At 42.3% G+C, this 288,358-nt stretch overlaps 1 protein-coding gene across 1 annotated transcript; it reads right to left on the bottom strand.

The window, feature by feature from the left end:
- Positions 1 to 107,443: 107,443 nt before the first annotated feature.
- Positions 107,444 to 287,908, bottom strand: LOC124594351 (glutamate-gated chloride channel-like). The gene is made up of 11 exons (XM_047132721.1): positions 287,823 to 287,908; positions 268,275 to 268,378; positions 261,039 to 261,109; positions 238,422 to 238,491; positions 224,773 to 224,926; positions 197,161 to 197,243; positions 180,513 to 180,647; positions 172,056 to 172,462; positions 151,771 to 151,896; positions 141,669 to 141,797; positions 107,444 to 107,839 (listed from the first exon to the last, which is right to left on the bottom strand). Exons 1-11 carry the CDS (start codon positions 287,897 to 287,899, stop codon positions 107,444 to 107,446), a joined length of 1,752 nt encoding a protein of 583 aa, XP_046988677.1. The 5' UTR covers positions 287,900 to 287,908.
- Positions 287,909 to 288,358: the final 450 nt, after the last annotated feature.

Raw genomic sequence — 288,358 nt, 5'->3', positions numbered from 1 at the left:
GTCGCGTATGGTTCGCGGGAAGAACGACTGTCTGAAAGCCTCCGTGCGCGCTCTAATCTCTCTAATTTTACATTCGTGATCTCCTCGGGAAGTATAAGTAGGGGGAAGCAATATATTCGATACCTCATCCAGAAACGCACCCTCTCGAAACCTGGCGAGCAAGCTACACCGCGATGCAGAGCGCCTCTCTTGCAGAGTCTGCCACTTGAGTTTATTAAACATCTCCGTAACGCTATCACGGTTACCAAATAACCCAGTGACGAAACGCGCCGCTCTTCTTTGGATCTTCTCTATCTCCTCCGTCAACCCGACCTGGTACGGATCCCACACTGATGAGCAATACTCAAGTATAGGTCGAACGAGTGTTTTGTAAGCCACCTCCTTTGTTGATGGACTACATTTTCTAAGCACTCTCCCAATGAATCTCAACCTGGTACCCGCCTTACCAACAATTAGTTTTATATGATCATTCCACTTCAAATCGTTCCGTACGCATACTCCCAGATATTTTACAGAAGTAACTGCTACCAGTGTTTGTTCCGCTATCATATAATCATACAATAAAGGATCCTTCTTTCTATGTATTCGCAATACATTACATTTGTCTATGTTAAGGGTCAGTTGCCACTTCCTGCACCAAGTGCCTATCCGCTGCAGATCTTCCTGTATTTCGCTACAATTTTCTAATGCAGCAACTTCTCTGTATACTACAGCATCATCCGCGAAAAGCCGCATGGAACTTCCGACACTATCTACTAAGTCATTTATATATATTGTGAAAAGCAATGGTCCCATAACACTCCCCTGTGGCACGCCAGAGGTTACTTTAACGTCTGTAGACGTCTCTCCATTGATAACAACATGCTGTGTTCTGTTTGCTAAAAACTCTTCAATCCAGCCACACAGCTGGTCTGATATTCCGTAGGCTCTTACTTTGTTTATCAGGCGACAGTGCGGAACTGTATCGAACGCCTTCCGGAAGTCAAGAAAAATAGCATCTACCTGGGAGCCTGTATCTAATATTTTCTGGGTCTCATGAACAAATAAAGCGAGTTGGGTCTCACACGATCGCTGTTTCCGGAATCCATGTTGATTCCTACATAGTAGATTCTGGGTTTCCAGAAATGACATGATACGCGAGCAAAAAACATGTTCTAAAATTCTACAAGAGATCGACGTAAGAGATATAGGTCTATAGTTTTGCGCATCTGCTCGACGACCCTTCTTGAAGACTGGGACTATCTGTGCTCTTTTCCAATCATTTGGAACCCTCCGTTCCTCTAGAGACTTGCGGTACACGGCTGTTAGAAGGGGGGCAAGTTCTTTCGCGTACTCTGTGTAGAATCGAATTGGTATCCCGTCAGGTCCAGTGGACTTTCCTCTATTCAGTGATTCCAGTTGCATTCAACATTCTGTGTTGTCTTGCACTAGTGATCGGAAACTGGCAACAGCCGGATTACTTTCCAATACACAGGTTGTTGTCAACATCACTACACTAACAAACGGTTGTGTTTGGAGTGGTGTAATGACGGGAAAGGATAGGCTGCTGACGAACTGCGTTTCGCTGTGTTCAGTGATGAATCGTAGTTCTGTACTACACAATATGGTCTTCGTCGGAGAGTACAGCAGCAACCTGGCGAGAGATCTCATTCTTCCAATGCTTTGGGGAGGTACTGGATGTTACTCTTGGCATTACGAAGTGGGGAGCCATCGAGTATGACTTCAGGTCACGGCTGGTACAGATTAAGTGATTCTGACATCACACCGGTACGTCAATATCATCCTGCGTCCTCACGCATTACCTCTCACTGACAGTGTCGTGGTGCAATTTTTCAACGGGACAGTGCTCATCCAGGCGTGGCACGTGTCTCTATGAACTCTCCGCATGATATTGAGGTACTCTCACGGCCAGCAGGTTCCCAAGGTATGTCCTCGAAACAATACGTGTCGGGCCAGCTCGTATGTCAGCCCCATCCCGGTGCCTTTATCCTGGATATCAAGAACCAGTTATAATATTTGTGGGCCGGATTGTCCAGAAGAGAACACAAAGATGTTATCTCTTCCCAACAGTATCAGTGCGTGAATCCGGGCCAGAGGAAGCTACACTGAAGTGCCAAAGAAACTGGTACACCTGCTTAATATCGTTTAGGGCCCCCGCGAGAACACAGAAGTGCCGCAGTACGGTGTGGCATGGACTCGACTAATGTGTGACGTAGCGCTGGAGGGAACTGAGTCCTGCAGGCCTGTCCATAAATCTGTAAGAGTACGAGAGGATGGACACCTCTTCTGAACAGCAAGTTGGAAGGCTTCCTAGAGATGCTCAATAACGTTCATGTCCGGGGAGTTTGGTGGCCAGCAGAAGTGTTTAAACTCAGAAGAGTGTCCCTGGAGCCACTCTGTAGCAATTCTGGGCGTTTGGGATGTCGCATTGTCGTGCTGGAATTGCCCAAGTCTGTCGGAATGTACAATGGGCATGAATGGATGCAGCTGGTTGGACAGGGTGCTTACGTACGTGTCAGCTGTCAGAGTCATAACTGGACGTATCAGGGGTCCTATATCACTCCAACTGTACGCGCCCCACACCATTATAGAGCCTTCACCAGTTTGGACAGTCCACTGCTGACATGCAGGGTCCATGTATTCATGCGGTTGTCTCCTAGCCGTACACATCCATCCGCTCGATACAATTTGAAACGAGACTCGTCCGACCAGACAACATGTTTCCAGTCATCAACAGTCCAATGTCGGTGTTGACGGGCCCAGACGATGCGTAAAGCTTTGCGTCGTCCAGTCATCAAGAGTACACAAGTGGGTCTTTGGCTCCGAAAGCCCATACCGATGATGTTTCGTTGAATGATTCGCACGCTGACACTTGTTGATGCCCCAGCAATGAAGTCTGCAGCAATTTGCCGAAGAGTTGCACTTCTGTCACGTTGAATGATGAACGATTCTCTTCAATCGTTGTCGGTCCCGTTCTTGCAGGATGTTTTTTCCGGCAGCAGTGATGTCGGAGGTTTGATGTATTACCAGATTCCTGGTACTCACGGCGCACTCGTGGAATGGTCGTTCGGGAAAATCCTCACTTCATCGCTACCTCAGAGACGCTGTGTCCCATCCTTCGTGCGCCGACCGTAACACCACGTTCAAACTCACTTAAATCTTGATAACGTGCCATTGTAGCAGCAGTAACCGATCCAACTACTGAGCTAGACACTTGTATTAAACATGCATTGACGACCGCAGCTTCGTATTGTGCCTGTTTACATATCTCTGTATTTGAATACGCATGACTATACCAGCTGCTTTGGCGCATCAGTGTATAACCCGACTGTCGAGATTTTATAATTTAGAAGTACTGCTTTATGTAAAAATGTGCTCGTGGGTATCGGACTACCCTGAGCAATGCTATAATAAGATTTCATGTACACGGAAAAATACTGTTACTTGCAAGTGTACTGACAATTGTGAAATCAATAATAAATAAAACTTAGACAGCAGTGGAGTGTTGGCGAAAGTGTCCAAACGATATTGCTTATGTCACTTTGGACTACACAATAACTTAGTTATAGTCATACAGTGATCACTCACCCTGTCACATACATGGTGTAAACGCTATAAGCTTACAAAATTATACAGATGGTACATTTCTATGTGATTGACAGAATAGTCACATGAAATATCCTTGTATCATGTTCTTTATATTTCTATTCCTAAAAGACAGATATTTGTAGGATTGCCAGTACACGCATTTCTGTTACATTGTCAACTGACTGCACACGATCCGGCTTGTGTATTACCGAAATCGACGTGTCGGTCAGAGAAAGGTAACGGACGAACCAGAGAAAAGTAAACATTCGACGTGTACAACGACGCGGCACGGCAATCAGGTGCTACCGAAACAAGCACTGTAAACAGTCATTGCGTTGTGAAGAATGTTGTAATTCGTTTTCCGTAAACAATGAATTACGTACAAACAGACGTTTTCTTCTTTTACAACATTACCATAGCGCAGGTTGTGGTAGCAAAGAAAAGTTAACATCGTAAAAAATGTGTTTCCTTTAACAAAGAATAGACTAGTTACCTCGTAATTCATTGTGCATTAATTACAACCAACCATTTCCTCTTTTTACAACAATATCATAACGAAAATTAAGTTCAGATAACTTTCCTTTTGTAGAACAGAACTACAGCGAAAATGAAACACATATCACTTTGTTTACTCTCACATCAATACTGCAATAAGTGTTCAAAATGCCCACCATTGGATTCGACACATGCTTCTTTACGACGAAAGCAGTTTCGTCGGGCTCGGTCACGCGTATTTGCCTTTATGGTACTCCCAGCATGGAAAATCGTGCACATTAATTGCTAAGTATAAATAAGTTTCTTCATATAGCACCGAGAGTAAAAATCCAGTGGATTTAAATCAAGACTGCGAGCTGGCCATCAACGTGGACCAAAACGTCCTATCCGTCATCGTGGAAATTGTCTATTCAAAAACCAATGTGGGATGGAGAACCACATGTTATGAGGTACGGCTAACGGAACATCTTCTAATAAAGTTGGTAGCAATGTTTCATCTAGCAAAGTTCTGTAATAGTTATCAGTCAATCGTGCAGGTAAAACATAAGGCCCAATAATGTACTCATCAATTATACAAGCCCATATATTTACGGAAAAGCAGCTCTGAAAATACATTGTTACTATTTGATGCGGATTGTGTACACACCAAGTGCGCTTGTTATGGAAATAAGTTGTTCCCTTGCAACTGAAAGACGCTTCATCTGTTACGAGTATTTTGTTTACAAAATCATGCTACGCTCTTTGTAACAAAAAACCACTCTGAGAGTTGTTGTCGTGGAGGAAAATCTTGCTCTTCAAACGCTTGTACGCGTTGAATGTAGTAAGACAGCACACGCTCCTCTTTCAGAGTGCCATGGGCGACAATGTGCGACCCGCCCACTTGGCGTACTCTGAGTAGGATCTCCGTGGATCCGGTTCACAATTTGTTCCTCAGCTTCCAACGTACGTCATCCGCGTCGTGGATCTCTGCCTTGTGCGCGGGGCACTGAAGTGTTAGTATCTCTCAGTCTATGAAAAATTAAATACGTTCGCGTAAGTTCTATTCTGTCTTGATACATTTAAAAATAAAACGAAAACATATCGGAACACACAATACGTTGCGCATACGGAATTAATTACACGAGGGTTGGAACTTAAATAGTGGCAAGTATATATTCACAACCGATGCAAAAGAGTTACATGTTTGCACCCGTTACTATCCTTCAAAGCAGTCACCAGCGTTGTGTAAAACCCGTTGCCAGAGATGTGAAAGGCGTAGCACACCTTTAGCAGGGCCTGTTCTGTTGATGGTGCGAATGGAGCGGTCTAAAGTTATTGTGATTCTCGTGCACGACTATGATGGTGTTATCCTAACCCTAACGCATTACGTTCCTCCACGGCAGACCGCCAATGCACAGTATTACTGTTGGTTTCTGGAGCATCACCTGCGACCATCTTTGCGAAAGAAGCGGCGACACTTTCTGCACAACCCACCCATCAATTTGCACGACAATGCACGGGCGCATACAGCGCAAGCTGTGGTTGCTCTGTTCGGTCGATGGGTCTGGGAAGTACTGTACCATCCACCATACTCCCCGGACTTAAGTTGTTGTGACTTTGATTTAATTCCGAAGATGAAGGAACCACTTCGTGGCATTCGCTTCAGAACTGTTTCAGTGATTCGACAGGCAGTAGACAGCTCCATTTGCACCATCAACAAAACAGGCTCTGCTAACGGTTTACTACGCATTCCACATCGCTGGCAACGGGTTCTACATAACGCTGGTGACTACTTTGAAGGACAATAACTGGTGCAAATATGTAATTCTTGTGTATCGGTTGTGAACAAATAGTTGCCACTATTGAAGTTCCAACCCTTGTAAATGATACAAACCTATGGTGAGCAGCAACAAATATCGTACAGTAAGCCTTCGTTGTGGGAAGCGTTGTCGATAAATTCGTACAGTTGCGCTCGCAACACCTTTTTCCTCTCCATAAATTAAATGAGTATCGCGTAGTTCAATGATAGTAAATCTCACTTCGATCCTAACGTGTAATAGAGTTGCAATAACGTCTGCACAGGTAACTCGACAACTGTCGACGATCGACGTGTTACAACGACTCAGTCACACAGGCCGTAATTGCCTGAGTGTTCGCGATTCACGCTCTCTATGTCAATATGCGCAGCGATAAATAACGCTTACAGATTGCTTACATAAGTGCATGTGTGTTGGGGGAGGGGGCGGGGGAGGTACTTGTAGTGTTTTCATCCTATTTAAAGAATTCTCCCAGTCTACTGTGCACGATGTTTACACAAGTCACGTCTAATCCCGATGCACTGTCCAGTGTCTACTTGTCCAAGAACATTGTCCGGAGATGAACTTTTTCTCTGGGACAACAGTAGGAAACGGATAAACATGTTACTAGACTTTTAAATCAATTGCTTGTGTTCTGCTAACAGGATTTATGGCAGCTTATACCGTTACACCCTGTATACAACTAAACTACTAATTATGAATTAGTTAAGGTAATTACTTGTACAAGATATAGTGAGTAGTTTTTGATGCCATCGATTAAACGCAATGGCAAAACAGTACGTTCTATTTCAATGCCAAATGTTTTATGAAAGTGGGTTAGAAAAATAGTTAAATAACACACGGATCCATTTTACTGATTTTAATCAACTGTAGTGCCTACACTGATATTAAAACGATTCTTATTTATTGAGAAACTGCCCTTTACTAAGAAAAGTGTCACTTGAGTAAGAAAGTTGTCGTCGCGGTCGTGTTTTTAGTGGCAGATAACCTCTACGTCCTTCATCGTTCATTTTATGGAAATGTCACATTGATTATTCCATAGTGTCCTTCATCTTTAAATATTCTCGTATACTGGCATGTTACAGGTAAGATTCCCTTGTGAATTCCTTTATCATCACAGACATGTCCTACTGCTGTACTCCGAGCACCCTATACAGCAACCAACTGACATAGACTAATTTTAATCAAAGCTATTACAAAAATAAAGTTTCTGCCAAGCGAGAGCAGCTCCCGTACAGCAATGATATTTTGTTTTACATTATGCATAAGCTTCGCTACATATTTAACGGTTTCTACATTATCGGTCTTTTGAAAGAATAAATCACGCAAATAATATCAACGTTTACAAGTTTCTTCATACAGAAAAATTACATTTGTGTAGATACGACTTTAAGCTTCTAACAGATGGCGTTACATCTTACGTTCACAGAATACTGGCACTCATTTTCAAATATCTTAAACACCGCTATGAACTGAATTTTATAGATAAACAAATAAATTTTATGATTTGTCATCTTGTTCTAAAAGTGAGGGTATTTAAATTTGCGTTATTGTGTTTATTTAAATGTGTAATTACAAGGTGCAATGTCATACTGTTAAGTGGGTACTTAGTGCCAAGTTCTTGGAAAATTTGACTCGAATCTGTAATCGTTGTAATAACATCATAGATTCTCTCAATTCGTTAAGTTTCATTTCGTTCCCTCTCCCACTTATGGCTGCTTCACTGTACGCTGATGAGTAAGCTTAGAAATCATACTCCAAAGGTAAATATACTTCGTGATATAAGAAAGGAAGCTGTTATAGGTTATCCTCATACGTGTAAAGTATGAGCATACATCAGTTAATAGTTTTTTATTTATTTACTCGTCAAGTTCTGTAGGACCAAATTGAGGAGTAAATCTCCAAGGTCATGGAACGTGCCAGTACATGAAATTACGACACAAAAGTAATAACAGATAAAAATAAATGTTTATGAACCCGAAAAAAGTCAGTCCATAAGTTTAAGTAAACGCAATCAACAATACAATAAGAATCAGCTTAATTTTTCAAGGAACTCCTCGACAGAATAGAAGGAGTGACCGATGAGGAAACTCTTCAGTTTCGATTTTAAAGTTCGTGGATTACTGCTAAGACACAGAATCTATCTCAGGGTACTTCTTTCTTGAAATATCGGGTTTTCTTTTAGCTACAAAATCTAATAACTCGTAAGATATCCTCAGAAATAGCTAACATTCTGAAACAAGAATTCCTTTATCTGTATTAAGCACTCCAATATTTCTTGCTTCGCTCTCAGATATTTAGTTTCAAATATGAATGGAATCACGGAACGAATTTTCTGGAGATACTTCTGCACTGACGAAATTTAATTCTATCTCCTGTGCAACAGTTGGACGTAATGAACAAATTCTATAAAGATATAAGCAACCTATCTGTATCTTTCATTATACATACCACTGCCAATTGTGCGAAAATATATACGAAACATTCCTCTTATTTTAAAACAGTAGGCATTGCGTCGTTTATGCCACTTTGTTGGTTATCATTTATCACATCAAGCAGAACTACAAACACTGTTCTAGCGATGCAAGCCGGTAGAAAAGATCGGTTACCTATTCCACAAATGCTAGATGGTCATATCATGAGGACTGCGAGTCAGGAAAAGGTTAAACTGTCCTTTAGCGGCTACAGATCGTAGTAAATCCCGTGGAAAATTTGACGACAAGGTGCATAACGTTCAATATTAATACTAATTGTTTAACTAATTAAGAAACCAATCCGACAGTGCTGAAGAATTTACCCTAATTGTCGTCCCTATATCTAATCAGAATTTCAGTTACTAAAAACTGAACGACAGAAGTTAAACAAAAAATTTCTTTAATGATACGAACATTGACGGTCTATCAGGGAAGTGTGCCAGTGCATGTAAGCGGGAAGCTAAGTAACGCAGTCTAACTATGCCATCCTTGAGATGAACGCGAATTAATCACGAATGCTTCGTTTTACTTAAGGATGATTTCAAGTTTTATTTTTACTAATAAAACGGTTGTCTGAACTGAAGAAATATGGTAACAGATGCTGTCAGTTATTTTGTGAATCTTGTGATACTAGAACTGCTATAATCAGATTCCGCGACTGTTACTGTGATGAACGAGTTTAGACTGACTATGGCATGTGATTGACAGAGACAAAAATGTTTTCCCTCATTTTTGTTTGGATTAATTAATGATTTAGCATCCCTCGTATTGAAACATTATTGTAGCGTCGTAGTTGCATTCCCAAAAGCTCGCCGAACTTCACTGTTTTAAATCGCACATTAGAAGTCGCGTCCTACAGAGAAGAAATTCGATGTGGACTTAGAGACAGCTTTAGAAGATAAGAGGTAAGCAAGTCTTTACTTGGTCGTCTCGGCAAGAATCAAATGCAATTTACTATAATTTACCTTGATGCCTCATTCGATGAAGCCCTCCGCGTGCAACAGCAGGGACTTTTAATCTTTTTTAATGTAACAATTTCTTCAGAGAGGAAACGCTGCAGAGGGTCTTAGATATGAGTTGTCAGATGAGCAGCTAGGCAATACATCGGCTCAGTTACGTGTTCTCTGCCTCCGCAATGAAGATATTTGCTAACGGGGTATCGTGTCGTCCATACCAATCACACATATGCTTGCAGACATGAGATTTCCTATTATCAATGATGACTTCAGCGATACAAGGTCACACTTTGCAGTGTAATTGATAATGCTTAAGAGAGAACTGTATTACTTGATCAACCAACAAGCAGCAGTGCCAACAGTAACAACAGTGGCATTATCAGCACTAATTATGCGCGCGTGTGTGCTCACGCGTGTTCACGTGCATGTGTGTGTGTGTGTGTGTGTGTGTGTGTGTGTGTGTGTGTGTGTGTGTGTGTTTGTGTATGTGGTTTATGGGTGCTCAACGGCGAGCTTATGGGCTCCCTGGATCTTCACCAACTGAACACGTGGCAGCGAAAATTTAAAAATCGTAAAAGGAAAGTGAGACTCAGACCATTAACTGAATTTGTGCATGTCAGTAAACGATAATGGTGTTAAATAGGAAACAAACTCTAATCTTATGCAAAATTTTATTTATTTGGTAACGAACCGACTTTGGGCTTCTTAAGCCATCTTCTGGTGACAACTGAATGTCACCAATGCAGATATAACAACATGCTACTTACACAGGTATTTATACACAAGATACAAAAGATACAAAGATGATGACATGTAGAATGTTTACATAGGGAAGCATACATTTTTGTCACGCAGGAAGAATTGGATTGGCTCAAGAAGGAAAGAGCTTTTTTATGTGGAGGTTTATTTAACAGCTGATGAAAGCTGAATTTAAAATTTTAATCTAGTATTTTTAATTAAAACTTGATTTAACGCATTTGTTCCACTGAACAAAAGCTGCCCCAACTACTAGCAAGCGCCAGAAATGGCGACACAATGACGCTGTCACTGCGTCACTCTTCTCTCTTAATTTGGGAAGTATTGATTATAAGTGGACGTGACAAGCGGAAGCGAGTTCAGACTAACTTTTTCGCATGGTTGCAGCACTTTGAACTTCCATTGTTTTCCGTGTACTGTACGCACGTATTAGACTATGACGAGTGAATGAGTTTTCCTAATGAGGACTTTTTTAAACTTTGTCTTTTTTTCTTTAATTAACTTTGACAACAGCTCTAAGTAAAATTTTCATGCGTAGGAAATTAGAACAATAAAGCCTGTCGGATAATGTTACTGAGGGTCTATTAAAAATGGATGGTGATGGAGGGTTCATGGAACCGTGCAGTTTTCGGGGTTCGATACTGTTGCTGCGGAATTACGCCTATCAGTAGCCCACACCAAGCGGATGCTAATGGACTGAGGAAGCAATTTTTGAGAGTCACAGCTTTCACACAATAAAAATATGTATATGATCTGCAAACAGCTTTCCGAACAAGAATAACTTTCCAGCTGTATGCCTAAATGCAGAATTACCTGGAATGGTTGAGTAGACAGGATTTTAAAGTAGTTTTCTGTGAGTTGATGCATAATGTGTTAAAAGTTGGAATGTTACGCATTTCTTTTCCTGACACTCAATTCGTTATTTCTGATAGGGAACTTGGGATTCAGTTGAATAGCTGTGACTAACCTACTCATAGGTTCTGCTTCTAAGAACTGAAACATAAACTAGCGGCGACTGAAACTGTAAACTTTCCGTATTCTTATGGAGGACTGATAACAGAACGGGACGAAGATATGAAGCAGTTAGAGGGAAATTTCGCCTACGCAAGACACCGTTTGATTGGTTCAGTTTTATCTAAACATGTTTCTGCACTTTCTGTGATGCCTTCAGAGGGTTCTTTTTATTATTCTTTCGGAAAATATTACGATATTTTAACATTTGATGATGGTTGTATGATTGTCAGACTAAAGTTATTTCCACGTACAGAGGAGCGATAATCAGACGTTAAATATTACGTTACTTTGCATAGACAGATAAAGACACATTCACAGGGGTGAGGGATTAAATATAAGTTTAGACTATACTGAAAATTAGATCTAGGACACTAATTTGGAAGTAGGCTAAGATAGTTATGGAGCTGTTCACACATCTCACATGAAGCTAAGTTATTTATGCTGGTAGTTTTATATCAACCATGCATTCTACAATCTGTCATGTTTTTTGTCCATTTCAGACTGAAAATCGCTACATTGTACATTATAGGACGATTTTAGAGTGTTTCTTTTGGTTCCTGGTGTACTCTTTCTTCCACGGTTTTGCTATTGTCATTGTTAACTGTCACACACATATTTCGTATATTTTCTCAGAAAAACGCAACGTTTCTGCCGCAATTTTACGTGTTTTATAGCTATACGATGTTCATTTATTTTGTTGCGTGTCTGTTTTACGACGGCGCGCGATTTTAAGGTGTTGTTGACATACTAAATACTAGCCGAGTGCCCGGCGTTGCCCGCGTAAGTATTTATTTCAATTCTATTAGCCCATCTCCACCTTCACTTTTTCACTTTCCATCTTCTCTGAAACCTCCACTCTGTCCATCTCCTTGGTTTGAATTTTAAGTGCGTTATGATTTTGGAGTGCGAGCTGTGGGTTTTTTCTTTATCGTCCTTTTAATCTGCTCCTCTGTGCTGTCGCTTCTGTGTTTTTCAAAGTTTTCTCTAAGCTCCTTAGGTGTCTGTCAGGCACCGTTTTAGTTCTGTAATGTTGCTGTTCGGCTTGAATTCTGATGTTTTCTCCGATGTTCTTTCATGAAATGGAATAACTATGAGTCTTATGTGACTGTAGAATTCATTTCTTAACAAAATATAGTGTGGAGAACTAATTTTTGCTGCTTGTTCAAACTCCATTTATTAGTTTCATACACCCTTTCGCTATGGGGCACGGAAGCCACTGTCCCATGCCATGTGTGTAGCTTTCCCCACGGATATTAAACAGAAACGACCCCGTCGGACGCTTGAAGCATGCAGGATTCACTTGCGGTTTCCAGAGATGGAAGCACGGATTACGCAGACGCTTCTTAAAGATGTTTACAAATAAGGAAATGAGGATGCATAATATCTCTGCTATCATCTCCCACCGTAAAACGATTATGTGCATATATTCGCCTGCATTCAGGGCCCTCAAACAATACACCATCCCAATGCCCCACAATGTGTCATAATAGCTTTCTGAAAACTCCTCGGACACAGTGGGACTTATGTGACCCTTTAGGTACCCAACCACTCTCCTAATAAGCACAGTTAAGACGACACAGAGCGAAACGCAACAGTTTCCATTAGTTGTGGCTGGAGTTGAACGTTCATGTAACAATATGTATTCCACGCTTTTACTGCAAGATCTTTCCTTCCCATATTTTGAGAGATGGTAGTACGAACCGAACAAGAAAAAAGTGTCCAGTAAAGACCTGCACAAAAACGCATACCTCGAAAGATAAGAGCACTTGTTCATCTTCGCCACTGTAAAAAACATGTCTTCCACTGAACAACTGCTCATAGCTCTTAATGTATACATTTTAGAGCCCTCTTTGGTCCACTGTCTCTTAAAATGTGGAAAACAAAGAACTTGTAACAGAAGAGATGTTTTACAACAGCGAAGACGAATAAGTGCTCTTAACTTATGCGCTTTAGAGCCCATGTTTACTTTATATTTTTGACTTGTTTTGGTCCATACTATGACCTCTGTAACGCGTCCTCTTATATTATTACGTTTTGCTATTGTTATTGTTAGAAAAATCTTTATTCAGTCGGCCGTCGAAATTTTGAAATAAAAGTTATTGTGGATGTCGCGTAGTAAATATTTCGCGTGAAAGGCTGTTGCGACACAGGTAAAGATCAATTGTGGAAACTAAGCCATTGAATATTACAAATAACGTCATTAAAGAGTACGGCGGACTGACTACATTAAATAAGAGGGCAAGTACATTCGCGAATGAGTGGTCTAAAAAAAAAGAAAAGAAAAGAAAAGCGTTAATACTGTGTAGGAAATGAGTCTTAAATATAGTTACACTTTGTACGCACTCAAATGTATGCGGAGATAGAGACACGTACATTTTGAGTGCAATCATCCCCCATGGCCTGGATAAAAAGAATTGCAGTTAAATGCATTTATTCATTTTAGAACATGAATGCGTGGACTTCGAAATTAAATGAAAAGAAAGACTGTAGGTTCTGAATGTCGCGGCAAATATATTTAAATTGACGGTAGCCGCCACGAAAGGAAAAAGATGAACGCATTTACGTACCTCTATCGTTGAGCAGCGTCGCCGTGAAGATCGTCGCCTCCATATAAATTCTCTGCATAAAATTAAAATAACAGTAATAATTTTCCAGAATTTCAGGAGCTGGGACCCATGGTATCCCAAAAGACGAAATCGGTCTGCTTCAAAATCACTTTCAGTATTTAACCCAATTTTATTAATAAGAAATGACACAACACGTCTTAACACTAGGACAGGATAACAGCGAATGGTAACTTATTCTAAAACTAATAAACGAAGAGCGTAAAGCTTCTTTTATTCAGCAAATGCTTTACGCATTAATCTCTGGTATTTGAACTAGTGTCTATATATTCATAAAACATTTTATATAATTCCTTTACACCTCTCAAAACGTGGGATACTATTTTTAACATTCTATATAAGGGGGACAGTGACGACTTGGTATAGACTAGCGTGGTAACAGGACAGCACTCCCATGACGACATCTCCAGAAGAGAACCAACCTAACATCCATATGAAACTGCCCTCTGTTCCCACCAAAAGGTTTAGTCTTCGCCACACGCTGGTCACGTTTATCGCACCACTCTCCCTCTGCAGCAGACGAGGACTCGTTGTAGCAACGATACTGGCCGCAAATGGTGCAACCCACTGACATAAGTAACGTTCACAAGGGTAAGGTTGTCACGTGCAGGCGCCTGATAACGGGCATGTCGGGAACGGCGAAGTTGGTCACCTGTAATCGTGCTACTCTCACAGACTAGAGTTGCGCTCTGCCAATAATACGGTTTTATAGTTTCGGTACAGTATATAAATAACGAGATAAATAGCAGGATTACCGGCGGTACTGGTAGCACTTGTAAGGAAAGAAGAAAAGTGAATGTGTAAGAGAGAACCTGGGAGCCGATGACTTCTCTCTCTCTCTGTTTTTTTTTTTAATTCGCACACTATTAGAACCGTACATCAATCAGCGTTAGTTTATTGCTTATTTTACATCATTTTAAAATTTAAATTTATAAGTAATTAAAAGTAGTTGATTTTGTAGCTTCTGCGCTTTTATCTAGGCAAAGCAATGACGTTTGAAGCAAGTACAGTTTACATGAACAAAATTAAAAAATAAGTAATTACTGCTGTTATTTTGTAATTAATAGAGTGCTATCCTTGATGATCAAAGAAAAGTTTCCTGTTACTAATGATAGAGTGAAAGTTGTTAATGAATGACAAGAACAAATTTTGTACAATTGCGATGAGCTTCTGAAGCGACTAGGTGAGGAATTCCGCTTTATGCAAGACACCTTTGGGAGTTCTGTTTTACCGACATGTTTCAGCACTTTTTTCTGATATCTTCAGTGGTTTACTTTATTTCCTTTCTGTAAAATTGTTATTACATATTAACGTTCAGAGAAAACATTTGGTACAAAATGTTTACGTTTCTGAATGAAGTTATTTTTGTCAAATATTATACACAGTTTGTTTATAGTTTACAGTTGAGATAAGTATTACTGGGTTGATGCACTGTATGTTGTTTATTACAATATGTCTGAAGTTCTAGCTTTATAGCTTACTTGAAAAAAGGGGTGGATGTATGCATTAATTTAAATAACTTACATGAAGCTATTGAATATTTATGGTGGTAGCTGTAAATCTGCTACACACTCCACAACTTGTCAGCTGCAATTGTGCATTCTCATATGAAAATAAATATGTATCGCTTTATTTTGCGTGTTACTTATGGCTTTGGTGTTGTGGTGTTTTTTTCTCCTTTGTTTTTGGGGTGATAACACGCTGATTTCTTCCACTTTTGTCGTTTCACAGGTATTTTCTGTGATTTTTCGAACTTGCGAAGTGTTTTGGCCGTCGTTACGTGTTGTTGTAGCTGTGTAGTATTCATTTACTTCCTGTCATATTTGTCTGGGTGAGGCACGCTGATTTGAAGTGCTGTTGGCGTTACTTGGCAAGCACAGGAATAAGAAGAACTGCAACATCACAAGATGATTATTGAAGCGATGTTTGATGCACTTTTGTTTTGCATTTTCTATTTTAAACTTTTTATGAGGAGCTTGCATTTTCTAGCGCTGTGTGATGAATCTGTATTGTTTGGTTCAAATGGATCTGAGCAGTATGGGATTTAACTTCTGAGGTCATCAGTCCCATAGAACTTAGAACTACTTAAACCTAACTAACCTAAGGACATCACACACATCATGCCCGAGGCAGGATTCGAACCTGCGACCGTAGCGGTCGCGCGACTCCAGACTGTAGCGCCTAGAACCACTCGGCCACTCCGGCCGGTCTGTATTGTTTTCTTTTACCACAATATTCCTCTGTTTCATGTTCCAAATCAATAATTTTCGCATAAAATTTGAATTAAACAATGAAAATTTGAATTTATCTGTAAATATCGTTTATTTTTAAGTAACAGACAGAAGGATAACTTTGTACAAGAGAAATGTTCTGTAGGTTTTGCGGCCCTTTGTGCAAGGATTGCCCAGAAAGCAATGCACCGCATTTTTTATCTTCAACAATTCTTTATTGGACATAATGAGAAATACACATATGAAAGAATGGTGTTTTATCTATGCACCCTATTTTTCCACGTAACCTCCATCCTGGTCTAAGGCCTTCCCCCAGCGCGAAACAAGGGCGTATGTGCTCTGTTGGCACCAATCCTTGTCCTGGTGGCGGAGACAGTGTTTCACTGAGTGAACCACCTCCTCACCATCCTCAAAAAGTCTTCCACGAATGACATCCTTTAATGGTCCAAACAAGTGGAAGTCCCAGGGGACTAGGTCAGGCATGTGAGGTGTGACAGCTGTGGATGGTCTCCTCGACTGCTGCAAATCGTGGAGCTCCACCGAACCGCCTTCTGATGACTTCACGCTCCGCACCCAGCGACTAACAGTACTCCTGTGGACAGCAGCTCCATCGACTTTGCAAAAGCGTTTGTGAATATTCTCCATAATTTCTTTCTCTACAGTTAGAAATTCAATGACGGCACGTTGTTTGTAACTTACATCACCTACAGACGCCATTTTAAAATTGTCCTGCAGCTGCGCTATCTATCGGAAGTGACAGAAACTTGGCGTGCTCACTCAGGAAACTACGTAACGTTTCGCATTCCTACCATTGTTTTCGGCTGATAAAAAAAATGTGGTACATTACTTTCTGGGCAACCCTCGTATATCGCCTATCAGTTTCTAAGCGGTTCACTGCTTCTGGTTTCCAGGTGACTAGTGGCATGCGTATAGAAAGCAGTCGTTATGAGGTAATGTCTAATAGATATGCAGCACACCTAACATGCAGATAATGCGGATACGATCTTGACTGACTAAAGCTACTAGGAAAACTACCATAGTCTACGCCCACTTGTGATAGTCTACGATAGCCTACAGTCGTTTTACAATTCTATCGTAGACATCTATGGAGAGTGGTTGAACGGGCGACAAGGTGATGGACGTTCACCACTCATCACAGAACATAAAAGTTGGAGGCTTACTCGCAATGTAAGGCAGGATAGGCGGCTGGCTGTGGAATATTTGATGGCACATTACAATACCGGTGCGGGCACAAGTGTTTGGTAGTACACCATTCAGAGCATATTGTTGAACACGGAGCTTTGCAGTATATAACTCCAACCGTTCCCAATTGACACAACGCCATCTTCAGTTACGATTCCAGTGAGCACAAGATTGTCGAGACTGGATCGTGAATCAATGAAAAAATATTGCCTGGTCAGGTGAATCACTTTTCCTGTTATGTCAGGTTGATGATAATGTCTGGATACGCGTTCTTCCAGACAAATGGCCACTTGAAACATGCAGATGGGATCAGTATTATGCTATATGTGACATTCGCCTGGGCTTCCATGCAGTCTGTGATAGTAATCGAAGACAGTGTAACAGCTTTGGAATAATACTGCGGACCACTTGCTGCTCTTCATGACTGTTGTCTTCTCGACGGAGATGGCTGTTTCCAGCAGGGCAATTATCCAAATCGCAAGAATTATAAAACAGAGGTTTGAAGAGAATAGTACTGAACTCACATTGATGTCTTGGCCACCAAATTAATCTAATCTATACTTGATGGAACACTTATGGGACGCTATTGGGGAGCCAGTCCCGCGCCGACAAACCACCGGCCCGTAACTTACGTTAACTTGCGAGACATATGAAAAGACATCTGCTGCATGTACCTTCGCAAATGTACCAAGGGCTTTTCGAATCAGTGCCACGCAGAATTACGTGTTATTTTTAGTAATAAGAAAAAAATTAATCTTGATAATATTATTCATTCAGTGCGCGTCAGCAATAAGAAGTGTATCTACATCAACTGATAAAAACACCTACTCGACCATGTGTGTACAGATTAACCGAGATTATTGCATTATGGCGTTTACATACTACAGTTTTGCTGTTTTATGTCCTCTTCAATCTTTCATTAATAACGATGGGTGCGTTATGCAGCATTCGTTGTGAAAGGGCCAATATATTCTAATAGTGTAAGTCGGGGTAGTGTGTTCGAACTTATATAAATCCATGCATAGTTATTTACGTTTTAGGCACATCCTGGTGCAGAGGCTTTATGTTTAAGATTTTCAACCTTTCTATAAGTTATTTGTTTTAAGATATAACTGCGTTGGTATTTTATCTTTGACAGTCATGGTCTCAGTTAGACATGCTCAATGTTCCCCGCCATGCTGATATGCAGCTCGTTATCTAATCCTACTTAGTTTCAGGTGAGTTCCCGAGGCCCACCGCACGGCGTCCATGGAGACGAGGGGCACGCCAGAGCTTAAGTTAAGTCTTGGTGTTGACTTAGTAATTATGTACTGCATTTTTAAAATGTCACTACACCTATACAGGCTGTTGTAGTTTCATTTCTAGACCATGCCCTCTTAGACAAATTATAGATTCAGGTATATCTTCTGAAGTAGGCGCAATTATTTGGGCTGAAACCTAGGTAAAGGTTGGCTTCATTACCGCGATCGAGGCTGATAGTTTCTTATACATTAGATTATCACGATTACTGACTGGGCTGCTATGTTGAAAGTACAAAAATGGTCGTTATAGCTAAAATAGCAGCTTTTTCTTGTATCGTGGTATTTTTGCACAAGTTTAGCCCGAGTGCTAAAACCGCTCAAAGTAACCGGATACAGGCAGATAAACGCTTAAAGAATAAACGCAGGCAGCAGATCAGTTACTATCTATTTTTATGTGTGTTCTGGCGTAACCACAAGCACCGGAACGAAGAAGTCCGTAGCTCGGGGTCTCGCGGTCGCGTTCTCGCTTCCTGAACACGGGGTCCCGGGTCGATTCCCAGCGGGGTCAGGGATTTTCGCCTGCCTCGAGATGACTGGGTGTTTGTGTTGTCCTAATCATTTCATCATCATTCATGAATGTGGCGAGACTGGGCTGAGCAAAGGTTGGGAATTTGTACGGGCGCTAACTGCGCAGTTGAGCGCCCCACAAACCAAACATCATCATCTGAACGAAGGAGAAGAACGCAGGGCCATAGAAGGCGCTGGCCTCGTCGTCACTACAATAGGAGCGACATCTAGCCGAAGTGAATATAAGTACCGCTCCTGCCAGCCTCGGTCGGATATTAGTGGACGTTATTCGCGCAGTTGTAGACAGGCACTCGCAAAACAGTTAGCAGTGACCCACAAACTGTGTGTCGTATTTGCATGAACATTATATATAGCAAAGCACTCGGATTTATGTTGCATGTCGCCCAGTGCTTGCGACACCATTGTTATTTCAAAGTTAAGTATTGTCAATCTGCGTTATTGAAATAAAACTATCAATGTTATTTGCTTGAATTGTTGTATAGCATTCGGAGAACGCAGCATCCTTTAGGCACCCTATACGAGACGCGTGGATAGGACCCCGCATTTGGCGACGAGGACTCAACAGTATGTACGATGAATAAATTGTTGCTAAGTTTTTAATTTATTATTGTTACCATAACTTACTTTCTCTTTTATTATTTCATAGAAATGGAAGATAAATCGTTAGTGAATGAAGTATTGTACCACTACGTCACTTCATAAAAATGTTTCCAGGCTAGGGTTGATGCTTTTCTGCGACACAGCGGATGTACGGCAACGAAAGCAAGAAACTACCAGATAGAAGAGGTGGGGGAAGTCTTGCGCACTGCACGTTCTAAGCAGTACTGTACGAGTTATTATGCCTTGTGTTTGTGGCTCGTTTCTGTCGGCGTAGTTACTAAAATAGCACTTTTCCCATTTCCACATTTCATGACAATGCAAATTTTCGAATAAAAAATTACTCTTTTTTAAAAAAATAGGTTAATAAATACGCAAAATTTTAACTATATGGCTAACTGAAACTTTTGTTTTTTACTCGGTTATTAGTAAAAAAGCAAAAACGACCTGTCATGATAGAGACCAAGAAAATACTGGAAAATACCGGTTACTCAGAACTAAAATACCAGTATCGGGCCGGCCGGGGTGTCCGAGCGGTTCTAGGCCCTACAGTCTGGAACCGCGCGACCGCTACGGTCGCAGGTTCGAATCCTGCTTCTGGCATGGGTGTGTGTGATGTCCTTAGGTTAGTTAGGTTTAAGTAGTTCTAAGTTCTAGGGGACTGATGACCTCAGAAGTTAAGTCCCATAGTGCTCAGAGCTATTTGAACCAGTATCGGTTTTGACCGGTCAATTTCTCCTATACCTACATAAGCAGCTGCCCGTGTTGTTTTCGCTCATAGGTTTGTGTCGAAAGACAGAAATGCTTTTATGAATGGAGCGAAAGAACAAAGAAGCTACTCAGTACTGACATCTATATGACGAAACAGTGGGGAAACAGTACTGAAACAGGAGAGTGGCTGACAACCACGCGTATGTACGTTTTTCCACTTACGGAACTTAATTATGAAAACGAGCAGGGTATAACATGTGGCACCGATTTGCTGGTGCAGTGTAAAACGGAGAGCAGCTGACGGCGGGCGAGGACGTTACTTGCTCTGTTACCACATGGCTATTCTGCCTTAGCAGTTGAAAATCAATGGGATGGATACTTAATGTTACTCCTTGAATCATGAGTGTCTTAAAAGACGCTTCCGAAGCTTCGGGTATTTAGTGGATATTACAATTGAAAAGGTACTTTTAGTCCATGTAAGTTTCACAGTGTAGTATCAACCAGTCTTTCGGCACAGGGATAAGGTGATTGTTGGACCAGATTTACTTGGGAATGGGTACCCGCAACTTACTAGTTGTTCTGAGACGGCACTCTTTACGTTATGCATAATTTCTCGCAGCACAGTCAGTTTTATTTGGGAGTGGATGAATCTATCATATGTTGACGTTATAATAATCGTTTTATAATTATATGAGCACTGCAACATCTCTATCACGAGACATCGCACGACTCTTGAAGCCTTGGCAAGTGCTGTGAAAGAGCTGTCTCCAGATAGTTGTTTTGTTTTAATGATAAGGTACTGTGACCTCTAGTATGCTGAATAATTTATGACTGGATACAACTGTCGAACTTACGTCCCCGTTAGAATACGTGGTGTCCTAAACCTTTAGGGTCAAAATTACACAAACAAGAGAATATTAAACTGAGTGTTTTGAGATTAGGTTGTCGAAAACGAATATTTCAGGTGGTACCAGGTCTTGAGTGAGCACTGCGTGTAAGTCATGTGTAGATCAAGAGCTTATGCTTTACAGAGGAGACTCAAAAAAGTAGAGAATGCTATTCTTCTGAAAAGAAATTTAATATGTTTATACACAGTCATCAATCTTTAACGCAACCGTTTTCACGGCTTGCGGCAGGCCGAAGAGGGCGGCTGCTGTGAACGCGGTGCGGTTGACGGGAGGTCCGTCGTTTAAGGTCAGCATCGGTCGTAATGTCATCTTTGTTATTGCACTGCAGATCTAGATTTCAAGTGACAGAGCAGCTATCATCAGTGTGTTATAAGTACTCTTGTAGAATGAACGTAATTTTAACGATACTCATTCTAATCTAAGTCTTGTAGAATGAACGTAATTATAACGACACTCGTTCTAATTTAAGTTAGGCATGTCCTGAAATACACTACTGTTTGTCACGTGAGTTATTTGTAACATACATAACATACACACTCGAAAAGAAAAATTAATTACTCACTTATATTAAGACACCTACATTTCTTTGTGAGAACTGGCTTCAATTTCTTGGTGGATGTTACTTTTAAGTTCATCTAAACTCTGTGGATCCGATTTGTACATTTTATTCCCTTCCCTACATTTTCTTGCCTTACACGGAGTTAAATCGGGGAACGAGGCGGCCGTATACTGTCAGTGAAGACTCTGTCTTGAAACACGTCATGAATTTCCTGTAGTGAGAAGTCGGCTGTGTGTGTCGCCTCAGAGTTCTGCTGAAAGGTCACGAAAGCACTTTCTCTCACAGTTAATTAGCCGTAAAAAGGCCACAAAATATTTTCCGCATATCTCTCACTGTTGACTGTTTCGTGGAAAGAAATATGGCCTACTATTCTGTCGCCGGTAATAATGCACCACGCTCCTATTTTTCAATCATACTGGGGTGCCTCGTGTATTATGTTCGGCTTTTGGAACTCCAATAACCGTAAGTTTGTGAATAGTCGGAAAAGAAAGTTAGGTGAGAGTCAATTTCCTTGTCATGCACCATCTTCAAATTCCCACTTGTTTAGAAAGTTGTTGAACTGATTTTCTAGGGGATCTTTCCAAAGCATGTAAAGTGGTAACCAGAGTTTCTTCTATCGGGACTGTACATTGTTGTCTATATTTCCTGTCACGAACACTTTCCGTTTCACAAAATTTGTCAAGCGACGAATCGTACTACGATTAGGAACTTAAACATCAGGAAATCCTCTTGAAGTAATCTCCTTACTGCACTCGCTGATTCTCTGCACACGTGTGAATTAAACATAGATACTCTTTCGTGAATATAGCACTTGTGCTTTGTTATTTAACTTGAAACAGGTTCACTCAATAGACTGTATTGCGTCGCCGGCTGGCTGCCGCCGCTGGCAAAAATTCCCCACCAGACTGATGCTTTAATGATTAATCACCCTGTACTTAACAGCTATTTTTTTTAATATTTTGCGAGTTGATTTCCGAGTAGTTTGTTCGATTGTTCTAATAGTTTCTTAATTTTCATTATTTAAAGGTTTCGTGTGCAATGAAAAATGAATTTCACTACAGAACATTCCCGGGTTTTGGTTTTAAAGCGACATTAATGCTTAAATAAAGTGAAGACCGGCACAGAAATGCATCTGGCGAAGAAGCCCCGTTAAGACATTTGTAACTGGTGTAGGAAATTCGAAAGAGATCAGTTTTTTCTTAGTGATGAGGTGAAGGATGCCCAAGAAGTGCTGATACTGATTGAAGCATTGCAGGTGTTCGAGTAATGCTTGAAGAAGATCGACGGACATCTTTTGAATTTATTCAGGCGACATTGGGCACGTGAGTCTGAGCCAAGACATTTTAATCAACAGTTAGACGTGAGAGAGCTTTGTTATCAACGTTTCCACATAAAATGTTGATCGAAAGCAACAACGTACTGATTGGTGCAGAAAAATTCTGGAAAAATTCCAAGGCGACACTTCAAATTGTTAAAATTGGTTTCGAATGTTGTTACTGGTGATGTTGTTGTTGTTGTGGTCTTCAGTCCTGAGACTGGTTTGATGCAGCTCTCCATGTTACTCTATCCTGTGCAAGCTTCTTCATCTCCCAGTACCTACTGCAATGTACATCCTTCTGAATCTGCTTAGTGTATTCATCTCTTGGTCTCCCTCTACGATTTTTACCCTCCACGCTGCCCTCCAATATTAAATTGGCGATCCCTTGATGCCTCAGAACATGTCCCTTCTTCTAGTCAAGTTGTGCCACAAACTTCTCTTCTCCCCAATCCTATTCAATACTTCCTCATTAGTTATGTGATCTACCCATCTAATCTTCAGCATTCTTCTGCAGCACCACGTTTCGAAAGCTTCTATTCTCTTCTTGTCCAAACTATTCATCGTCCATGTTTCACTTCCATACATGGCTACACTCCATACAAATACTTTCAGAAACGACTTCCTGACACTTAAATCAATACTCAACGTTAACAAATTTCTCTTCTTCAGAAATGCTTTCCTTGTCATTGCCAGTCTACTGGTGATAAATCTTCGATTTACTTTTATGATCCTGAAAGGATAATTTATCAATCGGCTCAATGGGTCTTTGAAAGATTACTTAAGCCTTTAAAAACCGATGAATTCGCAGTGCTGGTAAGAAGGGCTTCTAGCCTTTTTTTTTCTTTTTTTTTCTAAAACGTACATACTGCTGCTCCAGCAGTAGCAGATGCACGTACCGTTAGTGCCGAATGATACACAAATGTCTGTTTATCGCAATCTGTTGGAAACGTTTGTGAAAAACACCCAGAAGGAAAAACAATCTTGCATCACGACAATGCATCGTCACATACGCCGAAACTAACATATGAATATCTGGATGATCCCTAGCACCATGGACGCTCCGCTATGCAACCCTGGCGTAGCACTCCGGGTTCTTTTTGTCTCCAAACGTTAAAAATAAATTTCGTTGGATCTCTTTTTCGTCTTTAGACGAAGCAGTGGAATATCATAAATATCTGGTTTCTTGAATGACTCAGGAAGAGTGGCATCATTGCTTTAAGGACAAGTGTCATAGAATGCAAAAATGTGTTGATGTTAAGGGGAAATATTTTGAAAAACGATGTAATCATTAATTTTTTAAAAATTAATCCTGTCTAAAAGTTAACAGTGGTGCCCTCGTATAACGGTCAACTGCCTGCCGCGTTGTCTTTGGTGCCAGTATCTTGAAGTACTAGACACAATCGTATGCGATGTTTTGAAGGTGTATTTTGCCATAGTTTATGGCTACTGACTGGTTGTCGAAACTGGAGCGTTACACGTTTCAAGAATTTGTGGACATGCGTTTAACGTATGGCGAAGAAGCATGTAGTGCCTGGAAAACCAAATAAGTGCTTAGAGAAAAGTTTCGTAACTGTCTTCATATTATCTGGAAGAAATTTATCATCCTAGATAGAAACTTGCGAGAAACTGGATCGTTCAAGCCACAGAGAGGAGACCAAAAATTGTTTACACAATGCAGTTCGTAGATGAGATGGCACTGTGTTCTGTGGGAAACGATTTATCATTCTGCACCCGTCAAGTTGTCAGTGGGACACACAGTTTGAAGAAAACAGTGTGGACACTATAGGTAGGGGCAGCACCCTTCATTAATAAAAGTATGCGCAAGGAATGGAGCCAAATTATTTTGCAACCAGAGTTGAGTTATGTGCAGATTGTATTGTAATTCGTGTAATGAGGCTGACAGTCGTCACTTAGAACCGTTACTACGAGCTTACTAATTGCTGTAATGTATAACTTCTTTATGTCAACATAAAAACTGCACATTCAGTTTCGACTGTTAAACCCTCGTGTCAAAATACTCGGTGTAATGTCTTCTGTTATCCACATAACATCCATTCCAAACGTTTATAACGCTCTGTGACGCCCTGTCGTTGTCGGGGATTTGTGAAGAACACTCACACTCAGCCCGATGGACTCACCGTGTAGTGCGATCAGGGATAAAAATCAGTGGGATCAGTGATGTACCTCCTCATGGCTAGGTATGTTGTCACAAAATGTATTTCCGACTAATCATAGGACCAGGACTGGTGAAGAGGTGGTAAACTGGCCGAGAGATGGATCTGGCCCTTGTGATTTTCAGCCGTGTTCCACGGTAACGAAGCGTTGTCTTAACTGTGGAATAAGTTTGTTTACACGGTTTCTTAATATATTAAGTCTTTTTCATTCATGTGTGTAAACTTCTAGCGTTTCATCATGAATGAGATTAAGTTGATGACTGAATGTATTCCGTACCAAATATTTGGCTTAAAGATGTCTTACATAGTATGTTATCAATCTGGTAAACGATGAAGGTCGGTTATGTGACACGTATTTATCTATTTCTTGCTCCAGAACGGCAGAATTTATGAGGAGCTGTATTTTGCAACCTAGCGGCTTCTGCAAGCAGACTTTCTGTTCTTTTGCCAGTACCTTAGCTGACGTCATGTTTTTATATATTATATTACTTATAAATTATATGCAAAGTTCAAAATTTCTGTATAAGAATGTGATGAGGCCGTAATCGGAGGGATCATCTGCATCATTTTTTGGAAACAAGTATGTTATACTCTAAACATTCTGCGTTGTGTCTGTTTGTTCTATATCGTGTCTCCCTACCACTTTCGCGCAACGACGCTCTGAACGTGTTTTTTAGGGAATTGACTAGTTTGAACCCGGGACCTGTTGCTGGTAAGGAGACGTCAGACCACACATGACATGTAGAATTCAGAAGAGTTCAGTGAGACTAGCGATGATATAACCAAATATTTAATGATTTCAGCGTCAGCTCCACTGCACTCCCTGTAAAGGAACCTTAATACTAACTAAATTTAGTGGAAGGGGTTCAAGGCTTTCCTATTTTTAGTTAGCTGGTAAAATAACGTCGAAAAAGCAGTTAAGTTTACCATTGGAAATTTTACTCTACTCACAAAACATCGTTTATAAATTGCACTATTGATAAAAGGAAATGTTTTAATACAGGATGGTAAAAACCAACTGCGTTCAACAAAAATGTGAACGAATATTCCCTGAATGGGTTTCCAAATTCTACAATGGATCGAAGGATGCCCTATACCATATCACATCTGCAATCTAGGTTTAATTTAAGTTTCACAAGAGAGAAAACTATCAAAATGGTCTACAGTGACCCTCAATTATCTTTAATTACTTATCTAACTTGTCGTAAATTACAGTGGCTGATGTGGCTTCTCAATAACTATATAACAGAAAAATCATCGCGTTTCAGATTTTTACTTCAAGTGGCAAATGTGAACACCATGAGCTTTAATTGACGATCGACACTAGTATTACGCAAAAAGGGGATGTAACAGATGAGACTTCTGCAGTTCTTATGCGCTCAAAAATCCGGCATCGCGTGCGTTCATTACCTTGTCGGTGTTCGTCAGGGGGCGGCGGTCAGCACAGCTCCGCTCACCTCGCCGTCTCCGAAGCAACTCAGTTGTCCTAACTTCTCCTTACTACAATTTACCGAAGTTGGTTTAAAAAAAACTATCTGGCTGTGTTTTCATCTGACCAGTCAGGGTCTCAATGTTAACCTTAAGCTCCGCCTACAAAAATTCTGTCTATCCAATGAGAAGCGTTATTCTTTTCGTGGTGGGGCAATGTTTTTAAAGTTTGCAACGTGAGAGAGACGCGAAAAAGTCTCACGCTAATACTTGCAGCTGGTGTGGTCCTTTAGTGTTATCGTAAGATCTATACTGTTCTTGTGGAGGGCTCTATCTTTTAACGTGGGCTAGGGGGTGGTCCTAACGTAACAGAGACGCGAAAAAGTCTCACGCTAAAACTTGCGGGTGGTGTGGCCCTTTTTGTGTTATCTTAAGATCTATACTGCTCTTCTGGAGGGCTCTAGCTTTTAACATGGGCTGGGGGGTGGTCCTAACGTAACAGAGACGCGAAAAAGTCTCACGCTAAAAACTTGCGGGTGGTGTGGTCGTAGCGGTTAGCTGGCGACGTGGGTGTCCGTCCCTTATCGTAGGACCTTCTCGCTTAACACGGTTCTGGTCTCGGCTTCTCGTTTCTCCCCTCGGAACTGCGTCTGTCTCGCGGTGGGAAGGTATGACATGCATTTAGGCATTCTTGTGTTAGTCTGTGGTATTCCATTTGCTCACTCGTTACTCGTATTACTTTGGTTAATTTAATGTCACGATTTATTCGGAGCTATGTGACATACTACTGGATTTGCTTATCATGTCAGGGTTTTCATGGAAGGTGTTGGATTTGCCTGACACCTTACAATACCCATCATTTTCAAGTAAGATTTTGAAATCCTTACGGAGGTGTTCAAGCAAGACTATTGTGTGTGGGCTGAGCTTACAGCTTTTCAATTCATCGTCGATATGACTGCCTGAATGACCTCTTCCCTACTAGTGGTATGATTTTCGTTGTCTTGTGTCTATTTCATTCTTCCCAAGTAAGTTATGATTTTGTTGGTGCATACATGGAAGACCAGAACCATTTGATTGCTTTTTCGGAGGAGAGTACACGCTTCTAGCTAACTTAGCTAACTTACTGTTGGTAATAGCGTTTTAGGCAAATGTTGAACAGCTTGTTCTGTTGCTTCCATTATCGGCATTCTGCATATCACTCGAGTTTCTTGCTTGAAGCGTGAAGTTTGTGTTTCAGTTTGCCTTGTGTATCATATGTGTTTTGATTGTTTGGGTGTATTTTCTTATTCTGGCAAAATGTTTCTGTTATTTATTCACTCCCTCACTTTGTGGTAGCGATAATGATAACTGTTTGAACTAGAGGTGTGAAACTACTGTAGGCTACCATAGACTACCATAAGCAGGCATAGACTATGATAGTTTGCCTAGAAGATCTAGTCAGTTAAATTCATACCTGAATTGCTTGTACTTTGTATTGATTCGTAACGAATAACAATCGCTGTCTTTATGTATGCAATCATTGTCTTACTAGATTTACCTAAAAACTGGAAGCAGTCAGCCGTCTAGAAACTGAATGAGGATATATGAAGGACCGCGTAACCTGCGGAACATTTTTGATTGGTTGGTTGATTTGGGGGAGGGAACCAACCAGCGAGGTCATCGGTCCCATCGGATTAGGGAAGGATGGTGAAGGACGTCGGCCGTGCCCTTTCAAAGGAATCATCCTGGAATTAGCCTGAAGCGATTCAGGGAAATCACAGAAAACTTAAATCAGGATGGCCGGAGTTGGTTTCAACCATCGTCCTCCTGAATGCAAGTCCAGTGTGAGGGCTTTCCAAAAGATATGAAATAAGGCGTGGTGGCCCTCAACTACGTACTCTCAGACTCAACGTTGAAATATTAAAAGTTTTCGCTGGTTTTGTTGTCTAGGGGCTGGGATACGTAGTTGCCGCATTACAGGCGAAATACTGCTGAGTCTACAGTATACGATAAGAATACACTCATGAATCGAGTGGTTGAAGGTTTCTATCACTCGGCAATTGTGAATTATGAAAGTAACATATAAATTTATTAATTAAAGATTGCAATTAAATAAAATCTGCAGGTACTATCTTAACGACTTTAAATAATGAGTGCGATAGTAGAAGTACTTTTGAGAATGTGGTATATTTCTGCATAACACTTATTGGTCCAGCAATTAAATAAAATATAAGTTGAATAACAGGGTAACAATAGATTCCTACTGCACGTAATTAGTTATGAACAACAACATAGCTGCCGGCAGGAGTGGCCGTGCGGTTCTAGGCGCTACAGTCTGGAACCGCGTGGCCGCTACGGTCGCAGGTTCGAATTCTGCCCCGGGCATGGATGTGTGTGGTGTCCTTAGGTTAGTTAGGTTTAAGTAGTTCTAAGTTCTAGGGCACTGATGACCACAGCAGTTAAGTCCCATAGTGCTCAGAGCCATTTGAACCATTTGAACAACATAGCTCGCGAGGTATTCACTTCTAAACGCACACTACGTCTTCACTGTAGAAGCCACGGAAATCTCACAAGTACACAAGTATGCACTCCGAAGTATTTCTGTCTGCCGCGACCACGCGCAAACCGCTCCACACTCTCCAAGTCTCTGCTGCGATTGTACGTCGGTCGCGCCGTTGCGTCCAGCACCTCTCCGTGTCCTCTGTCGTCCTCCCCTGTCGTCTCCCGAACTCACTTCCATCCAGTCCCCCCATTCACGAGCACTGTGATTGGCTAGAGCGCTCGCGCCATGTCTTCAATACAACGCACTCACACAAACATAATGAAACACATTCGAAATACTGGATTTACATTTAACTAACTTGAAATTAAATAAATATTCCTACGGCTGGACCATAAACATGCTCTAACACACATAATTAAATACATTAACAAATTAAATAAACATATATCAAACGAACAGAACGAATCGTAGGCCAGTAGACTAATGTTTCTGTGTTTTCTAAAACACAATAAATATTTAACCAATTTCTTCGTGAGTAGTCTACAGGGTGGTCCATTGATAGTGACCAGGCCATAAATCTCACGAAGTAAGCATCAAACGAAAAAACTACAAAGAACGAAACTCGTCTAGCGTGAAGGGGGAAACCACATGGCGCTATGGTTGGCCCACTAGATCGCGCTGCCATAGGTCAAACGGATATCAACTGCGTTTTTTTTTAATAGGAACCCCCATTTTTTATTAAATATTCGTGTAGTACGTAAAGAAATATGAATGTTTTACTTGGACCACTTTTTTCGCTTTGTGATAGATGGCGCTGTAATAGTCACAAACGTGTACGTGGTATCACGTAACATTCCGCCAGTGCGGACGGTATTTGCTTCGTGATACATTACCCGTGTTAAAATGAACCGTTTACCAATTGCGGAAAAGGTCGATATCGTGTTGATGTATGGCTATTGTGATCAAAATTCCCAACGGGCGTGTGCCATGTATGCTGCTCGGTATCCTGGACGACATTATCCAAGTGTCCGGACCGTTCGCCGGATAGTTACGTTTTTTAAGGAAACAGGAAGTGTTCAGCCACATGTGAAACGTCAACCACGACCTGCAACAAATGATGATGCCCAAGTACGTGGTTTAGCTGCTGTCGCGGCTAATCCGCACATCAGTAGCAGAGAAATTGCGCGAGAATCGGGAATCTCTAAAACGTAGGTGTTGAAAATGCTACATCAACATCGATTGCACCCGTACCATATTTCTATGCACCAGGAATTGCATGGAAACGACTTTGAACGTCGTGTACAGTTCTGCCACTGGGCACAAGAGAAATTACGGGACGTGACAGATTTTTTGCACGCTTTCTATTTAGCGACGAAGCGTCATTCACCAACAACGGTAACGTAAACCGGCACAATATGCACTGTTGGACAACGGAAAACCCACGATGGCTGCGACAAGTGGAACATCAGCGACCTTGGCGGGTTAATGTATGGTGCGGCATTATGAGATGAAGGATAATTGGGCCCCATTTTATCGATGGCAATCTAAATGGTGCAATGTATGCTGATTTCCTACGTAATGTTCTACCGATGTTACTACAAGATGTTTCACTGCATGACAGAATGGCGATGTACTTCCAACATGATGGATTTCCGGCACATAGCTCGCGTGCGGTTGAAGCGGTATTGAATAGCATATTTCATGACAGGTGGATTTGTCGTCGAAGCAGTTTCACCAGATCTGACGTCCCCGGATTTCTATCTGTGAGGAAAGTTGGAGAATATTTGCTATCGTGATCCACCGACAACGCCTGACAACATGCGTCAGCGCATTGTCAATGCACGTGCGAACGTTACGGAAGGCGAACTACTCGCTGTTGAGAGGAATGTCGTTACACGTATTGCCAAATAAATTGAGGTTGACGGACATCACTTTGAGCATTTATTGCATTAATGTGTTATTTACAGATATTCACGCTGTAACAACATGCGTTCTCAGAAATGATAAGTTCACAAAGGTACACATATCACATTGGAATAACCGAAATAAAATGTTCAAACGTACCTATGTTCTGTATTTTTATTTAAAAAACCTACCTGTTACCAACTGTTCGTCTAAAATTGTGAGCCATACGTTTGTGACTATTACAGCGGCATCTATCACAAAGCGTAAAAAGTTGTCCAATTAAAACATTCATATTTCTTTACGTACTACACGAATATGTAATAAAAAAATTGAGGTTCCTATTAAAAAAACGCAGTTGATATCCGTTTGACCTATGGCAGCGCCAAATAGCGGGCCAACCATAGCGCCATCTGGTTTCCCCCTTCGAGCTAGACAAGTTTCGTTCTTTGTAGTTTTTTCGTTTGACGCATATTTCGTTAGATATTTGGCCCCGTCACAATCAATGGAGCACCCTGTATATCGGATCTTTCTAAAGACACGTCGATCGACGAAATCGGGTGAAACGTTTAGATTTTGGAAGTTCGTTGCTAGGTGTTACTTGTATAATTTACAGTCAGATACTAAACTTTAAACTAATAAAGATATTGAAAATCTGATTACACTATCAGAATCGTCATGCAAATAATGGTAATGTACATGTTTCTTTTTGAGGTATCAGGATTCATCTGGCTACTATTAATTTCTGTACGAATTGTGAAATGTCTGCCGTTAAGGTTTCACAAAGCCCGCCATCTTTGACCCTCCCGGTGCAGAGTGTCACGAAGGAATTCCCAGCCACGTGCTCGATGGACCACTCGCTGGGGCTACCCCACTCGTCCGGCTAACGTTCGGCACCACGTGTTTGCTGCCGGGCCCCGGCTGGCCGAGCGGCCCGTACGGCCATTGCTTCCTCCGAACTTAGAATATTTTCAGGGCGCCACGACCTGCCCGTTACCTCCTCACAAGTGTGATAACCACTTCGCCATTTCACTCGGTGGAACAATTTTGTTTTACATTACTTACTCAAGAACGACACTCTTACTTAAGAATAGACACTATAGAAAAACTGAAACTGTCAATCTTTAACTCAGGTTTATTCGAAAATTATTATTTTGTAGCGTGAAACAGAGGGAAACTGCAGCAAAAATAAAGAAAGCAATACAAATGTATCATTTAATGCTAGAAAACTCAATTTTCTAAATAAAAACGTATGACATTCAAAACAGAGACATATCAAACATTTGTTCAATACTTCGTTGAACAATTTGTTCAATACTTCGTTGAACATACATAAACCATTTTTCTGTACTCATAAACAACTTTCGCACTTATCAATAACAACAGGAAATTCTTGCCTTCAGTCATGATGAAGAACATTCCGTTGCGTAGCAAACAAAAATAACAATTATATGCATGTAAACTGTACTTGCATCAAAAGTAATTGCTTTGGTTACATAACAGCGCAGGAGTTACGTGATAAACTAGTCTTTATTACTTATAAAATGCAATTTTTGTTCTGCGAGGATATAAAATACACAATAAACTAACACTGAATGCTGCACGGTTCTAATTATGTGCAAAATCATCATACAAACAAACAGAAAAAAGAAAGGTCGTTGGCTCCCGTTTTAACTCTTACTCATTCATTTTATTTCTTTCCCTACAGATTCTACCGGTACTACCGGTAATCCCGCCATTTACTACGCCATTTATGCAGTGTATTAAAAGTATCGAACTGTAGTCTTGGCGGAGCGCAAATGTAGTTTGAACAACAATTTATATTCTCCGAGAAATCGACGAACTACGCTGGAGATGTTGCGCACAACTGCCCTCTGCAACTGTCAACAGTGCGAAGGTTGCAGTTTTACGTCCTGAAGGCTTTTTCCAGTCTACTTTTGGAGTCATGTTGGTGTCTTACATTACTACTGCAATCTTGTCCATGCACGTTTATTCTAGGTAGTTTTCACTTCATTTGGCAAATGAATTGTTTTCATTTTTATTTTTATTCTAGAAATTAGTATTTTGACGTTTTATTATTCTGATTTTTAATTATGTTTGGATATGCTATGATGCTCTGTATGATAGTGTATCATTAATAAAGATATCCACCTGAATACAAATTTAAAAATAAAGATACAGATGTTAGCAGGTAAAGGATAGCTGGAGCAGATGGGAATTTGGACAGTAATTGTACGGAAATGGAATACGTCTTGAACAGAAGATGCTGGGTAAAGAAAGAAGTAGCTTTATCCGGATTGTGATTTCGAATTCAATGCAAGGAGGAATTATATACTTCTTATGCCTGAAAGTACCACTATAAACCGATTATCTATGAAGTCATTAGTAGCGACTGAAGAATCAGCTGCATGACATAGATGGAAATGAAATGGAAAATGTAATGTTATCTCGGAAAAATACGTGTCGTAACAGTTTAGAAGCTATTGATTCGGTGCAAAAGAGACAATGGAAGTCTGCACAATGGCACGCAACGTCGTTAACATTCAGTTTGATAGCACAAAACAGCAATTACATTAGATGTGTACGGGAGAGGCGAGGTCATTGCATCCATTTCAATAGCCAAACACCTACAACGACAATTGAAAACACAGCCATTTACATCACAGACAGCCAAGCGCAAACATGACGTAGCACATTACAGAGCAAAATAAACACGAACACAATGGTGACATGAAAGCTTATAGACTAAGATAGTAACTCCGAGAGGGAAGGCAATTAGATACTGAACAAGCTATTACATTGTTTCCTTCAACAACAACGTGGATTTGTTTCTCGATGACATTTTTACTGCTCTCGGACACAACAGTACTGAAACTTAAAGTGCCTATATAGTTATTACTACGGAGCGAGTAAGACCCTTCTAGAGCGGCGTTTGTTGCAAACCTCATAAGAATGTCAGAAAATGTATAGGGAGGGAATCAGTCTACAAGAAAGGACAACATGCTAAATACGGTTATTCTTATGAAAATGAAGATGATTTCCGTAAGGTATTTCAAACTGCTGGGTAATATTGTGGACGATACCTTTTGAGGGAGAATCATGCTTATAAATTAGATGATAGCGAACAAAAACAGTAATACACACGATGGATGCAGACAAAACAAAAAAGCAGTGCGCACTACAATACGCTACAGTGCTTGAACTTTGAACTTTTCACACGACAGAGGTCGCTACTCTGATGTATGCCGACTATAGCAGAGCTATCCTAGTTTAAAATACTTGATGTATTACATCAAATAAAACTATTACTTATAATTGCAGGTATGAATATAATTGAAGTTCTTTTTAATTTACAAATCTATACAGAATACCTCAGTGACCTCATTAAAATGCTCCTTGGAAACGGCAAGAAATTCTAAAATACAGATATAACCTGGTTAAATACATCTATGAAAGTGTCTAGCCCAAGAGGAACGAAAAATAGCAGCTGACTGCAAACGTTTGGGAAACAAGCAGAGATGTGCAGAATATAAGGTTTTTAACAACTGGTAGGAGAACAAAATAAGGAAGTTGATGCACGAATGCGACGCAAGACGCCTATAGAAGGAGTGAATGGTTGGTAAGGAAAGTATGTAATAACTTTGGTAGAAAATTTCAGATTTTTCCTCGTAGAGAAGAAATGTTTTATTTGTCTGACTGATTTGCGAAAGATGGAAGAACCGACAGCTAACTTTTGCACAGAAGAGAGTGATTTAACGGTAAACACAGAAAGTAATACTCTTGTACCAGCTTTGGTACTTAAGATTTTGTAGCAGAAAAAATTTTATTGTTAATATTGGCAGCATTGTTCCTCAATTGCTGCATCAGTTACGTTTATGAAAGAGGTCAGAACAATTCTGTCTTTTGCATCTGACTGCGTATTTTGCTTTTAAGCAAATATGTTTCACTTATTCCAACTAGGTATCATCTATTGTTTAAAATATAAAGACAACTATTTAAGTATACATGTTTTGTTATTAGATGTATAGTTCTCCTTGACAGATACATTTAAAATTTCTATTTCTTTACAATTAAATGTTTGTAATTTATCACATACTTTCACTTTTCGACTTTTTACATGTGTGTGTTGGTTCTTCCGTAGACACTAGATGCACACAGTAAAGATTTTCACTTGATGGTATGGCACATTAATATCTTCAGTGGAGTATATTAATGTCACATACCATCAATTGAAAATCACGAGGCGCACAGCATATGACGTTACTCACTCATTGTAGGCTTGACTGAGTGATCCTGGCAGCTGTAGCAGGTGAGAGTGGAATGGGGTGTTGCGGGCAGGATGGAGGAAGGGTAGATGTTGGGGGCACAGTGTGTTTATGTTTTAACTCCATTTTCATTTATTGGTTTTTAAATTTTGAAACTCATTTTTGGTAAGTTTTGTTTTTAAATGTAGTTTTTTGTGATGACCTAAGAGCTGGTAAGAATGTAGTCTTTCTGGTACAGTTTTTTGTCACTAAGAAATTTTCAGTTTTTTGCATGTCTCTGTATGAAATATTCCTCCTGAAGAGTGACTGCTGCTGTTGTTTTGTTATCATGGTGTAAGACTGTCATGTCTGTTTTTTTGTGGTGGTTTTCTTTTATTAACTGCTCTGTGCATGAGGAGTGGGTACATTCACTCTTCAGTGCCTTTTATATGCTTTATACCCGATATGAAAATTTCTTACAATCATCGTATTATATTTGGAGCTGCAGCTATTGCTTTTTAGTTTATTTACTCCCACACAGTTGTATTTTTTCTCGTCTGCCATAGTTTTTAATTTTTTTTCTGTTGTTCTATTTGTCTTGAATGACATATTACTTCTACATTTTTTTAAAAATATTACTAATTTTGTATGTGAATTGGTTGTTATATTATAGGGTGCCATTTTGCGTTTGTTTTATGGGGAAAGTTGTCTAGTGTGAGTGTGTATTGTGTGTTACTATTACTTACTGGTATATCTGAATTGTTATTATTTTTGCTGTCTTCCGTCTTTATATTCTGTAGTAATTGTTTAGTGCTATGTTAATGATCATATGTAGATCTTCATGATAGTTGTTTTTGCTTAGAGGTGTTCTTGTTAGTCAGTACACCACATGTCTAATGGATGCCCTTTCTGATGATATCATACACCTCGTAGATGAACCAGCTATTCTTGAGATTAGTCATTTGCTATATTTTTAATGCACTTTACACTGTGGAGTAAACGCATATGGGCTAAAGGTAATACTCATCATTTGGATTTGCAGCTCCTTGTGTTTACTGTGTTTGTAGTTAAAATTGTTGGATGTAAGGTCCGCCAGTTATGCAAAACACCGTTCGTTCCAAGTTCCCAAACATGTTTCAGCCCGTATGTGCTATCATCAGTGGGTTTCTGTTTCATTTAATCTTTATACTCGGTTTGCATGGTTTTTCAGGACAACTTGTGTATTCTTTATTACAGGTAGCTTGTCATGTTTTTGTGTGGCAAGCCCTTTTCTCTCAGGATCCTGATGAGGTGTTGTGAGGCACACATAAATATAACACATACTTTCACAAATATGGTCGTAAAAGCACTTTGCACTTCCTTACACTGCCAAACACACTAATTGGTTAATTATCCACATATGACATCTACAACCAGCACATACGCCCACAGATGGTACTGTTTCAAGGCCAGTAATGCACAAAGATTATAAAATAGCATAAAAATTGTACTCAAATGTATGTTTAGGTCAAACACTGATGTAACTAACATTTTCTTTTTTATTATAATGACTAATTTTGTTGAATACTTATGTGTGACAATCCTTGTAAACCTACCGTTGGATGAATTTAATTAAGAGTTAGTCATTGTAATACAAAGCATTGAATCTAACTTTACATATTCATCTGTACGTTATTCAATTTGTGGAGATATTATTACCTTCAAAGTAAATGTTTTGCCCTAATATTGTGATGTTATGTTATTTATACACGATGTTTATGTAGTTGAGTAAGGGGACCCTCCAATCGGAACACTACACAAGAAAAGAAATTTTAAAGAATGAAAAAACGAAAAGATTGAGCACCAAGTACGCCACCGCCGGTACTACGGCTATACGTATAGTGGGGAGGGCAGCAACCGCATGGCAAGAGGTCTTTTTATTCCAACAGCCTTCTGACTGATTTAACGCGGCCTGGCACGAACTGCTCTCCAGTGCCAACCTCTTCACCTCAGTCAAGTACTTGCATTAAATTATTAGTTGGATACATTCCAATCTCCATTTTCCCCGCCAGTTTTTACCGTCTACAGGTCTATAGCCTTCTCAAGCACAATGGAAGTTATTGCTCAATGGTTTGCCACATGTCTCATCATATTGTCCCTTCCTCTTGTCATTGTTTTCCACAAGTTTCTTCCCAAAATTAAGGCCAATGCTTGATACGAGTACATTTTTATTGGCCAGTTATGGTTTCTTTACGTGTACTAGCTTGCTTTTTACGTCCTTGTTTTGTCCGTTATTTGTTATTTTGTTTCCAATGTGGCAGAATCCCTTCACTTCGTCTACTATGTGATCGCCAGTTTTGATGTTAGATTCATCGCTAATCACATTTCTGCCACTCTGCACTACTTTCATCTGTCGTATGTTTTGTCTCATCTCTAGTGTGTGCTAACTATCTCGTCCATTCTATTCAACAAGTTCTGCAATTTTTCCTCATTTTCAAGAGAATAGCAATGCTATCAGCAACCTTGTTGCTGATGTCCTTTTACCTTCAATTTCAATCATCCCACACCTGAATTTTTTTTAATTCAGTAGACAGTAGAGAAATTTTATTATAATTTTAAAGATTAAACAGCAGGGGAGAAAGAATGCATCGCTGTCTTACACCATTTCTATACCTAACACTTCGTTTTGGTCTTCCATTTTTATTTTGTTAGTTACCACTCGACAATGGAAAAGGAGCACTAGGGTGAAAGCTCGTGGAAATATAACCACTAGACGCCACTGGAAGCCCGAGGTGATTTTATTTAATCATATCGCCGCGAGAGCATGTGTAATGCATGTTACAGTATTTACACACTGACAGATAAAGACAAAGCAAAGCGCCTAGACAGAGAGGAGGAAACGAAAAGAAATTTCACGGACTGTGAGAGTATGTAATGTTATTTCAGTGAATACAAAATCGAGTCAAATTTACAAGGACTTTGGCCGTATTAACTCAGTTATCAGTACGACTTTGCACCCTTTTCTGGATTCGATGCATTTATACACTGATTCGGTTGGGAAGGGCGACAAAAGGCTCCTGAGCCCCACAACTGTGTTTTTTCAGTCATCAGCAGTTTCTGACTGGCTTGCTGCAACCTACCACGAATTCCTCTCCTATGTCAACATTTTCATTTCAGAATTCAGCCTGTTATCTGTTGGACGTATTCCAATCGCTGTCTTCCTCTAAAATCCTTACACTCTACAGCTCCCTCAAGTACCATGGAAGTTATTCCCTGATGACTTATCACACGACCTACCATTCCGTCCCTCCTTCTTGTCAGTGTTATCCATACATTACAGAATTTTCAACACTATACTGTAGCACCACATCTCAAACGCTTCCTTCCCTTCCGTGCCAGCATTGCCACAGTCCATGATTCATTATCGCAGATCCTGTGCTACAACCGCACTTTCTCAGAAATTTGCTCCTCCAATTGTGGCCTACGTTTGCTACTAGTAGACTGATTTTGGCCAGAAATGCGCTCTTCGCCTGAGCAAGTTGGTTATTTCGCTCCCAAGGTAGCAGAATTCCTTATCGTTGTCTACTTCGTAATCAACAACTCTGATGTTAAGTTTCTCGCTATTTTCATTTCTGCTACTTCTCATTACACCCGTCTCTCTTCGGTTTGCTCTCAATCCATATTCTATATTGATTAGACTGTTCGTTGTACTCAACGGATTGTGTAGTAATTTTTCTTAACCTTTACCGAGAGGATAGCAATGTCATCAGCAAATATAATCATTGATGTCCTTTCACCCTTAATTGTGGTACCACTCGTGAACCTTCTTTTATTTTCGTAATTGCTTCGTCGATGCAGAGGTAGAACAGTAGAGGCGAAAGAGTGCATAGCTATCTTACACCTTTTTCAAACCGAGTACTTTGTTCTTGGTCTTCCAATTTTGTCTTTCCAGTTTGGTTCTTGTACATTGTGTATTAGCCGTTTCATATATTACTCCTATTTTTCTCAGAATTTCGAATATATTGCACAATTTGACATTGTCGAACACTTCTGCCAGGTCGATAAATCCTATGAACTTGTCTTAATTATTCTTCAGTTGCGCTTTCGTTACCAAGTGCAACGTCAGGACTGCCTCTCTGGTGCCTCTACATATTGTAAGGCCAAACTGATAGTCATAGAACAGATCCTCAATTTTCTTTTCTGTTCTCCTGTATATTATTCTTGTCAGCAACTTGGATGCTTGAATTGTTAAGCTGACTGAGCGATAGTTTTACTATCCTCGAATTTAACTTCACAGAAGGTTGTTTTCACTTTTCTGTGCGTTGAGTCAGTCCTCTCAACGATCATTTCTTCTTCGAATTCTTCAGTTATTTCCTCAACCCATTTCGTCTTGGCTTCCCTACATTTCCCATTTATTTCGTTCCTAAGTGATTTATATTGCTCTATCCCTGTCTTTCATTCAAAATTTTTGAATTTCCTTCTTTCGTAGATCAATTGCGTTATTTCTTCCATTACCTAAAGCTTCTTTGCGAGTTATCCTCCTTTTTCGTATGTTCTCCTGTTCAAAGTCTGTGATTGCTATTTTTTGGATAGGTCCATTCTTCTTCAATTGAATGGCCTACTTCGCTATTCCTTATCGCAGTATTCACATCTTTATAAAAAATATCAACCTGTCTCATCATTCCTCAGCCATACAGTATCTCACTTTCTTCCACTTTCATTCTTTCGGACTATTCCCTTAAGCTTCAGTCTACTCTTCATCATTACTAAACTGTGATAGGAGTGTCTGCTTCTGGGTGCGCCTTACAATCATTTCATTCTTTCGGACTATTCCCTTAAGCTTCAGTCTACTCTTCATCATTACTAAACTGTGATAAGAGTGTCTGCTTCTGGGTGCGCCTTACAATCATTTATTTGATTTCCAAATCACTGTCTGACCATGATTTAATTAAGCTCGAATCTTCTGGTGTCCCAGGACTTTTCGAAACGTACTTCCTCCTGCTGTGGTTCTTCAACAGAGTACTCGCTATACTGGTTGACATTTATTGCAGAACTCATTTAGTCGTTCTGCTCTCTCATTCCTGCTACCAAGAACATTTCCTCCCGCAAGTCTTTCTTCTACTGATTCCCTGGCAACCACATTACAATCCCCCATGACCATTAGATTCCCATCTCCCTTTAGGGTAATGAATTACCCATTCAGTATCCTCATATGCTTTCTCTATCTCTCTCCTTCTACTTGAACTGTTGTCGGCGTTGGATCGGTATGAATTCTGATGAGAATTACCGCGTCACTGAACTGATCGAAGTAATTCACTCTCTGTTCTACTTTTCTATCCATCACCAATCCTACTCCTATTATACCACCTTCTGCTGCTGCTGATATGACCTTATATTCGTCTGACCAGAAAGCCTCGTCTTCTTTCCATTTCACTTCGCTAACTCCGTTATATGTAGACTGCGCTTTTCATTTCCATGATCTGAATTTCTAACTTGTCTCTCACTTTCAAACATTTGACATTGCCTTCTGTATCCTCAAGCCGTTGATAATTGCTAATCCTTCTGCCTTTATGGGATATTTCCCACCCCAAGAATAAGATCCCCTGAACCATGGTGACTCCTGATGCCAGAAGCCTTCAGCCGCCATGGCTGATAATTTTGATTCAGAATTAAGCTATGGCTAGCTTCGAATCTGGGAAATGGTTCAAATGGTTCAAATGGCTCTGAGCACTACGGGACTTAACTTCTGAGGTCATCAGTCCCCTAGAACTTAGAACTACTTAAACCTAACTAACCTAAGGGCATCACACACATACATGCCCGAGGCAGGATTCGAACCTGCGACCGTAGCGGTTGCCCGGTTCCAGACTGAAGCGCCTAGAACCGCTCGGCCACTCCGGCAAGCCATGTCCGAAAGAAAATATACCATCTTCATATAGTTATGTTACACACCGCTATGTTATATGCTACAATTCGGTGCCGTTTAATGGAAAGGGGGGGGGATGTAAATAGGTAGACATGATGAAAAAAGCTTTAGAATGTTAAAAACGTTTGCTTCATTTTAAAAGCCTTAAAAGCACCCACACAAAAAATTCAGAGACATTACTTTTCAGTACGCTCCTGAAGGACGGTTCGCGATCAACTTTATTACCAGACCTAGTAATAAGGGACGTGAACAGCGTCAGATCTTAAGTGATAACTGTGAATGGCACGAATATGCCGCGTTGTGTTATCAACATCTGAGAGAATTTTCAAAGGGCCTCGTTACTGATCTCTAATCGACCGGATGGTTGAAACGTGCAGTATAGAGATTTGTGGGGCATTCGCATCAGACAGTGGTCCGATACTGGACTGCATGTGGACGTGACGGCAGCTACAGTAGTCGCCAAGGTTCTGGTCAACCACCTCCGACCGCCACGAAGGAAGTTCGCCGCAATCTGCACCAAAGACATCGTAGCTCTTTCACACCTGCACCTACCATCGGAGAACAAGTAATGGACTCCCTGCAACGTTCTGTTTCATGCCGCGCCATGGTTCGGAGACGGAGAGTATCCGTACTAGGGAATTGCCATTCCATGCGGAGGCTGTCATTATCACCACAACACAAATAGTTCCATGGACTGCTGGTGAATGGCGCCGCAGTGCTCAGTGATGAATCCTGATTCTTCACTACTCCGGCTGATCATCGTCGGAGTATGTGGCACCGACCTGGAGAGAAATCCCATTGATGCAATGTTTTGGAAGGCGCAGTAGTACTCCTGGCGTCATGGTTTGTGGAGCCATTGAATGTGCCTTCAGCTCATGGCTAGTAGAGATTGCAGAAAATCTGACGGTACAACCGAACGCCACGGAGATATTGTCTCCTCAAGTGTTACCTCTCATACACAGTATCGTGACACCACTTTTCGATAGAACAATGCTCCTCCACACTCGGGCACGTGCTTTTATCTCTGTGTGATGTCGAGGTACTCCCGTCACCAACAAGATCCAAAGATCCGTCCCCGACAGAACACATGTGGGACCAGCTCAGACGTCAGCTCCATCCCAGTAGCAATATCTGGAATATTAAGGACCGATAAGAAACTAGTGGTCTAGGAGGAGCGTCTTTGAATAGTGATCAAAAGGTCCTGGTTCCCATATTCCCGCTACGGTGGCAGGTTCGAATCCTGCCTCGGGCATGGATGTGTGTGATGTCCTTAGGTTAGTTAGGTTTAAGTAGTTCTAAGTTCTAGGGGACTGATGACCTCAGAAGTTAAGTCCCGTAGTGCTCAGAGCCATTTGAACCATTTGAACCATTTCCCAGATTCGAAGCTAGCCATAGCTTAATTCTGAATCAAAATTACCAGCCATGGCGGCTGAAGGCTTCTGGCATCAGGAGTCACCATGGTTCAGGGGATCTTATTCTTGGAGTGGGAAATATCCCTTAAAGGCGGGAGGATTGGCAATTATCAACGGCTTGAGGATACAGAAGGCAATGTCAAATGTTTGAAAGTGAGAGACAAGTTAGAAATTCAGATCATAGAAATGAAAAGCTCAGTCTACATATAATGGAGTTAGCGAAGTGAAATGGAAAGAAGACGAGGATTTCTGGTCAGACGAATATGTCATATCAGCAACAGCAGAAAGTGGTATAATAGGAGTAGGATTGGTTATGGATAGAAAAGTAGAACAGAGAGTGAATTACTGCGATCAGTTCAGTGACGCGGTAATTCTCATCAGAATTCGTACCCATCCAACGCCGACAACAGTTCAGGTAGAAGGAGAGAGATAGAGAAAGCACATGAGGATACTGAATGGGTAATTCATTACGTAAAGGGAGATGGGAATCTAATGGTCATGGGGGATTGTAATGTGGTTGCCAGGGAATCAGTAGAAGAAAGACTTGCGGGAGGAAATGTTCTTGGTAGCAGGAATGAGAGAGCAGAACGACTAAATGAGTTCTGCAATAAATGTCAACCAGTATAGCGAGTACTCTGTTGAAGAACCACAGCAGGAGGAAGTACGTTTAGAAAAGTCCTGGGACACCAGAAGATTCGAGCTTAATTAAATCATGGTCAGACAGTGATTTGGAAATCAAATAAATGACTGTAAGGCGCACGCAGAAGCAGACACTCTTATCACAATTTAGAAATGATGAAGAGTAGACTGAAGCTTAAGGGCATACTCCGAAAGAATCAATGTGGAAAAAAGTTATGTCCCATAGTGCTCAGAGCTGTTTGAATTGTCGGACATGTCCGAAAGAACAGATACCATCTTCATACAGTTAAGGCTAACCCGCCATTGACCTTCTTCTTCTGTGCTGGATGCACACGCATTGCCGGGACTCGGTAAGACCGTCTGCCGCGATAATGAGTGTTATGGGCAGGGGTACTACAAATGTATTGTGTGGACTTTAAGTAGGGAATGTGGGTCTCACGGGGAGCGTGCAAGGGATAAATCCCTACAGTCGCACTATCCTCTGTGCCCTCGGTGGCTCAGATGGATAGAGCGTGTGCCATGTAAGCAGGAGATCCCGGGTTCGAGTCCTGATCGGGACACACATATTCAACTGTTCCCGTTGATGAATATCAACGCCTGTCGACAGTTTATGGTCTTGATTTTACTGTAATTTCATAAGATAACTATGTCAGTGTACTGTAATCGAGTTTAGAATTCGAAAAGCTCGTCCACTCAAGGAGCACCCTTCCTCTTCAGCATTACAATTCAAGACCACATACGAGCTGTGCGACATCTGCAACAATCCGGCCCTTTGGTTCACTCTCATCGATGTTTCTCCATAAAGTCCTAACTTGGCTGTATCCGATTTTCACGTATTTCCAAAACTGAGAGAATACCTTCGAAGATAACACTTTGATGGTGATGAAGCTGTGCAAGCAGAAGTGAGAGTGTGGTTGCATCAACAAAGTCAAACGTTCTACAGTGACGATATCAACAAGCCGGTCTCTTGTTGGGAGAAATGTGTTCGTCGCCAGGGTGAATACGTTGAGCAATAAATGTGTTGCTATTGTACCAAAGCAGGTGTTTTATTTTTTTTCCTCCCTGAAATTATTATCTTCTTTTGCAAATGGAATATACACACCACATAAAATTCTTGTATGTTGGTTCAGGGCTTAGACGACATAAGTTTAGTGCCTACGACAGTCTTTTGATGATTTAGGGCCCATAAGAGTAATTAGTTTATCTAAAATCCGGGCTAATTACAAACAATATTAATTTCAGAAGTCGCTGTCATTGTTCATGCGTGAGCAAATATCTGATTAATGCTCCCTGTTGATGTAGATGAAAAACATGTGTAAATAACTATAGAATTTAGACACCTAATGTCGGAAACATATTAGCAAGATTTGCCCTCTTTTAGCTTCGGAGTAATTAGCTTCCTTAATTAAAACAATGTTACTGTAACATACCCATCCATGTTTAGGCAAACCAAACAGCGAAATTCAGTAGCAGTTATTGCTGTACCTAAAAGTTCACATTCAGAAGCATTTTCCTCTACTGTTCATTTATTCAGAAATGTAAATCTTTAACTGTAATTTGCAAAAACACAGGAAGCAACAATATTTAAATTCAGTTCTGATTATTGCAAATCTATTCAAGAAAAATTTTGAAAGCGATTTTAGTTCTGTCTGCGATGAGTTCGAACGGAGGAAAATCTTTGTTCGCCAGTACGAGAAATGTACCGCAGACGGGGTAGTGCAAGTTACAAGTGGTAAAATGTGCCGAGTTTTATCTAAATTTTGCATCCGTGAGATTATTCTGTAAGTTAGTGACTGTTCCAAATGATTAATTGGACACTGAATGTGTAGTTTTCATTGTGGACTACGCCAACCTTTAATAATGATAACTGCGACAATAGTATCAGAATATGGACATTGTTTCTGAAATGCCGATAATTATTTACTGTGTACACCCTCTTCGTATCGGTATGACTGTTAGTTTCCGAGGACAATGATTTAAGAGCTTTAGTCAGTTACTGTTTCAATCAAATTTGTTTGCCACAAATGGATTTTAGCGTCACTTCAGTGTTAGATCACTACACTTGAACAATCACATTATTGGACAACTATCGAATGTAGAACGTGGCTACCTGTGTACCTGCGAATAATTTATAGTAGATGCGACTCTATCTTGCTAAAAACATTAGTTTAATCAGCAATCAAAATTCAAGTAAAGCGTCAGAGCTGCAAATTCAATGTGGACCACATACTCAATAGTAAATTGTCCCCACCACCAAGTTCTCAGCCAAATTCGATGGAGGCATATCTGTTCAGGTAACGGTTACGCTTCGTTTGGTGCTCCGGGTGAGGAGCACTTTACAGTGAAAACATCGTGTATAAAAAATGAGGTGTATAAGAACTCACGTACAGTGCGGTGAACTTAAAACTATTCACAGGAGAAGTGAAGTGACTGTTGGACAGTCTAAAACATTTTTGTATGGCATAAACGAACTGAAATTACAAGCGATCAACGAGCGGAACAGTGCACAGACAATTTCATTTTGTAACAGTGAAACCTTAATTGTTTGTCGCTGCTAGGCGGATGCGAAAGCAATTACGCAGGTTGTTTGAGCAATGAGAAACGTAATACTGCCTGATGTCATCAGCGTCGACTCCGTCTTGGACAGATACTGATCAGTTTGCAATTGACGTCACAGCCCGGAGGAGACACCCAAACAACGTGAGACATAGTAGTAAACAAGAGCATAGAACTGATCAGACGCGGAGCTGGCGAGCTGCAGCAATTTGCAGACGACGAAAGGGCAGTCGCAATTGGTGACGGAAAAATTATCAAGGTGAAAGTGTTTATTTCATCAAGTGATTGTTAACTGTTCAGCCAAAATGAGTAACTTAAACGTAAAGGACACTTTAGAACTATTCACAGGAGAAGTGGAGTGACTGTCGGATAGTGTGGGACGATAGAAAGCATCAGCAGCATCAGTAAACTAGGACCCGAAGTTATTATCTTTGCAATTCATGAAACAACAAGAAAAGCATTTTAAACAAGAGGAAGAGAATTTAAAACAGATTATTTCGGAAATTGACACTCTTTCTACTGACATTAGAAGTACTGTCAGGAGGTGTTCCTAGGGTTTCGAATCAACTAAACTGAACAACAGTACTGTAAGTGTAAGTAATGACGTAGTTTCAGAGCAAACTTTTTTGATGGAGAAAAATGAAAATGCAGCGAAAAATTTTGATTCGAAAAAGGAACCTTCTGGGAGTAACGAGTCGTCAAGTGAAAATGTAATTGATGTTAAATGGAAAAAGAAAAAATAAGTTGTTGATTTTTTTCAGGATGGTTTAACTGAAGTAGTACAAACATGTTAGCAATGAAGTGATTTCCGATCCAACGCAAGTAAATACTACTGATATTCAGAGGGTGGGACTAGATAGAGGATTTTGCTGTAACTAATGGTATAATTTTTTTTGAAAACAATCTGTAAGGAAGTTAAATGAAGAGACTGACGAAGTTGTTATTGATGTTGTGAATCTGGTGGTAGTGCAGACAAATATGGAACAAAATACTAACACATGTGATGATAATAATAATAATAATAATAATTACAGATTGCGGATGCATTGTAAGCGATAATATTAATACTATAGACCTACACGTCGATCAGAATATTGTTCATGTAAATATTGATGCTCTTGATCTGCAGAGGGACTGCAATTAGTACACGTCAGTGTAAGCAATATTGTGCTGATGTGTGAACTGAGAGAACAGTCATAAATTCAAAGGAACCTTTTCTCGAGTTATCAGTGAATAATATGTACAGATCATTAGAGACAGACAAACGAGTTTGCAAACAACACTATCTGGCGAAAAAGTGCAAAAAAGTAAATTTGGGTCCCCGTATTCAAAAAGTAAATTTCATTATTTGTATGCAAAGGACAAGTTTCAGTAAAGGTATACAGGAAGAAATTTGTAGTAATAAGAGTCAGGAATTAATTTTCGATGAAGATGAAATGAGAATAATTCCGAATGCAACCGTCAAAGAAATTGATTCAAATGTAAATATGGTGAGCAATGAGTTGGTGTTTTCTAGGGGTCGAATGTGGAAAGAATGGTTGCGTTTTGCATGGTTTGGTACAGGTTCTGGAAGACGCATGTTGGTCTGAAATCAGTTGTAAAAAATTACATAGAAGAGTAAGGAGTCCAATCAATTGTGAATTTGCCAGCAAGTAGAGGGTTCTCCGCTCTATAATGAGCTCCTTATGTGGTGATAATGGTTACCGCACATGGGTATCTCATCCTTCCTTTTTCTTGAGTTACTCATTCTACTATCCTGTCAATAGCTTGTAAGTTGATCAGTAATTTCAGTAACTGTCTTAAAATTTTGTGTGGTCTCCGTGGTAATATTATTGGGTTGGTGCATACGATAGTAGCGTTTTTCATAAGTTTTAAACACGACAGCTACTCGTAATAGAGATTTTACTCATCAACAATATAGCCTCCATCACTGCTTTCAAAAGACCCGCAACGCTGGGCTGTCTTTCCAATTCCGTTTCAGGAGAAATCGCGTGGATTTGGGACGGAGAACTCATTTTCATCCGGAAAGGAAGCTTCTTGAACGTTGTTCGGTAGAGAGCCGAAACGGTGAAAATCTGACGACGCTAGATCAGGTGAATAAGATGGGTACAGAATGACTTCACAACACAGTTCTTGTATAGTTTTGTCAGCCTAGCAGATTGTGGGCGGGGGTTATCGTGGACTAGCATCACTTCAAGAAGTCTTCCTGTTCCGTCTTCTTGGACTGCGTCTGTAAGACATCTCAGTTTTTGTCAATAAATATCAGCAGTAATGAATTCCTTATGTGGCGATAATGGTTACCTCGGGCAAGCAATTGGTAGTACGCAACACCGTCGCTGGTCCACCAGATTAATAACATTATTTTCAGTGGATGGACGCAGGCTGTTGAACGGGGAGTTTCGCTTTGTATGGGCTCAATCATTCCTTTCTTTTCCTTATTTTAGCATAAAAACACCATGCCTCGTCACCATTAATGGTAAAGGATAGGAATGGTCGGCGTTGTGCACGTACCAGTTCGTGACGAGCTGTATTAAACCGCCAATTATGCCTTCAGGTAATTAACCAGTATCAGTATGTATCTGCCCAATGAAGACTGTAAACTATTATGCAAGGATTGTAATTGAATCTAAATTATGGCCCTCCGGACTTCTGAAGGATGTGGAATAGTAACACTGTAATTTGTAATTTAATTTTGCTACCGGGTGAGATACATATGTAATCTACCTCTACATCCATACTCCGTAAGCCACCTGACGGTGTGTGGCGGAGGGTACTTTAAGTACCTCTATCGTTTCTCCCTTCTATTCCAGTCTCGTATTGTTCGTGGAAAGAAAGATTGTCGGTATGTCTCTGTGTGGGCTCTAAACTCTCTGATTTTATCCTCATGGTCTCTTCGCGAGATATACGTAGGAGGGAGCAATATACTGCTTGAGTCCTCGATGAAGGTATGTTCTCGAAACTTCAACAAAAGCCCGTACCGAGCTACTGGGCGTCTCTCCTGCAGAGTCTTCCACTGGAGTTTATCTGTCATCTCCGTAACGCTTTCGCGATTACTAAATGATCCTGTAACGAAGCGCGCTGCTTCCCGTTGGATCTTCTCTACCTCCTCCATCAACCCCATCTGGTACGGATCCCACACTGGTGACCAATATTCAAGCAGTGGGCGAACAAGTGTACTGTAACCTACTTCCTTTGTTTTCGGATTGCATTTCCTTAGGATTCTTCCAATGAATCTGTCTGGCATCTGCTTTACCGACAATCAACTTTATATGATCATTCCATTTTAAATCACTCCTAATGCCTACTCCCAGATAATTTATGGAATTAACTGCTTCCAGTTGCTAACCTGCTATATTGTAGCTAAATGATAGATGATCTTTCTTTCTATGTATTCGCAGCACATTACACTTGTCTACATTGTGATTCAATTGCCATTCCCTGCACCATGAGTCAATTCGTTGCAGATCCTCCTGCATTTCAGTACAATTTTCCATTGTTACAACCTCTCGATATACCACAGCATCACCCGCAAAAAGCCTCAGTCAGAGTTACCAAAAGTTCTATCGTTTATTATAAATCCTCACACAAAACGAGTGGAGTGGTTACTGAGTACTTTGTGACCTACTGTCTTGAAAGGAGAATATAAGATGAACATCAACAAAAGCAGAACGGAGATAATGGAATGTAGTTGAATTAAATTACGTGATCCTCAGGGAATTAGATTAGGAAATGAGACACTTAAAGTCGTAAATGAGTTTTGCTATTTGGGGAGCAAAATAACTGATGATGGTCGAAGTAGAGATGATATAAAATATAGATTGACTATGGCAAAGAAAGCGTTTTAGAAGAAGAGAAATTTGTTAAAATCGAGTATAGATTTAAGTATCAGGATATCTTTCCTGAAAGTATTTATATGGAGTGTAGCCATGTATGCAAGTGGTACAATGGACGATAAACAGTTTAGACAAGAAGAAAATAGAAGCTTTCGAAATGTGGTGCTACAGAAGAATGCTGAAGATTAGATGGGTAGTAACTAATGAGTGGGTACTGAATAGATCTGGGGAGAAGAGGAATTTGTGGCACAACTGCCACGCGGGATTAGCCGAGCGGTCTAGGGCGCTGCAGTCATGGACTGTGCTGGTCCCGGGGGAGGTTCGAGTCCTCTCTCGAGCATGGATGTGTGTGTGTTTGTCCTTAGGATAATTTAGGTTAAGTTGTGTGTAAGCTTAGAGACTGATGACCTTAGCAGTTAACACACACATTTGAACTTTTTTTTTTTTTTTTTTTTTTTTTTTTTTTTTTTTTTTTTTTTTTTGCGCAGCTTGACTAGAGGAACGGAGCGGTTGGTAGTACACGTTCTGAGGTATCAAGGGATCACCAATTTAGTATTGAAGGGAAGCGTGGAGGGTAAAATTCGTAGAGGGAGACCAAAAGATGAATACAGTAAAGATATTCAGAAGGATGTAGGTTGCAGTAGCTGTTCTGAGACGAAGATTCTTGCACAGAATGGAGAAGAATGGAGCACTGCATAAAACCAGTCTCCGAACTGAAGACCACGACAACTGCAACAACACGCCAAAACCGATTGAGGTTCTTATCACTTTTTGTGTTGTCTGCCAGTGCTGCTGCCGGCACCCACTGTGTCAGATACAATGCCTGTGAATCCCAGAAAGTTATGTAGCGCAAACTTTACTTCGTGCTCCAGTTGGAGCTGCAAAATGAAGTGTCTACTTCTCACACCGAATTCTGCGAAGATAATTCAAAGTCTTCCTCGCACTAGCAGCAGACAAAGTGTCTCCTTTGTTCCTCCTATCTTCCCTCATAACATTGGCCCCTTCTTCGAGAGCCAGTCCAAACCTCTCACGAACAGTCATCCAATGACAAGTGTCAATTTTTCCTGGGGCGTCCTCTCACTTCTCAGTAATTTTCCGAACTACTACATCAGACCGGGCTGACCAATGAAATTCCCACATTTTCGCGCCCAGTGGCCTTCAGCTAAAGAAAGGAATTTGTTTTCGGCTCTGTCCTGTCGGTGCCTAAAAGGAGTACATTAGTGTGTTACAGCATGTTGTTTCCTACAACGCTGTTAAGATTCCTATCTGCTTTATTTATATGAGGGGTCAGATATAGATATTTTTTGGATGAGAAAGTTGTAGTCACACACTTACAGAATCCTCATACCTCATCTGCTGTGTTTTGCCGAGAGCATAGTCACAAATACCTGTAATTTTCACAGAGCCTTCATAGTGTCCATCAGTGTACGGCTCTCCTTTCAGCAGACTGGCGCCATCTTCTCTGGATTCTCCACCCAAGTCTCATTGTTGCCCAACGTCCAGGACGTCTACTGTACCTTACGACACCCTCACCGTACAAAAACGCATTAGGAACGTGGGGGCAGCCGTCATCTCGTGCAGAATTCCAACGACTCCTCTGAAGTCGTCCAGGTGAGGGAGGCGTTACCTTCTGTCTGTGGCAGCTCGCGATGGGTGTCCCCTCATCTTGTGCAGTACACACAACAAATTTTGACAAACGCTGTTCTCCTTGGCTTCAGAGTCACATTTAACAACCAGTGTTAGGTTAATGGTGCCATTTGACCCATTTGATGTGCTGTGTCTGTAAATTGCCAGCCCAGCCAAACTTAATTCTCAGGAACTAAAACCCCTGCAAGTACTTCATGTATTGGTAATCACTGCTGGATAATCCTTAATAAAAATGAAGAAATACACTGTTGTCAGATCAAATTAATTCGATCCACATATCACTCCATACAATTTGTGTATTACATATCGATAATGTGAAAGTCAACAAAACCGTCAGTTTCTCTGGCTTTCAGAGCAAGCAGAGATGCACATATGGCCATTTGCAGATTTTTGTAATTTTGGCTTAGAGCATGCGGTGCCCACACACTTGATTTTTGAACTTTTCCCATTGTATGCAAATGTCATACAATGATGGGATGATGAAAGTTCATCACTTTTATCGTTTTTCGGTCACAATAACATGTTAATATTACAATGAAATGAACACCCTTAGCTGCTTACAGGCGTTGACATACATCAGCGGGGACAGATGAAAATGTGTGCCCCGACCGGGACTCGAACCCGGGATCCCCTGTTTACATGGCAGACGCTCTATCCATCTGAGCCACCGAGGACACAGAGGATAGCGCGACTGTAGGGATTTATCTCTGGCACGCCTCCCGTGAAACCCACATTCTCAACGTATTGTCCCGCACTACATTCGCAGTGCCCCCGCCCATTATATTCATTACTCGCTGCGCGTTGCCGATTCCCGTAAGAGTTCGGGCACTGTTTGTGCATTCGCACAGAAGAAGAAGATGGTCAAGTGGCCGGTGAGCCTTAACTATATATATACTAAGATATAATGGGCGGGGTAGCTACGAATGTAGTGCGGGACAATACGTTGAGAATGTGGGTTTCGCGGGAGGCGTGCCAGGGATAAATCCCTGCAGTCGCGCTATCCTCTGTGTCCTCGGTGGCTCAGATGGATAGAACGTCTGCAATGTAAGCAGGAGATCCCGGGTTCGAGTCGCGGTCGGGGCACACATTTTCATCTGTCCCCGTTGACGTATGTCAACGCCTGTAAGCATCTAAGGGTGTTCATTTCATTGTAATTTCATCCTAACGAGCTGCATGGTCACCGATGATATCTGTTCTTACGGACATGTCCGAAAAGAACAGATACCATCTTAGTATAATGACATGTGAATTATGGATTAATGTGTTTAAACTTTCTTCATCAAACTTCGAAATTGTTCCTGAACGTGGAGAGTCACTAATGCCAAAACTATCCTCCTTTAAAAGAGAAAACCATTTTCTCCCCGTGCTCTGTCCAAGTGCATTTTCCCCACATATGGAAAATATGTTTCCGGCTTCCTTCACCGCTGTCAAGACTCAGTTACACTCAAACAGAAGAATATGTCGCAAATGTTCCGTTTTCCCCACGTGGCGCTTCATTCTCTACCATCTACAGCTCCACTATCTCCAAATGACAAAACGACAATATGTAAACTCAGATAGCAACAGTTAAATACGGATAAAAAATGACACTCGATGAATAAACGCACATCAACCGGAATACCAAACTGCAAAACAAAAATGCTGCGAACTTATACACCAACGTAGTATTCCAGTAGAGTTTCTTTTGTGCCATTAGTTTTTGTTTCACTAATGATCAGAAGAAATGAAACTATCAGAATAGAAAAAAAAATTGTTCAAATGGCTCTGAGTACTATGGGACTTAACATCGGAGGTCATCAGTCCCCTAGACCGTAGAACTACTTAAACCTAACTAACCTAAGGACATCACACACATCCATACCCGAGGCAGAATTCGAACCTGCGACAGTAGCAGTCGCGCGGTTCCGGACTGAAGCGCCTAGAACCGCTCGGCTACCAAGGCCGGCTATCAAAATAGAAGCAAAGATAATTTACAATACATATATGTTATTTGATAAAACTGAGGAAGTACTATTTTTATTTTGGTTTTGGGGGTCATAATAAGAATAATTTTTCCTCACTAATAATTTGATAAAACTGAGGAGGTACTGTGTTTATTTTGGTTTTGGGGGTCATAATGAGAATAATTTTTCATCACTAATACATTTTCGTCAGCCAAAAGGTACGATGAATAGAAAATGAAAGGTGCATCAGCGTATGTGAAAAATGTGGAAGTATTTGAAAATCGTATTTACGTTCTATAGTAATTAACTAATATTTGGAGTAAGTAGGAAATTGTGCAGCAGCAGACATAAAAAAAGAGAGTACATCTTGAATACGTGGATTAATGCTTCTTGTGGTTAACAGGTAAAAAGTTTTCAGTGCAGATATTTATGGAGATATTTGTACATCTGTGTTAAAATATGTCATTGTATAGACCTTTTAGCCTTCGAAAAATGGAATAAAGAGACGCAGTTGCCTATAGTAAGATATGTGAAATGAGAAAGCAAGTTTTGTATCCGCATTGTTCTTTAGGCTCTTAAAAAATATGATGGTGTAAAGTAATAAAATCGGTAAATAAATATTTTGTCTGTTACGGTACGAGAGCAAAGTTTGCATATAATACTAGTATTTGTTACTTCTGAGTGGTGTAGCTTCGTTTTTTGCATATGAAGAGCAAAGAAGGTGCTTATTTCTTTGATAATGGAGTAATGAGGCATAATGATGCATCGACAGAATAATGAAGTAAGAATGAGAAGTGATGTGTTAGGTCGGTAATTAACGGTTGGGGAACCTGTCTTAACAGTAGAATATTTGTGGTGATTGAATTCTCTAGTTAACAGAGTCTTGTAGAAGAATAAAATGATGGAATTAACACGTGTAAATAAGTATAACATACTAACTATGTGCTGATACATATATGATTCCTGTGTAATGAAACATCTATGAGATAGGCAAGATGTGCTTATTTTATATATAATATATGGCAGTGGATGTCAAAAGTTGGCTAGTGGAGTATTTCTTTGATAAAGCACTAACAATGTTCTGCTGCGTATGTAAATTTCGTTATTGCTAGTTGTTGCTGTTTATTTTCGCTAAAACTGATGATCAGAGAAAATGGGGTGTTGCTAATTAACTAGATAATTACAATGAGTAAACAATGATTTGAGTATACCGATCGTAATCGACACTAAACAAATAGAAATTACGAAAAATACTCAGTGGCAAATCTAACTGTATATTTCACTTTTTAATTCAGTGAAGTGAGGGAGTGATTTGAGTTAAAATACAGGAGAACAGGAAACAGATGCCATTGACTTTGCGTTATCTGCAATAAAATATTGAGAGATTTTGAGACATATAAACGGTGAATCACCTAAAACTTGGACCGTAAATATTGCGAAAATGGAAAGTGCTATTGAAGTGCGGTTTTCATACAATAAATTGTTATTCAGGTGCTCGTACTGTTAGCCAATAAACAGATTTTAATAATACTTAGAAAGTGCATCTTTTGTTCAAACATATATTACCTTAAATCGAACAATGTCTATTGACATTAACAAACTAAAAGTCCAGTAAACTAGAATGTCAGTGGTATCTGTTGCAGCAGTCTAATGCGAGTATTTTACGACATATAGAATTTTGCAAAGTTTTCACACCAGTACATGTTTGCGCCATTCACCCTGCGCAGTTGCTAGATACGATGTTGTTATGCTTGCTTACAGTGTGCTTGGATGTTTCGTGAGTGCATAGCGACTTGCTAGTCAGTTACTGTGTGACAGTCCAAGCAGTGGGTCGTGAGAGGACGGTGGTATTTACCAGTGCAGGTAAAGCCTCATGCTCATGATGTATGGAGATTGTAGGAAGAATGAAATTCGTTCTTGTTCGGTGCAGACTGCAAGATATCCTCATAGACGTCCACCATGTCGGCAATAATTTATCAGCCTCTTCAAACAGTTACGTGAAAGCGGTAGTGCAACACCTGGACAGCCTAATAGAAGGAAGCAAGCGCGACGGAAAAAGGGGAAATTAATGTTTTCGCTGCTGTTGCGTTTGGACCACACGTTAGCTCCCACACAATCACACAAGGAAATGGTATGAGTCAGCTAAATGTCGTAAGCTTTCTCCATCGACAAAGGTTTCACACCTGTCACATTTCTCTCCATCATGAGCTGCGTGGAAACGATTATGAGAATCGTGTTAACGTTTCCACATGGGCATTAAGACCGGATGCGCCAGTGTATCATATGTCTCGTTTAGTGATGAAACCACATTTACCAATCATGGCCAGGCAAACAGCCGAAACATGCTCTGTTGGTATGCTGCCAATCGTCAGGTGGAATGTCAGCGTCCATGGAGTGTAAACGAGTGGTGTGTCATAGTGATCCCTCAAGTCATAAGCCCGTTTTTCGTACATGCAACTCTGAACGCACGCAAGTTTCACTTCACACAGTGCAAGACTTGCCTCACTCTGACCAGCACTCCTTTAATAGACGTACAGCCAAACGCTTTCTCAACCACAGTTCTAAGAAAGAGGTCCATGAGTGGGAACAGATAGTCACACATCCAGAGCACATCACGCAAGGAGTTCATTTCTCTGCTGATCTGGAAACAGTCTGTGCATTTCAGTTAGACATTGGTGCTTCAGTTAGTATGATTAATCAAAATACTTATCAGCAACTAGAATACCCTCCACTATAACAATCACACCTGCACCTCACAGCCTATATCGGAGACAGTATCTCTGTTACTAGAAAATGAACTTTGCAAGCGAATTATACATATATAACTACATTAGTGCCATTCGCAGTTAGTCCCTATATTTTTGGCACACATGCTTTTTATTTATTTGGTTTAAATACCGAGGACAATATGCAACTTTCCCATGCCGGTATTCATCAGTTGTGTGAAAAATACTGCCATTTTTTCGACGGCTCATTGGTACATACGAAGAATATTCACGTGCACATTACACTCACGGGCAATGCAAAACCTAAGCTGTACTGCGCTCGTATGGTACCCTCGTGATTCGTGATGAAGCTGCTTCTGAACTTAACGGATTAGAGCAAATCGGAGTTTTAAAGCCCGTTTGTGCAAGTCAGTGGGCATCTCCCTCTGTAAGCACGGGAAAAGTGTGCTGATTTTAAAGCCATAGTTAACGCTCAAACAGTGATCGATACCTTCCTGTTTCCGAAATTGCCAAGCAGATGGACGATTATTTTCAAAAATTGATTTAGCCAATGATTATCTTCTACTTCCTCTGGATAAGTAAAAAAAGTTATTCTTCAGCTTCTCCTAGCGTAATTCGTGGTGAAACAGTTCACGGGTGAACGGCCAGATGTCAGTGTCGAATGGGCACAATATTTCGGCTACTGACCAGATTGCCGCCATCAGGTGTGCTGACGAACTGGAGCCGGAGCCATTGTACTGTATCGTATTGTATGTTAACCGGGGACTAGAAACGACAGAGAGGTTCCGTCCCCGCCGCTGCCGCAGTGGTCCACAACCCCACGACTACTACCGCAGTCCACTCACCCCGCCGCCGCCCCACACCGAACCCAAGGTTATTGTGCGGTTCGGCCCCAGGTGGACCCCCCAGGGAATGTCTCACACCAGACGAGTGTAACCCCTATGTTTGCGTGGTAGAGTAATGGTGGTGTACGCGTACGTGGAGAACTTGTTTGCGCAGCAGTCGCCGACATAGTGAAAATGAGGCGGAATAAGGGGAATCAGCCCGCATTCGCCGAGGCAGATGGAAATCCGCCTAAAAGCCATCCACAGACTGGCCGGTTCACCGGAACTCGACACAAATCCGCCGGGCGGATTCGTGCCGGGGACCAGGCGCTCCTTCCGGCTCGGAAAGCCGTGCGTTAGACCGCACGGCCAACCGGACGGGCAGCCGCAGCCATACTTACATCTCCTCCCTCCTCTCTCCTACCTAGCTGTCTGCTGAGACCCTTACCCAGCATCTCCTGTCCACATCCTCCAGCCTCCAAGTCATTCCGTCCGAAGTTTGCGCCAGGAACGCTGGCAGCGTCTCTGCTGTTTCTCTGCTTGCCACTGAAGTCAGTTTGTAGTGGGATATCACCTTCCTATTCTTAATCAGACTCAGTGCCGGTTCCCCAACCTAACTAAGAGTGTAGCCACTATCACATATGATAAACGGCTCCTTTATTCAGTTCTCAATAGATACTTTGATTATACAGTTCCAGAAATAAGAAGTCTGTGTCGGAACCTTAGTATGCTCATAATCCATTCCGTGTAATTCTGATAGTCAATGTTTCCGCAACTACTAACTTGTTAGGCTGCTGCAGTCTGGTGTGCTGTTGGTGTTCTTGGCAACGATCTCGGACAGTTCACACCGTATGACCTATGAAAGTCATGCAACACTGGCAGGGGATCTGACAGACCCCGAATTTTCGTAATCTGTGATCGTCCTGTACACTACCAAGAAGTGCCTATATGTTAGCTGGCGTGTGGAACGGAGTTTTCATTTGGTGTTTGCGAAGAATTCCTCCAATCTTCGCGGGTAAGGCGCAAGAAAATGGAATTACTGCAATGGCTACATCTTCTGTTTCCGGCGGCTGTACAGTCAGTGTAAGACTATGGCTCTCTGAATTTGCCACTTATGTAATTGTTTTACTGGAACACCATCCTCAAATGTTCAAGCTCTTGGTTGAAGCTCTAATTGTCGGAGGGAGTGCGAGCCCTGTGTGCCAATGTTTTGAGCTCACCGCTCCTCTTCAACGGGTGGTGGTAGCTCTCCACATGTACATACGGTTCGATGTTTGTTTGTCGACGGTAAACGTTGTACCCTAATGTAGCGTCCACTCTTCTTTTTACTGGGCGTTCAAAAAGAGGAACACTCATTATACACGCACGGTGCATCGAGCAGCCAGCGACTGTTATCGTTTCCACGGCTGTAGTGATCACGACGTAGATTTAAATTTTTCAGAGACACTGGGCGCATGGGTCTTCCGACGACTCTGTCATGGAGATGCCTCGACAGCCACTGCTACAGACTTATTAGTCTCAGTGAAGACGTCTGCTGCGAGGAAGTTACATCCACATGGGATGACGCTTCTAAGCATTATTGTTGGGATTGTATCAACATTCAAGATTATTTGTTTCTATCAAGAACACTACTGTCACTAAATATAATTCTGCACCGCGAAAGGGCCTACAGCACTGCAATTTTATTTATGTCTCAATTATTAAGTGTACGTACATATTGTAAATAACTATATGCCTTTTTCTAGCTACCTGGTTATCTGTATTGACCACCTCTAATATCGACACCTAAAAATGAAAATAGGAAGTTGACATGTGGGAAGAAGTTCTGCGGACACTAGTGGCTAAGAAACCGATAAGAATACATAAGCCTGTCCTGCCGCAACCCCCTTGAATGAGCGTATTCGTCTAAACACTTCCCTATACACAACAAACATCACATGATCACTAGACGACGTCCTTTGCTCCATGATACATAGTCAACAAATCAGAAACTTATTTCACTACCTACGTAATTCATAACGAGAATGAACGTTACGCCTAACTAAGAAGAGGTATCATAGCGTGATCAGTAGAAAATCATATATGTTACAGGCACGGAACAAGACTATCTCGCAGAAGTCTGTTACCTCTTTCATTGAGAATAATATGTAACTTTATTTCAGTTAAATTCATATGCAAGTTTCATTGGTTTATTCAAAAACAAAATATTCAATAAAATCAACTAGGCGCTGTTCTGAACAAGTACTTTATTTAACTTCAGATAAAGGCCATGTTATTCCTCAACTTTAAAGCACATATACCTGTTCATACAGTATCGGCATCATTATGTTCAGTGAAATCAACTGGACATGCAAAAGAAGTTTGTATGATTTAAGTCAGCATGTTTCTCTTTGAAGAGCCTGTGAAACTGTGAACATGGTTCACTTCAAACAACAATACAGCTTCTATATTTCATAATGATATTTAACATTTAAGAACGCATTAAAGAACAAAAATTTTAAATAGGGTAGCAAAATTCAAAAAGTAATTACAGAGGTGTGTCATTACGCTACAGTAATAGGGTACAGCGTTATTAACTATTACGAGGCTTTTACATGCATTCCCTGTTCAACAACTCCGCTGGTACAACGTGCTTGGTGTAGGATGGATACGTCAATTTCGTTCTTGTACCTCTAATTTAAAGTTAGTTTGCACCAGTTAAGACCTAATGAGGAAGTCTTCTTAGACCCTCGGAGCCACTCATTCGCCCGCCGGTATAAGTGTATCACGTCTCCAGGTCATCGTTGACGGGCGACTCTTGATAATGTCTCAGATTTTACGACTGAAACTGCAGCTCAACTCCTAGGCGCTAACAAGGGTTTTAATTAGATCCCTCCCCAAACCTCCACCCCACCTCCCTACCACTCTTGCAACTGTAGTGGAGCAACTATAATGAAGCTCAATGTATGAGTCCCCACAGATAAACCGTAAGTTATGGACTGACTTGAAGGTGGTAACAAAAGTTGTTAACCGTTGCAACATTCCCGCTTTCTGCGCTCCATTGTCAGAAAACATTCCAGATATCGGTAGCTAAAGGAATCGTTACAAAAACAGTGTGGAACATACATCTGGTAATGTAAAATCGTCGTGACAAAACGATTCGTATGTTACTGAAATGAAGGAAGTTGATATGTAGTGGTTTATGTGGTTCATTACATAATGATTCTTGCAGCTGATTAAGCGTAGGTAACGAGAAACGAAAAACCGTCATGTTCTCGAGAGCACAAAGTTTGAATGCTGATAGAGAAAACTGAATGTATTGTGACAGCCCACAGAATTGCTTAATAAAATACATCACATTTCGACTCATATATATTAATGTAGTCAAAATCACACCACCTTAAGTGCTAGCGTCAATTTTCCATAATGGCTATTTTCGACGTATTTTATTTTTTATTTATTTTTGAATCATCGGTCTTCTGAATGGTTTGATGTGACCCACTACGAATTCCTCTCCTGTCCTTACTTCTTAATCTCAGAGTAGCATTTATACCCCACGTCCTCAATTATTTGTTGGACGTAGCCAATCTGTGTCTTCTCCCACAATTTTTACACTTTACAGCTACATCTGGTACTATAGAAGCTATTCGCAAATCTCTTAAGACCTAACCTATCATTTTGCACCCTCTTCTTGACAGTATTTTCTACATCTTTCTTTGCACACTCAGTTTTTAATGAAAAATCAATGGTTCCGTGATATGGATGTCTCAGTCAACAATTGTTCCAAACTACACGCGACTGCAGTACAACTAAATACAAAATACCACCTTCATTCCTCTTCATATCCTTTTTTAATCTCATTACATCTCATTTCATTCTAAATCACTGATCGAATCTTTCTCCTCTGCTTCATAATATTCAAATACAAATCATTTTATTTAAACACATGCAACGAGTCCTCTGCTTGGCAATTGACTCATTACTTCACTAACGATAGAACTGCCGCGCTGCTCGCTAGTAAGCAGCGATGACAGAACAAGTATATCTTCTGACGACACAGCTACTGTGACCAAAGACTGCGTGCGAATAATAGGCAATTCAGAATTGTCGCTTAGCGTTTCAGACATCCAAAGTATGTATAAATTCCAGAAATGCAAATAACAAACTCCCGATACACCTATTTCACTACCCCACGACCTCTCTGGCCACAAATTTTCTGGATGATTTTTGCATATGGCAAAGATTATACTGAAAAATTCGTCTATACAGTATCACACAAAAGTAGTAGTAAGAGAGGAAGTAGTACAATATATACATGAGAAGTGCATATATCCACTGTAAATCGGTCATGAAAAATTTTCTTGTTTTGTAAGTAATGTTGCCTAAAGAATCCTAAGGAAATGCAATCCGAAAACGAAGGAAGTAGATTACAGTACGCTTGTTCGCCCACTACTTGAATACTGCTCAGCAGTGTGGGATCCGTACCAGATATGGTTACAGGGTCATTTAGTTATCGCGAAAGCGTTACGGAGATGATAGATAAACTCCAGTGGAAGACTCTGCAGGAGAGACGCTCAGTAGCTCGGTACGGGCTTTTGTTGAAGTTTCGAGAACATACCTTCACCGAGGAGTCAAGCAGTATATTGCTCCCTCTTACGTATGTCTCGCGAAGAGACCGTGAGGATAAAATCAGAGAGATTAGAGCCCACAGAGAGGCATACCGACAATCCTTCTTTCCAAGAACAATACGAGACTGGAATAGAAGGGAGAACCGATAGAGGTACTCAAGCTACCCTCCGCCACACACCGTCAGGTGGCTTGCGGAGTATGGATGTAGATGTAGATGTAGTTGCACGTAAATTAATTTGCAAAAAGCGTTGTACATTTTGTGCTTAGTTGGATTGTAAGTAAAGTTACAAATGTTACATTGGCGCTCAGGTGCGCTCAGAGTATGTTACATTTCGTCTGAAAGAAATTTGCACAAGTTAAAGAAAATTGCCCATTACGCTAGTGTGCACTAAATATGAAGTCATCAACTGTGGGAAAAAATGACATTCATGGCGCCATTATTTTTCTAGTTATTCAGCACAAAAGTTTGTGAGATTGACTGTGAATACATTGCCTTATCGCTGTAGAAAATATGCATCGAAGTAATATCTTTTCGTGGTGGTTGAACATGAAGCTGTTGACAATAATGTACACAGTATACTACCCAGCACATGTTGAAGTGTCTTTTAGCGCTCATAAAGTTGTAATAGCTCATCAAGCGAAATTTTGTATCATGATTGTTTCTGAGGCGGCTAAGAGCAGACTCATTGGACGCAGTATTTGCCCATAATAAATACGGTGACAACTCAGAGCCAGACCAATCACAAAAGGTACTGTCATTCTGTGAAGTCACCTAAAATCATGCTAATCGATGTGGCATCTTGTGGTAAAGAAAACGTTCATAACACATCGAACTTTCTCAGTACAGAGAGTCCACATAGTTTGTTACAATACAGTGAAAGAAAATAAAACTATTTATCAAAAACTAGGCATGGTAAACTCTCAAATTACATGACAAAGAATAACAAACATTTTTTACGAACTTCGTAAGATGCGTCGGTAGTGACATATTAAAGTAAATAATCATCACCGAAATCGCTTTTATGCTGTGAGAGGAAAGAAACATTAAAATAGAGTAATATTTGCATGTCTAATGCATTGTAAAAATATTAATAGGTAAACATTGTTATCAGTCTTCTTACTTTTTACGTTAGTATGAGTGGACTGCTCCGTTGTTATGTGAGAGTACAATAATAATTTCTGGAGCACATTTTTTTTATATACTCGAGTAAATGCGTATAAGGATACACCGTAAAGGGAAGGAAAGAAAGGAATGTGAGCACTATTTTTCTGCCGTAGTAAAAAAATTATTATAGCATTTGTCTGTCGTCTGTTAGTCACAAAACATAAAGGAAATGAAAATGTGATCACAAAACCTGAACCTATGCACATGCCTATTACTTATAATTACCCCAAATGCAAAATTTAAGTGGTCTAGTAGATTACCTAATATCTACGAACAAGCAAAGTAAACATACAGAGTGAAAATAATTAAGAAATTATGTCTTTCGGATGAAATCGATTAACCACAGCTGAAAAAGAATGGAAAGTTGTGTTATCCTGTGAATGAGACAAAATCCACCAGCGCGAGCAAATTCACAAATTCATCAAAGCAAGTACATGGCGATAAGCGTTTTCAGTCCTTCACGTCGCTATTCATACACAAAAAAATGCACGTTTTTGAAACTAAGTGTTTATCTTCCTGTAAATTCGTTGACTTGTGTTATCGTTAACACCTAGCCACAAACCATTGGAAATACTATTCATCAGAGAAACACAACAGAACACAATCAACAAAGCACGCACCAAGGGTAAAATCATCACATAATCTCTAACAATCCATAACATCTATACTCTGTACCCGTACTTCGTATCATAAATAATAAATTTCTGCACAATAATCGTAAAAGGTTTGCGATCCTCACTTCTTATTGTCCCCTCGTGTTCTCATTATAAAAATCCATAAGTCACCGCCTCACATACTTCACCTATAATAAATCCTTAAGTCTTCGCTTCACATATGACACCTATAGTAAAAGTATCTCAGTACAAAAGCTGAAATTGAATATCTCCTCCGATTACTGACAGTACGTGTTATGCCTGTGCAAATATATATACGCTAGCTGTTCCATCATCACTATCTCAAAACAAAACTGCATACTTCTGTACGTAAGCCGTAAGAGAAAATGCCTTTTGACGTAAAAAGTTCGATGTTATTGTTTCTCATGTTACTTTTATCTACTGTGATGCCTTTCTCTTTAACGAAAAAATCCTTGCTGTCTTCTTTTAAGTGACCTTTGCTTGTAAAATGATAGATTGTAAAGATCTGGGTAAGTTACCTTAGAACATGACGTTGTATACGCTCTTCATTCCTCTTCATATTCTAGTCGAACCTCATTACATCTCATTTCATTCTAGATCGGTAATCGAATCTTTCTCCTATTTTCACAATATCCAAATACAAATCATTTTACTCAAACACAGATGCACTTAACTTTACATCTACATTGCCAAGAGTCCTCTGCTCGCCGTCTGACTCGCTGCGAAGCAGCGATGACAAAATATCCACATCTTCCAGCGACACAGCTACTCTGATCAAAGACTGCGCGTGAATAGTAAGCAATTCAAAATTGTCGCTTACGTTAGAGACGTGAAAAGTATGTACGGACTTCAGAAATGCAAATAACAAAGTCCCAATAGACCTGTTTCAAACTTACCGAAACCCAAACTGATCGTCTTCCATTCTCAATTTTCTTTTCCACCTTCCTATCTATTAACCTTGTCAACATGCATGAGATGTTAATTTGATAGTTAGCTCTCACACATTTCTACACATCTTACGCTCGGGAGTGTGTGGATAGTGTATTTTCAACAGTCTGATGGTCAACCTGCAGTCTCATAGATTTTACACACCAACTAAAAAACTCGTTTAGTTGCCATTTTCCCAACGATTTTAGAGATACCAAAGAAATATTATCTATGCGTTGCACCTTATTTGATCACATGTCTTCCAGAGGTATGTAGAACCCTCACTCTAACTCTGGATCCCTTATTTTTTACATACGATTCCCGTTTCCTCTTCTAACACTTCATCGCAGTTAGGGGCCTTCAATGTACTTCCGGCCGGAGTGGCCGAGTGGTTCTAGGCGCTACAGTCTGGAACCGCGCGACCGCTACGGTCACAGCTTCGAATCCTATCTCGGGCTTGGATGTGTGTGATGTCCTTAGGTTAGTTAGGTTTAAGTAGTTCTAAGTACTAGGCAACTGATGACCTCAGCAGTTAAGTCCCATAGTGCTCAGAGCCATTTGAACCATTTTTCAATGTACTCTTGCCATCGATCTGTTACCTCCTTTGCGTTTAACACTGAAATTTTCTTTGTGTTTTTAATGTTGTCGCTCTTGCTTGCAATTTCACAGAAGATTGGTATGTATTTTTTGTATATTGATTCCGTCCTCCCAACGACCATTTCGTTTTTCGGTTTCTTCACTTTTTTCTTGCTGCCATTTCGCTTTGGTTTCTCTGTGATTCCTGTTTATTTAGTTCTAAGTGACTTTTATTGACGTATTTATATCTTTCTTTGATAACTTTTTGCAGTTCCTTCATTCGTAAATCCATCGAAGTGTTGGTTTTGTTACTTACAGTTTCTTCGCAGTTACCTCCTTTGCAACAATGTTTGTCCCTTCAGCTTCTCTGATTGCCCTTTTTAGAGTAGTTCATTCCTCTCCAACTGAATTGTCTACAGTGATATTAATTACTGCAGTATCTATAGCCTTCCATAGGGTGGTCACAAACAGTTTGAAAAGCAAGTAAGGGTGTCCCAGGATAGGTTGCTCCGAGAAATAATTGACAAGAAAAAAATTCGATACGCTGCGCTGTTTCCGATTTAATTAGCATTGAAGTTAAGCAATCTGGCCGTTGCGCACGCTTATTCAAGCAGGTCGCCAGCGACAATTAGTGCCAGTTGTTCTCATAGCGTAGATGAGTGCATGAGACCGTTCAGCTTTCGGTTGGTTGAATTGGTGGAACAGAGCAAACAGCAAGGTCATCGGTCTCATCGGATTAGGGAAGGTCGGGGAAGGAAGTCGGCCGTACCCTTTTCAAAGGAACCATCCCGGCATTTGCCTGAATAGATTTAGAGAAATCACGGAAAACCTAAATCAGGATGACCGGACGCGGGATTGAACCATCGTCCTCCCGAGTGCGAGTCCAATCTGCTAACCACTGTGCCATCTCGCTCGGTTCAGCTTTTGGCTCGGGTTCGATCCTCACTACAGTCCCATGTGCAGTTTCTATATCCCTCTCTTGTTCGGTTTTTCTAAATCAAATGAAGAACACATTTGGCCATACCGCTTCATGCGGGACGCTTGAATTTGGACACGCAACTGCCTAATTAGCTAACTTCAGTGCTAATTAACTCGGAAACGGAGCAAAATATCGAATGTTTTTCTTAACCGTTATCTCTCACACAACCCATCCTGCAACATCCTTACAAGATTTTCAGACTGTTTTTGACCAACCTGTATAACTTAACACATCTCATCATTCCTCACTACTTCAGTGTTCCCGTTCTATTCACACTGATAGTTCTACACGATTGTTTAACTTCAGTCTATTGTTCGTCATCATTAAATTGTGATCCTAGGTGCGCGTTACAATTCAGTATCTGATTTCTGAACTTCTGATTGACCGCGATGTAGTCCAGCAGGGATCTTCTTATTTCTCCGGGCCTTTTCAAAGTGTACCTCCGCCTTTGGTAATTTTGATTATTGTGGTTCCTATTGCTAGCTGAAATTTATTGCCGAACTCAATTATTCTTTTCCTTCTTTGATTCCTATTGCCTAGCCCGTGTTCTATCATAACTCTGTTTCTTTCCCTAATACTGGTTCCAATCCCCGATGATTCTTTGTAATCTGAATTACCTGTCTCCCACGATAGCTGAGTGGTCAGCGCGACAGAGTGTCATGCCAAGGGGCCCGGGTTCGATCCCCGGCTTGGTCGGAGATTTTCTCTGCTCAGGGACTGGGTGTTATGTTGTACCGATCATCATCATCTCATTCCGAAGAGGCGTCATCTCAAAAGACTTGCACCAGGCGACCGACTTATCCGACGTGAGACCCTAGCCACACGACATTTCATTTCATTCTGAATTAACGATCAATATCCTCATAAACTTCCTCCACCTCTTCATCTCCTGCTTGTGACGACGGCATACGAGGTTATGCTTGAACTGTTGTTGTCGTTGTATTGCTGTCGACAGCGATGGAAACAACCGTATCACTAAACTACTCACAGTAGCTCAGTTTTTATCCTACCTTCCTGCAATTTTCTGCTGCTCTTCATATTACCGTATAAGTGACCAGAAGGCATTATCTTCATTCCATTCCATGTCACTTCACTGAACCCCAATGTATCTAAATCGAGAATTTAAATTTCCATTTTCAGATTTTCTAACTTTCCTACCAAGTTCAAACTATGGAAATTCCATGCTTCCGCTGGTGGAATGTTACCCTTTCGTAGGTTATTTAGTCATTTTCTCATGGTTACTGCCTCGCAGTACTCCCCTCCCCGAGATCCGAATGTGGGTCTAGTCCGGAATCTTTGACAATGGAAACATCATGAAGACACTTTCTTCAATTACAGGCCACTTTCCTTGTTGAAACACCTTACGTGTATGTAATGCAGTGGGTACAATGGTTTCTGCATTCCTATTCTGTTAATCATTGCTGATGTCCGCCCCGATAGATGAATGGTCAGTGCGACGGATTGCCATCTTACGGGCCCGGGTTCGATTCCCGGCTGCGTCGGGGATTTTGGACTGGGTGTTGTGCTGTCTTCCTCATCACTTCATCCCCACCCGGCGCGCGGGTCGCCCAATGTGGCGTCGAATGTAATAAGACCTGCACCAAGGGGCCGGACCCGCCCCGTAAGGGGCCTACCGGCCAATACCGCCAAACGCTCATTTCCATTGCCATTGCTGATTTCTCCGCTTTTTCCCGTCCCAAGTGCACGAGGTTGCCAAGAAACTTTGTCCGTTCTTCCGCCCTTCTTGACAAAACCGTTGGCAGAACGAAAATGGCTCCTTGTACCAGATGTCTTCAGCCGCCACTGCTGATGATTTTTATCCAAAATTTAAGTACTGACATTTTGATTACTAGTCAAAGACGCTACCCTTAGACCACGGGTGTGGATCACTATCACATAAGAATACCTCAGGTTATAGGTGAATGTCAGATGATTTTGGCACTAGGCAAAATTTTTCTTGAGTTTTTATCTTCACATAACGATGAGAGTGGTCCAGAACGCCTTATGCACTTCCAAATAGGTGTTGTACGCCACGCCTCATTAGTGAGCCGATTTTCAGATCACTGGGAGTTCAGCTTTCTTTGCCACTGCAAATCCCACTGAGCGTTAAAATCCTGTAAAGTAAAATACACTAAAGCGCCAAAGAAAATGGTGTAGGATTGCGTATTCAAATACAGAAATATGAAAACAGTCAAAATATGGCGCTGCGGTCGGTAACGTTTGTGTAAGGCAAGTGTCTGGCGCAGTTGTTAGATCTGCTACTACTGGTACAGTTGCAGGTTATCAAGATTTAAGTGAGTTTGAATGTGGTGTTACAGTCGGCGCACGAGCTACGGGACATAGCATCTCCGAGGTAGCCACGAAGTGGGGATTTTCCCATATGATCATTTCACGGTTGTTCCGTGAATATCAGAAATGCGGTAAAACATCAAATCTACGACATCACTGCGGCCGGAAAAAGTAGTAGTAGTAGCTTTATTCATCCGTAGATCTCTTTTTACAAGGATATAGGACATGTCAAAGTATTTACAAATTTAGATCAATTTAAAATAAGCTAATTCGTATACACATATATTTACAGATTTCTAGTTAGAGAGATTATTAGATTTACTCCTGGAATACAATACTTTTTTTTACAAATAACTTATTAAATAATGTAATGCCACATTGTTCACTCATATCTCACTATCAGTCACTGCACACACTATACACCCATTGTTTCATATCACTTCACTCTGTATACACACACACACACACACACACACACACACACACACACTCTCTTATGATCTCTGGGCCATTTTCTGTACCGCAACTTCCCATTTGATATCCTGAAAAACTGAGTCAGCATCCCTCCATAATGAGTAAGATGTTGAGCTCAAAAGAGGAAGAGGTGTTAGTATTGTGCTATGCATAGCTTGGGGGTAAGTATTTCTAGAAAGGAAGAAAAGAAGGAAAAAACATAAAGTGAGGGTGTTATGTGGAATGTTGGATATTTTATAATCATTATTATTATTATTTATTTGTATAACATTTTTTATCAAACCCCTACTCTGTTTTAGCTAAGTAATCCTTTAATGTATAAAATGTATTGCATAACACATACGTTTTAGCTGCCTTTTTAAATAAGTGTACTTTGGAAATTTCTTTAATCTCTTTTGTTAATTTATTGTACAGTTTTATTCCTTGGTGGAAAATGCTGTTTTGAGCTTTATGCTTATTTTTTCTTGGGAAATGTAAGTTTAGTGTATCTCTTGTTGCATGGTCATGGACAGAGCTGTTTGTGCAGTAATTACCAATGTTATTTTTGATGTGTAAATGTATTCACATGGAGCAGTTAAGATCTCCAGTGTTCTCAACAGATCCTTACAATGAGCTAGATTAGTATTTTTGGTTATTATTTTAATGGCTCTTTTCTGGAGCTTGAAAATTGTGTTCATATTTTGTGCATTTGTTCCCAAAAAAAGAATTCCATAGCTAAGAACTGAGTGTACATATGAATACATGTAACTAAAAGACACTGCATGTTACACACTGATGATAGGATTCTGAGGGCATAACATGCCAATGACATTCTGTTTGCAAGTACCGTTGTGTGTTCACACTACTTCAACTGAGAATAAATATTCATTCCTAGAAATTCTGCATTTGTTACACAGTCTATAGAGGTGTCATCTACATTTAATTTAACATTGTCATTTTTCCTCTTCAAACTGAAATTCATGGCATTAGTTTTCTATATATTCAATGTCACTTTATTACTTGTTCACAAACCATAAACTTCCTTGAGAGTTTCATTTGTTTTCTCGGCAAGGAGTTCTCTTGTTTTCTCAGTGGCTATAATATTGCTGTCATCAGCGAAGAGGATTTTTTCACCATGAGTAACACTACTGGGAAAGTCATTGATGTATATCAGGAACAGTACTGGTCCTAACATGCTACCTTGCGGAGCCCCTATATTAATGCAGTTTGTTTCTGATAAAAGTTTTACTAAATGTTTAGATCTATTTGAAGTATGTGTTATCTCTACTCTTTGTACTCTATCTGTTAGATATGATCGAAACCAGTCTTGTGGTCGACTGTATCAAATGCCTTAGAAAGATCCAACGCCTTAGAAAGATCCTGCAACAACGGGACCAACTACGACTGAAGAAAATCGTTCAGCGTGACAGAAATATAACCCTCCTGCAAACTGCTGCAGATATCAATGCTGGATCATCAACAAGTGTCAGCGTGACAACCATTCAACGAAAGATCATCGATATGGGCTTCCGGAGCGGAAGGCCCACTCGTGTACCCTTAATGGCTCCATGATAAAAAGTTTTACGCCTCGCCTGGACCCGTCAACACTGATAGTGGACTGTTGATGACGGGAAACATGTTGCCTGGTCGGAAGAGTCTCGCTTCAGATTGTATCGAGCGGATGGACGTGTAGAAGTATGGAGACTACCTCACGAATCCATGGACCCTGCATGTCAGAAGGAGATTGTTCAAGCTGGTGGAGACTCTGCAATGGTGTATGGTGTGCGCAGTTGGAGTGATATGGGACCCCTGATACGTCTAGATACGACTGTGACAGGTGACACGTACGTAGTGTAGATTAGATTAGATTAATACTAGTTCCATGGATCATGAATACAATATTTCGTAATGATGTGGAACGAGTCGAATTTTCCAATACATGACATAATTAGGTTAATTTAACAACATACTTAAGTTAATATAACAACTTTATTTTTTTGTGTTTTTTTTTCCTTAATTTATATCTAAAAATTCCTCTATGGAGTAGAAGGAGTTGTCATTCAGAAATTCTTTTAATTTCTTCTTAAATACTTGTTGGTTATCTGTCAGACTTTTGATACTATTTGGTAAGTGACCAAAGACTTAAGTGCCAGTATAATTCACCCCTTTCTGTGCCAAAGTTAGATTTAATCTTGAATAGTGAAGATCGTCCTTTCTCCTAGTATTGTAGTTATGCACACTGCTATTACTTTTGAATTGGGTTTGGTTGTTAATAACAAATTTCATAAGAGAGTATATATACTGAGAAGCTACTGTGAATATCCCTAGATCCTTAAATAAATGTCTGCAGGATGATCTTGGGTGGACTCCAGCTATTATTCTGATTACACGCTTTTGTGCAATAAATACTTTATTCCTCAGTAATGAATTACCCCAAAATATGATGCCATATGAAAGCAATGAGTGAAAATAGGCGTAGTAAGCTAATTTACTAAGATGTTTATCACCAACATTTTCAATGACCCTTATTGCATAAGTAGCTGAACTCAAACGTTTCAGCAGATCATCAATGTGTTTCTTTCAATTTAATCTCTCATCAATGGACATACCTAAAAATTTGGAATATTCTACCTTAGCTATATGCTTCTGATTAAGGTCTATATTTATTAATGGCGTCATACCATTCACTGTACGGAACTGTATGTACTGTGTCTTATCAAAATTCAGTGAGAGTCCGTTTACAAGGAACCACTTAGCAATTTTCTGAAAGACAGTATTGACAATTTCATCAGTTAATTCTTGTTTTTCAGGTGTGATTACTATACTTGTATCATCAGCAAAGAGAACTAACTTTGCCTCTTCATGAATATAGAATGGCAAGTCATTAATATATAATAAGAACAACAAAGGACCCAAGACTGACCCTTGTGGAACCCCATTCTTGATAGTTCCCCAGTTTGAGGAATGTGCTGATCTTTGCGTGTTACGAGAACTACTTATTTCAACCTTCTGCACTCTTCCAGTTAGGTACGAATTAAACCATTTGTGCACTGTCCCACTCATGCCACAATACTTGAGCTTGTCTAGCAGAATTTCATGATTTACACAATCAAAAGCCTTTGAGAGATCACAAAAAATCCCAATGGGTGGTGTTCGGTTATTCAGATCATTCAAAAGTTGACTGGTGAAAGCATATATGGCATTTTCTGTTGAAAAACCTTTCTGGAAACCAAACTGACATTTTGTTAGTACTTCATTTTTACAGATATGTGAAGCTACTCTTGAATACATTACTTTCTCAAAAATTTTGGATAAAGCTGTTAGAAGGGAGATTGGATGGTAATTGTTGACATCAGATCTATCCCCCTTTTTATGCAAAGGTATAAAAATAGCATATTTCAGTCTATCAGGGAAAATGCCCTGTTCCAGAGAGCTATTACACAGGTGGCTGAGAATCTTACTTATCTGTTGAGAACAAGCTTTTAGTATTTTGCTGGAAATGCCATCAATTCCATGTGAGTTTTTGCTTTTAAGCAAGTTTATTATTTTCCTAATTTCAGAGGGAGAAGTGGGTGAGATTTCAATTGTATCAAATTGCATAGGTATGACCTCTTCCATTAACAGCCTAGCATCTTCTAATGAACACCTGGATCCTACTATATCCACAACATTTAGAAAATGATTATTAAAAATATTTTCAACTTCTGACTTTTTGTTCGTAAAGTTTTCATTCAATTTGATGGTAATACTGTCTTCCTCTGCTCTTGGTTGACCTGTTTCTCTTTTAATAATATTCCAAATTGTTTTAATTTTATTATCAGAGTTGCTGATTTCAGACATGATACACATACTCCTGGATTTTTTAATAACTTTTCTTAATATAACACAGTAGTTTTTATAATTTTTGATAGTTTCTGGGTCACTACTCTTTCTTGCTGTCAGATACATTTCCCTTTTCCGGTTACAAGATATTTTTATACCCTTAGTAAGCCATGGTTTGTTACAAGGTTTCTTACAAGTATATTTAACTATTTTCTTGGGGAAGCAGTTTTCCAATGCATTTACAAAAATGTCATGAAATAAATTATATTTTAAATTGGCATCAGGTTCACGGTACACCTCATCCCAGTCTAACTGCTGTAGGCTTTCCCTGAAATTTGCCATTGTTAAATCGGTGACTGAACGTACTACTTTGGAGGACTGTTTAGTATTGCTGAATGGAGCTATGTCATATATTGTAACTAGCTGTGCACTATGATCAGAAAGACCATTCTCAACAGGCTGAGCATTTATCTGGTTAAACTTATCTTGGTCTATAAAGAAGTTATCTATCAGTGAGCTGCTATCCTTTACCACCTGAGTAGGAAAATCAATAACGGGTGTCAAATTGAAAGAACCGAGTAATACTTCAAGGTATTTTTCCTATTACCCTCTTTCAGAGAATCTACATTGAAGTCCCCACAAATAATAATTTGCTTCCCCCTGTCTGACAGATAGCACAACAAGGAGTCCAAATTTTTCAGAAATAGATGAAAATTTCCTGATGGGGACCTATATACAGTTACAATTATAAATGTGCCTTTATTTAATTTAAGCTCACAGGCACATGCTTCTATATGTTTCTCTACACAAAACTTTTTTGTTTCTATACTTTTTGCACAATGATAACTTTTGACATATATGGCAACTCCTCCTTTCTCCATATTTTCTCTCATTACATGTGCAGAGAGCTTATAACCACTTACATTTACCTTATCCATATCAGTAACAATGTTGTGATGCTCAGACAGGCATAGTATATCTAGTATATCTATTTCATTCTCAGCTTCTAAATCTTCTAAACAAACCAGAAGCTCATCTACTTTATTCTTTAAACTCCCAATATTTTGATGAAATATACATACATTATTTTTAATTATACTTTTATGAGAACCTTTCCTTATTCTAACATTTGCAGTACTCTCCTGTCTGAGTTTCTCATTGTGCTTAGGCCTAGTTCCTATACCAGTGGTCACGTGGTGTTCAGAGAGGCAGATTATGTCAACTGGGTTGGGTGACTTTAATTCATCAATGCAATTACCTAGGACTGAGATACAACTTGGTGGAGATAAAATTTCTGGTGATTGGTGAAAATTTATAATTGATAGCTGTGATTGGTGATCCAATGTGCTAGAATTGTGCTGTTTAATTTCTTTCCTAAACTGAAGATTTGTTTCAATCCTGACCTCTCGTAGAACTTGACATCTTTCTGTCTTACCTATCGTAAAAAAGGTGCTGCTCCAACACCTGTAACCACTGGTATTTTACCATTCATGGCAGTGCCTCCCCCCCTTAAATTTCCTGCTATTACCCCAGCCAGTTTCCCCTTCCCTTTCCTGTTGAAATGTAGGCCGTGCCTGGTATAGTCCCACCTACTGAGATAATCAACAGGAACCACACAAATATGAGCCCCCGCACCCGACCCAAGCAGCCGTTCCAACTCCAAATTAACTCTCCCAACAGAAGAGTTCAAATGAGGCCGGTCATGGCGTCCCAGGACAGATACAAATTCAACATTGGTGTGTCTCGATGCCGACGCAATCTTTACCAGGTCACACTCTTTACTGTACCCAGGATCTCTGTCGATGCTGTTCCCTGGCCCTCCCACAATAGCCACGGTGTCTTCCCTGGTAAATCCTTTAAAGAGTGAACCTAAATCCTCTGTCACCTGATCCAGACTAGCACTTGGTTTGAAAAAATTTGTGACCTGGTATTCTGGTCCTAATTCTTCCTGCAGAAGTTGGCCTACACCTCTGGCATGAGAACTGCCTAACAACAAAACTTTCTTCCTTTTCGATGACTTTCCTACATTATTTTTCAATTTCCTATTGAAAGTTTGTTGTGCCCTGTCTACACCTACCTCTGCTTGAGGCTCATCAGTTTCTAACTGAAGCAACAGGTCAAACTTATTTTTGACATTCACCACAAAACTGTCAGACTTAGTTCTAGGCCTGTTCCTTCTGCTACCTGTTGCCACTTCCCACCTCTCTTTGCCCATCTCCCTCCTTAACCTGTCCAGATCTTCCCTAGCCTGATCTAGCTCAGCCTGAAGGGCAGCAATTTTCCCCTCCTGTTCCACTATCTTCCTATCTCTGCTGCAAATCCTACATAACCACTGATGAGCCTGATCCACTTTCCCAACACCCACGCCACTGCAGTCCCCCCAGTGAAAAAAACTACTGCATCCATCACACCAAACCCCTGATCACCTGCATCCATTCATGTGCATTGTGCATTACAAAGGACTTGGACAATTCCAGCAGGACTATGCGACACCTCATACGTCCAGAATTGCTACAAGGTGCCTACAGGAACACTCTTTTGAGTTTAACCACTTCCGCTGGCCAACAAACTCCCCAAACATGAACATTATTCAGCATATCTGGGATGCTTTGCAACGTGCTGTTCAGAAGAGATCTCCACCCCCTGGTACCCTTACGCAGTTATGGACAGCTCTGCAGGATTCATGGTGTCAGTTCCCTCCAGCACTATTTCAGACAATAGTCGAGTCCGTGCCACGTCGTGTTGCAGCACTTCTGCGTGATCGCCGGGGCCCTAAACGATATTAGGCAGGTGTACCAGTTTCTTTGACTCTTCAGTGTATTAATTCACTCCAAGCGCAAGAAAGAAAACAATCGACGTGTCCCAAATGGTTCAAATGGCTCTGAGCACTATGCGACTTAACTTCTGAGGTCATCAGTCTCCTAGAACTTCGAACTACATAAACCTAACGAACCTAAGAACATCACACACATCCATGCCCGAGACAGGATTCGACCCTGCGACCGTAGCGGTCGCTCGGTTCCAGACTGTAGCGCCTAGAACCGCACGGCCACTCCGGCCGGCGTGCCCCAAATGCGACGGAAATCAGTACATGTGATACTCATGTGCAGGCAAACAGAGAAAGAGTTTCACAAACTGAGAAATTTAGTAAAGCGTTGGTCAACATCTAGCTCTTATGGAAGCAGTCATTTGGTTTGCATTGATTGACAGAGTTGTTCAATGTCTTCCTTCGTGCTAGAATCTGTCCAGTTGACTCGTTATATCGTCAAAATCTCGAACTGGTTGGAGGGACATTCCCATAATGCTCCAAACGTTCTCAGCTGAGGAGAAATCCTACGACCTTGCTAGACAAGGGAGTGTTTGGAAAGCACGAACACGGGCAATAGAAACTGCGGAAGGGCATTATCTTGCTGAAATGTCAGCCAAGGATGGTTTGCATAAAGAGCATAAAAACGAGGTAGACGCACCGGTGTCCTGTAAGGGTGCAGCGGGTGCAAGTAAAGCGGTCCTGCTATGAAAAGAAATGGCACCCCAGATAATTAGTCCTGGCTGTCGGGCGGTATGGTGGGTAGCGGACAGGTTGGTATCCCATTGCTGTCTGGGGCGTGTCCAGACACGTCTTCACTGGTCATCGAGGCCCACTTCGAAGAGGGACTCGTTTCTGATGACAGTTCGACTCCAGTCAATGACATTCTTGGCTGAAGACGTGTCTGGAGACGTCCCGTGAAGTGGTGGGACAGCAATCTGCTGTCACCCGCCGTACGGTCAGATTACCAGGAGTGATGATCTGGGGTGCCATTTCAGTTCATGGCAAGCCATCCTTGGCTTACTTACATTTCAGCAAGATAATGCCCGCTCACACACGGCGATAGTTTCTAGTGCATTTCTTCGTGCTTGCCCCGCAAGTTCGCTGGATCGCATCTCGATTGAAAAAGTTTGGACCATTATGGGCAGAGCCTTCCAACCAGCAAGGGATTTTGACGATCTAACTGGTCATTTCGACAGAATCCGGCACGATATTCCTAAGTAGAACATGTAGCAACTCTATCAATTAATGTCAATCTTTAATACCCATACATTTATATATGACTTTTCAGCATCGTCAAGTTGGTTGACTGCACTTTATGTCAACAACAATTAAAAATTTCGCCTGATAGTATACACCATTGTGGAATTATGGTATTCTTGTTCATAACATTATCGATAAAACATATGTCTTAAAATCACATACTGCTGTTTGTATGACCTATCATTTACAGTACAGTAGGTATTTTGCACCAGTCAGGTTTTTTCAATAGCATATTACATATACACTCCTGGAAATGGAAAAAAGAACACATTGACACCGGTGTGTCAGACCCACCATACTTGCTCCGGACACTGCGAGAGGGCTGTACAAGCAATGATCACACGCACGGCACAACGGACACACCAGGAACCGCGGTGTTGGCCGTCGAATGGCGCTAGCTGCGCAGCATTTGTGCACCGCCGCCGTCAGTGTCAGCCACTTTGCCGTGGCATACGGAGCTCCATCGCAGTCTTTAACACTGGTAGCATGCCGCGACAGCGTGGACGTGAACCGTATGTGCAGTTGACGGACTTTGAGCGAGGGCGTATAGTGGGCATGCGGGAGGCCGGGTGGACGTACCGCCGAATTGCTCAACACGTGGGGCGTGAGATCTCCACAGTACATCGATGTTGTCGCCAGTGGTCGGCGGAAGGTGCACGTGCCCGTCGACCTGGGACCGGACCGCAGCGGCGCACGGATGCACGCCAAGACCGTAGGATCCTACGCAGTGCCGTAGGGGACCGCACCGCCACTTCCCAGCAAATTAGGGACACTGTTGCTCCTGGGGTATCGGCGAGGACCATTCGCAACCGTCTCCATGAAGCTGGGCTACAGTCCCGCACACCGTTAGGCCGTCTTCCGCTCACGCCCCAACATCGTGCAGCCCGCCTCCAGTGGTGTCGCGACAGGCGTGAATGGAGGGACGGACGAATGGAGACGTGTCGTCTTCAGCGATGAGAGTCGCTTCTGCCTTGGTGCCAATGATGGTCGTATGCGTGTGTGGCGCCGTGCAGGTGAGCGCCACAATCAGGACTGCATACGACCGAGGCACACAGGGCCAACACCGGGCATCATGGTGTGGGGAGCGATCTCCTACACTGGCCGTACACCACTGGTGATCGTCGAGGGGACACTGAATAGTGCACGGTACATCCAAACCGTCATCGAACCCATCGTTCTACCATTCCTAGACCGGCAAGGGAACTTGCTGTTCCAACAGGACAATGCACGTCCGCATGTATCCCATGCCACCCAACGTGCTCTAGAAGGTGTAAGTCAACTACCCTGGCCAGCAAGATCTCCGGATCTGTCCCCCATTGAGCATGTTTGGGACTGGATGAAGCGTCGTCTCACGCGGTCTGCACATCCAGCACGAACGCTGGTCCAACTGAGGCGCCAGGTGGAAATGGCATGGCAAGCCGTTCCACAGGACTACATCCAGCATCTCTACGATCGTCTCCATGCGAGAATAGCAGCCTGCATTGCTGCGAAAGTTGGATATACACTGTACTAGTGCCGACATTGTGCATGCTCTGTTGCCTGTGTCTATGTGCCTGTGGTTCTGTCAGTGTGATCATGTGATGTATCTGACCCCAGGAATGTGTCAATAAAGTTTCCCCTTCCTGGGACAATGAATTCACGGTGTTCTTATTTCAATTTCCAGGAGTGTACTAACATAGCGCAGCACCTAAATAATGAGGCTACTATGTTAGCGGTACTGCTTCAAATCCCATTCGTTTACAATTTTTAATTTCGTCGTACATAATATCATTAAATGGTACATATTATGAAAAATGGTTCAAAAATATTCATTTTTCACCTTAATAAGTTCATTAAGAAATCAATCATTAAAGGAATTGTGTATTCCGTTTGTTTCAGAATAGATTAAAGAAACATCTTACTCGCTATCACTTGCTGCGATAGAACAGCATTACGGATGGTATTTGGTGCAGAAGCAACTGAAACACAAATTCGTAGAGCACCACGAGCATGTAATGAGAGCTTCAGTCTGGAGCCGCGCTGCTGCTACGGTCGAAGGTTCGAATCCTGCCTCGGGCTTGGATGTGTCTGATGTCCTTAGGTTAGTTAGGTTTAAGTGGTTTTATGTCTAGGGGACTGATGACCTCAGATGTTGTGCCATAGTTCTTAGAGCCTTTTGAACCATTTTTGTAATGAAAGTTACTGCGTTGCAGGCACATGGAGTTTTCAGAAGTGATACCGGAAAACACAGTTCGTTTCAATTCAAAAAGATCGTTCTTTCTTCGATCAACTTCGATGAGAACCGCCCGTATTTGATCACTCGTCTGAAATCAGATGCACTAAATTGATGCAGAATTAAAAAAAAAAGTATGTTCATGGAATCCCACCTCGAACTGATTTCTCTATTAGTCTGTAGTAAGTCGGGAGCATTTTTAATTCTTTTCGTGAGAGTTTTAACCTGTCTGTAAAAATAAAAATAACAGGTTTGACAAAGTGGAGTAGATTTCGGTGAGATAATTTTTACGTCGCAGGTCCTCGCTTGTCTTTCGTCTTCAAAGATTTGATCGTAGAGTATTTGATCGTTCTCTTCTCCTCATGAACGAATACTGTAAAGAAATTTTTCTTTTCCCACTTACGGAAGAATGACAGATTTTAAAACCTCTTCGCGCAGCACTTTCGTGAACTTCACTAACTTCCTGCAGGTCACTATTACGCGTTTTTGTATGAGGCAATTCGTCTAATCCTTTTTGAAAATTCGAACTAAATTTTCCGGATGGTTCTTGCATACATAGGGAAACGTAAGGGAATATCTCTCCTGACGCAGTTATAGTATACTGTGCTGTGAAGGAACGACTAATCTTGTTCAAATGGGCTTTCGCTTCTCGCTCTGCATGGAATCTATTGTACATCGATAGGTTTGAACGGTATTAATTACATAACTGTAGTCAAATAGTCAAAATTAGGGATGAGTAATTTCGTCTGTGTCTGGAACGCTTCCGCAGCTGCTAATACTTAGTCCGTCGATTAAAACTCTTTGGAGCTGTCAAAGTATTTGGAACCACAAACGGAATACACATTTGAAGAAAGTGAGGTGTAATGATTAGTTTATTAATGAAATTACTACGGCGAAAATGACTCTTTTTGAATAATTTTTCACGACATATGCTATTTAATGATATTCTATTAGAACAGGGTTTGAACTCGTACCATCAGCGTGGTAGCGGAGAATCTTAGCTCCCGAACTTCGCTGGCTGTGTAAAAATATAGTAAACGTTGCGGATAAAGAAGGTATGCATAGAACTTAAACATAGATTTTTTTCGGAAATTAGAAGCTGTCGCATGAAAAGCCGCTAGCCAGGAACTCATGACAGGTCCATCTACAACATACCTGAGACTCATCGTATTCCATAATTAAGTGGTGTGAATGGCCCTTTGCTAATATTCACAGTAGACTGGGCTTTGAGGGTTTATCTGAATGTGTGTCTATGTGTGTGTGAGTGTGCTTTTGTTATGTTTCACTCTTCTGATAGTTCTTGGAGAACCGAGAAAATAGTTCCATTGCAGTGTGCGGGGCATGAATTTATCATTTCTTTTCCTTTTACTGTGGCTATATACATAATAATGTTCTGCTATTATAGGTTTCTGTGAAGAGCTGTTGCCGCGTTAAGAACTTCTAGATCATTTTTTGTATGTCTGTTCCTCTGTGTCAGAAAAGTTCGTTGATCAACCAGAACATTATGACCACGGACTTTTTGTCGATATAAACGCATCCAGGCGATAGCAGCGTCAGCTGGCGAGGAATGACATCTAGCCAGCCGCACGCACGTTGCATGTAGTTTAAGGGAGCGTGCTGTCCGTGTGTAGAATGGGGAAGGTGCGCGATCTATCTGGGTTTGATCGAAGGCAGATTGTGATGGCCTGGAGGCTCGGCACGAGCAATTCGGAAACTACACGACTTGTTGGGTGTTCAAGAAGTACGGTGGTGAGAGTCTTCAGCACGTGGCAAAAGCAAAGCTAAACCACGTCCAGAATTTGTGGGGTCGGAAAGCCACTCCTCATTACAAATGACGGACGTCGTGGGCTGGGCAGATTGGTAAAACAGGACAGGCCGCGAACTGTGGCGTAACTAACACCCAGTGTACCGAACACTCCTAATGATGGGCCTCCGCAGTTGACGACCCATGCATGTGCCAATGTTAACCCAATGACATCAGTAACTACGACTGAAATGGGCATGCGACGATCGGCACTGGACGTTGGGGCAGTGGCAGAGCGTTGCATGGTCTGATGAATCATATATCTTCTTAATCATGCCGATGGGAGGGCGCGAATCCGTCGTCTTCCAGGGAAACAGCTCCTTGATACTTGTACTGCGGGACAGATGCAAGCTGGCGGCGGCTCCATTATGCCTTAGGGAACATCCACGGGGGCATCCATGCGTTCAGTGAAGCTCGTGCAAGGCACCATGACACCCAAGGAGTATCGTACACTGGTTGCATGCCACGTGCATCCCTTCATGAGTATCGTGCTACCCGACAGGAATGGCATTTTTCAACAAGATAATGCGCCATGTCATGTACAGGAGTGTAATGAAGTGGCACGTGGAACACCGCGTCGAGCTCCAATTAATGTGCAACATTCCCCCCTCCCCAACTCGCCACATCTGAACCCGATCGAACACATCTGGAATGTGATTGAACGTGGCATCAGAGCTCACCGCCCCCGTGCCCGGAATTTACGGAAATTAGGTGACTTGTGTGTGCAGATGTGGTGACAAATCCCTCCAGCGATCGACCAAGGCTCATTGCTTCCATGCTACGACGGGTTGCTGCTGTTATCTGTGCCAAAGGTGGACTACCGGCTCTTAGGTAGGCGGTCATAATGTTCTGGCTGATCAGTGTATATTGTAGGCGATACGTGATTTCCAACTAGCAATAGGTGTGAGGCACACGCATGTACGCTGCTTAAGTTTTATAAAAAATGCTTGCGTCATTGACATTCATGAATCTTCCTTATAAAACAATGCGCAGTCGTCTGCCATGTATCGACGATAATATTTACCACTGTTTACAGTTCATGTCTGGTTCTCGAAAATGCAACGTTAGTCGTTACAGGAGCTTGCTGACTTGCGTTTGGTGTATGGTGGAGCAGCATATAGTGCCCGGAAAGCCAGACGAACATACAGACGAACGTTTCGCAACATGCGTCATCCTAACTGGAAGTAAATTATCGGCATAAATACAAACTTACGGAAAACTGGTTCGATCAAACCACAGACAGCCAACCAAGGCTCTTGAGGAACAATTGTTCGTTCACACGACGGAATTTGAGATGTTGGATGACGCGGAAGAAGATTCGTCAAAAAGCACACGTCAACTTTCACGTGGAATTCACACTTCGCAAGTGTGGAATGTACACTCAACAGAAAAAAAAGTGTCTGTGGCTGAAATTTAGTTTACCCGCCACCTTACGCAGGAGCCAGTCACATTACAGAGCGTACAGATGCGTTCGTAAAAATAACTCATATTTAATTTGTGAGTACAGTAGAAGGATTAACATTACTTCGAGAGATAGCGTAAGGAATCACGTTCTAAAAACACGCAAGAAAACTGCGCCCCTTCATGTATTGCGTTGAAGACCTAATAAAAGCACTTCGTTTCGTGATGTGGAGTCAAGAGAGTTAAGACGTATCTAAATGTCGGCAGCTGTGACGTAATGCATTGGAACCTCACTGGCATAGTCGGGGGTCTAGTAGGCAATCGCCTAGGAACAAGCTTTGGTTAGAAACTGGCTTAGCGCAATATCTTTTGCGTTACCTGGTTGTCTTCAGAGGGGTACAGCATGTGCCTTTTAACACTTAATACCTCACCAAAGTCATTCCACTTCAGTGTCTGTCCATTTTTTGCACCTCCTCCCAGGTAGCTACAGTGACATACATTCCAAAGTTTATCACGAGTTCTTGACGCGGCGTCGGGACAGTTTTCTCGCATGTCTTGTTGAGTCTCTGTCCATAAGTTTTCTGTAGGGCTTAGGTCTGAAGCAGGAGGAGGCCAATAGAAAACAAAAATCCTGATCTGTTCTGTAATCCACTCCTGCTCCTTAGCTGACGCTTGTGTCGGAGACAGAGCTTGCTGGATACAGATTGCTCCCTTACGACATAGGTGCCACACTAGAGGGACCATAATATTACATATGATGTGAATATAATGGGCAGCATCAAGCAGATCATCTATCACGTGAAGTATTGCATGTTTACATCCACACCCAAAATGCCACAGACACACGGCCATTGTGAGATGACTCACGGATGTATTTGAAGTTGAAATGAGAACATTGCAGCCTGTATGCTTGTATTGGGCTATCATTCGACGAGGACAATACCAGTTCTTCGGTAAATATCACGTTCCACCAGTCACGATTGACATTGTCCTCGGCAGATGCTAATTGGTAGAGTCGATGACCATCACGGTGTCTCTCCTTGATGGGTGCACGTTTCCTATGTGGTCCGGCATACCGAATACGGTGCCGAACCGCGTTCACCGACCCACTAAACACAGTAGTATGTTTTAACTGCAACGCGTTTAAAAAATGATTTTGCCGTGACTTATTGACAAGTTCACTGTCCTGTACGGGTGTTGCTAAAAGTCAAAGTGTAGTTAACACACACCTACTGGATTCTTCAGTATCTCGGTAACGTTTTATCCATCGTCGTGCAGTGTGCTCAGGGTCGCCACATCGTTCCCCGGCCTCCGACGCAGTCAGATTCCCTTCCTACGCAAGAGAAGTTACACAGTCACGCATAGCCTGCTGACGTCGTGGCATAGTGCATGAGTAACGTGAGTCGACTGAAAACTAAGTGCTGCAGTTATTTTACCTTGCTAGTCCATTCTCAATGGCTGTTATAGAACGAATGTTGTAATTGCAGACTTAACTCGTGACAGACTGCCAGTCTGTTAGCGAGTAATATCAATCAGAGTGCAAGAATAATTCCCAAATATTGTGTTTAAAGACGTATTAAATTAAATTTCTCGATTGCAGGGAGGTCATTCTCCAACCGAAGCGACTGTCATTGATTTGCAGCCAAAATTCCGTAGTATCTTCTATGCGAAATTAGCTGCGTTTATCATCGAAATACACTCCTGGAAATTGAAATAAGAACACCGTGAATTCATTGTCCCAGGAAGGGGAAACTTTATTGACACATTCCTGGGGTCAGATACATCACATGATCACACTGACAGAACCACAGGCACATAGACACAGGCAACAGAGCATGCACAATGTCGGCACTAGTACAGTGTATATCCACCTTTCGCAGCAATGCAGGCTGCTATTCTCCCATGGAGACGATCGTAGAGATGCTGGATGTAGTCCTGTGGAACGGCTTGCCATGCCATTTCCACCTGGCGCCTCAGTTGGACCAGCGTTCGTGCTGGACGTGCAGACCGCGTGAGACGACGCTTCATCCAGTCCCAAACATACTCAATGGGGGACAGATCCGGAGATCTTGCTGGCCAGGGTAGTTGACTTACACCTTCTAGAGCACGTTGGGTGGCACGGGATACATGCGGACGTGCATTGTCCTGTTGGAACAGCAAGTTCCCTTGCCGGTCTAGGAATGGTAGAACGATGGGTTCGATGACGGTTTGGATGTACCGTGCACTATTCAGTGTCCCCTCGACGATCACCAGTGGTGTACGGCCAGTGCAGGAGATCGCTCCCCACACCATGATGCCGGGTGTTGGCCCTGTGTGCCTCGGTCGTATGCAGTCCTGATTGTGGCGCTCACCTGCACGGCGCCAAACACGCATACGACCATCATTGACACCAAGGCAGAAGCGACTCTCATCGCTGAAGACGACACGTCTCCATTCGTCCCTCCATTCACGCCTGTCGCAACACCACTGGAGGCGGGCTGCACGATGTTGGGGCGTTAGCGGAAGACGACCTAACGGTGTGCGGGACCGTAGCCCAGCTTCATGGAGACGGTTGCGAATGGTCCTCGCCGATACCCCAGGAGCAACAGTGTCCCTAATTTGCTGGGAAGTGGCGGTGCGGTCCCCTACGGCACTGCGTAGGATCCTACGGTCTTGGCGTGCATCCGTGCGTCGCTGCGGTCCGGTCCCAGGTTGACGGGTACGTGCACCTTCCGCCGACCACTGGCGACAACATCGATGTACTGTGGAGACCTCACGCCCCACGTGTTGAGCAATTCGGCGGTACGTCCACCCGGCCTCCCGCATGCCCACTATACGCCCTCGCTCAAAGTCCGTCAACTGCACATACGGTTCACGTCCACGCTGTCGCGGCATGCTACCAGTGTTAAAGACTGCGATGGAGCTCCGTATGCCACGGCAAACTGGCTGACACTGACGGCGGCGGTGCACAAATGCTGCGCAGCTAGCGCCATTCGACGGCCAACACCGCGGTTCCTGGTGTGTCCGCTGTGCCGTGCGTGTGATCATTGCTTGTACAGCCCTCTCGCAGTGACCGGAGCAAGTATGGTGGGTCTGACACACCGGTGTCAATGTGTTCTTTTTTCCATTTCCAGGAGTGTATGTCTCACATAATACAGTGGAGGATCGCACGGGCGACAAATTGTTGAGACAAAAGAATTTGTCTGTTATGGTGAAAAAGGTGGGAATTTAAGGAGATGGGACCTGGATAAACTGAAAGAACCAGAGGTTGTACAGAGTTTCAGGGAGAGCATAAGGGAACAATTGACGGGAATGGGGGAAAGAAATACAGTAGAAGAAGAATGGGTAGCTTTGAAGGATGAAGTAGCGAAGGCAGCAGAGGATCAAGTAGGTAAAAAGACGAGGGCTAGTAGAAATCCTTGGGTAACAGAAGAAATATTGAATTTAATTGATGAAAGGAGAAAATATAAAAATGCAGTAAATGAAGCAGGCAAAAAGGAATACAAACGTCTCAAAAATGAGATCGACAGGAAGTGCAAAATGGCTAAGCAGGCATGGCTAGAGGACAAATGTAAGGATGTAGAGGCCTATCTCACTAGGGGTAAGATAGATACTGCCTACAGGAAAATTAAAGAGACCTTTGGAGATAAGAGAACGACTTGTATGAATATCAAGAGCTCAGATGGAAACCCAGTTCTAAGCAAAGAAGGGAAAGCAGAAAGGTGGAAGGAGTATATAGAGGGTCTATACAAGGGAGATGTACTTGAGGACAATATTATGGAAATGGAAGAGGATGTAGATGAAGATAAAATGGGAGATATGATACTGCGTGAAGAGTTTGACACAACACTGAAAGACCTGAGTCGAAACAAGGCCCCCGGAGTAGACAACATTCCATTGGAACTACTGACGGCCCTGGGAGAGCCAGTCCTGACAAAACTCTACCATCTGGTGAGCAAGATGTATGAAACAGGCGAAATACCCTCAGACTTCAAGAAGAATATAATAATTCCAATCCCAAAGAAAGCAGGTGTTGACAGATGTGAAAATTACCGAACTATCAGTTTAATAAGTCACAGCTGCAAAATACTAACGCGAATTCTTTACAGACGAATGGAAAAACTAGTAGAAGCCAACCTCGGGGAAGATCAGTTTGGATTCCGTAGAAACACTGGAACACGTGAGGCAATACTGACCTTACGACTTATCTTAGAAGAAAGATTAAGGAAAGGCAAATCTACGTTTCTAGCATTTGTAGACTTAGAGAAAGCTTTTGACAATATTGACTGGAATACTCTCTTTCAAATTCTAAAGGTGGCAGGGATAAAATACAGGGAGCGAAAGGCTATTTAGAATTTGTACAGAAACCAGATGGCAGTTATAAGAGTCGAGGGGCATGAAAGGGAAGCAGTGGTTGGGAAGGGAGTAAGACAGGGTTGTAGCCTCTCCCCGATGTTGTTCAATCTGTATATTGAGCAAGCAGTAAAGGAAACAAAAGAAAAATTCGGAGTAGGTATTAAAATTCATGGAGAAGAAATAAAAACTTTGAGAATCGCCGATGAAATTGTAATTTTGTCAGAGACAGCAAAGGACTTGGAAGAGCAGTTGAATGGAATGGACAGTGTCTTGAAAGGAGGATATAAGATGAACATCAACAAAAGCAAAACAAGGATAATGGAATGTAGTCTAATTAAGTTGGGTGATGCTGAGGGAATTAGATTAGGAAATGAGACACTTAAAGTAGTAAAGGGGTTTTGCTATTTGGGGAGCAAAATAACTGATGATGGTCGAAGTAGAGAGGATATAAAATGTAGGCTGGCAATGGCAAGGAAAGCGTTTCTGAAGAAGAGAAATTTGTTAACATCCAGTATTGATTTAAGTGTCAGGAAGTCATTTCTGAAAGTATTTGTATGGAGTGTAGCCATATATGGAAGTGAAACATGGTAAATAAATAGTTTGGACAAGAAGAGAATAGAAGCTTTCGAAATGTGGTGCTACAGAAGAATGCTGAAAATTAGATGGGTAGATCACATAACTAATGAGGAAGTATTGAACTGGATTGGGGAGAAGAGAAGTTTGTGGCACAACTTGACCAGAAGAAGGGATCGGTTGGTAGGACATGTTCTGAGGCATCAAGGGATCACCAATTTAGTATTGGAGGGCAGCGTGGAGGGTAAAAATCGTAGAGGGAGACCAAGAGATGAATACAATAATCAGATTCAGAAGGATGTAGGTTGCAGTAGGTACTGGGAGATGAAAAAGCTTGCACAGGATAGAGTAGCATGGAGAGCTGCATCAAACCAGTCTCAGGACTGAAGACCACAACAACAACAACATGGTGAAAAAGAAAGAAAAAATTCGCATGGATACGCACTTGAGGCGTTTTACATGTAAAGCCTGCCAGTTGTTTATTCAGCTATAGTGACCATTTACGAACGTATGTTTATTCAGTTAACATGCAATATATCTAGAGATAGTACCTGTATACAGGGTGTTACAAAAAGGTACGGCCAAATTTTCAGGAAACATTCCTCACACACAAATAAAGAAAAGATGTTATGTGGACATGTGTCCGGAAACGCTTAATTTCCATGTTAGAGCTCATTTTAGTTTCGTCAGTGTGTACTGTACTTCCTCGATTCACCGCCAGTTGGCCCAATTGAAGGAAGGTAATGTTGACTTCGGTGCTTGTGTTAACATACGACTCATTGCTCTACAGTACTAGCATCAAGCACATCAGTACGTAGCATCAACAGGTTAGTGTTCATCACGAACGTGGTTTTGCAGTCAGTGCAACGTTTAGAAATGCGGAGTTGGCAGATGCCCATTTGATGTATGGATTAGCACGGGGCAATAGCCGTGGCGCGGTACGTTTGTATCGAGACCGATTTCCAGAACGAAGGTGTCCCGACAGGAAGACGTTCGAAGCAATTGATCGGCGTCTTAGGGAGCACGGAACATTCCAACCTATGACTCGTGACTGGGGAAGACCTCGAACGACGAGGACACCTGCAATGGACGAGGCAATTCTTCGTGCAGTTGAAGATAACCCTAATGTCAGCGTCAGAGAAGTTGCTGCTGCCAAGGTAACGTTGATCACGTCACTGTATGGAGAGTGCTACGGGAGAACCAGTAGTTTCCGTACCATGTACAGCGTGTGCAGGCACTATCAGCAGCTGATTGGCCTCTACGGGTACATTTCTACCTTTTTGTAACACCCAGTATTGTCATGACGGCAGAAAACATTAAAAATTTCCAGTACATTTCAGATCACAAAATGTTAATAATGTTAATTACATGTTAGATTGTAACTAGAAGCGGACACTGCTTTCAGGCGCTTGGAACAGACAGATGACAAACAGGATGAGATAATAGTCCGGAGGAAACTGAAAGCTGTTTACTTCTCAGCAGCTGACCAAGCATGCCAATGACGTTTATTCTTGACGCTTCACCAAGGTGACGAGGGTCGATGTCACAGGTGTCAGAGGTAACCTTCCGATGCACATAATGGAGGAATTTCTAGTGGGAGATAGAATGATAGGCAAACATTAAAGTGCTAAAATGTAGAGGAAAGCTTCCAACGGAATAAAAATGGTTCAAATGACTCTAAGCACTATGGGACTTAACATCTGAGGTCATAATAATAATGTCGTGTGACGAGGGCCTCCCGACGGGTAGATCGCTCGCCTGGTGCAAGTCTTTCGATTTGACGCCACTGCGGCGACTTGCGCGTCGATGGGGACGAAATGATGATGATTAGGACAACACAACACCCAGACCCTGAGCGGAGAAAATCTCCAACCCAGCCGGGAATGGAACACGGGCCCTTAGGAGTGACAGTCTGTCTCGCTGACAACTTTTTTTTTTTTGCGTTTTGTTCGTTATTGATCGTTGTGTTTGGTCGTTGCGGACGTCGCAAGACATCCTGTTCAAGTTCGGTGGTTGATCCTTCCACTCAGTTTTTTATTACAGAGGCCAACCGGCTCTCTGACCGAACACGCTGAGCTAACGTGCCGGCAAGCCACTGAGCTACCGGGGGCGGACATTTGAGGTCATCGGTTCCCTAAACTTAGAACTACCTAAACCTAACTAACCTAAGGACATCACACACATCCATGCCCGAGGCAGGATTCGAAACTGCGACCGTAGCAGCAGCGTGGTTTCGGACTGAAGCGCCTAGAACCGTTCTGCCACAGCGGCCGACTCCAAGGGGAACATTCTCGACTCGACAGATATGCAGAGGGCTGTGTGCACTCAGAATCACTGTAGAACGGAATAAAAGCTCAAAGGGGCAGAGTAAGGGAGAGTAGAGATTGCTGAATCTGAGCATCAACGCTTCTCAGCAGCGCCTGATGGAGCAATAGACACTTCAACTACGAGAAGACGGTGATAGACTCTGATGGACACCCGGAAATTGCAAGCCAAGCAGCAGTTTTCAGTATTTTTCAGTATTCATTGGAATCGCAATGAACAGAGACTAACTGTCTCTGTCTAAAAAAAAAAAAAAAAAAAAAAGAGTCAGCGGAATTTCAGTCAATAGAATTAACAAGTTACTGATTGTTACTTGTCTATTGTACTATGTGGCAAATGGCCCTTGACTAATAGTCGATTGTTGCAAAGCTTCGATGATTCATAATTTAGGCCAAGTGGCAGACCGAGTGGCAATGAAAGCACTCGTCTTTGATAAAGGTTCTTCTCAGTGATTATTGAAAGCATCTGACATTCTGTTAAGGGGTTTTGGTCTGATACCACAATAAACAAACGAGTTGGTAATAATAATAAATGAATTGACTACCAAAAGTAATAAGTTGCTACTTCAGCAGATCAATCCTGCCAAATACACCAAAACTACCAACCTGTTGCAATGGAACAGTCATCCCAACCAAGGAGAGCTCCTCGGTCTCATCTCCGATATGAAGGTTGTTGAATAAACTAACTAAACCCACACTGTCGTTAACATCCTGATTGTGCCACAAAGATAACACCGACGGCAAAAGAAAAAAAACTGTTGTAGGGAAATTGTGACACGACTGGACAGTATTCTGTTCACAGAAAAGACTTTGTGCATTCTTGGAACGGATCACTTTCCTGTAATTTGTGAAGTAATATTTCTTCTAGCGCAGGTAAGTAGAAAGATACGGAGTGTTGCATTTCAATCACGTCAATACTCCACCGTGTTTTAACTCAGGCTGCGGCTTAAGCTTGCCAGTTTTTGTGCAGTCGCAATGGGGACATCAAACCCAGAAATCAGTTCTAATCATTCGTTGCGTTCCAACGCTTGTGTTGACTGGAGGCCGTCCCACCGAGCACTTCGGCTGTGGGCTCTAGTTATTCCTATAAACTGTAAGTTGTTCACATCAAGAGAAACCTAAATTTTCATTTCCGACGAACAGCCCCTTTTTCGAGTCTTGGAGGCGAGCAGGACCCGGATCGAATCCGCGAGGCGGATTAACTAACAGGTGTGGATTTTAGGCAGTTTTCCACACTCGTTTAAGCGAAAGCTAGGGTAGTCCCCTGTCTTCATCTCATAAATACAATACAGGCACAATTAAAATACGATAACACGCAGAGCACGGCTTACACGATTTACAAACAGACCGGGAGCATACGACTTCCGTCCCTTAGGTTAACTGGCGACTGTGGCGATGGGAAGAGCATCCGGTCACCGAGTTAAATAGAATAAATTTACCGAATCATGGAAACGGTGGACCCTGTACGACGGGTAAACGTTAGGAAAGAGGGATTCCCTATGCTGAAGTGCTTCATAATTATGACTCCAAAAAACTAAGACATTCTAGTTTCTTTCATTAATCCTTTTCATTAGTATTAGTTATATTGGAGTGAAAAGGAACAAATCCTTATGTTCAGTGGTCGATCTTTGGTAGGCCACCGTTTTCTTTCATTTTCTACACGTAATGTCGTAATGATTTCTGTACATACAAAGTGACACATTGCGGGATGGGCTGAACTAAACAGGTAATCCCTATGAGACTAACTCACACGATCCTCAGATCGGAACAAAACAAGTGCAGCCCTCCCTCTGTAGGACCGTGCCAGTTCAGCGATTTTCAGATCGTTTCCAGGAGGTCATTGTAATACAGGTAAGTGATTAGGATATGAGTAATTTCCACCACTCTGAGTTTGAAAGGTGTCAGTTATTCGAGGTCACTCGTCACCGCTGTGTAAAAGTGGTCGACTCTCTTACATGAAAAGGGCTATTGTCGGTGATCGCATTAGAAATAATATAAATGATTTTCAGTCGTCATATGCTGTTAGAATTTTGGACGTCATTTGTTCCTATTCTCCAAGAACGGATCAGCAGAAATATTGTATAATTTTATTTCCTTGTGAGCAAAGTTTTTGGAATAATAAGCTGTTGTTGGCCAGGTATGGACTGAAGAAATTTTTCTCTTGCAACCTCGATTTACCTGCAGGTATCATTTCAGGAAGATGTAGCAGTCAGTAGAAGTTCACGATATATGACATACCGCCATACCACGTCAACACAAAGAGTTTAGAGACTATATTAATGAAAAATAGAGAAACGTTAAGATGGTGGTTTACTTACCTTCTCATCCAGTAAAAGTGTTCTATATAGTCTCTTCCTATTGAGTTTAAGCAACAGAAGATTCATACAACCTAGTGAAACTGTCAAAAATCCCTTTTTGGGATGTTGCTGGATTCGTGAGTCACATTTCCACCTACTGCGGTCTTGCCGACCGATCAGAAATGCATTCAGCATTATTCCGTTTTTCGTAGGTTGGTATTCGCAACACCAAGTGTCGTCAGTTGTGATGATTTCTTCTAAAAAGTCGTTCGCATTTTTCATTTCAGTCAAGATGCGGCAGTCGTCCACGCGTCTGTGATTTTTCGCGTATCGAGGCGTGCTTCCTTGTTGAAACTTTTCTGGAGAATGTCTGGAACAGTTTATTTAGAGATGTTCAGTCCGTTGCTCGTTTGCAATTCATGATGCAACAACGTTGTCACACTATGATCGAACGTCCAGTATTTGTCACTGCCTGCTGACTGGTCGATAGCGAAAAATGGTTCAAATGGCTCTAAGCACTATGAGACTTAACATCTGAGGTCATCAGTCCCCTAGGCTTAGAACTACTTAAACCTAACTGACCTAAGGACATCACACACATCCATGCCCGAGGCAAGAATCGAATCTTCGACCGTAGCAGCCGCGTGGTTCCGACCTGAAGCGGCTAGAACCGATCGGTCACAGCGGCCGGCCGGTCGATAGCAGATCATTCTGTTGTTCACAGTTGTCAGTTCAAGATGCCACCGTCGTTACTGCGCTGACGTCGCTTTTACGATGCGTATAAAATCAGTCTCGGATATTTTAGGGCAGGCTGCTTACCTAAGTACACTACTGGCCATTAAAATTGCTACACCAAGAAGAAATGCAGATGATGAACGGGTATTCATTGGGCAAATATATTATACTAGAACTGACATGTGATTACATTTTCACGCAATTTGGGTGCATAAATCCTGAGAAATCAGTACCCAGAACAGCCACCTCTGGCCGTAATAACGGCCTTGATACGCCTGGCCATTGACTCAAATAGATCCTGGATGGTACAGGTACAGCTGCCCATGCAGCTTCAACACGATACCACGGTTCCTCAAGAGAGTGACTGGCGTATTGTGACGAGACAGTTGCTCGGCCACCATTGACCAGACGTTTTCAATTGGTGAGAGACCGGGAGAATGTGCTGGCCAGGGCAGCAGTCGAACGTTTTCTGTATCCAGAAAGGCCCATACAGGACCTACAACATGCGGTCGTGCATTATCCAGCTGAAATGTAGAGTTTCGCAGGGCTCGAATGAAGGGTAGAACGACGGGTCGTAACACATCTGAAATCTAACGTCCACTGTTCAAAGTGCCGTCAATGCGAACAAGAGGGTACCGAGACGTGTAACCAATGGCACCCCATACCATCACACCGGGTGATACGCCAGTACTTCTTCTTCTTCTTCTTAAGTTGCCAATCCTAAGATTGATTTGCAGCAGCTCTCCATTCAGTGCGATTGTCGGCCAGCCTCTTCAATTCCGTGAAACTTCCGCATCCTAGGTCCTGCATTATCTGGCTTATGTACTTTCTTCTAGGTCTGCCTCTTGCCCTTTTGCCCTCCACAAGGCCTTCCGTTATAGTGTGGAGAAGACTTTCATGCCTCAGAATGTGTCCCATCCATATATCTCTCCTCTTCTTGACCGTCTTCCAAAGAACTGGAACTTCCTCCGCTCTCTGCAGGACTTCTTCATTTGTCATCCTAGCCGTCCATGGAATTTTTAACATCCTTCGCAGACACCACATTTCGAATCCTTCAATCCTTCTTCTTTCGTCCTCTCCAAGTGTCCAGGTTTCGCTGCCGTAGAGAAGCACACTCCCAACAAAGGTCTTTATTAACCGCTTCCTTAACGATAGACTTATCATATTTGATGTGAGGAGTCCTTTCCTTTTATAGAATGCAATCTTTGCCTGATTCATTCTACTTATTACATCTTTCCTACTACGACCATCTGATGTTATTCTGCTTCCCAAGTAGACAAAGTCTTGTATTTCTTTCAGCTTCTCTCCATTCAGCCTTATATTCGTAATTGCTTGATTATTTTGTTTGCTTGCAACTAAGATTTTTGTTTTTGACTTATTAATTTTCATGTTGTACCGTGTAGCAAGAGTATTTTCCATTTCCTCCAACACTACTTGTAATTCTTCCTCATTTTCCGCTAGGACAGCAATGTCCTCCGCAAAACGCAGCATATCAACTATTTTTCCCTGGATCCTGATTCCATTAGCTTGTCCTAACTTTTCTCTGACCTCGTCCATTGCTTTCTGTATGTACATATTAAAGAGGACAGGGAAGAGTGCACATCCCTGTCTCACACCCTGTTTAATTTTTGCTTGTTGTTGATGTTCCCCACATCTCACTATTGCCACCTCTTCTTTGTATATGTTCCATATCGTTCTCCTGTCCTTGTACTTAGCTCCAGTTTCCCTCAATATCTGGAATAGTTTTTTTTCATACAACCTTATCAAAGGCTTTTTCGAGGTCAATAAATGCTATGTAGGTGTCCTTTCCTTTTTCCATTCTTTTTTCTATTATGAGCCTTAGGGCCAGAATGGCTTCTCGCGTACCTCTCCCTCTTCTAAAGCCAAACTAGTCTTCTGTGAGCATGCATTCCACGTTCCCTTCAATTCTTCTGAGGAGGATGGTCGTCAAAAATTTTGATGCGTGTGATGTTAGGCTGAGGGTTCTGTATTGTGCACACGATTTTGCTGACATTTTCTTTGGTAATGGAACAATAATACACTTTTTGAAGTCCTCAGGCAGCTCTCCAGTATCATATATTTGGCAGATTAATTTATACAATTTATCTTTTATTTCTGTTCCAGCTGCTTTGATGATTTCTGCAGGCAATGAGTCAATTCCTGGTGCTTTTCCGTGCTTAAGTGCCTGTAGGCCTGATCAAATTCAGACCTTAGTATGGTGTCTCCTAGTTCATCTTTATCTACTTCGTCCTCACTTTCAATCATGTCATCTTGTACGTTGCCTCCATATAATTTCTCTAGGTATTCCTTCCACGTAAGTGCTATATCTTCATGATTATACACCATCTTATTATCCTCTCTTATTAGGGCATTACATCTAATCCTTTGTCCTCCTGAGAAGAAGCGTTTCACTGTTTTGTATGCTAATTCAAGGTTCCCTTTCTTCAGAAGGTCTTCAACTTCTTTGCATCTGTCTTCAAGGAATCTTTCTTTTACTTGCTTCAACTTCCTGTTGATATTGTTCCTAAGCACTCGGTATGCCGTTTTCCCTTCTTCCGTTTCATTATTTTTGAGCTTCCTTCTTTCTTCAAACATAAGTATTATTTCATCAGTTATCCACTCCTTCCTCTTTTCAGGTTTTTGTTTTCCAGTTATCTCTTCAGCTGCTTTTATTAGGCCATCTCTCATATTTTCCCAATGTTGTTCTACATTCTCTATAGGATGATGTTGAATTAGATACTTAGCCCTTTCTTGGAACTCCTTCTGCGTCTCACTGTTTCCAAGCTTCCCTATATCCAGTTTTCCATTTCCTATTTTCTTCCTTATGCATTTGAACTTGAGTCGGCATTCCGCAACAACCATGCTGTGATCACTCACAATATCTGGGCTTGCGTATGCTCTAGAGTCTTTTAGTTGATTTCTAAATCTATTTTTGACTAGAATGTAATCAATTTGGTATCGTTCTCTATCCCCTGGTGACTTCCAGGTGTATCTTCTACGGGGGTGATGTTGAAACCACGTGTTCGATATTATCAGTTGATTCCTATTACAAAATTCTATAAGTCGGTCTCCTCTATCATTCCTTTTACCAAGGCCGTAGCGTCCAACAGCTGGCTGTACCTCTTTATCTCCTACTATTGCGTTCCAGTCTCCCATGATTATTAAATTTGTTTCTCCTTTGATTCCTCTCAAGGCTCCATTTAACTCTTCATATACAGCTTCAACTTCCTCATCCTCCTGGTTTGTGGTAGGCATATAGACCTGTATCACAACCGTCTCTGTAGGTTTGGTATCCAGACTGACAAGTATTATCCTTCCTCTATATTGTATATATCCCTTCACTCTCTGCCCCAATTTTCGACTCATAACTACTCCAACCCCACCTGCTCCGGGTCTATCTTCTATCGTTCCTGTGTGAATTATCCTGTACTCATCACTCCAGAAATCTCCGCAGCTAGGCCATCTCATTTCAGACACTCCTAGTATATCCAACTTCATTTTCTTCATTTCTTGCTTAAGGTTTTCGAGCTTCCCCATCTGCAGTAAGGTGCGGACGTTCCACGTTCCACGTTCCAATTCTACTATAGCTCTTTTTATTTCCTTTCTTCCTATGAACTGTTGAAACGAGATCTCTGGTAGTCCCCTCCCGGAGAACCGAATGAGGGGCTATTACTCCGGATTGCATTTTTACTAGAGCTTGATCATATTCATATTATGGCTGCTGATACTTGAGAAATCTAATTAGATCTTTAATGAAGTGGTTTCTCCTTGCCTTCTTCATTCTATGCCGTTGGCCATCATGTGGCTCTTCCGCCTTTAGGGACAGTTTCCCATCCCAAGGACAAGAGACCTCCTAGGAGGCCGTTTCGCTTGGTGGTGGGTGTCTCCTTATTCCGGGAGATACTCGGTCGCCATATCCTCGTTAGTGGTAACAGGGTGTACCGTGCAGCAATCCTTGGCTGCAACTCGTGAAGGTGAGGTTGGCATTTGTATGGAGAGGCTGTTTGAGACGCATCACATACCTTACACCCCACCAGTACGGCGATGACGAATACACGCTTCCAATGTGCGTTCATCGCGATGTCGCCAAACACGGATGCGACCATCATGATGCTGTAAACAGAACCTGGATTCATCCGAAAAAATGACGTTCTGCCATTCGTGCACCCAGGTTCGTTGTTGAGTACACCATCGCAGGCGCCCCTGTCTGTGATGCACCGTCAAGGGTAACCACAGCCATGGTCTCCGAGCTTATAGTCCATGCTGCTGCAAACGTCGTCGAACTGTTCGTGCAAATGGTTGTTGTCTTGCAAACGTCCCCATCTGTTGACTGAGGGATCGAGACGTGGCTGCACGATCTGTTACAGCCATGCGGATAAGATTTCTGTCATCTCGACTGCTCGATTGCTAGTGATACGAGGCCGTTGGGATCCAGCACGGCGTTCCGTATTACCCTCCTGAACCCACTGATTCCATATTCTGCTAAGTCATTGGATCTCGATCAATGCGAGCAGCAATGTCGCGATTCGATAAACCGCAGTCGCGGTAGGCTACAATTCGACCTTTATTACAGGTGGAAACGTGATGGTACGCATTTCTCCTCCTTACACGAGGTATCACAGCAACGTTTCACCAGGCAAAGCCGGTCAACTGCTGTCTTTGTATGAGAAATCGGTTGGAAACTTTCGTCATGTCAGCACGTTGTAGGTGACGCCACCGGCGCCAACGTTGTGTGAATGCTCTGAAAAGCTAATCATTTGCATATCACAGCATCTTCTTCCTGTCGGTTAAAATTCGCGTTTGTAGCACGTCATCTTCGTGGTGTAGCAATTTTAACGGCCAGTAGTGTATGTACATAGTATAAACCTAATGGAATTTGCGTGGGTTACAGTGTCTCGTCAGTAAACGTCTCTGATAAAACTGTCACTGCCACGGTCCACGGTTAAACTGCTTTGATTAGCAACACTTGGATGACACAAAGTGTGGTCAGGAACACTTCAGCAACATTTTACTCTTCCATTCTCATCCAATACAACCTTTTCTTCATGGTCAACACAAGATGATCGCAAACTTCATGTTGCATTGATTGCCTTGACTGATACTCCTCCAAGACGAAATATGACTCATTACCACACACAGAAAAAGTACTAACTTTAAGATTTTATCATCATCATCTGCTCCTGTAACTACAGCCAAAACTGCTGGTGAAATTAAAAACTTAGAGGAAAGGACAAAGAACACAGATTTTAATTATTCATATAGAAGTAAGCATGTATTTCGTTCAGTCATGACCGACCAGTTTCTAATCTATCACTAGTACTACTGAAAGATGGCAAACACAAATCCAACTAGTCTACGACATTATACACTGAACAGCCAGAGCATTATGGCCACTGCCCACCGCGACGTTGGAAGCCGCCTGTTGGCGCTGCGCGCACGTGACGCGGTAAATAAAGTATCTTAACGCAGCAGACATTGAAAACGGATCACTATAACGAAGATGTGGGCTGAAAATGTGGAAATACATTGAGTTAAGCGACGTTGACAAAGGACAGATTATTATTACGCTGAGCCTGTGAACAAGTATCTCGAAAACGGCGAAGCTTGTCAAACGTTCACGTTTTGCTGTTGTGAGCATATACGGAATGACGTAGAAGGACAGTGAAACCACCACTAGGTGATAAATGGTTGAACGTCCACGATTCTTCACAGAACATGGGGTTCACAGCCTTGTCTACTCTGTATAGTAGGATAGATGGTGACCTGTGACATCTCCGCCGAAAGAACACAATACTGGTGCACGCACAACTGTTTCGAAGCGCACCATTCATAGTACAATGTTGAACGTGGAGCTCCCCAGCAGGCCACCCCTACGTGTTCACATGGTAATCCAACAACATCGTCAGTTGCGATTTCGGTGGGCACAGGACCATAGGGATTCCACCATCGATCAGTGGAAAGCTATTTTTGCTACGCTAGGTCGATGGTCGCCTCCACAAACGCCATCATCGAGGTAAACGGCGGCTCGAGACGTGCGGGGCGACACGGTCACAAGCTGCTGGGAACAGTATTATGCTATGGGAGACATTCTCCTGCGCTTGCGTGGGACCTGCAGTAGGACTCCAAGTCACTCTGAACGCTGCGAAGCACCTGCATCCTTTCATGCTTGGTGACTTCCCCGACGGCGATGTCATCTATCAGCAGTATAGCTGTCCGTGTCTCGGAGCCAGAACTGTGCTACAGTGGTTTGAGGGGCATTATAATGCACTCACTTTGAGGTTTCGGCGAGCAAATTCGCCTGATGTAAATGCTGTGGAACCCATCAGCGGCGCTACAGGGTGCCATCACCGCGTATGCAAATCAGCTGCTCGTTATTTAAGCGAATTACGAGGCGTAGGCGCGAAATGGAAACGACTGTGTCTTTAGCGTGCCTATAAATCGCTTCACGTCGCTCTTTTCAGTTCAGAACCCAAGGTGATCATGTAGAAATGCCTAAAACAACAGTGTCTCCCGCCAAGTGTGTGGACCTGGTGAGAGATTTCGCCTAAAGCTATACAGCCCACATAACACAAATGACATGCGTTTCTTCAAGACAATTTTCAGCCGCATTCTGCAGGGGAAAAGACGACGTTATTGCAGCGTTTTCGGTGGGAAGTGTTTGATAAGCCCTTAATTGGCTCCCTCCGTTGTTCATCTCTGCTCACATGAACCGGTGGCTACGAAGACAACATTGTGGCACAAACAACGAAAGGCAGACCGACGTACAGAATCGCTGGAAAGCATAGGCGGCTGCTTTCTGCGACGAGGATACTGCAGAGTTTGTACAACGCCACTACAAATGTCTAAGTCTGAGCGGCGACTATTTAGAGAAGTAGCTTGAAGGTGTGGCTAACTGTTGCGAATAAAAAATTTTCACTATGGTTTTCATTTCACGACAGATCGGACCTTATTTTGCGAACAGCCCTGGTACATGACCTATACGTTGACGTCTAATCCTACATATCTCCACAAACCTACGAGAAAACTGTCGGATCCCTGATACGCAGAATCAGTGATTTATTTCGTTCCAAAGACGGAAAAACAAACTATTAAGCAGATGATCATAATGTTTTGGCTCATTAGTGTATTTGACGAGAAACTGACAAGATTGCCTGTCTTGAAGGACATAGAGATAAGACGCCTCACTTTCTCAGATTTCTGGATAGGAAGATATTGTGAACAAACGGCTCTTATCTTTTAGAGTTTTTTGTTTCGATTAATGGCTGCGTTACATGATATGTCAGCATATCAAAATGCTTTATTTAATGCACGGTGAGAGCATCCGATTAGCACTTCGTCTTGTATATTCACCGGTTAAACAACCCTCAGTAAAAATGGAGTGGCAGCTCTTATGGTGCAATCCAATTAGACTGCAGTCGGCTGACCATTCTGGAGTCTGACAAAAGGACGGTCTGACATGTGGGTCATCGATTTTGATCAAATTTTGCAAGGACGTTCCGTATTTAAAATAAAGACATGCGTGTTCCAACTTTCTGCTAGATACTTCCCAGATTTCGCAAAAGTCGTGGTATGACGGATAATTGTATTTTCAGTGCTATACATAGAAAGAGTGTCTAGAAACAAATATTTTTATTAATGTAGTGTGCGGCTCAAAGTTAATAAAGTTCGAATCATTAACGTTTCTGTCTTTTCATGTTATACATTGGGTACCTGTCATTCACACTACTAGCAAAGCGAGGTCGTCGGTTGAGGCGTCAAGACATTAAACTACCAATCGGCTGGTCCGTATTCCATTCTTGGTCGTTTCTATTCTTCATTCGGTATTTCTTTCACTATATCTGATAATATTCTGATAACTGTAGACCTTGCCGTTGGTGGGGAGTGTGGCGTGCCTCGGCGCTACAGGTAGACGTAATGTAAACCACGACGGAGGGGTATCTGTTGAGAGGCCAGACAAACGTGTGGTTCCTAAAGAGGGTCAGCAGCCTTTTCAGTAGTTGCAGGGGCCAGGGGCAACAGTCTGGATGATTGGCTGATCTGCCCTTGTAACATCAGCCAAAACGGCCTTACTGTGTTGGTAATGTGAACGGCTGAAAGCAAGGGGAAACCACAGCTGTAATTTTCCCGAGGCCATGCAGGTCTACTGTATTGTTAAATGATGATAGCATCCTCTTGGGTCAAACATTCCGGAAGTAAAATCGTCCCCCATTCGGATCTCCGGGCGGTGGCAATCAGAAGGATGTCTTTATCAAGAGAAATAAAACTGGCGTTCTACGGATCGGAACGTGGAATGGCAGATCCCTTAATCGGACACGTAGGTTACAGAATTTAAAAAAAGGAGTTAGATATAGTGGGAGTTAGTGAAGTTCGCTCGAAGTAGGAGCTATTAATACAAAATCAAATAGGGATAATGCAGGAATAGGTTCAATAATGACTAAAACATAGAAACGCGAATAAGAGACTACGAACAACATAGTGAACGCATTATTGTAGCCAGGATATACACAAAGCCCTCACGAACCACAGTAGTACAAGTTTACATGCCAACTAGCTCCTCAGATATTGAAGAGACTGAAGAAATGTAGTATGAGATGAAAGAAATTATTCAGACAGTTAAAGGAGGCGAAAGTTTAATAGTTGTAGGGTATTGCAATTCGATAGTAGGAAAAGGAAGAGAAGGAAAAATTGTACGTGAGTGTGGATTGGGGGAAAGGAATGAAAGGGGAAGCCGCCTAGTAGAATTTTGCACAGAGCATAATTTAAACACAGCAAACACTTGATTTAAGAATCACGAGAGAAGGCTGTATACGTGGAAGAGACCTGGAGACACCGGAAGGTTTCAGATTTATTATATAATGGTTAGAGATTTAGGAACTAGATTTTAAACTGTAAGACATTTCCAGGGGCAGACGTGACCTCTTACCAGAATTTATTGGTTATGAGCTGCAGATTAAAAATTAAGAAACTGCCAAAAGGCAGGAATTTAAGGAGATGGAAACTGGATAAACTGTTCAAGAATAGGGGAATGAAATACAGTAGAAGAAGAATGGGTAGCTTTGAGAGATGAAACAGTAAAGGCGGCAAGGGTTCACGTAGGTAAAAAGACGAGGGCTATTAGAAGATCTGTGGTAACATTAGAGCTATTCAATTTAATTTATGAAAGGAGAAAATATAAGTATACAGTAAATGAAGTAGGCGGAAAGGAACACAAACGCCTGAAAACGAGATTGACAGGTAGTGCAAAATGGGTAGCGGACAAATGTAAGGACTGAGAAGCACATGTCACTGTGGGAAAGATAGATGCCGCCTACGAGAAAATTACAGAGACTTTTGGAGAAAGGAGAATCACCTGTATGAACATCAAGAGCTCAGATGGAAAACTAGTCTGTAGCAAAGAAGGGAGAGCAGAACGGTGGTAGGAGTATGTAGAGGATTTATACAGGGAAGATGAACTAGAGGGCAATATTATAGAAATGGAAGAGGACGTAGATGAAGATGAGACGGGAAATACGATACTGATTGAAGAATGTGACAGAGCACTGAAAGATATAATTCGATACAAGGCCCCGGGAATAGACAACATTCCGTTAGAACTATTGGTAGCAATGGGAGAGCCAGCCATGACAGAACTCTTCTGTGTGATGAGTAAGATGTGCGAGACAGACGGAACACCTTCAGAATTCAAGAAGAATGTAGTAATTGCAATTCCTCAGAAAGCAGGTGCAGACGGGCGTGAAAAGTACGGAACTACTAGTTTAATAAGTCATGGCTGCAAAATACTAATTCAAATTCTTTATAGAAGAATGGGAAAACTGGTAGAAATCGACCGCAGGAAGATCAGTTTGGATTCCGGAGGAATGTAGGATCATGTGAGACAATACTGACCCTGCGATTTCTCATAGAAGATACGTTTATACGTCTGTAACTTTTGTAGACGTAGAGATGGCTTTTCACAGTGTTGACTGGAACACTCTCTTTGAAATTTTGAGGGTTAAAATACAGGGAGCGAAAGACTATTTACAACTTGTACAGAAACCAGATGGCAGTTAAAGGAGTCCAGGGACTTGAAAGAGAAGAAGTGTTCGAGAATGGAGTTACACAGGGTTGCAGCCTTTCCCCCATGTTATTCAATCTGTACACTGAACAAACAGTAAGGTAAACCTAAGAAAAACTGTAGTATGAATTAAAGTCCAAGGAAAAGAAATAAAAACTTTCAGGTCTGCAGATGACATTGTAATTCTGTCAGAGGCAGTAAAGGACTTGGACGAATAGTTGAACGGAATGGACAGTGTCTTGAGAGGAGGATGTAAGATGAACATCAACAACAGCGAAATGAGGATAATGGAATGTAGTCGAATTAAATCAGATGATGTTGAGGGAATTAGATTAGGAAATGAGAAACTTAAAGTCGTGAATGAGTTTTGCTATTTGGGCAGCAAATTAAATGATGATGACCGAAGTAGAGAGGACATAAAATGTAGACTGGCAACTGCAAGAAAAGCATTTCTGAAGAAGAGGAGAGATTTGTTACCATCGAGTATAGATTTAAGTGTCAGAAAATCTTTCCTGTAAGTATTTGTATGTAGTGAAGCCATATGTGGAAGTGAAACATGGACGATAAACAGTTTAGACAAGAAGAGAATAGGAGCTTTTGAAATGTGGTGTTGCAGAAGAATGATGAAAGTTAATGAGTATGTACTGAATAGAACCGGGGAGAAAAGAAATTGGTATCACAACCTAACTAGAAGAAGGGATCGGTTGATAGGAAATATTCTGAGACAGTAATGTATCATCAGTTTAGTACTGGGGTAAAAATCATTAGCTGATTCTGGGGGATGTAGGCGTTGCAGTAGTATCCCAGATATGAAGAGGCGTGAACAGGATAGAGCAGTATGGAGACCTGCATAAAACGAATATTGGGAATGACGACAACAACAACAACAACAACAACAATGAGAATACTTTTCTTTGCATTTTTTTTAAAATAAAACATGGGCAGGTATGGTATCATAATGAAATAAATATGTATAGCGTATTGAAAGTTATTTTCATAATGATGCATAGTAATTGAAAGGACCTGATGTACATTATTGCGTAACCCTAACTGATCATCTATTACTGAGCGTTCTCGAAATCAGTGGGGTGAAACGTATCATAGAAGAGTGGTTCACCTGTAAAGAAAACCGCGTATAGGACGCTGAGGCGACCTGTTCTTGAGTAGCGCTCGAGTTCTTGGGATCCGTACGAGGTCGGAGTCAAGGAAGACATCGAAGCAATTCAGAGGCAGGTTGCTAGATTTGTTACCATTTGGTTCGAACAAAAAGTAAGTGTTACGAAGATGCATAGGGAACTCAAATGTGAATTCCTGGAGGGAAGACGACGTTCTTTTCGAGAACAAGTATTGAGAAAATTTAGAGTATTGGCATTTCAAGCTGACTGGCGAACGATTCCACTGCGGCCAACACACACTGCGTGTAAGGACCACGAAGATAAGATACGAGAAATTAGGGCTCATACGGAGGCATATAGATAGTCGTTTTTCCCTCCTTCTATTTGCCAGTGGAACAGGAAGGGAAATGGCTAGTAGTGGCACCGATACTCTCCACCAAACGCTGTTCGGTGGCTTGCGGAGTATCTATGTAGATGTAGACAGAAACAGGCAGAACATAAATATTTCTCGCAGCATGCACAACAGACCAACGAAATAACGACGCATTGACAAGTTTTACTCTGATAGTGGAAAACATCTCATTCACGTTGGTAAAACCAGATCTATCAGTTTTCATGCGTACCAAGCGTATAAAAGCATGTCGTAAAGGAGAGATGAGAATAACTGATTCCGTGTCAATGCATGAATTTTGCTAGCATCTGACCAATGTTGTAATTCTCTGCTCTGCTGTGATGTCTCACGATTTTGGAGTCATGTGGTGAAATTCTTTACCTGACGGAAAAAGTGAACGTCACACGGTTGAGAAACAGGTGTACATTTCGGTGTTATCACTTTAACGGTGCATATCGGTTCAGTATCAGCATCTACAAAAGTGCTATCATAGCGCGCTATTTATCACAATGAAAATAACTATACGTTATATATATATAATTATATGTTTATTAATCACGCCTACCAAAATTTTATTAAAAAAGGCAAAGAAAAGTGTTTTGATTATCAGAATATTTTCAGATGCAACGAAAATAAAAGCGACGACCAAGAATCAAGCACCCGCCAGCGGTTTGGTACTCCAATGTCTTGAGCGACTGACCGCCGACCTCGCTCTGCTAGACGTATAGGATGACGGGTTCCGAAGCTACAACATGAAAACACAAAAATATTAATAACTCTAACATTATTAACTTTGGACCGCATATTTTACCAAGAAATATGTTTGTTTTTATACGATCTTTAGATGTGTAGCGTTGAAAATACGATTTTCCGTCATCACCTTTGACCTTGATTTTTTCACAAAACTGGGGGTGTGTAGCAAAAAGCCGAAACCGAAAGACGTGTCTCTTTGCTTTCAACATAGAACGTCCTTCCAAAACTTGATCAAAATCGGTAACTCACTTTTCAGACACTCCCCTTTTCAGCATAGCAACGTATGGCGGAGCTGATAACCGGTAGGTATGACTGCCATTAACAAATTTCCACCTTGATCCCTCAAAAGGTTCAGTTTGAATTTAAATGTGACGAGATATAGAAGGTACTGAGTTTTTCGGGTCACTGTTTATAATATTTTAAGTAAATCCATAGTTTTAAGGTGCTGTACGTGATTGGTCCAGAATGTGGGTGTGGTTAGATGCATCATCATTTTCCTCGATTGTGTCTGTCCTTAGGATACGCCTACCAAATCACTATGCAGTGTTTGATGTGAAACTGCAGATTATGCTAAAGACAATGGAGCGAATGAGATGTGTTCAGACTCGAACCCGTCATCTGCTGTGTGAATACAAGGCGCATCTGAATTGCTACTTACGTACGATGAGCGGTTGGTCCACTTCAGCTCTGTTTTTTGTTATTGCTTTACAATTTCTTGGACAAAATTACTGTCTGCATGACATTGTGTTCATTATTCCTTATGATGCAGTCATAATAAATACTTACTATTCAGATACCTTCTGTGTGATAATGCCACGAATGATCATCGCCCACTTAAAGGATGATCTATTTAAGAAGAAGGGCATTTCTACAAATAAAATGGTTCAAATGGCTCTGAGCACCAAGGGACTTAATATTTGAGAACTTAGAACTACTTAACCTAACTAACCTAAGGACATCACACACATCCATGCCCGAGGCAGGATTCGAATCTGCGACCGTAGCAGTCGCGCGGTTCCGGAATGAATCGCCTAGAACCGCTCGGCCACACCGGCCGGCGGTATTTCTACCTGATATCTTTATAAGGTTAGGTACAGAGCTACAGAAAATTTTGAAATGCACCGAAGAAAGCTATGAGTGTTCAAATGTGAAGAAAAATTTCTGCTAATGAAGTTATATTTCTGTTTTGACCTCACAGAATATGCACGAATAAACTCCATCCTATAGATTTTAGTGGAAACAAATTGTACACCAAGTAACACCTGTCTCCAAGACAATTAGAGGAAATAAATTTTGCACAAGTGGAAAGGTACAAATCAGGAACAACTCAGTTTCTTCAGATTGAGCATTTATTGTAACTAGGTAAGTGACGACATTTATTGAACATTAAAACTTCATTTGATCGGATAAGTCGCTTGAACACAGCAACTTCATTCAAAACCGATTTAATTATTTCTGGAGTTTTATAATGAAATTCATGAAATAGCAAGAAAATTAGTTTCACATTGTAAGTTGCTATTGTTTCTGTTCTTTATTATGCACACGAAAACCATATATTTTGTTATCAGATGATCATTGTACTAAAACACATATTTTCCTTCAAGGGGTTCATGTTTGCATGATGAATACTTCTATTATTATTCATATGAACTTGAAATGAAACATCTGAATATGCTTGATACGAAGACGCTACCCTGTGAAAAGGAACGAAAAGGCGTTGACGCATGCATGGTGTGCTGTTCTCGTTTTTTAAATACTGCAAGATCGTATACACTAAAGAAAAAGATTTGTTTTTATTTAATCACTACTACTACAAATGGTTCTTAGAGAGATAAGAAAAATCGTTATTTGTCACAATAGTTGCATGCGAATTTATTAAGACAAATGGTTTCGGTCAAACGACAGATCATCATCGAGTTAAAGATGCCTTCAATCTGCATCATTTGAATCTAGATCAACGTTACACATTAAGTGCCTCGAATACACCAAAGTACCCGATTTATACATAGGGCAATATGTTAACGGGGAGCAACGCTTAACACTTTCATATGACCATGAGATATGCCCTGTTAACATATTGCCCCAAGTACAAATCGGATACTTGCTACATTCTGTAAGTTGGACGTACTTAGTCTATAACGCTGATCTAGGTACAAATGATCGTGACTAGACACATGCCACGTAACTAAGGTTTTTTATACCCGATGATGGTCAGTCGTTTGATCGAAACTGGTGGTTTTAATAAAGTGACGTAGAGTTATTTATCAAAAATATTTGAAACATCTAAATCATCGCCAGAAAGTCTAGTGGTAAACCGCACGCCCTTAAACCGTGAGGGCGCGGGATCGATTCCTTGTCCGAACTCTGCCTCTCAGCTAGCCTTCACTTCTCGACGATGGGAGGAGTCGCCTGAAAAAACACGCGGGTGCACGTTAAGCTGTTGGTCTCGTTTCTCCGGTTGGGTAACTGGTTGCATTAGGGACATACAAGTCGGCGAATTTGTAACCAATTGAAAGACTTGCACCCAACCATTATGCCACCTCCTTGAAATAAGCATATAAAAACATAGAAATAACAGGAACAGAGAAACGGTATAAATTATTTTTCTTATTGAACGTCACGTCCTAAACAATTTTTATTTATTTACTTTATATCTAACATCAAAGTTAATTGATGTTTAAGATAAGAACGTTGAGCAGAAATGTGTGAAACAGGGGTGAAAAAGTAGATTCGACCTACACTCAGAGCGCAGACATCCTTCAGCAGTTTCGATGTGAAAAGTAAGCGACATTTATATAACTGTCAGTCACTAAACACCATTAAAAATGGCTAGTTCGTAAGGGGACAGGTTGTAAGCCCCAAAGAAAATTGTGAATCATGTCTGGTTGCTTGTACTCTATCAGCAGTAAATGTGAGATACTAGTAGAATGAGCATCTCAAGAATTCGTAGGCCATCAGAAAACCTTATTTCCTCTGCGAAGATAAATCGAAACATTCGATTGATACTGTATTCCAAAATACGCTAGAATAAAACTTTGATTACTATAAAATACTTGTAGCAAACGCATCACAGATATAAGATCGTGTAAAAATTTAGAATCTTAAGTTCCAGGAAACTAACGCGGTCCAGATACGACTGCAGCAACAAGGCCCCATTAAGGTTCCTCCTCAGTGAATAAGTAGGTGTACCAGTAGAAACAGTTGAACAGGGTGAAGGCGATTGGGAAGGTGATTCGAGAGATGATGTCTATGCGCGTAGCGCGGGAGGGGAACTTGGCAAGGAAGACGCAGCAGCAGCAGTTGGCAGCCCTGGCCTGGAGCAGGCTGCCGGCACTGCCCGAGGACAGGAGGTTCAGGTTGGGCCTGCGGGGCTCGGCCGCCTCCTCGCTGCCAACATCGGACTGTAGGTCTGCAGCGCTCCTGTGTGCCGGCGGCGCAGCCTGGATCTCGCACTCCTTACTCGACACCGCCTCTCGCCCGTGCTGCTTCTCTGGTTTGGTTGGCCCCACACTACTCATCACAGATGCGCCAGGTTGATTCGCTGCTGCCTCCTGCAACAGAAATTGTTATCGCTCACTTAGCCGTCGGCAGCTAACGTTGACGTACACGCGGACGCGATATCCGATCTCACGAGATGCAGGGCAGTTGGCAGAGGGGGGCGATGTGCTTAACGTGATTTTGCGGTCTCAGCGCTCTCTAGCGACAGTTGTCGGCTTTACGCGGGCCAGGTTCCTACGTTAGCTTGTAATATATCATTTCTATACAATTTTCTTGTTTGTAAAACCTGCCTAGCGAGAGTAGGAACCAAAGACAGTACTCAGTGACTGCCTTCATAATAGCAAACAACGGTTAAATAATATCTCTGGGAGAGCATGATCGTAGCAATTAAGACTAAGATTATTGGGGTTTCTTCTGTTCTGGGCTTGTTCATGACAGAAAACGGATGCTTGAATGAGCTATTAAGGATATGTTCATCATCACTGTATTAGTATGAAAGAATTATTCTCATCAGAGACAAATAAATGAATTTTCGACGACGAAGATTTATTATCTGAGACTCAGCTAAAACACATTATTTCTGTTAGTTGTTGATACCTATGAAGAAGTTTCAGATTTTACTTGAGTGAGGTCGACTCGATACTGACGAAAATTCCACGAATCTGCAACCAATGAGATAGGGACAACTTCGTTCAACAAGCGGAAAAAAGAAAAGATTCTTTCCAGATCACGCTGAACCAGGACAAAAATAGTCTGTATGTGATCAGAATATTACATTAAATTTCACATACAAACATTCAGCTAACAAAATACAACATTTTAAGCTGTGTTGAAACGCACATTTTCTTCCTTGTCTATGCTCCAGTCACATTGTTCTTTCTGTGGTGTAAAAACACAAAAAAGTCAGTACTTTGAACACAAAATAAGACAAAAAGGAAAGATACATATCCTGTCAGTAAGGACACCAGCTTATAAAAGTTCGCTAAATCGAACAAACTCACTCATTATGGAGAAACTCTTACATTTCTCGCAGCATGAAATACTACAGAAATTATTTTTGTTAACTTCGTAAGGAAGTCTCAACCTTTTGGAAATCGCGAAGGTGGAGAAAAAAAAACTATACCTAACAGGACTCGAATCCTATGTCGACCTAATCCCTGTTCTATATTGTATGGTCTCTACTACTTACAGTAGGGTGAAGCTTCCTAATGAATGACTGTATTTTATCTTACTGTCGTCTATAGGCCGTAATCACCGACATGTTATAAATTCACATTTAATTTTAACAAAACGCACGAGTTTTAATGCGATTATAACTAAATACAAAATTCTTTAACCTCAAATATGACGTTCCCCGTCGAATTACAACTAAAAGCCGTGCCAATAATAATTCGTTCTCGAGACATGCAATATCCTGGTACTTAGAAACAGCGCGGATTCATGTAATATAAGATATAACATAAAACCCACCGAATAGGGTCTTCTACTCAACACGACAAGAACAATATGACGTCTTGCTTACTGCGGGCCACAAGCTTTCTGCTTGTGACAAAGGGAGCGTTCATGCTTCCTGTTTATTCTACTTTACGTGACAGGTTGCCGAAACATCGCGCGACTTACACTAAGGTGACAAAAGTCATAGGATAGCGGTATGCACATTTACAGATGGCGGTAGTATAGCGTAGACAAGGGCTGTGCGTTGGCGGAGCTGTCGCTTGCACTCAGGTGATACATGTGAAAATGTTTCCGACGTGATTATGGCCGCACGATGGTGATTAACAGACTCTGAACGCGGAATGGTAGCTGGAGTTAGACGCATGGAAATTAAATATTCCGACATCCACAAAGTGTCAAGATTGCGCCGAGAGTACCAAATTTGAGACATTATCTCTCAACGTGCACATTGCACTGGCCGACGACCTTCATTTAACGACCGAAGGTAGCGGGGTTGCGTAGAGTTGTCAGTGCTAATAGGCGAACAACACTGCGTGAAATAACCGCAGGTATCAATGTGGGACGTACGGCGAACGCATCCGTTAGGACAGTGCGGCAAAATTTGGTGTTAGTGGGCTATGGCCATAGACCTAAGCGAGTGGCTTTGCTAATAGACATCGCCTGCAGCACCTCCCCTGAGCTCGTAACCATATCGGTTGGACCCTAGACGACTGTAAAACGGTGGCCTAGTCAGGTGAGTCCCCATTTCAGTTAGTAAGAACTGATGATATGGCTCGAGTGTGGTACAGACCCCACGAAGCCATGAATACAAGTTGTCAACAAGGCACTGTGCAAGCTGGTGGTAGCCCCATAACTGTGTGGACTGTATTTACTTGGAATGGACTGGATCCTCCGGCGCAAGTGACTGTAATGGCTACTTGGAGACATGTGATTTCAGTCTTTCTCGGCGTATTCCACTGATGAACTCTTCTCGTTTTATCAGCCGAGTGGTGGCGTCGTCTTGTCGCAACGTTTCAATGAGTTTCGTACCCATCATCTTCTGGCGAAGTGTCAGGATGCTGTGTTCTGCATATCTATATAGCTGCTTGGCCGTCATGTGCTACTGTAGGCCGGCCAATCACGTTCCTCCGGAAGGGGGTACCGCGTTGGTGACGGGGGAGGGGAGGGGAGAGGGCGCGGCGCGGACTGGCGTCGAGACCCGGTGGCTATACAATCTGTCTGCGGACGCCGCTGCCTTCAGATCGGAGCGTTCCTGACGTATTTTGTCAATTGTGGGATCCCACGCTGCACTGAGCTGAAAACCGCTATCCCTGTTTACTAAATTGTGCAGACGTATCTCCACTGCCTCTTTGAAGATCGAGTACCAGAAACCGATGGCGCTCCACACCTTCTTCGTTTTTTTGAAGACGAAGGTGTGCCCCTCGATAATGCTATGTTCTGCTACAGCGGACTTGTTTGTCTGTCCTAGTCGTACGTTCCTGATGCGTTCAGTACAGCGCTTGGAAATACATCGTTGTGTCTGGCCGATATATTCCATCCCACATTCGCACTCAATACTGTAAATGTCCGGCGTCTGCAGCCCCAGTTTGTCTTTGGTTGAGCCAAGTATATCTTTGACTTTTTTCGGTGCGCGAAAGATGGTCGTTATTTCGTGCTTCTTTAATATTCTTGCGATCTTGGCTGTTGGCGGTCCAGCAGCCATTCAAGGTCTTCATGGTCCCAAACAATGACGGCATATTTATGTACGACAATGAGCCATGTCACCGGACCACAATTGTTCGTTATTGGTTTGAAGAACATATGGACAATTCGAGCGAATGGATTGCTTACGCAGATCGCCCGGCATGAATCACATCAAATATTTATGGGACGCAACCGAGAGGTCAGTTCGTGCGCAATATCTTACACTGGCAACAATTTCGCACAAATAGACAGCTACAGAGGTATCATGGCTCTATATTTTGTGCAGCGAGCTTCCAACGACTTGTTGCGCATAGCTCAATATTTTTGCAGGTTACTTCCGACGACTTGTTGAGTCCATACCATGTCGAGCTGCTGCGCTGTGCCGGGTAAAATAAGGCTCGACACGATATTGGGAGGAATCCCACGAATTTGGCCACTACAGTGAATTTTGTGTTTCACTTTACGAAATGGCTCAAGATGGTTCAAATGGCTCTAATCACTATGGGACTTAACATCTGACGTCATATGTCCCCTATACTTATTTAACTACTTAAACCTAACGAACCTAAGAACATCACACACATCCACGCCGGAGTCAGGATTCGAACCTGCGACCGTAGCAGCCGCGTGGTTCCTTACTGAAGCGCCTAGAACCGCTCAGCCACAGCGGTCAGCCGAAATGGCTCCTCAACGTGAAATAGCAGAAAGTGACGTCACGAAACTCGTAAAGAGCTACGTCAATGTTAGCTACATCTTCCCGCTTGCTGACGGCTTTAGGTCGTAAAAAATTTAAGGACAAAAATAGAAGAAAATTTTCTTTTATTCCTCTGGAACTATAAAAGTAACAAGATTATTGCAAAATTGCTAGGCAAAAAAAGCTCTGCAGTAGGGTCGGCCACAGGATGCAAAAGTACATGAGTGCACAATGCGCATCACCCGTGCAGTGAGAAACGCAGCCGGTCTGATCACTACTGAGTACGCCTCTGAACTGCTCGGTATAGTGTGGCATTCCATTTAGCAATGTGGTGCGGCGCTATTCCTTCCACTGTTTGGTGTGACATTTTTCAGCCAGAACAACTTTGGAGATGTGTCAAAGAGTCGTACAGGAAGCATGCCACCATGCTGTACGAGGGCTATTCAAGAAGTATTCGACTTTTATGTATAAAATCAGTCTTTATTCACATACAATTTTTTGACATCAGTCACCTCCAGAGTAGCCCCCTTCAGCTTCTGCACATCTCATCCAGCGCTGCTGCCACTACTAGAAGCATCGCTGGAAAACCTATTTTGAAAGGTGCACAGTTGCTCTGTCGAATTATGCATAATGTCTTCCATTTTCTGAAATCTGCTCCCTTTCAGAGCCTTTTTCAGTTCAGAGAAAATCCGGAAGCCAATAGCTGCTAGGTGAGTGAAATAGTGGAATAGAGAGGCACAATCGACAGCCGCCTCATGTTTGGCCAAAAAACTCTGAATTAATTGAGAACGATGGGTGGATGCCTCATCATAGTGAAGGTACCAACTGCCTGTTGCCCACAAGTCTGGCTGTTTGCGTCTCACTGCTTCACGAAGGCGACGCAGAATTTCTTGAAGTACTCCTTATTGACATTAGTACCTTTTGTGGTGTCTCGTGATGGGCCACGTCTCTCGAGCCAAAAAGACTGTCAGTTTGACTTCCACATTGCTGCGGATCTGTCCTTTTGGGTCTCAGGTGTGATGGAGGCTTCCACTGCGGTGACTGGAATTTTGTTTCTGGATCGTACCCACAAACACAGGAGTCATCGCCAGTGATCACGGTGTTAAGAAAGTTGGTGTTACTGTTCATAGTATCCAGCATGTCATGTGCGATCTCTGAACGAGGTTACTTCTGCTCAGTCGTTAGTAACTTCCTAAAAATTTTGCGGAGATCCTCCTCATGTCCAAATGTTCCATAAAAATGGAATTAATGGATCCAATACTAATTTTAAATTCGTCTGCAAGTTCTCTGATCGAGATTCTTTTGTTCTGCTACACCAGAATCCTTCCGTAATCAATAAAAACCTCATTAGCAGATGTTGAGGGCATAACTGAACGCAATTCACTCTTCACTGATAAGCGACCATTTTGAACTGGTTATACCACTCCTTCATCTGTGTGGTTCCCATTGCTTCGCCCCCAAACACTTGCCAAATCTTGCGGATTGTTTCAACTTGAGAATAACCAAGCCTAAAACAAAATTTGATGCAATAATCTTGTTCCACGTTTTCAGTAGTTTTGTCCACAACACAAAATCCGACGACTACCACTTACACATGTCCACTTGTCAACGGCTAGCCAGCGACTGGTTTTTTTCACAGCCGTGAACAAAAGTCAGGCATGTGCTCTTTAAGTCTACAAACATAGGCCGCGCGCTTGCCCTGATACCACGGTTAGTTTCAACAATAAAAAATAAGGTCGGATATATTTTGAACAGTCTTCTAATAATTGGAAGAGAACTGCACCATTGCTGAATAAGTCGCTTAATAAAACGTGGGGATAACCAATCATTATATAACCAATCATCAGATATCTGTGAAACGGAGGATACATAATCATAAGTAAAAGCAACAGCGGTGCCATGACACATCACGAAAACATCCACGGGTTACAACTAAAGAACGCATAGCAGATGAATTGAAGTTGTACAACACGTACATAGCTGACAGAGGCAAGCTGACAGTTTTACAGTGATAACAGCACCACGAAACTGAATTCGACCGGTAGGCAGCGATAGTGGACCTTTTGTGGAACTACCCAGCGTCAAGTGCATGCGCTACAATTTTTTAAAGAAACATACACAGTCGCTTAGATAGAAAGATCCAGCAGACAATAAAATATACAGGTAACTGAATTGGTTGCTTATAGCGCCAGTGTTTTCGACAAAATTTTTAAAATGGTTTTACGTTGATAAAATAAGAGAGAAAGAGAAATCAGATGTTTACAATGCCCTCGTTCCACGATCACAAAAATTGTGGCCGGTGATCCAGATGACAACTTGATAAATTAAATACAGCGTTATTGTTGGCTTAAGAGGGCTAATATAGAAACGTACAAACTGGAATAATTTTATTTTGCATTTTGCAAATTACAACCATTCATACAGAACAACATACAGGAATACCAAGCTCCCTTTCGACCAAACCGATCGACAACGGATCACATTTTCAGTCTGAGACAATTGTTTGAAAAACGCTGTGAATATGATAAAGATAGAATGGTGTGTTCATCGATTTGCAACAGAATCCATTGTAATAGCCTATACAATGCACTGCGTGACTTCAAAATCCCTGAGAAGCTAGTGAGAATGGTGCAAACTTGTATGGATGAGTCAAGAGCACCAGGGCGTTTCCGAAGAGTCACAGCGAAAACTTTCGAGATTTAGAGAGGTCTAGGACAAGGCGACGCTCTCCTGTGTGTTGTATTCAGTGTCATCCCAGAGAAAGTAATAAAGGAATGCAGGCAACAGGTGTGGACTGGAGTACAGATGTATGGTAATTTCAACTGTCTCGCTTGCGCAGATGATATAATACTGCTAAGTGAATCAAACTACGAGTCGAAAGAAATATACCAGAAAAGGGGCAATTACGTACAGAAACTTGGGGTAAAGGTGAATCAATTCAAAACGGAGTTCGTACAGTCAGAAATAAGACAAAAGTAGCAAAAATTTCTTCAGATAGTGGGCATTAGGTTCAAGAGAGTTTACTGCTTCAAATGCTTCGGATCTTGGTTTAATAGCAATAACATCATAGAAATGGACATCAAGGAAAGAATAGCACTGGTAATGAAATACATGTATTCCCTCAGTGAGACGCTCAGCTCAAAATCAATATCAGATGAGAATACAAAACACAATGACACACTCAGCAGTCATGTGAGACGAGAAAAGGAAAAACTATTAATATTTGAAAGTAATGTAACGAGGAATATATGAAGACCGATCTTAGATAAAGGAGAATGGAGAAGGAGAAAGAATGAGGATATCTACCTCTTGATGCAACAGGCAACAATCCTACAGAAGCTGAAGAGCACAAAAATCCGGTGGGGGGCATGTAGTCCGTGTGCAAAAAGTAAAGCAAGTGAAAGAAGCACCTGAGGGAAACCCAAACACCAGACGCTCCATAGGATGACCAAACCAGCGATGGATGGATGACGTGGCGAAGGACCTGGCGGCCCTAGTGAATGAAGACGCCTAGAGGAACCAAGCATGAAACAAAATAGAATGGAGCCAGTTTGTGGAAGCAGCGCACGGACCTCAGGGAGTATGAACACTGAATATCTATGTATGTGTGTATGTACAAGTAAAATAATCTATTTCACTTTGTAAATAAATCTACAGACATATACAAGATAATCATTTACAAATTACATAATGAAAAAATGGGATATGAGAAACAAAAGCCCAATTCAATCTTTACACCTCTTATTTTGATACCCTAATGTATGTATTGTGAAAAGGTTGACAGACGTGACATGTTAAAATCACTAAAAATAAAACTATAGATCAGACAACCTGAAGATCACAAACAACTTGACATACGCAAAAATAGCCAATTATCAAATATGTAGAATAAGAACAAAGCATTGTGGCTAGATAGGGGCTGTGGTGTATCAAAATTACGTCGTCAATATGTCGTTAAAAATATCAAAAGACCATTGGCGATTAGAGTGCAACTGCTGAGTCAGTATTGAAAGTGGGTAATGCTACTGGTGCAAAGCTATATCTACAACCAAATCTACATAAATTCTCCACAAGCTAACATATGGTGCTTAAAGGAGGGCACCTTGTACCACTACTAGTCATTTCCTTTTCTGTTCCACTCACAAATAGAGCTAGGGAAAACCGACTGTCTATATGCCTCCGTATAAACCCTAATTGCTCTTATAGTGTATACGTGGTCCATACTCGAAATATACTTTGGTGGTAGTAAGACTGCTCTGCAGTAGGGCTACGAATGCTGCTTCTCAAAATTTTCTCAATAGTGTTCCTCGAAAAGAACGTCACCTTGTCTCCGGAGATTCACATTTGTGTTCCCGAATCATCTCCGTAATACTTACGTGTTTTTCCAACCTACGGTTAACGAATCTATCACCCCGCCTCTGAATTGCTTCGATGTCTTCCTTTAATACGACCTGCTGAGGATCCCAAACACTCTAGCAGTACTCAAGTGTGGGTCGCACTAGTGTCTTATATTCGAGCCCTTTACAGATGAACCAAATGTTCCTAAGTTTCTCCTAATAAAGCAAAGTCTACTGTCCGCCTTCCTTACTATAACTCTTACATACTCATTTCACTTCATATAGCTTTACAACGTTACTCCCAGGTATTTAAACGACGTGGCTTGTGAAATAACACACTACTAACGTTGTATTTGAACATTACACGTTTGTTTTTCCTCCTCATTTGCATTAACTTACTTTTTTCTAGATTCAGAGCTAACTGCCATTCATCACACCAACGAAAAATTTTGTCTAAGGCACCTTGTACCCCCCTACAAGCACTCTGCGAAATATAACATATAATTTTCTATCTTTCCCAGAATATCCAGTTCACACCCTTTATGTTCAATATGGAGGATATTCATTCCTCTGCCAATGGAAAGCATGGAATGCCATTCCTGTAACAGATGGCAACCCAATGCCGTATCATTTTTGCGTGTCTGTTCCCTGAATCTGATAGAAAAATCAGTACCTGGCTGTCCCACATGAACACAATCACAAGATACACGACTAATCGTGAGCACCCCTGACTGTTGGTATTTGCCTACCTCCTCAATCCCGCGGAATTACGAAAAAACAATTCGGGTCTCTTCCCACTCGGAAGCCAATTTGCATCCTTGCATTTTTGAAGGTGTGTGCAATTTTTTCGCACTGTGAGCCCAAAAGGAAATGGAGGCATATTTAACACCATCGTTTGCTAACGGAGGCTGAGATTTTTGTGTGACAAGAACTCTTTTTTTCCATACATCACGTATAAATTTTTGAGGATAAGCGTTAGCTAATTTGACTTGCACGATTTTATCTATTTCCCTGTTCGTATTCTCACAATTTAGGTATACTTAGGCATTCAGTTAGTCATTAACAGGAAAGAGGCACTTTCTGTGCAAGAAGGTGACATGAATCACTACCAATTATAATGTCAGAAGTCGTAGGTTTGCGGAAAATGTCTAAAAATAAGCCTTCACCCTTCTCTTGAGTTTTTTAAATCGAGAAAAATAAGGCACCACTCTTTCAATAATTCCACCATTAACAGGATATTTTTTAATTTCCTTTTCACTTCCACGATATACACTGAAGCGCCAAAGAAACAGGTATATGCATGCGTATTCAAATACAGAGACATATAAACAGGTAGAACACGGCACTGATGTTGGCAAGTGTCTGGCGCTGTTGTCACATCGGTTACCGCTGCTACAATGGCAGGTTATCAAGATTTAAGCGAGTTATAGTCGTTGCACGAGCGTTGAAGTGTGGATTTTCCTGTACGACCGTTTCTCCAGTGTACCGTGAATATCAGGAATCCGGTAAAACATCCAATCCTCGACATCGCTACTGCTGGAAAAAGATCCTGCAAGAAGGGGACCAACGACGACTTAGGAGAATCGATCGGAGTGACAGAAGTGCTACCCTTCTGCAAATTGCTGCAAATTTCAATGCTGGGCCATCAAAATGTGTCAGTGCGCTTACCATTCAACGAACCATCATCGATGTAGGCTTTTGGACACAAAACTTTACGCCTCGCCTGGGCCCGTCAACACCGACATTGGACTGTTGATGACTGGAAACATGTTGCCTGGTCGGACGAGTCTTGTTTCAAATTGTATCGAGCGGATGGACGTGTCCGGGTATGGAGTCAACCTCATGAATCCATGGACCCTGCACGTCAGCAGGGTACTGCTCAAGCTCGTGGAGGCTCTGCAACAGTGTGGGAGTGTGCAGTTGGAGTGATATGGAACCCCTGATACGTCTAGATGGGAATCCGACAGATGACACGTACGTAAGCAGGGTACTATTCAAGCTGAGCACCTGCATCCATTCATGTCCATTGTGTATTCCGACAGAGCTGGGCAATTCCAGTAGGAAAATGCGACGCTCCATACTTCCAGAATTGCTGCAGAGTGTCTCCAGGAACACACTCTTCCGCTGGTCACCAAACGCCCCAGACATGAACACTATTGAGCATATCTGGTATGCCTTGCAACGTGCTGTTCAGAAGAGATCTCCACCCCTCGTACTCTTACGGATTGATGGACAGCCCTGCACGACTCATGATGTCAATTCCCTCCAGCACGTCTTCAGACATTAGTCGAGTCCATGCCACGTCGTGTTGCGGCACTTCTGCGGGCTCCTGGGGGTCCTACACAGTATTAGGCAAGTGCACCAGTTTCTTTGGTTCTTCAGCATAGAACGATGGTGCCATCTAAGTGACAACAGTAGACGGCAATGTTGTTCTTAACTGATTCGATATTTGCAAAAAAGTACTCTCTAGGTCATTAATGAAAATGTCGGCAAGGATACCCAAAAGGCTGGATCCCATGGCACGTCTATCTTTTTGGTAATAGATCTTATTACTGAACGTGAAAAAATGAAAGGGTCACGGTAAACAATATGAGCTTAGTCGGCTCACAAATTTCACCAATACTTAGCTTTCTGGACTGCAAAAGACTTTTCCGTATAATTTCCTAAGTTTCACGTATAAATACTTTCTGTAAACGATAGTTATATTGAAAGATGCAACCATTGATTGCTCTGGCACAGAAGAAACTTTATGACGTTTAGCCATCTCATAATTATTATTTACATCCCGTGATTAAGAAAATGTGAAAGCTCCCTTTAGTTTAGTATAACAGGAACTGTTTATATTATCAGTATGGTTTCGGCATCGACCCACTATCGGCCTGATTGGAAAATTAGTCTTATGCAGATATAATATTGTCTGAAGCCTAGACTTTTTAGGATTTATCATACACAGGCTTTTCTTGGAATGATCCGATGCAAGCAAAAACTTAGAATTTTTTGCAGAAGTTTTAAAAAAGTTAATAAAACGCAAGCCTCGGATTTTTCTTGACTTCAACAATGTCATTGGACTAAAATAATTCAAAAGTGTTGGAAATATAATCAACATCAGAAATATAATCAACAGTATCACTGAGCTGCCTTTATCAGGCCTTGTGATAACAAAATAATTTTCGCGCAATTTAGGGCTATGTTTGTTAACAGAACCTTAGAAGCATGTCCTACATTTAAATACTTTTGAAGAAGTTTGCGTGTTTTAACAGTTATATAATCTGAAGAAATTTTGTAACCTTGTTCTGCCATCTTTTGATGATCTGACCACTGATTTCTGAAGTGAGATTAAAACGTAAAGCCGTGATCAATAAATTTTGAGGAATACTGAAGGAATACGAGACAAATAATTTCTTGGATCGCAGGTAAATATCTCTGCACTCATTTGTCTTATATTTTCTCTGCACTGTAGTTGTTTTATTTAAGTAATCTTCCTAATGATAATTTGTATTGGGAGAGAGGCATTGTTAATCACAGCATGCGCGTAAGCTACGTACACTTGTAGCGCAGAATGATCAACGTAGCGTGCGCCGGGCCTGTGTTACAAGTAAACACTTTTTGCTGCTAGACTTATTAATTAATACAAACTTGTACACGTCACCTGATGTGCAAATTTATTGACTAACCTTCAATTTCTGATATTATACTTAGTGATGATTCATGTCATCCAGTTAAACATAAACGTCCCTATTTACTATGAATGTTTAACAGACTGGCTAAGTTAAGACAGGGAAATAGGTACAGTCGTGCAAGTCGGATTGGCTAACGGTGATAGAGGGAAGTAAGTTCTTCTCAAACAAGAAATCTCGGCCTACGTTCGCAAACGAAAAGGCTAAATACACCCCCATTTCCTTTTTGGCTCACAGTGCGAAAATATTGCACACGCCTTCAAAAATGCAAGGGTACAAATGATCTCCCGCACTCGGAAGGGACTCGGATTGCGTTTTCGTGATTCCGTGGATGGGGAGATAGGCAAGTACCAAAAGTATGGGGTGTATAAAATTAGATGTGTACCTTGTGATTGTTGTTGTCTAGGACAGACCGGTACTGAGAACAGACACACAAAAATGATACGGCCTTGGGTTGCCATCTGTTAGAAGGAGGGCATTCCATGTATTCGATTGACAGAGGAATGAACAGGCTGCATGCTGAACATGAACTGAACATTCCAGAAGATACAGAAGTCTATATCACCAATCACATGGCCCCTTTGCAATACTGAATGAACAATTTCGCTCTAACAGCCATTGGTTGTTTGATATTTTTAACGACATATTGATTACGTAACTTTTGATATTCCTCAGTCCCTGTCCCTGCGCCTTGTTTTATTCTTATTTTATGTATTTATAAGCTGGCTAATTTTGCGTCTTTAAAGGTGTTATGATATTCAGGCTGTCTGATATAGGGTGTTATTTTAAATGACTGTAATATGTTATGTCTGACAACCTTTCTTCAATACATACGTTAGGGCACCAAACGAAGACCTGTAAATATTAACTTGTGCTTTTATTTTCTTAAGTCCCATCTACTTATAATGTCATATAGTTATGTTCTTTGCACTGGCGCTCAGAAGCCAACAGTAGCTCTGTATTTTAATTTCTCAACTTGTCATTTGGATCGATCTATGATTTTGCTGTCGTGAAAGGAGTATATTGTAAATTTATGTACGGTTTCAAAAATTGTGTTTTTATTTTACCTGGGGAAAATTATTTTAAAACTTTTGTCTGCCATATTGGCTCTATAAGCCACCAATTCCGTTATGTGTACATTTTATAGTGTTGGCTGGATCTTTCTGTCAACGAGACTTTACGTAATTCTCTAAAAAATTGCCACACATAAATAGCTTGTCATTTGACGCTGTGTAACGCCAGTGTGGGTACACCATTGCTGGCTACCGGCAGCATTTTGTTTCGTAGTGCTGTTATCACTGTTGCTGCCATGAGTCTGAGTCTGGCAGTGTATTATGTAACTTCACTTCATCTGTGCAACTCGATGTATCTGGTATGCTCCCTTTGCTTGTAACCAGCGGATATTTTTGTGATGGGGCTTGGCAGCGCTGTTGCTTTTACTTATCACTACGCATCTTCTCTTTCATAGATATCTGATGATGAGTTACCCTGAAACGCGTTATATAAACGTCATTCACTTCCCATCTGATGTCTTTTATTCAACATTTGTCTTTTATTCAAAATTTGTGCAGTACTGTTCCACAGGAAAATGTTCTTCAATTCCGAAGAATCGTTGTGTGTACGCTATTAAATCCTTTTGCTATTTCTTCGCGGTACAAAAGAATTCCACAAGTACAGTGGTTCTTTGCACAAAATGAAGCAGTCTGGCGACCTGTCGTCACAAGCCTTTCAGAATTAATGGTTATCACAGAACAGAACGAGAAAGTTCTCAATATGTATTAGGCAGTAGCATAATCGACTACAAATATGCCATCGAACGACAATACAGTACCACGCAAAGAGAAAGTATGGATTTTGCAGACGAAAGAGCAAAAACTTACAACGATTGACAGGCGATTTGCACGGGAATTATTGATTTGTGTATGAAGAAGCACTTTGTTCTAAATTTACATGCAAGGAGCACGTGATAAAATTACTGGTACGAATAGTAAATTCTTTGAAGTGGCAAACATTATTTACCGTCCTTTGCAACAGTTTTTGATGGGATCCGATGAAGAGTGTGGAAATGTTGCATACTAATGCTAAGTGCGTTGGTTAAGTCAAGGGGCATTACTGCAACGATTTCTCGATTTAAGAGTCGCAATTGTTGGATTTCTGAAGGAAAAAGGAAAGCAGGAACGAAAATTAGAGGATTGAACAGTTGCATTTTAAGTGGATTTAGCTGCACACTGACCTCAGTAAGACGTTTCAAGGTGAAAAACAACTTATTTCTGATTTTATGGCAATTTATTTAAAGCAATCCGCATTTAGGAAGAGACAGATTCTGACATAAAACACAATCCGTTTCCTTAAGCCCACTGGCGTTAAGGAAAACGCGAAATTTGAAGAATTCTTTATGGTGATGAAAGAATTACAAGAATAGTAGCTCAAACTTTTTGAGGACACTGCAGTCTTACGTTTTGTTTCTGAGCTGTCTTCGACAAGACCATTTGCCGTTGTTGCTGGGATATGTAAGACATGCTGCGGAGAACAGTTCAAAGCTCTAGTCGCAGCGCAAAGCGAATACTTCATTATATTTTACTCTTCCATCATTAAAAAATAGACGTGGCTCCGTAATTGAAGACTGAAAATTACCAACACGCGTAACGTTTTTGGAACAAGTGCTTGAAGTGATGAGCGATGAAGAACGTTTCCATTTATCCGGTAAGTTGAGTATCAGAAGTTCAACTGTTGATCTAATATATATATATATATATATATATAAACGTCCCTTGCAAAATGAAAAAGTGAGAATGTGGTATGTTGCTATGAAGAAGTGTCTAACTATACCGTACGAAAGATAGTCAAGGTTTTAATTATCGTCTTGAAAAAATAGAATAACAGAATATTAATATGTAGTTTGTTTGCAACTACATGTGTGAAGTCTTGTATATAATGAGATCCCAGCGCCACAGTACCTTAGCATCCCGTTAGAGGAGATAAAAGAATTTAACACAATCCATTGATAAAGTCGAATGTGGTGAGGCAATCCATTTTCGCCCTCGTTCCCACTCCTGCCAACCTTACCAGGTTGTATTAACGAATGCAGAATCGTGGTGTCACAGGAATACTTAACGAACTACATTGGGAGACGTTAAAAGAAAGTGGGTATCCTAGAGCTACGTTCGAATAAGGCTCGAATAGGATCGAAATTTATGTTTTTGTGATGTGTTAGCGTGACTTCTTTCAATGAAATCTAGAGCCAAGAGTACCACGAAATTCGTCGTGCACCGTCTAATATCGTTGATGTTAATAATTATTTTTAGTTTTATCTATACAAATAAGTAGTTTACTGACAGCTGCGTATTTGAAGAGCAAAAAGGCTGCTTAATAGAGTTTAAACTGACATATTCCCAATCTATACAGTCTACCTATAAACAATTACTCACTGATTTGAGACAACAAGGAAGATAGAAACGTATTTTAGGACTGATATAATAAGATTTTAACTAATTAATTAGCAGTCGAGATTGCTGTCCTAGTCTCTAATCGACAAGCAGGATCCACTGACGCATACAAGTCCGCGCAGATGGCCTGCAGAGGGACACAGGGGAGTGCGTCACACACAAGCCCAACACCCTCCCCCCCCCCCCCCCCCCTTCCACAGTCGCTGGAGAGCTATCCAGTTCTGAGAAGCTGCCTTGCCGGGAGAACTTGGTCACGGTTCTGCATGTAGATGCAGCGATATTCGCAAACTTCGAAAGGGCAGCCATCCAGCGCCAGGACGTGACCCTTGGGAGGGCACACGCTGTCCGTGCAACTACGTGACCCAGTTCACAGTAAAGGCCACGGAAAGGCCTTGAATGAACCACTACGAGTTGAATTAGATATAGTTAGGGCTTGTTAGAACACACTCACTCATGATTAAATTTTTAAAATATTAAGGAAACACCAAGAAAGTTGACGGATTTACAGAGGTATTATGACAATTCGCAACAATACGGATACTTGGAGAAGAAACTTTCGGCTCCTATCGAGTAACGAAGGAACGGCTGCTTGATGTTCCGGAAATGACGCAAAACAGGAGAACACTGACGTATTCCAAGCTTCTGCATTGGAAGCGCGTAGGTCTTTCGGCAACTGTGTCATCTTAGAGCTGCATTCTCTCAAATCTGAGTTTCTTACGTCATTCTTACTGCCCTAGCACTGATACTTCAGTTGCCTTACGCTGTCTCCAAACACTGAAAATTTTTTCGCAGTTGCTTTGGTAGTTGATACAGCCACCTCACTCTACTTTCAGTGGTTGCGTGCCACATGAAAAAGTACTTAATGTCGCACTACGGCACACGTGCCAAGAGAATATTTTTTTATTGACATTGAATGACTTAGCTAACTAACATGTACTGTTTACTTTACATTACATTTTTCAGACATGTTGCACAAAACATATACATTTTATCACGATTTGTTAAAGTCCCTAGCGAAATGAAATGATGGTATGGCATCATTGGCTGGGAAACGCCATCAGAGGTTGTTTGGACCCTGGTGCAAGTCTTCCTATTTCACGCTAATTCAAAGACTTACACATCGTTGCAGTGAAGATGGGATGTTGGACAAAACAAACACCAAGTCCAAGAGTAAAGAAAATCTCCCATGCTGACAGGAAACGAACCTAGGACCCCGCAATCTATAGGCAACAATGTTAACCAGTCTGTCGATGAAACCTTTATTAGCTTCATTACCGAGCGCGCTGACCTACCGCGCCGCCAACTACAAGATCACGAGCTGTGGACAACGTATCTACCTGTAGTACACTCCAGTGGTCGTTCCGGCAGTAACCGTTGCTCCTCTTGTATTCCCTAAGAAAAATATGATATTTAGGATAAAATTTAATAGGCAGTTCAGCCCGTTTATTCCTCATTACCGGTTTCAACAGTTAAGATCTTCAGATCTTTAAAAACTTTTTGTCATACATCATATTCCATTCGATGCATCAAACACACCATGTTCACATTCTAGTGGACATTATGCAGCAGACTGCACACAGGTCTGTTGAAAAAGAAAAATAAAAACCGGTCTGTCAGAAATAAAAACAATACAGTTGGAAAGCACTCTGTGTAACTAGGGATGTCCACAGCACATAGCATTCCGTTGATGTTTGCTAGACGTTGATTTGGGTAACAGTGCACATATCAGCGCATGTTGACGTTTACATGGCAAGTTAAATACATCTTGGATAATCTGTGTAATTCAAAAAATGTGGTTCCTTGATGTACTGTATTGAACTCGTCATATAAAAGTCAACATGCCCTGAAATGTGCACTGTTACTCAATTCAACGTCTAGCAAACATCAACGGAATGCTGTGTGCTGTGGACTTCCCCAGTTACACAGAGTGCTTTTCAACTGCATTGTTTTTATTTAAGACAAACAGGTCTTTATTTTTATTTTTGAGAAACCTGTGTGGAATGTGTTACATAATATCCACTACAATGGTAAAATGGTACGTGTGATACAGCCAACGGAACAGGTTCTTTTAAAAATCAGAAGACAGTCTCAACTGTTGAAACTGGCAATCATGAATAAATAGTACTGAGTCCGATCTTGGCTATTAAATTTTCTCCAAAGCAATTACGGATCATCATTCTTATCTCCAATGTCAGCCCCCGGTAGCTGAGTGGTCAGCGTGACAGAATGTCACTCCAGAAGGCCCGGATTCGATTCCCGGCTGGATCGGAGATTTTCTCCGCTCAGGGACTGGGCGTTATGTTGTCCTAGTCATCATCATTTCATCCCCATCGACGCACAGGTCGCCGACGTGGCATCAAATCGAAAGAATTGCATCCGGCGGTCTACCCGACGGAAGGCCCTAGTCACACGAGATTTTATTTTATCTCTAATTATGAATAATTTCAATGTGATATTTAGTTATTACTAATTTAGCCATTAAAACTATTCGTCAATATTATTCTCCATATAATAAAGTGCTTGACAAAAAAAGTAAAGCACCCAGAACGCATGGTCGGATGTTAATGTAGCTTCAATGGTCGGAGCTGCAATTCTCTGTGAGAGGTATGTGGCCATGGCAATGCATTAGCGCTGTTCTTGTTTAGTGCTGTTTCCAGGCCAGTCACGGTAATAAGGTCGTGACCAGCGCCAGATGTTGAGCGATCAGTGTGAATAACACAATCAAGCCGCATAAATGTTCACATGGTTCAAATGGCTCTGAGCACTATGAGACTTAACTTCTAAGCTCATCAGTCCCCTAGAACTTAGACTACTTAAACCTAACTAAGGACATCACACACATCCATGCCCAAGGCAGGATTCGAACCTGCGACAGTAGCGATCGCGCGGTTCCAGACTCTAGCGCCTAGAACCGCTCGGTCACACCGGCCGGCCGCATAACTGTATGAGACAGCGCATTAAACTCCTGACAAGAGTTTCAAAGGCGCCTCATTATGGGTCTTCATTTGGCTGGCTAGTCGGGCCGTGCAGTATCCAGATTTGTGGGGCATTCGGATGCGGCAGTGACCCGATGTAGGACTGCATGGAAATGTGAAGTCAAGCGTGCTCGTCGTCAAGGTTACGGTCGACCCCGTCTGACCACCACAAGGCAGGATCGCCATTTCGTTTACTGAGGGCGTTGCAACCCCTATAAATCTGCTTCTTCCGTCCGAGAACAAGTAAAGGACTTCCTGCGACATTCTGAGTCATCCCGCACCATTGGTCGGAGAGTAGCAGCAGGAGACTAGGGAAGTACCGTCCCAAGCGTAAGATGGCGCTAACAGCGCAACACAAACGGCTGCGTTTGGAGTGATGCCGCGATCTGGAAGCACGGACTACAGATGAATGGCGCCGATCCACCACAGTGCTACTTCGGACGACCTTCTTCGGCTTGCATGGGGGTGAGCTGGAAAGAAATCCCAGTCTTCCACTGTTTTGAAGGAACATAGCAGTTTGCACGTTGTGTCATGATGGGGAGTCCCATCGGGTTTAAGTTCAAGTCGTGGCTGGTAATGATTGACCGAACTCTGTCGGCACAACGGTAGGTTCTCATGTACCGTATTTCACTGACTATAACACACATTTTTTTCTTCTAAAAATTGCCTCCAAAATTCATGTGCGTCTTATGCTCGAAATTAATATAAAAATGCCCAGTGTTTGATTTAAAATTCCCACCAGTCTCAAAAATGGCCATATATTCCACGCCGCGGGAAACCTATCTCCATCTGCAACGTAGGATTCAGCTGACAGCAGCGGCGCACCGATGCGACCAACGTGAGTTGCGGAGGATTCGCAAGCTTGCTAACACTGTCCCACTCCTGCCGCGCCATCACAAACCTAGAACAATGTCTGATGCGTCATTGCAGTCTACGGTGCAAATGGACTTGAACTGAAAGGGATTTGTGTTACCGGTAACAGTACAATATTTTTATTAGTAGCTAGTTTCGTAATGGAAAAAAAATAAAAAGTATTCATATGATGCGGGTTATAAATTGAAAGTAATAGCATATGAAACCCAACATGAATTCACGCCGAAGGGAGCTTTCGAACGACCTACAATCAAACAAGTGTCTTAGTGGACAAAATAATCTTGGTCTAGAGTGAGAGAAAACATTATTGTTAAATCTTTGAATAAGTGTGGCATAAGTAATGCTCTCATCTTATATGCGAAGAGGACAACGACGACGTCGGAAAAAAAAGGAGAAGCAGAAGAACAAGAAGAAGGAAGTTCAGATGACGATTTTCAGGGACTTTTAAAAGCAGTTAGATTTTATAAACTAAGAATTCTTTTAGGCTGGCTTTGCAGTCTAATAATAAAATTGGTAAAAATGTTATTTTTAAACAAAATTGCTTGAAAATTAAGACATTTCTCATAGTCCGCAGCGTCTTACGGTCCGTAAAATACGGTATTACCTCTCATGAAGCTGTATCGTGGTGTCATATTTCAACAATACAATGCTCATCCGCACATGGCACTTATCTCTATTAACTGTATGCATGGTGGTGAGGTACCCGTCTTGCCTGACGAGAGGATAAAACGGCTTTATGAGACGCTTCACAACCGAATCACTGCATGCATCCAGGCCAGAGCGGGTGCAGCGTCACACGGATCGGGTTCACGATACAAAGTTCTGTGTAAATTTGACTCACTAAAATGATATCACATATCCTCTGAACGTGTGAAGATTTCTCTTCTGGGTGGTGCTATGTCGGGTGATGCTGAGGGAATTAGATTAGGAAATGAGTTTTGCTATGTGGGGAGCAAAATAACTGATGATGGTCAAAGTAGAGAGGATATAAAATATAGACTGGCAATGGCAAGGAAAGCGTTTCTGAAGAAGAGAAATTTGTTAACATCGAGTATAAATTTAAGTGTCAGGAAGTCGTTTCTGCAAGTATTTGTATGGAGTGTAGCCACATATGGAAGTGAAACATGGACAATAAATAGTTTACACAGGAAGAGAATAGAAGCTTTCGAAATGTGGTGCTACAGAAGAATGCTGAAGATTAGATGGGTAGAACACACAAGTAATGAGGAGGTAGTGCACCTACTTTTGTCAGGCAATGTATCACAAAAGAATCTGGTAATAACAATAAATGAAAACTAAAAACAGTGGAAAGTGAGAAAGACAGACAAGATCGAAAGAAGAAAAATAAGATAGAAATTTACCATTATTATATAGTTAGGTGAGGCGGGCGTGATATACTGTGAGAGTTTTTGAGTGGTCGTGTGCAGTCTCGGCGACACGGGAACTCTTTGCCGATTTTACTCTTTGCACTAGCTTTGGAAACAACGTGGAGCCAGAAACAAGTTGACGGTGTCTGGAGAATTATTCGTTTCACCGCGTGTGTGGTTGGTTAGATACTTAAGATCCAGTCTCCCTTTATAACTCGACTGCTGACCCTCGACTTGGAAATCTGAAGGTTTACTAAACCTGTTTCCCGTCTGGCGTCGGTCGCTTGACAGTGCGTTCGGTGCGGCGCTGTCCGTTGCCGGCGCGCCGTATGGCACGGAGGCTCGCACTAGGTCGTATCGCTTCTAGTCGGGCGTGCCGCGGCAGTCGTCACAAAGGGAAGTGACGCGTCTCCTGTAGCCTCTCCTTCCCAAGTGGCTCTTTCCGCCTTCCCGTGGTGCCAGACTGAGGAACCGACGATCTGTCCCTCTCTCTTTTCGCAGGGCCTAGACCAGCAGGTGCTCTGCATGCCGGCGACCTCGTTTGTCGGCGTGGGATCACGGCGCGAGTCGGCAAGGACGCTTCGCCGCACCCCTGGGTAACCGGGGCGTGTTCTGCCAAACCCAGGAGGTGGTGACATCGCCTGGGCCACGTTAGATGGGTCCAGACCGCCGAAAGACTGGGTGACCGACCCACCACCTGATTAGGAGTGGGTTCTTGGCCGAGAGGTGGAAGCTCGGGCTAGTAAGCGGCGAAGGGCGAGAGGTGCATCCGCCTCTCCGGGGTGCGGGGTGCACTTACCGAGGAGCGTCGGGTGAAATCGTCGATGACGGAGCCACCGATGGGGACCAGTGCGCTGGCGACGGCGCGTTGAACCCTGCAGCTTGAGAGTGCCCTTGGTATTGGGGCGAGGTCGGTGGGCGAGCTTCGTTTTTTGTCCCCCCTCCCCATACCAGAGGAGCCGATCCAGGGCAAGTGATGGGCTCCCACCTTTTTATCACTTGTTACCTATGAGGGCTGAAATCGAAACGAGTGATTAGAGTGCGCCTAAACGGGAACCTAGATGTCTGCTCCCTCTCCACAGGACGAGATGGGACAGGCAGAGGACGAAACAGTTACACAGAGACACCCGAGGATCACACTGCTCTTGGAGCAAAACATCAAAAACGGCAAAATAAGTCAAGTGGCTTTGTCTGTAATCAAAAATGAGTTATCTGCATGGGCCATAGCCAATGCAAAACTTGAAGGCCGCGTTATAGAGTTAGAAAAAGAAAATGACAGATTGAGGAAGCAACCCACTAAGTCCTGGGAGGCTGTGGCTGCGCAAGCGCCAAGCAAGCCACAAACAACTAAAGACACTATCGAAAGAGTTACCAAACGTCCAGACACGGCATTCTTCCTCAGGACTCTGCCTCTCCAAGACACTAGTGTTAAGAAAATTCAAGAATTATTAACTACCACAATCATTCCCGTCAAAGACAAAATCAAAATTAAAAGAGTTAAACCTGGTAGGAATTCGGTGATCGTAGAAGTTGCCACCGAGGAGGATAAATAGAAACTACTAAACAATCAAAAGCTGAACTCGGTGGTCGAATGCGTATCACCTAGGAAAAGCAACCCATAAGTCATTTTGTACGATGTACCGACAGTAATGACAAATGATGAGCTATATGAGACAATCAGGACACAAAACTTCGATGAAACTGATGACGAGGAATTTAAGAATTCTTCCAAGCTGAGATTTAAAACGGGGCCTCGGGACCATGATGTAGTACACCACGTCGCCGAGGTCTCTGCGCAAATGTGGAAAAGAATCAGGTCAATGGGCAGATTATATGTAGGCTTCCACGTGGTACCTCGTTGCGACAACTGTGGTGACCTGGACCACATTCTGAGGCACTGCACCAGGGGGTCGGCATGCTCCAAGTGTGGTGAGAGTGGTCACACTCGCAAAGAATGTAGGGCAGCAGGAGTTTGTACTCCGTGCAAAAGTCAAGGCAAGAAATCCTGTGGTGCCATGGGACGGAATGGCCCAACCTACCGGATGCTCGAACAAATGTTAATTTCAAGAATTGACTATGGCTGAGCAGGGCTCAGTAAACAGGATGGCTAAGCGTAAACCCACGAGTAAAAGGAGGAGGGATGCCATGAGGGAAAACAGATTTAAAGAATCTATAAGGTCGCTTTCAGGCGCCTCTAAAGTGAAAACAGCAGAGAAAGGAATTCAAGCAGATCTCCCTATGATGGACATAGGCACTCAAACAGATTTCCATGTGAAGATCACAGCTCTCCCCTCCCAAAACCGTGGAATGAGGCCGATTAAAGATCAACAGCGGCAAGATCATCCTGTAGTGGCGGCTTTCCAAAGATGAGCCAAGGAAAGTAGAGCGTCAGGCACTCCGAGAATCCATAGTCACCAGCACCAGTGCACACGCAACCGCACCAGACACCCCCGTAATCAGGCTACCGCCTGTAGACCCAGTTAGGGTGTATCCCAATATAGAATACACTATGCAACTGGCAAGATTGGAGCAGCCGACTATCCTGACCACTGCCTTAAGACATGTGGTCCGGATGGGACATAACAACGGCAGAAAGGTCACCTTCTCGGTAATAGAGGCTGTAGACAGAATACAGCTTAAGTCAGTGAACCTTCCCACCGACTTCGGAGCCCTGCGAGATTTGCTTAACAAAGTATCTGAAAGACGTGGTGAGAAATTTGACCTCAATGACATCTACACTCAGTCAGTTCTAGCCAATGGTCGTATCGCCTGTGATTGGAGCAAGACCTGGCCTGACGACAGAATACATAATTACTTCCCGTAATGAGCAAATTAACTATTGGACAACTGAACGCACATAACAGCAGACTTGTGATGCAGGAGCTTCGAAGGGAGGTGGAGGAGAGGAGGCTTGATGCGCTCTGCCTACAGGAGCCGTACTCTCAAGCCGGGAAACTATCCGTTGCAGCCGCTACATGGCAGATTGTCAGCAGTGGGGATGCCCCCGAAGTGGCAATAGTTGTCACAAACCAAACCCTATGGATAACAACACTTTCGCAACACTCCAACAGTCACTGCAACGCTGTGGAGATACAATCTTCTTTGGGGGTTATAACTATCATAAATATGTATTTCCAGTATTGAGGTAACATCGAACAACACCTAGATCACTTAACTAGAGTAGCCACGGCGTCGCGGGGGCGAAAAATGGTTATAACAGCTGACATAAATGCAAAATCCCCCCTATAATACAGGGGCACAAGAGATGGAAATGGTGGTAAAGTGGAGGAGATGATCATGGCTTTACAACTTGTGGTGGCTAATAAACCTGGTAATCCTCCCACCTATGCGGCGGGAGGGGGGCAAGGTACCAACACTGATGTGACACTAGTCACACCGAACGCTGTAAACATGATACAAAACTGGAAAGTTGGAAAGTTGAAGAAAATGCCACAACAAGCGATCACAATCTTATTACCTTTACTTTAGGAGACACAGAGTGCCACTGGGCCATGAGGTGGGAGCTGCAACTGAATTACAAAAGAGCAGACTGGGAGCGACTAGCGAGAGAGTGCGACATTTCTCCATTGCCAGAAGGTGACGTGCAACAGGGCCGAGACGTAGACAAGAGGGCCGGGGAACTGGTGAGTGCAGTAACCAGAGCAGTGAAGGCAGCCGTTCCAACCAGGAGGAGGGCCATGACAGCCTCCCCGTCACCATGGTCAGCTGCTAAAGGAATTGCGTCAGTCAGTCAGAAGGCTGAGGAGGCACTACCAGCGCAATGTCGTCTGGTGGGAAAAGCAAAGATGGCTATTGCGATACCGGGAGGCGAAAGAGAAATTTCAAAAGAACTTCGAGCAGTTTTGGGAGAGCTTTGTGGTAAATCAATTAGCATTGGACACATGGAGTGTACCCTATAAACTAGTTAGGGAAAAGATCCGCTCCCCAAATGATGATATCAACGATGAGGAATAGGGACGGGATGATGGAATCCTGTCAGGAGACTGCCCAGGTCCTTCTCAGGTCCCTGTTGCCTGATGACGATATGGTTGGAGATACCGAAGATCAATATCAACTACAGAATGAAGATCTTCACAGACTTGTAAACGACAGGACAGTCTACACCTTTTCTGAAGAGGAGGTGGCTGCCCACATTAAATCACTGAAGAGAGGGAAAGCCCCCAGGCCAGACGGCATTGTGGCGGAGGTTATGCAGTTCCTAGCACCCCAACTGGTAGCCCCACTTACCCACCTATTCAATGAATGTCTTGGACAAGGAAAAAATCCCTAAAATCTGGAAAGTAGCCAGTGTAGTAATTATTAGAAAAGGGCCTGATAAAGACCCAGCTGAAGCTAAGTCCTACAGACTTATTTGCCTATTAGACATTTTTGGAAAATTACTTGAGAAATTGCTAGCTGAGAGACTGAGCGTACACCGAGTGCTGTGCGGGGTGAGCAGCAGGCAGCTCGGCTTCAGGCCGGGGCAATCGGCAACTGATGCAATCGCCCTGGCGGCTGAGGTCTATGGCTCTACCCTCTACAAGTACGTTGTTGCCATCATGGTTGACATCAGTGGCGCCTCTGACAACCTGTGGTGGCCTTCGCTCTTCTTCTGCTTGCGGGAGAAAGAGTGTCCAGGGCCGCTATATGGTTGCCTGAGGAGCTATTGTGAGGGTCGGGAGATCTGACTATCATCCCCTAGCGGTAAAGTTGGAAAAACCTTAAGTTATGGATGTCACCACGGTTCAATTTTAGATCCCCTATTCTGGGATATCCATATGGAACCACTTCTAGACAACTTGCAACTGAGCGAAGAGGTGCTAGAGGTGATAGCCTACACCGATGACCTTCTGCCGCAAAGACATTGAAGCAAAAATAGAAAGGGCCATGGCAAAATTGCAATTACGGTGCCGTGATACTAAAATGTCTATTTCACCAACTAAATGAACATACCTTTTGCTGAAAGGACAGGTAGTAAGAAATCCTACAGTGAGAATTGGGGGCTCACCAGTTCTCAGGCGACATGACACTCGCTACTTGGGAGTTATCAGCGATGAAAGGTGGAACTTCGGGAAGCACATTGAATCCGTAATCCAAAGAGCATTACAAGTACTCAATAAGCACATCTCCATAGGACACGAAAGATTTCACCTTCCTCCCACTTGATAAAATTGTACCATAACGGTATACTAACTTCAATAGTGGGTTATGGCTCGCGAGTCTGGGCACACAGGCTCACAAGGGCGGTGCCCGACATGACAGTGAGAAGAGTACAGAGAAACATGCTGTTAAGATCTGTGAGAGCTTATAGAACATCTCCAGGTGGTGCCCTATTAGTGATAATGGGGCTCTGACCTCTAGACATCAAAATTAGAGAGCAAGCAGCATGGTACTGGGCTAAGAAAGGGAACGATATGAAAATAGTGAATATTCTGGGATTTCAGGCTAGGGACAAGCGAGAGATAAGGAAAAGGGGCGAGGATCTACGGCAGGAATTATGGGAAATGGATGAATCTGGCAGAAGAACCTTCAGACTCTTGCCAGATGTTAAAGAAAGGTTAGGCATGAGGTATTTTGAGCCATCCCGGGGCTTAATTCATTTTCTCACTGCCCATAGGCCCTGCCCGACATACCTATGATGGTTTGGGAAAAGGGCTACACCTGAGTGTGACTGTGGCGCATCGGAGGGTACTCCCGACCATGTGGTTTACGAGTGCCCCCTTTTCGATGATGTAGCAGTTAGATTATGACAACAACTACCAAACAATAATACATATGACCTACTGAGACACGAAGAGACTTTCGAAACTTTGAATAACCTGGCAAATGAGGTGTCACGTAAAGTTCTGACTGCATAGCTGAGGGACATTCGCGATTAAAACCAACTACTGAACGTGTCCTAGTACCCTAATCCTGTACCGCCTGTGCGTGAACAGGTCGACTTGATAGTCGGAATCCGCCACGTGCAGGGCTAGGGGTACTGGAGTACATTAACTTCACGATCATGACAGCACCGGATTTGACGTAGGTTAGTTAGTAGTTAGTAGGATTAGAAGCAGATACCAAAATAGGAACCTGCAGCGACTAGTAATTTTGGCCTGCCTAGTGTCAGGGGCACGCTCATCAGGGTTAACTCGATGAGCAAGGCATTGCAGTAGGTTTATATCCATACTGACACACCTGTAACGCTGTAGTCAGTTAGGATTATTAATAAGTAGGTAGTAGTGTATAGTTTCACAAAAAATCGTAAGTTTTGCCCATTAAGCTGTACTGTTTACACTGCCAGTAGTTTACAAATTAACTGTAATAACTGCACGTAACGTACAACATTGTATCACTTAGGACCCACTAATCATTAAGGTGGTGGGTTATATTGTATAATTATTATTATGTATTGTAAATAAAGAATTTAAAAAAAAACTGTTTCCCGTATTTCCTGTATCGAATTGTTCACTTTCTCTGCTGTATGTCACAACCTTCTGCCGTGGACACGCGTTAGTTGAACAACGTGCTCTCTTTTGTATTTCTGTGAGAAGTTTGAAGATATTTAATTCGAGAAACCATATATTATCTCACCACAAAATGCCTCGCAGCAAGAATGTCTTGAAGCTGCTGCCTCGCTTCAAGCACTCACAAACTAGACGCTTCTCTAGGGATTGGCCCGCTGCACCAGTGGTTCCGTCGAGACAGCTGGGCTGCTTCCTTTCTCTGGATTTTATATAAATAATCCGGATATCACTCGTGGCCTGTCAGATAGTGCAAAAGACTAGCGTTTCGTTAAATGTGAGCTACTTATTTTAAGTGGTCTGAATTAGTAAAAGTAGTCATCTCTGACGATAACATCAACAGTTTATACTAGATTCTCAGTCTGTGGTCTCACTCTGGACGGGTTTCCAATCTTCGCCCCTGCACGAGACACTCTGTGCAGCAGTTGACTTAATATCTGGGCTAACGCACTTCCAGTCCAGTGGTACATGGAGGAGGGATGTGCAGGTCGAGAGGGTGGTAAGAGTTTTAAGTTGCTCACTCCCGTTGCCGCTTCACGATTTCAGTCGTTATTAATCAGAGCAAATCAGCCGTAACACCTAAAGAAGTAACCCTCACACAGCGTTTCATGCAACGAGAATTACGTGTGCGCTACGGTTTAAAACAATCGGTGTCGGTGTGAGCAAAACTCATTACCTTGGCTTGCAATAAGTCAGAAAGGCCAGTCGTGCACGAGCGCTTTTAAGGCATCCGAAATTTTCTTGAAACCGTTAAATAGTAGGTGTAGAAGTCAGCGAATACAGTAAGTACATATAATGAAATAAACTAACTGAAAATATGTTATATAACTAGATAAAATCCCATAAGACAATGATGCAGATTAAAGTAAACAGTTTGAAGTTCAACCAAAGAATGTTCATTACACGAAATTTTGCACAAATGAGCATGGCGGCTTCACATAGATTTTCAGGATCAAATCAAGATTAAAAAGGTACACAACAATTAATTATGCAGTAGAAATGTAGCGCGAGGAGAGAGTTGAACACAGTTTCAGAAAATACTTAAAATTTGCAGCTTCTCGCTTGCCATCTCTACGTAAGCGGAAGTTCAGTATTCTCAACACTACTGCATCAAAACAACTAACAAATTTGTCACTCACTATTACAAACAATATATGCAGCGAAATATCACAGTTCGCGGATGACTCACATTCCTCACTCAATGTTACGTTCGGGTGGTTCCGTAAATACAATCAAAGAAACCCACGCAATAATTCTGTGCCTTCAGAAGTTTGTGTCTGGACCTTGCGGTCATGAAATTAATCCGAGTCCCGTAAAATTTTAAAGTAGGCAGCTTGAGTGTTCAAGAATTCACAAAGCTCAACAAACATTGATCTAAGCCACGAGCAAGATATTACTTTTATTTTTTTACTTTTGACGCTACGCGCTCTCTCTCTTTTATTTTTATTTTCCTTGACAAGAATATCTAAAGCCGTATTCGGCTCCGCCCAGCTCTATTTCTGCCTTTTCTATACAGCATAAAAAGAATAGCAGGAAACTCCTTTAATTAACATTGCAAACAGGCAAAAAATAACTCCAAGATGTGCCTTAAGTGCGAAAACAAACCAGCGACCGCTTGTTTTAAAGACGCCAGACGCCGGGTGGGGACGCGCCATCGGGATGCAACACCGAGCCTTTGATGGTCATGAAATATAGCTGCACCTTTCAACCGCGCCGTCCGCCTGCTTAGCTGTGTGGTAACGTGCTCGCCTCCCATGCAAGCAGGCAAGCAGGCCCGGGTTCGATTCGCGGCCGGGTTGGAGATCTTCTCCGCTCGGGGACTGGGTGTTGTGTTATCATAATTTCTTCCTCATCACCGGCGCGCAAGTCGCCCAATGTGGCGCCGACTGATATAAGACTTGCACTTGGCAGACGAACTTCCCCGGATTGTGCCTCCCGGCCAACGATGCCATGCGCTCATTTCATTTCATTTCAACCCCGCTCACGGGGGATGTTCCAACCACCGTGCGGGTAGCAAAAAATTCTTCCTAAGTAGCTAGCAAAAGTGTACCGGCATCTGACGTGTCGTCTCATTATTTGGTGCCGTGTTAGCAAAACCGTCCAACCATCGATCACAGTCTTGGCACTATCTCTGGAAAGATACATGACGGCCATAACCTTTATCCTGATGACCGCATACTCCTTTTATGATGGAAAATATGTTGCGTTCGCACACGGGAGCTTATTGGGGACAATCAAGTGCCTTGGCACCCGGATGTAGAGGACCAGTATCAGCTGGAGAAGGAAACATCCGTCCGCCTCCGCGCAGCGGAAGAGGCCGTGATTGTCCATATCGTCCACATTACACCACAGGCAGAGGAGGTGTCTGCCAAGGTGAGGTATGGAGTTTGTGTCGCATCGGGTATTTACCGATAACGACGATTTATCAGGTGGCGCTAGTTTCCGTGGTGAAATGGTTGATAAACAGCACACCACGCCTCCTGTCACCTCAACAAGTTTTTGAGCTTAATAAGGTGCAACAGAGCCATAGGTACCATTTTAAGGAAAATCGGTGGAAAAGTCACTTAGATAGAAAAGAGTTTTGCTACCAGGGAGCAGTCACGTGACAGATGTAGGCTGTTGCTACAGATAAAGGTAGTGGTAGAATAGGAAGTCACAAGCATCGTGAAACCTAGAGCCAAGCTCAGCCAGGTGCCAGAGAACGTACGGGCCGTGTCCAGAGATTTTGATGGCGAGGATAGGGTACTTGTAGTAGGAGAAGCAGAAAACAGTCTGGCTAACAACCTAGAATACACAATTAAAGGTAACCTGAGAAAATAGCAACAATACACACTCTTGTACAATTTGTCAAGGTTTTGTAGCGACATGACCAGCCTTGGGTTAACGTGGCTGTTAACTGTGTGAACAAAGAGCTGAGCGAATTACTTTTGACTTAAAGTATGTCTGTGCCGTGATTATAGCTGCAATTGGGAGATTGGGATACAGTAATCATGGCTCACGCGTGAGTAGGAGAGGGAAGGAATGATTAGCTGAGCACCTTGCAGAGAGTGTAAGGGGGAACTCAAGCACACAAGGCAAAACCCCTGTGACTACTGGAATCATATGGGTACATTTTTTAGGTTTCAGTCAGGTTACAGACAGAGGGTACTGAAAGAAATTAGAGCAGTACAACAGTTTTGTAACAGTTTCCAGAAAAATAGAATGAATTAGTTTCATTTGAATATTATAGGGTTAAGAAAGAAGATACATGAGTTTATTGCGTTTCTAGAAGATGTGGAAAATTCTGAAGTGATAGATGTTCTGTACTCTAAATACCCGGTATCCACAGGGATGGAGAAGTTAAACATCAGCGGTTATAGAGTTGCATCATTTTCGTGCAAAGTTAACATAGAAAAAGGAGGAGTTGTATCATATGTACAAGGTGGACACAAAGTCAAAAACATTGAAACAAATAGTTTTTGTGTTTATCAGAACCTAGAAGCATGTCCTTGTGAGTCTACAGATCTCCTCTAGGCAACTTTAAGCTATTTATGAGAAATCTAGATGCATTATTGAGCTATGTGACACAAGAAGAAACACAGCAGTTTATAGAGATTTCAATGTGGATTTCTTAAAAGCTATGGATGGGAAAAATCTAATTTTAGAGGATGGTTTTCCAATTCATGTGCAGCAAAATACTAGGTTACTGACTGATAACATTTTATAGACAGTGTTGAAACAATTAATGTGCACACAGTTGCTAATGATCTATCTAATCACGATGGGCAGTTAATGGAAGTAAGCAGTATGGCTCTTTACAACCCTGAGGCAGGTTCATACAAAGCAGTGAATATTATTAATGAGCACATGTTTTAAGAGTAAGTTGAAAGAGGTGGTAGGGGATGAGGTATATGTAGGAAGAGATGCTAGTATCAGATTCAATTTATTCGACAGTAAATTTGTGTCAATATTTGAAAGTCCCTTTACTAAAAAATTATTCAGAAGATCCATTTAAAGAAAATAAGCTGTGGATACACAGGGGAATTAAAATCTCTTGTAAGAGAAATAGGCGAATTTATGTAAAGACCTGAGTAAGACTGGACCCGACATTACTTGCATACTGCAAAACTACTGTAGTATTTTAAGGAAAATCATTGAAGTTTACAGTAGTATGCATGTACAGATAGAAATAAATATTGCAGAAAATAAGACTGAAACTATACGAGACATTATCAAATGGGAGACAGGACAGCCAGTACAAGATTCCATAACAATTAAACTAAATGAAAATGTAACTGATATTTCACAAGCTACAAGTAGATGTAGATGCAAGTACTTTTAATAGTTACTTTCAAATCTTAACAGCAAATGTGGGATCAAATGACTCAGTTGAAGAAGCAAGAGTATATATTAACAAAGTAATTACACAAAACTTTATGCAACTAGAAATAGCACCAACATCTTACACTGAAATTAATACAATTCTAAAAATTCTAAAAATCAAAACCTCATGTGGGGCTGATGGAATTTCAAACATAATTCTGAAAAATTGTTCCAAGTACACAGTCATCTTCAGAAATGAATATTTGATGTTGATTACTCAGATACTCTGCAACTTGATACTCCCAATAGGCAAAAATATCCTAGTCCTCACAACACCTGTAGTCAGTGATGTTATTACAGCTTTATTTGTGTATTTGTTGCTTATTTAGCTTGATCATATTAGGGCCTTCAGGTAATCTCTTACATCTGACCAGGAACAACAAATATAAAAAATAGAACATAACCATTACAATAATAATAATAATTTATGTTATTAATAAAAATAATAACTTCCAATAATAATAATAATAATAATAATATTGGTAATATAGAGAATAAAGATAAAGTTGTGGAGGAATTAAGAATGATATTAATGATTCTATGATAAATTCGTTAGTAATAATTTGCATTATTAATAAAAATTAATTTTCAGTAATAATAGTAACATTAATAATGATAAAACAATTGAATCATTATGATTGATACTGATTGTTTTGGCAGTTTTGAAGCCTTGTTTGTTACTAGAAGAAGTGAAAGGGATAATGACAGAGAAGAACATTGATAAGAACGTAACAAAGACTGCTAGGAAAGAGGAGAATTTCAATACAGAACTCTGTAGGCAAGGACAGGGAAAAGCGTGGAAGAGGGAGGGTTGATGAGAGTGATCTGCAAGGAGTGATAGCTATTGTGATAGACGGTGGACCATTAGCTGTCTTTTGAAGTTTGGAAGAAGTTTAATTTCTGTAATACGAGGGCTGCTCAATGAAGAATGATCAAAATTTTTATGGTGATAATTTCTCGCACTAAAACTTAATCTTATGATATTCTGTTAGTTTAATGTGCAACAAAGGGGCTGTAGTAGTTTCATTTTTGAGACTCCTGGTTCCCGCCTGTGAGATGCAGGCAAGGTCAGACATGTTCAGTATCGCGTACCGCTGCAATGGAGGGAACACACGAGGAACAATATGCGGCTATGAAATTCTGCTTTCAACTAATCTTCAGCTGACGCCTATACAATGTTACGGGAGGCCTACGGAGAGTCTGTTCTTCCCTACATCATAGCTCGAAGGTGATTTAAAGTGGTTAGAGAGGGGAAACAATCAATTTCAAAGGAAGGTGGACCTGGTGCTCCAGTTACTGCTCTTGCGGAAGAGAACATCAACACTGCTGCTATCATTGTGAGAGAGGATCGACGAATCACTTTCTGAAATACTGAACGTTTCATTGGGTGCCACCCACACGTTGGTGACAGAAAAATTACACCTACCCTGCTGGACCAACGTTGTTGGTTAACTTCACCCAGGTTATTTCACAATTCGGAGTGTGTAATTACCTCATAAGATATTATCGAATTCTTTACTGCAATAAATACGCCACCGCAACTGGCGTCTCTAATCTACAACAGCGATATATTTTCCAGTCTATAGTTAGGATTTCATTGCAATTCGCTTCCGGTTCCAAGAAGCTTCGATAAGCGATCATACTAATTCTGGAACCATACCATGGATGCTGCTGCAATTTACCATTTAACGTGCAAACATTTTCTATTTCCGACTAGCCAGGACGAACATTCTGTGAGAATAATGTAGCTGCCATATTTTCGGTTTCAGCAGGCAGTCCATCACTGGTCCCAAAAGGCCTTCCTCTAACATAAAAAACCTCCTCGTGTACACAACAAGTATTCCGCTACACGAATAGTCCTTCATTCGTGTATTTCAAGTCTGACCTGACAGCAGAGGTCGCGAAATTCGCACCCGATATCATCCCAGAATTGTCTGAACCTCGGGTTTAGACGTTTCTCTGTGCTCCAAACCAGAGGATCGTGATCGACTCTGGGTGCAGTGCTATAATTAGTGTGCAGAGCTTTCACCCCACGTGCGATACTTTATCTAATCAGAGCAGAATGGAGTATATAATTTCACATTCGGACGGGGGCACACTGAAATTTGGAGATGTGCCACTTTGAGTGGAGTACGAAGAACTGCTAGCTGTGTGTTATTCAAGTAAACAGTTCATGTACTTTCAGGGAGAAAATGAAGTATACATATAAAGGAGACAGAAATAGTAACTGACTGTTAAAAGACGGACGTTAATCATTTGAAGATCCATTTTATACATGTTTTCTTCCCCTCATTTACGACGTTGTATTGAAAACCGTAAGTACCGCAAGTTATTTTCCATGCACCTCGTATTTTTTTCAGAAATGAAAATGTAGACACCCAGACACGATAGCTACGTAATTAGAGAATAGTGCTTGAGGCGTGGTATATTATGTCTATCAGGAGGATGGTTTTGACGACGTAGATACAGGTAGGGAATTGTCTGTTGCAGCGGCCTCAGGCGCTCACCTTGCTGGACGCGGCGCTGCTGTCCTCCACGGTCAGGGCCGCAACTGCACAAGGTTGGTGAACCTGCTCCTTCGTCCTCTCTTGCGCAGTGTCTGAACGCCTCGTCTCCACCATCGCGATGTACTGATTCTGAAACGAACGCAACTACGTACTAGTCGGATTAAATATAAAGAAAGCATATTTTTACAGTATTCGTCATGGAAGTCTGCGTTATACGACATGAAAATTAATTTCATATCATTTTCTGCCAACTGTAAAACTTTAAACAATTAAATTAATTAAATATTTGAAAACATATAATTTTTAACTTAATTTTAAATTAATGGTTGTACACTCTGAGACACAGAAAATTAGGCACTATGAAGGCAACGGAATGGGACGCAACATATAATACTTCATTTATCAACTGGAATTCTACTTTGGTCAGCTCCTCCTTATTTAAGTCTTCCCTGAATTTCGGTAGTGCTGGATCTTCCTTCTGCTCACCAGCAACGTCATTTAATGCAGTGACGACTGAGATTTCATACACGCTGCTATTTTCTGCCTTGAAACGCAGTCGCCATACTTGTGTTTCCATCCATTTTTGCGTATAATTATGACGTCATACTCCTGAAGTCTGTCAGTCTCGCTAAACAACCCAACTGATCCTTCAGGTTAGTCAGCAAAAGTACAGAATGTAGTCTGCCAAATAAAAACGGTCAGAACCTGTTGACGGCCGAAACCATTGCAAGGCACTCTGTCTCGGCTGTAGGATAGCTTATCTACGACTTTAGGGGTACTCTGGAAGCATAATCTATCACCTTTCTGCACCTTACTGAGTTTTAAATAGATGTGCACCTATTCAATAACTGCTAGTGTCGGTGCCCTGCGCCGGCCAGAGTGGCCGAGCGGTTTTTACGCGCTACAGTATGGAACAGCGCGACCGCTACGGTCGCAGGTTCGAATCCTGCCTCGGGCCTGGTTGTGTGTGATGTCCTTAGGTCAGTTAGGTTTAATTAGTTCTAAGTTCTAGGGGACTGATGACCTCCGATGTTAAGTCCCATGACACAGAACTCGATAATCTATGGGTAAAATTGAACAGAGATCGCACTAGGCATGGTCGATGCGCAGACTCAATTTACAGATGGCGTGCTACATAGTTTCCGATTTGTGACTGTGGGGCTCCGAAATAGACACTCAAGCACATTAGAAATGAATGCCCCTTACGTTCACACCACGAGAGTTAGAGCAACGTCACGGAAGCTGAGCATAGAGCTCTTACATGGTGTAGGAACTTAGATATTGACATTTAGTTAGTTTTATATGTAGTTTTGTCTTTCTTTATTCTTATTATATAGATGTACTAATGTTATCTAGCTATATATCTCCGCATGGAATGGTGGCTCAGTAGTTGGCGTTGCTGTTTCTAAATCTTGGGCACCGTGTTTCACACCCAATTATTACTTTTATTTTTGTTTTTCGTTTATATACTTATGTATGTAGAAGATTGCTACGCGAACGTTACCTAATGCATATTTATATAACGTTGTTCTTATTCGTGTGATAATTGTATGTCATATGACTGAATAAAGAAATGAGAAAAGTACACTCATGCTCATAAATTAGGGGTAATGCTGATACATAGTGAAACAACGCTCTGGTGAGCGGATTGCAGGTTTAAATGACCTCGGGGTATGACCATGCGGTGCATTTAACCTGCGGTCGTCGCACGACGGCGCTGACAGCAGTTCACATACGCAGAGGTGTGTTGGTGCATGTCGAAGTGCGGTGCAGCGAATAAGTATGCAAACGTTTTCAGACGTGCTAATGGTGACTGTGTGTTGAAAACGGCTCAAAGAACACATATTGATGACGTTACGAGGGGTAGAATACTAGGGCGACAGGAGGCTGGTCAAACACAGCAGGTCGTAGCACGGGCCCTCTGTGTGTCACAAAGTGTGATCTCAAGAATATGGCAACGATTCCAGCAGAGAGGATACGTGTCCAGGCTCTACAGTACGGGACGTCCACAGTGTACAACACCACAAGAAGACCGATATCTCACCATCAGTGCCCGCCGACTGCCACGGAGTACTGCAGGTAGCTTGCTCGGGACCATACTGCAGCCACTGGAACAGTTGTCTCCAGCCACACAGTCTACAGACGACTGAACAGACATGATTTATTCGCCCGGAGACCTGCAAGGTGCATTCAACTGACCCCTGGTCACAGGAGAGCTCCTGAAGGCAGGTGTCAAGAACACACTACATTTTCATTGGAACAGTGGTCCCAGGTTATGTTCACGGACGAGTCCAGGTATAATCTAAACAGCGGTTCTCGCCGGGTTTTCATCTGGCGTGAACCAGGAACCAGATACCAACCCCTTAATGTCCCTGAAATGGACCAGTATGGAGGTGGTGGTTTGATGGTGTGGGGTGGGATTATGATTGGTGCACGTACACCCCTGCCTGTCTTTGACAGAGGAACTGTAACAGGTCAGGTGTATTGGGACGTCATTTTCCACCAGCATGTCCGCCTTTTCAGGGGTGCAGTAGGTCCCACCTTCCTCCTGATGGATGACAAAGCACGGTCCCACCGAGCTGCCATCGTGGAGGAGAACCTTGAAACAGAAGATACCAGGCGAACGGAGTGGCCTTCCTGTTCTCCAGACCTAAACCCCATCGAGCACGTCTGGGATGCTCTCGGTCGACGTATGGTTGCACGTCTTCAAACCCCTACGACAGTTCATGAGCTCCAACAGGCACTGTTGCGAGAATGGAAGGCTATACCCCAGCAGGTGCTCGACCACCTGATCCAGAGTATGCCAACCCGTTGTGTGGCCTGTGTACATGTGCATGGTGATCATATCCCACATTGATGTCAGGGTATATGCGCAGGAAATAGTGGCGTTTTGTAGCACATGTGTTTCGGGGCGGTTTTCTCAACTTCTCACCAATACCGTGGACTTACAGATCTGTGTCGTGTGTGTTCCCTATGTGCCTATGTTATTAGCACTAGTTTTGTGCCAGCCGCGGTGGGCTAGCGGTTCTAGGCGCTCAGTCCGGAACCGCGCGACTGATAGGGTCGCAGGTTCGAATCCTGCCTCGGCATGGATGTGTGTGATGTCCTTAGGTTAGTTAGGTTTAAGTAGTTCTAAGTTCTAGGGGACTGATGACCATAGATGTTAAGTCCCATAGTGCTCAGAGCCATTTGAACCATTTTTGAACTAGTTTTGTGTAGTGCCACGTTGTGTGGCACCACATTCTGCAATTATCCTTAATTTATGAGCATGAGTGTATTTGAAGATTTAGTTGAAATTCTTGTAGTGTACCTTGATTCGTAGTCAATTATAAGCTCCAATTTACGAGAAAGTAATCCGTTATGCGTGGTTTCCTGCGAAATTATTGCCAACAAGCGAAATATTCACCATTGTTAACAACATTTCTTTCCAGTGTGAGATTCATACGAAGAAACGACAGTGTGGCAAACCCTCTTCGCCCGTTTCTCTTGGTGTTCAGAATATCTGTTTTCCGAATGTTTCTTACGATTTGTATCATCCAATGGAATGCACCAAATCTTCCTGAAGAAGAAACATTTGAATAAGATATAAAATTAATATAAGAATTGATATGAGAATGAAATTCAGAATATGAGTATTTATAATGCCATACATACACTTATTATATAATACATGTGTGACACTTATCGTGAAATCTAGTTATAACTTTACAATTAATACAACGTCCTTTTTTTTTTTTTTTGTCGTCAGTCTACTGACTGGTTTGATGCGGCCCGCCACGAATTCCTTTCCTGTGCTAACCTCTTCATCTCAGGAGTAGCACTTGCAACCTACGTCCTCAATTATTTGCTTGACGTATTCCAATCTCTGTCTTCCTCTACAGTTTTTGCCCTCTACATCTCCCTCTAGTACCATGGAAGTCATTCCCTCATGTCTTAGCAGATGTCCTATCATCCTGTCCCTTCTCCTTATCAGTGTTTTCCACATATTCCTTTCCTCTCCGATTCTGCGTAGAACCTCCTCATTCCTTACCTTATCAGTCCACCTAATTTTCAAAATTCGTCTATAGCACCACATCTCAAATGCTTCGATTCTCTTCTGTTCCGGTTTTCCCACAGTCCATGTTTCACTACCATACAATGCTGTACTCCAGACGTACATCCTCAGAAATTTCTTCCTCAAATTAAGGCCGGTATTTGATATTAGTAGACTTCTCTTGGCCAGAAATGCCTTTCTGCCATAGCGAGTCTGCTTTTGATGTCCTCCTTGCTCCGTCCGTCATTGGTTATTTTACTGCCTAGGTAGCAGAATTCCTTAACTTCATTGACTTCGTGACCATCAATCCTGATGCTAAGTTTCTCGCTGTTCACATTTCTACCACTTCTCATTACTTTCGTCTTTCTCCGATTTACTCTCAAACCATACTGTGTACTCATTAGACTGTTCATTCCGTTCAGCAGATCATTTAATTCTTCTTCACTTTCACTCAGGATAGCAATGTCATCAGCGAATCGTATCATTGATATCCTTTCACCTTGTATTTTAATTCCACTCCTGAACCTTTCTTTTATTTCCATCATTGCTTCCTCGATGTACAGATTGAAGAGTAGGGGCGAAAGGCTACAGCCTTGTCTTACACAACGTCCTTATAAGCCTTAATTTGATAAAAAGCTTTCATGTAGTAAACTTCTGCGGACTTAGTAGGTAAATGAAAATAACAAAAATAAAATAAATGAAAAACAGTAATCTGGTTTCGATCGCTGGTCGCAAATTTAAGATGCCGTAACACTAATGATTTCGTCTATGTCGCCCGGTAAAAGTCGCATAAAGTACCTCGAAAATACGTCGAAAACTTTGACTGCCGTTTTTTTCAAAAACGACCGAGTATCTACGGATAAATCAAGACACGTACTCGCTTAGTTTGACCCCGTCTTTCACTAAGCGAAGTTCCTGGGAAATCGGGTGACAGCACTTGCCCTGTACTCCTCGTAAACGTCTTGACTGTTGACTGGAACTCGTCTCACTTGACGGCGGGATAACGGCGTCTTTAACGGCAAACAGCTGCCAAGCGAAGTCTTTCTTATACATGCTTGATAGTGCAGCCTCGTCAGTCTGGAGATTTGATCTTCCACTATCTATGACAGCATAAAATGTCTTCAAGGTCTCACCCGAGAACAACTTTAAGACTGCATTCGACTCAAACGAAAAATTCTAAAGGCCGCATTGTGTCGTTTGTAGTTATTCTTGCAATACATTTTCCTGTTGGCTAGACGTAAAAGGGTCGTTTCAAAATTCCTGCACAATGCGAATGAGCGACCGTTACAGGGACGTGATCAAGTCGAAATTCATTGTCAGTTGTGAGCGAAACTTTTGGCATGACGGTCGTGTGTGTGTTTGCTGGTTCTCGTGCCTTTGTCGTGAGTAATCCAGTTTTAAAATGGAAGCTGAAATCGAGTTATGTCAGATTACACCTAGTGACCAGCGTTCCTACAACGAAGTCGAATACCTGTGTGAAAACAACCCAACAGAAACTTACAGCGCTTTGAGAGAGGTGTATGGGAGTAGTGTAGTGGGTCACAGCACATTATATTGGTGATTTCCGCGTTTCCGTGAATGTCGGGTAACCACTGAGGACAACCGAAGAAGTGGGAGGCCGTTAAATGCAAGGGACTACACGTCTCAGGCTATAATTAATGTCATTTTAAGAGAGAATCGACGAAAAATGAGAGGAAATTACATATGTGGTTAGAACGTTCGTCACTTCAGTTTACATAATCATAAATTAAAAGTTAAAAATGAGAAAAGTTGCTACCAGATAGGTTCCTCGTAACGTGAGTCAAGAGCAGAAAGCTGGCAGCAAAAGAATCGCGGAAGAATTGGTTCAACGTTGTGGGACAGAAGGGGAACAGTTTCTGAAAAGCATTGTTGCACTTGAAGAAATCCGGATACGAGATTTTGAGCCAGAACTGAAGTCTTAGCCGTCAGAATGGAAAAGTTTCGACTCTCCACGCTCGAGAAATTCCGTTGACAACTTCAAAGGTGAGGCTGACGATGGTCTGTGCGTACGACATGAACAGACTTATAGCTACAGATAGAGTGCTCCAGGAGACGTCCATAACAGGCGCATACTACAAGTTGTTTCTGCGAATGATCAGCACCCGAAAATTCGTCAAAGAGAGCCTTACATTCTTGCAACTGGAGTCCTCATATTGCACGATAATGCAAGATCGCGTATTGTCTTACCAGTGAGAGGCAGTTCGACAGATATGGATGGGAAATACTTCCCCACCCGCCATACAATCCTGATTTGAGCCCAGAAGATTGATTTATTTCCCAAATTGAAGGAACCACTTCTTGGGAAGCTTCCAGTGAGGTGACCCGGCTAATCAGAAAGCTCAACAATGGACGTGCCCTGTCCGGAAAGCAGAATCTGCCAAAACGTTGGGAAGCTGTTATAATCAAGAATGGAGGTTATGTTGAAGGCCTGTAAAAATATTTTGTAAAGCAAATGTTTTCTGCAGTTCCCTCTGCAGAACTTTTGAAATGACCTTCGTATTTCTTATTTACGACCTTCGGCACAATCACTTTCATATGTTGGAATACAGCCTTCTTTAACTGACGACAATAAGCACTCGACATTATGGGAAATGAGGCACCTGAATCCACTAGCGCTTGGACATACTGGACGTTGATGACGGCATCAATGAGATTTCCTGACCTCTTTGTGGCTGTCGTCCTTGGAAGATTTTCATTTCTGGTGGCCTCGTCTCCGTGAAAGGTGGCCGTGCTTGGTTTTCCTGAATTTGGAGGATAAAAGAGGTGTTGGTACCTCTGTACAGCTTGCCGGGAAGAAACCTTGTCCAGGGTATGGCGACGGGCTTCGTCGCATAGGTCAACGATAAACTTCTATAGTTGAGTCGCGCGTATAAGACTGTTGAGATGGTTGACACAGTGAAAAAATATCCGGATGTTGTTTCTTTTCCTCAAAATATCTGTTCTCCTGCAGACTGCTTTACTTGGCGGAGGATATGGTTGTAACTGTGTTGATCAGACGATGGAGTATCGTTTGACGGTTGTGGCATGCGTCGGAGTTGGCCTAGTCCATTTTTCATGGTGTGATTGTGATCGGTTATTGGTGAAGATTGGTGCTACAGCTCTTCTTCGACATTCTCTATTACCTTCTGCAATATGGGGTCGACGTTCATGGCTGGTACCACTTTTGTACTGGGCCCAAAATTTCAGGCAGCCATTCACGGCTCTATCTCGTCTCTCACCATCTCGCGTATGAGAGAGGCGAGCTTGTGGACGTCTTCCACAACTGCCGTAGGGACCACATGGCAGTCACTCACACCTGTTTTGTTCGACTATTTTTCTGTTACATTTCCTCGATTCGGTGGTTCCACTTTATGAATTCCTGTGTAGTTGTGGAATCCATAATCAGAAGAACTTGGTACTTGAATTTTGCGAATTCTTTCGTCAAGTGTGAGCTTTTGTCGGTTTCCATCATATTTATTTCACATCGTGGTAAGGGTTAAAACATTCTGCATGTACGACTGTGTCGTTTCCACATGAGGATGGATCCTGTTCTTCAATTTTCTTTCGCTAAACGAACTTGTTGCTGATTGTCGTGAAACGTTTTCCTCACTTCAGTCTGGAATTTGTCTCAGCCATTGAACTTCTCTTTGTTATTCTCAGACCACTGCTGGATAGCGCCGTCCAAGTAAAAATACACATTTGCCATATTTTTCATGCCATCCCACGTAATGTGTTTCCTTTAGCCCTTTCATCGGGTCCTGAACAGCGTCTCTAGAAGACACTTGAACATCCACTGTATAATCCTGAAGTCTCCCTATGCGATCCCTTAAAAAAGGCCTTGAAATGTCGACGATTCCTATCGGGCAAGTTACAGATTTCTTCACGCAGCGGGACACGGTGTTTTACCAAACAGGTATATTCAGCCTCGTACGTCGATGGGATGATTGCCTCGATGCTCGTGGAAATTTTACCTGACTGGCATATCAGTTCTGTACTGTATAGTGTCTGCAAGGAAACTTTTTGATCGCCCTTTATACAAATACAAATATCGAGTACTCCAGAATACTGGTATTTGTACAGACATCGAACGTTACAGAGTATAAAAACATTAAGATAGTTCAATAACTTTCCAGATATGATAAATACTAACTAACAAATAACCTCTTCTACTGGTTGCCTATAAAAGAAGCGAGCATTTAATCTATGCGTCTAGAAGAAATAATGCGATGGCTACACAATTCAGCAGTACCCGTAATCTCAACGTCAGTATAAAGACATAGATTACTGATCAGCGCACGTAACACATTTCCACCGAACTATATGATTCAAATAGTCCAATCCAATCCATCCACCATAGTTTTTCTGACTCCATAGAGGGCGATAAAAATATGAATTCGTGCTTCCGTCCATGTCAGGCAAATAGTTCGCAGATGAACATTCATTCATCCGCCCACCACGAATTTAAGAGAACGCATAGGTCAAGTGATCAGTCAGTGTGTTCCTAGAGTTTTCACAGTGTCACAGTATGCATGTCACCACCAGCACAGCCAGACTGGACATAGTACTGGTTTAGTCAGTAACTAGATTAGTTTTTAATTAAGAGCATTGCCACGCATCGGACTCGTCATCATACTAAAGTTAAGTATTTGTAAAGTTCTTTCAACTAATTATCGTTAAATATTTTAATCCGTGTTGCCTTAAATTTCTGTTTGTACCTAGTTGCCTCAAAGTTAGCAAACCACCTCAAATTCTATGGTGAGAGGTTCTGTTCCTGACACTTCATACGGGGTGCCAAACTTATTTGGTGAACACAATATACACCACCGCAAAAAATTGGCACACCTGGAAAGACGACGTCGATTTCGATCCTATGATGGCATATACCAGCTGTCCGCCCCGATAGCTGAGTGGTCAGCGTGACGGATTGCCGTCATACGGGCTCGGGTTCGATTTCCGGCTGGGTCGGAGATTTTCTCCGCTCAGGGACTGAGTGTTGTGTTGTCTTCATCATCATTACATCCCCATCCGGCACGCAGGCTGCCGGACCTGCCCCGCAAGGGGCCTCCCGGCCAATGATTCCAAACGCTCATGTGATTTCATATACCAGCTGGGGCTAATAAATGTTCTGATCATGGTCAATGTCGCCCGCCAACAATTAGCGTAATAATATTGATACCAGAGCGCAATTTGTGTCTACCCTTTAACAGGGAATGCTCACAGCCACAAGGCTCAGTGTGGTGGAAACTGTCATTTCTGTTCGTCTCATTGCTTGTTTCTTTCAGTTGCCTTTCTTTATGTTTACTGTCTATGTTTCATCGAGCTATGTTACTTGGTACTGACATATCGCACGAAAGTTACTTCCGTACTTATGCTGCGCACACCAGTGTAGAAGCAAAGAGTGTGCGATATTTGGACTCATAGTTTACTGGAGAAACGGTAAGGGAATTTCACCGTTTTGTCGGAATATACCAGTGGCTGTAGACGTATCTCTAGAAAGAATAGATTTAGTCACCGCTACTAACGCTGGAAGTAGGTTCCTGCTAACATGTAAAAATACAGAAAGTTCTTTCTGGGTCTCTCACATCACCAGTGAAAATCTCTTCTTCTTCTTTAGGTTCTATTCGTACGATAGTTGATTAGATATTGGTAAGTTGGGCTTTTTAGTTTTCTGTTGTTGATTTTCTTTTTTCGTTACCTGATATTCTACATTTTTTAAGGTACAGTTAACTGTAAACTGATTGAAATAATGAAACAACATTTACTGTGAAAACTTTTCTAACACATTTTGTTGATCACTACCCGTTTTAGACAAGAAGTTAACAGAATTAAACAGCAAGACCTTCCGTGTTGCAGACGTAGCAATTAGCGCCCTGTTCCCTCCTCCCCCGTCCCTCTAACCACCACTCTTGGCAGAAAGACAAACATTCTTGTAATGTTTCAGCGAAGACTAAAAGGTACAAATGGGCATAAGAGACGGACGTGGCAAGCCATTAAAGGAAAGTGATGCAACTGATACGCATGCAGCACGGGGACTGAGGAGTTCGTGCTTGGGAGCGTACGAGTACCCACCTCGGAGGCCGCTGGGTTGCTGTGCACAGAGGGCAAGTCCGCAGCCAGCTGCCGCCTCTTCTGCAGAAGCAGCTCTGAGCTGGCCACGTGGCTCGCGAAGGTCGCGCTTTCCAACAACGGGCCCAGCTGGTTTCGATGACAGAAAAATTCGTTATTACACTCTAGAGCAGAGTACAGATTCTGTAAAATTTTGTTAAATTAGTACATTATTGTGGAAACGTAGCAACTGTGAACGCCAACGGTACTGTTTGTCTGCTCTTCCTCGGTGCCTATCATAAATGTGTGTCAAGGTAAATACGCAGCGCATCACAAGGTCAGCAACCGCAAAACGCTTTTCATTGATGGAGCTAGATTTTAGATATGGATTTTCCGTACTTCTAATGCATTTCAAATACTAATACTAGTACTGCACTGCACTAAGGTATTCCGCACACAGTTTTGAGCAAATTATCTGTCATGTACTGCAATTCATTAAGACTAATTACATTTGTTTCAGGTGTTGTTGAATCCTTCAGTGCGTCAATAGCAAGCGGATGTTTTAGGGAAACTTAAACGTATAGGGCTGCCGGCGAAGGACTTTGAATGACTGTCCAGATATCGAAACTTCCTGATGTAACTTTCAAGGAGTGTGCAGGAATGTGCCCGGTAGCGTGAAAATATCCATGGTTTTTTCCAGTCATTTGTAAGCTAATATATATAATGTAAATGTCGTGTGACTAGGGCCTCCCGTTGGATAGACCGTTCGCCGAGTGCAAGTCTTTCGATTTGACGCCACTTTTTTTTTCATTTTGTTCGTCGTTGCTCGTTGTGTTTGGTCGATGCGGACGTCACATGACATCCGTTCAAGTTCGTTTGTTGACCCTTCCACTCAGTTTTTTATTACAGAGGCCAACCAGCTCTCTGACCGAACACGCTGAGCTACCGTGCCGGCGACTTTGGCTACTTGGGCGTCGATGGGGATGAAATGTTGATGATTAGGACAACACAACACCCAGTCCCTAAGCGAAGAAAATCTCTGACCCAGCCGGGAATCGAACCCGGGTCCTTAGGCTTGACATTCTGTCACGCTGACCACTCAGCTACCAGGGGCGAACTTATAAACTAATTAAAATGACCTGGAATTTTTTCCTCTATGAGGAGCAGTCAAATGAAAACGAGACCAATGGAAAAAACTGCCTATTGTTTCGAAAGTAATCGTCATAAGTGGTAACTGTGAGACAGGACGGTCCGGTTTCATGGAAAAATATTTGTGGTTGACTAAGGAATTGTGATTGCAAATCGACATTCAGAAATGTCTTTCTTCGCAGGGGAAAGGGGGGGGGGGGAGATCGGTAGTGTATGGAAGATGTGTAGGGGCTTCGAGCGAAACGCCTACAGCATAGCCGAAACAACGGGCACACCGGCTGGGCAAAGTCTATGAACTTTCTCTTTGCCTCCAAGGGGCCGCTGCTCATTGTCTTTCTGGCTCAAGGGACAACAATTTACGGACAGCGGTACGTGGACAAAAACTGAAGCACGCCATGAAGTCCAAGCGGACGGCATCACTACGTTGCAGGATAACACCCACCCACTTGTTGCCAACGTTGTTTCGACTACGCTGCAAAGTTTGGCTGGGAAAGTCTTACATATCTCCCACACAGTTCCTATCTATTCCCATGCGATTTCAGCGTTTCTGGAGCCCTGAAGAAAGACATTCGTGGCCCTCTGTATGCTTCAGACGAAAAGGTCCGCGTCAGCGAATAATCAAGGTTCCGTATAACAACCACAAATATTTTACCATGAAGGGATGATCGTCTTGTTTCACGGTGGGATAAATGTATTACAGCTACGGTGGTTACTTTTGGAATAAGTTACAGTTTACTTACATTTTTTAATCTTTCTCGTTTTCATTTGACTGCCGCTTATAGAACATAGGTAACAGTGACATGACAGGAATTAATTTGGATTGGATTGGATTGTTTGGGGGAGGAGACCAGACAGCGAAGTCATCGGTCTCATCGGATTAGGGAAGGACGGGGAAGGAAGCCGGCTGTCCCCTTTCAAAGAGACCATCCCGGCATTTGCCTGGAGCGATTTAGGGAAATCACGGAAAACCTAAATCAGGATGGCCGGACGCGGGATTGAACCGTCGTTCTCCCGAATGCGAGTCCAGGAATTAGACCGAGCTGTTCGCGCTTGCATTTACTGAACACTTCACCTGCATTTTATAACAGTGTAATGGCATCAACTGTATGAAAAGCACACCAGACAAAAAATTAGTCTCATCCAGCAGACATTACGTTAGTATCGTCTTAACACCGCCTCTTGCCTTGAGTACGGCCTTACTTTGGCGAGGAAGAGATCCCACACGGTTCTTCAGGTGTGCAACATCTAGCTGAAGCTGCTCATGATGGTTGGACTCTATAGAGCCACGCCGCTAAGCCAAAACATTACGACCACCGCTCACCGCGGCGTTGGATGCCGGCTGGTGGCGTTGCAGGCACATGACGCGGTGACAAAAGCATGTACGAGGGTAAGTCATTTATTATCCGCAATTTAGTTATAATTTTGTTTATTTTGGTAGTACTGTCGTTTTACGTTGATGACGCATACTTTGTTTATTTGTTGTTATATCTTTGCAATTTTCAAGCTGCTAGGTTAGTTTCGTTATCGCTGCCGTGCTGTTAATCATGGCTGCTCCGCTGTCTATTTGCACTAAAGAAGAGCAACGTTCAGTGATTCTTTTTTGTGCTCGGAAGACGTATCAGGGGCCGAATTACAGTGTTTTACCACAACGGAGTGTCTACAAATGGATTGAAAAATTCCGAAATGGTTGCACAAGTGTTATGCACGATGAAGGAGCCGGTCGACCGTTTACCGCCACGAATAAAGAAACCATTGAGCGTTCACGTGAAATGATTCTCTTAGACAGACGATTAGTTATTGACGAAGTGGCACATCATCTGCAAATTAGTCACGCCTCTGCCTTCGAAATCATCCACAAAACATTTGGGTTTTATAAAGTTTGTGCAAGATTGGTCCCAAAACAATTCACACAGTTGCATAAACAAACGCGCTTGGACATCTGCAAAAAACATTTGAATCGCTATGGTAACGAAAGGGAAAACTTCTTAGATAGGTTCACCACTGGTGACGAAACATGGACCCATAGTTACGAGCCGGAGAGTAAACGGCAGAGTATGGAATGGAAATATCCAAATTCGTCGTGCAAAAAAAAAAAAAAAAGGTTCAAGACCCAGCCGTCCGCAGGAAAACTGATGCTTACGGTTTTTTGCGACGCATAAGGTCCAGTACTGGAACGTTATGGGGAAAGGGGCACAACAATAAACAGTGTACGTTACAGTGAGATGCTTACTGCTAGGCTAAAGCCTCCAATTTGAAGGAAACGCCGAGGATTGCTGTCAAAAGGTGTTTTTGTGTTGTTGCACGACAATCCCGTCCGCATAGTGCTGCCCACACTGCTGAAACGTTCCAGAAACTCAAATTTGAAGTACTGGATCATCCTCCATACAGTCCCGATCTTGCCCTTCTATCACTTGTTTGATCCACTCCAACAGACAATAAGGGCCGTCGATTGGCCACGGACGAAGCAGTGAAAGAAGCGGTGCATTCCTGGCTCGCAGCTCAGCCGAGAACCTTCTTTTATGAGGGAATCAAGACGCTTGTACAATGATGGACCAAGTGGCTATTTCGAAAAATGATGTTTTTGTAAGTTTCCTATTTGATTACAATAAAATTTTATAATAAAATTTTATAACTACTTTGCGTTTCACAATTGATTTACCCCGGATGGGAAATCACCCTAGTGAACATATGGGCTGCAAATGGGGAAATCCATTGAAATAAGCGACTTTGACAAAGGGCAGGTTATTACTACGCAGAGTCTGTGAGCGAGTGTCTCGAAAACGGCGAAGCTGGTCGAATGTTCGGGTTCAACTGTCGTTAGCATCTACGGAAAGAGGTAGAAGCACAGTGAAACGACCACAAAGGCGCTAAATGGTTGGTCGTCTACTACTCTTCACAGAACGTGGGGTTCGGAGGCTTGACTGCTCTGTAAAGTAGGATAGTTGGAGATCTGTGGCATCTCTGCCGAAAGAGCACAATGCTGGTGCACGCAATAGCGTTCCGGAGCACACCGTTCATCGTACATTGTTGAGTGTGGACTTCCTCAGCAGACCACCACTACGTGTTCTTATTTTGAGGCAACGACATCGCCAACTACGCAGTGGGCATGGGACCATTGGGATTCGATCGTCGATCAATGGAAACCTCTCGGTTCTTCGGGTGAATCACATTTTTGCTACACTAGGTCGATGGTCGTCTCAAACAAATGCCGTCATCGAGGCGAACGGCGGATCGAGACGTGCAGCGCGTGGGACTTGGGGAAGTAATCGAAGACACGCTGGCAGCTGCGAATCACCGGCATCCCTTCATGCCAGATGTCTTCCCCGACGGCGATGTCGTGTTTCAGCAGTATAATTTGTTTCACAGCCAGAAATGTGCTGCTGCGTTTTGAGGAGTGTTGTATTGAACTCTCGTTGATGTCTCGGCGATTAAATTTGCGTGATTCTATCGAATCCATCTGGCTCGCTACCGGCCGCCATTACCGCAAATCAGCTGCCCGTTATTTACGCGAATACATGATTTGTGCGTAGACATCTAATGTCACATACCTCCACAAACCTGCCAAAAAAATTGTCGGATCCCTGATACGCAGAATCAGTTATGTACTTCGTTCCGAAGACGGATATACGAGCTATTAAGCAGGTGGTCATAGTGTTTTGGGTCATCAGTGGACATACTATTCCAAATAATCCCAGACATTTCCTCTTGGTGAAGGTTGCCAGATTTAGCCGGCCAGTCGGAATGAGATAGAGTGCCGCTGTGTTTCTCATCTCAGGTACGTGTACGTCAGTCCTGCGAACAAGGCTCTTGTGATCCTGGAAGATACCAGTGTCCACAGAATACTCAACATTAAAAAGTAAAAGAAACAGAGTTGAAATAAACGTCTCAGTTTGTTCAGAGTTACCTGAACGGTTAGGCACAAGTAATGGTACACAAAGCACAAACAAACATCAGAGAAGCTCATTCCACTTGAACTTCGTCCTTCACGCACTGCAGGTTAAATGACTCATTAGTCAGTCGGTGCGCTCGACACCTTGCAAACAGTTCGCTACGCAGTGTTCCCTCGAAATCTGGTTGAGATGGACCTGCTTTCACAGACGGCAACAATTCCTGTCGAGTTGAAGCCGACTGTTACTGGCAAAGCGTACCACTTGCCTCTGGCCCCTTTCGGTTAAGATCTTTTTTAGGCCGTGTTTATGGGGTGCGAGAGATACACTATTTCATGTAGATACGCTGTTGATAGATCAATAAATCAGGTAACTTCAATCGTATTGAGGTCATGGGAACTTCCAAAAGCTTATTTCAGCTATTCTATCAGGACCTTCACGTCGATCCCACTTAATGCGTTGATTTTACACACTAACTGGCACATTCGTAACAAAGCTAGCAGAGTGCTGTTTTAAGCGGGTGGGCAATGCTTTACGTGGTGAGCTTTTATGGTGTTTTATTGCGCAATACCGTACATTTCTTGTGCAGAAGTGCCTTAAAATGTAAAACCTCGCCACACCAGTCACAAGAAATTTTTTTACGTGCAAATATCCTTGTCAACAAACCATCTATAGAAGTTCTTTCTCCTGGATAAATCTACTTCCTTGCATTCTTTTCGCACACTACATATTATATGGTCTGGAATGGACGAGTTTACGAGGCTTCTTTCATAGCTGATCCCACGTTTACGCTTATTTATTGCTAAAGACAAAAGTATGACAATCTCGGACGAAGACTTGGTAGGAACTACGACGTCACGAAGTTTGTGGGCAACACTTCGTGTAATTGTTTGTCTTCACATATTACTACTTCAAATAAATTCGTGCTTCAAGACAATACTTCATAATTCTGTCTCTAATCTGCCGCACTTCAAACAATAGAACAACAAACAGAAACGTCTTACATCCAGTCGCTGGAAACGCTCGGAGGAAGAGCCTGCACTGGCTGCAAAATTGTCCCGTCGACACTTGCAGCTGCCAGATTTCCACAATTTCTTTAAACTTCAGTATTTAGGTTCACATTATTTTGCATTATGCAGCAGAGAAAACGTGAAAATGAAAAATAAAGAGACATGTAATTTTCGTCTTCAAGAGTGAAAGGTTGACGTTCCTGCAACATCGTTAAAACCAGAGACGAAGTATTCGCTCAGCTACAGATGAGCGAGAAGGAAGAGAAAGAAATTTAGATCATTCGTAGCATCACATTTCAAATGATTCCTGTCGCTTACCTGATTAATTCACGGACCTTCTTTCTCTTCCATACAGTGCTGTTTCTCCGCTACAATCTCAGGAAATTATATCTAGATTCAGTGCAAGTAGTTGATTAGAGTTGGACCGTGCTGATGTAGAAAATGTCCTTTGCCTGTAACAGTGTACGGAAATTCTGTTCCTTCTTGATTGATTCCTAGATTTGACACTAATTCCGTATCTCCTACTACCGAAATTTCACTTTGAGCGAGTCTTTGCTCTCCTTTCTATGATTCTTTGTAACATTCATCCTAGTTTTTTGATTTTCTAATTATTTGTTTTATTTTTTACGCCATCCCGGACTCTCCGCAGTGTATGCCGTCTACTTCATCTAATAGATTTCCTCGCCCTTCTTTACGTCAGTGCAAAAGAACTTTACTGCTAGAAAATCTTAACAATGTTGCCTATTTCCCTTGAGCTCTCACTCACGATCTCAAATTTTCCTTCACTTCCCTTATTGCTTCCTCGCCATACAATTTAAACAACAGCCTGCCTTGATGCCTGACGTCCTTTCAAGTTAAACTTACTTCAAAGGCCATCAGACATGGCATGTTGTTGTTTAACTTGCATGCGTTTCCAGTTTTGTTACCGTTTCAGAAGTATTGTGGAGTGTTCATGGGCCTCTATAGTGTTATCTAAATCGTTTAAAAACTGTTGATGCACTATCAAGACATTTAAATTGTAGCGGTACATTGATTACAGGCTCCAAGTGACTAGTGGATGCTGCATGAAGAGTACAGGGTTATTACAAATGATTGAAGCGCTTTCACAGCTCTACAATAACTTTATTATTTGAGATATTTTCACAATGCTTTGCACACACATACAAAAACTCAAAAAGCTTTTTTAGGCAATCACAAATGTTCGATATGTGCCCCTTTAGTTATTCGGCAGACATCAAGCCGATAATCAAGTTCCTCCCACACTCGGCGCAGCATGTCCCCATCAATGAGTTCGAAAGCATCATTGATGCGAGCTCGCAGTTCTGGCACGTTTCTTGGTAGAGGAGGTTTAAACACTGAATCTTTCACATAACCCCCCAGAAAGAAATTGCATGGGGTTAAGTCGGGAGAGCGTGGAGGCCATGACATGAATTGCTGATCATGATCTCCACCACGACCGAACCATCGGTTTTCCAATCTCCTGTTTAAGAAATGCCGAACGTCATATGGAAGTGCGGTGGAGCGCCATCCTGTGGTACGTTTAGCTCCCTGCTTGCTTTATTCGTCGACTTCCGCGGGCTACGCGTTAAACTTGCCCGCACGCGTTCAACAGTTTCTTCGCTCACTGCAGGCCGACCCGTTGATTTCCCCTTACAGAGGCATCCAGAAGCTTTAAACTGCGTATACCATCGCCGAATGGAGTTAGCAGTTGGTGGATCTTTGTTGAACTTCGTCCTGAAGTGTCGTTGCACTGTTATGACTGACCGATGTGAGTGCATTTCAAGCACGACATACGCTTCCTCGGCTTCTGTCGCCATTTTGTCTCACTGCGCTCTCGAGCGCTTTGGCGGCAGAAACCTGAAGTGCGGCTTCAGCCGAACAAAACTTTATAAGTTTTTCTACATATCTGTAGTGTGTCGTGACCATATGTCAATGAATGGAGCTACAGTGAATTTATGAAATCGCTTCAATCATTTGTAATAGCCCTGTATAATTAATTTTAGCTTTTCCTTACATCTAACGTCTCATTCCACTATACATTAAGACTTTATTATCGAGTCTTATCAGCTGTATCAAACGCTTATACCTTTAAATATTTATTGTGATATTTTTCCGACAAATATTAACGCTAACAGTCGTTAGTGGTCCTCAAGTAGCCGTTTTCGAACAAAAAGTATGCCCAGAATAAATGATAATGCCTGTATAACAGCACTCAACTTATCCAGATGGAAATGCAAACCCAGAAATGAAAAGAGACAGTATTATCTCGTATAAACGCTGTATTTGCGTCGTTTATTTTATAGGATTCAGAGGGATGTTTCCGTTCCCAACGTTTCATCCCTTACTACTGGAGACAACCTCAAAGGCTACAAAGGCTAGTTCCAGATTTAAACTTCCATCACGTCTGTTAAATTGTATGAATATATAACTGCCTTCAAAAAGGAAAAAGGCCTAAATTAGCAAAATACAATTTGACTACTCTCACTTGTCGTTCTACGTACACCATACTTTAATAGCGCAGGGGAACTTTTTGTTACATTTAATATCTCCTAGCTCAGATTTATGCTTTCATGTATAACGTTGTTATATTTCGTCGAAATGACCTCCCAAAGCCATAATACCACAAAACAGCACAAACGTTTAGATGACATATCCAGGTAAGTGTATAGGGGCCTGAAGATGGTGCCAATGAGGAACCGTAACTGCTAATAAAACAAAACGAAATAAAATAATTTATAAAATTACGACTGTCGGTATTTATTTTCGTTAAGTCTCAACAAAGAGTCCGAATATAGTAACATTTTGGCTTACTATACATATAATATCCTTACAATACGTCTATAACGCTACAGGCCCAATAGCCGTTAATGCCAGTTTCCTACCCATTCGATAAGAAGATCTACGCAACCGCACTGCTCCAACGTAACACGCCAAGTCGTAAAGAAAACCTGTTGCTGAGCAGACAAAGAGAGGCATACGTTTGTTTTTCTCAATATGAAGTCATAACTGAAATATACAGGGTGGTCCATTGATCGTGAGCGGGCCAAATGTCTCACGAAATAAGCGTCAAACGAAAAAACTACGAAGAACGAAACTCGTCTAGCTTGAAGGGGGAAACCAGATGGCGCTATGGTTGGCCCGTTAGATGGCGCTGCCATAGATCAAATGGATATCAACTGCGTTTTTTTAAAATAGAAACCCTCATTTTTTATTACATATTCGTGTAGTACGTAAAGAAATATGAATGTTTTAGTTGGACCACTTTTTTCGATTTGTGATAGATGGCGCTGTAATAGTCACAAACATATGGCTCACAATTTTAGAAGACAGTTGGTAACAGGTAGGTTTTTTAAATTAAAATATAGAACGTAGGTACGTTTGAACATTTTATTTCGGTTGTTCCAATGTGTTACATGTACCTTTGTGAACTTATCATTTCTGAGAACGAATGCTGTTACAGCGTGATTGCCAGTAAATACCACATTAATGCAATAAATGCTCAAAATGATGTCCGTCAACCTTAATGCATTTGGCAATACGTGTAACGACATTCCTCTCAACAGCGAGTAGTTCGCCTTCCGCAATGTTCGCACATGCGTTGACAATGCGCTGACGCATGTTGTCAGGCGTTGTCGGTGGATCAGGATAGCAAATATCCTTAAACTTTCCCCACAGAAAGAAATCCGGGGACATCAGATCCGGTGAATTTGCAGGCCATGGTATGGTGCTTCGACGACCAATCCACCTGTCATGAACTATGCTATTCAATACCGCTTCAACCGCACGCGAGCAATGTTCGGGACATCCATCATGTTGGAAGTACATCACCATTCTGTCATGCAGTGAAACATCTTGTAGTAACATCGATAGAACATTACGTAGGAAATCAGCATGCATTGCACCATTTAGATTGCCATCGATAAAATAGGGGACAATTATCCTTCCTCCCATAATGCCGCACCATACACTAACCCGCCAAGGTCGCTAATGTTCCACTTGTCGCAGCCATCGTGGATTTTCCGTTGCCCAATAGTGCATATTATGCCGGTTTACGTTACCGCTGTTGGTGAATGACGCTTCGTCGCTAAATAGAACGCGTGCAAAAAATCTGTCATCGTCCCGTAATTTATCTTGTGCCCAGTGGCAGAACTGTTCACGACGTTCAAAGTCGTCGCAATGCAATTCCTAGTGCATAGAAATATGGTACGGGTGAAATCGATGTTGATGTAGCATTCTCAACACTGACGTTTTTTTAAATTCCCGATTCTCGCGCAATTTGTCTGCTACTAATGTGCGAATTAGCCGTGACACCAGCTAAAACACCTACTTGGACATCATCATTTGTTGCAGGTCGTGGTTGTGGTTTCACATGTGACTGAACACTTCTTGTTTCCTTAAATAACGTAACTATTCGGCGAACGGTCCGGACACTTGGATGATGTCATCCAGGATACCGAGCAGCATACATAGCACACACCAGTTGGGCATTTTGATCACAGTAGCCATACATCAACACGATATCGACTTTTCCGCAATTGGTAAACAGTCCATTTTAACACGGGTAATGTATCACGAAGCAAATACCGTCCGCACTGGCGGAATATTACGTGATACCACGTACTTATACGTTTGTGACCATTACAGCACCATCTCTCACAAAGCGAAAAAAAGTGGTCCAACTAAAACATTGATATTTCTTTACGTACTACACAAATATGTAATAAAAATGGGGGTTCCTTTTATAAAATAAACGCAGTTGATATCCGGTTGATCTAAGGCAGCGCGATCTAGCGGGCCAACCACAGCGCCATCTGGTTTCTCCCTTCAAGCTAGACGTGTTTCGTTCGTTGTAGTTTTTTCGTTTGATGCTTATTTCGTGAGATATTGGGCCCGGTCATTATCAATGGACCACCCTATATACATATATTCAGTGCAGCTTACTGTAGCTCATAACCACCTCACACTAATATCACGCCCTCTACCCACAGTAGTGTCAAAACGCAATACATCAGACAATAGTCTGACCTTCACATACAACTTCCAGCGACCACTTCCCGGCCAGCAGTGTCTACCTGCTCGCAGCCACAACAGAAAACACACTCCAACTAACTGCCGTTCCCTCGTTTCGAAATCTAGCCTGCCCACGTAAGGCGACGGTATTCAACGTCTGAAGCTGACGAGCTTGAAATACCACAGGCGAAGATTCAAGCGTAGCCGATGTGCGGAAATCATCAATGTCTTGCCGATACAAAAGCAAACGTGCGTGCTGGAAATAGACATGTAAATAAATGGAACATATGAAAGATTGGTGATTAAGACAGACACCTTTCAAATTGTTCAGCATTTTATGTCAGTTAAATATTACCTAACTACGTCTTTATGGCCAACTAGGATGTCTTCCGCAGTGGGAGACTGAATGTTAGCGACGGAAACATGAGTTAGACTACGTCCTATTGTCCACACAATTGCCGGCCGCGGTGGTCTAGCGGTTCTAGGCGCTCAGTCCGGAACCGCGCGACTGCTACGGTCGCAGGTTCGAATCCTGCCTCGGGCATGGATGTGTGTGATGTCCTTAGGTTAGTTAGGTTTAAGTCGTTCTAAGTTCTAGGGGACTGATGACCACAGATGTTAAGTCCCATAATGCTCAGAGCCATTTGAACCATTTTTTTCCACACAATTAGTGTCACCAAAGATATGAGTACTGGGCGTTTAATTACAGACGCTTCCGTCGCTGTGGTCCATGTTGTTCGTCACATCTGAGAGAAGTCTGTGCGAGGACTGTTTAAGGGCCATGGGTAATAGGGACACTATTTCATTGAACTGTCGCATTCTTCAAACACCACTTCTGTTTTATACTAGAGAGCAGTGAAAGTGGAGGCTGAGGGAGGTATGTTAATGCTTCCACCCGCTCGTTTATAACTGCCAATGAGAATCATTTGGCCTAGTCTGGCTTGATCCACGCCTTTAAACACACACTTCTGGCACAGAATCCGTTCTATCATAGGTGCCGTCCACGCAGCATCTAGTACCAAACGAACACCGGTCAATAAATTTTATGCGGGAATACTGCGCTTCATTCATACTGCTGCTGGCACGGCCATGCAACACTGCTGCTACCCACTGTCTAGTATTCGCTTGTGTGTCCCTTACATGTAAGTGTACGTCTGCGAAGAGAGCAGTGACTTTCACCAGGTAGTACTGCTATCTTTGTTTACAAATTAAGATGACTGAATTTCAAGACACAAAGATCCAAACAGAGGAAGCCCTATACAATGTTTGCTCTGCCTTAAAGACAATACCAGAACACACGAAACTTTATCGTCACCGCAGAATACAAGAGATGTGTGTAATATTTCACTACGTACCGTAGATATAAAATTTGTAGAAGATCGGGCAATGCAAACTTGTGGTCAAGAAACGAAGCTTTAGTCGCCAGAAAGACGTGGATCGTCGTACTGTATTAGAATGTTGTGACCTAGGCGAGTGAACTACAAGCCAAAAGATATTAGTTGTTTTACACAAGACTGCTTTCACAGGGACCTGCCATTCACGTTAAAAACTCTAACATCTTTGGGATTCAAGTACAGAAAATGCAAAGAAGGACAATATATTCTGCTGGAGAGTTCCGATAATGCAGCAGCTATATTTCGTTTTCTGAGAAAAATAAATCTCAGGAAAGAAAAGCGTCATTGGCCTTTCATTTGTACCGATGTGACCTAAATCGGAATCACACCAGAAAGTACATCTGGCAGGTTTCAAAAGGCAACGACGTGTTTAAAATATCGACTGGCAAACGAAACGGATTTACCACCTACCATGCAGTATCATATAGATATCGCTTCGTCGAAAGCGTAAAGGTAATATTTACATTCTGCAAATTCAATTATTAACACGAATGAGTGAATAGTGATGTACTTACACACTGGTTTAGGTTTATTACTAGATTTAGAAGAGAGTCGTGACATGTCTTGGATAACCCCCGTTATCATTCATGAGAAAAGGTGACAATTCCAAATATAAATAAAAAGAAGATGGAAATTGCACAGTGGCTAGAAGAGAAATTATTTCAATTTTGGGATGCTACACGAGATCGATGTTGTAGGAACTCAGGGGTGACAAACACATTTACAAACAATATTAACTTGACAGCTTAGCAGCAGAAAAGCCGGCCGAAGTGGCCGTGCGGTTAAAGGCGCTGCAGTCTGGAACGGCAAGACCGCTACGGTCGCAGGTTCGAATCCTGCCTCGGGCATGGATGTTTGTGATGTCCTTAGGTTAGTTAGGTTTAAGTAGTTCTAAGTTCTAGGGGACTAATGACCTCAGCAGTTGAGTCCCATAGTGCTCAGAGCCATTTGAACCATTTTTTAGCAGCAGAAATGGAGGACGAGTTTGTGAGGCAGCCCCCTTATCACTGCCAATACAACCTTTTAGTAAATGTGTGGGTTCTTGAAAGGTAAGGTTCCATCCAGAAATTTCAAACTCAGCATGAGAGATGTGCAGAATTCACTTGAGTAAACACTTGATGAGGTCATGGCGGAAGACAGGATTAAGTACGTACGTCACTCTAATAAATCTGCAGAAAAAGTCTTTTTGAAGGAAGCATCCGAGAAAAGTTCGTTGATAGCAATGATGCCTCGAACACTAAGTCTTCAGATAAGGAAAAATAAACAGCAATAAATTTGCATTAAAAGTTCTGTCTGTTGTTCCTCCCCCCTCGTCGAAGTTTTGAACGCTGTTTCCTCTTTCTGCTCTTCTCTTTCCCCTCCCATCCCCACTCCAAAAAATTTATCAATATGAGGAAGAACAACCACCTGACGTACACTGCTTGTGCTGGCATTTGTGGCGAACAGAAGAGCTGTGTTTTCTGCCTTGTATTTAGTTTAAACTAACATGCAAAGCTAAAGAATTGTTAATTGTTTACATAATACTTTGATAATTTAACAGACCCCCCCATGAACCATGGACCTTGCCGTTGGTGGGGAGGCTTGCGTGCCTCAGCGATACAGACGGCCGTACCGTAGGTGCAACCACAACGGAGGGGTATCTGTTGAGAGGCCAGACAAACATGTGGTTCCTGAAGAGGGGCAACAGCCTTTTCAGTAGTTGCAGGGGCAACAGTCTGGATGATTGACTGATCTGGCCTTGTAACATTAAACAAAACGGCCTTGCTGTGCTGGTACTGCGAACGGCTGAAAGCAAGGGGAAACTACAGCCGTAATTTTTCCCGAGGACATGCAGCTTTACTGTATAATTAAATGATGATGGCATCCTCTTGGGTAAAATATTCCGGAGGTAAAATATTCCCCATTCGGATCTCCGGGCGGGTACTACTCAAGAGGACGTCGTTATCAGGAGAAAGAAAATTGGCGTTCTACGGATCTGAGCGTGGAATGTCAGATCCCTTAATCGGGCAGGTAGGTTAGAAAACTTAAAAAGGGAAATGGATAGGATAAAGTTAGATATAGTGGGAATTAGTGAAGTTCGGTGGCAGGAGGAACAAGATTTTTGGTCAGGTGATTACAGGGTCATAAATACAAAATCAAATAGAGGTAATGCGGGAGTAGGCTTAATAATGAATTAAAAAATAGGAGTGCGGGTTAGCTACTACAAACAGCATAGTGAACGCATTATTGTGGCCAAGATAGACACAAAGCCAATGCCTACTACAGTAGTACAAGTTTATATGCCAACTAGCTCTGCAGATGATGAAGAAATTGATGAAATGTATGACGAGATAAAAGAAATTATTCAGGTAGTGATGGGAGACGAAAATTTAATAGTCAGGGGTGACTGGAATTCGTCAGTAGGAAAAGGGAGAGAAGGAAACATAGTACGTGAATATGGATTGGGGGGAAGAAATGAAAGAGGAAGCCGCCTTGTAGAATTTTGCACAGAGCATAACTTAATCATAGCTAACACTTGGTTCAAGAATCATAAAAGAAGGTTGTATACCTGGAAGAATCCTGGAGATACTAAAAGGTATCAGATAGATTATATAATGGTAAGACAGAGATTTAGGAACCAGGTTTTTAATTGTAAGACATTTCCAGGGGCAGATATGGATTCTGACCACAATCTCTTGGTTATGAACTGCAGATTGAAACTGAAGAAACTGCAAAAAGGTGGGAATTTAAGGAGATGGGGCCTAGATAAACTGAAAGAACGAGAGGTTGTACAGAGTTTCAGGGAGAGCATAAGGGAACAATTGACAGGAATGGGGGAAAGAAATACAGTAGAAGAAGAATGGGTAGCTCTGAGGGATGAAGTAGTGAAAGCAGCAGACGATCAAGTAGGTAAAAAGACGAGGACTAATAGAAATCCTTGGGTAACAGAAGAAATATTGAATTTAATTGATGAAAGGAGAAAATATAAAAATGCAGTAAATGAATCAGGCAAAAGGAAATACAAACGTCTCAAAAATGAGATCGACAGGAAGTGCAAAATGGCTAAGCAGGGATGGCTAGAGGACAAATGTAAGGATGTAGAGGCTTGTCTCACTAGGGGTAATATAGATACTGCCTACAGGAAAATTAAAGAGACCTTGAAAGAGAAGAGAACCACTTGTATGAATATCAAGAGCTCAGATGGCAACCCAGTTCTAAACAAAGAAGGGAAGGCAGAAAGGTGGAAGGAGTATATAGAGGGTTTATACAAGGGCGATGTACTTGAGGACAATATTATGGAAATGGAAGAGGATATAGATGAAGATGAAATGGGAGATACGATACTGCGTGAAGAGTTTGACAGAACACTGAAAGACCTGAGTTAAAACAAGGCCCCGGGAGTAGACAACATTCCATTAGAACTACTGACGGCCTTGAGAGAGCCAGTCCTGACAAAACTCTACCATCTGGTGAGCAAGATGTATGAGACAGGTGAAATACCCTCAGACTTCAAGAAGAATATAATAATTCCAATCCCAAAGAAAGCAGGTGTTGACAGACGTGAAAATTACCGAACTATCAGTTTAATAAGTCACAGCTGCAAAATACTAACGCGAATTCTTTACAGACGAATGGAAAAACTGGTAGAAGCGGACCTCGGGGAAGATCAGTTTGGATTCCGCAGAAATGTTGGAACACGTGAGGCAATACTAACCTTACGACTTATCTTAGAAGAAAGATTAAGAAAAGGCAAACCTACGTTTCTAGCATTTGTAAACTTAGAGAAAGCTTTTGACAATGTTGACTGGAATATTCTCTTTCACATTCTAAAGGTGGCAGGGGTAAAATACAGGGAGCGAAAGGCTATTTACAATTTGTACAGAAACCAGATGGCAGTTTTAAGAGTCGAGGGGCATGAAAGGGAAGCAGTGGTTGGGAAAGGAGTGAGACAGGGTTGTAGCCTCTCCCCGATGTTATTCAATCTGTATATTGAGCGAGCAGTAAAGGAAACAAAAGAAAAATTCGGAGTAGGTATTAAAATTCATGGAGAAGAAGTAAAAACTTTGAAGTTCCCCGATGACATTGTAATTCTGTCTGAGACAGCAAAGGACTTGGAAGAGCAGTTGAACGGAATGGACAGTGTCGTGAAAGGAGGATGTAAGATGAGCTTCAACAAAAGCAAAACGAGGATAATGGAATGTAGTCGAATTAAGTCGGGTGATGCTGAGGGAATTAGATTAGGAAATGAGACACTTAAAGTAGTAAAGGAGTTTCGCTATTTAGGGAGTAAAATAACTGATGATGGTCGAAGTAGAGAGGATATAAAATGTAGACTGGCAATGGCAAGGAAATCGTTTCTGAAGAAGAGAAATTTGTTAACATCGAGTATAGATTTAAGTGTCAGGAAGTCGTTTCTGAAAGTATTTGTATGGAGTGTAGCCATGTATGGAAGTGAAACATGGACGATAACAAGTATGGACAAGAAGAGAATAGAAGCTTTCGAAATGTGGTGCTACAGAAGAATGCTGAAGATAAGGTGGGTAGATCACGTACCTAATGAGGAGGTATTGAATAGGATTGGGGAGAAGAGAAGTTTGTGGCACAACTTGACTAGAAGAAGGGATCAGTTGGTAGGACATGTTTTGAGGCATCAAGGGATAACAAATTTAGCATTGGAGGGCAGCGTGGAGGGTAAAAATTGTAGAGGGAGACCAAGAGATGAATACACTAAGCAGATTCAGAAGGATGTAGGTTGCAGTAGGTACTGGGAGATGAAGAAGCTTGCACAGGATAGGGTAGCATGGAGAGCTGCATCAAACCAGTCTCAGGACTGAAGACCACAACAACAACAACAATTTAACAGAAGGGCGATAAGAAGGTACCTGGCTTATGAAACGTACGAAACTACATTAACATGGTGTAGCTGCTGTTTCACTATAGTGTATTCTAAGAATTATCTTGGGGTATTGTTTTGCAGTCATAATAAATTGTTTAAAATAAGTAACTGTCCGCTTCTAATCAGAAATCTTTGCCGAAACGTTCTAGCTGACGCTTTGGGATATCATATAATTTTCAAGTGAGCGCCGTGCAATGCACTGAGCAGACATGTGCAGGATAGCACTGTCTGATGGTATTGACTGAACTCAGGCCGAAGGCCCGTCGTGACAAAGGTGTTCGGGGAGAGCACGAATGGGAGAAGCGTACAGAAAAAGAGGAGAGGTTCCTTCAACACTTACCTCTCCAACCGCTCCTTTCACTGCTCTCTGGTATGGCTGTAGTTGCATTAAGACAATGGGCGTCGCGCTTGTTCCCTTAAAAAGAAGTTGAAGTGGACATGAAAGCCTTATTTAATGTCCCAGTTTCGCAGATTGTAAATTAGATCATAAGTGTAGAAGGACAGCATTTCAGCGAATTGTCTCACATCGCAAGTGGGTGTTGCGAAAAAACAAAGAATGTTAATAAGAAGGGGAGGGTGATGCACTGAATAAATAAGTGAATAATAAGGGAAGAGAGATGTACGTTGGAACGCTTTTCAGAGTTTCGCCTCTAGCCTGTAATGGAAATTTAACATATTTTCTTATTCAGGATTTAAACGATATTAGTCGCGTTTAACGTGCTGCAGATTTTTTCAGGAATTGCAAACGTTACTGTGATTTTTTGTTTTTTTGTTTTCAAATGTGAAAACATCTTCAAGTTACAACATATGGTTATGTACACTTGTCACAAATATACTTAGTCGTCTATTTCTTACATTATTACTTTACTGTGCACCAACAGCCAATTAGTGAAATCAAATAAAGCACTACCGAAAGGGGTAGCGCAGTGGTTAGCACACTGGACTCGCATTCGGGAAGACGTCGGTTCGAATCCGCATCCGACCATTCTGGTTCAGGTTTTCTGCGATTTTCCTAAAACGCTTCAGGGAATGCCGAGATGGTTCTTTCGAGAGGGCATCGCCACTTTCCTTCTCCATCCTTCCCTAATCAGAGTTTGTGCTCCGTCTCTGATAACCTCGATGTCGACGGAACGTTAAACATTAGTCTCCTCCTCCTCCTCCTCCTCCTCCAAAACGCAGTTACACATTAAATACATTTTGAAAATGAAGCTACTGAAATCTAACATATATTCCTATTTTCAAGATAGGGGAAATTGTTAAAAGGTATAAGAATCGCAGTATCTTTCCAAGCATCATATGTACCATGGTAAAAAGAAAACTTCTTGCACCTTCAAGATAGAAAATTTTCTTCGATTGACGAAGTATGGCTTATCTGTCAGTACTTTATACGAAAAATTTTAGCAATATATAGGATTTTACGTGCCATAAAAATCTGTGACTGAAGAATTAACAATGAATTGAAACAACTTATATTTATTATACACCACTCTTTCTACAAATGCTGTACTAAACTTAATCTCATATACACTACTGGCCATTAAAATTGCTACACCAAGAACAAATACAGATGATAAACAGTTATTCATTGGACAAATATATTATACTAGAAATGACATGTGATTCAATTTTCACGCAAATTGGGTGCATAGATCCTGAGAAATTAGTACCCTCTGACCGTAATAACGGCCTTGACACACCTGGGCATTGAATCAAGCAGAGCTTGGATGGCGTGTACAGGTACAGCTGCCAATGCAGCTTCAACACTATACCACAGTTCATCAAGAGTAGTGACCGGGGTATTGTGACGAGCCAGTTGCTCGGCCACCATTGACCAGACGTTTTCAATTGGTGAGAGATCTGGAGAATGTGCTGGCCACGCCAGCAGTCGAACATTTTCTGTATCCAGAAAGGCCCGTACAGGACCTGCAACATGCGGTCGTGCATTATCCTGCTGAAATGTAGGGTTTCGCAAGGATCGAATGAAGGGTAGAGCCACGGGTCGTAACACATCTGAAATATAACGTCCACTGTTCAAAGTGCCATCAGTGCAGATAAGAGGTGACCGAGACGTGTATCCAATGGCACCCCATACCATCACGTCGGATGATATGCCAGTATGGCGATGACGAATACACGTTTCCAATGTGTGTTCACCGCGATGTCGCCAAACACGGATGCGACCATCATGATGCTGTAAACAGAACCTGGATTCATCGGAACAAATGCCGTTTTGCCATTCGTGCACCCAGGTTCGTCGTTGAGTACACCATCGCAGGCGCTCCTGTCTGTGATGCAGCGTCAAGGGTAACCGCATCTATGGTCTCCAAGCTGATAGTCTATGCCGGTGCCAACGTCGTTGAACTGTTCGTACAGATGGTTGTTGTCTTCCAAACGTCCCCATCTGTTGACTCAGGAATCGTGACGTGGCTGCCTATCATTTCGACTGCTAGTGATACGAGGCCTTTGGGATCCAGTACGGTGTTCCGTATTACCCTCCTGAACCCACCGATTCCATATTCTGCCAACAGTCATTGGATCTCGACCAACGCGAGCAGTAATGTCGCGATACGATAAACCGCAATCGCGATAGGCTACAATCCGACCTTTATGAAAGTCGGAAACGTGATGGTACGCATTTCTCCTCCTTACACGAAGCATCACAACAACGTTTCACCTGGCAACGCCTGCCAACTGCTGTTTGTGTATGAGAAATCGGTTGGAAACGTTCCTCATGTCAGTACGTTGTAGGTGTCGCCACCGGCACCAACCTTGTGTGAATGCTCTGAAAAGCTAAAAATTTGCATATCACAGCATCTTCTTCCTGTCGGTTAAATTTCGCGTCTTTAGCATGTCATCTTCGTGATGTAGCAATTTTAATGGCCAGTAGTGTAATATAAGAGTTTTGCAAATGGCATCGCTCGCACAGGTGTGCACACGGAGTGAAGAGGCAGACTGTGTGTATCTAGACGAAGTGGAGGCTTACCTTAGGAGACGTTAGGCTGGTGTCGTCCAGCGTCGTGTCCGTGGCCATACGAGGCAGCTGGCCGCGCTCCTTCATCTCCCGCAGCAGGTCTGAACGGCTCGCGTGGCTCACCAGCGTCGACTCCAGCAGCGCGGTGAAGACGAAGGTGAAGCAGCCGCCTATCCAGACGTCGATGGCCATGGTGTAGGCGACCTGCGGCACCGAGGCGTACACGCGCGACACCTGCACGGCCAGCATGAGCAGCGCGGCCACCACCAGCGACAGGCGGGACGCGGTGTCGCCGCGGTCCAGCCAGAACGACGCCCACGACATGATGACCAGCATGCACGACGGCAGGTACACGTGGATCATGTAGTAGTTGAACTCCCGCCGCAGCAGCAGCTCCACCTTCAGGCAGCTGTAGTCTCCTGCAACAAGGCAAAGTGCCGACAGCTTGAGACCTGTCACCCAGCTTCTAAGCAAAACTATTATTTCTATTATTTGACTGCGAGCTAGAAAATTTTTATATATATATATATATATGTGTGTGTGTGTGTGTGTGTGTGTGTGTGTGTGTGTGTGTGTGTGTGTGTGTGTGTGTGTGCGCGTGTGTGCGTGCGCGTGCGAGCCCGCGTGTGTGACTAAGTGAATATATTTGGCCTGTCTGCCTCTTATTAAAGGGACGATCGCACATCGCTGCGAAGTACACTACTGGCCATTAAAATTGCTACACCAAGAAAAAATGCAGATGATAAACGGTTATTCATTGGACAAATACACTACTGACCATTAATATTGCTACATCACGAAGATGACGTGCTACAGACGCGAAATTTAACCGGCAGGAAGAAGATGTTGTGATATGCAAATGATCAGCTTTTCAGAGCATTCACACAAGTATGGCGCCGGTGGCGACACCTGCAAAGTGCTGACATGACGAAAGTTTCCAACCGATTTCTCATACACAAACAGCGGCTGACCGGCGTTGCCTGGTGAAACGTTGTTGTGATGGCTCGTGTAAGGAGGAGAAATGTGTACCATCACGTTTCCGACTTTCATAAAGGTCGGATTGTAGCCTATCGCAATTGCGGTTTATCGAATCGCGACATTGCTGCTCGCGTTGGTCGAGATCCAATGACTGTTAGCAGAATATGGAATCGGTGCGTTCAAGAGGGTAATACGGAACGCCGTGCTGGATCCCAACGGCCACGTATCACTAGCAGTCGAGATGACAGGCATCTTATCGCATGGCTCTAGCGGATCGTGCAGCCACGTCTCGATCCCTGAGTCAACAGATGGGGACGTTTGCAAGACAACAACCATCTGCACGAACAGTTCGACGACATTTGCAGCAGCAGCTCGGAGACCATGCCTGCGGTTACCCTTGACGCTGCATCACAGACAGGAGGCCCTGCGATGGTGTTCTCAACGACGAACCTGGGTGCACGAATGGCAAAACGCCATTTTTTCGGATGAATTCAGGTTCTGTTTACACCATCATGATGGTCGCATCCGTGTTTGGCGACATCGCGGTGAACGCACATTGGAAGCGTACCACCTAGCGTGTGGTGTGGGGTACCATTGGTTATACGTCTAGGTCACCTCTTGTTCGCATTGACGGCACTTTGAACAGTGGACGTTACATTTCAGATGTGTTACGACCCGTGGCTCTACCCTTCATTCGATCCCTGCGAAACCCTATATTTCAGCAGGATAATGTACGACCGCATGTTGCAGGTTCTGTACAGGCCTTTCTGGATACATTTAATGTTCGACTGCTGCCCTGGCCAGCACATTCTTCAGACCTCTCACTAATTGAAAACGTCTGGTCAATTGTGGCCGAGCAACTGCCTCGTCACAGTACTCCAGTCACTACTCTTGATGAATTGTGGTATCGTGTTGAAGCTGCATGGGCAGCTGTACCGGTACAAGGTATCCACGCTCTGTTTGACTCAATGCCCAGGCGTATCAAGGACATTATTACGGCCAGAGGTGGTTGTTGTGGGTACTGATTTCTTCGGATCTATGCACCCAAATTGCGCGAAAATGTAATCAAATGTCTGTTCTAGTATAATATATTCGTCCAATGAATACTCGTTTATCATCTGCATTTCTTCTTGGTGTAGCAATTTTAATGGCCAGTAGTGTAGTTCATAAAGTGCACTGCAGAACAAGAACTGCTTCAAATTATCAAGCTATAGTGCGAATAGCTTTGAATGGCTAACATCTGACAACCAGTGGACCAGTGCGAACTAGAACTGTTTATTAATCAGGCACATCTTTCGCGGCAAACAGACCCGCTTGGACAGCCGCACGCGCGTTATAAATTGGGGAAGGCTCGCCGGCCCCAAATTGAATCCGTCTGGTTGATTAACGAGGAGAGCCGGTGTGCCAGCCAGCCTGAATGTGGTTTTTAGGCGGTTTCCCACGTCCGACTAGATCAATATTTGACTGGTACCAATGTGCCGTTACACGATTCGCAAACATTTAGGAGACGTACTCACACTTTCACATGTGACAACATTGGATGCCGAATGCACAGATTTCATTCTGGAGAGATGGTGAGAGGGATGGCGACAAGAATGGCATCCGCCCCCTCTCTGCCACTAATACTGCAAAATCTGACAACAAACATATCAATATTTTCAACTTTTCGTGGCCCTTTCAGGAACTATATAAATGTTAATTTTAAATTAACAACAGCCTCAGTTGCAATGTTTATTAAGAGTTACCTAGGTTTCAGTTGGGATAAACCAACCTCCTTCAGAATAAAAGCAACTACGATTTGTCCATAATGGACAACGTCAAAAACTAAATACTATAATATAGTAATACATCGTCATATTGCAGTAACTTACCTGGAAGCGCTTTTGAGGCTACGGCCAGTTCCAGTACTGAAACAAATGATGACAGACTAAAGGCCGAAATACTAAATGTCTTTTTCCAAAGCTGTTTCACAGAGGAAGACTGCACTGTAGTTCCTTCTCTAGATTGTCTCACAGATGACAAAATGATGGTTATTGAAATAGACTACAGAGGGATAGAGAAACAATTAAAATCGCTCAAAAGAGGAAAGACCGCTGGACCTGATGGGATACCAGTTCGATTTTACATAGAGTACTTGCCCCCCTTCTTGCAGCGGTGTACCGTAGATCTCTAGAAAAGCGTAGCGTTCAAAAGGATTGGAAAAGGGCACAGGTCATTCCAGTTTTCAAGAAAGGACGTCGAACGGATGTGCAGAACTATTGACCTATATTTCTAACATTGATCAGTTGTAGAATTTTGGAGCGCTTATTATGTTCGAGTATAATGACTTTTCTGGAGACTAGGAATTTACTCTGTAGGAATCAGCATGGGTTTCGAAAAAGACCGTCGTGTGAAACCCAGCTCACGCTATTCGTCCACGAGACTGAGAGGGCCATAGACACGGGTTCCCAGGTAGATGCCGTGTTTCTTGACCTCCGCAAGGCGTTCGATACAGTTCCCCACAGTCGTTTAATGAACAAAGTAAGAGCATATGGACTATCAGACCAATTGTGTAATTGGATTGGAGAGTTCCTAGATAACAGAACGCAGCATGTGATTCTAAATGGAGAGATGTCTTCCGAATTATGAGTGATTTCAGGTGTGTTGCAGGGAAGTGTCGTACGACCGTTGCAATTCACAGTATACACAAATGACCTTGTGGATAACATCGGAAGTTCACTGAGGCTTTTGCGCATGATGCTGTAGCATATCGAGAGGTTGTAACAATGGAAAATTGTACTGAAATGCAGGAGGATCTGCAACGAATTGACGTATGGTGCAGGGAATGGCAATTGAATCTCAATGTAGACAAGTGTAATGTGCTACGTATTCACAGAAAGAAAGATCCCATATTATTTAGCTACAATATAGCAGGTCAGCAACTGCAAGCAGTTAATTCCATAAATTATCTGGGAGTAGGCATTAGGAGTGATTTAAAATGCAATGGTCATACAAAGTTGATCGTCGGTAAAGCAGATGCCAGACTGAGATTCATTGGAAGAATCCTAAGGAAACGCAATCCGAAAACAAAGGAAATAGGTTACAGTACACTTGTTCGCTCACTGCTTGTATATTGCTCACCAGTGCGGGATCCGTACCAGATAGGTTTGATAGAAGAGATAGGCTAGGTCCAACGAAGAGCAGCGCGCTTCGTTACAGGATCATTTAGTAATCGTATTGTTCGTGGACAGAAAGATTGTCGGTATGCCTCTGTGTGAGCTCTAATCTTTCTGATTTTATCCTCATGGTCTCTTCGCGAGATATACGTAGGAGGGAGCAATATACTGCTTGACTTCTCGGTGAAGGTATGTTCTCGAAACTTCAACAAAAGCCCGTACCGAGCTACTGAGCGTCTCTCTTGCAGAGTCTTCCACTGGAGTTTATCTGTCATCTCCGTAACGCTTTCGCGATTACTAAATGATCCTGTAACGAATTGCGCTTCTCTCTGTTGGATCTTCTCTATCTCTTCTATCAACCCTGTCTGGTACTGATCCCACACTGGTGAGCAATATTCAAGAAGTGGGTGAACAAATGTACTGTAACCTACTTCCTTTGTTTTCGGATTGCATTTCCTTAGGATTCTTCCAATGAATCTCAGTCTGGCATCTGCTTTACCGACAATCAACTTTATATGAACATTCCATTTTAAATCATTCCTAATGCGTACTCCCACATAATTTATGGCAGTGGTTCCCAACAGGTGGTCCACGGCACCCCAGGGATCCGCGAGCTATGCCAGAGGGGTCCGCAAGATGCTATTAGATTAAAAAAATATATTAAATATATTTCGTACGATAACAGATTTTTTGTTTTGGCCACTTCCTGCATGAGCTGAGTCTCAGCGAACGCTAACTTCTGCGTCTAGCTTTTTTCTAGAGTGTAAAGAGATCGACAGTGAGCATGAGCAACTTCTTATTAATACAGAAGTTGGATGGCTTTCTCGAGGTAGGATCTTGACAAGATTTTTTGACCTTAGAGACGAGGTTCGTGTCTTCCTTCTTGACACAAAGTACGCGGATTTTCTCACTAACTTCTCTTGGCTTTGCTCAGTTGCGTTCTTAGCTATGTGTCTGAACACTTGAATGTGTTAAATTTGAGTTTACAAGGAAAAAGTGTAGACATGTTCAAAGTTGAGGATAATATTAGTGCTATGGTCAAAAAGTGTCAGATCTGGGCGTCAAGGATAGAAAATGAGCCACTAACTAACTTTTCTACTTTAAAACAATTCTTGGAGTCATCAGATAAGAGTTTGCCTGACCAGATCAAGATCAATGTAACCGAGCATCTACGTAGCCTAGCCACCACTTTTAGAGAGTATTTCCCTGAACCTGAAACTGACGACAGATGGATTCGAAATCCCTTCAGCAATGAAGAAATAGACAAAATCCAAGACGTCACTGAAGATGAGCAAGATCAACTTGTGGATCTGTCCATATGTGGTACGACGATAAACATTTTCATCGGTGATAAAATTACAGGCTTCAGGGCATCGGCACCCAAAGACTACAAGAAACTTGGAGATAAGGCAATGAAAAATATCCTTCCATTTCCAACCAAACATCGGTGTGAGCAAGCATTTTCTTCCACGTGTTTCGTGAAAAACAAATATAGGAATCGGCTCGACATACAGTCGGATTTCAGAGTGAAAGTTTCAAGTTTGGAATCTAATATTTCAGAAATAATTGACTCAAAGGTCAGATTGAACTCATCTCATTAAGAACTGAAAATAAAAACTAACTGCATACTGATGGAGTACTCTGTTGCAACTGTATTTTTTCAAATAAATAATACTTTGTATGAAATTAGTGTTTTCTTATGTTTCACACATGTCTACTCAATGCAGTCTCAAGTATAGTACACTTGAAAGACCAATACACTCAGTTTTAATTTTTTCCTGTCATTTTCAGTTCATACTCAATTTTCATTTTTTTGAGGAGTTTGTTATACTAAAGACCCAGATTTGAAGACAAAGATTTTGAGCGATAATCAGAAATTTAACAAAAACAATGATGGCTAAATTGGAAAAGTTTTAAGCTCAATATTTTTTCGATAATGAATATGTCAATGTTTTTTCTAAGTACCAGTAAACGTATAAAAAGACTCTTAATTTGGCTTTTTTAGGTACTTGATACTGTGATATGACAAGGTACCAATCATGCTCGATGAGGGGGTCGTCGAGAAAATTTTGTTGGGAACCTCTGCTTCAGAAGATGATGAATGTCACAGTCGCCGAAATGTCGCGGTATTTCATCACTGCCACCGTCTGGAAACGCCAGAGCTTTCCACCATTGTTGAGAGAAGTTACGTTTCCCGTATAGGCTGTTGGTTGTTAAAAGTAAGTTATTTTAATGCCTTCCCCTAACGACTAATTTCGATTACTTACATGTCATTTGCGGTGGGTCACTAAGATACTTACCTGTAGCAATGGAGACGCATTTGATAACGGCCACCTAGTCTCACTGGCTCATTACTGCCCAACCCAAACGGCTAAGGGCGGAAATTTGAAAATTGGAGAAGCTATTTATCTTATACTGTTGGCTTCGTTTTTCGAAATCCCACCCCTAAAGGAATGTAACAGACGATGAAATGTTTTTCAAAAATATGTCGCTATTAAGGTCATTTTGAAGGTAAACCTACATAAATTGATATTTGGTTTCTCTGTCAGAAATACAGAAATACATGTTTCAGAATTTTTCGAAATGACTAAAATTATTTTTGAAAATAAATAATTATTAGAGAACTACTTAAGTATTTTTAAAGCTATACTACTAAAAATTGGTAATTGACTTCTCGGTTACAAATGAAAACAAAATAATGTGTCTCAGTGTTTTCGGAAATTAAACCTACTAATGGGGTGAAATATTTCATTGCGTAAGGATTTTTAATGTCAAATCTATGAAAATTTGAGTTTGGCTTCACGATTAAAAATAAAAATCGTGTTCCACTGTTTTTGGAAATTCAAGCCCTAGGGGGTAAACTAGGACATGAAAGTTTTTATGGAAAGATTTCATTATACGAGCGTTTTTAAGGCTAAAGCTATGAAGAATTGGTATTCGGCTTCTATTTTAGAAATAAAAAACTCACATTTCACTGTTTTCGGAAATTTAATTCCTAAGTGGGTGAAAGAGGTAGTGAAGTGTTTTACGAATATCTTTCAGTGTGTCAGCATTTTTAAAGTTACATTTTCTGGAACTCATGTTTGGCTTCTCGGTTAAGAAGGGACTGTTAGAAATTCGACTCCTAAGGAGACGAAATTGGGATTTTTTTGAGTATTTCACTATGCAAGGAATACTGAAGTCAAATACTTAAAGAATGAGATTTTCACTCTGCAGCGGGGTGTGCGCTGATATGAAACTTACTGGCAGATTAAAACTGTGTGCCGGACCGAGACTCGAACTCGGAACCTATGCTTTTCGCGGGCAAGTGCTCTACCAGCTGAGCTACCGAAGCACGACTCACGCACCGTCCACATAGTAAAGTTTGGAAGGTAGGAGACGAGGTACTGGCGGATGTAAAACACATAAACTGCGGAAAAAATATCTGTTAACGGTAGAACTGATGTTTTATCAATATGCAAGCATTATACCAACCGATTGCAATTTCAGTCACTGACGGAATTTGGTCACGTGGCAATAGCGACTTGTTATATAATTAGAGACGTAAAAGCCACCTTGCCGCACCCCTAGTGAAAAACGAAAATAGGTTTCTTGTTTTCCCATTTTTTACCATGCAAACCCAATCAACAAGAATAAGTATATTTAGATAACATTCTTGTCTCTTCCTGTTAGCTGACATGATTGTGGATTCTTGTTGAAACATTGTATTTATTACGTAACTCTTTTCCCATGACTTTCTATTTTTTATTTACGCTAGAAAATATGGTCGTGTGAAATATAAAATTAACAAAATAAGCTAACGTCATGCAATTTTTTTTTTCGCTGCTTCTGACCAGCCTCCTTCTCGTATGGTTGGTTAGATTGTCCACGTCAGCGGACTTGTGGTCTGTTTTAACAACATTAACTTTTTATTAGATACGATAAAAAATATAGTGACAACAGTTGAATATTGCAAAATATCAACCCAATTGTAGAGTAAGCGATAGGTTATCGGATATAAAAGGTCTTCATGCACTGTCTGTCTCCTAGGTGCCTATACTACCATACTCAACGTCATCTGTTTTCAAGGATTGTGTTATGAGTCGGAAGAAAATCTGTTCACCACAATTATGAGTTAGCCCTCTGTCGCTCTCATTCTTTTATATTGTAGCACATGGTCGTCAAAAGGGATCAAATGGGACTAGGAACACAGTAAGGTCTAACTGTTAGTGTTTCAACGACCGATAGATCCAGTTTCACAAATTTAGAGAGTGCGACTGTTGGTTGCATCTTTACCATCACCCTTCTCTCTCCCTGGTCAGAGCGGCCGATGCTCCAGTAGAGGCCATTGCCGTACCTGTGGTCGTCGCGGTGTTGCAGTAGTCCGTGAGGAACTTCTCAAGAGTGAAGAGCGACAGGTGTAGGTTGCTCATGATCTGCACAGGGTCGCCGTCTTTCCACAGGAGCACCACGTCATCAGTCTTCCAACCATCTGCAACATAATGACTCGTGAAAAAACTTCTAGGAAACTCGCTAGGAACTGGCGAAGACATTCCACAATGAGCTTAGTATACTGCCTTGAGAATTCTTTGCCGGCCGCGGTGGCCGAGCGGTTCTAGGCGCTTCAGTCCAGAACCGCGCGACTGCTACGGTCGCAGGTTCGAATCCTGCCTCGGGCATGGATGTGTGTGATGTCCTTAGGTTAGTTAGGTTTAAGTAGTTCTAAGTCTAGGGGACTGATGACCTCAGATGTTAAGACCCATAGTGCTCAGAGCCATTTTAGAATTCTTTTCTTAACTTCAACTCCTTCTATGCCACTGAAAAGGGCACTCGTAGAGCTATTAAGCAGTGTTAGAAATCGATAGCCTATTGGCTTGCCTGACAATCAGATTCATTCATCTCCTTCTGCCACTCCAGGTTTAGGCCTAAAGCCTATTCCCGTCTCAACATATCATCCTTGGTATTGTCTGCCCCCGGTAGCTGAATGGTCGGCGTGGCCCGTGTTCGATTCCAGGCTAGGTCAGGGATTTTTCTCCGCCTAGGGACTGGGTGTTGTGCTGTCATCCTATCATCCTCATCGACTGCAGGTCACCGAAGTCGCGTCAAGTTGAAAGACCGGCACCCGGCGAACGGCCTGGCCGACGGGGAGTCCTAGCCATACGATTAAATAAGTAAATCCTTGGCATTTCCACACTTCTCTTGCCCCATGCTTTATAACCCATTGCTAGTTTAGGAAGTCTTTGTGGTGACATACGAAATAGATATTCTCTCCATTTTTATTTGTATTGGATTGCCTGTTGGGATACTAGTTATATTCTCAATTCTTCGCTCATTACTTCGTTTCTAATTTTGTCTTCCCCATTGTAGCCTTCCACAGATCTTAGAAATTAGGTTTCCGATGCTTCTAGTTGCCGTAAATCGTTATTTATCAAAGTCCAACTTCCTGCCCCATATAATAAAGTATGAATGGCAGTGGCTTTATAAAATTTCAGTTCTGTCTTTTGCCTTGTTTTCCCTTAAGTGTCATTCTAATTGTGCCACATATACGCCCATAAGAATTACTTTTTTCTGTATATACATATCTTCATCACACGATATTTCACATCCTAAATACTTAAAATGGGCCACCTGTTCTATCGGTTTGTTATGGAGGATTATTTTTCTTCTTACTGGATGAATATCTAAAAATGCCACGTTCTTAGTTTTACTTATAGGTACTGACCGATTGCAACTCTCTATCGGTACAAAATAATTTAGGGTATCGATTGTATACAAGTATTTTATTTCGTAATTTGGTTAATACATTTACTGAAATCCACAATGAAACTGGTGGAAATCAAATATTCACTAAATTCAGATGGAACGAGGCAAAATCATTTCTATACAACATAAAATCAATAATAGAAGGTAAATTAACTAACATTAATTAATATTATTTGATCTGGCGCCAAGTGATGTCAGAGCGACACCATTTTTACGTGACTGTTCACATTCCCGAAGACGTATTTCTCCAGGAGAATTAGTGTGCTCTGAAAATTGAACACACGAATACTTCAGAAAAAATACGTTTTCGGCAATATGAACAGTCACGTCTGATTTGTGTTGAGGTACAATTTAGCTCGTCACATGAGTAGGAACAAACAAATGAAGAACGTCACAAAGAATCAAATGGAAATAACAATTATGTTCACTTTGTCTTCTGTTATAAGACCGACTGCAGTTACACGTTCCAATAGGCGGCATGCAACGTGCTATTTGGGAAATTAGTTCAAATGGTTCAAATGGCTCTGAGCACTATGCGACTTAACTTCTGAGGACATTAGTCGCCTAGAACTTAGAACTAATTAAACCTAACTAACCTAAGGACATCACACACATCCATGCCCGAGGCAGGATTCGAACCTGCGACCGTAGCGGTCGCTCGGCTCCAGACTGTAGCGCCTAGAACCGCACGGCCACTCCGGCCGGCGGGAAATTAGTGAAACATATTGATCGCGCAACTGAATAGAACGAAAAATATAAAAGGACGATATAGCTCACAATCATGGCATTGCTTGAAAAAATAAAAATAAAAATAAATAAAATAAATAAAAAATCAAGAGAGAGTATCTGGGTGGATATCGTCACAATAGCCCACTCAGAAGACGCTGCAAGGAAAGGGAAACTGTAGGCAAAGTATCTTTACCTACGACCGTGTTACTTAATTTCTGGGATGTTGTACGAAAAAGTGTTTCATGGAGTATCAAAGAAGCTTGCTAATGCACATATTCTATTTCGCGTAGGAAAGACCCCGCACCTGAGCATACAGTATAGTCTTAGAAACTACATATCGATTAGATGCTCTGATGATAGTAACTGATCATATTAGTGTGTGATAGGCCAGGTGGAGAGCTTTTGAATCACCTGGTGAATACTAACTCATGAGGCGGCCCGGACTGCGTATATGAATGAGTGAATAGAATATCAGCAAGAGGAACTGACTGCTTTGTTGCGACTCATCTGTTGATAAGTCATTAGGAGTGGAGCCGAGAAGGACCGGGACAAGGCGACCGAGCCACTGAAGAACCCTCCCCACTCTTCCCGGTAGATGATAGTTGGACGTTTACAGACGTACAGTACAGCTGAACCGGATAGTACGTACTACAAAATAGCTATGCTCGCGATCACTTCTGTACAGTCGACCGAAGTAAGACTGAAGTTATACTACTTGCAGATGAGCAAGAGTGCATATCACAGCGTTTGTGTGATCCAGCACTTCGTCAAACGTGTTGCCGAAGCACGAAAGTCACTTTTGTTGTTGTTTACGTTGTACTAATTTCTAGTACAGTTCGTTGTGTACTTTTTTCACATAATATTTTCGTTATCAACATGGCAAATCTTAAAGTAAATAACAAAACTGAGGAAATCATTGACGTTAGGTCCTTGTCTGAAAGGTGAAAAGCAGGTAGTGCAACGGTTGAGGAAAGCCAGAATCTGTTTATGCAAAATTGATGGCTAAGCTAAAATATTTCAAATCCCACACTGAGGAGTTTACAAAATTTTCAAAGAACTTGTCGCAAGAAGAAACAAATGTAGCTAGCATTGCAGAAATCCGGACTTCTGCAGATGGTGTTCGCCTACCTTCTTTGTTGTACTCCCATATGATGTTCTGAAGGGCCCAAAGATACTGTTTGAGGATGGAGAACCGACACAGAAGATAAACATAACATTTAGGTAAGGAAGATAAGTTGTTAATGATTTTCATTAAACTTTTGCGAAGAAGTGATCATCTTGAAGACGTATTAAAAATAATTTCTTGTACATGAAGCTATTTACAAAATAACGAATAGTAGTGTGGTATCGATAGCTACGATGCCACGGCTTAGGGTGGCACTACGACAGACACCGACGACAGCGCCCTGTAACCGGCGCTGGAGAGCTCTACGAGCATCGCTACAGATTCTCCCCATTTCATCTAGAGCAGACGGCCGGGACACTTCGCACCTCATTCCAAGTTATGTATTCATTTTGCTAGAGTAAAGGTGATTTAAATTCACACTGCAGTACCGACGTGTATTACCTTTCCCTGCTCCTACCCACGCGCCGCCTTCCAGGCGGGATACAAAAGTTGGCGTCGAGGCGATCTTCCTATCATTTCCTTTTTCTGTGTTACCCCCGTTTGCTTGAGTGACTGTATCTGCGTGCTCCCCCCTTTCGCTATATAGACTTTCATTTGTGTCCACCATGGCTTCGCCACAGGAACAGGCTTCGCTGTCCGATCTTGTACGTTTTCAGGCTCAGCAAATGACGCAGCTGCTTGCTGCCGTAAATGGACTGGTCACACTACAGACTGCAGCTACTTCGGCGCTTCCGACGCCACCGCCTGTACCGACGCCGTCGCCGACGGCGCCGTCATTTCATGCCTTCAATCCGGACGTTGAACGCTGGCCAGAATACATCGCCCAGCTCGAGGCACAGTTCGCAGCATACGACATACCAGGTACAGAGCGGCTTGCCTTTTTCATTGCCAACGCGGGTGTTGGGTTATACCGTGTGCTCGTGAAATTTTCCCACCATCCGCCCGGAAACTAAAACTTACGACGAAGTGATTGATGCTTTGAACTCCCATTTCCGTGACAGTGTAAATGTGGTAGCTGCACGATATAAATTCTTTAATCTCCGGCGTGGCCCTACGCAGTCGAATAAATCTTGGTTAGCGGACCTACAGGGACTAACTTCTGATTGTGACTTTAATTGCTCGTGTGGACGTTCACATGCGGATATGATTAGAGACGCTATTACGCAGAATGTGGAGGATCACTTGATCCGCGAACAAATCCTCAGATTTAAAAACCTGTCTTTGCAGGAAGTAGTGGACTTGCTAGACAGACAAGATACTTTAGATATGGCTACTTCCGCGTTCGACGTGACCCCGGCCGGGTGTGTGTACTGGTAGCGCGGCACAACACGTGTCCTTTCGCCCGGTCCTAGCCCAGCCAGCCGCGCCGCTCGCGCGCACGTAAACAATTCTCAAACCAGGCACCCACTAAGAAACTGAAATCCATATCCGAACTGCTTTCGTGCCCACCTACTGAATAGTTGCCCATCCCGTCAAGCACAATCTTATTTTTGTAATAAGGACATGTGCAAGCTGTGTAGCAAGAGAAACTCTAATTCCGAACTTGTCTCCCGTTCGCGTGATTCTCGTGGGCGTCAGCGCAACGGCAACCGCCATGATAATTCACATCAGCCGATGGACGTTAATGCCATTTATTGAAAGCATTCTGCTTAAAGTGCGACAACGGCTCGTCGTGTGAATTTTTTCCAGACACTTCCTCTCGCATTCAGCGCGATGCGAGGAAACTTTCTGTGACTTTGAACATTTGTGGACGATCTGTTAGCATGCAGCTGAACACTGGTGCTTCAGTTTCTTTACTGAACAGATCTACGTATGACTTGCTTGATTCGCCCCCACTTCGTCGTTAGCATTCCACGCTGAATACATTTACTGGACTGGAAACCTGTGCTCGGCGTGTGTGGTTTGCAAGAAACGTATGGTGCAACGACCCGTACAGTGTCTTTCCATGTCTCTGCTCTAGTGATGCTACGAACATTTTTGGCTGGACGCATTTGAATTTTTTGGCCTCGCAATTCAGGACAATGTACTTTGCATCAACGCTAGTGACCATGCAGACAGTGTCGTCGCACTATGCGATGATTTTGCTGAACTCTTTTTCTGATGGTCTTGGTTGCGCCACAGACTTTGCAGCATATGTTAAAGACAATGCCATGCCTGTGTGACGCCGTAGCTTCTTAACTTAAGCATTTGCTAGACATTGGTGTCATTGACCATGTTTCTGCTTCGCCATGGACCCCGCCTGTAGTGTGAAGAAACCAAACGGTTGTCTCCGTATTTGTGCTGACTTCAAGTCTACAGTAAATCCCACACAGTGGTAGCTACGTTTCCCTTACCGCGCCCTGAAGACATTTTTGATTAGCTTGGTGGGGGAAAATTCTTTTCCACGGTTGACTTGCGGGACGCGTACTTAGATTCCGCTCGACGAACAGTTGCAGCGTTATTTTGTGATGAACACCCGCCATGGATTGTTAACATTTCGCTGCCTTCCGTTCGGTTGTGCTTTGGCTCCTGCTATTTTTCAGTCATACTTGCAGCAGTTGTTCCACTGTCTCTGGTTGTTCCAATTATCTGGACGATACACTACTGGCCATTAAAATTGCTACACCAAGAAGAAATACAGATGATAAACGGGTATTCATTAGACAAAGATATTATACTAGAACTGACATTTGATTACATTTTCACGCAATTTGGGTGCATAGATCCTGAGAAATCAGTACCCAGAACAACCACCTCTGGCCGTAATAACGGCCTAGATACGCCTGGGCATTGAGTCAAACAGAGCTTGGATGGCGTGTAGAGGTACAGCTGCCCATGCAGCTTCAACACGATACCACAGTTCATCAATAGTGACTGGCGTATTGTGACGAGCCAGGTGCTGGGCCACCATTGACCAGATGTTTTCAATTGGTGAGAGATCTGGAGAATGTGCTGGCCAGGGCAGCAGTCGAACATTAAATGTATCCAGAAAGGCCCGTACAAGACCTGCAACATGTGGTCGTGCATTATCCTGGTGAAATGTAGGGTTTTGCAGGGATCGAATGAAGGGTAGAGCCACGGGTCGTAACACATCTGAAATGTTATGTCCACTGTTCAAAGTGTCGTCAGTGCGAACAAGAGGTGACAGACGTGTAACCGATGGCAGCCCATACCATCACGCCAGGTGATACGCCAGTATGGCGGTGACAAATACACGCTTCGAATGTGCGTTCACCGCGATGTCGCCAAACGCGGATGCGACCATCATGATGCTGTAAACAGAACCTGGATTCATTCGAAAAAATGCCTTTTTGCACCCAGGTTCGTCGTAGAGTACACCATCGCAGGCGCTCCTGTCTGTGATGCAGCGTCAAGGGTAACGCAGCCATGGTCTCCGAGCTGATAGTCCATGCTGCTGCAAAACGTCCCCATTTGTTGACTCAGGGATCGAGACGTGGCTGCACGATCCGGTATAGCCTTGCGGATAAGATGCCTGCTAGTGATAAGAGGCCGTTGGGATCCAGCACGGGCATTCCGTATTACCCTCCTGAACCCACCGATTCCATATTCTGCTAAGTCATTGGATCTCGACCAAAGCGAGCAGCAATGTCGCGATATGATAAACCGCAAAAGCGATAGGCTACAATCCGACCTTTATCCAAGGCGGAAACGTGATGGTACGCATTTCTCCTCCGTACACGAGGCATCACAACAACGTTTCACCAGGCAACGCCGGGCAACTGCTGTTTGTGTATGAGAAATCGGTTGGAAACTTTCCTCATGTCAGCACGTTGTAGGTGTCGCCACTGGCGCCAACCTTGTGTGAATGCTCTGAAAAGCTTATCATTTGCATATCACAGCATCTTCTTTCTGTCGGTTACATTTCGCGGCTGTAGCATGTCATCTTCGTGGTGTAGCAATTTGAATGGCCAGTAGTGTAGTTCTATCAGGTCGTTCCCCTGACGAACATTCGCAGAATTTGTGCCTTATTTACTGTTCTTTAAAAACAGGACTAAAGTGTAACAGACAAGAGCAATTTTTTTCAAACTGGGATTCAGTATTTAGGACACATGATTAACGGACAGGGTATTCATCCCTCGCTGTCACAGCGCGATTAGATACTTGCCAGCCCCCAGGAACGTAAAATAACTTCAGTCTGTGTTGGGCAAAATTACATATTATATTCGGTTTATACCAAATGCAGCGAAGATTGCAGCGCCTTTGCATCGCCTTCGGCGTAAGAATGTTCCGTTTGTTTGGTCTTCGGAATGTGACGCTGCTTGCAACAAGCTCAAATCTGCTTTGTTGAGTGATTGCTGTTCGATTTCTTTCGATCCCTCCAAACCAGTTGTTTTTGCTGTCGATGCATCTTTTCACGGTATCGGAGCGGTTCTCACACCGCATTAATTCTGTCGATCGCCCGATAGCTTTTGAATCTAAGTTGCTCAATTCTGCATAGCAAAACTATTCTCAAATCGAGAAAGAAGCTTTGGGTATTGTATATGGCGTAACTAAGTTTCGTGGTTTCTTTGTACGGTCGCAAATTCTATTTGGTTACCGACCATATTCCTATGACGTCTTTGTTCCACCCATCAAGCCACTTCCGGTCCGTACTGCACTACTGCTACTAACTACAATTACGAAATCTTGTTTCGGCCTACGGCCCAGCATGGCAATGCTGATGCTTTGTCTCGTCTGCCTATCGGTCCTGACGAAGTGTTCGATTCTTCTGAATTGTCCTGCATGTTTGATTCGCAAGATCAGGCATTAGCTGATGGTTTTTCAGTGGATTTTCGTCGCATTGCTTCCGCGACAACTGCCGACGCGTCTTTGAAGATTCGTTTGCAATATATTCGTACTCAATGGCCTCCATCTGCTTCGCAGATTCGCGATCCACTTGTTCGACGTTACTTCGCTCATCGCCACAACTTGTCTGTAAACCACGATGTTATCTTGTTACGAACTGAAAATCATCAGTCTCGTGTGGTTGTACCTCGTTCGTTGCAGTCGGAAATCCTCCGTTTACTGCACGCTGGTCATTGGGGTATCGTGCGGACGAAGCAATTAGCGGGTCGTCACTGCACTTGGTTCGGCATTGATAAACAAATTGAGAATTTGCTTGCTAACTTTAGATCTTGCATGAAGCATCAATCTGCTCCCCGCCAGCGCTTCTTTGCGTGGCCGACTCCTACAACGCCTTAGCAGCGCGTTCATGTTGATTTTGCAGGTCCATTCTGGGACACCCGCTGATCGCTAGTTATTGATGCGTACAGCAATTTTCCTTTTGTTGCCCGTATGTCTTCTGCTACGTCTGCTAGTACTATTCGGGCGTTGACGTATATTTTTTGCATTGAGCGCCTTCCTGAAGTTGTCTCCGACAACAGCCCCCAATTCGTGTCCTCAGAGTTTGATGCGTTCTGTGCTGCTAATGGCATTCGCTATCTGACCAAACCCCCTTTCCAACCCCAGTTAAACGGCGAGGCTGAACGCTTCGTGCGTACGTTTAAGTCGCAGATGAGCAAGTAGCGCGCCACGCACTCTTTCGAGTGCGCGCTCTGGACTTTCCTTGCTTCCTAGCCACGCGGCACCACTTCCCCAGCGGAATTGCTACATGGCCGCGCCCATCGGTCGCACCTGCAGCTATTGCACCCGCCACCGCGCGCTCCCGCTGCTTCACCTCGTTCTGGCTTGGCGCCTCATGATTTGGTGTTCTATCGCATTTCCTCTGGCAGGCAGCGCTGGGAGCAGGGGCGCATTCTTCGCCAGCTTGGCCGCGCCTTATTTCTCCTTTTTGGTCCCTCCGGCACTATCAAGGGACACCGGAACCAGATTCGTTTGTGTCGTCCTCGGTTTTCTGCCGCTTGTTCTCCTACAGAATTGGGGGCTTCGCGGCTTCCACCGCCTCAGCCCACGACGCCACCGACGGCGCCTCCGCCGCACGCGCCTCCGTCGTCGCAACTGCCGGTCCGGTCACCTGCATCGGATGGGCGTCTCTTGCCGCCGCCGTGTTCCTCCACGGTGCCGGAACCGATGGACGCTGAGGCTGCCGTCACGCCGCCGTCGTCGCCCATGGAGGTCGTTGCTCCGCCTGCTTATCCGAGCATACCCAGAAGCGGTGCGCGGCCTGGGCAGGTTTTCCACGGGGCGTTTTACTCGCCCACTCGCGAGCAATTCGGGGTCGCGGGTGGACAGCGCGTCCCTGCAGTTCCGCTGTCCGCCCCCTCACTGCGCCGCCCTTGGGTCCCTCCACCCGCCGTCAGAAACCATACTCAACGACGGGCCGTCATTTCAGGTAGGAGGGATGTGATATTAACAGCTACAATGCCATGGCTTAGGTTGACTCTACGACAGACACCGACGACAGCGCCCTCTAGCCGGCGCTGGAGAGCTCTACGAACATCGCTACAGACGGCTGGGACACTTCGCACCTCATTCCAAGTTATGTATTCATTTTACTAGAGTAAAGGTGATTTAAATTCATACTGCAGTACGGACGTGTATTACCTTTCCCTGCTCCTACCCAGGCGCCGCCTTCCAGGCGGAATACAAAAAGTAGATTGGCCAAAAAATACACTAGAGTGCAAAACGTAAATGGACGAAAGTAACTTTCGAATAATCTAACACTGCCAAGTTACATAACTCGATGAAACTTGAACCACACATAGAAAGAAAACTGCTGCAGTATGACAGAGAAAGTAAGTGAAGAAATAAACTATGAGAAGAAAGGAAACGACCCCTTTATTCAAAGACAATAATTACACTGAAGCCCACTGCGATTCATGAGGATCCCCTGGACATTACAGAAAACAGGACGTGGTTCTCGATAGGGTGAGCGATCACCAGTGGTCGCAGTACATGTCGGTGCCCCACTGCAGACTCCTAACTAAGGTACGAGCATATGGGATTGGTTCACAAGTGAGTGGCTCGAAGACTTCTTAAGTAATAGAACCCAGTACGTTGTCCTCGATGGTGAGTGTTCATCGGAGGTGAGGGTATCATCTGGAGTACCCCAGGGAAGTGTGGTAGGTCCGCTGTTGTTTTCTATCTACATAAATGATCTTTCACATAGGGTGGATAGTAATGTGCGGCTGTTTGCTGATATGTGGTGTACGGGAAGGTGTCGTCGTTGAGTGACTGTAGGATGATAAAAGATGACTTGGACAGGATTTGTGATTGGTGTAAATGGCAGCTAACTCTAAATATAGATAAATGTAAATCAATGCAGATGAATAGGAAAAAGAATCCTGAAATGTTTGAATACTCCATTAGTAACGTAGCGCTTGACACAGTCACGTCGATTAAATATTTGGGCGTAACATTGCAGAGCGACATGAATTGGGACAAGCATGTAATGGCAGTTGTGGGGAAGGCGGATAGTCGTCTTCGGTTCATTGGTAGAATTTTGGGAAGATGTGGTTCATCTGTAAAGGAGACCGCTTATAAAGCACTAATAAAACCTATTCTTGAGTACTGCTCGAGCGTTTGGGATCCCTATCAGGTCGGATTGAGGGAGGACATAGAAGCAATTCAGAGGCGGGCTGCTAGATTTGCTACTGGTAGGTTTGATCATCACGCAAGTGTTACGGAAATGCTTCAGGATCTCGGGTGGGAGTCTCTGGAGGAAAGGAGGCGTTCTTTTCGTGAATCGCTACTGAGGAAATTTCGAGAACCAGCATTTGAGGCTGACTGCAGTACAATTTTACTGCCGCCAAGTTATATTTTGCGGAAAGACCACAAATATAAGATAAGAGAGATTGGGGCTCGTACAGAGGCATATAGGCAGTCATTTTTCCCTCGTTCTGTTTGGGAGTGTAACAGGGTGAGAAGATGCTAGTTGTTGTACGAGGTACCCTCCGCCATGCACCGTATGGTGGATTGCGGAGTATGTATGTAGATGTAAATGTTTTGCAACGTGCTTTCTCTTCGATCACGAAGTTAGTTAGTTCTTGTGGCAGGGCGTTTCATTCCTCCAACAGCGCAGTCGTTGGTGCGCGTGGACTTGCTGCAACGGCCCCCCAATGCATCCCACTCGTGCTCGATGGGGTTTAAGTCGGGGGAGGGGGGGGGGGATCGACAGACCGGTCCATTCACCGCATGTCATCTCTTCCTGAGAGGTCCTCCACCTGCGCTGCTCGATGCGATCGCGGATTATCGTCCATAAAATTGAAATCAGACCAGAATGGATGCACATAACAAGGGAGCACAGGCTCACCATAATGTTAATGGTAATGTACTGTGTTCAAAGATTTGGAGATATGTATGCCCATGCAACATTATGCGTCTCCATATCACAGCACCTAGTCGGACAAAACAGTCTTACTCGAGAATCCATGATGTGCTTTGATATGACGAGAGATTGGAACACGCAATGAAAGCAAGGACATAGTGGAACATGATAGTTTTTGTGATGCAGATGGTACGTTGGCATAATGTTGCATGGCCGCACTGATCTTGGAATGTACTTGTAGCTGTTCCACTTCTTTCTTTACAATCTATATTGTTTGATTAAAATAGTTACCGGTTCCTGTTACCCTCCCAAGCACATAGTTTAACGAGATTTGGGATTCATCATTTGCCTCTTCCAACATAAATTTAACGGCATTGCGTATAGTCATTTGTGTCTGATTACGCAGAACTTTTCTCAGATCTATGGTGCACGAAGACTGTAGAGCCGTGCTATGTAGTAAAGAGACAGCACCGAGATCACTCAGTGCTTAGGTTGGGAAGTATCAATCAGCTGAGGTGGCCTCCCCTTCGGAACAGAGTTGGGCTCGCCCAGCTCTCAGGACGAGAATACGGTTCTTCACTGTATTTTGTGCGAGCTCTAAATGCCTGAATTTTCGCGGAAAATGTTCTTCAGACTAAACCATATTTATTTACAGGTCTTAATGGCCAGCAGCATCGTTGTCATGCAATTATATACGAGGGTTGGAATTTTTATATTGGCAACTATTTATTTACAGCTCTTACTAGTCACCAGCATTATGTATAACCCGTTGCGAGCGATGTGGAAGTCGCAGGACACTCTTCGCAGTGCCAGTTGTGTTGACAGTTCGAGCGGCGCGGTCTATTGCTCGACGAATTTGTAGCAGTTCTGATGCGAATGCCGTCGTTTCCTTCACTTTAGAAATCGAGTTGAACTCCCGAGGGCTTAATGCAGTAGAGTGCAGTAGGTTGTATAGCACTTAGCAGCCCAACCACACCTGCAAAATGGTCGTCAGGTCCTGCAGAAAGTGTCATCACTTCTGTCTCTAAGCTGGTTGTAGGTTGCGTTCCAAAAATGAACAGCATGGAGACAGAAGTGATGACACTTTCTGCAAGACATGACCATAATCTTGCAGGTGTATGTTCAAGCACGTACAGTGCAAGCTGTTACTGATTTGTTTGACCGATGGGGCTGCTAAAAGTGTTATACCACCTACTGCACTCGCCAGACTTAAGCCCTCGTAAGTTCAACTCGATTTCTAAAGTGAAGGAAACACTTCACGGCATTTGCTTCAGAATGCTACAAATTCGTCGGGCAATAGAACACGCCGCTCGAACTGTCAACACAACTGGCACTGCTAAGATTATCCTACGACTTCCATATCGCTGGCAACGGGTTATACTCAATTCTGGTGACTACTCTGAAGGTCAGTAAAACTTTGAAACACGTATCTATTTTGTATGAGCTGTAAATAAATACAGGGTGGTGCACGAAATGTTACCATTTTGTTTTTGAATATAAACTTTATTGTCAATCAATCTGAAAGGAACATGTACTACAATGAAGAGCCGTCCATGGAGATTTGTTCTAACTCAGCACATGCTCACTACGTTTACCATTTCGTTTCCTAACTTCCTTCAAACGAACACTGAAGTTAGTGATTTCCTCTGGCACATGTCTTCCGTAATTTCACTGCAAGCTTGAAGAATAAGTCTTCTGAGCTCCATTAAATCACGTGGACATTTCGGGAAAATTTTTTTCCTTTGGTTACCCCCAAAGAAAAGTCACATGGATTGAGGTCTTGACTATTGGGGGGCCAATTTTGTCCGTCATTGAACCGACCTGGAAACCTGAGTGAAATGATCCGCATGTCGAAATGTTCATGTAAAAACTCCAACACAGTGTTTGCAGTATGTGACCTTGCTCCATCTTGCATGAAGCACTGCATGTTGAAGGGCAAGGCAGTAGCAAGAAGCTGTGGAATGAAGCTATTGCGAAACATGCTCAAATAACGCTCGCTGTTCAGTTTATTCAAAGAAAAAGGGTCCAATAAGTCCGTGACTGGAAATTCCTGCCCACGCTGTAACCCTCGGAGCATAATGTTGTCGTTCATGAAGCACTTGTGGGTTTTCAGTGACCTAAATGCGCACAGTTTGTTTGTTAACCATATCGTCTAAATAAAAATGCGCCTCGTCTGAAAACCAAACGTTGTTGAGAGTTTCTTCCCTATCCTCTGCCCACTGAACAAACAGTAGTCTCTGCTGTTTGTGTTCTTCAGTGAGCTTCTGTACACAGGTCATCTTGTATGGGTACATAATGGAGGTCACTTTCAAGAATGCGTTGAACGGAGCGTCTGGATATTCCCAGTTGCACTGCTGCATTTCTACACGATTTCCCGGGACTTCTCTGTACAGCAACTCGTACCGCTTCAATATTCTCCGGCGAACAAACAGGCTTAGGCCGAGGTCACTTCGCTTCCGATACTGTTCCTTCCTGTAGAAATTTATCGTGCAACCTGTGGATGGTTTTCTTGCAAGGGATCCATCGTGTGTTAAACTGTTGCCGAAAACGCCTCTGAGTCACAAGGCTTTTCGTTTCATGAGAAAGTAACACATTGCCGATCGTTGCTGTGTCTTCAGTCTTCCATTGTCAGCCATTGCTGCTTACTAGTCTCCTAGTGGCAGTATCGTGAATTACACGTTATTTCGTAACTCATTTGTTTTTCCAAGCTCTGCTGGTACTGCTGTAGAGATCCCAGCGGGATATCTAATGTGCGTCCTAAATTGTGAAAGAAACAATTGGTAACACATTTCGGGCGCCACCCTGTAGTTGCCACTCTTAAAGTTCCAACCCTCGTGTAGTTGTACTTATGCATACAAAGAATAATTGTCAGATCCATTATACTAAATGACATAACGCATCTAGCAGTGCTGAGACCTGTGGGATGAGATACATCAACTGGCCCAGAGATGGACCTCCTCATGGTCCAGCATAAGACTGCCCGAAATCAATCATCTCCAAGCAGACAGCCTTTTTGTGTACCCAGCGAACACCATTCGTCACTTCGGCACAGTCACTATATCACCAGTTCAGAATCTGTCAGGATCATTCTGAGATCGTGGACCTCAGTTCAATTACAAAGCTGTTTGTCATTACCGTAACTTTCCACTGAAGCCATTGATGGCCTTTGTTCCATGTTCTAATTTCTACTCTGTTTTAGTTTTGCTTCTTAATTTTAACACTGGATCAAAAATTGTTATTCAGTTGTATTCATTTAATTACAGTCCTAGAAAGCAGCTAAACTGGCTTAGACTTTAGTGAAAACTTAGTAAAACTGTTGTCTATTACTAAACTGCGTTGATCAGTTAACAACATGCTGCAACATACCATTCTGTATTTTGACAGGCAGCATCTTCAAAGAAACCATAGTTTGCATAGATTTTATAACAAGAAACCTCACTTGTCATGTTATGGCTCCTAATGTCAGCAGTGTTAGATGTCGTTCTGAGGCAGAGAAAAAAAGCATGCTATTCGGACTATGAAGCATTGGCCAGGCAATAAGAGGAATGTTTTCCTCTGACAATTCCACCCCATGTATCTTCAGCTTTTGTTTGTCTAGTTGTCTGGTGAACGAGATGGGGCACACTGTGTTTTCATCTCTAGGACATGGCAGTATGCAGTGTTGGTGGTTGAAGGGGCCTATCAGACTGAGTATTCGAAAGGACATTGGGCTTGTAGAAGAATATGTTACTCAAGGTTGTCCAGCAATGGTTATAGGGGGGGGGGGGGGGGGGGAGAAATTCTTAGTCTTTGTTATTTAATGGGAGAAAAGAGGACGGATACAACAGAATGATGACCAACAAATAATTCGACTGATGAATGAAAAATACAAGCTGGGCAATCAGATGCAAGGAGACCACATACAGAGAAAATTTTTGCAAGGCATCGAGAGATCTTCCTGATGTGCTATTGCACTGTCGGCATTTCAATATCTACTGGGGGATAGGTCAGTACTTTATTTCTGAAATTTTATTTCTGGACTCGTTGCTGATAGACGCCTGCCCTTCAAAGACATGTTTACGCCAGTGAAAATTAAACTTTTTAATTTCTTAGTCCATTATCAAGTGCAGATGTTTTGGATTTAGGCCATGTCAGCTTTATACACGCTGGCACATTTATGTCGTTGTCATTTACAGTTATGAAAAGTTAATTACCTGCCGTTCGGCTGCCACGTGCAGCACCTGTAAATCTGTCAATCCATGTATGCTGTGCCCCAAGTCACAACATCTCAGCCGTCATTTACTATCTGGTAGTGACATTCAAAAATGTGCTGGTTGTCTGTGTTACCAAAATCCCAGAATAGTGGCACTGAGATTTTAACTATGACAATGAGCGTATTATTTTCCCCTTTTGAACTGTAATATGCAAAGTAAAATGTTAATTTTGTAACAATTTCTGCAAAGGCTAACTGCAGTCAATCTAGTTATGGTTTCAAGAGATATTTAGTCAGCATAAAACGTTTGTAATGCACTGGATTTAAATTAATGTGCATTGCTTATATTACACTTAACTGCAAATATTTTATATTATGAAATATAAGAAACGATAATTAATGACCGATGTGAGATTCAATGATATTCGTTATCACATAAATTAACTTCTGCTGTGGGGCCTAGTTAACGGCTAAACTATGTAAAATTGTGCCCAACATGACACTTTAACAACTAAAGCTACCACTAAAATGTTTGTTTAGCCACGCTACTGAAGCAACGGCTTTGCTCTGGACTTAAACCGCTAGCTATAAACGATAAAACATTACCAGTCTTTAAAAATCTTTTACGGCCTTCTGATTTGTATGACACGTAAATCGTACTATTGGGCTCAAGCATAATAATGGGCCTGTTCCTGATGCTTGCTACTTATTTTAACAGCAGCACTCCCCTAAATGCATGTGGTTTCACAAGCACTAAATTTTTCGCAGTAATCTTAAAAGTATTTCAATGTCCTGTAGATGTTGCCATATGTGGAAAGCGAGATGAAGCGTGGAATCAACCTTAATGGACAAATACACTTTTGAAGATAGGTATTGCGATTGTTTAATGTTCCCTCAATAATTGTAAGAAACATGAAGTAACATAAAAGCTCCAAAAAAGTGGTCTACAAAAATAAAATCCTACGACGTGTAATCTATGCCAGACTTACAGGATCCCATCATTAGGGAGCACACTTGGACGTCATGTGGGTACCTCCTGAGATCCATTGGGCAGGACAGCGTCATCGAGATTCTGCAAGAAATATAACATGCAATCAGTTTCGTGCAAAATATGTATGATAAACTGGTGCTGCCTAAAATGATGGCAGTTACAACACTACTGTGTGAAAATGGTTTGTTTCGAAAACTGAAAAAGAAGACTGATGACACAGCATTATTGATTTGTCTTGACTTTTAATGTTGGAAATTCCTAGAGAATTACTTGAAAGTGATAGTTATTATTGTACATACAATTCTGAACTGGTGCTCTGGTGCATGCACAACATTTAAATACATTAGGATCCCTCCCCCGTCCCCCATTTAGAAACCTGCAGTTTATATGCCGCATCATAAATCTCAATGGTAACTGCCTTCAAGCTCCTGTAAAGAGGAACATAGTGATGATATCTATAACATCTCCTCCGCGTTGTAGAGGCCTGTTGAATAGCACAAATACCGGGTGATCAAAAAGTATAAATTTGAAAATTGAATAAATCACGGAATAATGTAGATAGAGGTACACATTGACACACGCGCTTGGAATGACATGTGGTTTTATTAGAACCAAAAAAATACAAAAGTTCAAAAAATGTCCGACAGATGGCGCTACATCTAATCAGAATAGCAATAATTAGCATAACAAAGTAAGACAAAGCAAAGATGATGTTCTTTACAGGAAATGCTCAATATGTCCACCATTATTCCTCAACAATAGCTGTAGTCGAGGAATAATGTTGTGAACAGCACCGTAAAGCATGTCCAGAGTTATGGTGAGGCATTGGCGTCGGATGTTGTCTTTTAGCATCTCTAGAGATGTCGGTCGATCACGATACACTTGCGACTTCAGGTAACCCCAAAGCCAATAATCGCACGGACTGAGATCTGGGGACCTGGGAGGCCAAGCATGACGAAAGTGGCGGCTGAGCACACGATCATCACCAAACGATGCGCGCAAGAGATCTTTCACGCGTCTAGCAATACTTTTTTTTTTGTTCTAATAAAACTCCTTGTCATTCCAAGCATGTGTGTAAATTTTTACCTCTAAATTATTCCGTTGTGTATTAAGTTTTCAAATTTATACTGACTTTTTGATCACCCGGTACAATATTGTTATACTATCGAATATTTCAAGGCATATAGCCGAGTCTACAATGTCTATACTTCAAAGTACTTGGTTGACTGAAGCTATTGTTGCAGGTTCACGTGTTGATTCCGGAAGTTTGGAGGCATTTTCAATTAATGATATTATAGCATAAGACATTTGGGGTTACAAGAGTTAACAGGAGTATTTCAAAGAGTCGATGCGGAACAATATCGGGTGACAAGCCGCCTTACATTAATACAAGAGGCAGTGCCGTAACTAAGGTTTTGACGCCCCCCCCCCCTCCCTCATGTAAATAAATTTTTTGGGCCTTTGTTTAGTAACAAACCTTCAAAGAATAAATATGAAAAAAATTAGAATTTCACACACCGTAATTCCGTTTAAAAGTGAAATAAACTGATCTATTGGTGCGCTCCTTGTAGAAAACAACGCCTTCAGTTTTGTGAAGTGAGGCTAGATGCTAAGGAACGCACATTTTTCCAATTCTACGTGTGGCACTCAACAAACTTTTAGACAACGTCATGCAAGTGAAGTGAACGATAGTTTCCAGTTTCAGTGAACGCCTACAACTGCTGAAGCACACAACCTACACTAGAATATTGAGTTTCTACGAAACGTTTTGATTAGTTTCAATTTAGAAAATGACTTTCATAGTAAAAATGACTTTCATAGTCATATACAAAGGTACAGCTGAAGACCTGTGCACGCATCACGTAGACCACCTGCTAGAAATGTTTTCAACAGAAAAACGTTTTTCGATATCTGTAATTGACAAGTTTCCTCTCTTTCTTAATTCTTTCGACATGAGTTTTTATGCGAATACGTTCATGTGAAAGATTTAACGTAAAATATGATGCGTATTTTTAGCCAGTTTTTCTGTTTTCTTCGCTTTCTAGCTTAAAATGTTGAAAAGGATGTAAGAAAGAAAAATTATCCTTAACATTATGAAGGCTGGTGAAATGTTTAATATTGTTGATAGAAATATGAATAGCATTAGAACTATGGCCTCAGAAGACTTTAGCATATCCATAACTCTAAGATCTGCAGAAAGCTCGTCCAAACATTTCTTTACTTTAAATTGATACGCTTTTACTTGTACTTTGTATCCAAGCTTCAAACTTTTGAAAGTACTTTCGCTCCTACAACAATCTCAATTGTTTATTACGGTGACTAAATTGTTTCTCACAGTTTGAAGTAGTGGAGACGGAATCTCTAAATCACCATTACGAGTAGCGCGGGATTAGCCAGGCGGTCTCAGGCGCTGCAGTCATGCATTGTGCGGCTGGTCCCGGCGGAGGTTAGAGTCCTCCCTCGGGCATGGGTGTGTGTGTTTGTCCTTAGGATAATTTAGGTTAAGTAGTGTGTAAGCTTAGGGACTGATGACTTTAGCAGTTACGTCCCATAAGATTTCAAACACTCACTCACCATTACGGGATTGCAGTCGTTTGGAAAGTAGCTTCGTATTTTCCAAAGTCTGACTTTTAATTGAGACGTAGGACAAAATCAAAAGTTTCCATATTTTTACTAAATTATAAGCTTCTTTCCTCTTTGCTTTTTTCCTTATGCTTTAAAATCCCATAGGATAAACACTAAAAATTAGTATGGAATTCTGTTTGATTGAGAACAACAAAATCTGGAAGAGCAATTGGCTGGGAACAGTTTCTTCAGAGTCGCTGTAAAACTTGACAGTTGCAACAGATTCGTTTGTTTCGAACGATCGAAGTACTAAAGAAAACATGAATGCATTGTACTTTCTCATAAGACTGTTGCAGCTCCGCTACAATCTTCAGGAAGTCATTTAGTACCATATTAAAGTTTCGTGTTGAAGAACATGTAAATTCAGCATTTGGGACCTGTTCTTTGATTCTGGAATGCAAAACTGAGTACTTGCCACTGACACATGAAGCACCATCATATCCTTGACCTCGGCACCTATCCAGTCGCATTTTATTCTAAATCAGGTATTTCTTTTTCAGCATTCTCAGCATCTTGGTCCCATATCTTACGGAATCTTAAAAACGATTACTTTACTTCACTCCTTTCTATCAGGTTTCCTTATATGTAAGTACAAATATCTTACAACACTAAGTTGGTCCTTTCCCAACATCGGGGGTTTAGGTCTTCAGTAAGTGAATAGAACTGATGCTGCTCATTTTCGCTAAAGATCCGTTCCAACATAGAATCATTTAACATTTTCACATCGTTTTGAATTTGTGGGTTCACAATTTGGTTTCAAATTTGTATTTCATTTGAAAAACGTGTCCTCAGAACAGGATCATACCTGAAGAGGTCTATTAAATTAAGATATTACTACTCTGATCCACTATTTCATATTCACAATGGCTGCAGAAAGGAATTTTACATAGATTAAATGTCCTTGTCATATCTAGTGTTATAGAAATTATAGCTTTCATTTGATCACGCCCTTCATCGAGAGCGTCCGGCCATCCTGATTTAGGTTTTCCGTGATTTTCCTAAATCGCTCCAGGCAAATGCCGGGATGGCTCCTTTGAAAGGGCACGGCCGACTTGCTTCGCCATCCTTCCCTAATCCGATGAGACCGATGACCTCGCTGTCTGGTCTCTTTCCCCAAACAACCTAACCCAACAACCCTTCATCGAGAACTGTATTAATGGTTTCGCCATATTTCCACATTCTGTAAGTAATACATGATTTTAAATGTGTAGCGCAAGTTTAATTAACTTTGACCTTGCCGCTCGTTATTTATGCATCATGTCCTGTGTATTTTCCATCTCCGAATAAACAGCAGGCTATACAGTGTACCGCACGATGATAGTGAAACGGAGTGCAGCACCAGAATTTACGCTCAATTTATTTTCACAGCTGGCATCGTGTCGTCAATGAACTTCCGAACTGTCAGAATATTCCCCCCTTGTCGTTATGCAGCGGTATTAGGTACCACTTTACACTTTTAAATCGTCAGACTTTTCTCCAATTTAGCTTCTATTAGTAATTTTAATACATGTCTGTTCTTGGCATGTAGCTGGTCACTTCAGGATTGTATCTGTCTCCATTGTTTTTTTAACATCGTCTCGACGGGCTTTTATTTTCTCTTTTGAGCACTATTAAATATGACCTATTTCTAGACATTGTGGTTTTAACTTAATGCAGACGTTTAAGAACAGACCGTATTGGAAAAACCAGCGGTAAGTTTTCATTAATCCAAGCAGAGTTGAAATGAAAATAAACTGCATTAGACAAATAACTAACACTACGTCTGCTGTAGACATACAAATAAAAGCTAAGTGATTGTTAATAGGAGAGTCTCTTGTCAACACTAGGCGAAAGTAGTACATAATGGAGAAGGAGCGCATTCCAGAGCGGTAGCTGGTGAACCGGCCACTGCGTGTGTAGAAAAATGATACTGGTAGTGCTGACCCTACACGCTGTAGCATTCTTGTTGAAATTAAACCAAAATGGGTACGAAATGCGTGCTGGCACACTTCTGTTTGCTTCTCCTTAACTCTAGATTACTAAACTATCATAAAATTTACGATTGCAGTAGGGCATAAAACGGAACATTTGTACTTAATTTGGTGTGTAACATACCACTGGATATCAAAAAATTGTAAGTAACTAATGCAAACGTATAGATTATGACTTGCTTTGAATAAATTTGGAGTAGTGCAACTTACGATGGTTTAGTTGGGATATAACAATATAACATTCCTCCCCCCCCCCCCTTATTTTTATAGGATTAATGAGTTTTCATGACCAAACTGAATATGCGAATACGTTTTTAAATGCACTGTAGGGCCGTTATTTAAGCCACTCAAAGAGGGAAAGCAATACAAATGTATTTTTATTTCCTGTGTGGTCGGTAGTGATAACTGTAAAGTAACTTTGTCAGGTGATGTAATGTTGTATCATAGACAACGTAGACAGATTTAATTTAAAAAAGACATTGATCTTGATAGAAGCCGAGAGCACCGTTGGATGGTTAAAACAGTGACCCTGAATTCGCATCGCAGTATTATAGAAACCTTTATTTGTAAGTAAAATCAAGCACTGATATAAGCATGAAAATCGGAAAAAATAAAAGCTGAATAATGGGAAATTGTTGGTTGTGTGGCACAAATTGACATCTGATATATTATTTATATCGTAGGGCCGTTAGATTACAGAAACTGCTATAGTAAACAATGAAGGCTGTTGCGATATTTTTGGTGATAAATTGCTCCATTTCTTAGTTAAGAATAATTTTTGACGTCACAGATGCTTACGCCACTGGAACGCTTTTCAATAATGAAACCAATATGAAAAGGGAAATCACCAAAGAGCTATAACGGATTTTGTGGCAGGTTTTTTCCAGTAATAGAATAGCAGAAAATGAAAAATGAACGCAGTGAGACATTGGTCCCACAGGACCGAAGTTGTATTCACGTAGTAGAGACTAGCGACCCACTCCGAAATCGCACGGGTGGGACTAACGTTAACTGTCTTCAGCCGGATGATCTGTCTGGCGTAGCGGTAGGCCTGCTACGTAGAGTTATACATAAAATTCTTAGGACAATGTTAGGTAACTGAAAATTGTTAGTTCCATACAACTGAAGTGATGTAAGCAGCGCACGCCACGAGACTTCTTAGGAGGCATGAATGTTAACTGTTTCATATGTACTCGTATTTTGCGTTTGGAGTGACATCTCGAGGCAATGATGGAAGTACATCGCAATTTAATTTGTTTTAATATGTTTACAACCAACGTAAACATTCTGTGCGAATACTGTGTGTGTGTGTGCGTGTGCGCGCGTGTCGGCGTGGGAGGGGGGTGGGGGTTTGCGTCCTCGCGCGCGCGCGCGCGCGTGTGTGTGTGTGTGTGTGTGTGTGTGTGTGTGTGTGTGCGCGCGATATGTCACTGTATTTGTGGCATACCATGTATCTGAGTCTAGTTGAGTGAATCTAGTCCGAAAGCCACGAATAAAAGGAAATGAAACAGAAACAAACATGGCTTACCTTGATGTCTTCAAATGGCTCTAAGCACTGTGGGACTTAACATCTGAGGTCATCAGTCCCCTAGACTTAAAACTACTTAAACCTAACTAACCTAAGGACATTACACACAACGATGCCTGAGGCAGGATTCGAACCTGCGACCGTAGCAGCAGCGCGGTTCCGGAGTGAAGCACCTAGAACCGCTCGGCCACAGAGGCCGGCCTAGAAGTGTAACCCGTGACAGTTGTTCAGGAGCATTGCCCTAGTTCTTTGTCTGAGTCTTTGTGGCCGACTTATTCGTCCTGTCATGCAAAGAATCGTCTTTGCATCTATGGTTAAGGGAAGCAGAAAGCTGAAAGTTGAATCATCTGTTTAGCTACTGTAAGAACTTCCTTGTTAAAGGTACATCCTTCGCTGAAGCAGCTTTTCGAAACCTTTTACTTTTCGTATAAAAAATTAAAAATAGCAGAATTTGGATTCACAAGTTTTTTCACCATGCAGTAGTTCTCAAATGACTGTGTACTGTACGAATGACTTCGAAGTCAAGGAACACTGCCCGTTGTTCGAAGACTGTGCAGTGAATTCTAAGTGCAAACTGAAAGCCGTGCTTCCAAAACTCGCTTTTTTCGACAATGGCCAAAATTAGTTTTTTACAGAATATACCACCTGACATATCCGTCTTTCTTATTCAGAAAACAGTTGTTTCAGAACCCATTTACTTCCATGGTTAGAAGCTACGAAATGCCCTCCGTTATTCTAAAACTCGCTCTATGCCACAAAACCTTCCAAGCGATTACACATGCATGGGAATCCAAGGGGCTTTTGTGCAGCTGACACTAACATATGATGAAACAGATGGTGAGAAACTTAAAGGCCAAGTTTACTTTTAGATATACATATTGTGGGAAGTCAACTGTGATAGAGATCCAGAAAGAAGGCCAGAAATCCTTCAGAGCCATGGGTGAAGCCGAGGAAGTGAAAATAAATCATGCCAGTAAAGAAATTAGACGAGATATGTCACAGCTGATGAAGTTCATTGAAAGACCTGATGATGCCATGGAGTTATATGAAAATATATTGAAGAGGAATTGTGTTGTGGATAGTGCAAATATAGGTAATGTGATGGTAAATGTATCTTTTGGGGAAACAGAATGAGACACTGGGCTATCAATGTATTAACTAGGAAATTTGGAAAATTGTGGCAAGTTGCTATGGGAAGGACTCCTACCTCCGACGGCGTGGTGGTGGGGGCGGGGTGGGGGAGGAGGAGGAGGAGGAGGAGGAGGAGGAGGAGGGGGGCGCTGTTACCCTGCGCGTATCTATATTAATTAATTTAATTACTTAAAATATTTACAAGTTTGTCTTAACGTAATTACTGCAGTCTACAACAGTAATACTTAAAAAGCAGTCGTATGTGATATACTTTGTTTCCTTGATTAGTGGATGATAAGAAAAAAATCTGTACATAAATGTGTTACGCATTAAATAAGTTTTTAAATAACTCGACATTTTCATGGTTTTTTCTAAATATATTTTTATACAGATTCTTCTTTTGATTTATGGAGGTATCACTTGCTGTTTAGAAATTAATGCATTACGGGTGAAGTTCGCAAAATGTTCATGGATATACAAATCTCTAAACAATCTTTCGTGTTTCCTGAAAAATTACAATTTGAAAAATTGCTAGTGTGAAGGAAGCACAAATTGACAGTCTGCAATTATTTATTTTCGAAGCGCATCCCCCAACCATTTTTGAAAGTATTTCGAAATTTTCTGTAGTCATCCGCTATGAGTTCCTGAATGCCATTCCATCCTCTATTTTTAAGGTGTCAAGAAGATCGTGCCCATGTCTGTTTCCTTCTCTAAGAAGTTCTCGGAATTCGCCAGTTCTTACGAGCAGTGCTGCTACTTTTCAGTTGGACCACTTTACATTACACAGCACTGAGCATGAAATGTAGCGTTATTTCAAAGTGCCCTAACGAATAATGCGTGATTACGGTAAGTCGCGCCCACGCTGACCACGCCCCACCAGACACGTCTTCCAGTTGTCGGTACGTCAAACGAAGAGAGCGTTCATGCGCCCACACAAGGGGGGGAAAGGGGGTGTCACCGACTTTGATCAGGTTTTGGAAGGACCTTCTATATTGAAAATAAAGGGACACGTGTTTCGGCTTTTTGCTAGACACTCCCTAGTTTTTGAAAATCGAAGCAATCCTCTACATCAAAAGAACGTCCAAAAACAAACATTTTTATTAATTTAGTGGAGGACCCAAAGTTAATAATATTAGAGCTATTAGCGTTTTTTGTTTTCATGCTGTAGCTTGGTAACACATTATTCTAACGTCTAGCAGTGCGAGATTGTCGGTAGAGCGGTCAAGACATTAAACTACCAAACAGCTGGTCTGTGTTCGATCCATAGTCTTCCCTTTTTTTCCATTCGATATTTTTGTCGGTGTATCTGATAATATTCTGAAAATCAGAATACTTTCCTTTGCCGTTTTTTGAAATAAAATAAAGGGAGGTGTGATTAATAAACAAATAAATATACATAACGTATTGACACCCATTTTCATTGATATGTGACGCACTACCATTGGACTTCTGTAGATGACGATGCCCAACCGACCTGCAACGTGAAAGTGATACCACCGAAATGTACCTCTCTCTGTCAAACGTGTGATGAATCCTTTTCCCTACAGGTAAAGAACTTCGTCGCACGATTTCAAAATCATACGATATCAAAGCAAAGAGAGAAATACAATATAGGACGGATGCTATCAAGATTCATGCGTTGGTCCTTAATCAGTTGTTCCTGCCTGTTTTTCACGACATTCTTTTACATATTTGGTATGAGTTGCAAACTGATATCTGATAGATACGTTTTTGGCAACGTGAATATACCGGAAAAATGTCAATATGGCGAGATTTCGTTCGTCTGTTGTGCGTGGTGTGAGAAATATTTGTTTTGCCTGTTTCTATGATAAGTTTCATCCCACTAATTGAGAATAGACGAACAGTCAGTATTACAGAATAATATACTGTAGATGTATTTTTATACTCTTTACCATGAAGATAACTCAACACATTATATATATTTATTACATTATTTATCATTATTAATCGAAACTCCCGACGTTTTGCCCCCCCCCCTAAAAAAGGCAAAGAATAGTAGTCTGATTAACACGGTATTATCGATACACCGGAAAAGTATCGAATGAAAAAGAAGCGTCGATCAAGAATCGAACACGGGCCAGCGATTTGGTACTTTGTCTTGACAGCTTTGTTAAAAAAAAATATTCGGTGACTCAATAGAGAACGCATCTCACGACCTCTTAGTTGTCAGGCTACCGATTTTTTCCCCCCAACTACCTACCTGACTGACTTTCATCTTCAAATAGAAAAAAAAGCGAAGCAAAAATCAAAGCTACCCCTACTTGGCACTGACGCTATTTCTCTTCAGGCGTTGCTCCTAATTTTACCCAAAAATTCTTCCAAGGCGATAGGACCCACATTGTTTAACTTTTCCTTTTTATTTCTTGATTATTTGATTACAATTAGTAAATTTTAAACAAAAAAAAATCCCATATAACACAATGTTATCAAAGGGTAAACAAAAGAAATATTTGTACATTATCTGCGGTACTTTATATAAAAGAATCTCTTCATGAAATGGTGCAACTGGATTTTTCTCGTCCACTGCCATTGGCATTTTCTGTCTCCAACAATGAACTATAAAATATTTATAACAGACCCATAGCATTTCGCTGTTGCCTCAATGAATGCAACTTTGCATAAATCAGCCTCTCTTTCTTTCATCACTGCTTAAAATTCAGGGCATTCTGTCTTAAATGTGATGCTGTGTGGAATGTCAAACTTAGCTTGGCATTCCCCAACTGGAGGAGGGGAGGGAAAAACTGCGTAAATAATTTACAGGGACTGTACGGTAACTCGGTGTGTTATGGAGAGCGTTGTGAGCACTCTGCAGGTACCTCCAGTAACTAAGCACTTTCTACCCTTCACCGAAGACGCAGTTGATGATCATTTCCTTGAACCATGAAAGTGCATGATACTTTGTGAGGGGAAAGTAATAGTCACCCGAACAGAGGAGGATCTGAGATTCAATCACGTCACGTGTTACGCGGAGGTAACAAGCTAAGATCTTCTGTGTCGGTCGGCAAACACTGGACGACAAAATGCACGCGAAGCGATGTTCATTAGTGCACAGGAGACGACAGTTGGGGAAAAGGGGATAGTCCGTTAATCCGATATCGTGGCTGGGTGTCTCAGCACATATATTTTGTTGTTGCCTTGATACTACGTCGGGCACATGGAGGTGGGCAGAAGATGGTGGTGTATCGTTTGCTACACTTGTGGCCAATGGACAGGGACAGTTACGTACTTGGTTTCTACTATGTTACGCAGAACCGCCTACGGGAGGACGATGTAAAAATTGGTTGGCGTCGGCGGCCGCGTTGCGAGGACATCAGATAGGTGTATTCGAGAATGAATGTAGACCTGTGAGGGTGTTGTGTTGCGACGTGCGTCACCGACACTATCAGGCCATGAGAGACCGGCAACGGACCTCCAATAGGCGACCCGTGAGGGAGGCGTGTTGGCTGGTCTATTGCCTGCCCACACGTTAACCAGTCTCGCCCTCCATTGAGCAGGGAGAGGGTGAGAGTGTCGTAACATATTTTAGATACGTGTCGTGTGGATAGGAAATAGCCGAAGTCTGCCTGAAGTCTTTGACCTAGCTCCACCAGCTGGGGGAGGACCAGTGCCACATCAGTTTTGATGCTACATGGAGGTTCACGTATTCCACACATTGCAGATGGTTTAAGTCCTGGAGCAGATTCGGTCACACAATCACGCATATGTCCTGTAGTAACCACCGACAGTTTACTATAGCGGTTCCGCGCACATCCTTCATGAAGATGACTCCCAAATATTTCCTTTCAGTAACTGGCAGAAGGAGAGAGACAGTGCCGGGCCTTAGAAAGCGCCCAATGTCCAACGCCGCCGATCTGTTGATGTTCAGAAGAATGCCTCAACCTGTGCATATCGCTCGATCCAGTATGCTGTGAACATCAGTGGAACGAACCAACAGCAGCAGGTAATCAGCACACGCCCTGTAGCAGAAGGGGTGACCCGCAAGTTGATCTCAGGTAGCGGGCAGTTGAGACCCACAAGGAGTGGCTCCAGGAAGGTAGAAGGGGCGCAATCTTGTCACAGAGTCCCGTTAGTGGATATCGTGCCAACTTTCCATCCGTTGATCTGGACCTGAGAGTTGGCCACTGGCAAAAGCTGCAGCAGCATGTCGATGGGGCCCTGTGTGTGTGTGTGTGGGGGGGGGGGGGGGAGGGGGAGGGGTTATCCATATGGTCCATCAGCTGCAAGAGGAAGTTATGGTGCATTCTATGGAACCCCTGATCGAAATCGATGTAGACGGTTGCGGCTCTCAGGTGGTACACCAAGGAAATCGCTATTAAGTCCCCGCAGTCCCTAGTGGCCATTTGTTGACCTACGTTGGCGTTTTACCCCAGCGACAGTTATCCCAGAGGGAAGATAATCAGCAGTGTCACCTTAATGCGGCCTGCCGAAAGCCTGGCTAAGATATTGTAGTCAGCATTCAATATTGTAAGCAGCCAATAGTTATTGACCAATTGCCCACCTGCTGGCGTGTGCACTGGTATACGAAGTTCTTCGACTAAAGTAGGCAGTACAGTGCTGTCTCGGGGCATGAGTTCATTGAACATTGTAACCTAGCAGAGTATCATCAAGTTACGAAATACCTGGTAAGACTCGACTGGTAATCCATCGCGCCATGCAGACTAATTGGCTACACCCTTGTCCAAGGCGCCCCCACTTCTTCAGGCGATACTACCTCCATTGATGCTGTCACTGTTGCAGTGTCAATAGTGCACCTCACATTCTGTAAAGCTTTCGCAGTGGCTTCGTCATCTACGACACTTTCCTGGTCAAAACGACAAAACTGATGCTCCACGGCTTTCACAATGGCTGCTTCAGTCGTATAGGGGCGACTGTCTCGCGTCTGAGACGTGTGATTAATCGTCAGCACATCTGTCATACTGTGGTGCATGGTGGGCAGCTCTGCGGCAGACCGGTCATGTCGTCGTGAGCTGACTATATGCCCTGTCATCACCGCTTCGTCAATGATAGTATGTGAGCCTTGATTGTGTCATTCTCATTGTCTGTCCAGTGATCAGGGCAGAGCATAGAGGCGCCTGAGGACAGCATAGTAAAAGTCCAGCATCTGCTGGACCTTGTCGAACTGCATCAATGTGTTGAGGATTGCCGGTTTAGCACAAAGGAACAACCACGCCAAGTCGAGGGGTATCGGGATTGACGTCGTTTACAGTCGGCCCATGTTATGGTAACTTGCTGATGGCAGTCTAGGTCCTGGAAGTGAGTAATGTTAAACTTCCAAAAGCCATTACTATGCCAGACTTGTTGGGGATGGAGATGCATTACGTGGATATAGGTGCTGTGATCGTTGAAGGCTGCAGGATATCGTTTGGTGGCCACCACTTCTTGTGTAAGACTTTATGACAGGTGCACTATGTGATCAAAGGTATCCGGACACACACAAAAACATACTTTTTTTTCATATTAGGTGAACTGCACTGACAGCTACTGCCAGGTATTCCACATCAGCGGCCTCAGTAGTCATTAGACATCGTGAGAGGGCAGAATGGGGCGCTCCGCGGAATTCACGGACTTCGAACGTGGTCAGGTGATTGGGTGTCCCTTGTGTCATACTTCTGTATGCGTACAGGTCGACCTCGTCTGTTCACTGACAGACCGCCGAGCCGGCCGCTATGTCCGACTGGTTCTAGGCGCTTCAGTCTGGAACCGCGCTGCTGCTACGGTCGCAGGTTCGAATCCTGCCTCGGGCATGGATGTGTGTGATGTTCTTAGGTTAGTTAGGTTCAAGTAGCTCTAAGTCTAGGGGACTGATGACCACAGATGTTACGTCCCATAGTGCTTAGAGCCATTTGAACCATTTGAAGACACCGCCGACAGTTGAAGAGGGTCATAATGTGTAATAGGCAGACATCTAGCCAGACCATCACACAGGAATTCCAAACTGCATCATGATCCATTGCAAGTACTATGACAGTTAGGTGAGAGGTTAGAAAACTTGGATTTCATGGTCGAGCGGCTGCTCATAAGCCACACATCACGCCAGTAAATAACAAATGACGCCTCACTTGGTGTAAGGAGCGTAAATGTTGGACGATTGAACAGTGGAAAAACGTTGTGTGGAGTGACTAATCACGGTGCACAACGTGGCGATCCGATGACATGGTGTGGGTATGGCGAATGCCTGGTGTACGTCATCTATCAACGTGTGTAGTGCCAACAGTAAAATTCTGAGGCGGTGGTGTTACGGTGTGGTCGTGTTTTTCATGGAGGGGCTTGAACCCCCTTTTTTGTTTTGCGTGGCACTATCACAGCACAGGCTTACATTGATGTTTTAAGCACCTTCTTGCTTCCCACTATTGAAGAGCAAGTCGGGGATGGCGACTGCATCTTTCAACATGATCGAGCACCTGTTCATAATGCATGGCCTGAGGCGGAATGATTACACGAGAGTAACATCCCTGTAATGGACTGTCCTGCACAGTCATGACCTGAATCCCATAGAACACCTTTGGGATATTTTGGAACGCCGACTTCGTGCCAGGCCTCAACAACCTACATCGATACCTCTCCTCAGTGCAGCACTCCGTGAAGAATGTGCTGCCATTCCCCAAGAAACCTTCCAGCACCTGATTGAACGTATGCCTGCAAGGTTGGAAGCTGTCACAAAGCTAAGGGTGGGCCAACACCATACTGAATTACAGCGTTACCAATGGAGGGCACCACGAACTTGGAAGTCATTTTCAGGCAGGTGTCCGGATACTTTTGATCACATTGTGTACATGCGATATAGTCAGTTCACCGAATGATAGCTAAGATGCGTGCATCCAGAGCTGTCGCCATTTACCGTTCCCACATGTCACGCAAGGAAGAATCGTGAATCACCACACCCAGCTGTGCGGGATTTGGTCCTTGGGATGAAGGACGCAATTAAAATCGCTGGCGAAGACTCGTACCAGCCTAGGAAAAGAGCGGCAACGTCCACAATGTAGAACCAAGCTTGGTCATGACGTTTGGTGCATAAACATTAAAGAATCAGGTGTCGAGTGTTGTGACGACTAATCCTCAACTGGAGGGAGATGCATGATGTCGGTGGCTTCGATACCATCGCGCACTAAAATTATCATTTTGGTGTCTATGGGACACCAGGCGTCATGTATTTGTGTGACCATAAAAGACCAGAAGTGCATTTGTCTGAATTTCTTGTAGAAATGCAAAGTCGATTCCGGTGGCTCAATTGTTCCTCTAAAGAGTTGAATCTTGGCAGTGAAGCTAACCATGCTGATATTCACCATAGCCAGGTGGTAAGCGTGGTGGTGTAGTGGTTATGGAGGGCTATCCATATCGATGGTGGAGAGAGGCATAATTTACGAGTGACGTCACTAGACACTCTTAATGTAGGTGACCTGCACGATCTGGCTTGCTACATCCAGTATACGTTAGAGACTGGCCTTTATAACTAACTATGACCTGGTAGCCTCCTATTTGGGGGTGTGATGGTACATGTCATTGGAGTTCATTGCATAACTGCCATACTCTGTTGAGAACTGAATACGTCTTCAATTGGGTCCACTTTTCTGTCACGTGTTCTTTTACCATGCCACAGGAGCAGAGCAATGCCACAACATCTGCTGGTGGTTTGAAGGATAGGTCGAATACATGTACAGTCCAGCAAGATCAACCTTGAAATTGCAAACATTGCCATGTGCATACAGAAGCGGAATCCTTGCTTTATGTCTGATGTAGCATCGTCAATAAGTTTCATATAGACTGCATTACTTATGATCGAAAAGTGAATGGGACAATGTCAGAAGGTGGGATCTTGACCGCTTCCTTTAAAAAGCGCTTGACATCAAGCGCTTTTAGTCTGTTAATGTTGTTTCGAAAATCAAGTTTCAGTATAGATTTTCTGTATTGATTATCCGTGATCTTATCACGCTACGGCGTCAATTTTGTGTTGGGCAGAGGAAGTAAACAAGGCACGCAAGTTCGCGCTGCAGACGAAAACACAAAGCACGTCCACTCCGCTCGGCTGTTACAGGTCTACTGAGCTCGACCACTGACCTCGCTCTGCTAGGAGTGTACAATGATGTATATTCAAACTATAGCATGAAAAACGTTAACGTTAACTTTAACTTTACAATCCAAATTATATTAATAAAAATGTTTGTTTTTATACGACGTTTCGACACATAGCATTGAAAACGCAATTTTCCGTCATCACCTATGGCCTCGATTTTTTTCTAAAATTGGAGTGTGTCTAGCACAACATCAAAACATGTTTCTGTTTATTTTCAATATAGAATGTCCTTGCAAAACTTGATCAAAATCGGAGACCCACATGTCAGGCCCTTACCTTCGTTGTGGCTACATCGTGTTGCACAGAGCTATTGATCCAAGGAGATTTCCCTTCACTGCTCTTTGGAAACGGCATCGTTCTCACAGCGACGGTTCACAAATTCATCATAGTTCAAGCAATTTAATCGAAATATTTGTAAACTGTATACACAGAACTTCCTTATAAATTGATCTACCTTTTAATGAAAACCATATCAAAATCTCCACAGTTGTTCTTGTTGTTCCTGAGATTAGCCTGAATATATAGAAAGAGGCGAGCAGAGGACTTCAATTTCTATACGTAAAGAAAAAAAAGAAGAGGAGACGTTTTCTACCGAATATGATCATACTCAGTCATATATCTACCGTCAGATTATCTCAGAAATAATTTTAGTATCTTGCTTAGGCTCCTACAGCTACATAGAGATCACAGGGTAGTCAGATGACATCTTAAAAAATAGTGTTCCTTGCTAATTCCATCTTCACTGCAAGTGGTCATAGGATTAGTGGATGTGTCGTCAAGTCCTACACATTGCCAGTGGGATAACAAGGCAGATGTAACATATTTACGGAATCTATTTATTTATAGTTTTTCTGCCTTTGTTCTACAATAATCTGCTTCATTGAACCTTTAGCATCACTGATGGTTTCTTAACACAAAGTTACCGAATTTTTTCCTCAGGAAGTAAGTGTGTTCCAGAGAATTGGTTTGAGTTTCCATTTGCTTTATGATATCAGATATTATGAACATTACTGAATCTTATCTTGGGTACTGCTTTTAACAACATATAGTTGGCTATAGCAATGCAGGCTCAATTCTCTTGGTTTAAAGATAAGTGAATAAAGTGGCCCAACCGTTAAGGACAACCGCATCCCGTTGAAACTGCTGAGGTAATACAGAAACATATGAAGTTTAAAAAAATCTATTGGCTTGTAATCGATGCCTCGAAGTGGAGGCAAAAATATTCTCATTTCTACACTAGCTTGGAATATTATCAACGACGTTATGAGAATTACGAAGGAGGTGAACAAATGTAGGGCTCAGGTTACCGTTATTAATCTCTCACGTTAACAGTACAAAAGTTTCATTACCGAAAAATTGCACTACATTGTCAGGAGGCACCGCTCCGCAATAATGGAAAATAGATATTACAAAATCCGCAACGAAGGGTTGAATTAGTCAGATATTTATTTGTTCCTACGTGCTTTTAGACTGCCATATAGGCTGCATAACCATTTCAAGTACGCTGTTACGTCTGTGGCTATATCAATAAAAACCAGTTTGTTACCGGGCTTTAATTGATGAGAATAGCACAGATTAAATATCAATACATTAGGGTGAACAGTTTATGTGCAATGAAAAACTGGTCCCATGATCTTTCGTGTGTGTTTTCCAAAAGTATCTGACACTTCAGAGAAGCCTTATGTAACTTAAGTTCGATTATTCAGTTTCTCAAGGGCTTCATAATGATTTTATCTTGTTAAATTCTGCCAACGTTTCACTACACTGCACAAGCTGGGAGATGTGAATCTGAACGTCAGTTTTATATTAAGACGATGAAAGATTTATATTTGTAAACAGTATGACCAGGGATGTCTGCCACAGTTAACTCAATGACAGTTTCTAGAGGCAGTTGAAATTTTCATTTTAATGTCGTCTATATCTGACGTCAATGTCAGACGGTGGAGAGTTTGTGCGTACATAATTTCGAAATAGTTTACGATGGAGGGATGTCTGTAACTAGCTTACTTGTCTGGTTGTGGAGAATGCAGTTTGTAAATTAAATTTAAGTAATCGCGGAGCTGAGTGGAGTTGCCTAACGTGCAGACGCCGACACAGCACTAAAACTAACACATCAAGCCCGAGCAAACGATACACGGACCTACTGGACGGAAGTTAATGGATACAAATGGCAAGGAATTTTGACTTGGCATCTATTCACTGTCGGGCAAAAGCTGTGTGATTTAATATTTGCATTTTTCTTGTTATAAATTACATGGTGTCAGTTAATTAGAGGCGCCCCATGCAAATGCTTTGAAATCAGGTCTTTGTGAGAAATTCAGATAATTACATTCTCTACCTCATATTTTCCTTGATGCTGCTCCGAATCTTTTAATATTGCAGATCATTTGCTGTGTGAAACTGGAACGCCCGGGATATCTTTGGAACTAATTTAAATAAATCGGCAGTGTCAATCCGCTCCGAGCTGCAGACATCGTAGAGCTTCTTCAAAGATATTACAGGGCGATATGTAAATTAGTTACAAAGTACGGCGTGCACACGCTTTATTCAACACGTAAACGTCGCTACAGATATTCGGATTTACGTTATATCATGTTCAAAATGCCTGTCATTTGGCGATGATCTGACGAAGACGAATAGCGAAATACTGCATGAGCCGCTGAAGTGTCGGGACATAGATGCTATTATGACCTCCTGAATGGCTGTTTTCAACTCGGCAATGGTTTTGGGGTTACTGTTGTACACCATGTCTTTAATATAGCCTCACAAAAAGGAGTTGCATAAGCTCAAATCCGGAGAATATGGCGGTCAATTGTGACCCATGTCAGTGGCCTTTGGGTATCCCAGAGCCAGAATGCAGTCCCCAAAGTGCTCCTCCAGGACATCAAATGCACTCCTGCTTCGATGGGGTCGAGCTCCGTCTTGCATGAACCACATACTGTCGAAATCGGTGTCACTTTAGATAATTGGGATGAAATCATCTTCCAAAACCTTGACGTTCTGTTCGGTAGTCACCGTGTCATCAAGTCAAGGAGTATCGCACCGATTATTCCGTGACTGGACATTGCACGCCACACAGTCACCTGTTGAGGGTGCGGATTCTCGGTCCCCAAAATGCGCCAATTTTGCGTATTGACGAACCCATCCAAATGAAAGTGGGCTTCGTCGCTAAACCAAACCATATTCACATCAAAGTCCTGTTCGTCAGTTCAGTGGGCAATAGTGTTGGCGAAACACAATTGCTGTTCCATGGCCCTGGTGCTTAATGGCTGATGGGTTTGAATTTTGTATGGAAAGAGATGCAAGTCTGCAACAGCCATTTGTCGCAGTGTCTCCTGGTTGATTTCCACCTGTTCTGCACCTCGTCTTATCGATTTCCTGGGGCTGGTTTGAAACATAGCGCGTATCTTGTCGATGTTTTTAGGTGTTGACATTTTTTTGGACGACTGACATTGAGAAAAATGTCATCACCAACACTACCCGCTCTCTCAAAACTGCGAATCGAATTCGTAGCACACTTGGACGGTTGTCTTCAGCTTGAACTCGGTTGCAAACTTCCTTTGAGCCAGCCGGCCGTTGTGACCGAGTGGTTGTAGGCGCTTCAGTCCAGAACCACGCGGCTGCTACGGTCGCAGGTTCGAATCGTGCCTCGGGAATGGATGTGTGTGATGTCCTTAGGTTAGTTAGGTTTATTTAGTTCTAAGTCTAGGGGACTGATGAGCTCAGATGTTAAGTTAAAATGGTTCAAATGGCTCTGAGCACTATGGGACGTAACATCTGTGGTCATCTCATCAGTCCCCTAGAACATAGAACTACCTAAAAATAACTAACCTAAGGACATCACACACATCCATGCCCAAGGCAGGATTCGAACCTGCGACCGTAGCGGTCACACGGTTCCAGACTGAAGCGCCTAGAACCGCTACATGTTAAGTCCCATAGCGCTTAGTGCCATTTTTTTCCTTAGAGGCGCAGTTGGGTTGTTGTTGCTTGCGTAGTAGGCCTGCACAAGCGCTTTACGCACAGGCATTTTCACATGCAAATGGCCGACAACAACAATGAGCGTGCACATGCGCATACTAATTCCCTATCATGCCACGCGGCCACTGTGCAGTTTGAACGTCCTAAGGCAAACCGTTCAGAAGTTATAACGATTTTATTTCATTTATTTCAATAATTGTCACCCTGGTTCTATCGGCTGTATCCAAGGAGTTACAATGGCTGTATATCGAAGGAAAGTAATACCAGGAAACATCTTATTTCTGCTGAGTTGTCTGTTGGAGCTGTGGGTGGTATGTCATGACTGCGTGAGGTGTGCGTGTCCTTGTGTCCTCGTGTCCTTGTGTGTGTGTGTGTGTGTGTGTGTGTGTGTGTGTGTGTGTGTGTGTGTGTGTGTGTGGCTCTGTGTGTTTACTTTGCTGAAGAAGGCTTTGGCGGAAAACCATAATGTGTAACGGTCTTTTCGTTGTGTATGTTATTGTGTTGACTAACTAGCGGTTCGTCTCCTGATAATTTAATATTTAATATGATGTAAAGATCAGTGTTGGTTAACATCTATTTTAATAGTTATGTATCGTGAGGATTTCTACACGACACTGAACAAAGTTAAAAACGATATTTCTTGCCGTCAGTTATGCTGCAAACGTTTATTAATAGCTAATAACAAAAATCTGGCCCATCATCAGCTTGCTCAATAATTCGATGAATAGAACCGTGACTCTTTAATGGGCCGCGCCTCGAACAGTCCGCTACACTCTCATAAGTGGAGAATGAAAATATTGGAAGTAAATTATAATCATCGTATGACATGCCCAGATATTCTCAGCTGGGATGCCCTCCCCCGTCCCACACCCAACCTAATGGGGACGCCGGATCTCAAACAGCTCGCCCTACTTCTTGAAGCAAGGAATGCAAAATACGAGCAATACTGAGTAATCGATTGATGATCGTACAGGTACACGACATATGTCGAGAGATTTGTTGACTCTGAAGGTACTTAAACTAAACCAAACAATGGAAACTCCAGGCTGGAATATCAACAATATTAGGAAAGGGATAGACTGCTACTCACCGTAAAGATGACCCGTTGAGTTGAAGCTCTTGTCGGAGCTACTGGTGGTAGCCGTCATGACTGCGTGAGGTGTGCGGGCCTTTGTGAACGAGTGTGTGTTTACTTTGCCGAAGAAGGCTTTGGTGGAAAGCCATGATGCGTAAGAGTCTTTCCGTCGTGCATGTCCGCCGCTCAATAGGCTATCTTTATGGTGCGTAGCAATCTATTTTTGAACTAATACTCTTCCACATGCACTAGGTCTTATATCTTCTGAGACCTATTATATCATAAATAGATTAGAAATAGTTCCGATACTTTTGTTTTGGTTTCCCTTGAATGTAAGGCAAATATGAATCGCTTCGCATTCCGTTTCTGGGATCCCTATGTGATATTTGGTATGTGGCTGAAAACTCCATGATCTGCAATGGATCATTACTCGAACAGCGCGCTCCCGCTCTAGGTAGAGAATGAAAAGAAAAATGTTTGAATCAATCATGCTGAAACACGTGCGAAGCAACTCATATACACTTAACAGCCATATTTTTATTTGGTACGTATCCTCAGGCCTACTATGCAAGCAACAACAGCCCAACTCCGGCGCAAAGAAGTTTACAACCGAGTTCAAGCTGAAGACAACCGTTCCAAGTATGCTAAGAATTTGTTTCGCAACTTTGAGAGAACGGGTACTATGAAGTAACTCATGTACTTAACCGCCATATTTTTATTTGGCATGTATGCTCACAGAATAAAAATAAATGTCAATCCAATCTACTAGTTCTGACCAAGGTTTCGGAAGGCAAACACCCTAGGCGTAAATTTCCTTCCAAATAATCCCAGTTGCGAAATCAACCATCTCACTAATAGCCAAGTGGTGTTTGGCTCCAAAGGACCGAGCACTCCCATGTGCCGGATCTCAAGCGTGCCACTTTACGTGTCTGGGAAAATAATACATCAAAAAATAATTCGACAAAGTGTTTCACGTACTCTTAATAGCAAAACCATGCAAAGATGTAACGGAAAGAGTAACAAAGAAAACAGCTTTCTCGTCAAGAGTAAACACTGTAGATAATTTGAATAGGGAGTCTAATAATTTGTTAATAACCTTACCAAGTGTTCTTACACAGATACGCACAGTTTCTCTAACACAAACGACTGATATTTAACGTGAGAAGTACAGATTCTTTTCATTCAACTGAGAAACAAATAGAGATAAAAAAATGTGTGGGAAATCTTATGGGACTTAACTGCTAAGGTCATCAGTCCCTAAGCTTACACACTATTTAACCTAAATTATCCTAAGGACAAACACACACACCCATGCCCGAGGGAGGACTCGAACCTCCGCCGGGACCAGCCGCACAGTCCCAGACAGCAGTGCCTTAACCGGCCGAAGTGGCCGCGCGGTTCTGGCGCTGCAGTCTGGAACCGCGAGACCGCTACGGTCGCAGGTTCGAATCCTGCCTCGGGAATGGATGTGTGTGATGTCCTTAGGTTAGTTAGGTTTAACTAGTTCTACGTTCTAGGGGACTAATGACCTCAGCAGTTGAGTCCCATAGTGCTCAGAGCCATTTGAGCAGTGCCTTAGACCGCTTGCCTAATCCGCGCGGCCAAATAGAGATAGTTCCATTTGTATACTTCTTTCTGTGGATGTGCATTTATTAACTCGTCTTTTGTTTCATTTGATACGTTTTCGGCTTTGTTGCTTTCGCTGTTAGGTGTTACGGAAATCCAAAGTAAGTGCTTTCTGAGATTGCACCATGACACTTACTGAACAGTAGTACCGTTGTACTCCGAAAGAAAACGGAAGGAACAGTTGCGAATTAAAACTTGCACATCTGTAATTAGTTGTCATTATGACAGGTATTTCATTGCTGCAACCTCTTCACAGTTGTATTACTACATGCTTCTTACGTTGCACTATTACCTGTGTTAAATACATTGACCACCCTATACAAATCATGAATTGCTTAGGGGTCAGGATGACTAGTCACAGCTGTAGTTGCCTTTCTACAAGCATTATTAAATTAGTGTAAAAAAGGCCGAGAGATATTTGAGAGAAAAATTTCAGCCACGATCACGGGGCGATATTCGGAAGAACTTCTTAATCTCACTACGTCAGGGGGGTGGGCTGCGCTTCTCTCGTAGCTTCAACATTGTAGCCCTGCTTTACACTATCCTGAAACATTTCTTTTGATACTCAAACGTCAGCATTACATGCTGAACTTGACACTTATTACTCGACTGGAAAACGAGTCGCTGGCGAATAATGGGGCTTTTGATCGAAACTGGCAGGCAATAGAAGATTTTATACGAGCAGTAACTTATCCAGGTAATCATAATGTTATTTAAGCACACATTTTCTAAATAAACGATTTGCGTTAAGCAACATACCCATCTTTACTCATCCTTATCTAATATTGTTAAAATTGCTTATCAACGTGAATCGTCCAAAGTGATACTTAACGACTTATCTTTACAATTGCAGAAAATACTTTATTTTATGTAGAATCTCTTGCGTACTAGCAATGAAACTGAATTTGTATGACATAACATGCAAAGTCACAAAATGTACGACCTGCCGTATAACAACAGGCAGCAGGTCTTTACTTGAAAAATAAACAAATAAGTTTCTTTTCAAGTCTGAATATTGTTATAAGATTAGAAACAATCTCTTATTTATTTATTTATTTATTTATTTATTTATTTAACCTGGCAAGATTAGGGTCATCAGGCCCTCTCTTACATCTAACGAGGCATTCTACTTATTTTACATTCATATGTTTTAGTAGGCATGTTAAACTACATCTAGTACAAAAAGTGAAATAAACAATTACAAAGGCACACCTGGAAAAATACATACATACATATAGAGTTTATATTCGTAGATCGTAAGTACTGTTATAATTAGACATTATTGAAGAGACAGATTTTTAGATAGGAGTGCTAGCAGCAGGGAGTATGAGGGAGACTGATGGTGAAGGGAGGAGAAGAATAGAGAGACATGATGAAACATAATTAAGGAAATATAAAGGAAAAGAAGATTGCGTGGCTAATAGAGATAGATGAAGAGGAAGGCACCTCAGGAGCAAGATAGGAGACGCTAGCTTTGCTATTTGACAGATTGAGAGGATTGGCCTTGTACATTAATTTTGTGGAGAACGTTATGAAGATGATAGTAGGAAATGCTTCAGCTTCTTCTTAAAACCAGCAGGAGATTGAATTTTGCGCAAGGTAAGGGGCAGTTTGTTCCAGAGGCGGACAGCGGCAACTGAGGAGTTTGCAAAAGATTTTGTTTTGTGAGTAGGCACAGTTAGGATACCAAATAAGAGTGACCTCGTGTTTCGATTATGATGGCATGACAGGTTTTTAGTCTCTGAAGCAAGGTACTGGGGTGCTTGCGCGACGAGGAGTCGGTGAAGTAGACAGATTGTGGTAGTCATGCAATTTGTCCGGCCCCAGCCACCCTAGCTCGGAGTATGAAGCACTAACATGATCATATCGGCGAATGTTGCAGGTGTAACGCACACAGGCATTCATGGTTACTTCTAGCCGTCTTTTGTTTTCACTACTCATGCCTTGTTGAATTACATCACAATCGTGGAGGTTCGCTAGAACGAGTGCTTGCACGAGCTGGCGTTTCAAGTCCTGTGGAAATATGTTCCGAAACTTTTTGAGAGCATAGAGACAAGCAGACGTCTTTCGGCACACTGCGACTGCATTCTCCGCCCAGTTGAGATGCTCATCCAAAGTTACACCCAAGTTCTTAACTGTTTTCTGATATGGTATTGGAGTACCGTCGAGCAGAATAGGAGGTAGCCGTTCGCGGAAATCTGAACTTATTAATTTCTGATGGGCTATTAAGATTACTTGCGTCTTTTTTGCATTTACTTTAAGCCCCAGGTTTTTCGCCCATGTCACTACTGAAGACAGATCATCATTCATCTGAGCGATTGCAGTGTTTACATCTTCAGGTCTGACGCTTAGGTAGAGCTGGAGGTCGTCGGCATAGAAATGATATTTACAGGAGGACAGAACCGACGAAATATCGTTGACATATAATGAAAACAAAAGTGGTCCTAAGACTGATCCCTGTGGCACTCCCGAGGAAACATTTTTCCAGGAAGATTTTTCATTTACGCAGACAACACATTGCTGTCTGTCTTTTAAGTAGCTTTCAAACCATCTCATTGCACTATCCGAGAAATTAAGCTGTTGCATTTTTCTGAGCAATATGTCAAAATTAAGTGTCAAAATAGCTCCATACTCTTTTTATAAGTGTTGTAATGGATCCTAAACCAACTAAAGGAAAATATTTTCTTTCGTTGAATGTCTGCAAGACCTGATACAATGTTAAATCATCAGAACACCATGATGCTGCAGACGATCTGGGAATTCAGATCAAGTTCAGAGAATGTTTTAATAAAAGATGAAATAAAAGAAAGCCAAGACGAAACACGTAAATAAAAAAAGATAATTTCCATAGCTGTCGAATTTATACTACTTGTTTATATTATGTTCAATAGAAGAAAGATGGAAGGTTAGAGTTTGCCACCTCAAATACATTGCAGTCATTAGAGCTCGGATTAGGAAAGAATAAGGAAGGAAATCGGCAGTGCCCTCCCGACATTTGCCTGGCGCGATTTAGGGACATCACGGAAAAATCTAAACTTGGATGGGTGTACGGTGAGTTGAATCGTCGTCCTCCTGAATGCTGGTCCGGTTTTCTAACCACTGTTCCACCTCGCTCGTCATATGTGAAAGTCATGAGTGGTGGGTATTCGGCATGACGTATAAATGATATTTCCCGTGATAAGACGAAAACAGTACACACGTATCGTTGCATAGGCTCATGAGCCACATCGTATCCACTGTCCACGGTGCGACTGAATGCCACCGGTGGGCATTGCGACATGTGGTACGGTAAGAAAATTATGTAAGCAGGCCAGAGTCGAATGGGGAAGCATTATAGCTTAGATACTAGCCGCATATGAGGAAATCCACTGACACAAGTGAATTTGACAAAGAGTGGCTCTGGCTCTGAGCAATATGGGACTTAACGTCTGAGGTCATCAGTCCCCTACAACTTAGAACTACGTAAACCTAACTAACCTAAGGACATCACACACATCCATGCCCGAGCAGGATTCGAACCTGCGACCGTAGCGGTCGCGCGGTTCCAGACTGTAGCGCCTAGAACCACTCGGCCACCCCGGCCGGCGACAAAGAATGGATTGTCATGTCCCGGCACCTGGGAATGGGCATCTGGAAATGGCGAAGCTGGTCGGCTGTTTGTATGCTGCTGTCACGAGCATGTACCAAAAGTTGTTGTAGCACCGTGAAGCCACGAGTAGACGACAAGCTATTGGACGTCCACGCGCCGTCACAGAATGTGAAGTTCGGGCGATTGGCCGCTCGGTAAAACAGAACAGGCGGCGATCTGTGGCATATCTGACGACAGAGTGTAATGCTGGTGCAGCAAAAGTGTTTCGCAGCACTCCGTTTACAGCACAATATTGAACATGGGGCTCCGCAGTAGACGACTCCTGCACGTTGGCCCAACGCTATTGTCAGTTATGCTCTCAACGGACGTCGAGATTGGACCGTGGAAACGTGTCACCTGGCCCGATGAGCCACATGTCTCGTAACATCAAGTCGGTGGTCGTGTCCGGATCGCGCCATGGACACCAACCGGTCGGCGCGGTACTACGCACTGCAGAGCATTCACCTGGTCTTTCATGAATCCATGGACCCTGCATATCACCTCGGGACTGTTCAAGCTGGTGGAGGCTCTGTAATGGTGCGTGTGCAGTTGGAGTGATATGGACCCCTGATACGTCTAGATACGACTTTGACAGGTGTCACGTACGTAAGCATCCTGTCTGATTACCTACATCCATTCATTGTGCATTCCGACGGACTGGGCAATTCCAGCAGGACAATGCGACACCACACACGTCCAGAATTGCTTCAGTGTGTCTCCAGGAACACTCTTCTGAGTATAAACACTTCCACTGGTCACCAAACTCCAAAGACATGGACGTTATTGAGCACGTCTGGGATACCTCGTAACGTGCTCTTCAGAAGAGATCTCCACCCCTTTGTATTCTGACGGATTTATGGAAAGCCTGCAGGATTAATGGTGTCAACTTCCTCCAACATTACTTCAGACATTATTCTAGTCCATGCCACGTGTTGCAGCACTTCTGCCTGCTCGCAGGGGCCGAAACGTTATTAGACAGGTGTACCAGTTTCCTTGGCTCTTCAGTGTAATACGTCAGGAAAATTATCAAGGGCCAGCTCTGCACCCACAAACCAACGGCCCATATTTTGGAGGGATTTATCGACTTGTGCTACACATTCTCGAAAAATATACTAAGGACTTTTTGGATACGTGCCGCACAGAATCGCTGCTGTATCCCTTTCCTAACGAGGACCGACACTGTTACGTATATGGTTAATGTTTTGGCTCATCAATGTTCACATAACGTTGACGATGGTTTCTACTTACGACAATAGATGGTGTCTACTTCCTTTGTCGGAATGACAGATCGTAACTAGAATATGGTCTATTCATTCGAGTACATTGCATCTAATATCGTAGCCCCAGTTCATTTTAATGACAAACCTACATGTAAATTAACAGCTGAAGGACGAGTACCAAAATTCCTCCGACTGAATGGCCCTTTTCTCATTTGCCGACGATTCTCCGTCGAAATTCCTCTACTTAATTGTGCATAGGCGTTATCGAGGCCGAGCCGTCGTTCCTTACTCTCACAGCCTCAACTGCCGCCCTTTTTCCTACATGTGGTTAGCCGCCATGTAAATGTGCTTTTGCAACGCCGCTAGTATACTTGTGAAGGATTTGTGTAGCTGTACTGCTAAACTTTGATGTTAAGTGTTTTATGTTGAGATGACTTCATTTTGTTCTTACGACTTGTCTCTAATTCAAATTCATCTGGGACTGTCACAGATATGCGATCAATGCGATAATGGATGAAAGAGTGGAGAGACAGTCCAAGGCTTGGCTACAGTAAGCAGATCAAAATGAATGTAGGTCCCTATAGGACAGAGATTAAAGACCTTGCACAGCAGTGTGTCGAGAGTAGCGTCAAACCAGTCCTCGGGCTTAAGACCACAACTACAACCGATCGAAGGCACGCAAAAACGTCCATTTATCTTTCTATTTGAAATTTAAAACATACTGACGCCCTTACCTTGTACTGAAAAGCACAGTACCATAAGAAAATATCCGTATATAGACATTAGGTGTGACGACGTTGTGATGATATGCTTTCTTCTCATTAACGAAGAACACATCTGGAATCCATATCCTCTTAGTATCAGTTAGCGTGAGGTACTTCAGTTTACCTGAAACGAGAAAGAAGAATTCAGAAAGTCGTCAATGAACTTGTAATTTTAATTCGAAAATAAGGCACTTCCAAAAGTTTAGGTGCCATAATTTAAGTGGCTAATTCCTAACACAAGCTCATTTATTCACATACTCTAACAAAAATCACGAATAGCTTTAATACACAATCACCTTGGCACTAGAGCTTTCACGTGGGAGAATAGCCATTTCAGACTGGCTACGTTGGGCCCTAACCAACAAATGAAAATTCATATTCGGTAAAGGAGCAATACATTGCCCCTGCAGCGCCGGTGTTTTAGCGATTGTACAGAGTTAAAAAAAGGTTTGGCATGTGGCATGCCGTGTCATTCCCAGTATGATGTCACTGGGCAATGTGTACGTCGGTTTGAATCGCGATAGTGGATGAAATTGTCATTGCTAGTATTTAGCCGGAAAGGGAGGAGAGTTGGTGACGCAAAGCTCCTGATCACCAGTGTTCTAGATGTGTGCCCTGATATAAATCCACCACCGTTTTGACCAATACTGAAGGATGCAGTCATTCGGGTGACTATGTACACTTGACAGCAGAAAACTGACCGACGGAAATCGAAGTCCAGCACGGCATTCACGTGAATGAAATGCAATGTGCCATATTTTTCTGCTTACCTAGGGAATAAGCAAACAAGGAAATACTACTTCAAAAATTACGGAAAACTGATCTTGTCAGCATTATAGATCTCCTCCGAGAAGGCAGAAAATCTTTCCTACAAATAAAATACTCTGGCATTATCGGCCGGCCGCTGGTGGCCGAACGGTTCTGGCGCTACAGTCTGGAACCGCGCGACCGCTACGGTCGCAGGTTGGAATCCTGCCTCGGGCATGGATGTGTATGTTGTTCTTAGGTTAGTTAGGTTTAAGTAGTTCTAAGTTCTAGGGGTCTTATGACCTCAGCAGTTGAGTCCCATAGTGCTCAGAGCCATTTTTTTGGCATTATCGAAAGTGATGCCATATTAACTGAATACAATAAGTTAGTAAATCAGTCTCCACGTACGCGTACACCGTAATTAATCTACCAAGCAAACATTGGGGTTACACTCGTCTAGAATGAGACGTTCCCCGAGGGGGGAGGGAGGAGGGGGAGCGATCCACTGGGGGCCGAACCACACAATAACTCAGGTTTCGGTGTGGGGCGGCTTTGTGGTGAGTGGACTGCTGTAGCCTGCTGTGGGGTTGGGTACCACTGACGGCTACGGCAGGGACGAACCTTCTCCTTCGTTTCTACGTACCCAGTTCAATACATTCATACAAGTTAGTAAATTGTCACTGTTCAAATGGTTCAAATGGCTCTGAGCACTATGCGACTTAACTTCTGAGGTCATCAGTCGCCTAGAACTTAGAACTAATTAAACCTAACTAACCTAAGGACATCACACACATCCATGTCCGAGGCAGGATTCGAACCTGCGACCGTAGCGCCGAGAACCGCACGGCCACTCTGGCCAGCAAATGGTCACTGTAGTTGAGTAAACATCGCTCAGTCTTGATATGTATAGTGTCTCATGTTCGAATTCATGTCAATTATTTTTCACCACAGGAGGCTGTTCTTCTGGTTCTACAATATCTAGTCTATGGAACTCTCCACTGTATTAGATTAAACACATTTCGATGTTGTACAGCCTATTTCCTGCAGAAGGTGCGACAGAATTTTCGCTATTAATTAATTAGTTATTAATGGTGGAAAATTACCTCGCTGAAGTCGTAAAATTAAATCCACTACCTCTGTTTCAGATAATACGTGAGAATTCACCCAGTTTCATTAATATTACATGGTAGTTTACTGATAGTGAGATAGTTAGATTTGCAAGAGCACTATTTGATACACACTGGTACGTAAAACATATGGAGGAAATTAATTTCCACCTTATGTGTCACTGCCAAGTAACATAGCTCAATGAAACTTGTACCATACATAGAAATAACTCTATAATGTAGTGCAGAAGGTAACTGAAAGAAATGTGCAGGAGACGAGCACAAACGAAACTTTTATTCGGAGGCAATAATTATACTGTAGCCATCCAGATTCATGATTGTCCCATGGACATTACAAAAGGCGGGACGTGGTTCTTAATAGGGTGTCTGATCACTACGGATGGACTGTATGCTCTGCAACGTGCTCCCATGCTGGCCAGAAGGTCAGTAAGGTGTCCTCGTGGTAGGTCATTCCATTTGTCCACCCCTGGGTCTGGCAACGACTGGATGGTCGTTGGTGCATATGGGCGTGGTGTAATACGTTTCCCAAACGCATTCCACACGTTCTCGATACGATTTAAGTCCGTGGAATGAGGAACCTGGTCAAATCGCCGAACGTCCTCTCGTTCCAGAAGCTCCTCAACCTGTGCAGTTCGATGCACTTGCGCACTGACATCAATAAAAATAAAGTTAGGGCCGAATGCACCAGTAAAAATATGCGCGTCGGTAAGCAGAACAGTGCCACAATAACAGACCTGTGAATGTACAGTGTTCAAAGATTTGGAGGTCAGCAGCGCCGTGCATCATTATGCCTCGCCATACAGCAACACCCGGACCTCCAAAACGATCATATGCTGAACGTACTGGGAACACGTAATAAACCCAGGGCTTTCAGTGCGTTACAATTTACCAAATGAGCACAAACTACAGACACAGCAAATAATGTTTTAAAACAAGCCCGTGTGATCCCAATCAGAATTTCAAGCAAGTAACCAGTCAGGGCTGAAGACCTTTAACGCCAAGAACGGCAATTATGAAAAAAAATTAATAAACATACTGTAAAACAGCAGAGCAATAGCGAGATTAATTAAAAAAGACAGGGAACTGATCGCCAAACGGGTGAGACAAAATGATGGTAAACTTGGTACCACAATCGTTTAACCTGCTGTAACGCCAAGAACGGAAATAATATAAAAAAAATTAAAAACGTACAATAAAACAACAAATATAATAACAAAACACAAGGGCGAGTCAGTGCACCAGGTCCGGCAAAAAAACACCTTCGCGAGTGATGAGAAAGGCAGCCAAGACTTGCATCCACTTCACAAGATGGTAACTCAGAATAGTGGCGGTCTAACAAATGACTAATGATAATCTTGCTAATGCTACCTGACGTCGAATAAACCAAATGCAAAGATGTAAAAATACGCCAAAGCCGGAACCGGCGCTACAGTCTGGAACCGAGCGACCGCTACGGTCGCGGGTTCGAATCTTACCTCAGGCATGGATGTGTGTGATTTCCTTAGGTTAGTTAGGTTTAATTAGTCCTAACTTCTAGGTGACTGATGATCTCAGAAGTTAAGTCGCATAGTGCTCAGAGCCATTTGAACTGGAACCGGCGGTCTGGACTCTGCCAGCAGAATACTGTGCTTAGAACACCCGTAACGAGAAAGGAATCACTATCACCAGAGTAGAAGAACCGCCAACCAACTTACAATCAAGGATGCTGTCAAAACTACACGCCTCACCAGACAGCAGTGGCAAGGAGAGGAAATGTACACAGCCATTCAACCACTAACACCCAGGGCAGGTAACTTGGGCATTAACGGCCACGAGACAGGAAAAATACCGCTGGTTGAACTTAACAAATAGTAACAAACTGAACGCAATAAATAGTATTTAGAAGTGCAGGAAAGCTAATCAGATGTGCCTTTCCCAAGCACTCCACTCACTGCCCTTCGCCTCGGCAACACTACGAGCAGCAACACGAACCCAAGTCACTGGAGAACCGCAAGATCTCACAATGGTGGAGGTTTCTCTACTTGAATCCAAATGCAATCAACTTAAACTTGCAGGATCCGGCTTACGACGAGGTCGTGCACCCTCGTGACCACAGGCCTTCGATCCAGCAGCTAATGTGCGCCGCCAGCAGTCCTGGCGCGTTTTCGCATTGTGCGGACGTGGCTCCTCCTGAGTCTCCAACCGAACTCCAACTGACACGACCTGGAAGAACCACGACGTCACCCCAAAGATAGGGCCACAGTTACTACATATCGATAACTGCTGCTGCTGCCACTGGCGGACAGGCAGTGCTTGAAAAACCAAGTGGAGCCAGTCAACACGAGAAGACAAACAGCCGCAACCATGTCAGGTAAACAATACGGTCTGGCCTCCAACAGAGGACAGAAACCTACAAACAGCACCAACGCGAGCCGCAGAATGGCTCACCGAGGCACATTCCAAGTTTCATTGAGGTGTGTCACTTGATATTGACACTTCGTGCTTAGTTTACTGTCGTTCATAGGTTTTGCACACCAGTGTATAATAGCCATCGACAGTACAGGATCAACGTCAGGTACATACACCACATCTCTTTCATTCGAGTCACATTATCCGTGCACCATTCCTCATCATTAACTGTCTATTCACGGCCGCGTCATTGCTTTTGTGAGGGAAGGGAATATGACGCTGTTGGAGGCTTGCATACGGTATGGCGTTCCTGAACGCATTGCGCGACGACGGATAAAATGTTATCGAGTTGCTGAAGAATCCAGTAGGTGTGAGGAAACTCGACATCCACATGTAAAAATAAAAAAATAATTTAAACGCGATGTGGTTGAAACAATAAGTTTTCCCGGTCGGTGGATGCGGTTCGGATCGTGCTTCGTGAGGTCGGACTACTTACCAAACGGGTGGCCATCATGGAGAGGCTCAGTGGTGACTTCGCCTCTACTGATTAGCGTTTATCGAGGCCAATGTCAACAGTGGCTGTTGGAACCTGATATTTTCCTACGAATCAATGTTATCATGAGCGAATGGTGGAGTAATATTATGGCCCCATCAATCGACAATTATATCTTGATGGAGTAATGTTTCCAGCAATAGCAGCCCCCATACACATGTCAGAGATGGTGCAGGACTTCTTTGCTAAACAGAATAAGATTTCTCTTCTTCATTGTCCTCCTGCGTCCGCCCTACTGAAAACGTTTGGGGAGAGACGAAACCGAACATACTAGAAAACAGACCTACCACCGTGCCAACAACCCATGACGACATTTAGAGGAACGTCACCTTAGCTGTCTGGGAGGAGGTGACAGAAAATGGGAAACGTATTATCCACCTGAAAACTTCCATGCCTTGCAAACTGTAGACTGCAGACTGCCTTTGAAGTTGAAACACTTTGGGTGGGATATAAAGTGGCAAAAAAAGCTACAGGCTGTACCCTTTTGAGGGTCGAAAATATCTTAATAATAACCGAAAGCTGTCCGTTCTATTAATTTCGTGGTTTCTACTGATTAAAAAAATTAATGCAGTAACACACAAAACAAACCTTGTCGCCAGGCAGTTGCCTATTAGACCGCTGACTATGCCGCTGAGCTACGAATGCACCGTACTGCAGCTGTCGACGTGTAAATACACTCCTGGAAATTGAAATAAGAACACCGTGAATTCATTGTCCCAGGAAGGGGAAACTTTATTGACACATTCCTGGGGTCAGATACATCACATGATCACACCGACAGAACCACAGGCACATAGACACAGGCAACAGAGCATGCACAATGTCGGCACTAGTACAGTGTATATCCACCTTTCGCAGCAATGCAGGCTGCTATTCTCCCATGGAGACGATCGTAGAGATGCTGGATGTAGTCCTGTGGAACGGCTTGCCATGCCATTTCCACCTGGCGCCTCAGTTGGACCAGCGTTCGTGCTGGACGTGCAGACCGAGTGAGACGACGCTTCATCCAGTCCCAAACATGCTCAATGGGGGACAGATCCGGAGATCTTGCTGGCCAGGGTAGTTGACTTACACCTTCTAGAGCACGTTGGGTGGCACGGGATACATGCGGACGTGCATTGTCCTGTTGGAACAGCAAGTTCCCTTGCCGGTCTAGGAATGGTAGAACGATGGGTTCGATGACGGTTTGGATGTAGCGTGCACTATTCAGTGTCCCCTCGACGATCACCAGTGGTGTACGGCCAGTGTAGGAGATCGCTCCCCACACCATGATGCCGGGTGTTGGCCCTGTGTGCCTCGGTCGTATGCAGTCCTGATTGTGGCGCTCACCTGCACGGCGCCAAACACGCATACGACCATCATTGGCACCAAGGCAGAAGCGGCTCTCATCGCTGAAGACGACACGTCTCCATTCGTCCCTCCATTCACGCCTGTCGCGACACCACTGGAGGCGGGCTGCACGATGTTGGGGCGTGAGCGGAAGACGGCCTAACGGTGTGCGGGACCGTAGCCCAGCTTCATGGAGACGGTTGCGAATGGTCCTCGCCGATACCCCAGGAGCAACAGTGTCCCTAATTTGCTGGGAAGTGGCGGTTCGGTCCCCTACGGCACTGCGTAGGATCCTACGGTCTTGGCGTGCATCCGTGCGTCGCTGCGGTCCGGTCCCAGGTCGACGGGCACGTGCACCTTCCGCCGACCACTGGCGACAACATCGATGTACTGTGGAGACCTCACGCCCCACGTGTTGAGCAATTCGGCGGTACGTCCACCCGGCCTCCCGCATGCCCACTATACGCCCTCGCTCAAAGTCCGTCAACTGCACATACGGTTCACGCCCACGCTGTCGCGGCATGCTACCAGTGTTAAAGACTGCGATGGAGCTCCGTATGCCACGGCAAACTGGCTGACACTGACGGCGGCGGTGCACAAATGCTGCGCAGCTAGCGCCATTCGACGGCCAACACCGCAGTTCCTGGTGTGTCCGCTGTGCCGTGCGTGTGATCATGGCTTGTACAGCCCTCTCGCAGTGTCCGGAGGAAGTATGGTGGGTCTGACACACCGGTGTCAATGTGTTCTTTTTTCCATTTCCAGGAGTGTAGTTCTTATCGCTCTTGACTCAACATCACGAAATGAAATGCTGTTAATAGGCCTGCAATGCGGCGCAGTCTTCTTGATTGTTTCCAGAGGTTGTGACCGTTCGCTGAGTTTCAAAAAGATCTTATTCCTTGTCTGGTCTCAAAATTACAAGTGTTCTTTACATTCTGAACTGATCTGCACTCCCCATCATGTGATTTTCACTTACGTAGCTTGGTAGGTCGTTCAAATACCAGTCACGGCCATTTCTTGTGCTGTCAAGAGTACATTACTAAAGTAGCACTATACATGTACTAGCGTGTCTTACGCGGTGGCCACGAGGTTCTAGACGCTGCAGTCCGGAACCGCGCGACTGCTACGGTCGCAGGTTCGAATCCTGCCTCGGACATGGATGTGTGTGATGTCCTTAGGTTAGTTGCGTTTAAGTAGTTCTAAGTTCTAGAGGGCTCATGACCTCAGATGTTAAGTCCCATAGTGCTCAGAGCCATTTGAACCATAGCGTGTCTTAGACCAATATTAAATCATAACAAGAATCTCATAGAACTCGCGTGAAAGAATGACATGAGTAGAAGGGAAGGAGCTAGGTGATTTACTGGTGCAAGTTTTCTTACACGTTTAGTCTTGTTCTGTCAGATACTGAGATACATGCTACAGTGCCATCCTACAGCAATGGCTTCCAATCTGACTCGCAATGTCAGCCAATGACATCAAATAAATAATTAACAAAACGAATCACATGATTGCCTCTCTTCGCTGCTCCAGTAAGCCAGGATCCAGACAAGCAGTATATCTGTGCCATGTGGATGTAGGAGCAGCAGGAAATAGTATCATATATAGAGCAGTAGTGGCATTGGACTACTAATTTACTTCGTCATTATAATAAAAGTCATCTACTATTTGGCCAAGGTTTGGAACATTTTAAGACATTGCAAACCCAGAAAAACGTTTATTGACATACTGTAAATTTTCAGTGCTTGCTTCCATTTTTATTAGGCCTTCTTAGTAGATAAAGGACTAATAAAACATCACTTTTTTTTCTCTTGGAGACACAATGCCAAGTTTCTGTCATTAATAAGATTCTCATAACTTATTATATTTTTTTACCAAAACCTTGCTTTTTATTATTTTTTACTTCTGTGCACAAAGTATCTGACAACAACGCAAAAATTATTTTTTTTATTTTCAGTTTAGTTAATAATAATAGATTTCAACATAGGATTATACAGCGAACCGGTTAGCTGTATCATCCTGTGCTGAAACTAGTATACAGATGCTGAGTAACAGCTATGTTTAAAACCGTAATAATAGATTTTTTGAAAAATTCTTGTGCAGTATGTATAAGGAGGACAGGAACAGTAAAAAGCCAATTCACAGAGGTACGGTTAAGAAACCAAAACGCTAAATTAAAAAATATGTAAAAATACAGGTTGACTCCATAATAGAACATTCTACAGAAACTACATTCATGCATTTCGACTAGGCAGGTTGCTAAATCAGAAACATTATGTATCTCTCATAAAACGAAGAACAGTGATGTTGCTATACAGTAAGGTTCATAACCAGGTACAGATGTAATATCAACAAAATATGTCAAATAAACAACGTATTTTGAAAAAAATCTCATTTTAGGAAATAGCGACAAATAAATAGCTAAAGTGAAAACAATAATTTCAGAAAAGATTATTTAGAGGTAAATGTCGGTGTATGTTGCTACAAACCTCATTAAATATGAACAATAGATTTGGAAATAATGATTTTTTTTTTTGGAACTCCCTTTTGGAACAATAAGAACATGAAGGAACAGACTTGGTACCATACTCAGCTTGTGGAGCACGTAGTTTTGCCCTGTCTAAATCTTATAAGATACAACGTAAATCTACTTGTACGTATTTTACTTATGTCACATTGTTGACTTGTGTTATTACAAGAGATTTTCCACTGAAAAGTTATTAATTTGTGGTCAGCTTTCAAAACTTTTGTTTATTTTAGTGTTGTAGATTGGATAGTACTCCATTATATATTGGAATATATTTTAATTAAAATTCTGTAAAATGGAAGATACACAAATGTAATGAAATTTAAGATGATGTGGAAATATAATCATTTATATAATTCACCTTAATCATTTATCGTACTATGAAACATTGTAGTACTTTTTTTTACAATGAAACAGAAAATCTTTTAAAGAAAAGTATATAAAATTTATTTAGCAAATAACACCCCTACAATACACATAATTAATTATTGTAACTTATCATTGAGCTGCGATTTATCATAAAGTGTTCAGTTAGGTCAATAACACTATCCCTCTGATAATGAAGTTTATTGAAGTAATAACTGAAAGTCATCCCTAATTGTTGACACTGCCCTTGTTCTTTATATCATCGTTTTAGTATCTACTTTATTTAAAGTATGTTAATGTCAGTATTTTTTTTCGTTATTGAAATTTTGATAATGTTGTTACAGAATATCAGAATAATGACAACTTCTAACGTGCACATCTACTGAGCACCGTGATTTCACATTAAATAATTATGAAATATTTCTTATTACGTAGGCACCTTGTGACTGTTCCATCTGTCCAGCTGTGATTCCAGGTATTGTTCTGAACTACAACAGCATAAATCACAACTAGAATCTTAAGAAAAAATTTACGGACCAGAAGAGAATGCTGATCATAAATAATGGGAATACAATACCAGTAAATTTAAGGATTGCAGGATATATTTTGTAATGACAAGATCATGCATTTATTACTAAACATTCACAGATAGAGAAGATAATTTTAAATTGAACCGCCTCCTTCCATATTAGATGTGACTTAACGGTCAATGAAATCAAAAAGACATTAAAACGTTTTTTATATAAACCCACTAAATTATTTAAGCATTGTCTAAAACAACTGCTACTTTCAAAAGTTCTGAAAATATTAAATTTGTTAAAATTTAGATAGTAATATTCGATAGAAGGCTAACGCAAAGCTATAAAACATAACTGAATACCTCCAGTTACTCCAGTTTAATTATGCATCGATAGTCATTTTTTCCCTAACTGTGCTATTCACGAACTAAAGTCAAGACAACCATTATTATTTCTTGGATGACACGTTCACGGTAAACTTGCCGCTTTAAGTTCGGATAGAATCACAAATTTTAGATGATCGGCTTCATCATCATCGTCCGGAGGCAAAATCTGACTGTCTGAAACTGGCGAGGCTTCTTCCACTTTTTTCTACGTCCGAGTCTTCATACACACTCCACAAGCCATCGTATGGTCCACACCCTCCCCCCCCCCCCCCCCCCGGCCCGAGAAAGGTCTGATTGGCTGGACTACATCAAGGAGATTAAGTATGTGGAGCTGGTGCACCCTGCCTCCATAGATGACGTCTACGCCTGCTGTCCAGTTCGGCTGCAGCGCCGCTAGGTACTGGATTGATAAACCATGAGAAGTTTTCTCCTGAGCTCTATCTTTAACAGGCTCTCGCTTCCATGCGTTTCAAAGCCATGGTAGGTGTCTGATTCAAAGTTGTTCTCACACAGACTAATTCCTTGCGAGTGTGGCAGTAGATATGTGTGTCAGTCTATGAGGACTCTTGCCATTCTCTGTGATTCAATTTGAATATAAGAATTTCGAAAAATCTACGGTGACCGACCGCAGCCTGTTAAAATAAACACAAGGTTACGTTTCAACAATTGAGAATTCTTGCCGACGCATCGAACTACTGGGACTCTGTAATCAGAGAAACAGTTGAAATTAGACTGGGCTTAATCGTGAATGAAATCGTAGCCATATTATTAGTAGTGTTGGCCTTTCGTTATTGTGTTATTTGTCTAACTATTCTATTCAGCGCGGCATTTCATATACGGCGTCATTAATTTGTGTTGTTCTGTTGTATTCAGTATTACAAAACTCCTATGGAGTAACCGTAACTTAAATTTTGCAAAAGAAGCAGTTTGTTCAATGAGCAATGACAGATGAAGATCAAAGTTCAGGTCAGTTCAAGACTGATTTTGTTTTAATGTCGACTGTGCGTAAGCTGTTACATCTCCGCGAGGTATTTCGATTTACTTCCAGTTGCGAATACGAACCACCAGTTGTGTAAGGGAATGACGAGAACCAAAATTCGTGACGGAGAAGGATTCGAACCAGGATTTCGTGCTTTCCGCGATCCACCACCTTAACGGCTTTGGCTACCCGCGCACGACTCACGGTCAGCTCCAAACCTCCATATGTCGTAATTCCTGCGACTCAACCTGTACTCGTACACACATTATGTAATTCCCGTACAGAGGAGGACATTTTAATTGCAGTGCGGATATTGCATCGGAAATTGCAGGGCCTGTCTTGTAAAGTACAACGATGCCATGCTCCTTCGGACATTATACTGTCTGTACATTTCAGTTTCATTAGTGTTTGTTGGCACTACCACTGAGTTTGAGAATGATTATCTCTCCCTGCCATTACCTCACGTAAGCTGAGATATAGCTGCGATCTGTCAGTCCGTTCCGATCCACTATTTACGTGTTTAGGATGACTAAGATACTCTTACTAAATCCGGCAAGTCAAATGTTCAACTTAATCGTCTTGTTTTCATAATATACTGCTAATTATGACGTTTTCCCTGTTTTTTTGCCCTAAAGACGAGATTCAAAAACTATTTGGCTAGCAGCTTCTGCATTTGAGTCAGAATTGCCATTTCTTAACATCAACTAACTACACTGAAAATGTAAACCACGTAGATACATTCATACACCAGTGGTAGATGGTAGATATTATCGTTCTAAAGCTGATGTGAAGATTATGCGCTTCCTTCGCGGTGACTGGCACAGATGTTACGTGATTGGATGAAATTGAAGAGTGTCCCGTAAGGATCATGTGGCTTTCTTGAAGAAAGTCGCCAAAGTAATTTCACGAAGGAAAATATTTTATAATAAGTAAACAAACACTGTCTGGACCACATTTTCATTTATTACCGACTACAGATTTCAGTCGGCGTCGCAGATTATTTTCAGGTCTGGCACTGCGATGTGTAGTTTGTCAATAGCCGTCTTATACCACTGTTAACAAACTGCACTATGCCGCGGAAGACCTGAAGATGACCTGCAGCGCACATTGAAAACTGTAGTTGGTAAGAAAAGAAGTTGTGATCCATAAGACGTTTACTGATTTATTGTACCGAAAGACATCGCGGTTTCTACGATATGGCCTGAGTAGTGAAAAACATTTCGTTTGGTTTTAGTACGTGGCAAGAAGCGCACTAAACAGCTGTCACACAACAGCACTTTTACGAGTCTTACAGCACTATCTACTAAATCTACAAGTTTAAGAAGCAGAGAGCAGGGGTAAGTCTGTGCGTGTTCTTCCTCAACAGATGTTTTCTGCCAGCATAAGAACTTCAGCAATGCTAGGAACAAATACTGTGACAGAAACATGAGCATGGAAAGAAGAAAGCAATTTTTACGAGTTAATAGGACATATGCAGAAATCACAAAAAAGGATCGTTTCAGAAGAGGGCAGTATTTTCAGATCTGGCTATGGTCTGTGGATTGTTCCCATTTGCTACTAAACAAATACGTACCTCAGATTCATCCGCATGAGATATCCACGTTTTACAAGTCTTTGGGTATGGTGGAGGAGGACTTCCGAGATAAAGTCCCTCCATAGTTCTACCAAATGCTGTAAAGACCATGGAGCGGAAAGAAGTACAAGGCACACTAGGAGATACCTGCACCAGCAAGAGAAACGCGGTAGTATATGTATTCACATGCACTATATCCTGCTCACATTTATGACCAATAAACAAAAAATTTCTGATAATAATCTCCCCTTCACTCCTCCTTTTGTCCTTACAAAATAAAAAAATAAATATAAATAAGAAGAGAATGATTGTCAGCTTATTAGAAGCAATGAAAAATAATGGAAATGGGTCTTGAGTATCTAACACTATGAAAGATAGAAGAAAGAAAAAGCAAATGGCATGAGCGAAGCAGCCTTTAATAAATTGTAAAAATTACATTTTTCAAAAAATTACCTTTATAGAATGGAAGAAGAAATTCCTGAAATTATGTTTAACGTTCGAGAACGAATTCGAGCACTTATGAAATATGGAGAGAGTATGTAGCAAAAGAATTATGTTAATATTAAAAACGTGGAGCTACAAATAGATGGTAAAATGTGAATGGTTAAATAAGATACGAAATGAAAGTATATACGATAAAGTACTGAAGTGGAAAGAAATGTGAGATGAATGAAGCAGGCGGACGTACGCTAAAGCAAACAAAATATGATAATCAGGCGGGCGAGGAAGCAGTGAGTGGAAAGCTACACCATGAGAAACACTTACAGTACAGAGTTCTGGGAATCTGCATTTATGTTGCGATTAAGAGATTACATTAGAGGGATATGTAATGGAGAATATCATCACATCAACAGACACATGCATAAATACATAAGTAAACAGCTTAATTGTCCGAGTAGCAATATTTCCACCTTGGATAATGTATCGTCAGGGACTTAAGATAATCTGATTCATTTATCTGTTGTATTTCTTTACTTATCACAGTTTTCTTTTTGTCTCTCTCTGTTTAAGATACAGTCCGTTCCGTTCGTGACATTTTCTCTGCTCATGTTGGCGCCTTACGTCGACAAGAAGGAAGAAGAAAAGAAACGGCGATTTATAATGAGTTAAATGAAGTATGAACGGTACAAACCTCCTAAGTCGTTGAATTTTAGCCTCGCGTCCGTCCACTGTTCCTTGAACGTTATCTGCGTTTCGAATTCCTGCAACACAGAGACATGTCGCCAGTCTGCATAGATTAAAAAATTAAACACTAGTTATCTGTCACGTTTCTATCCGTGCACGAATGCTTTAACGTCTCTTTACGCCCTTAAAACTGCACGAATAACTATTCAACAATGTAATCCAGTGCAGTACATAAATGTCTCAAAAAGGCAAGTCAAATAATATTCTAAAAACTGATGGCTACGACTAATGACAGTACGTCAATACACACCAAATTATTTTGAAGTGTAATCCAATAAATGTTAAAGAGGATATTAGCAAGGGAGATGTGTCCGGCAATGAAGGTGCACGACATCCTTGACAAGGATGTGGAACTTGCAAGCGTTCAGCATTACTGGGAAACAGAGCTGTAGAATGCGATAACAAGTTCTACTTCTATCTTGACTATGCTTCTACGGAAAGGTCGTTCGTAAAGCCGAGATCACGGACATACTTCTGTTGAGAATAGGTAAAAGCAAAACTATGCAAGTTGATTTCGTGATGATTTTACAGACTTTCAGGGATTACGTAGAAGGGCAAATGCATTAATTCGAGGTAAGGGACCCTGGTCCGGAAACGATTGGATCGAAAGTTATAAACGAAAATCGTTGTGTTACGTCTGACAGTGGAATACACGTATCAGAACTGTTGTTGCTGAGACGTGGGCACCTTTTAGAGGTGGTAGCATGGACCAAAACAAGGAAATAATTGTCTGTTGAATATGGGCTTTAGAATGCATACCTCAAGACATGTGAGCGCTTGTTGATCTTCGATACTGTGAAAAACATCTCTTCTACCGCAAGATCTTTGGTTTCCATCTTTGTGGAGTCGGTAGCATGGACCAAAATAAAGGAATAAATACCGGTAAATATGAACTCTAAAATGCATATCTTAAGAGAAGTGATGGTTTCACGGTAGCGGAGATGATGAAGTGGTCGTAGCTCTTAAGGAATGCACTTCAGAGCCCTTGTTTGCTGAACTGTTTCCTTATTTTGGTCCACACTACCTCCTCCGAAAGCCAAAGAGCCAGCAGTAGAAGATATGTGTTTCGCAGTATCGAAGACGAATAAGTTCTCATAGCTCTTAGGACATGTATTTTAGATCCCACGCTTACTAGACATTTTTTCTTGTTTTGGTCCATACTACCGCCTCTGAAAGTTGCCTTGTCTAAAATCTCAGCAAAAATAGTACAACTACTTGCATTCCATTGTGAGAAAGATTTTCGCTTCTAATTTTCGACTGGATTGTTTCCGGACCAGGAACTCTTACCTCTGTTTGAAACAGCTACATTCTGCTTCACCCCTGGAACTTTGTAACATCGTCATGGAACCTTCCTGTGTACAGATCCAAAGCATGTGAGTTACACTCGAGGTGTACTAACTTGTCGACAGTTGGTAAAAGACAATGTTTGATACAAAAGTAAATGGGCTGATATTTGAACCTTAGTTGTTTCCGAAATTTTTAGGTAATTATTTGTCGTACAGTAGAGTCCAAAAGTTAATAATCTGACATTGTTCCGCATGGACAGGTGTTTCAGAGAAAGCGGAAAGCAACTTGATTGACCCAAATGTCTCAGAGTTGTTTGAAATTTCGTTATAATGCCATCAAAAAGCTACTTGCACAGTTTCACACTTATTAAAGCCGTCAAACACGAACTACAACCGATGAAATCGCAAGAAAATTTTGGTGGGATGTTAGTGTGCGAGAGCATCGTTGTTAGTTAGTTGAAGGAAGTAAACCGTCTTTCCTGGTGACGCGGGGAATGTTGATAACGGACTGAGGCACATAGATGAGGCACAGGAAACACATTTGCGGGTTTCCAGAAATACACTTTGATCAGACTTTTACCTATGGACATCAAGGCCTATTGGAATAGACCTGTACTCGTGTACAAATTTCAAATAGCGATATGTTTCAAAACGAATGAACACTGAGGTTTTCAGACTGAATCTTGATGAGCTCGTGTAAAAGATAGACTAACTGCTCCCTTTCAACCGTTCCACATCCCTCCGTGGAGTTCTCATTCAGGAAGCAGTTAGAGCAACATCAAACACAACACAACACTTCGCTGACAACCATGTGAGACAGGATGAATTTTCCAGAACGATTTTTTTTATTTTCATTCTGGTTGTGCCTAAGCCATATCACCGCAGTATTCTTTCTTCCACGAGTGGGGTATTCCCACAAGACGTACAGAGAAACTTTTGTGAAGTTTGGATGGTTGGAGGTGAGATAATGATGGAAGTAAAGCTGGGAGGGCGGGTGTTCAGTCCTATTTGAATAACTCAGTCGATAGAACATTTGCCAGAGAGAGGCAATGGCGCCACATTCGATCCCAGTCCACCATACCGTTTTAATCCGTCTGGAAGTTTCGAATGTATGATAGCTAAGTATAACCATGGATCTTATTCTATGTTGTACCTTCGGTTTCAGAATTTCCAAATTACATATTTCGAAAACAGTTGAAGCGTTTTGAGATAAAGGTTCACTTGTTCTGTAACCTATCTGTTTGTTACTCAGTACATATGCTCTCATTTTTTGTTCAGAATTTTTAATCATTAGTTCAAATGGAACACTAAGGGGGAGAATGTTTCAGTGCACTACATAGTCTTAAGAAAACAGTTCTCGAATTCTTACTTAAGAGTACGTTTAATGGAATGTGCGTAGTACTATGGCGACCTTACCTATTTTACGTCTTGATCTTCGTAGACCTCTGAGTAACGAAAAAGTTGGTGTTGCAAATCGGGTATGCTGTATCGTTTTTCTCCTCTCCATTTAGTATACATTATGAGAACTACGTGTTTTCTGCGCGAGAACCGTAATCCCGTTCGTTATATTCGAACAGCAGCTGACTGGTCACAAACCATACTGGCATAAGCTAGAGCAGTTGCACTTTGTGACTGAAGCGACGGCACGGGAACTCTAACGGTTAACAGGCGTCTTATGCAATAATATGTGAGAGGTAAGATTTTTCAGTGTCCAGTCAAAGAATTCATTGTAAACTGCGTTTGCCAGCATTTGCAATGGTTACACAACAAACGACTCGAGCTAGTTGGTTTTCTTAAGTGACATTTGAATGGTCAAGGTTATGCTAATTTCTGTAGGACTTAATTAATGGACTAAGTACAAGAACAGAGAAGGCCGAAACTTGTGAAGAGTACGATAATGGAGAGTAGCTGTTCTGTTAACATCAAAATCGGAGATGGCAGAACTTCCACAAGAAGCAAGATTACACAACGAGTTCGGAGAATTACTGACAACAAGTAGAGTGATGTAGGCAAATGTTGTGTTACAGACGATTTATCCTGGTGCCAAGTACTGATGAAAGTGGTACTGAAATGGCACGCAATACTGTAAGGAGACGATGCGCAGACCACTGGAGAACCGGAAGAGGGGTTTGTAAACACCGGAAATGGTGCACTACTCAACGGTGTAAGAAAAATTTATAATGCGGGCTGAGTACGAGTAAGAGTAGAAGGCCGGCCGGAGTGGCCGAGCGGTTCTAGGCGCTACAGTCTGGAACCGCGCGACCGCAACGGTTGCAGGTTCGAATCCTGCCTCGGGCATGGATGTGTGTGATGTCTTTAGGTTAGCCGGCCGCAGTGGCCGTGCGGTTAAAGGCGCTGCAGTCTGGAACCGCAAGACCGCTACGGTCGCAGGTTCGAATCCTGCCTCGGGCATGGATGTTTGTGATGTCCTTAGGTTAGTTAGGTTTAACTAGTTCTAAGTTCTAGGGGACTAATGACCTCAGCAGTTGAGTCCCATAGTGCTCAGAGCCATTTGAAACATTTAAGAGTAGAAGACTTAGTCGAGGAAAAAAATCTGATAAACACCCTCACCAAAAGAAGAGACAAAGAAGCAGCATGTCTGTAAACATAAACCTTTAACTTGGTTCTGGAAAGGGCAACGAGGGGAAATTTGTGGTGCTGATAATTACATCCCGATTCGATTCTGAGGTATAATCGACCACACCGTCAGACATGTTGCGTCCGTAGCCATTAGCGAGACCCTCAACTACGTCCCGCTCGGCCTGTCGATGTGCCAAGACCACAGGGTCTTGCGAGACCCAGCGCGACATGAAGGGCCGGCCCTGCAAGTGGCAGGTTCACTCAGGTGCTTGCCACTGTGTCGCAGAGATCGCGTCTGGCTGCTGTTGCCTGTCGTGCAATTGTATTATCTGCTGATGTTCTGTCTGTCGAGGATTGCTAAACCCGGTTTTCATCGATACAGCAGAAAGTGCCACAGAGATAGGCCTCCTCCTCAGTGTCTGCCGCAGCCGCCCTACACGCCATTGTGCGCCGTCCACCAACAGTACACCAGCTGCACGATCACGCTGAGCTCGGAAACAGGCAAGATGAAAAAGTTAGTGATCGTTTTGCAGAGTAAAACTGTTGTGGACTGGCAAGACAGCCAATCCACAATGACGGGTAGCCGAATGGCACGCGTTTAAGCTCACGCAGGCTGGCGTGAGGTCTGGAACAGGACACGGAAATGAACTAGCAAAAACAGGACGTAGCTGAGGAATACTTAACTTTAATCCATAATTGGTGAACATCGGTCTGACGGTACATGCATCACAAGATAAATAGCAAATGATAATGGCGCCTTGCTAGGTCGTAGCAAATGACGTAGCTGAAGGCTATGCTAAACTGTCGTCTCTCTAGACTAGACCTGCCGTGTAGCGGCGCTCGGTCTGCAATCACTCGTAGTGGCGACACGCGGGTCCGACGTATACTACCGGACCGCGGCCGATTTAAAGGCTACCACCTAGCAAGTGTGGTGTCTGGCGGTGACACCACAAAAACTTTATTTGTTCTACATAAGTTCGTGAATTTCTCTAATATTCATTCGTCTAAGTTGTGTTTACAATAATGCAACGGCGTTAGTTAAGGTAGAGTGATCGACCGATCTCCAAGGCAAAATATTCGTGTGGGGTGTCGTACAGAAGAATTGTTCACATGTTATTATTCTTAGTATTTTCATTCCAAATTTCTGTAAATAAGTTTGGATTAGGCGTATTTGATTATTTTTAATCTCAATAAATGAATATGTCAATAGGGTAATCAAAATAGTATGTTCAGGTCCTTGATGATCTGTGTCATGAGTTTGCAAACCTTTTCTCCCCCGGATTACCTCGGTCAACAAAATTCTAATCCGACAGTAATTTTCAACGAACAGGATTCAATACTTTTTCCACGTCCGTCGTAGTCATCTGCGCTGTTGAAGACGACCTAAAAGCAGTATTGAGGCACCTGGAGCAACGGAGCCCGTGTACTCTAGTGAGTGGGATACATTTCTTGCTCTTACCTTTCTCGGCATGGGCACCACAGCCTCAGTAAATGTAACCAACGATGCTGTTTCAACAAGGCTGCTATTTTAAATTTATTTACTTTTTTTTATTTATTCGTTTATTCTGTCTTACATCTAACCAGACATCCTTAATGAGTCAACACTGCAATTAGTACGCTGCAGGAGAATTGTAAAATAAATAAATAAATAAAAAATCAACCAGAAAGTGAGAAGCAATCGAAATCAAACAGCACGGATTGAAATGTATGTGACGTTATTTCAGTGATGACAAAATTGCGCCAAATTTACAAGAAACTTGTCACTATTAAACTATTTACCAGTAAGATGAGTGGCCTTTCGGGTTCTGGGCGCTAGAGTCTGGAACCGAGCGATCGCTACGGTCGCAGGTTCGAATCCTGCCTCGGGCATGGATGTGTGTGATGTCCTTAGGTTAGTTAGGTTTCAGTAGTTCTAAGTTCTAGACGACTGATGACCTCAGAAGTTAAGTCGCATAGTGCTCAGAGCCATTTGAACCATTTTGAACCAGTGAGATGCACTTCCTCTGGCCAGGGTGCGGTTCGGAACGGTGTCATAAAACCGTTGTATCCTCTACTGAGGCAACTAATGTTAACGGTCCTTAATGTCCTGGATATTGGCACTGGGACGTCTGAGCTGATCCCTCGTATGTTGTGTTGGAGATAGCTGGGGATCTTACTGGGCACGGTAGTGCCTCAACATTAGGCAGACAATCATCTTCATGTTGAAGCTTTTTGTCTGTGTTTACTTTAACAATAACATATGTTTTTCAGTGGGGTCAGCCTTTAGCAAAGCACAATTTTATTTTTTGTCCCAGACATGTTTCGCTGCAGTTGCAGCATCATCAGTGTTTTTTTATTGTTATGGCTGTTAAACATAAGGAATCTTCTTTACTGTTTAAATACATACAAATATTAGTTTCTAAATAATAATTGTAGGTTTGTGATGAGCACGTAAACGTGTAATTACGATTTATAAACTAATATTTGTATCTATTTAAACAGTAAAGAACATTCCTTATATTTAACAGCCATAACAATAAAAAAAAACACTGATGATGCTGCAACTGCAGTGAAATATGTCTGGGACAAAAAACAAAATTGTGGTCTGCTATAGGCGGACCCACTCAAAAACATATGTTATCAGGTAGACAATTCACAGAGACACGAACCATGCGTGGACGAACAACATCCTGTTGCAAAATGGCACTATGATAATGTTGCATAATAGGAAGCGCATCAAGACACAGGATGTCCGTGACGTACTGTTGTGACGACAGGATTCCCTGTCATTTCAGCTCTGGCCAGAAGTCGTACCCGATGGCTCCCCACACTATGACGCTAATCGTAATACTGCTGTGTCTTTCCAAACATTGGAAGAATGGCGCCTCTCCCCAGCTCGCCACTATTCTCGCCGACCATAGCGCTGAACTGCGGTTCGTCGCTGCCACTCATCAGCAGTCCTCACGACACCACTCCAAACGAAGCTGTTTGCATTGTGTTAACCGCAGCCTGCGCATGGAACGGTAATTCAATGCCCGGCTGTTCCTAGTCTGCAATTAATGGTGTGAGATGACGCAGAGTGTTGCTGGCAGTCCATTACCTGTTCCTGGATAGCAGGCGCAGATGTGAAGGGGTAATGATATGCTTGGTGTTCAAAACGGCGATCCCCGTTGTTGTGTCTACACGTGGTCGGACGGAACCTTGACGAGGGGTAATCCTACCCTCATTTCCCCATGCAGTCCAACATCGGACCACTGTCACACCCGAATTCTATACAAATCTGGATATTCCACGATTTAACCCCCTGGCCAAATGGAGACCCACAATGAGGCCCCATCCAAACTCTGTCAGGTGCTGATAACGCTGCCTCATTCGTGTACGCGACACCTCCCTGTCGTTATCAGTGACCACTCAACATCTGACGCTGTTCACGCCCCTTATACACCCTACCAAGCCAGGTTACACGAACAACATAATACAATCGTACAGCCGTTGTAAGTGTAATAGAGAATTGCAAATCTGGTAATTTATGTAGCCTGCCGATGTTGAGTACCTGAACAGATTTACAGCTCGATCTGAGCATGTCTCCTGGGTATCTCCCATTTTCTCACGCTGTATGCAATGGTAATGACCACAAAATAATGATATGTATAATAATCAATGTAAGGAATTTAAGAAATGGTAGTCTTACCGATATTATATTAGACAATTTGCTCGTTATGTTCGTCTCGGGTGTGAGTAGTGACATCGAATAAAGACGTGGGGCAACAGTACAGTAGTAATTAAACTTGAGCTAGAGTTCGTCTGGGCGAGAAATGAAATGGAAAGAAGAAAACAGAAAGTGAAACACATGAAAAAAGCGCTAGCAGTTTCCAATGTGACATAAATACTGGTTCCTTGCTGGACTGAAAGAAAACGGCTGGGGTATGCCGGCAAGGAAGCTTCGTCGATGATAAAAGATAACGTTTTAAGCTTTTCCTAAGTGCAGGTTAGGTAACATGGCGATTACAGTGTACACTACTGGCCATTAAAATTGCTACACCAAGCAGAAATGCGGATGATAAACGGGTATTCATTGGACAAATAATTTATACTAGAACTGACATGTGATTACATTTTCACGCAATTTGGGTGCATACATCCTGAGAAATCAGCACCTAGAACAACCATTTCTGGCTGTAATAACGGCCTTGATACGCCTGGGCATTGAGTCAAACAGAGGTTGGATGGCGTGTACAGGTACAGCTGCCCATGCAGCTTCAACACGATACCACGGTTCATCAAGAGTAGTGACTGGCGTATTGTGATGAGCCAGTTGCTCGGCCACCATTGACCAGACGTTTTCAATTGGTGAGAGATCTGGAGAGTGTGCTGGCCAGGGCAGCAGTCGAACATTTTCTCTATCCAGAAAGGCCCGTGCAAGACCTGCAACATGCGGTCGTGCATTATCCTCCGAAATGTAGGGTTTCGCAGGGATCGAATGAAGGGCAGAGCCATGGGTCGTAACACATCTGAAATGCAATATCCACTGCTCAAAGTGCCGTCAATGCGAACAAGAGGTGACCGAGACTTGTAATCAATGGCACCCCATACCATCACGCCGGGTGATACACCAGTATGGCGATGACGAATACACGCTTCCAATGTGCGTTCACTGCGATGTCGTCAAACACGGATGCGACCACTATGATGCTGTAAACAGAACCTGGATTCATCCGAAAAAATGACGTTTTGCCATTCGTGCAGCCAGGTTCGTCGTTGAGTACACCATAGCAAACGCTCCTGTCTGTGATGCAGCGTCAAGGGTAACTGCAGCCATGGTCTCAGAGCTGATAGTTCATGCTGCTGTAAGCCGGCCGGGGTGGCCGAGTGGTTCTAGGCGCTACAGCCTGGAACCGCGCGACCGCTACGGTCGCAGGTTCGAATCCTGCCTCGGGCATGGATGTGTGTGATGTCCTTAGGTTAGTTAGGTTAACGTAGTTCTAAGTTCTAGGGGACTGATGACCTCAGAAGTTAAGTCCCATAGTACTCAGAGCAATTTGAACCATTTTGATCCATGCTGCTGTAAACGTCGTCGAACTGTTCGTGCAGATGGTTGTCTCGCAAACGTCCCCATCTGTTGACTCAGGGATCGAGACGTGGCTCCACGATCCGTTACATCCATGCGGATAAGATGCCTGTCATCTCGACTTCTAGTGATATGAGGCCGTTGGGATCCAGCACGGCGTTCCGTATTACCCTCATGAACCCAACATTCCATATTCCGCTAACAATCATTGGATCTCGACCATCGCGAGCAGCAATGTCGTGATACGATAAACCGCAATCGCGATAGGCTACAGTCGGAAACGTGATGGTACGCATTTCTCCTCCTTACACGATGCATGACAACATCATTTCACAAGGCAACGCCGGTCAACTGCTGTTTGTGTATGAGTAATCGGTTGGAAACTTTCCTCATGTCAGCACGTTGTAGGGGGACAAGAAAGGAGCCTCCACGAAGAGTATGTGAATGCAATACACATACTCGGGCGTCCCCTGGGCGGTTGTATACCGGCTGATCCTTTCACTCCAGAAGCAACATGATAATCCTACAGAAAAGGACCTTATCTGGTCCAGCACTGACGATTATCTCTGTAAATATTGAAGGCCTGTCTGCATGCAAAGAACGTCTACTACAAGACCTCTGTCAGAAAGAGAAATGTGACGTCCTATTTCTACAAGAAACTCACAGAGATAGCACACTCAAAAGACACAAGATAAACGGCATGCGACTAGTAGCTGAAAGGCCACATCGACATTATGGCAGCGCAATCTTTACCAGGCCAAACATACAGATCCTTTCAAGCAGTATAAACGACATCAATGATACTGAAGTGCTAACCATTGAACTTAGTGACTGCACTGTTACATCAGTGTACAAACCACCAACTGTAGACTTTTCCAGCTCCAACGTAAACAATTTTAATAAAGACAGAATTAATTTTGCAATCGGTGATTTCAACAGCCACAGTACGCAGTGGGGCTACCAAGAAGACGACGACAATGGCACGGCTGTGATCTGCTGGGCCGAGCTAAACAACCTAAAACTGATACATGACAATAAACTGCCTGCTTCCTACAACAGTGGCAGATGGGGGAGAGGTTATAACCCGGACCTCATCTTCGTTAGCCATCAAGTAACGTCCCAATGCTCAAAAGGAGTTTGCTCACCAATACCAAACACCCAGCACCGTCCAATAATGTGCCAGATCACATCTGTTGTTAAACCCCATAGCGTACCTTTTCGCCGTAGGTACAATTTTAAGAAACCAGAATGGTCAATCTTTCAAAACCTCATGGGAGATTCTGTAAACAACCTACCACCTGAACCAAGATTCTATGACAATTTCGTGAAGGCTGTGCAGTGGTGTTCCAAGCAATTGATCCCTAGAGGATGCAGAAGCAATTATGTTGAAGGCCTTACGCCAGAATTAGAGGATCAGTTGCAGCAATGCGGGCGAGCAGCTAACCGAGTCACTAGCTAAAACCAGGAGAGAGAAATTACTGAGGACAATAGAGGAATTGGATATGAAAAGGAGCAGTCTCAACAATGACCCGACTTTCTCTCCAGGACATGCTCCCGTCACAGCCGACCAAATAGCCCACCAGCTTCTCAAGAATGGGAAACCCGACACCAAAATCAGGAAGTCGGAGACCAAAATAGACAGGATTGAACACCAAGAAAATTCAACTCTGGCCACCCCTCTCACAATGGCAGATCTGGACAAAGCCATAGCGAAATGCAGCTAAGGAAGTCCATGGGCTTGGTCGGGATTTTTGTTGAACAGATTAAACACTTTGGTCCCAACGTTAAACAATGGCTACTGAAACTGTTTAACAATTGCATGGAAACAGGTCAGATTCCCACAATCTGGAGGAAGGCTAAAGTTATTGCCATTTTAAAACCAGGCAAAAATGCTGATGGCCCCAGAAATTTCCGACCCGTATCACTTCTCTGCCATATCTTTAAAATCTTTGAAAGAATACTCCAGGATCGCCTCTCCAGTGCCATAGAACCCTACCTAATCCCCCAACAAGCAGGTTTCCGCCCAGGGAAAAGCACTACATCTCAGGTAATTAACCTCATCCAGCTGATTGAAGAGGGCTATGAGAACCGGAAAATAACCGGTGCCGCCTTTATAGACTTGACAGCCGCATATGACACCGTCAACTTGCGTCTGCTAATGAAGAAGCTGTATGCCATTACCAGGGACTTTAAATTCACATCCACAGTTAGAAGTCTGTTAGATAACCGTAGGTTCTCTGTGGAATTCCAAGGGATGCATAGCAGGTGGCGGGCCCAGAAAAATGGTCTCCCTCAGGGCAGCGTACTGGCACCCTTACTTTCCAACATATACACCAACGATCAACCACTGCCAGCTGGTACGGAACGCCGATGACCGTGCTATGGCCGTACAAGGTGACTCCTTTGAGGATGTTGAGACAAAGCTCACGGATGAGCTAGACATGCTCTGTCAGTACTACGCCGACAATCAACTCAAGCCGAACCCTAGCAAAACAAAAGTTTGCGCCTTCCATCTCCGTAACAAGCAGGCATCCCGTAAGCTGCGTGTCTTCTCGAAGGACACACTCCTCGAATACTGCGTTAACCCCAAATACCTAGGAGTAACCCTAGACAGGGCTCTGACGTATAAACAGCACTGTATTAACACCAAAATGAAGGTGAGCGACAGAAATAATATTCTTCGTAAAGTAACGAACTCCTCCTGAGGCGCAAAGCCATAGGTAGTGAGGACAACAGCACTAGCAGTTTGCTTCCCAGCAGGCGAATATGCAAGCAGTGTCTGGTACAACTCTACCCACGCTAAACAGGTCGACATTGCTTTGAACGAGACCTGCAGGCTCGTCACTGGATGTCTGAAACCAACGCCAACAGACAAGCTCTACCATCTTGCTGGGATTGCACCTCCTGCACTGGCGAAGAGAAGCGGCAGCCTATAGTGAAAGAGCGAGAGCTGAGATGGCAGAGAGTCACCCCCTCCACAAAACTCAGCCAGCCACCAAACGCTTGAAATCTACACGCAGTTTTCTCAGAGCAACCGAAGATTTTAGCGACCAACCTGGATCTAGGGTGGAGAGATGGAAGCGGTCGGGAGAAGGGCACTGGATGGAACCAAAGGAAGAATTGGCACCAGGTTACGATGAGGATTGGGTGGTCTGGAGATCACTAAACAGGCTACGCACCAACACTGCACGGTCAAGAGATAACCTTCTGAAGTGGGGATATTCTACATCATCTAATCTCTGCGACTGTGGAGAGGTGCAGACGACCCAGCACATGTATAACTGCCCTGAATGTCCTTCACACTGCACTTTAGAGGATATGATGTTGGCAACCCGAAATGCTGTCGATGTAGCTCGCTTATGGCCAAATGCCTATAACATTTTGTTTCTGTGCACACATAGTTGTATATATATGTTTTATATATATTTTCATATGCCTGTAATTAATTTTTTTTCTGTGTGCTATTCATTTTTTTATATTCCTGTATCCATGGTGCTTCTGACACGAATAAAATTTTTAAAAAAGCACGTTGTAGGTGTCGTCACCGGGGCCAACCTTGTGTGAATGCTCTGAAAAGCTAATGATTTGCATATCACAGCATCTTCTTCCTGTCGGTTAACTTTTACGTCTGTAGCTCGTCATCTTCGTGGTGTAGCAATTTTAATGGCCAGTAGTGTAATTTGTTCCACAGTCGTATGGCTGAAAAGGAGAGAGACTGAGAAAGATTTGGTGTTACAGAGTAGTACAGCTAAGATGCTCGCTGTATCCGCTCTGGTGTTGCAGTTGCGGCACAGTGATAGGTGTTTAATACGTGAGGCTAGTACTGAGAGTGCCACTCAAATAAACAGTGAAATATTCAGAGCGTGTCTGCTCGAGTCGTCGCTCTACTATTTGTGCCGTGTTGAACATCACCACAACAATAAAGATCAGGCAAGACTGAAGACTGGACTAATTTTTGTTTAATTTGAGGAGTAAAAATTTTTTTCTAAATTTCTGGATTTCATGTAGACACGAGAGAGATCTCCTGCATGCTGCAGTAATTTGTTCTTCCCAATTTGAACGCTGATACATGACTATGAGATTTTTTTTACTTTTTTCTGAAACGGTGATTGGACACTATTAAGAATTACTGGAGGAACTGTTTCATGAAAATGCCAGCACATCAACTTCTCATGTGTTAATGAGGAAGACGTCAGACTGTTTAGGGCTTAGTTTAAACCCAAATTTTTTCCACCCCGTGATAATGAACAAAGGTCATCAGTCATATATGATTCGCCAGCAGCAATTTTCGCAGGGCTGTAGCTTTGATGCAACTGAATATTGTCCATATATAAGTCGAAGTTACAAGAGTGAAGCACAGATGAAACGTCACTGACACGTAAAAAGAAAAGCAGTGGTTCAAGGACTCTGACTTATAGACGGGGACATCTCTTTTTTTGAGTCACATATATAGCACAGTTTGGGAAATTCAGCTGATTCATTTTAATAAGTAATATATCGAAATCAAGAGCATGTTAAGGCCTTCTGAAATCACGCAGTATTAAAATGGTCGCTTCACGTCTGCCCATAGCATGTTTGGCTACGTCAGTCAATTTGGTTAATGCAGCTGCAATGCTGTGGTATTTTTGTAAGCTTTATTAATAGTTATCGTGGATGTTATAAGTTTTAAATAAACTCTACATCTATTCGTGAACAATGTACTTCAAAGCTTTGTCAGTCACTACTAGGTAGTGCCCATGAACCAGTGTCCACACTGCCTGCTAGTCAGCAATCATGCATGCACGGATTTCATGATATCCGAAGTTTCATCCGAGAATCATTTCAAGAACCTGTCCGTCGGGAAAGCCTCTAGTAACACCAGGTAGTGCTCTGGATGCAGTCCCAAAAAGTTAACACTCTCTTCTTCTTGTATCCTACTCACTGAGAAAACTATTTCAGTAGGTTGTAGAGTTCTATGAGATGTACTAATCTGAATTTTCTGTGTCTTGTCAATATTTAAAATTAATCCATATGTTTTGAACCATATGCTGAAGTTTTCAAAAATTTATTAGCTGCCCTTGTAGTAAGACGACTGGTGTCAATTTTTATTTCTGTTTATCTGTAACCTACAAAATAGGACGAATTTCCGTATTATGCCATTACGTAACTAAACTGATATTTTGTAAGGGCCAGTCAAATAAAGTTTGAATATTTTACTGCAGAAGTCATAATATGAATCTGAACATTTAGTTTTGAGAGAGCTAATAACATTGAAATAATTTAATTACATCTTCCAAAGATGTTTTCAAACTTCTTTTAGAACACTTTTCTTAGAAACCAGAGTCTATTTATTTCTGAAATGTTCAGAAAAAGGTATCTGTCACAGAGAGAAAAAAATGTTATTCGGAGTGTGTTAATTTATCTCCAGATGTAGCTAACGTCATGAAATGCTGTTAAATTAGTTTCTCAACCTCCATTTATCGAAATTTTGCCTCCAAGATCATATGAATCGGTTCCTCATTAAATTTTTTAATGTATTAATATTTTCCCATTTTCTGTTTATAAACTGCATTTTTCAGTTTTGTAATTTTTAGCTGTTAGAACCTGATGTAACTTTAAAGTTTCTTTTATCTTCTTCCTCAAACGTCTCTTGGTTGATTTTGTCATGTAGTCAAAAATTAGACATCAAAGTGATACAATGTAGCTGAACATAGCAACCCTTAACACAATCACATGTACTGATACGAACCCTAAAAGACTGTTTTTAAAGTTTTCTTACCAGCTTTTAGGAAGCTGTTCAGCGCCTCTTATCGAGTTTCTGTAATTTAAGATTTTTCTTTATTTATGTTACACGTTCTTGCCAGTCTGTGTATGATCGATATTCTCAGTTAGTTCCACTAGATGTGGGTCTCATACATTTGAACAGTATTAAAATATAGACCTTACACGTATTTTGCGTGTTTTGTAGGGGAACTGCAGTTTCGCTGTATCCTACAAGTGAATCTTAACCGGCCATTTTCCTTAATCACAGGTGAGTCTATCCGGTCATTCCACTTTATATCTATAAGCATTACAGAGCGAGGAGGCGCAGCTGCAAAACTCTGGACTCATATTCAGGAGAACAGCGATTCAAATGCCCCTCCGGCCATACCAATTTAGATTTTCCATTATTATCCTAAGTCACTTTCTAAGTAGGCTGTTTAGGTTTTTATGTTGGTAACGCCACGTAGCGCTCTGTATGAAAATCACTGACTGTGCTGCGTGCAGTCTGTGGCTGATTTGCATTGTTGGAATATTTGCTATTGTAGTGTTGGTCAGTTGTATGTGAACAGCGCGTAGCGTTGCGCAGTTGGAGAGTTTTCAAATGGCTCTGAGCACTATGGGACTTAACATCTATGGTCATCAGTCCCCTAGAACTTAGAACTACTTAAACCTAACTAACCTAAGGACATCACACAACATCGTCATCACGAGGCAGAGAAAATCCCTGACCCCGCCGGGAATCGAACCCAGGAACCCGGGCGTGGGAAGGCGCAGTTGGAGGCGAGCCGCCAGCAGTGGTGGATGTGGGGAGAGAGATGGCAGAATTTTGAGAGCGGACAATGTCTACCTGTGTCCATCAGAAAGAGTAAATTTTTAATACTGGATATCATGAAATGATATACATATAATGACTTTCGAACATTATTAAGGTAAATACATTGTTTGTTCTCTATCAAAATCTTTCATTTGCTAACTATGCCTATCAGTAGTTAGAATCTTTTATTTAGCTGGCAGTATTGGCGCTCGCTGTATTGCAGTAGTTCGAGTAACGAAGATTTTTGTGAGGTAAGTGATTTATGAAAGGTATAGGTTACTGTTAGTCAGGGCCTTTATTTTGTAGAGATTATTGAAAGTCAGATTGCTTTGTGCTAAAAATATTGTGTGTCAGTTTAGTGTTGATCAGAATAAGTAAAGAGAGAAATGTCTGAGTACGTTCAGTTCTGCTCAGCTGTTCGAAAATCAAATATCGTAGAGGTTTACCAGCACAGTCATTTAAAATTTTCCAAAGGGAACCTTTCAACTTATGGCCGATTCTTTGAAAGAGTGCAGCCAATTTTCGTGCTCGATCCGAACTCCTCTTCCGTCTTCAAAGACTTCGTAGTTGAATGCACAGTAACACCTAATCTTGCTTCCTCTTTTCCTTAATACTGGAATGACATATCTCACTCATCGATTTTCAGGTTTCGTGAAGGACACAGCTTTCCGTCTCAGTGTATTAGGCGATAGTTGGAAATCTCTGTATGAGGCTGATGTTTTATAGATATGTAACTTGATAACATTGCAATTTTTGTCCAACAGAATTTCTTCGTAGATAAGTGCATCATCTGTAGAGCCTGAGAAGCAAAAATACCATCTGATAAGTCATTAATCTATACCGACCAGCAGTGGTCACCATTACAGTCCCCTGCAGCACACCATATGTACTTGAGTGACGACAGTTGTTGCAACTGCATCACTAATTACAGTTTCTGTGCGAACATCCTCGAAGAGGTCGCGTCTGTATGTTGCTAACACATATACACTGTCCAGTCACATTAACGTGTGGGGGACTGATAACCTTCGCTGTTTAGTCCCCCTTAAACATACCAACAACCACCACCACCATTAACGTGACCACTTGTGAAAGAGCTAAATAACCACCTTTTCAGCGCGGACTGCTGCAAGACATGTAGGAAGAGAGTCAGTGAGGTTCTGGAAGGTACCAACAGGGACGTGGTGCCATGCCGACAGCAGGGGCGTGACTGGACTCGGCTGAGGATACATGCTGCGAACAGCCCAATTTAGGTGGTCCTACAGAGTCCGGACTGGGTTTAAATCGGTGAAGTTGGTGGCCAGGTAAGTGCGGTAAGCACATGCTGGTGCTGTTCGAACCACGCACGTACACTCGGACGCTATGGCCGAGCGGTTCTAGGGGCTTCAGTCAGGAGCCGCGCTGCTGCTACGGTCGCAGGTTCGAATCCTGCCTCGGGCGTTGATGTGTGTGGTGTCCTTAGGTTACATCTACATCTACATTTATACTCCGCAAGGCAACCAACGGTGTTTGGCGGAGGGCACTTTACCTGCCACTGTCATTACCTCCCTATCCTGTTCCAGTCGCGTATGGTTCGCGGAAGAACGACTGCCGGAAAGCGTCCGTGCGTGCTCGAATCTCTCTAATTTTACATTCGTGATCTCCTCGGGAGGTATAAGCAGGGGGAAGCAATATATTCGATACCTCATCTAGAAACGCACCCTCTCTAAACCTGGACAGCAAGCTACACTGTGATGCAGAGCGCCTCTCTTGCAGAGTCTGCCACTTGAGTTTGCTAAACGTCTCCCTAACGCTATCACGCTTACCAAATAACCCTGTGACGAAACGCGCCGCTCTTCTTTGGATCTTCTCTATCTCCTCTGTCAACCCGACCTGGTACGGATCCCACACTGATGAGCAGTATAGTTCGAACGAGTGTTTTGTAAGCCATCTTCTTTGTTGATGTCCTACATTTTCTAAGGACTCTCCCTATGAATCTCAACCTGGCACACGCCTTTTTATATGATCATTCCACTTCAAATCGTTCGGTACACACACTCCCAGATCTTTTACAGAAGTAACTGCTACCAGTGTTTGTTCCGCTATTATATAATCATACAATAAATGATCCTTCTTTTTATGTATTCCCAGTACATTACATTTGTCTATGTTAAGGGTCAGTTACCACTCCCTGTACCAAGTGCCTATCCGCTGCAGATCTTCCTGCATTTCGTTGCAATTTTCTAATGCTGCAACTTCTCTGTATACTACAGCATCATCCGCTAAAAGCCGCATGGAACTTCCGACACTATCTACTAGGTCATTTATATATATTGTGAAAAGCAATGGTCCCATAACACATCCCTGTGGCTCGCCAGAGGTTACTTTAACGTCTGTAGACGTCTCTCCATTGAGAACATTGAGAGGTTAGTTAGGTTTAAGTAGTTCTAAGTCTAGGGGACCGATGATCTCAGATGTTAAGTCTCATAGTGCTTAGAACAATTTGAACGATTTTGAATGCACGTACACTGCGAGCTGTGTGACACACTGCATGCATTGTCCTGCTGGTAGATGCCATTGGGCCGAGCAGAAACAAACTGCATGAAGGGATGGACGCGGTCCCTCAGGATAGACGCATATTTGCGTTGATTCATTGTTCATTCCAGGATGACGAGCTCACACAGGTAACGCCACGAAAACATTTGCTAAACCATAACGCATGGAGTGTGTTTGCTTTCAGATATTTCACGCCGTACACGCCAACGGCCATGTCTCCGATCGAACGAAAAACGTGATTCATTTGAAAATTCCACCTGTCGTCTGTCTGTGGACGTCCAGTTGCGGTACTGGCGTGCGAATTCCAGCCTTCGTCTCGATGAACAGCAGCCAACATCGGTGCACGAACCAGGCACCTGCTGCAGAGCCCATACACAGCAATGTTCCCTGAACAGTTGTTAAGGAGACTCTGTCGGCAACCACTTGGTTCAACTGGGCGGTCAGTTGTTCAACAGTTGCACGCCCATTCTCCCATACACATCACCGCAGCCGTAGTTCATTTCTATCATGTACCGCCCTTGTGCAGCATAGTTCTCAAATGGTTTAAATGGCTCAGAGCACTATGGGACTTAACGTCTGAGGTCATCAGTCCCCTAGGACTTAGAACAACTTAAACCTAACTAACCTAAGGACATCACACACATCCATGCCCGAGGCAGGATTCGAACCTGCGCCGTAGCGGTCGCGCGGTTCCAGACTGTAGCGCCTAGAACCCCTCGGCCACTCCGGCCGGCAGCATAGTTCTCTCGGCGTTCGTTTTGGATTTCGTCATTTTGACATGTTCGAAATGCTTTAACCACGGCAGCACGCGAATATTTCATAAACTTAGCCGATTTGGAAAATGTTGCACCCTTGGGCCGAAAGCCATTGATCATGCCCTTCTGGATGCCAGATAAATCTCTGCGTTTCGTGCATTATGACGACTTTACTGTGTTCCCCCCCCCCCCCCCCCCCCCCCCCCCCCCGATAAGCTTCATACACCTTCCAACGCTAGAACTGCCACCTGCCGACTGTGAGTGGTTATTGCACGCTGACGTCGAACGCATGCGGTGATCACATTAATGTGATGGCACCGTGTAGCATACACTGAGGTGACTAAAGTCATGGGATACCTCCTAATATCGTGCCAGACCTCTTTTGGAACAGCCTAGTGCAGCAGCTCTACGTGGCATGGACTAAACAAGTCGTTCAGAGTCCCCTGTAGAAATATTCAGCCATGCTACCTATATAACCGTCCATAATTGTTGTCGGTGCGTGATTTTGTGCATATAACGACCTCTCGATTATGTTCCATAAAAGTTCGATGGGATTCATGCCGGTCGATCTGGGTGGCCAAATCACTCGCTCGATTTATCCGGACTGTTCTGACTTGACGCATTGTCATTCTCAAAAATTTCATCGTTGTTTGGAAACATGGTACACGTATGGGTGAAAATCGTCTGCACGCAGCCGAACATAACAGTTTCCAGTCCATTGCATGTAGACGCAGCCCACACCATTACGGAGCCACCACCAGCTTGCACATTGCAACGCTGAAAACTTGGGTCCAAGGCTGCGTGGGGTCTGCGCCACACTCGGACCCTACCGTCAGCTCTTACCAACTGAAATCGGGACTCATCTGATCATACCATGGTTTTCCAGTCTTCTAGGGTCCAACCGATGCGGTCACGAGCGCAGGAGAGACGCCGCAGGAGATGCGGTTTTACCAACGGCACTCGCGTCTATCGTCTGCTGCCACAGCCCATTAACTTCAGATTTCAGAGCACTGTTCTAACGGATACGTTCGTCATACGTCCCAAATTGAGTTCTGCTATTATTTCATTGACAACTCTACACAGACACCGCTGCTCTCGGCCGTTAAGTGAAGGCCCCCGGCCACTGCCTTTTCCACGGTGAGAGGTAATCCCTGAAATTTGGAATTCTCAGCACACTCTTGACACTGTGTATCTCGGAATATTGAGTTCCCCAACCATTACTGAAATGGAATGTCCCATGCGTCTAGCTCGAACTACCAATCAGCGTTCAGTCTGTTGATTCCCGTCGTGTGGCCACAATAACGTCGGAAAGCTTTTCAGATGAATCACCTGAGTACAAATGACAGCTCCGCCAATGCACTACCACTTAATACCATCGCCTTCAGTGTAAGTGCGTATCGCTGTCACATGATCCTGTTACCTCAGAGCATATCCATAGTATCCATCTGTAACAGGTAATTTTCAAAGAAATCTTTTATAGACTGTTTCGCTGGAAGTTTTCTCTCGTCCACCACAATGGTGCAGTTACGTCTGCAGATGAATCCGGTGGCCGATTAAAGCAGCAAACTTCGTCTTAAGTTCCATTCGAGTGCAGAATTAATATCTGCTACAGTTCGATTAAGATTATTGTCTACTGATACAGATGCGCCGTGAAGCCTGACTTTTTCTCCTAAGATTTTACTATCATCTGTTTCTGGTTTTCGCCAGATCTCAGTGCCAAATGTGACGTCACAGTTTTCTAATATGCTTTGGCGATTTTTTGCGGTATTATTGTGAGTGCGTCTACAAAAATTACTAATATTTTGATAGTCCCATCTACTGGGTGTTTTCATGAGGTGTGATCAGGACTGAGTCTCACGTCGTTCTTGAGATGCATAGCTATTATCATGATGTGGACTAGGTCTTCTGGAAGTGCCTCCCCCCTTTTCACTCTTTTTAGCTAGTCAAAAAGCTGCTTATTGTGCGACATTTCGTACCCTCTTAGACCCATGTTCTGAAACTGAGCTTTATCGTGTGTTACGAGCGTCAGAAATTTACGATAATGCTAACCCTGCGATGTTCAGGGGTCTTCAGTCTGGTATGATACATCTCTCTACTTTACATCCTGTGCAAGTCTCTTCATCTCTGCATGACTACTGCATCCTACATTCATTTGACGTTGCTTGCTATAGTGGATCTTTGGTCTCCCTCTAAAATCCTCACCCCCCCCCCCTCCAACATCCCCCCGTTACCAAACTTATGAGCCTTTGATGACTAAGAATGTGTCACATCAACTAAACCCTTCTTTTAGTCAGGTAGAAACTTCCTTTCTCCTAAAATCGATTCATTACGATCATTAGTTATTTGATGTACCCAACAATCTTCAATATCTACATCTATATGTCTACTCTGCAGTTCGTCGAACCACCTTCACATTATTTCTCCACAGTTCTACTCTCTAAGAGCGCGTGACAAAAATGAGCACTTAAATCTTTCCGTACGGGCTATGATTTCTCTTATTTTACTACTATGATCATGCCTCACTATGTAGGCTGGTGACAACAAAATATTTTCGCATTGAGAGAAGAAAGTTGGTGATCGAAATCTCGCGACAAGATCTCGCCGAAACGAAAAAACCTTTGATTTAATGATTGCGACCACAACTCGCTTATCATATCTGTGTCACTCTCCCCCCGTTTCACGATAATATAAAACGAACTGCCCGTCTCTGGGTTTTTTCGATGCCTTCCGTCAATGCTATCAGGTAAGGATCCCATAACGCACATCGGTATTCTAGCACAGGACAGACAAACATAGTGTGGGCTGTCTCTTTTGTAGATCCGTTGGATCTTATAAATGTTCTGTCAATAAAACGCAGTCTTTGGTTTCCCTTCCACACAATGTTATATTTATGGATCATGACCATTTAAAGTGTTTGTAATTGTAATTCACAGGTGTTTAGCAGAACAGACAGCCTTTAAATTTGTTTGATTTATCATACAACCGAAATTTAACGGATTTTAGTACTTAATGTGGATGACCTCACAATTTTTATCATTAGGGGTCAGCTCTCATTTTTCGCACCATACAGATATCTAAATCATTTTGCGATTGGTTTTGATATTCTGATGATTGTACTAGACAGTAAATGACAAAATCATTTACCAAGAATATAATCACTAATGTAGATTAGCAACAGCAGAGTACCTACAACAATTCCTTGGGGAAGTGACAGATATCACTGGCGTTTTGGTCGATGACTTTCCATCCGTTTCTTTAAGATTCCGTTAGGTCCTTTGTAAAAATTTCGGCTGAAGTTGTCTCCGTCTTTAGCCAGCTTTCGATACGTGCAACGATTTGAGCTTCAGTGATTTCTGTTAATGCGTGGAGCTTTGGATCTTTCCCAACATAGCTACGACAGTTTACAACTACAGTGCTGATTGTTGATATGACTACCATTTTCCTGTGATTGTTACACACATATTGAGACTGAAGACCTTTCTCTGCTTCCCCGAGATCTTATCTTTTTTCTATAACACCGCATTTAAAAAGTTTCTATTCTCTTCCAGTCTGAACTGTTTACCATCCCTGTTTCACTTCCGTACAAGGCTAGACTCTTCAGAAATGATCTCCTATTACTTAATTTTAAATTCTGTGTTAGTAAATTTGTCAGTGCATACTCCGCTGCAGACTGATAACTCATCACAGTTCCTGTTATGACTGCATGTTCATTTACGCAAGAGAATGTAGATGCAGTAAGTAGTTAACTTCAAATGTGCTGTTTGTGTATATAAATAGGCACAAAGATAGCTTTGAACGGCATACTCACCATATTCTGATCATCAAATTTGGTAAGCGTGCGGACGAAGAGGTTGACTCTCACTATGGTGGGGTTGGCACCTAGAGGCAAACAAAATGGAACGAACATTAGTCGTTACGTTGTTGTTGCGTAATGCAGCGTGCTGCGGCAGCCAAAACGTTTGCCTAGGTAGTCAAGTTATTTGGAAATGCAAGTACACAGCGACACAAGAGAGAATAATTTACGACTTGGATACTAGGAGATAAAGTAAAGGACATGTTAAGAACAGAAATAGTTGGAATTGCACAAAAAATTCATAATCTACCAAATATACAGCAAACTACTATGTAGAAACAGTTGCGCTATCGCAGAATAGGAACGTTTAAAGTACCAGCAGTTGTTACTGCGATTGAGCCTGTAGCTATAAATGTCAAGTAAAACTGTTTCATTTTCTACAGTTAATAGCCTGTCGTTTGGAGCCAATCTTTTTCCACAAGAATGATTTCTGTGACCTAAAATGAAATGCCTTCATCACACTATATTTGACATTTAGTTTCAATGAATATTCTAATATACGTAACAGCCGTACTTACATATCAATTCAGTTAACAACTGCTTGGCAATTGGACTGACACGACAGACTCAATGCGTACATCCACCCATAGTACTGTTATTTAAACAAATGCACCACTAAGGTTAAAATATGTCCAACAACTATAAAGTACAAGTGTACTTAATGAGGTCTCTAACCGTCTATCACTATGATTCAAACACGAAAACCAATGATATACTTCCTTTCATATCAATGTTAAAAAAAGGAGCAACAAATTATCTCCCTATAACTCCGCTCACTGAAATTTTGGACAAGATGAAATTGAAAGAAATACACCTTCGCGATAACACGAACGGTTCAGTATATTCGTTCCGTTATTTAATCATCTTTGCTAATGATACGTTGTCCAGCAAATAAAATAGGGTAAGCACTCTCTATTTTCATGCAAGCCAGACGATGTAGAGCTATGTAATCTATTCCTTAATCCAACAAAGAATGTAAGAAACTGGAAACTTAACAACCAAGCAGTCAAAAAAGTGATAATAGTCTTTAATACTAAAGCCAATGGTTCATATTACACATTCAGTATTAACTTAATTATAGCAGCCACACGAAATATTGTAATAGTCAACACGTGAGCTGCTTATGTAACAAGAAGAATGATCAGGCAAGACACATTTATGGTTTCTCTAGCTCTGTTGTTGTAGAATTTCGAATTACTTGAGTGAGTGATAAAAATTCGCAATTTCATTTGGCGGCTAAAACGCAGCGATTTCGTCTTGTGGTGCTGTTGATTAGGATGCCATTGTTACTCAAACAGATTTCATTCTCCGTATGGGATTGGGATTCTATTTCTACTGAGGGTTTTGTACCCTCACATACTCTTTTGGGCGATAATCACTATCTTTACCTTAAAAGATATTGTATAATCAAAAAACTATATAGCAATTTCGTTTCAGAACCAATTAATGTATTTGACAATTGTTTATCTTTTTTCTCCACGTAATGTAATAGTTACTACGAAATTTTGCTGTGATCTGTTATTATCTAATATGAGCTGTACATTTTCGTATAGATGTGGCTTTAGTCTTGTGTCTAATAAGGTCCTGACTGCATGATATGTTCCTAATAAAATAAAATACTGCGCAGAATCATTTTCGAGAGTTATGAAACTTCCTGAGAGGTGCAATTTTTCACCTCTTCTTCTAGCTTTACATGGCTTCAAAAATCTACAACAATTGGTCTAGCTAAGATTTACCGTTCTTGCTACACATTATCTGTCCTGTCCTTCATCCTGTCCCAAAAGAAGATTGTCAGTGAGTTGTTTCGAAATCAGGGGGAAAAATAATCTTCAGAAATGCACAACTGGTGTTTGCCAAGATAATGTTCCCAAATTATTATGTAGAAATTTGTATCAAGTTCTCTTAAAATAATATTCACAATCAGTATCAAATATCATTAATGCATAATCAAACATTTAATACTGTGTCCTGGGATGGTATTATCATTTGTCATAAGTTTCAAAGTAGTTGGGTAATTTCACTTAAATCATACATAATCAAAAACTAATTTATGTTGACAATGTAAAAATTAAGTTTCAGAGGTTACCCCAGCAAATGTGGTATAACGTTTTAGTATTGGAATAGTTTTGTTGATGGCGTAATACAAATATCACAGAAAATATGAGTTAGGAATCTACAACTTAAAAAATCTGCAGATTAAATGATGAAAACGTAAATGTTATTTTATCTGCAAATAAATTGGTGGTTGATATCAAGACTACTTTGGTGAACAACATTTTGTTGGGCATGTCAACCTTAACTCAGTTTTCGTTTACATAATTTATTAAATCGCAAATTATCGATTCTTCAATTTCATAACAGTAGTCTTATCAGAAATATTTTACCCGTTTTTATTTGGCTTCGCTAGTTTCTACTAACTTTAAATTTACTACATTTATATCGCTCACGAAATTTTCAACTTAATCACATTTAACTCTGAGCATTATAGTCGTGACTCGTAGGACGTTACCGTCATTAAATCTACTGGATCACTTGTGGTACTAATTATTTTGAGCTTCTATTAGTGGACAAGTTTTCCTGTAAAGGTTCTCCTTATTTGTACGGAAAATGTAATCATGTGATTAAGAAGGTATTATTAAAAGAAATATTTGTTTTCATTACGATATTTGTTTTTGTATTTGGTGTCCAACTTCTTACTGGGTGTTGTAGATATGAAGGCAATATAGCTTGCATTTGAGGTAGGAATAACGTATTTCATTGCACAAAAATCGCTCCTCTCACACAAACGACTGACAGTGAACAATTGTGACGATATGATTCAATACGGCCGCAGACGGCTTCCTTCCACTCTGAGACCAAACCACGTTTAAATTGCTACACGTTTTTCATCCAGGCCAAACTTGACACTGATTGATACACAACATGCGTTATTGCGCACGTAATTTAAGACTGGTTATTTCATTTTCTTCTGTGCTGAAAGAGCTGCATAATTTTAGGGCCTATGTGCTAAGCATTACAATTAAACCTCCGCAAATTATACGACAATAACTACGCTCAAGGAGTATGAGGCCGAAATAGCGCAGAAACGCTTTAAAATTTGTCACAGTGAATTACTAACTCTAGTTTTCAAGAGCTCTCACATAATATCAGGTATTTATGACAGGGTTAATTTCATTTCACATTACTTACGTTCAAAATTAAAAAAATATGATATTTCATCTGAAGATCCTAAAAAGACGATCGAATATACCGACAAAAGTTTCGAAATATGTGTCATTCGAACAGGAAAACGTTTACCGCTGTATCTGGAAAATTATGAGACTTTGGGTCATTAATGATATAGACAGTTGCAGTGATTCCACAACATGATTTCAGATGATTGTGTTGGGTCCCATAGCATGTCCACCACCAATAAGCAGTCATCAGCTTTTCTTCTGCGTGTAGTCCATACTGTTGAGGATTTGTGTGGTAGGAGTATAGACACTCCTCAGGGAGTCACACCTAGTGATCGTGGCTGGCGACCACGGGGCCCCGAGCTGAGTCCTGGCATTGCTTCCACTTACTTATGCCAGGCTCCTCACTTCTGTCTTTCCTATCTGGCCACCCTCGGTCATCTCTTGTTCTTTTCAGATCCTGACGCTATTAGGTCTCGAGGGCTAGGGGTCTTTCATTTTCCAACCTATACTTCTCATGCAGCGTCTGACCCGGAGCGGGCGGCTACAAATGGCGTCTGTATCCCATGTTAGGGGCGGCCTCCAGAACTGGGGAAGGCAACGGAATACCACCGCTGATTATCTTCCCTGCATAATGCAGTCTCCCTTCCTCTCATGTTAAATCAGTATCCGGAGGTAAAATAGTCCCCCATTCCGATCTCCGGGGGTGGGGGGGGGGGGACCTGAAAGGAGGCAAAAAACCAAAACGAGAATTGGTACCTGGAATGTCAGAACTCTGCTACAAGCAGGAAAACTAGACAACCTTAAAAGTGAGATGGAGAAGAATCATATGGACCTCGTAGGAGTTGCTGAGGTAAGATGGAATGGACATGGAGAGTTGCAGTCAGATGAATACGTATTGTACTACTCAGGAGGAGAAGTAAAAGGAATTAATGGAGTAGGAATGATTGACAAAGGAATTGGCTAAATGTGTGGAATATGTAGACTATTCAAATGACCAGGTTATTGGTGTAAGGCTGAAAGGAGCACAAAAAGATTTACTGATTGTCCAGGTGTATATGCCAGCTTCAGAACATGATGACCAAATTGTAGAGGAAACGTACAATGTAATTGAGAGAATAATGGACGAAAATAAAAAATGCTGCAAAATAGTAATGGGAGACTGGAACGCCATTGTGGGAGAAGGGAAAGAGGGAAACATAGTAAACAGTCATGGTCTTGGAAAGAGAAATGACAGAGGTGTATGGTTAATTGACTTCTGCAGGGAAAGGCAGCTGATAGCGGCAAACACATGGTTCAAGAACCACAAGAGGAGGCTCTACACTTAGAAATCACCAGGGGATAAATATAGAAACCAAATCGATTTTATACTGGTAGAATAAAGATATAGGAATGGAATCAAGAAGGTGCACACATTACCAGGTGCAGATATTAATAGTGACCACAACTTACTTATGGCAAAAATAGAAATAAGAATGAAAAAACTGAAGAAGGCGACCATGGTGAAGAAGTGGGATTTAGAGAAGATAAGATCCAACAAAGAACAAATTACAGAAATGTTGTCTCGGGAGTTTCTAAACACATTACGAGACAAAGAAGCACCTGATAATGCCAACAAGTACTGGAATATGCTGAAAGAAGGAATCATTAAAGCAGGACAGCAAAATATAGGATATGTAAAAGGGAAAAGGATAAAAAAAGAACCATGGGTCACACACGAAATGATTTCCAAGAAGATGGAAGAGAGAAGAAAATTGAAAAACAATAACACTGAAGATGCAAGAAAGATATATCGAAGGTTAAATAATGAACTGCGAAGAGAAACAGAGCAGGCTAGGAAAAAATGGCTAAAAGAGGAATGTGATGAAATTGAAGAACTGGACAGGAAGGGAAGATACGACTTCATATACAACAGAGTAAAGACTATGACATGGGAATAAAACAGAGCAGGAAGTGCTACTATGGAAATTTTGAGTAAAGACGAAGAGGTAGTGTACAAAGATCGTGACGATGTCCTCCAGAGATGGGAAGAATATATAAAAGAGCTATATGACACAAATAGCAAACCAGAAACTCTGGAACTTGAATCACACAACAGTGTAAGTGATGACGAGAAAGGACCAATCATCATAATGGAAGAAGTAAAGTCTGCCATAGCTGCAATGAAAAATGGCAAAGCGGTAGGTACAGATACAATACCGGGAGAAATATTAAAATGCTTGAACCACGATGGAATAAGAGAAATATTGAGGTTATGTAATAAAATATTTGACAGTGGTGAATGGCCTGAGGACTTTCTGACAACAGTAATGATTCCATTACCGAAAAAACAAGGAACCAAGAAATGCAACGAGCAGAGGACAATCAGCTTCATTTCACATGCAGCCAAAGTGATGTTAAGAACAATTAATAAAAGACTTGAAAAAGTAATGGAGCAGAATCTTGGCGAGGAGCAGTTTGGCTTTAGACGGAATACGGGCACCAGATATGCAATAGGGCTCCTACGAATCTTGGAAGAAAGGTTTATTGAAAAAGGAAGAGACCTATATATGTGCTTCATCGATCTAGAAAAGGCATTTGACAGTGTTGTTTGGGACAAGCTGGCGACTGTAATGAGGGAAAAGAGTGGACTGGAAAACCAGAAGACTTATTAACTCATTATATCTTAATCAAAAAGTTTCAGTTAAAGTGAGAGGAGAAAGTACAAACTGGATCAGACCAGGAAAAGGAGTAAGACAAGGATGCTGTTTATCACCTACTCTTTTCAACCTCTACTTGGAAAATATGATTGACCAATGCTCATTAGATACCAAAGGAGTAGAATTTGGAGGAAGAAGAGTAAGGTGTTTGAGGTTTGCTGATAACATGGTCCTTCTAGCCATAGGGGAAAAAGAATCACAGGATTTGGTGGACACCATTGCAACTAATGGAAAAAAAATATGGAATGAAAATTAACACAAATAAAACAAAAGTATTGGCACTAGGAGGAAATAAGGAAATAAAATTATTCTGAATGGAGAAATGCTAGAACAAGTGCAAAATTTTAAGTATCTTGGAAGCAGGATAGACACCGACTGGAAGTGCACCACAGAAATTAAAACAAGGATAGCAATGGTAAAAGAGGCGTTTTATAAGAAAAGGAGAATTTTCTGCAGCCGTCTGGACAGAGAACTCAGGAAGAGACTCATAAAATGTCTTGTATGGAGTGTTCTTCTATATGGTGCTGAAAGATGGACTATGAGGAAAAAAGACAGAGAAAGGCTGGAGGCTTTTGAGATCTGGACATGGCGGAAGATGGAAAGAACAAGTTGGATGGACAGAGTAAAAACTGAAGAGGTACTGAGAAGAGTGGGAGAGAAAAGACAATTACTAGATGTAATAAAGAGAAGAAAAAGAAATTGGATTGGGCATATATTAAGAAAGAAAGCGGACTGATAAAAACAGTTTTAGAAGGTTATGTAGAAGGGAAAAGGAAGCGAGGAAGGAAGAGATTCCAGATACTGGGTGACATGATGGATGGTACAACATACAGCAGCCTTAAGAAGGAAGCAATGGATCGCAGAAAATGGAGAGGCAAAGGACCTGCTAATATAGCAGATAACTGATAATGATGACTATAGACACTTCTCTTGTTGTACAACAAACACCACGGGTTATTGAGAGAGTGTGGCAAAACATTTGGCCAATGTTTTACGTCGGTGCTAACAGTCGCCATTTCGATGTATCCCTTTGAGCTGTACATTATGGCTACGCAGATCCAATTTTTATGTAAACAAAAAAAACTCCCTGTAGGTCATTGTTTCTTCACCTCTCTGAGGACCTTGTACCAAAAACGTAGTTTTGACTCTAAAGGTTTGAGGGATTCCTTCTGAAGTTAAGGCAATAATTTTATTCCGCAATCGAAAAAGAAACATTCTCGGAATGCGTGTCAGGAACCTCGTTTGTAAAATGAGAGGGAGCTGCTTGCTGGCGCGGCGCGCCTGCTGCTATGCAACCCAGAGCTACACAGGCGACGCACCTGTGATGCCGGGCGGGCGCACCTGTGGATCGTAGCGGTCCGGCCGCAGCAACAACTCCAGCGTCTGCATCTCTTGTTGCAGGCTCCTGTTCACCCACACACAACTGCAACAACAAAAAATATCCAGATAGATATCCCTATGATCAAAAATAAGAAAATACAGTTTCTCAAAATTTCTTGAAGCATAAACCAACCATGAATCATTCTTATTTTTCACTGTCTGTATCTCTGTTCTGATTAAGTTTCAGTATTAGATCATTTGAAGCATTTTTTACGTTTAAGGAAGACATTAAAATTTTTTGTAAGCTTTGAGTCGATGACGAGACGTAAGAATGTAAATTAATCAATTCCGTGAAGGTCGATGTATCGTGAAAAGTTGATTTCATGAAATATCTGTATCTGTGAACACTGCCGTAAACAATATAAACTCCAGTATTCTCAGAAGTCAAGCGGTACCTCTCCGCCGATGCACTGCATAACTCAACACTTAGACACTGATCAGCACATTTGTTTGACAATACTCCTCATACACTATTACTGTGACAAAGTTTGGTCGCAGTGTAATGTGACTGAATAAACCACTGGACACTATAATATTGATGGTGAGAGTTTTCAAACTATGTCATCTCGTTATTACATTAGCCAGTTCCCATAGAAAATCAATTATTCTCAAATATTCCTTCTTAGCTTTGAAGTCCTGTTCTGTCCGACGAAAACTGTGGAGTTTTGGTGGTGGTGGTAGTAGGTTCCTATGGGACCGATCTGCTGAGGCCATCGGTCCCTATGCTTACACAATACTTAGTCTAGTTTAAGCTAACCTATGCTAAGGACAACACAAACACACACACACACACACACACACACACACACACACACACACACACACACACACACCCATTCCCGAGAGAGGACTCGAACTTCCGACGGCGGGAGCCGCGCGAGCCGTAGCAAGGTGCCTCAGAACGCGGGGCTACCCCGCGCGGCCTGTGTAGTTTTCGTGAAGTTGGTATTTCTTAGTATTGTACATAATATTGCAGAGATTGCTCGCTAATAAAACATGTATAGAAATTGTCAATGGCATATTTACTATATGCGCTTCACTTAATGGTAGATATTTGAATTCCACTTCTTTAGCATCGTGTATTTGTATACCATCGATTTACCCAACATAAACTTTTTACTTGTATGTTCCGTCAACTTTTCCTTTGGTGCTGTCACTCCTTTCTCATTCTTGTCGTCATCAAATTTGATGACCTTAAGGACTCATGAGAATATTCATGGCCACATATAAGCTAAAACAACTTTCACTGTTATGAAAGGTAATTGAACCACGTTTTACCCCTTTTGTCATTATGTTATTGGTTATAATGTGGATGTGTCTCCCAATTTTTTGTCTAATAATTTGATCAGGACATTCCTGGACACTTTTAATGGCTCTGAGCACTATGGGACTCAACTGCTGGGGTCATAAGTCCCCTAGAACTTAGAACTAATTAAACCTAACTAACCTAAGGACATCACACACATCCATGCCCGAGGCAGGATTCGAACCTGCGACCGTAGCGGTCGTGCGGTTCCAGACTGTAGCGCCTTTAACCGCTTGGCCACTCCGGCCGGCGGACACTTTTAGAACACATACTATCACGCGAGGAACATTTTCTTAAAGGATACTTAGCTTATATCTTTCAAAATGTGGTCGGTTGGTCTTAGTGAATAGATAAACAAAACTGTGTACCAGTTGGCTAATAGCACCTTGGAACTCACGCAATAATTTTTTAAAAATTCATACGAATAATAAATAGAAATTTTTTCCACATAATTTAAATAAATTTGGCAGTAATGCATTTTGAAAAATTTTGCATCACAAAAAGTTGTGTAATAGTATGAACAAAGTATGTAACAAATTTAATCTTTTTATCTGCAATGGTTCAGCAGAAAATGTTCCTTATACACTGAAAAATGAAAATTGTGGGCAATACTGGAAAAAGATTTTATTAGAATTAATGCCAGAAACGAGTATCTTAATGCCATAATCACACATTTAGTCTTTTTAGTTTTAATGTAGCTCTTATCTTCCAGTTAATCCTTCTGGCGTGCACTGTTGGCAATAAGTTTCATTGACGTTGCAGAATTAGCAATATGCACATGATCAATCTTCTTTGAAAGGCTTTCATTGAAGCAACGTGCGTCAAATCCTAGTCTTATAAGGTTCCTAATTCTTCCATGTTACCATCGTTGAACACCAGACAAGCATCGTACGAGAAAAATTGAAAAACAGTCTATGAGAAAAATGTTTTCTTTGGATGTCACTTCTAATATGAAAAACGTATGTTTTTGGGGGTGACGAATCACGGAACAAAATGGGTGATTCTATGGCAGGGTGTTTGTATGGCGAATGCCCGGTGAACGTCATATGCAATTCGGGGATGGCGGTTGCATCTTTTAACACGATTGAGCACCTGTTCACAATGCACGTCCTGTGGCGGAGTGGTTACAACAATAGCATCCTCGTAATGGACTGTCATGCAAGAGTCCTGACCTGAATCCTATAGAACACCTTTGGGATGTTTTGGAACGCCGACTTCGTGCCAGGCTTCACCGACCGACACAGAGACATCCCCTCAGAGCAGCACTCCGTGAAGAATGGGCTGCCATTCCCCAAGAAACCTTCCAGCACCTGACTGAACGTATGCCTGCGAGAGTGGAGGCTGTTATCAAGCCTAAGAGTGGGTCAACACCATATTAAATTCCAGCATTGCCGATGGAGGGCGCCACGAACATGTAAGTCGTTTTCAGCCAGGTGTCCGGATACTTTCGATCACGTAGTGATTATACACAACATGTATATTAAAATATCAGCACATTACATTCACAGCCAGGTTTCACTGCTACATTAATAAATTTTATATCGCCTCCTGCTGCACACACAGAGCTGATGACTAATCATATCTTCTTGAAAATAACTGCACGCTATATTGCTCACTTTATAGCTGAGTATGAAGCATTTATCAGATTTTTCTGGAAACTGTATGTAATATGAATCGATTAAAATGCTGAACAGTCGATTTATCAACATAGTTAATACATATTGTGAATAATCATCAGTACTTAAATGCTTAGCTGATGAGCATTTCACACCTTTCGCTCTAAGCATTGCACTCTGTGTTTCACTTTAGAGAGTGTATGAATTCTGTAATAATGTCCTCATATAACTCGATTTTCATTAAATGAACTTTCTTTTTATTGATGAACTCAATGTTATAAATGTTATTATAGTGTTAATTAGAAGTTTCAACGCTCTTATCCATGTATCTTTTAATAACGTCAGAAATATTGGAGACAGATGCATGTTATAATAAGCTATGTGTGTCTGTGTGATTCATTTCACCATTTTTCGCCTCAAAATTCTTCATTCATACACCTATAATGGAAGAAGTGTCCTAAAGTAGCCATTTGTACAGCTATGAGTTTGTCAAAAACGGTGTCTACTGAATTAAAAAGGAAATTAACTTTACTTAATACGACACTGCACTCGAAGTGCGGTCTTGTAATCAGATCAGTTATATCTACCTCCCCAACGCGTTACTAGCTTGTAATCATTCATTTTTTGCACATTCTGCATAGTTTTGCCAAAAACTCTTATTCATTCATTTGAATTTTTACGTTCATAGGTTTCCCAGCATTAATAGTGATATATGGTGACATAAATGGAATATCACGGAATGTTTTGAATTTCTGTAGTGGATCGCGGGATTTTGCTATCATAAAATGTTGAAAATCTCATAGAATATTTGTAACTCTTGGCTTGTTTATGCTTCGTAGCGGTATCATTTCTTCAGGCCTTAGTAGATCAGTGTGAAATGCATGGATATTCCGGATACTCAATGTCTACTTCTAAAATGTAACCTCTGTCTCCATCAGCTGGATTGCTCACTACATCAAAACTATTCACAGACAGTCACACAAAATCTGAGAATGGTAGGTATTGTGTCATTTCCCCGCTCTAGAGACAACCAACATCTGGATTAAAAATAGAAAATTCGTCATTTTTATTGTAATTATCGAACAGCTTGCCTATGGAAACAGTGAACAGTACCACTTCTGACGCCATGCTCAACAAATTGTACTTGTACCTTGTCTGTAACAAGTTATAATTTTGCATTTTTTAATTTTCACCAAAGTATTCCACACTAAAGCAGATAAATTGCATAACGCACAATATCCAGTTTGCACGTCTTGAGACAGAGTGCGCATCAGCGAATAGCAAGACATCAGTTTTCTAATATAATTCGGATATATCTCATAATGTGTTGGAATCAAATCAACACCAGTATTTGCGCGCACTTTAACACATTCTTTGATAGTTATTTCATCAGTTAGCAGGCTTTTGAACACTTCAATTGAAAGACCCTCTTCGGCCAACAAAATGGATTTGTCACTTACATACATCGAAACACGCCGAAATGTTATGTCGCAATGATATTTCATTGCGATAGTTCTAGTAAATGTCTCAAACTTTGACTTGGATTCATTTTCACCACTTATTTTTTTGCACTTGTTCGTATTAGTTCCTAATTGCGAAATGAGGATAAAATTCTTCTGATCGTGAAACATTATTGGCACTGTAAAATTTGCTCTGTAATACGAATTACAGATATTATGTGAAGCTCTCGAAAATCAGTCAGTAAAATGACAATGATCCCTGTGTTTCGAATCAGTTACCTGAGCCATTATTTGTAGATGGGGCAAATTTCTGATTATCGAAGCACTTTGTCCCTATTGAGGCTAATAATGATTTGCTTGTTTTGCATGAAGTAATTTTCAATGTGCTCAGAAATCAAATACTGCTGTTTACTGAATCATTCCATACGGTCAGCACCTTGGTATAGTTCAAACTCCGAACAGCTCTCTCTGTGTCTACGGTGATTTTTTGTTGTTGTGGTCTTCAGTTCTGAGACTGGTTTGATGCAGCTCTCCATGCTACTCTATCCTGTGCAAGCTTCATCATCTCCCAGTACCTACTGCAACCTACATCCTTCTGAATCTGTTTAGTGTATTCATCTCTTGGTCTCCCTCTACGATTTTTACCCTCCACGCTGCCCTCCAGTACTAAATTGGTGATCCCTTGATGCCTCAGAACATGTCCTACCAACCGATCTCTTCTTCTAGTCAAGTTGTGCCACAAAATTCTCTTCTCCCCAATTCCATTCAAAGCTCCTCATTAGTTATATGATCTACCCATCTAATCGTCAGCATTCTTCTGTAGCACCACATTTCGAAAGATTCTATTCACTTCTTGTCCAAACTATTTATCGTCCATGTTTCACTTCCATACATGGCTACGCTCAATACAAATACTTTCAGAAACGACTTCCTGACACTTAAATCTATACTCGATGTTAACAAATTTCTCTTCTTCAGAAACGCTTTCCTTCCCATTGCCAGTCTACATTTTATATCTTCTCTACTTCGACCATCATCAGTTATTTTGCTCCCCAAATAGCAAAACTCCTTTACTACTTTAAGTGTCTCATTTTCCAATCTAATTCCCTCAACATCACCCGACTTAATTCGACTACATTCCATTATCCTCGTTTTGCTTTTGTTGATGTTCGTCATATATCCTCCTTTCAAGACACTGTCCATTCCATTCAACTGCTCTTCCAAGTCCTTTGCTATCTCTGACAGAATTACAATGTCATCGGCGAACCTCAAAGTTTTCATTTCTTCTCCATGGATTTTAATACCTACTCCGAATTTTTCTTTTGTTTCCTTAAACCTGTATTAGCCTGACCAAAAGTCTTGTTCGTCCTGCCAGCGAACTTCACTAATTCCTTCCATATATAAGTTTAACTTATCCATTTCCCTTTTTAAATTTTCTAACCTACCTACTCGATTAAGCGATCTGACATTCCACGCTCCGATCCATAGAACGCCAGTTTTCTTTCTCCTGATACCGACGTCCTCGTGATTTATGTACACGAATTACGTCAGTGACGAGATAACGAGCACCCAGAATGGGAAAAGGAAACAAAGTGAAACATCACCGACTCAGGGTATGTGACGCCTTATCGGTGCTTACGAAATCGAGTCAATTTGGGGGGTATGAGTGCACTTCTTATTATGATGTTTCACCATCTCTGGTCTGGATACATGCCATGTTTCGGTTTGGAACGGTGTTATGACGCTGTTATATTTTCTCCTATTGGAAGCTGGCCCATAGCCGTAATAATTGATGCTTGCTATGGTGGATACTTGCACTGGTATGGAGTTGACGTCCAAGCTTGTGCAAATTGTCGTCTTGAAAAGTGTCACCATGATACTGCCACATGAAAGGCTAACACATTGGGATGTGGGAATTCCGTGACATCATTGCGCCACCAGGTTTCCCTCAGTCACTTCAATATGTCACCTGAAGTCAAAGCCAATGGCTGTCTACATGATGCTGAGGTCCCCAGATAATACCAGGCGTAACACTGCTGTGCCTCTTCAAAAATTAGAAGAATGCGTTTCCCAGGTCGTCGCCACACTGGCCGATGATGATCACCAATGTTGTGAGGAGTCGTTGACTATGACTTCAGGTCACTGCTGGTAGTGACTGAGGAAACTCTGGCTATACGACCATACGTCGTGGACACCCTGCGTCCCTACGTGTTACGTCTGATAGGTCAATATTATAGTTTCCTTTTTCTGCAGGATTTTTCTCATATATACATGGAACGTGCCTCTATGAGCTATTTGTGTGACGTCGAGGTAATTTAGTGGCTAAGAAGAACTGCAGGTATGCTCTCATCAGAGTACATGTGGCGCCAGCTCCGACGTAGACACCATCCTAGGGCCAATATCTCGGATACCAGTTACAACAGTTGAGGGTCAGCTTGAATTAGAACAAGATGAATGGCTTTATGACACTATTTCTAAACGCATTAGTGCATACATCCAGGCCAGCCTCGTGCTTCTAAGTGGGCTCATACTGCCAAATTCCTTGTAAATGTGATTCGATATTGTAATCACTTAAGTAATATAACATATCTTCTCAATCCGTGAAGTTTAATTTCGTTTCGTCTTACCCTACTGGGTGCTTGAATTGTTTCTCAGCCAGTGTATCCGGTGTTTTGACGAGGCTTGAAAGCAAGCCACGTCAATAACAGGAACTATTTTCGTTGTTAAGGTGTCCTCTTCCTGCCATATTTGTGTTTGACGACAAAGAGTAACGGATTAATACAACATTTGGTCCAGATTCACTGTTGCCTTCGTCCCATTATATAGAATTGCTGTTGCTCTTCTACATATACTTAGTCATAGACAATTAGTTTTGATCAAGTGACTATCTTCAGATAACAGGTGAACATTATTTTAGGTTCCATGAGGGGACATTGTCTATAGAATACATTAAATTAGGATACATTTACAGTTCCAGACAACACGCAGCTTTAAGTGGTAAACGTTATGTTACTGGTACTATTAGGTTTAGTGGCAGCTTTATTTATGTTGTGAATGTGTTTCAGTTGTAGAAATTGATTATAGTATTATATAAGTTGGCATCTTAACTTAAACAAGTGGGCTGTCACTGCGGAGACACCTATTCATTTCTGAGGGCTTAGGTGCGAACGTCCCCCGTCCTACCACCCGCCCACACATTCTTCCCTTTATAGCGGTAGCTTGCCTGTAATCACGTGCTGCTCTTTAGAGACAACCTACCCTCGCTCCCCGTTGGGCCACACTGCCATCTAAAGCGGAACGGAAGGCGGCGTTACTCTTACACGTTAACACTCATGGCGCGCAGTACCCTCGCAATGCCATATGCTAATGAGATGTGTCACGAGATTATAAACTTACTAACTGCAAATTGATCATTCATCTACAAAAAGTAAGAAGAATGGAAATGCTGTCAAAGTGAAAAGGAGGTAGCTTACACGTATCTCATAAACAGAGTGATTCAGCTACGCCGCTCGTCTCAAATGCTTCCGCAACCGTTTACGATATCGTAGGTCTGTTTTCAGCCAGACGAAGTGTGAAAAAAGTTCCTTCTAAGCGACGTATAGTCTCTTTATCTCGTAGCCGTATCAATTACGGAGATATCGGTATCAGCTTCAAATGGAACCATAGTAATTTTTTGCTGGTATTATCGCAGTTCTGACTCGGACGGATACAACGGCGTAGTATTCTTCGCAGTCAGATTAGTAGCTAGCTTCAGAGGAATTATAATATTTAGCAATTACTGATATATGCGTTTTGATGTTGATACCGACTGCTGTCTTATGCTGAAGCTCGTGATTTACTACTAAGAGAAGGAAATACCTCACGTCGGATAAGGACGAAACAGTGTTACACCTCTGCGATACCGGTGTAAAAGGTGCCCCGAGCGGATGTAGCACCTAATCTGTCGAGTTTGAAAAAGTAAATACCTTTCACAAGACGAGAGAAACATGTCGGTTAGGTGGGGGTAAAGCACCGGGTGGAGTAAAAACCCGCACTTAGTCTTTGAAATGACTGCCATCGAGTGTCAACGTGAAATACCGTTGAATTCGCGTATTTAGAACCATGATTGCGGGTGGAAGGTTTGTCTTATCGTAACTGAATGTTCCATGCGTCCTGACAAGTTGCTCCAGAGGTGATAAAACGTGATAAGTCTGTTTTGTACTAATTGCTTGTAACTTTTCAAATGTTTTGCTTGTACGTTGCATAAAGCAGAGATTGAAAAGAAGTATCAACGAATTACTCGTTGACATCGCTGCATTTAAGCTTCACTTCCGCATGGAAATAATTGTTCCAGTTGGTCCTCAAAATCAACAATGACGGATTTCTCAGAAAAGTGGCAAAATGGGGCAAATCCCCGCAAGTGTTTTGGGGTAAATCGCTGCAGTTCTAACAACGTGATTACAATTATTCAATGATAACCTCCGCAAAAGATAATACTCGACGCACACTGGGTGAGATTATCTCATGGTAAGATAATATTCCGCTGTATAAAATAAATATTTAGGGGAACCTCTGGCAAAGCATTGAAATCTGTGTTACTAATGTCGATAACCGGTAAAGAACGAATAGAAGCAGAATGTATGGGAAAAGAAAAACTTGCTATTCAGAAGCAAAGCTGTGCCAAAGAAATAAAGTAGTGTGCTATAGAAACGAAACGACGCAAGATAGATTTGACTACATCAATGCCAAAAAAAAGAAGAAAATAAATCATTCAGTTGATTATTCTTCAAATTCAGATGCAGACTTTTAACATCATGACAGTAGCTCAGATATAGATACGTACTTCTTCTTTGGCGAAGAAGTATCTCAAGAAGAAGAAGAAGAAGAAGAAGAAGAAGAAGAGCAAGGACGAATCAGACCACCTAACAAATTACAATGTTTGGTAGGTACCTAGGTAGCTTAGCCTCAGTGATTCAACTCTTTTAGATTACACTACCAATCCTCCCCCTTTCTTCGCCTTCTTTTCTCATCTTTCCCTTTTCTGAAACTACTTTTATGGAGTGTAGGCATGTATGTAAGTGAAACATGAACGATAAACAATTTAGACAAGAAGAGAATAGAAGCGTTTGAAATGTAGTGTTACAGAAGAATGCTGAAGATTAGATGGGTAGATTATATAACTATTGAGGAGGCACTGAACAGAATTGGGAGAAAATAAGTTTGTGCCACAACCGATTAGGAGAAGTGATCGGTTGATAGGACCCATTCTGAGACACTAAGGGATCAGCAATTTAGCACTAGAGGGGAGACCAAGAGATGAATACAGTAAGCAGATTCAGAAGGATGTAGGCTGCAGTAGTTACTCTGAGATGATGAGGTTTGCGCAGAATAGAGTAGCATGCAGATAAAATACCTTCTGCCCCATTCAAAATTTTCGCCGTTTAATATCCGTTGATAACTTGCGCTGTACTTTTGCTCTACTACAGGAATTGTATCTAATACGCAATCGATGAACTAGTGTATTTAATTCTGACTATATATAACCGACTGTAAGTATAAGGAAATCTTTGTAAATTGCTGGGTAATAGCCAAGGGAACTTTATTAAAATGTATCGATGGCAACGACGAAATGTTAGTAGCTGTGCCGTTGGTTATCTTTGCGTATGGAGAGCTTCAGTTGCGTTGTGAGTAAAGAGGAGGCACAGCAGCTTGATTTATGAAAGAGTGCGGAAGTGTTTGTTGGGCATGATGTACGCTACTGACCATTAAAATTGCTACACCAAGAAGAAATGCAGATGATAAGCGGGTATTCATCGGACAAATATACTAGAACTGACATGTGATTACATTTTCATGCAATTTGGGTGCATAGATCCTGAGAAATCAGTACCCAGAACAACCACCTATGGGCGTAATAACGGCCTTGATACGCCTGGGCATTGTGTCAAACAGAGCTTGGATGGAGTGTACAGGTACAACTGCTCATGAAGCTTCACCACGATACCACAGTTCATCAAGAGTAGTGACTGGCGTATTGTGACGAGCCAGTTGCTCGGCCACCATTGACCAGACGTTTTCCATTGGTGAGAGATCTGTAGTATGTGCTGGCCAGGGCAGCAGTCGAACATTTTCTGTATGCAGAAAGGCCCGTACAGGACCTGCAACATGCGGTCGTACATTATCCTGCCGAAATGTAGGGTTTCGGAGGGCTCGAATGAAGCGTAGAGCCACGGGTCGTAACACATCTGAAACGTAACGTCCACTGTTGAAAGTGCCGTCAATGCGAACAAGAGGTGACCGAGACGTGTAACCAACGGCACCCCATACCATCACGCCGGGTGATACGCCAGTATGGCGATGACGAATACACGCTTCCAATGTGCGTTCATCGCGATGTCGCCAAACACGGATGCGACCATCATGATGCTGTAAACAGAACCTGGATTCATCCGAAAACATGACGTTTTGCCATTCGTGCATCCAGGTTCGTCGTTGAGTACACCAACGCAGGTGCTCCTGTCTGTGATGGAGCGTCAAGGGTAACCGCAGCCATGGTCTCCGAGCTGATAGTCCACGCTGCTGCTAACGTCGTCGAACTGTTCGTGCAGATGGGTGTTGTCTTGCAAACGTCCCCATCTGCTGACTCAGGGATCAAGACGTGGCCGCACGATCCGTTACAGCCATGTGAATAAGATGCTTGTCATCTCGACTGCTAGTGATACGAGGCCGTTGGGATCCAGCACGGTGTTCCGCATTACCCTCCTGAACCCACTGATTCCATATTCTGCTAACAGTCACTGGATCTCGGCTAAAGCGAGCAGCAATGTCGCGATACGATAAACCGCAATCGCGATAGGCTACAATCCGACCTTTATCAAAGTCGGAAACGTGATGGTACGCATTTCTCCTCCTTACACGAGGCATCACAACAACGTTTCACCAGGCGAAGCCGGTCAACTGCTGTTCGTGTATGAGAAATCGGTTGGAAACTTTCCTCATGTCAGCACGTTGTAGGTGTCGCCACCGGCGCCATCCTTGTGTGAATGCTCTGAAAAGCTAATCATTTGCATATCATAGCATCTTCTTCCTGTCGGTTTAATTTTGCCTCTGTAGCACGTCATCTTCGTGATGTAGCAATTTTAATGGCCAGTAGTGTAACTATACTCGCGCCAGCGCAGACGCGCCTCATTCGTTAACCTGCGAGTATTGAGAGCACGGTAGGAGTGGACAGGTGGAGGAAGCTGCAGTTCCAACTACTGCCTGTTCCATAACCATCCGTGGCTCTGGAGACAACTCGAGGTTCTTCTCATCGAGCAGCAGCAGCAACAACAACGGCAGCTCAGCATTGTCGTCCGCTACATTCTTCGTCGTCCGCACAGCTACAACGTCGTATGGTTGTTAACTGACAAATATAGTAATGTAGAGGCTCTGCCCAGGAACATTTCTTTCATAAAGTATGAATAACTTGAATAATAACTTGCAATTGTTAAAACTTACAGGGCACCTGGGATGTCGCTTTCCTGTTTACTGCTAGATTCAGTCATTTGCTTAAATTAAATTCATTTCAGTCTTTCTATAATCAAAAGTAAATTACTTGCCTTTTTCTAACTTTTGCATTACGTTACACTGAGGTTACCGAAATTTATTTTCTTACCTAACAAAGTTCAAGTTAAGCCGGTCATTTATTTAACCAGTAATTTCATTTAACGTTACTTTCGAAATTTAGTATTTCAGAATAAGTAACTGCAAACTCAGTGCTTTCTGATTCATTTATTTTCTCGTGAACTGTTGTGCTGCGGCAAAGCGTGACTCCCTTCTGTTGCCATGCCAGTGATTATTTGCTTAAATTTCTTCGCCATTACCTTTCTCAAGATTCTAGAGATTCATTGCCCTAGCGGGCTGGCGAACGTTTAATTGTCCCTTTCTCAGCTAATCAGTGTTTTCTTTGTGTTAGCAGAGATTTTTTTGTAAATACTACGTGATACCCTTTCCCCGATTCGTGAGCGATTGCACTATGTTCCACCCATTTCAAAGTTATCATCTAAATTAGCTTAAATATAGAAGAGATTCTTCCTTCAGAAAAGTCTGTTGTTTACTTACCTCCAACTAACCGGTGTTATTTTTCTTTGGTAACGACAGCCTTATTCATTGTAAATTTTCATTCGGCATATGCAATTACGGTTCAGATATATCGCAATCCAGTGGGCCGATTAGGAAGGGGGAGGTTACGAGCTGCATCAAACCAGTTTTCGGACTGAAGACTGCAAAAATAACAACCAATCGTCCTTTCGTGGAAAAGAAAATATTATTTTTGTACAAAGATTTTTAAGCATTATATTTAAGTTTACGAGACATTTCAGTTCAATATTGTGTTGAGCAACCTGACTACAATGCAGCTAAGGGTCATTTCAAGTGTTTTCATTATGAAATCATCAGTTTTATCCATGTTTATATCAAATGGGGCAAAGTTACGCAGTGCAAGGATTCACCCAATTTTGTGGGGTAAGAACCGGAAAGTTTTGCTTTACATATTGTAAATTATTCTGTTATTAATAATCAGATGGTGCCGGAATCTGGATGAGTTGCAGGTAACAATCAAACCTATGACTTCAACTGAATACTGCCGGAAAATCTACCTCTTCATTCACCACAATATTAGAAGCTCTGAACAGTGCGGGGTTTATCCCCACCTTCCCTACGCTACTTTTGTATGAAGAATGTAGCAGGATGCTAATTAAGCGAATGCGCAAAATATTGTTACTGGGTGGGCACTAGCATACTGTGCACAGAGCAAGTAGCAAGACTGCAACGAACGGAGCGCACGCAATGTTTTTCGTGGCAGCTGTTGCTCATAATCCACATGTTATCTCCAGAGAAACTGACAGTGCCTTTGGAATAAGTCAGCCCACAATTTCTCGCATTTTCTGCGCAGACGGCTTCCATCCGTATCATGTGTGACTTCACTCGCAGATGAACGAGCGGGATTCCAGAAATCATATGGTTTACTGTCACTCGGTTCTGATGCGACTTCAGGACAATCGGTTCTTTCTGCAGAGAATTATCGTTACTGATAAAGCTGTCTTTAAATCCCATGAGAAAGCTTAAAGTCAGAGATACACACTACTGGGCTCCTGAGAAGCCGCACTGGTCAACGTTTAGCGCGGGCTTATTGGAAACTACATGACTGTCCTTAATACCCTTAAGAAACCTTAACGGGTGAAACATATGCACAGTTTGTTACTCAATTGCTACCAGCTTCCATAGAGGAAGTATCACTAGAAATACGAAAATGTCTGGGGTACTAGCATCAGGGTTGCATCATTGAACTGGGCGAGAAGGCGTCACCAATTGTGCTGCACGTTCACTCAAACGGGAAGTCCGTGCACAAGTTCTGACGAGCCGAGGGGATCTAAAAGATTGCCTTGTTGCAGCAAGTGCAATAATATCGAAGGAATCTTTCCAATATTCCCAGACGTCTTTGCACAACCGACTGTAAACGTTCAAATGGCTCTGAGCACTATGGGACTCAACTGCTGAGGTCATTAGTCCCCTAGAACTTAGAACTAGTTAAACCTAACTAACCTAAGGACATCACAAACATCCAGGCCCGAGGCAGGATTCGAACCTGCGACCGTAGCGGTCTTGCGGTTCCAGAATGCAGCGCCTTTAACCGCACGGTCACTTCGGCCGGCACTGTAAACGTCTACCGCAATTAACGGTGGGCTTTTTGAACACTTCATGACACAAATGGATTTTTAAGGAAGTGTTTATGACCACAATGTTTTGTGATTCCATTTTTGTTGGTGTTGCTGATGTAATTTTGCTGTGCAAGCATGTATCTTGACCTTGAACTCAACGCGAAGTTATTATTTAACTATGTTTATGCACTAAATGGATGACAATTTTGTTGAAGGTATAGCTTTTAAAAAGCAGAAACGAATTGCTCAGGACCATCAAAGTTCTTTTGAAAAGAATCTGATTTATTTTGATTCGCAATATGTTACTGTGGTTGAAGCGCGCAGAAAGGTTGACAAATGTTACGTAGGAGGCAAAAGGAATTCTTCTTATAGATTACCCTCAAAAAGTAATTCAGTGACAGACGGATGCTATGAAATCCCTCTAGAGCTACTGGCTGTAAAACATCACGAGAACAGGTTTGGAGAAAGAAATCTGTCAATAGGAAAAAGCATCTGCCCCCCTTCCCCCCCCCCCCCCAACCCCCATCAAGAGTGAGATAACTGAAGTAGAAATTGTTATGACGTCTACTGCATTCGTCTACGACCACCATCTGTTCTTTTTTATGGAGAAAAATGTTTCTGGAAAAGGGTTTTTAAACTAATGAAGAATTAATGGTAAACGTCGATGAGTTTCGCAGGCCGTCCAGAATTGCACTTAACGCATGGAGTCTACTGGCTGAATGATTTTCGGTAAAGTGCATTGACATAAAAGGAAACTAAGTTACAACTGTTAATCTTCGCCCTAGTTACTTTGTGCGCATATTATTTAGAAATTTAGTCGGCAGGATCAGTAATATAAATTCCTATTCCGGTTCGTCTTCACACTTATGACTAAAGATCCAATCACTGACATTAGATTCTGGATTACTGTGTCTTGACCTTGTTTATTATGATAATCGAAGGTCTGATTTACCCGTGGACAATCTCAGATACTAATGTCATTGGTCCCAGATTGTAAGTTTAATTTTTTGCTCTTTCTAAATTTAATTTTCTTTTTTGTCTTGTAACATGAGGAAGTGAAGTTCCAGTAGTTTCTATAGTAAAAAGTCTCCTTTGTTAATGCCATAAACGATTCTGGATACCTATGGCCACACTCAGATTCGTACATTTGTGTGGTTAGAACTGTTGTTGTTGTCTTCAGTCCTGAGACTGGTTTGATGCAGCTCTCCATGCTACTCTATCCTGTGCAAGCTTCTTCATCTCCCAGTACTTACTGCAGCCTACATCCTTCTGAATCTGCTTAGTGTATTCTTCTCTTGGTCTCCCTCTACTATTTTTACCCTCCACGCTGCCATCCAACGCTAAATTTGTGATCCCTTGATGCCTCAGAATATGTCCTACCAACCGGTCCCTTCTTCTTGTCAAGTTGTGCCACAAACTCCTCCCCAATTCTATTCCATACCTCATCATTAGTTATGTGATCTACCCATCTAATCTTCAGCATTCTTCTGTAGCACCACATTTCGAAAGCTTCTATTCTCTTCTTGTCCAAACTGTTTATCGTCAATATTTCACTTCCATACATGGCTACACTCCACACAAATACTTTCAGAAACGACTTCCTGACGCTTAAATCAATACTCGATGTTAACAAATTTTTCTTCTTCAGAAACGCTTTCCTTGCTATTGCCAGTCTACATTTTATATCCTCTCTCATTTCCTAATCTAATTCCCTCAGTATCACCCGACTTAATTCGACTACATTCCATTATCCTCGTTTTGCTTTAGTTGATGTTCATCTTATATCTTCCTTTCAAGACGCTGTCCATTCCGTTCAACTGCTCTTCGAAGTCCTTTTCTGTCTTTGACAGTATTACAATGTGATCGGCAAACTTCAAAATTTTTAATTCTTCTCCATCGATTTTAATACCTACTCCGAATTTTTCTTTTGTTTCCTTTACTGCTTGTTCAATATACAGATTGAATAACATCGGGGAGAGGCTACAACCGTGTCTCACTCCCTTCCCAACCACTGCTTCCCTTTCGTGTCCCTCGACTCTTATAACTGCCACCTGGTATCTGTACAAATTGTAAATAGCCTTTCGCTCCTTGTATTTTACCCCTGTCACCTTTAGAATTTGAAAGAGAGTATTCCAGTCAACATTGTCAAAAGCTTTCTCTAAGTCTACAAATGCTAGATACGTAGGTTTGCCTTTCCTTAAACTATTTTCTAAGATAAATCGTAAGGTCAGTATTGCCTCACGTGTTCCTATATTTCTACGGAAACCAAACTGATCTTCCTCGAGGTCGGCTTCTACCAGTTTTTCCATTCGTCTGTAAAGGACTGGCGTTAGTATTTTGCAGCTGTGACTTATTAAACTGATAGTTCTGTAATTTTCACATCTGTCAACACCTGCTTTCTTTGAGATTGGAATTATTATATTATTCTTGAAGTCTGGGGGTATTTCGCCTGTCTCATACATCGTGCTCACCAGATGGTAGAGTTTTGTCAGCACTGGCTCTCCCAAGGCCGTCAGTAGTTCTAATGGAATGTTGTCTTCACCCGGGGCCTTGTTTCGACTCAGGTCGAAACAAGGTTAGAACTATTCTGTTTATTTATGTTGTAAATCTGTGCAAATGAATTTATCTCACAGTTGTAGGTAGGGTGATAGTAGAACATAAATATGACTGTTACGTTTATTTCCTATAACAAATTCTAGCAGTACATAGCGGGACCTTCTTTTCTTTATAGAACATTGCACTCTGTATCAGATTTACTCATGCTGAGATTTTTTTGGAAACGTATTAATTTCATTTAATTATTACAAGAAATATTGTAGACATTCTAAAGAGTACGAGGAGAACAGCAGCGCTACGCATATTACCGGTCACTGCCGTAATAGTTTGGATGTAGAAACCAGTACCTATCGCCAGAGAGAGAGCATCTGAGTTCTTTCTTCTATTCTTGACCGTCGACATCTTACGCGTTCAGTTCCAAAACTTGTAACCGGAAAAATATTTTCGATGGTTAATGCAAATTAATTGCATGCTAATCTTCGAAAACGCTGATATTTGTATTCTATTGCCAATATTTCCGGATGTAAACATACAAATAAATAATGACATTGCCAGTGTAATTGTTTTGAAACAGCGTCTTCTCATTTCTTTATTTATGATCTCCTAGTTGTAAAGCCGTCTTCCCTGTAATTTGTTACGGTTCCCTTAAGCTATAAAGGAAATACTTCTGTTGTGTATGACACACACAAGATCGGAAGTGACAACAATGGAAGAAGAGGAAGATAAATTACTGTTAAAAAGGATGTTGGTATTGCCAATAATATTTGACTTGTATGAGGAGCAAGTAAGGAACTGAGTGAAAATTTCAGAAATGGTTCCCAGTCGACACTGGTATTCACAGTCGCAGATCTATAATAGTTTCATTGCCGCGATTACTCTGACCGCATTTGAAGTTTCGCCTTTGAGGATGAATTCGCTTTGCCTCCACCGCACGTGTATGTTGCCAAAGTTTACCTTTTATCCTCATATGGCGGACTGGTTAGTCCAGAGACGTTTAGGGGTGAGCTCGGTGCGATCTACACACTGGCTTCGTCACGGCCAAGAAGCGCCCTCTGATTGTAGTAAATCGCAAGGCGACCGTGGTCTCATACGTCAAACGAGTATCTGCCAAGTTAAATGAAGTGCGCCGATCTGACACTAATATGAGGAATTCACTTTTGCCAGAGAGAGAAATTAATTTATACAGTGGAAAACTGCTGGTACTCTTTCCGCGGGTACTGACCGGACATCGCTCTTGTGGCAATAGCACACATTTCTGTCTGTTAAACGTCTTTTACATCAGAAGAGTTCACAGATACTCTAGATACCGCCGTGGGCGGTAATTAATGTGCGTTGTCTCCAAAAGAGAGATAGAGGAACGAAAAAACTTTACTTTACAGGACCTGTAATGGTTTTGGTTATTTGTTTGATGCTCTTTGGAGTACGAGATGTAACTGATGCAATAGTAAATATACGAGGCTACATTGTTTCGTCTGCAGTATAATCGACTACAGCGCTGGCACCACACAGCACACCGACTTGCCACTGACTTGTCCGCTACTGTTTATGTTTGGTTACATGTCACTGCCGACCGCTCACTTACACAAAGATCTTCCGTGGTTATTGCTTCTTTGTACTCCCGACAGGTCGTCATTTGTAAACTTAGTGGGCGTTCGCCATCTACGCTTCCTCTCCATCTACACTTAAATTTTCGCCGAATCAGTTTGAAAATGCAGTCCCTAAGGAGAGTGTACCACGGTTGCGGCAGGCGTAGGAGTAATCGGGCAATCCCAAATTATGTACCAGTTTCAGTGTCATTAGGGAAATTCATGTTTAATTTGGAATTCCTATATTAAAGTCATTCTCATATTATTTTGGGCGAGTCAGGAGGAAAGGTACATGTTTTGGGTGGTGATAGGATTAGTGATTCTGAACAATAACGCCATACGAACGTATAACCTGTTCTTAACAGTTTCCCAGGAAACTGACGAAAACAATGGGAACGGGACATATGCAGGTGATAGTAAATGAAACATTGTGATCACATGTTTTCTTTAATTATGTACTTTGCATCGCAGAAGTCCACCGTCCACTGCAAGTCATTTCGGAGTTCTTATAAACAGGTGCTGTGTTGTTGATCTGAGCTCATTCGTACGGGGTCATTTCTTGGCCTTCTAGGCCTCCATGTTACTCCATTTGGTTAATGTTCGTGGGGTTGGCTTAAAAGCGAAATCTACAAACACAAGGGGGATACAAACGAGGAACTTAACGCTCATCTTTTACATTTGTGTGTTCAAGTGAAGTTTTCTCTTCATGGAAAAATGCATGAGATTGCGTACGGAGCGACGACTGTGTACCTTGGTGTGCACCTCATCGTCCGGAGAAAATCGACGGCCATGAATCTCTTTCTTCAAAAATGTAAATCGCTTGGAGAGAGGTCGGGCCTGCATCGAGGATGTATAAGAGCTTCACACCAAAACCTCTGCAGCATACGCAAAACAAGATTGGCAACATGTGGGCCTGCACGTACACATCTTCCACATATTATCGAGCTCTGTCCACGTGATTTTCCATTTTTTGGAGCCCTAAAGAAAGACATTCGTGGCCGTCGATCTGAAACGGACGAAGAGGTGCACGCGAGGTTACAATCATTGCTCCGTAGGCAACAGCAACTATTTTTCCACGAAGAACCGAACGCCTTGGCTCACAATGGAATAAATACATTAACAGTTACGCCGATAATGTTTGAAATGATAAACAGTTTATTTACTTTTTCCATACATTGGACTACCTCTTACGGTTCAAAAGGACTTTGAGCGGTTAAACATATATAAATTAATCATAGAGTCTCAAGACCTGTAACTACGTCATGGACACTAGATCTAGCACTTACCAGGCTTCTGGCAGAACCGCAGCCATCAGCACCAGCGTGTGGAAGTGTCCTGGCAGCCACCGTGTTAAGGCCGCCATTGTCCCTGCAAACGGGGAGCATTCATATTACTGCAATTAATACACGTTCCACTTCAACTTGTATATTTATTTATTTATTTATTTACACGTCAAGTTCCGTAGGACCAAATTGAGGAGCAAATCTCCCAGGTCATGGAACGTGTCAGTACATGATACTACAACATAAAAGTAATAACATGAATCTGAAAAAGAGTTAGTCCATAAGTTTAAGTAAACGCTATCAGCAATACAATAAGAATCAGCTTAATTTTTCAAGGAACTCCTCGACAGAATAGAAGGAGTGACCCATGAGGAAACTCTTCAGTTTCGATTTGAAAGCGCGTAGATTACTGCTAAGATTTTTGAATTCGAGTGGCAGCTGATTGAAAATGGATGCAGCAGTATACTGCACACCTTTTTGCACAAGAGTTAAGGAAGTCCGATCCAAACGGAGGTTTGATTTCTGCCGAGTATTAACAG

The sequence above is a fragment of the Schistocerca americana genome, chromosome 1, assembly GCF_021461395.2.
Source record: "Schistocerca americana isolate TAMUIC-IGC-003095 chromosome 1, iqSchAmer2.1, whole genome shotgun sequence".
Lineage (NCBI taxonomy): Eukaryota > Metazoa > Arthropoda > Insecta > Orthoptera > Acrididae > Schistocerca > Schistocerca americana.
The sequence above is the reverse complement of the archived record's forward strand: the minus strand, read 5'-3'. Positions and strand labels throughout refer to the sequence as shown.

Excerpts from the sequence above, each read along its gene's own strand:
- LOC124594351 (XM_047132721.1), bottom strand. The coding sequence starts at position 287,899 with ATGGCGGCCTTAACACGGTGGCTGCCAGGACACTTCCACACGCTGGTG. Across the intron at positions 261,110-268,274 it reads GCGCCCGCCCGGCATCACAG|GTGCCAACCCCACCATAGTG; the intron begins GTGCGTCGCCTG and ends GTTTGCCTCTAG. Across the intron at positions 172,463-180,512 it reads CAACACCGCGACGACCACAG|GAGACTACAGCTGCCTGAAG; the intron begins GTACGGCAATGG and ends GCCTTGTTGCAG.